The following is a 236137-nucleotide window of genomic DNA, read 5'->3' on the forward strand; positions in this document are numbered from 1 at the left end:
AAGAAAATAATGAACAGCTGTTTCCCTTTCACTGAAAAGTTACCATTTCTCCCGTGCAGTGCCTCAATACAGTTCAAAACACCAAATGACGCCATTAGTGTGACGAAATGATGGCATAATACCAGCAGAATTCTCCAGTTAAACTCATTTAAAATGTAAATAAACGGTGACAAATGATAAATTTAAAAAAAAATTGTTGGATTCGTCGGAATGTCGATTTTAATTCACTAGTTATCATAGAAAATATATATATAATTATTAACGATAATCTAAACATACAAAAAGGAGTTCCGAAAATGTGTTAATTTCACCGGTAAAAATAACAATTTGTTTATTGTTACTGCTGTTAGGTCACTGCAGAAATGTCATATTTTATCATAAGGTATCAAAGAAACCCACATCCGACATCAGCTTACCAGGGCTGTTACATTCTGATTTCTATCCACGGTTTGTTATAGTAATGCCCATTTAAATTTTTTATTAACTTATTTATTGATCACCCAGAGTTGTTCATTCTTTCAAACGCCGTTTGCATATATGGACCAGCAAAGAAATAACGAACACGTTTTCAAAGACCAATTTTAATTGGAAGCTTATGACATCACTTTCTTCAAAAATGCCTATATTTTCACTATATAATTCAGTGTAAAAGGGAAAACGCAACATTTTGCACACAGAGACAGCCAAAACCATACATTTTCTTAAAGGAAATTCTAGGCTAAATCGATTTAAGCAATAAAAAAGATATGTCATTCTTAAACCAGAATGAATTTGACACAATTCAAAATCGACTGTTTTGCTTCACATTTTTTTCCGTACAATTTCTAGTGAAATGTTATCTTTTTCAGTGCAATTTTTACTATAGTCTCTAACTCTTAACATATTTCAGGGATTTAGTGGTGAACAGCTATTTCTGCCATATCTATATCAACAAAAGATAAACCAGAACAATAGTCTAAAGAGTTAAACATGCTTTCAGGTAAACTATGATTTTTTTCAGAGACTACACAACAAAATTATTTAGTATAATGTAACCTGTAAGCGCTATAGGTTGAATTACACTAACTCCATTGCCCATAGGGTCCCATTATAGAACTGACAACTTTCAAAGCATTTTTCTTGTATTTCCTACGCATCACATTTTGCAAGACAGGTATCATTTAAAGATAAATCTGCCATCTTTCAATAAATACATTCAAAAGTATATGGTCTCGCAACTTCTAAGAAAGTAAAATTCGCCCCAAGGCAAGCTACCTGGGAAACCCGAGTTTTGGAAGTGAAATTACAACAATCACTGTACGTCAATAAATGCACCCAAAGCATTAATTGTTCAACCTAATCCCCAACGAAATGCACCAACATGTTGCAGACACACATAGGATGCAGGAAATAATCACAAAAAGCATAGGTGTGATCGCTGAATTGCTTTTAAACCCAAAGAGAAAAGGAACTCCTTTAAAATAAGCACCTCTTTTGATACAAAATGATTTAGTGTAATGTAACCGATATGAGAAACTAATACTGCCAGTGTAATATGCTGAAGTTTTACATTAAAATATTATTATTCTGGCAGCTCGTGAAATATGCCTGGCACTCTGTTGTATCTCCTGCCCACCATTTTCTTTTATAAATTTACACAAATCTCCGAAATAATAATTATACCTTGGTCAATCCACTCTGCATAATTCCATAGAAAAAATCACATCCCTGCTGATTTTAATCTGGCTCATGTGAACTACTAAGTCACTGGATCAAATCTTAGAAAGTCATTATCACTCTAGAGGTCACATTTATGACTCAAGCTTGATGAAACTTTGTCAGAATGACCTCGACAATATCGAGTCCAACTTCGAATCTGGGTCATCTTTATCATCCAAGAAACAGGTCATCTTGTCAAATCTTCTAGGTCACCAAGTCAAATCTTAGAAAAACAATCGGACTTCGCTAGAAGCAACATTTATGACTCGAACTTAATAATGCTTGCTCAGAATCTTTTTCTTGTCAATAATCTAGGTGGTGTTTGAATTGCTTTGGTCTCAAAACTAGGTCACTAGGTCAAATGGTAGAAACACCTTGTAATCGGTAATAGAGGACACCTTTATCACTTAATCAAGATGAAATTTGTTAACAGTGTTTATCTTTACAATATTATAATGCCAAGTTTGAAACTAGTCATTTGCATAAAAAAAACTAAATCACCAGGGTCGTATTCCAGAAGCATCTTAAGTTAAATTTTATTTTTATCATTAAATTGGGAAATTTTCTTAAGTGTTTCTTTTCCTTTTGCAATAGTTTGGCATCAAGCATTACATAAAAATAACATTATAATGTCAATGTTATTTTAGGAATACCAAAAGAAAAATGTGATTCCTTATCTAGAAAAGAAATACAAAACATTGTAATTTTGAACTTATTTAAGAAACGACTTAAGATGTTTCTGGAATACCACTCCAGGACATAATCTTAGAAAAAAATTGTTACTACTCTAGGGTCCAAATGTATGACTCAATCTTGATGAAACTTGTCAGGATGTTACTCATGTATCCTGAAATACCTTCTGTTTGTTCTCTTCTGGGTTATGTGTGTTCATTAGGTAGAGTTTCCACAAATGGTTTTCCTCAAACCCCTGGTGAGCGCTCCAAGACCACCATGGCCCTTTGAAACCTATCGCTAGATTTTTAAATTTCGCACAAACATTCAGCTTGTATAAATTTATTTCAATACTGGTTCCCTCCACATCATAAAATGACCACTATCTTGTATTTAGTCACTGTTTTCCAGAAACATAATAGCATGTCTCTGAGAGAAAATTTTATTGGACTCTTTATACGAAATACATGGCAAACTGACAAACATAAAATGTATGTAATTAAATGCCATTTCTCGAATCCAAACTTGATTCTCAATTTTATTTTGAGACAGAATTTCTTGCTAGGTTCACCCAAAGGTCACATTATAAATCTACTTGAAACTTGTCTACTTCTTTCAAAACCTGCAGTCATACATAATTATACATCCTTCGGTGTAATTTAAAATTGTGAATATCCAATTATATTGCCAATACCATTCGTGACCGACAAATTGATGGTATTCCCACATTATTATAGATATGTATTAAAACTATGCATATCCTATCTGTTCAATTATTTATTTATCTTGTAACTATGTTATGTTGATGTAATATTGAAGAAACAAATTTACAGTGATACAACGAATTCTTTAGAAGCCTAGCTCTACTGGGATTTGAACCCACACCTACAAACATTAGAGACATTAATGAGAATGTTCATGCGTATAGAGGTGCGTAATGTATATTGTATTCATAATGATTGTATTGCTACTACTTATTTTCCCTTTCCTGATTAAAGTTTCCTATGTACGTCTTTTCTCGCCTTAGCTGTGGTTTAATTAGTGCAGTTGTCAGTTACTTGCAGAAGTTTGTCCATTTAGTACTAGAGTAATGTTAAACCATCTAGCCCTGGAAAAGTGTGAGTTGTTTTACTTACCGCCGTGCTATGATTGGAAAACTGTGAAAATCCCATAAAAAAAACAACAAAATGTTTCCCATGGACAACTTTTGATAATACTTAAAATAAATATTTTAATTGGCGTTTTTAAATACTATACTATGTCTTGTCAAACCTACCATGTAATAAATACATAACTAAAATATATATAGATAATCTTACTTTGGAAAATATTAAACCATATCAATGATTGATTATAAATGATATGCCCCTTCAACTTTACATACCCCGGTACACTATTTTGTAATCAATAGTTAAAAAATAGTTGATATAAGTGAAGTTTGGAAATAAACGTGGAATGCTGGGAATCATTTTCCTATGGACACGTTATGTTTAGAACTTCACTTTATCTCCTTGTATTAACCCATTAATGCCTAGTGAACTCTCCCATCCTTCTAAGTTGGATCAATTTATTTCCAAAATTAGGGATGTCTAGTATATTTATTTCTATATTTAGAACAATTCTTACAGAAATTCCTTTAAGCAAACAGTGTAGACCCAGATGAGACGCCACATCATGCGGCGTCTCATCTAGGTTTACGCTGTTTGCAATGTCCTTTTTTCAGGACGCTAGGCATGAATGAGTTAATTTGGTGACTATTCATTGTAGCAATGTCAAAGTAACTTAAATTATTTTTCTCCTCATATTTCTTTTAAGTCTTTTTGCTATACCTTTTTGACAGACACAATAAATCTATACTTTTAATCAGTGTGAATTATTATTTCCAAATTTTGAGTTCTATATTCTAAAGTGTCTTATAATCCTGATCCTGTATTGTATGTACACGCTTTAGTACATGCTTTAGTTGTCATACTTGAACATTAAACAGTTTAAAGCCAATTGATTCCTATCATCTTTAAATCATGTTAATACTAGTCTACATTTGCATCTAACATAGCCAATTTGATAAATTGTTTGAAGTTTCCATATTTTTTTATATTTCATTAATTTCTAACATCATGTGCTTTGCGCAAAAATTAAGATTGAACTATACATGTATGTGCTGTTTGGTTTTGTTTGCCTTCAAGCCCGCTACAAGTTTAACTGGTTTTTTGGAGCCTTTGTGTTGCAGCTCTTGACTTGGTCTGCACAAAACTAAAGGACATTGTATGAATCTCAATAGCATTAGCAAAATTTAATGGGAATTTCATAATGGAAACAATAATGTTTACAAAGAATGATTGTTTATTTTTGGAGGACATCACCAAAACTGGTCAGGTAATTAACTTGATGCATCAATACATATACACAGTAATGGTAGCATCGGACTTAATATGTACAAGATAGTTTTATTGATAGTCGCCCTTAAGTTCCACTAAAATGGTTGGAAGTTTGAAAATTTTGCAATTCTCCGTCCTGTGACAACTAAACATGCAAAAGAATGGGCTAAACATTTGATAATTGATAGGCAATGTAGAAGGCAACAAGACCTGAATTTGTGAAACACAATGCCCCCAGCTACGATTTGAAGACACACAGCAGCTATTTGACAGAAAGTCCAAGGCCCATTACTTGGTCACAAATCAATGGACCGAAACTAAACTCACACTTCATTTGTTAGTCATGTAGGTTGACTCACATACCAAAAATAAGGTAAATATCTCTTAGCATTTTGAAACAAGGGCTGTTTGTAAAACATGCATGCCCACCATATGGGCTGTCAGTTGTAGTGGCAGCCATTGTGTGAATACGTTTTTTGTCTCTGTGACCTTGACCTTTGACCTAGTGACCTGAAAATCATTAGGGGTCATCTGCAAGTCATGATCAATGTACCTATGAAGTTTCATGATCCTAGGCGTAAGCTTTCTTGAGTTATCATCCGGAAACTATTTTACTGTGTAAAGTCACAGTGACCTTGACCTTTGACCAAGTGACCTGAAAATCAATAGGGGTCATCTGCAAGTCATGATCTATGTACCTATGAAGTTTCATGATCCTAGGCGTAAGCATTCTTGAGTTATCATCCGGAAACCATTTAACTGTGTCAAGTCACCGTGACCTTTGACCTAGTGACCTTAAAATCGATAGGGGTCATCTGCCAGTCATGATCAATGTACCTATGAAGTTTCATGATCCTAGGCATAAGCGTTCTTGTGTTATCATCCGGACACCATTTTTCTGTGTCGAGTCACCGTGACCTTGACCTTTGACCTAGTGACCTAAAAATCAATAGGGGTCATCTGCAAGTCATGATCAATGTACCTATGAAGTTTCATGATCCTAGGCGTAAGCATTCTTGAGTTATCATCCGGAAACCATTTAACTGTGTCAAGTCACCGTGACCTTTGACCTAGTGACCTTAAAATCGATAGGGGTCATCTGCCAGTCATGATCAATGTACCTATGAAGTTTCAAGATCCTAGGCATAAGCGTTCTTGTGTTATCATCCGGACACCATTTTTCTGTGTTGAGTCACCGTGACCTTGACCTTTGATCTAGTGACCTAAAAATCAATAGGGGTCATCTGCAAGTCATGATCAATGTACCTAGGAAGTTTCATGATCCTAGGCATAATCGTTCTTGCGTTATCATCCGGAAACCATTTTACTGTTTCGAGTCACTGTGACCTTGACCTTTGACCTAGTGACCTGAAAATCAATAGGGGTCATCTGCGAGTCATGATCAATGAATCTATGATGTTTCATAATCCTAGGCGTAAATGTACTTGAGTTATCATCCGGACACCATTCGGTGGACGGACCGACCGACCTACCGACATGTGCAAAACAATATACCCCCTCTTCTTCGAAGGGGGGCATAACAAACAACAAACGTCAAAAATAAATGGACATGAACAAAACTCAAACTTCATCTGTAAGTCAATGTCGGTAGACTTGCTTTCTAAAACTCAGCTAACTATCTAAAAGCGTTGCATAAAAAAACTTCCCAAAAATGTTATTATAGAGAAAAAATTAAGTACAAGCCCATAACATTGCCAACAATCAATGAACAGGAGCGAAAATCACACTTATCTATTAATCATGTACATGCAGGTAGTCCCACAAGCCAAAAAATCAGGTAAATACATGTATCTGAAAGCGTTTCGTAAAATCCTCCGCAAAAAATGGAAATTTTCCAAGTCCAAAGCCCATAATTTTGCCAAAAATCAATTGATGGAACAAAACTAACACTGCCATATAAGGAAAAATGCCCCGCCCCCTGGCAGCCATGTTTTTCAACCAACTGGCATCATTTTTGAACTCGTCCAAGATATTATCGGGATGAATCTTCCCACCATGTTTCATGAAGATCGGACAGTAAATGTGGCCTCTAGAGTGTTAACAATATTTTACAATAGCCATATAAGGAAAAATGCCCCGCCCCTTGGAAGCCTTTTTTTTCAAGCAAACATAATTATTTTTGAACTCATCCAAGATATAATTGAGACCAATCTTCTGACCAAATTTCATGAAGATTGGACACTAAATGTGGCCTCTAGAGTGTTAACAAGGTTTTACTATAGCCATATATAGCCATATAAGGAAAAATGCTCCGTCCCTGGTGGCCATGATTTTAAAGCAACCAAAACCATTTTCGAACTCATCCAAGATATCATTGGGACAAATCTTCTGACCAAGTTTCATGATGATCGGAAAATAAATGTGACCTCTAGTGTTAACATGGTTTTACTATAGCCATATAAGGAAAATAGCCCCGCACCTGTGGTGGCCATGTTTTTTAACCAACAGGCATCATTTTTGCACTCGTCCAAGATATTATTAGGATGAATCTTCTGACCAAGTTTCATGAAGATCGGACTATAAATGTGGCCTCTAGAGTGTTAACAAGATTTTACTATAGCCTCATATAGCCATATAAGAAAAAATGCCTGGCCCCTTGACGGCTATGTTTTTCATGCAAACGTCACCATTTTCAAACTCATCCAAGATATCATTAAGACAAATCTTCTGACCATATTTCATCAAGATTGGACAATAAATGTGGCCTCTAGAGTGTTAACAAGGTTTTACTATAGCCATATATGGAAAAAATGCCCTGCCCCCTGGCGGCCATGTTTTTCAACCAACCGGCCTCATTTTTGAACTCATCTAAGATATCATTGGGATTAATCTTCTGACCAAGTTTCATTAAGATTGGACAATAAATGTGGCCTCTAGAGTGTTAACAAGATTTTACTATAGCCATATAAGGAAAAATGCCCCGCCCCTTGGCAGCCATGTTTTTCAATCAAAGGTTACCATTTTTGAACTCATCCAAGATATCAGTGGGACAAATCTTCTGACCAAGTTTCATGAAGATCGGAAAATAAATGTGGCCTCAAGAGTGTTAACAAGGTTTTACTATAGCCATATAAGGAAAAACGCCCAGCCCCCTGGCGGCCATGTTTTTCAACCAACTGGCATCATTTTCGAACTCGTCTAAGATATTATTGGGATGAATCTTCTGACCAAGTTTTATGAAGATCAGACAATAAATGTGGCCTCTAGAGTGTTAACAAGATTTTACTACAGTCATATTAGGAAAAATGCCCCGCCCCTTGGCAGCCATGTTTTTCAAGCAAACGTAACCATTTTTTAACTCATTCAAGATATCATTGAAACCATTCTTCTGACCAAATTTCATGAAGATTGGACGATAAATGTGGCCTCTAGAGAGTTAAGAAGGCAAATGTTGACAACGCACAACGGACGACAGACAAAAAGCGATCACAAAAGCTCACCATGAGCACGTTGTGCTCAGGTGAGCTTAAAAAAAACTCCCGGTCGCTAGGCAGAAACTATATCCATTACATCATGGCGACATTTCAAGTGTTCATAATGAAGATTAAGCAGTCCAGCTACCTCATGGTCAATGACACCTCTTAGTCAAAAGAATTATGAATGATGGATATAGCTGTTGCTTACTGCTTTGTTACTCTTGTCACAAAACGTCATCATTAAATTAATGCCAATGCACATGCTAAAGAGTATGTATTACAGCATACAGTTTCATCACGCTGAAATTAATACTTCATGAGATATGCACAATTAGGCTAACTTATGGACATTGGCAAAATCTATATTTGTATTACCTCCCTTCAAAAGTGAGGCCATTAAATCCACATACAACGAAAGAATTCACAATGGCGACTTCTACATCTTTATGGATGTGATGCTGAGGTCTGAACAAGTAGTAAGAATTATGACAGGTAAACATTCAATATGTTCAAGAACACAAAATAAATTGATGGTTGGTAATGAAATAGGCATTGTGTTTTCCCTATGACTGTGTTGTGTAACTTAAGACAACGAGTTGGACAATTTCTGAGATTTTGATTTCTCTTATCCTTCTAGCCTTACAATTCATAAACTACCATGGAGCCAGAAGCAATTTAAGAAGAAAAACACCTTTTTCATGAAAATTCCAAATTCATAGTATAGCATCCCTTTAAGGTGTTTCATTTAAGATCACTATAATAACAACACATGATATAACAAGCAATTTCTTTAATATGCCTTTCACATCTATAAATTAATATTTCAAAGTTTATGTAAAACTAATCCCTGGAGTGTTTCTGTGAGTTAGCGTTGTTTGAGGGGCACGTATCCGGGCGGATAGATGTCCTCCTCGTCCGGAGGAATACCCAGCTCCTCATCTGTCCATTTGGCTACCTGCTCATTGACAGGGTTGGGGTCCTGCAAACAGAAAAACAGTGGACACCTGCTCATTTGAAGGGTTGGGGTCCTGTTAAAATACAAACACTGAACACCTGCTCATTGACAGTGTTTGGTTCCTGTTACCTGTAACATACAAACACTAGTCACCTGCACATTTGACAGGGTTGGGGTCCTGTAAACATACAAACACTGGACACCTGCTCATCAACAGGGTTGGGGTCCTGTTAACATACAAACACTGAACACCTGCTTATTGACAGTCTTTGGGGTACTGTAAACATACAAACACCGGACACCTGCTCATTTACAGGGTTGGGGTCATGTAAACATACAAACACTGGACACCTGCTCATTTACAGGGTTGGGGTCCTGCAAACATACAAACACTGTACACCTGCTCATCAACAGGGTTGTGGTCATGCAAACATACAAACACTGCACACCTCCTCAATGACAGGGTTGGGGTCCTGTAAACACTCAAACACTGGACACCTGCTCATTGACAAGGTGGGGCCTGTAAACACTCAAACACTGGTCACCTGCTCATTGACAAGGCGGGGTCCTGTAAACATACAAACACTGGACACCTGCTCAATGACAGGGTTGGGGTCCTGTTAACACACAAACACTGGGCACCTGCTCATTGACAGGGTTGGGGTCCTGTAAACACACAAACACTGGACACCTGCTCAATGACAGGGTTGGGGTACTGTTAACATACAAACACTGGACACCTGCTCATTGACAGGGTTGGGGTCCTGTTAACACTCAAACACTGGACACCTGCTCATTGACAGGGTTGGGGTCATGTAAACATACAAACAATGGACACCTGCTCATTGATAGGGTTAGGTTCCTGTAAACACACAAACACTGGGACCTGCTCATTGACAGGGTTCGGGTCCTGTAAACACAAACACTGGGACCTGCTCATTGACAGGGTTGGGGTCATGTAAACACTCAAACACTAGGACCTGCTCATTGACAGGATTGGGGTCCTGTAAACATACAAACAATGGACACCTGCTTATTGACAGGGTTGGGGTCCTGTAAACACACAAACACTGGACACCTACTCTATATTAGGATTATTCTTACTTACTAGAATGCTTGGTTTTTTTCACACAGAATATAGATATGTTTAGTAGTCTTGTGAATACCTCATACAATACCCATACAATGTAAATGTCAATTACTCTGTTAGTCTCCCTCGTTAAAAACCTGATAATAACAATGCCTAAAACTAACTGAGGAGCTGCGCCATGAGCGCATGATACGCCCGTCGTTCGCCAATGAAGTAGTAAGGTAATAAATAACCCTTTGAATCATTTTTTTACTTCAGTTGGCAGAAGACAGCTGGAATATTTGTCAAAAAAATATGTTCAACTCACCCATTTGAGTATGTGTGTATGGAATTCCAATGTTCCAGTCAAATCTCATCCAGTTGAATATGTGAATACTTGATAATTTAACATTGAAACATGGTAAATCCGATACGGTAGGACAGTCAATGAAATCACGAAATTTTGACGAACAATTCAGAATTCCGTCAAAAATGAAAGGGGATCAGGGTTTATGAATATTAAGATTGTGTTAAAATTTGAAAAAAATCCATCGAAGGATATTTGAGCTACGGTAGGACATTCAATGAAATCACGAAATTTTGACGAACAAAGTCCCATAACTCTGGAACAACAATTCAGAATTCCGTCAAAAACGAAAGGGGATCAGGGTTTATCAATATTAAGATTGTGTTGAAATTTGAAAAAAATCCATCGAAGGATATTTGAGCTACGGTAGGACATTCAATGAAATCACGAAATTTTGACGAACAAAGTCCCATAACTCTGGAACAACAATTCAGAATTCCGTCAAAAACGAAAGGGGATCAGGGTTTATCAATATTAAGATTGTGTTGAAATTTGAAAAAAATCCATCGAAGGATATTTGAGCTACGGTAGGACATTCAATGAAATCACGAAATTTTGACGAACAAAGTCCCATAACTCTGGAACGACAATTCAGAATTCCGTCAAAAACGAAAGGGGATCAGGGTTTATCAATATTAAGATTGTGTTGAAATTTGAAAAAAATCCATCGAAGGATATTTGAGCTACAGTAGGACATTCAATGAAATCACGAAATTTTGACGAACAAAGTCCCATAACTCTGGAACGACAATTCAGAATTCCGTCAAAAACGAAAGGGGATCAGGGTTTATCAATATTAAGATTGTGTTAAAATTTGAAGAACATCTGTCAAAGGATATTTGACGTAGCGTACAACATTAACAGACGGACGGACGGACAGACGGACGGACGGACAGACGCGGGGTATACCATAATACGTCCCGTCATAGACGGGCGTATAAAAAGTATGTACAAAGGCCAGGTAGCCCATGTGTTGGTACCTACTGTATTAATCACGTGGTAGGTGTGCCTGTATGACATGAGGCCACACCAGAGGACCAGGCCACCCGTGATGCAGGCTGAGAAGTGCCACCACCACTTGGGATGCTTAGGCACCTGGCCACGAACGAACGCTTCGTCGGCCACTGCACTGGAAACATTATAGAAATTATTAATCTATACGGAGTTTTCAGCTAATCAATCATCAGTTATAACACTGTTATAATGATGATTGTGTTTATTCTTAAAGCTACAGCTACATAATTCATTTTTATAAATATCAAACATTTATTTTAAAAACAAGTCCCTGTAATACATGTATTCTTCATGACAATATTTGTATATGATGTTGCTTATTAATATTTTATTTGAAACACACTATTATGTGAATTTGGAATAAGACTGTTTTTATTTTAATTTGTTTTATGTCAAATACAAATTGTTTAGACGATATAACGATCCTTATCATTTGCCTTGCGTCTGTAAGCGCAAAAAATGTGTGTAGGGTTTTAGATGGCAGCACAACATTCATTGAATAATCAGGGCTCGACACTAAAGGTGGTCCGTTGACCCGGGGTCAGTAAAAAAAAGGGAGGACCAGTGAAACTAGAAATTGGGTTGATCCGTCAGACCAGTTAAAAATCCTGGCCAGCTTATTGTGAAATACTGGTGGAAAGCCCTTTTCATCAATAAAACAACTTTATATGTTCATAATTTCATAGTTTTTTTATGGGCCGACTCGAGACGGGGAAAAACATAGCAACATATTGGAAGTTTCAATTTTTCTAGATGCCTGGATGACAAAAACTTGTTGTCACATCAAAAAATCGATTTGCGATCCGCAAATGTCTCCCGAAAATGTCTCCAGACTTCGCTGTAATCGATACACAAATTAACATAAAATTCTAATCGTTCGGATCGGGAAATGAACAAAATGGTATTTATTATTTTGAAAAAGCAGCAATAATCAGCATTTTATCGATCTTAATACCGTCAGAATATACTTTGTTTACCGTAAGAATTGATACTGGAGGACGCTTAATAATGTTTTGATATTGCGAGAGAGTAACCGTGAGTATTTTTATGATCACAAGTTTTTGCGATGTGGAATTTCATTCCGGGAGTGGTTGAACCTACGCCTAAAAAACCTAAAACTAATGAAGAGAAGCTTGAAGTACAGCAAAAATATGAAAGGGATAATGAAATAGTTTAGTAGATAGTATAGTTTTCTTTTTATAAATGCACAATACATTGTGGATAGTCCGGAAAGTAAGTTGAAATTTAGGTAAAATAACAGAGAAATTGTCGGACCACTTGAAATCTTGGAGGACCAGTAATTTCTAAAAGCTGGTGGTCCTTTGGGTCAGTAGGTAAAAAAAGTTAGCGTCAAATTAAGCCCTGTTGATGCAACCGCCACAAGGCCACACCAACAATTCTTAAAAATACAATAAAAGCAAAAAGTATGTACATGTGTATGCCTCAAAATATTAATAATCTAGAATTGCAAGCAGAACTACACTGCAACTCGAATATATAGCGGTCCAACATATTGCAATGTTAAATATCGCGCATCGGTTGGGACCCCATTTTTTCACTGACTTTAATTTTCTGTGTAATCGGATATTCATAAATCCTGTTTGGTCCAAATTGTTTGTCTTCTTTGTGCATCACATTCATTCTTTTGTGCTGTGACAAACAAAAACTCAACTTGTTTAACAGCAAAGGTAATTTCGCGTGTGACCTTTCACAACCTTAAGACCTGAAGAAATCTTGGGGAAGGCTCTGGAATGGTATACAGTTATTGTTTATACCTTAAAAAGAATAAAAATTAATAAAATGAAGCATTTAAATTTCATGTGAAAAATATTTTGTTTAAGTGTGGTTTGATTGATAAATAAATACAATACATTTATGATTTTCACTCTTTGTTAGTCTCACGCATAAAGCCTGAAGATGTGTCCAGTGCTCCAGCTAGGATTTGAAAAGGGCAGGGGGGCTTTTTTGTCAAAAGGGCACTTTCGACGCGCAGTATTTTGTGAAAAGGGCACTTTCGACGCACAGTATTTTGTGAAAAGGGCACGTTCGAGCGCGCGGGTGTTTCTGGAATGCTTTTTATTGCATGTTCGTTTATATGTTATAAATAATTGTATTATTCCCATTATTATTAAACCATTCAAATATAATGTCTACAATGAGAATTAAACTAGTTACAATGTAATAAAAGATTTATGAATTATGAGGGGGGGGGGGGGGGGCAGGGCGGAGGTTCGGGGGGGCAGGGCGTGGCGCCCTTCGATTTAGGCCTAGCTGGAGCACTGCTGTGTCTCATGATTTTTATATCTCAATTCTATTTCAATTTAATCTCGTCATTGACAAACATACCGGTACTTAATTATGAAAAAGAAATGAATATAGTGCAAACATGTACAAATGTAATAATGAGAGAGTAAGTAAAAAATCTCCCAAAAAGGGAAACGTCACGAAAATTCCCCCTCATGATTGAGGGTTGCGACCCGCTTCCCCTAAAATGAATTGAGGGCCCTGTGGTGTTGGTCACCAGCGTAACACTGAAATTTGGCTACTACTTTTTTATTCTCAGCGATCACCTAGCCGGTACCAATACCATTCCCAAAGTAGTGAGGAAAATCACTGGTTAATGCCAGGAAATAGTTGATTTTGCATATTTTACCAATTAAAGTGCTGCCTCCCAGGGGTCAATAGCTTGGAGTTGGATTATTGCAACAAATATTGTCACAAACATACATGAAGTATTGAAAAAAATAGTGCCTGTCACAAAAACATGATGTAAAATAATTATTTAACAGATTTGGGTAATTTGTGTTGCTGGGATTTTGAGGGGAAAAGTGTCACTTTTTACAATTTTGAAACAGCTGAATATCGGCGTTTATTTTGGGAACAAAAACAATGGTACAAAGTAAACTCCTGAATTAAATAAGGAACTCTCAGATTGTATGACTTGGACTTGTTGGACTTGCAAAAGTTGTATCATGGAAATCAGGTTTTTCAACTTTGTGGAAGCGCTAAATTATAGATATCTGAGCAAAACTACATTTTGTACATCAACAAATCTAACTTAATTTTAATTCATGCTATCAGTTTTATGTCATTTTTAATTGATTTATTAAAACGATGTACATTGGAGGACACATTTAACAGGGGCGGATCCAGTATTTCTGGTTAGGGGGGGGGCAGGATATTGAAAGATTTGCTGGTGGGTCCAGGGGGGGTGGATTTTAGTGATTTTGAAGGCTTTGACAACCACTTCTCTAGCATGTCACGCCTTATATACTTTCATCAAAGTACCTTCTTATAATGCCAAAAAAGTGCATACATGTAGTTTATTGTTTAGGGGTCCAGGGTGGTGAAGCCCCTGGAAGCTTCACAATTTTAATGATTTTGAAGGCTTTGACAACCACTTCTCGAGCTTGTCACGCCTTATATACTTTCATCAAAGTACCTTCTTATAATGCCAAAAAAGTGCATAGTTTATAGACCAGTTGATGAGTGATGTCACGCACACATGCAAAACTTAGACTCCGCCCACTGGTTGGCAATAAGAGGTGGAATTCATATAAGCGCATATAGAGAAGGTTGAAAAAATCATCGTTTGTTAATGATAATCATGCATATTTAATATAATTTTACTAATTATGTCTATATAAAACATTAGCAGGCAAAGGAATGCATCTTTGGAACGATTATATTGTTGTTATTATTTGTTTTTACTCACAACGACCTCGGGAGTGGAATACAATCTAAGAGCTCGATATGTGGTTACCACAAAAATCTCTCTACTTGGCACTTCTTCGTGACCATTTTTAGTTAAAAAAAATCTCAGAAATTGAAATTTTTTCAGAATAAATTAAATTTAATGAACGAAAACAAATAAGAATGAAAACAAACAACCAATAGGTATATTTTCTGTACGCAACATAGGGTAACTGATTTGAACCTTTATGTCTGAAAAAACTTACCTTGTTACACATTAAATAAATTGCCTTGACTTATGTAATTGTTTTATTTAATTGTTCACACTAATTTTGACACACTTAGTTGCAGCTTTTATATCCCGGTGTTTAATTGCACCTCTGTTCATCACAAACAGATTATCTTGTTATGATCGGATACTGTCCAGACAATTACAAAGAAAACATGGTGTTATAAAGTAAAACCCAGGGACCTAAACTTGGGTCCCTGAATAAACCACATGTGGCAGACAGTATCTGGTCATTAAACACAAGTTATGATACCTCCATGTCATCTCTTGGCATATTGAGCAGTCATTTAAGCCAAATTTTAAAGCTAAAATTAATACTGAACATTTGCTTCAATAAAATATTTTAACATTTAAAAAATGAAGACTTTTTTCGGAAATGGATTAACAGGAACTATATATACAACATGTATATTAGGCATTTTAATCAAAATAATACATTGTTTAATAACTATAGATTTAAAATATTGTGCAATTTTACTGCTACGCAAGTAAGGTATTTAACGGGTACTGGCAAAAGTAAACTCAGCTATTACGTGTAAAGCTTGTACATTACTGCAGTGTAAGAAACACCATCGTGAACAAAAGCAATCACAATAGGGTAAAACATAATTTCGTTAAATAAATTAAATATGTGCATTTATCATAAAATGCTATATTTTTATCACTCCCTATTACTATTTCAATATTCATGCAAAGACAGTTCAATTTGCATAATATAATCAATTTGCAGAATAAATGTTCCGTTTAATTTCCAAATGAGAATAATTGATTGTAATCCGAAACACGCTTCCGATTTTTAATGTTAACACCACGTTTACAAATGCTTCCAATATACGGTCATCATGTATATTTCCTGACAAAAAAGCGCGAAAAATATGCTACAATGTACAAGTTCAAGGTTTATGCGTGGAAAGTGTGCGTGTATTGATTTTTTGATACAAACTTTGTAGTGCAGAGAACACTGAATTCTGTTGATTTCGGTTTAAAGTTTCTTTGGTATTTTTTAACACAATTATATCGCAAATAATTTTTTATTTCCTCCAAATTAATTTCAATTCAAATATCTTTATCATTACTGTATTTTAGTATAGTAATTATTGAAACAGTTATTGTACTGTATACTGATTAAAGAGAACATCTGGACGGAAGTGTTTGGCGTTATGTGTTGTTTTGACAAAAGGGATTAACATGTGTGAATGTCACTCTGCTGATTTGGTCCATAATTACTGGTAAACATTGTTTTTAATGTCGATGCAACTAGAACACAACTGTGAATATTTAATGCAACTCTCAACTCAATAGTTACCACCTTCTTTTAGCAATCAATGGAATAACCTACCTACGAGGACAAAATAAATGCTTTAATGAGCAGTGAATTGATTTTGTTCCGACAATTAAAACCATTCCTTATGCATTCGTTGAACGTGTTTACTTGAGTAAGTTATGCATTCAGACAGGAAGCGGCTTTCTTTTGATAACGTCAAACTGTCAATTCACACAGATTTCCAAGACTTAATAGGGTCCTCGGTCATTTGTTTACATGTTCAGTATAGAAAAAACACCTGCCAACATGAAAACTTTGGATTAAATTATCAAAATAAAAACAATGTTGCAAACTGTGATTATATTAATTGGTAAGTATCAGTTTAAAGATCGGCTTTTCAATTTTGCCGATCATTCAACGCGACGTCCCAAATCATGCAAATGCAGTGTGTCGCGAAATTTTCTTAATCTCCCTCGGTGTTACTGCACGCATATTTTCAGAGTTTTAATGTTTATTTTGGGTCTTATTACCAATTTATTGACTAAACGAGAGCGCTTTATACATGTTTTACGTTACTGTAACCAGTGTTTTTGCCAACCAGTGAGTGCGCATGCGCAGAAAATCCCGAGTGTAAACAATAACAATCAACTGGTCTATAGTTTTGGGGGTCCAGGGTGGCGAAGCCCCCCGGAAGCTCCACGATTTTAGTGATTTTGAAGGCTTTGGCATGTTTTAATAGGTAATTTAGATCTAGTTAAGTGTGAAACATCAAATGAATTGACTTTACTTTGGCAATTTTGAACGCCCCCCCCCCCCTCTGGATCCGCCTATGTATAATGTTTAATACGCTGGTAGATGCGTCAATGTCAAAAGGCTTGGACACCTATCCGAATATTTCGTCCGAAACACAACAACACTCGATTCAATTACAAAACGTTTCATCATTTGGAATAGTTAAACTTACCCCATATTCCTATTCGGTTGCTTTACTTGACGGACGCATCTGTGTTTTAAAATGCGTTGGCCAGTGCGGACAAATCGCACACATGGGTGCATTTTATTTATTAAGTGTCCTCAATGTCGAATTTGTGGCAATACAAATAAATGTTGTGCGAATAGCAACTTAAATGTAGGTTAACTGAAACTAACATCATAAGGCCTATTTCATCACTGCACCCACTCTCTTACACTGCGGTTCATTGGTATGTTGAGGCGTGGTTATTGCGAGTTGAAACTATTAATACACAAGCTTGCATATTTTATCGATTTCTGATATTTCTTTAATGAAAAAATAAATCAATAATTATAACTCAATTAAGCCGGCTAGCTTAACTGGCCGTTGAAGTTTTGTGCAACAGGCCCTGATATTGGGCACAGTGTATGTATGCTATGTATCCATCTTAAACATGATTTTATTTAATTTAATAAAAAAGAAACTGTTCTAATTCCATACAGTTTCATCTATATATCTTCTCTTCTTCCGATGCAGCACTTCTTCTAAATAAAAGATTTTGTGACAGCGCCTTTATATTGGTTAAGGGGTGAAAACTGTACAAAGGTTCTCAGTTGGGTGTTAACTTTAAAATTATTTACATTGCAAGTTTTTACAGGTGGATAAGGTGGACAATGACAGCCACAGGAGTAAGAGTTTTGAAAACTTGTAACGTGGCTGCCTCGAGTATTTGGGGAGGTAGTGAGTTCCATTGGATCACAGTTCTTAGGTAGAATGAGAATTTTTATGATTCATTTGAGGTTTGTATGTGTCGAAAGCAATGGTTACTGCTGAGTCTGGATCGACGGTCAACAAGAACAAGGAGGTTATTTGGAGAAGTGATGGCAACTACATGGTAAATAATTGTATAGAGCATGATGAGACTGATTTTTGTTCTGCGTGTTTCAAGAGTGGGCAAATTCAGGTTGTCTATCATATAAGTTACTGAGCTTGTGTTGTAATATGATTATAGGTGCTACCTAATTTACGGGCAAAAGCTTTTTAAGTTTTTTTGATAACCATGTATTATTAATAAATATATGGACATGATTGTGTTCAAAATATGATAATTGTTGCAATAATTTAGTAATGCATCCAAAAAAAATCAATCTTAAAACGAGTTACATGTTCCAAGCTTGAAGATCTAGCATCTTATATATATATTTTTTTCTAGCCACAGGAATTTATAGCTGGTTCGGTGTCTGTGGTATAGTGGATGGGGTGTCTGCTAACTGGCTTAGTCACTGGGAGGTCTCTGTATTGATCCTTTAAGTGGGAGCATTCTTTAGATAACCCTAAAGACATACTATGGCGTACCATTTGGGTTGAAAGTCAAGAAGACCTACACGTTAAAAAGAGAAATGTACGTCGAAGTACAATAATTGTACGTCGACATGAATATAAAATACACTTCGAAGTATATATTTGTACGACAAAGTACAATTTGTACTTGGACATACATGTTTGTACTTCTACTTACACATTTTCTGAACAGCCAATCAAAACACTAGTCTCTTGAGCCGCTTTTCCTTCAGATTTATTCATAATAAATGTTTAAAATCTTTTTAGTTGAGGACAAAATGAATAAAAATATCAGAATGGCAAAATAACGTCACATAGAAGTTTCAAGTATTTAATGCATTGAAATAGATTATATACAAATTTGAAGAAGATTCAATTGTTACCTTTTTAAAATTAAAATTGTTCAGCATATTGTGTGTCTGAAATGATCATGCGGGGCGGAGTATCACGACCGTCCAGCGCATTACTGTGTTGGAAATTCCCAACGGTAACCAGTTACCAAGCATTAATGGGATAAATAATGTATTATAAACTCCCCGTTGGTGGTATTTGTGATAACCATAACTTGCATAAGTCAGAGGTTAATTCCGCCACGCCAGGTCAATAAATACGCACAATATCTATGAGTTAGCGGTCGATAGTCGCATAATTTGGTATAAATTATAATAATAATAATGTTAAATAAATACGCACAATATCTATGAGTAAGCGGTCGATAGTGGCATAATTCGGTATAAATAATAATAATAATAATGTTCAATGTCAAAAACCTCTAAAAGCAACAGACGTAAGGTGTCTTCTGATTGGCTAACACTCAAGGGTCGGTGAAAATTAAACGTCGAAGTACATTTCTCGATCTACTTAGTAGGTCTTGTAGACTTTCGACGTCATGGTACTTCATATAGACACTAAGTACTGGTCCTACCCAGGAAACAGTTTGTTTCATCAAATGTCTCAATTAAACTTGACAGCTTGCTAAAGCAGTTGCATTTAGCATACAGTACACTGATTTAACATAATCAAAATCATGTGATGTGTCAAATCAATTTTGATTGACAAATTTGACAGGATTTTTGTTTAATCCAATAAGTTTTAGACTGTCAAATAACACACACTACGTATTGAAAGCCATACCTGGAGCTTTCGTCTGTATATCACTGACTTCATCAGAAGAATGATTTCTACTGTTGGGAAACGTTAACACCACTTATTGTCTTCTTATTTATTATCAATGTATAATTATGTGTAACAGCATAACAACATACTTGATTCGCAATTAAAATATTTAATAAATACAGGTATCTTGCAGGTTTCTAATTTTCTTTCGCAAACTTTTGTTGAATAGTTTAAATTTTGTCGCCACTAAAAAACTAGCCATTTTGAAGCAATTCTAAAATCACAGTCTAAACTGCATTCACTTAGCTCTATAGTTACAATTTGAATGCAAATATTAGAATGCATCATGTTATATCATCCATTTTTTTATATTTAAACATTCAAATAACACATAACATAGTACATATATAAAAAGGTATGTGGTATTGTGTGGAGATACAAAACACTTCACATCATTTATTTGCACATAAAATAATAGTTACAAAATAAGTAAAACTAAAACACAATCATCAACCTACATTTCAAGAATATTTACGTATATGAAATTACAAAGTGGTGTTATTGTATTACCTTTTACAAAATTAACATTGCTGGTTTTGTACTAGCCATAAAACATTTATCATGGATTAACAAGTAACAACCAATTTATTAATTACACAATAGAACGGAAATCATATTAATTACATTATGCATTTACTAAACAAGCTATTTGCTACTGTTTAGAATTACACTATCTTACTAAAAATGATCACAGGTACTTAGTGCTTTTACATACTTGTGGTAAGTTTTGTATTACTAGTTTGACAATTATCGGCAGACACTTGTCGATATACAGACAAAATTTGCATGGGGACTTTCTTTTTTTTCAGCATAATTGCCTTCAAATTGTTAATTTAACAACCCTTTGACATTGTTTGCACATCTGATCTTATTATACAATAGCTGATTTTGGTTTATAGATAGACATATATAGACTATTCAAAGTTCTATAAAAGTTCACACATGTTCCATCCAAGTAAACAAGCAAAACCAATAAAGATCACCACAGATAATAACTGTGTGTATAGCTTGGAAATTTGATAGTTCAGGAATCCCTCCTTTGTTGATTTCTGTAAACCAAAACTGTCAGTTTTGCTGGATAGAATGGCTTGTTTGATGCTCAGCTCTTGCCTTCGGCTTCGCAGAACAGCTTCTAAAAACGGAAAACCAACAAATATCTTAAAATTTGATCAATAATGCAGACAATTTATAAATGTCTTGTTTTTTGTTGATTTCGAATCTGGAAGATTTTTTACGTAAGATTGTAGTACGAAAATCCAACGGTATCGGATTTTGTGGTTTTAGGCCTAAACTAATTATAGTGATATGTAACCTTTCGGGATATCGGTAAAGTGCGAGCAGACGAGGTGTAAATACGTTAAAACTTAAAGCTAAAAGACTAAAACGTTAGATCGGAATATCTTTAAATTTTGTGAATAAATGTGTTTCTGGTGGATAACAACGACAACTTACCAGAATATTGCTCATAATCACACGTAAAACGTCTTTCTGAGACATTGTGTACACACCGGTCTTACTCACAATAACGAAGTGACGTCACCATCTATGTATAGAATGCTTTCTGAGAGCAATGTGTCACACCGGTCTTACTGACAATAACGTAGTGACGTAACCATTTATGTATAGAATGTTCTGAGAGCGAATGAAAATGCGTCACATATTCTGACAAATAAACAGTAGGGTGTCGTTATTGAAATACCGCGAGAATACTGGAAGAACAGAGATGCCAACTATAAAGTTTAAAACAAATAATTTTTTAACAAGCGTTTGTGATTTGTCAGGATAATAATAACAATAAGATATCGAAAAGATCAAAGCAAATAAATTCGACAGAAATCTGAGATTCGGCAATATATTAAAGACGGGTTATGTTCACTTAAATTGTGTTTGGTAAAGACTGTAACTATAGGTAGTGAACCAGTCTTCGGCTTATACTCACTGAAGAAGAGCATTCAGGGGAGATAATTGAGAAATGACTTAATTCTGGAACGGTTGCGAAGAAAAACAAATAATGCGAGAATATTTGGTGCGATTCGCTACACAATTATGATGTCATTGATATAACTTTTCCTGAGGTATGTATTTACATGTGATTTAGCATATGTCAAAGTGTTTTGGATTTGTTCAAGGCCATAAATAGCATCGCGAAAATGTCGCGTGGCAAATTTTTTTGAGACGTATCCATATGTGGTTTTCTTATGTAATTTTATGTCTAAATTCCCATATGTATGAACGGTCAACGCCCGCTTCGCGGGCTTTTGCCCGTAATATATCTGTGTGTTACGAATCTGGCTGCACGTCTTTTATTTTGGTTCCCGTCGTACTAATACTAGTACTTTAGTACTTCAGGCAACCGTGGAAAATGGCGGCGCACTTCGTATGTATTAATAATCGTAAAAATATTCAAGTTTGAAGTAAGTGAAAAACCTTCAAGCTTTTGTTAAGGTTTATTTATAGGTATCGATCCGTCAATTTTTTTTTTTCGAATCACTTATGATTTATATTTTAAAAATGATATATGTCATGTTTACCCAATTCGGACACAGCGTCTTTCGGATAATGAATGTGTACACAATCGAACAAGAGAATAGCTGTTCAATGTACCTAATGTATATGATGTATATTTTTGTATGGTCAAATAAATAATAAATTGCAATAGCATTCCAACGTAGACTTGTACATAGAATAATATTAAATGGGTTTATATTGTAGGCCATTAATCATTGCAGTGGATTGGCTATGGATATCAGATAGCCAGGCAAAAACTGGGCAGTTATTTTTATGCTGGGGAGAGTGCAGAACCTGAAAACGCACGAGTCGTCATGTTCCATTCTTCTATGGAAAAGGATTCTGGAAAGGTTAGTTTAAATAGTTTTACTTCGTAGTATTGGAGGCTGAAGTTGAACGACAACAACAGTGGAGATAGCAGAACTGTTAACATGTTTTTTTTAATCGATACGTGCGGTTAGTTTAAACCTATTTTTTAGCTTGATTGCTTGAAAACCTTAGGGTTATCTAGACACTCTCGAGTCCGTTTCCTGGGAAGAACCAGTACTTGGTTTTTATGGAGGAGATAATGAGAACGCTCCCCGAGTAGGGATCAAACCCACAAACTCCCTATCGCTAGGCGGACACCACATCCACTACACCATCGCGACCTTTAAGTGCTGTTAGTCAGTTATGATGCAAACAACCATAATTTACAACCTTGTTTAAATAATATTACAATGATATAAAAAAAAACTAAAAATAGAGTTTGTTGTATTTTCAGCTGAAGGAGGTAATTCTTTCCAGTTTACAAAAGCCGATTTCAGAATGCCCCATTCAACTCATATTTTCAACAGTGGCCCTATGCATGGGAGTGGATCTCCAACATGTGCAGAGGGTTATTCATGCTGGTCCACCCACGTCACTTGAAAGTATGTTTTATTTCAACATTTAGCAATGAAGGGATTTATCACATTTAAGTTATTACTTATTAATTTACAAGTAATTTTTATGAGACCCTGGGTTATACTTATATTAAATTTCATTAAAACAACTTCTAGATTATCAGATACATGACATAAATTTGCTCTGCATTTATCCAGGATCATGTACTGTTCCATTCCTTATTTGAGAAACATAATAATTATTATAAGTATAACTGGATTTGCGATATATATATATATATATATATATATATATATATATATATATATATATTATCAGTATCATTACTGTCGGATTAAATTACAACTTGCCAAGAAAGGGTAAATACTATAATAAATCCATGTATGTTGATTATCTCAAGTTATTAAAACATGCATAACAGGATACCTTGCATTAGATCTAATCACAAAAACAGCAACATTGATTTTAACTTTGTTAAATTCATAACAATATTTGATCAGAAATATGATTTAAAATTATTTCTTTCTCTCTAGACTCTTCGGAGATTGTAGTGGAGTGTGTGTTGGTGTGAATGTGTATCACATCTTTTCACGTACATGTGGTCTAAGCCGAACATAATTGGCATCCTCTCACTTCTCTTACTCAGTCTATCGTCCTGCTGTATGTAAGATTGATAAATTCTCTGAAATGTTTACATGTATAGGTGAAGGAATTTATATACCATTGCCTTTATTTACCAATGCATGTCATGAACACAGCCTCTGACCCACTACAGCCTACAAAACAAAACATAACACGGATCATACGTATCAATCTACGGTCTGTGTGTCTTAATTTGTATCGAGCGCATCGGGATTGTATCCCATATAGCCATCGCCACAAGAAAGACGTGTAAGTTGGTTACAGGGGATAGTGCAAGATACAGGAGACGACCCCTTCCAGAGGTGACCCTGGGTCTTTTAGTGCCAGGCGTACAGCACCTAGTACAACGCACCTCTGTTTAACGTCTCATGCGAAAGACGAGTTTTTCAAAACACATGAAAATGTTTTGTCAAATACTCACATTAACAACTGAATGTTAAAGTATATAGATCCTGGAAGTGTGAACATATTTTTAACACATAAAAAAAATTAATGTCAAACTTGAATCCGGCTTTGGTTAAACATTGCGTTATTTAAGTATATCCGAAATCCGTTCTCTCCGAAATATAGCCATATATCATATTTCTATGTATTGAGGTTAGACGTTAAAAGCAAGAAAAATCAATATCGCCAAAATATTAATTATAATAAAACGTACCGATTTTCACAATGTGAACTCCTTGCTCCGAAAATAAATTAATTGTCCATTTTAAAGAACACACTGGCTGCCGCCATGAATCATGTATGCCTGACCCAATAAAAAGCGTCAGGGGTAGGTAATCCAGACTATACGTCTTTGTACTTTTTTCCAGTGGATTTATTTGAACTTTTGTATGTGGGTCCCAGACAGTTGGGGAGTATTCTAATGTAGGCCTAACTATTGATTTGTAAGCCAAATCATTAACTTTTGATGACCTAATTTTTAAGTTGCGTCGAAAAAATACTAGTGCCTGGTTTGCATGATTACCTGTTGTTAATATGTTTATCCCATTTGAGGTCCCTTTGGAGCGTAAGACCTAGTTATTTCGCGTGATTTACTTTTTAAAAGATGTGCTCATGAAGATTATATGAAAAGATGTTAGGTTTTCTTTTTTGCGTAATACTGAGGATGATGCATTTTCAGGGTGGAATTTCGTAATTCTGTCCTGTTCACATTGACCAGCAGCTTTAATATCTACCTGGAGGTATCGGGCGTCGGAAAAGTTGTCGATATTTTTGTAGATGATGACCATCTGGAACAATTCTTAGAGAGCTATGTTTCATGTATTCAGCAACGGCATTTATATAGACGGAACTAAGATGGGCCCCAAGACAGTTCCCTGTGCTACTCCGAAGGTTACAGGTACCTTGTATGACATGGTTCCCTCCAGGCAGCAGCATAGGTTCTATAGTGACCATGTCGTATTTTACCATACTTTATAATAATTATGTCGGTCGAGTTCACTCCACCTTTAAATGATACGAGACCGGTATCTACGCTCGAGCGATCATTTCTATTGTTAATTTAACTTTGTTGTTAGTTTAAATTGATTGGTTAGTAACTTGTGTAGGTATCCTCGAGGAGTTATCCTCGAGGAGTGTAGTGATGTATAAATCATATTGACCACGGAGTTCAGAGCGGGAAGACGCATTCTTCAGGCATTTATTTCACGTACAGAATTCGTTAGTTTTATCTACTTTCTTAAACAGGTATGTTCAAGTATTTGTCTATTTGCTCGGTTCATTTGTCACAGATTTCACGTATTTCTTCTACGTGTAATTCTCTTATATTTCGACCTAAAGTTGTAGTGTTCGATCTTAGGTATAGTTGCTATTTTAACATTTTATCACTATTCTTTGTTTGCACTGTTTCACGTTATCCACTTACAGTTTCACCAATGGACGAACGAGACATGATTGTGTGAGTGAAGAGAAAGTATTCAGAACCACATTTTGGTAAGTGAGCTGTATGATTTGTGTACGTGATTATGTAATGATGTTCATTGCAAATGTTATCTGTGTTATGTATTTCTGTGTAGTGTAATTGTATTCTGCATGTTCTGTAATGTTTATATTTATAGAACATGCATTTTATGTGAAATGGTATTTTTCTATATCTGCTATGTTAATGTAAATATGGCCATTATATTGAATTAGCATTTATGTTTTATCTAGTCGTGTATTATGCATTCTATGAAATAATGCTCTATCATTATTTTCAGATTGCGGAATCTCTTTCCTCAGGAGTTACTTCAGTATTGCGTTATAACGTTTATGATCTGTGGTGAACTAGTTAAATATTTAAAATACATATATATAGCTTTAATCTTCCCCCCTGAACTCTGGGTTACACTATTTGATAGGAAGTCAGAAATCCAGAAGAAAGCATTTGTGTTAATTCCATAGTATTTAAGTTTGTATAAGATGTGAGTTACTTTATCGAAAGCTTTAGCAAAATCCACAATGATGATGTCAGTTTGTATACCTTGATTATTTGAATGGGTTAGGTTTTGGATGAATGATATCAGTTGTCATTCGCAAGAAGGGTAAGATCTAAACCCGTGTTGGAGGTCATATAAAATACTATTATATACTATTGTACACAATATATTATTTTATCCAGGTGAGACGTGATAGGCTAGCGATGACATGTTCAATTATTTTACTGTAAATGCATGTAGGTGATGCGATATTAGCCTTTAATTTATAGCATTATGTTTGTCTCCTTTTTTATACAGTTGGCATACATGTAATTGTATATTTCCAATCAGATGTATTTTTTTCAAAATACATGCAGAGACTTTTAAAAGATTACATTGCTGTCCAATTGATTGTCCGATACTAATAATGTTGCAATTAATATGAGTGTTACGTGTGTAGGGGCAAAATGTTCATTTGTCTCGAATGACAATAGTAAATCATCCCTTATTAATTATGTATGCATGCCTGTAGAAAATATGGACAATGTTATACATTGCAAAATTATTAATGATGATTGTTTCTAATCACATACCGGTGCTGGTGAAATTACTTATACCGGTGTATGAAAGCAATGACCCATTTATATACTAGAATGTTCCAAGAATAAAATGGAAAACGCAGACTAGACATGAACAAGGCCAATATCTGGTTTCTCCAGAAGACGATGGTACTCTTCGAGAACTTCAATTTCAAGCACTAGATAAATCCGAAATCGACGGTGCGTATCGAACTCTTACTAGTTCTCCTCACTCTGCCTCCAAGATATTACCCGTGACGTGAAATGAGCCGCGAATGGCCTGGTCAAGGCCATCCGCGTAACTCAAGTAATAAACAATACAAACAATACAAACATGCAAAAGCTGACTTCCGGAGACTCTACCGGTTGCACTCAAACCAGATCATGCTACAACTAGACCAGGATCTCAACAAGGCGGCTGAAATGGACAGCAAAACATTCTGGAAAATTGTTAACTCCAGAAAGTATAAAATGCGACGTACGAAAGTGCTGGAATTAATATTAATAACAAGATATAGAGGAGCGCACACGAACCTATCGAGCAATTGGGTAACTATTCCAAAATGCTATACACCCCGTCAGATAACCCTACATTTGATAACAAATGGAAACAACGCGTCGAAATTAGGGTACAAATTGTAATGTCGACGATTGAAGCCATCAAAGACTGTCCAATCGGTAAAGCCGCCGGATGTGACACCATATGCTAAGAACATTTACTTCTTGCGGTAAATATCCGTTCGCCCATCATAGCAAACGTTTTCTTAGATATGTTGCGAAAAGTTTATGTCCCAGAAGAAATGAAAAGGGTGTGATAATAACACTTCATAAGGACGATAAAATCGCAAAGACGACTCAAACAACTATCGAGCTATATCCCTGACTTCCTCTTTGTTGAAACGATAATTCTGCAACGCTGCAAGAACCAACATACTTCGCTGCTTAATGAGCAGAAGGACGGTTTACCAGAAGCAACTCAATTTCTTAATGACGTCATTTATGATGCGCGAAAGTGTGTTTTACGCCCGTGAATACAAAAGCAGCGTATTATACTTCTGCTTCCTGGACTGTCGCTAGGCTTTCGACCGGGTCTGGAACGATGGCCTTATTTACAAGTTGACTGATGCCGGCTTGGACGCCACCATGCTTCTTAATAGAGCCTAAATGTACCGGAACATCACAAGTTGCGTTAGGCAAAATTAAACAGAGGACCAAGCAGGAAAGCAAAACATCACCGATCCTGTATCTCACTTTCATTAGCGACCTTATTAAAGAACTAACGGATAGTGGTTACGGTTTAATGTATGTTCTATGTGAACATTTGTGCAACGACCGTTGCGGATGATATGATTCAGGTATCATTTTCCCGCCATGGGCTACAATGCATGATATCAATTTGTACCCTTCGCAGTTGCTGTTCGAGTATAACTCCGACAAGTGTGGCCTTTAATGACAGTGTAAGGTCTTGTCGCGAAAGAAAGTGGAATATGGGAACACAGGCACTATATGAAGTATAGGTGTACAACCACCAAGGCCACATACATATGCGACGAGCCACTTTCTTCAACCAAATTACTGAACGGCGCTAGCATCAAACTGCGAGGAACATTCCTAAACATACTAAAGGAGGTTAAAACCCACTTACACTTGAAACGTTATACCAAACAGTGGTTATACCTAAAACACACTACGGATTTAAACTCTGGAATACAGACACGCCTACGGACATTTGCCCACAGGCTTTGGTTAAACACATACAGTAATTGAAACTATCTACCAGTACTGACGTTTCACTCGCAGTGTTAGATGTTGAAACGCTCGAAACATATGTTGACGCAAGAAAACTTTTAAAGTTATGCAGTCTTCCTTGTAGATACTTGGACAAGCATGTCTTCCTGAATAGACTGACGCGATTTTTTAACTTTTTAACAATGATTTTCAATGCTAAGGATTTATGCAGGGTATATTTATAGGTTACTTCATAAGTACAATCTAAATGAATATCTGAATATGTACTTTAGCAGTGCGACCTTTGTGGAAAAAATGCAGTTGAAGAGCCTTCTCCAAAGGCACGTTACAAATCCGTAAGAAAAGCCAGGTTTTCGGAAATATTCACTCAAATACCTGGCATGTTCCCGATAATGCCGAAAGAAAGACACTCATATGTGTCTTATACAATCTCGAAATCACATCCAGAGTTGCTGCCCCATAGTGAAATCAGTGAATATAGCGGTAGGGTCTATGGTATCAAGATCATACGCGGATCAGTGCCGTAAATGGTGTTGCTAAAATTTTATTGAACACTTACTTTGTTCTGCCCTTATAATAATCTCGCATAACACGCATGATGGCACTCGTCGTTCAAACTTGCGGGGTAGACGTCTACTTACAATGGTGAAGTTTACCGCTTGAACAACAGCAGACGTATTGTTGTGTCAAACGTTCCTCAATGCAGGCGCGTCAAATTTTACAGTGCTTAAAACGTTATATCGTGGGCTTAAAGGGGCCTTTTCACAGATTTTGGCATGTTCTGACGTTTGTGATTAAATGCTTTATATTGATAAATGTATAACATTAAATTTTAAAAGCTCCAGTACACAATAAAAAGCAAAATTTAAAAAAGGAAAAAAAAGAGTAGCCCGCAGCAGGGCTCGAACCAATGACCCCCGGAATCCTGAAGTTAAAACGCATAAGCCAACTTAGCTATCCTGCCATGCATACATAAGATGTGTATTGTATGCGTTATATAAGCAATCTTCGTAGTTTCACCAATTTAAACGACAACAACAGAACTCTCCAAATTATTCAATCGTTTCGCGTTGCAACGCTTTATAATTTTTAGGTTTTTATATCGTCAAAAGTTGCATATAATGGCTGTATTAAACCATGGCAAATGTTCAGTATTTACTGTTTCCTCACAAATATCATAACTAAACCGAACATTTGCGAATCTGAAACAACTTTTTTCAATTTTGACAATTTACCAAACAGTGAAAAGATCCCTTTAAAGGATAGGTCTAACAAGAACTATCTTTAAACAAGAAGGCCTGAAAGGCCCAAAGTCGCTCACATGGGATTCAAAGGAACTGACCTGTTCTATGCAGCCCAATATGTCATTAGAACAAAATGTTCTTACCAACTTTAATGACTAGTGAACACCGTGGCAGCCCTGTTTTTGAACAGACCAGAACCATTTTCATACACATCCAAGATATCATTTAATTAAATATTCTGACAAAGTTTCATGAAGATTGATGAAGCCATATAAGGAACAAGAGCACCGCCTTGCAGGTGCAGACCGCTCATCTATTTTTCTTATTAAAGGTGAAGGGACCTATCTCAACTTCAATCACAAAGGAAGGAGGGGTAGAGTGGAGGGGGTTGTATAGTGTGGGGGTAAGGTCATTTATTACATTTTCTTCCAAAAATGCAATTTTTTGGGGGTGGGGGGGGGGGAGATTTTTGGTTGGGATGGCAGGATTTCAAAAATAAAATAATTCAAAAAAATTGTGTTTTTTAACCATGTTTAAAAAAAAGGGGGGTTCGGTTGGGGGGGGGGGTATAGTGCGAGGGTGTGGTGGCCATTTATTAGATGATCTTTAAAAAAAAATTTTTATTTTGGGGGGGGGGGGATTCGGATGGGGGGAGCTTGGGGGATGGTTTGGGTGGAGTCTATTTTGGTATGTCATGTAAGAGTTGTTTTGTCAAAGTATCAATCAAATCTAATCATAAATAAAGAAGTTATGTCAATTTTATCAAAATTTGATAATTTGACCTTGAGAGTCAAGGTCATTCAAAGGTCAAGGTAAAATTCAACTTGCCAGGTACAGTACCCTCATGATAGCATGAAAGTATTTGAAGTTTGAAAGCATTAACCTTGATACTTAAGAAGAAAGTGGATCTAAACACAAAATTTAACCATATATTCAAAGTTACTAAGTCAAAAAAGGGCAATAATTGTGTCAAAATGACAACCAGAGTTATGCAACTTGTCCTTTACTGTCCCCTTATGATAGTTTGCGAGTGTTCCAAGTATGAAAGCAATATCTATGATACTTTAGGGGTAAAGTGGACACAAAACTTTATAAAATTTTCAATTTTCTAAGTATAAAGGGCCCATAATTCCGTCAAAATGCCACTCAGAGTTACTTAACTTTGCCTGCACAGTCCCCTTATGATAAATAGTAAGTGTTGCAAGTATGAAAGCAATAGCTTTGATACTTAAGGAATAAAATGGATCTAAACACAAAACTTAACCTAAATTTTCAATTTTCTAAGTATAAAAAGGGCACATAATTCTGTCAAAATGCTAGTCAGAGTTACATAACTTTGTCTGCACAGTCCCCTCATGATAGTTAGTAAGTGTTGCAAGTATGAAAGCAATAGCTTTGATACTTAAGGAATAAAATGGACCTAAACACAAAACATAACCAAAATTTTCAATTTTCTAAGTATAAAAAGGACCCATAATTCTGTCAAAATGCACGCCAGAGTTATCTTACTTTGCCTGCCCATTCCTCTCATGATAGTTAGTAAGTGTACCAAGTTTGAATGCAATAGCATTGATACTTTATGAGAAAAGTGGACCTAAACGCAAAACTTAACCGGACGCCGACGCTGACGCCAAGGTTATGACAATAGCTCATAATTTAAAAAAAAATTAGATGAGCTAAAAATGCCCCGCCCCCTGGTGACCATGTTTTTCAAGCAACTTGAACCATTTTCGAACTTGTCCAAGATATAAATGGTACAAATCTTCTGACAAAGTTTCATGATGATAGGACAATAAATATGGCTTCTATAGTGCTAAGGTTTACTATACATGTAGCTATACAAGGAAAAATGCCACGCCCCCTTGGTGGTCATGTTTTTCCACCAACCTGAACCATTTTCGAACTCATTCAAGATACCATTGTACAAATTTTGTGACCAAGTTTCATGATGATCGGACAATAAATGTGGCCTCTATAGTGTTAATAAGGTATTACTAAAGCAATATATAGCCATATAAAGAAAAATGCCCCACCCCCTAGTGGCCATGTTTTTAAAGCAACCGAAACCATTTTCGAACTCAAGATATCATTGGTACAAATCTTCTGACCAAGTTTCATGAAAATCAGATAATAAATGTGGCCTCAAGAGTGTTAACAAGGTTTTACTATAGCCATATAAGGAAAAATGCCCCGCCCCCAGGCGGCCATATTTTTTAACCAACTGGAATCCTTTTTGAACTTGTCCAAGATATTATTCGGATGAATCTTCTGACCAAGTTTCACGAAGATCGGACAATAAATGTGGCCTCAATAGTGTTAACAAGATTTTACTATAGCCATTTATGGACAAATGCCCCGCCCCTTGGCAGCCATGTTTTTCAAGCAAACGTAATCATTTTCCAACTCATCCAAGATATCATTGAGACCAATATTCTGACCAAATTTCATGAAGATTGGACCATAAATGTGGCCTCTAGAGTGTTAACAAGGTTTTACCAAAGCCATATATAGCCATATAAGGAAAAATGCTTCGCCACCTGGTGGCCATGTTTTAAAGCAACCGAAACCATTTTCGAACTCATCCAATATATCATTGGAACAAATATTCTGACCAAGTTTCATGAAGATCGGGAAATAAATGTGGCCTCTAGAGTTTTAACAAGGTTTTACTATAGCCATAAGGAAAAATGCCTCGCCCCTGGCGGCCATGTTTTTCATACAACTGGCATCATTTTTGATCTCGTCCAAGATATTATTGGGATGAATCGTCTGACCAAGTTTCATGAGTTTCGGACAATAAATGTGGCCTCAATAGCGTTAACAAGATTTTACTATGGCCATATAAAGCAATACAAGGAAAAATGCCCCGCCCCTTGACAGCCATGTTTTTGAAGAAAACGTTACCATTTTTGAAATTGTCCAAGATATCATTGAGACCAATCTTCTGACTAAATTTCATGAAGATTGGACAATAAATGTGGCCTCTATAGTGTTAACAGGGTTTTACTTAAGCCATATATAGCCATATAAGGAACAATGCTCCGCCCCCTGGCGGCCATGTTTTACAACCAACCGGCATCATCTTCAAATTGTCTAAGATATTGGGATGAATCTTCTGACCAGGTTTCATGAAGATCAGACAATAAATGGGGCCTCTGTAATAAACAGATCTAAGACATGTTGACGGCGTGACTCGTGCTCTTTATTTAATAATCGTCTACATATAGTATTTTCATCCACACAGATCAAGGTTACATACTACTAAACATTTACGAATACATGACATCCCTCTCCTTAAGATAAATTAATTATCTTTAAGACATCAACTTTTTTTAAAGCAAAGTGTTAAAAACTGATATGTCTATGTAATTAGAATGTATTAACATAACAATGAAAGTTCTTTAAATTTATCTTAAACAATAAATAGTTATCATTTACATTTCTAATGTTACTACATTAATGTTACTGTATTCAAATGTTAAGTTAACAATTTCAAACATCAGTTTCACTCATTGACATATTATATTTTATCAAATGCAATAAAGCTAAAGAGAGGTAACTCAAAGATGTTGTACATTTCCAGAACCCATTTTCTTAATTCCCTTTGATTCCATATATTCAATTGAAGGGAATAAACTTGTCCATTGTCCACACATGTATCAATACACTTATTTATACAGTGGCTTCCTTCTTTTAAAACAAAATGCAACTATTTCTTAACATCGTTCACAATAAATTTATTAATAATTGTCAAAATTGTAATTGTCACATTATGCCGTTTTTTGTAATAGTTCTAAACTAAGAGATTAACTATGGTTATGTATCAAGTATGAACTAAGAACTAATGACTAAAGTCAATGCCTCTCAATGTCTCTGAACCTTTCTATAACAACCTCAACTACATGTATTGTTAAGAAGCTTAAATGAACGTACAAGAGTTTTTTAGACTAGAATTTGGATCTTTCTTGAGACAGAATGGCACCACAGGGTTTATTATGCCCTTTAACACAGTGTATGCCATTAAATCTAAATATCAACTTTGTAATTTCTGTACTTCGATGGCACTTTAACTATTATGCCTGATCTCGTTGTTGTAGGTGTTGGAGCACCTTGAACCACCGATGCTGGGGGGTCAACAACAGGAGGCTCTTCAGTGAGCATCGCACTGCCATTGTCTTCAACGAAACTGTTCTTGAATGTTGCTTTTGTCGGCCTCAGATTTCGACGGTTTCGCCTGTATTTCTGTCCAGTATCCGATTCGACAATATACGATCTCGGTTTATCGTGCTTTTCTACAACGGTTGCTGGCGTCCATGTTTTATCGTTTTGATCTTTCTTCATTACCACACGCTCTCCCTGTTTCAGATTTGGAAGAGGTTTTCCACAGTGTTTGTCATAGTAGAGCTTTTGCTTCTGTTGTGCTATTTTCTTGCTTTCACGCACAGATTTTGAATTGTATTGAGGTTGTTATAGTTCGGCTGTCACAGGCAATGTTGTTTTTAGCCTTCTTCCAAGGAACATTTGCGCTGGGGAAAGTCCTGTATTTTCAATGATGATGTCGCGATACACCATGAGTGATTTATAAGGGTCTTTGGCCTTTTTCAGAAGCTGTTTGACCGTTTGAACACCACGTTCAATCAAACCATTGGATTGTGCATACCTTGGCGAACTTGTGATATGCTCAAAACCGTACTCTTGTTTGAACTCTTTGAATTGGTGTGAATCAAACTGAACACCGTCGTCCGAAGTCAGTTCGTCCGGAATTCCGTACCTCGCGAACTGGCTTTTTAGATGCTTGATCGTGTTTTTGCTACCTAGATTATCTAGTTTCTCTAACTCTGGCAAAGAGCTAAACCTATCGACTGTCAGCAGGTAGTCTTCTCCGTTGAAATGAAGTAGGTCGACACTTATTTGCGACCATGGCCTTGTCGGAATATAACGTTTGATCATTGGTTCCTTCGGATTGCTCTTTTGATGTGGCGCACAAATTTCACATTGTGATACTTTGTCTTCGACTTCTTTCGCCATTCCTGTCCAGAATAGGGTCTCTCGCGCTCTCGCTTTGCACTTCACTATGCCGGTATGCGCTTCATGTATAATATTTAGCATTTCCGGTCTGAGTGTTTTCGGCACTATTAGCTTGTGGCCTTTGAACAACATACCATCAACACTGGCAATTTCGTCAGAAAAGTTCCAGTATGGCAACATTTGTTCAGATGCTTCTTCACGTGTCTCAGGCCAACCTTGATCTACATACTCTTTCAGTTGTTTCAGTTCCGAGTCTTTCGCTGTTTCTTCTTGGAATAACTTCCTTTTTTGACTGGAGACTGGAAGGTAGGTGATCAAGTTCGCTGAGAGCATTTGCGAGTTTAAGTCTTCTGTGGTTTCATCTAAGAACGCGCGACTAAGACAGTCCGAGATGAACATTTCTTTTCCTAGTTTGTATTTCACTTTCAGTATAAAGAAGTGAAACTCCAGCTGCTGAAGCAGTATTGAATTTTTATTAAAAACAATTAGTTGGTCCTTTATTTATGGCAAGTGACCGATTGCCCAAACAGTACAAAACAGCACAATACAGCACAATACAAACCAACATAAACACAAAATATGTATAAAGCTAGGGTCACCGCCTTGGAACGGTCAATGCAAAGCATTGGGGGTTTAAACCTGGTTATAGAGCGCTCAACCTCACACTTGGCCCAGCAATATTCATATACATTTAAGTGTAAATAAAATTTAACGTCATAGCATTGTAACTCAAATTAAACAATAATAAAAGGGAATTAAAACGCATTCAATTTAATTACTATTTAATTACTCAATTGCATTGAAGATACAAGAGTAACAGAATTACAACTTTTTGACGAACGATCAAATAAAACTATTAACAATTGTCAACTACATTCCTTCTTTATAGAAAAGATTTGAGAATGTAGAATCATAGAGTTAATATCTCAGATAATCATCGCGCAAATACAGGAAGAAGGTCATATTTCTGCAAACTCAGCAGAATTCGTTGCAGTCGCGACGGCGCCTGCACTAGCGGTTTCGCGAATATTGCCTGTAGCGGTCGGTGATCTGTGTCAACCAGCACCTCTCTCCCGTAGATGTACTGGTGAAATTTTGTACAGCCATATGCGATTGCGAGTGCCTCTTTCTCTATTTGGACATAATTTTGTTGAGCTGTAGTCAACGCACGTGATCCGAACGCGATTGGTTGTCAATTCTGAAGTAGGACTGCACCTAGCCCTTTTGACGATGAGTCAACGTTCAACGTTACTGGTTCTTTCACGTTGTAGTTCTTGAGGACTTGCGCTTTCGTGATTGACTCTTTGAGGGTTTCAAATGCGTAACTTTGTACCTTTCCCCAATACCACTGGACATCTTTTCCAGCAGTTTTCTGAGGGGTTAAGTTTTGTCTGACAGGTTCGGAATGAATTTTTCCAAATATTTTACGAAACCTAGAAAGGTTATCAATTTCTTAGTATTTCCTGGCTGTTTCATTTCTTTCACGGCTCGTACTTTTTCACCATCCGGTTTCAATCCCTCACTTGATAGCACATGACCAACATACGTTAGGCTCGTTTTTTTGAACTCACATTCTCCTTGTTTAGCTTGAGGTTCTTTTCATTGAGTCTGTCTAAAACTCTGAACAGCCTTTGATCATGTTGTTTTTCGCTTTCTCCCAGAATAATTATATCATCGACTATGGATTCACAACCATCTAGGTCTTGAATGAGTTCAGCAACCAGTTTTTGATAAACTTCTGGTGCTGATTTTATGCCATACGGAAGCCGTTTGAAAGAGTATCTCCCGAAGGGGGTGTTCATCGTAAACAGCTCCTGTGATGGTTCGTCTAGTTTACATTGCCAGAATCCGCTACTCACGTCCAATTTGGAGAAATATTTGGCGTTAGCCATCCGCGGTAGAATTTCTTCAACTGTCTTAATTGGGTGATGTTCCCGCATTATTGCTATGTTAAGATCTTTAGGATCCATGCAGATGCGTAGCTTTTCATAAGGTTTAACTACTGTCACCATCGAATTGACCCATGCCGTTGGTTTCGTTTGTTTCTTTATCACGTCTTTTCTCTCCATCGAATCAAGTTCTTCCTTGATTTTGTCTTTAAGGGCAACTGACACTTTTCTTGGAGCATGAACTACTGGTTCTATGCTTTTGTCCACCACAATCTTATGCTCTCCAGGAATCTTGCCTAATCCTTTGAAAATCTTTGGGTACTTTGTCTCAATTTCATCTGTATTTACTGAGTTTACGCGCATGATGAGTTTCATGTTTTCAGCACTTTCTCCACCTAGCAGTGTTTCTGATTCAAGTTCAACAATATGGAATTTCACATTGTAGTTTTGTCCTTTCACGTTACATTGAATGTTTTTTGTTCCCTTCACTGGCAGCTGGTGACCTGTATACGACTTCAGTTAAGTTGATTTTTGTACAATTTTCCAGGCAAACCTAAAGATTTATATGTTTCGTAGGACATCACATTGCATATTGCTCCTGTATCAATCTTAGTTGTGATAGTTTTGCCGTTGATTTTAGCAGGTTGTGTCCACTTGGTTTGTCCGTGTATGAAATTTACAGTAATTGTGTGACTGTCTACAAACAAATTGTCATCATCACTGCTGGATTCGTTTTCGATTTGATGCACTGCCTTACATTTTGCACACTGTTTACCGTACGCGGGGCATCGACCATTGGCTGGATGTTCATACACGCACTTGGTGCACAACCTTTTCTGACTTCTTCTGGTAGTGTTTCGGTGATTTACTCTTTATCGCATTGACTTCTCTGCCTCATTCATCATGGACATTGTTTGTGTTTTCGACACTTCATGAGTGTGTGCTATTTCTAATGTTTTCTCTAATGTCAGTCCTGATCCAATATTGATGAATTTTTCTCTTATTTTGTTGTTCTTTACCACAAACACTATGCGATCTCTCACGGTCACCATTTCATAAGGTTTGTCGTATTGACAATCTCTAACAAGAATGTGTAAGTCCGGAACAAATTGATCGAAGGGTTCACTTTCGTTTTGGACCCTTGCACTAAATGCTGCGATTGTACACTACATTTGTCCATGGTTTGACATAGTTCATAAATTTGTCCGTGTACTTGTCAAGCTCTTTTTTGGTCATCTGCAGACATGTTCCATGTAATATAGATCTTCCGACCTTTTTCCCCTACCCATATCATTAGGTAGTTACACTTTTCTTCCTCGGATTTTTTGTTTAGGGGACCGGCGAAGATAAAGTGTGCATGTTCAATAAATCTTTTCCACTCCGACTCGAGGTCGGGGGAATGCCAATCAATACCTGGGGCAGCAACGATGCCTTCCTTGGTTTATTTTCTTGGATTATACCGTAGTATTTCTTTTTACAAGATACTAGATACCTCAATGACCTGTAGATGGCCTATTTTTTTACTTCTTGACACCATGTAATAAACAGAACTAAGACATGTTGACTGCGTGACTCGTGCTCTTTATTTAATAATCGTCTACATATAGTATTTTGATCCTCACAGATCAAGGTTACATACTACTAAACATTTACGAATACATGACAGCCAACAAACAAGATTTTACTATAGCCAGCATATATCGCCATATAAGGAAAAATGCCCCGCCTCTTGGCAGCCATGTTTTTCAAGCAAACGTAACCATTTTCGAAGTCATCCAAGATATCATTGAGACCCATCTTCGCACCAAATTTCATGAAGATTGGACAATCATTGTGGCCTCTAGAGAGTTAACAAGGCAAATGTTGACGGCGCACGACGGAAAAAAAGCAATCACAAAAGCTCACCATGAGCACGTTGTGCTCAGGTGAGCTAAAAAGATATACGACGTTGTTTGTGGTCGGTGTTTATGAACGATCAAAAGTTATATCTGAGATCAAAAATAGCGAATGCATTTTTTCTGCACAGTTCTTAGCTGCATCGCACGCTTATCAATTACAGGGTGTTGCGCCAAATTTTCTGGCTTATTTGGCTTTATTAGATAATATAAGTTAGATATCTAGGCCTATATTTGGTTTAATATTTCATTAGGTTCCATTTTCTGTCCATTTTTAACAATAATCTAAATGGTACAAATTAACGGTGATTATTTTCCTAATTACAATGTCAAATAACATGTGAAAATATTAGATAGGTGTTTTTAGCAGACCACACGCTTAAAGCCATGTTATTCTTTGTCCAAGCAACTAATCCCCATGTATTTTGGTAACGATGTGTTGTCCCAATTCTTAAAATGTATTTTTTTTTATTGTTTTATAAAACAAGAGGGCCAAGATGGCCCTAGTTCGCTCACCTGAGAGGAGTCGGTTCATTAAATCTTTATCAAACGTCAAGCTTGACCTATATATTGTCCAGACAAACATCCTGGTCAAGTTTCATCATTATTGAACCAAAACTCTGGCGTATGGAGTGTTTTTGTTTTTGTAAGATTTCATTTAGTGACCTATATTTTGAGTTGACCCCCCCTTACCAAACATCAAACTTTGCTTACAAAAATACATATTTTGACCAAGATTCATAAAATCTGAAACAAAATTGTGACCGCTAGAATGTTTACAAGGATTTTGTATAATATTGTAAGGAAAGTTTCCTTACTTGACAGTTGTATCACTCCCGGAAACAGGTGACATTATGAAAATGTAAACATTATAAACATTCATAACACATCGACAGAAAATACCTGGATAGCCTGCTGAGGAAGCCAGCTGAATCCACCAGAAATCACCATTGTCTATCCTTTATTTAGCAAATATTGCTATTCGTTAGTCTGTCACTATCTTTTGTCAAATTCTAAACTCCGCGTTCGTTTGATAGTCAATTTCATGTCACGTATGTTATACTGCACACTTAAACTTTAAATAGTTGAAAAAGTTAATTTTGTGAATGTAATTATTTTCATCCCCTTTATGATCCATAACTTTAAATGTTTACTTTTTAATCAGTAAAAGATATTGTTAGTCAGCGTCTTTAAAAGTGACCCCCATGTAAAGCTCAGGGGCGAACTATTTTTCGTATGTAAGCTAGGTCTCGGCGTCTGATCAGTATTAATATGATTGTTTTTTATATTTAAACAGTAATCCTCTGAGAGTATTTGGATGTTTCGCCGACATACAGCCTAGTCATTTGTTGCATTATATAAATGTTAATATTTATATGAACAGATGTTATTTCTCATGGGGTATTTGTAGTTTCTACTGTCTCACATATTCATATGCCTTACCATTTGTTAAGTTCGGCGATTGTTTGTTTCACATATCTATGTTCAGCTGATTATTTGTAAATACTGCTTTTCGTTAAAGCTGTTCATTTGACCAAAGAGCTGTATATGATGTTTTGAGTTTAGATTGTTATATTATTTAAGGAATGGACCTGAGCACACTTTGTTGTTAAAGCCGAGGATTTCATTGGTTCATTTTGTCACGTGGTAACTGAGTCGGAATCTATAAATACGGACTCAGAATTCAGTCTCAGCATCTTCTTTCTGGAGTTCACACCTCCTTAAGACAACCAACAACTACGGTATATTCATTACATACACTTATTATACAAAATTAACAGGATGGGAAATGTTCAGACAAATGAGAGCTCCTCCGTTTACTATTTAATATTAACGCTTCAGTACAGTAAATGTAATTATTATGTAATAACTACAGTTAAGAAGATCCCGCTACATAGGCTCGGTCCTTCCTCGTCCATTGTGTCCACTTATATTCAGGGACGCCCGCTTGGCATATTTTATTATCTATATGCAAATTATATATATATATATAGAGATATAACAAAAACAGTATTAAATTGTTGAAACTTTTATTTGGCTTCGTTGTTGATGAACCCGAGGGATTGAAACTCCGGATTGGGGTCAACTATAATCAAAGGGATGGCTATTACTGATGCGTACCAACGGTATACTACATACGCGAGGTATCCTGACAGAGTACGTGAGGCGGTATACTCGTTACACTGGAATCAGAAGTGGGATGTCCTTTAATCGACATCCAGCGATTGGACCTACAGCCAAAGACGGAGAGAATACCTATGCACCGGTAAAACAAGTCTACATAGAAGGACCCATGAAGAAGACTTGCTGTATATATGTTGTGTTTTCTTTATTTCAGGAAATTCAGAATGATGTCTGATGATTCAGAAAGTATTATTAACGATAAACGTGGCGATGATAGGGACATACCCGGAGACGTGGTTGGGACACATTCACAACCTAATTTGGGAAGACAACTGGGGAATCGTTTTATTGTAGGTAACGACGGCGAATCTGATATACAAGCGACAATGCCTGAGGCAAACGATAACAATTCGGATGAGCGAGGTGGAGTGACGAGAAGGGAACAACAAACAATTCTCAGATCTAGACAACCAACCCAAAGAATAAGAACAAATTATCCTAGGGTGGAGCAAGACAGCGATAGTGATTATGAAGAGGCATCGCAAGAAGACCACCATAACAGGGGAGATGGAAGATACCCATTTTCCAGCCCAGTACCAAACTTTGGTCGCCAGAAGGGGACACCATCGGTAAAACCGGACCAATTCGACGTCAAGAGGACTGGGAACAATACTTCTCTCATTTTTTAAACTGTGCTGCACTAGGAAACTGGCCAGAGAAGACACAGCTACTTGTACTGTCATCGTGCCTTAAAGGGTCGGCAAGGACCTTCTACATTGGTCTACCACAAGAAGACAAACAATCGTACCGAAATCTTGTAAGAAGACTTGATGAACGATTTGGTAGCTCAAAACAACAACCACGATATTTAGCCAAATTTGAAAGTCGGAAAAGACAGGCAGGCGAGACAATAGCTTCCTTTGGAGATGACCTGAGACTCTTGCTCAACGTGCATACCCAAACATAGGTACAGCTGGTCATGAGAGTGTAGCTTTAAACCAGTTTTACAAATCGCTTACCCCGGAAATAAAATACAGGTGCATGGACAAACGATGCTCAAGCATTTTTGAAGCCATTGAAGCAGTTGAACAATACGAATCCATCATGGAGGGCGCAGATAGGAAACGTCAAACCAACATTAGGGTTATCACCAAATCGGATAGTATAAGTGTTTCAAATGGAGAAGTAAACAGCATTCAAGAAAATATGCAGACAATCATGACGAGGCTCGATACACTGGAACGACAGTCAAACAGTAGTAACCGCTTTGAAAGTAGCTCAAAGTACAGGAAGATTCGTGACCCGCAGACATACAGCGGCTGCCACCACTGTTAGTCAAAACATCACTACATTCGGGATTGCCCCCAATTCAAACAAGTTAAACAGATGTCGGAAAACTTCAAACCGCTGGCTTGAGTGGCCTATGGACAGTGGTAAATTCAGGGCCAAATCACATTCTAGATCTAAATCATATTGAAGACGAACGAAATGGCACTTTTCATAATCAAGAGATCATGGACCTGTGGGATAATGGCATGTATACGAAATGTAAAATACTAAATGAGACCTTCACGTTCCTTGTAGACAACGGTTCCACAGCATCGCTGATGTCGAAACGAGCATATGATCAGATTGACCACCTACAGAAGCCAAAATTAATTGAGACCCAAAACAAACTGAAAGGTGCAGATGATAAACCAATCAAGCTGTATTGCAAAATGAACGTCCCTATAATCTTATACACCAACAAATACTGGTGTGTGACATTGTATCAGATGGCATACTTGGACAAGACTTCCTGTTGAGTCACGCAACTGCTATAAATTACAAAAACTCATTGATCAATACTAAATCATTCCAAATAAAGTGTTGGCTAGGAGGGGAGGCAAATGCATCTTGTCGCGTTCTGACGACAGAGAGGAAACACATTCCTGGTTCTTCAAAAGCTAGCGTAAATGTTAAAATAGAAAATCCAAATAGCTTATCCTGTCTGGCCCTTGTAACTAAGAACACTGACCTAAGTGAACCGAACTTATTAGTGATAGAAGGTATCATTACAACCACCAGTGACATATTTACTATACACATAGCCAATACTGGAGAAGAGCCTGTATCCATATTTGAAAATGTTGCAGTCGCCAGATGTGAGTCATATTACGAAACAGACGCTTATGACGAAACAGAAGCATCAATCAGTAACACCTTCAGCTGTAATCGAATTGATGCAAGGGAGTCTAGAGGATTACCAGACCATCTTCAAGATTTACTTGATCGAAGCAGTACCGATTTAGAAAAGCATCAAATAGACCAATTAACAGATGTACTTCTTAAGTATGAAAGCGTGTTTGCAAAGTCAACTGACGACCTTGGACACACTGACCTAGTCCAACACCGAATCAATACAGGAACGGCTGCACCCAGTCGCCAGGCACCGCGGAGACAACCACTTGGAAAGCGACCAGTAGAAAAGGACGAGATAGAACGCATGTTGGCCAAAGGTGTAATTGAACCATCAGACAGTAGTTGGGCATCGCCTGTTGTCCTGATAAGGATGGTTCAACACGATTTTGTGTGGATTATCGACGGTTGAACGATTGCACAATAAAAGACGCATATCCCATTCCACGTGTCAATGAATGTCTAGACGCTCTGGCTAACTCGAAATGGTACTCTTGTATGGATCTTAATTCAGCATTTTGGCAAGTTGCGCTTGACCCGGCTGACAAGGAGAAAACTGCTTTCTCGACAGGCTCTGGACTTTATCACTTTACGGTCATGCCCTTCGGCCTAGTAAATGCCCCGTCTACCTTCGAACGTCTTATGGAAAACGTTATGAGAGGGCTTCAGTGGGAAGAATACCTCGTTTACATGGACGACATTATTGTGCCGGCCATGTCATTTAGACAATGGATTGAAAGAATTGAGCATGTGCTAGAGCGACTAAAAGCTGCAAAGCTAAAACTGAAAGCATCTAAGTGTGTTCTCTTTAAAAAGCAAGTTTCGTTCCTTGGACATATTGTTTCTGAAGAGGGTGTTTCGACAGATCGTGCGAAAACATTAGCCTTTAGCGAATGGTCCGTTCCTCAAACCAAGAAACAGCTACGAAGCTTTTTAGGACTTAGTTCATACTACAGACGATTTGTCCAAGATTTTGCACATATAGCAAGGCCACTGCACTAGTCATGCGAAAAGAAAGCAAAATTCCTTTGGGATAGCGATTGTCAAACAGCATTCACGGCATTGCAACAGAAGCTCGTTTCAAGTCCAATACTGAGTTACCCACAACTAGGGAAGTAGTTCATACTAGACACGGACGCAAGTGAATTTGCCACGGGTGATGTACTTTCCTAAATGGATGACGATGGCAAAGAGCGTGTCATTGCACACATTAGCAAGACACTCAATGTGCATGAAAGGGCATATTGTGTTACGCGGAAAGAGCTGCTTGCTGTTGTCGTTGCCTTAAAGTAGTTTCATACAAACCTATACGGTCAACGTGTACTTCTCCGTACTGATAATTCTGCAGTCAGCTGGATGAAAAACTTAATATTGCCAACCAGACAAATGGCTAGATGGCTACAGGAACCATGTTACGACCTTGAGATTGTTCACCGAAAGGGAAAGAGCCACTCCAATACCGATGCATTGTCAAAAAGCCGTGTTAAGTATGTGTCCGTTATTCAGCGAGTCCCGAAGAGATCCGTGAAATAAGCGACCTGGAACAGAGTTACTTGGAACATTCGAGTCAGTCAGTAAGGGCGGTGACAGATGAATCCAAATCAGTGGACCAAACTCCGTTTTTGCTTCAAAACTGAGAGTCAGCGACGGTCCAAGCGGAACAACTAAAAGATGACAACATTGGCCCCATCTTACGTGCTAAACAAAACTCAAACACAAGACCCGAATGGAAAGATATCCTGGGTGAATCGCCGAAATTAAAAACTTTGTGGAGTCAATGGGAAAGTCTTAAACTTCAAGGAGAACTTCTCTGCAGAAATTTTACAAACGACGCCGATATCAAGATTCAACTTGTTGTACCAGTGTCACTACGAAAAGATCTTCTGTGTCTTTGCCATGACATACCAACATCTGCTCATGCTGGGTTCAAAAGCACTCATGCAAAAGTACAAGAACACTTTTACTGGCCTGGGATGCGGCTTGATGTTGAGCAAAACTGTCAAACCTGTGAACCATTGGGAAATCAAACCAATGGAACGTGTGTCAATGGATATACTTTATCCACTGCCAACGACTGAAAATGGCAATCGGCATGTTCTAGTGCTGGATGATGAGTTCACAAAATGGACCGAAGCTTTTCAATTGCAAAGCCAAGAAGCGGAAGAGGTAGCAAATGTTGTTCTTGACAAATTCATTTGTCGGTTCGGCACCCCGTTGGAAATACATACTGATCAAGGTAGAAATTTTGAGTCCAAGTTGTTTAAGGACATGTGTGAATTATTAAAAATCAACAAAACTAGAACCACTAGTTTCAGACCCCAGGCAAATGGTACCGTCGAGCGGGAAAATCGGACGATCACGTATACTGCAGTAAAAACCAAACTAGTTGGGTCAGTTTACTCCCACAAGTAATGATGGCATATAGGGCGACGCCACATTCTACGACTTCGCTGTCACCAAATGTAATGGTGTTCGGGAGAAATGTTGTTCTGCCATGTGAACTGGCAACTCGAGTAACTGAGAAGAGTGCTCAAACCATAGAGGAATATTCGCTCCAACAGCGTATGAACATTGAAAAAGCGCATGACATAGCTCGCGAACTCTTGAAAAAACATTCAACATACCGAAAGAAGTATTATGACCAAAAGGCTAAATTCAGACACCTACCAGAGAAATCAGCAGTGAGGATGCAAGACCCGACAAGAAGAGTTGGCGTTTGTAGCAAATTAAATAGAAGATGGATTTGGCCATTTATGATTGAGAAGCGCATTGATGAAATGGTTTACCTGGTTCGCACTTCTCCAAACAAACCACCAAAAGCTGTGCACATTGATCGGCTTTTGCCATATCGTGGCTCCAAGAAACCAAAGTGGATGGTTTAATACATGTGTATATGCATCACTGCTTGTAGAATAAAAACACTTGAATTACTTAACAGATGTGTTGTTTATTTTTTTTTCGAAGCCGGGTGTTCTTAAATCGGTAGGCCTACCGTGAGGGTGAAGAAGACCCTTCGAAGTAAGGTGAGAGGACCTTACTGCGTTTGGTGTGTGATCCAAACAATTTCATTTCTTCGCGACAACTATTGCATTTCAGGGTCAATAGCTGTGTGGACGAAGGTGTTCATTCGTAAATTGTGTAGGTTGAGCACATGGTGATTTTACAGTGAAGTGTAATATAGATGAGGGCACTCGTTAACGGCTTTATTTATTATCCTTGGTTTGCAAACGCAGATTCAATCCTTCAACGGTAGCAACATGTCCTGGTCTGTACTTGAAACCAAGCCTATCACCATGGTCTTTTAAAATTTATCACAGCTATTCATCGTATAATTTTAGCAATTCCTTAGGAGGACCAATTTATTGTGTATTCCAGATGACGTTCGAATGCTGGTTTGCCGGATGCGAAAGGACTTTTACAACTCGTGTTCAGCTGAGGAACCACGTCAGCAATCGGGTACCAACGGGTGGTCTGTCCATGGTGTAGCGAAGATGAGAAATCCAAGAGAAGGATGGTTGACCTCAAGAGACATGTGAATGTCACGTCAGGGTTATCGCGGACGATGAAAAACATCACTTCTTACGCGAGAGATGTGGCTTCTTCTTAGCAATAAATCCTGAGGACTACAAGCGTGCCATTGGGATACCGGAGGAGGGCCCTGCCTCAGATTACCTGAAGGATGCCGTCAGGGGTTGGTGTGCCAAGAACCCAAAGGGGCGTTCCATCACTGAGTGGGAGAAGGGTTGGCGGTCCGTCCAACCATATTCCCCGACGAAACCGCAAGTCAACACTATCGTATCCGTGACCATGGCCCAATCAGGTGTTCATGTGGTTCTGTGGGAAGGTGACAAGGACTATAGAAGAGTGACCGTGTCACCAGCCATTATCGGGCAGCCAAAGAAACGAGAAGCCTTATTTCGGCGGATGGCAGTCGCCCAAACACTAAGCGATCTTCCGCCTTGTCTGGACAGCTGGACATCCCCCCTGACTTCAAATCCACGGTCGCCCACTCTATGTCCGATTTCCCCACTACCTGAATCACCAAAGATCTCTTTACACTCTCCCCAGAAGTCGCCGCCCAGAAAAGTCCAGAAACGTGATCCTGACATATCCCTCAGTGCCGTTGCCGCCCCGTCTCATAGTCGGAAATTGACCTTCGAGCAATTGTTCAATTGGAAAGTCCAACGAAGTCACCAAACACATCATCACCCACATATCATCCGAAGTCTCCTGTGGAAGTACCCGCGTGTCAACCGAAGTCTCCTGTGAAAGTTATTTCCACAGATGGGCATCACACACCCCTGAAGTCTCTACCCCGTCCACTTCAGGCACCACCATCCACACAGCCCCTCCCGAAGTCTCTTCCCCGTCAACTACAGGCACCATTATCCACACAGCCCCTCCCGAAGTCTCTTTCCCGTCAACTTCAGGCACCATCATTCACACAGCTCCTCCCGAAATCTCTTCCCCGTCAACGTCACGCACAACCATCCACACAGCACCTCCCAAAGTCCCGAAGACCAGTCAATCCTGCACAGAATACTCCCGTTTTGCAGGTCTGGCCCAATTTCTCGCCTGTGGCGCTAAGACAACTACTGATTCCTCCAAGTCCTGGCTCAGTATCGTCTCGGGTATCTTCAGATGTCAACTCTGCAATAAAGGACAGTGCCATGGCCCTACTTTGCTCTGGTGGGATGCCTCTTTTTCCACCAGGCAGACGTGACTGGACGCTGGCTACGCCCGTAGCATTGCCTGTCACTGGCCCTTTGAGTACATGGCCCCCCGCCGACTGGCAACAGATGTCCCCAGAAGATAAACTGATGGCGTTGGAGGCTTCAGCCTATACGTTGGCCGTTTCTTTCAGCTTTCCTATTTCAAGGAATTACCTCTTGGATGCGTTCCAGAGTCTGGCGCTGCCCGGGACCCGAAACCCCTCTATAAATTCCCATGAAGCACAGATGCGCCATTTTAATTACATGGCCCTCAAAAACATCGCCGTTGAAAAATTACCTAATGGACCATGTGACAGCAACATAGTCGCCAGTCTGCAAGCAGCTTCTTCCCTGAGCATGTCACAAGTTGAGGGACCATACAAAACTTTCATCTCTTCGATTGAAGGCATCCCACTTCGCCTCCATTCTTCGGAGTCTCGTTCAGGAAGTACATCAAGCAGTCTCAAGAAGAGATGAAAATAAATTGAAAATAACTAACATTTAATGCAATTAACTAACATTTAATGCAATTAACATTTACTTATTTAATTGCATAAAGAAACTTAGGGCACAATAATCCCTAAGCAAGTGTTAAAGTGTTAATCTACAAGTGTATATCTTAAGACATAATAATTCCTAAGCAAGTGTTACAGTGTTAATCTACAAGTGTATATCTTAGGACATAATAATTCCTAAGCAAGTGTTACAGTGTTAATCTACAAGTGTATATCTTAGGGCATAATAATCTTTAAGAAAAAAATTCAGGAGATTTTTTCGGCAAGAAGGGGAGAGTGTAAGGAAAGTTTCCTTACTTGACATTTGTATCACTCCCGGAAACAGGTAACATTGTGAAAATGTAAACATTATAAACATTCATAACACATCGACAGAAAATACCTGGATAGCCTACGGCGGAAGCCAGCTGAATCCACCAGAAATCACCATTGTTTATCCTTTATTTTTCAAATATTGCTATTTGTTAGTCTGTCACTGTCTTTTGTCAAACACTTAACTCCGCGTTCGTTTGATTGTCAATGTCATGTCGCGTAGGTTATACTGCACACTTAAACTTTAAATAGTTGCAGAAGTTAATTTTGTGAATGTGGTTATATTCATCCCCTTTATGATCCATAACTTTAAATGTTTACTTTTTAATCAGTAAAAGATATTGTTAGTTAGCTTCTTTGAAAGTGACCGCCATGTAAAGTTCAGGCGCGAACTATTTTTCATCTGTAAGCTAGGTCTCGGCGTCTGATCAGTATTAACATTATTGTTTTTACAATTTAACAGTAATCCTTTGAGAGTATTTGGATGTTTCGCCGAGATACAGCCTAGTCATTTGTTGCATTATATAAATGTTAATATTTATATGAACAGATGTTATTTCTCATGGGGCGGAGTTTCTACTGTCTCACTTATTCATACGCCTTACTATTTGTTAAGTTCGGCGATTGTTTGTTTCACATATCTATGTTCAGCTGATTATTTGTAAATACTGCTTTTCGTTAAAGCTGTTCATTTGACCAAAGAGCTGTATATGATGTATTGAGTTTAGATTGTTATATTATTTAAGGAATTGACCTGAGCACACTTTGTTGTTAAAAGCCGAGGATTTCATTGGTTCGTTTTTGTCACGTGGTAACTGAGTCGGAATATATAAATACGGACTCAGAATACAGTCTCAGCATGTAGCGGATCCGTGGTCTAGTGGTAACACACTGGCTTCACAATCCAGAGATCGCTGGTTCGATCCCCCGCTGTACCTAACCTACTAACTCGTCTTTCGCAGACGTTAAACCGAGGTGCAGTGTACTAGGTGCTATACACCGGGCACTAAAAGACCCAGGGTCACCTCTAGAACGGGGTGTCTCCTGTATCTTGCACTATCCCCCGTAACCAACTAACACGTCTTTCTGGGGGCGATGGCCATATGGGAGACAATCCCGGTGCACTCGATAAAAAATAATGAAGAAGAAGTCTCAGCCTCTTCTTTCTGGAGTTCACACCTCCTTAGGACAACCAACAACTACGGTATATTCATAACATATATGGATGGGAAATAGAATAGTCAGACAAATGAGAGCTCCTCCGTTTACTATTTAATATTAACGCGTCAGTACAGTAAATGTTATTTTTATGTAATAACTACTGTTAAGAAGATCCCGGTGCATAGGCTCGGTCCTTCCTCGTCCATTGTGTCCACTTATATTCAGGGACGCCCGCTTGGCATATTTTATTATCTATATGCAAATTATATATATATATAAAAAACACAGTATTAAATTGTTGAAACTTTTATTTGGCTTCGTTGTTGATGAACCCGAGGGATTGAAACTCCGGATCGGGGTCAACTATAATCAAAGGGATGGTTATTACTGATGTGTACCAACGGTATACTACCTGCGCGAGGTATCCTGACAGAGTACGTGAGGCGGTATACTCGTTACAATATAATGAAAATTTGGATAATCTAACGGCAATAATTATGGCATTAATTATGTGATTTTGATCATTATCAAACTTGACTTTCAGCAACTTTCATAAAGAATGCTTGAGAAGTGTGAATGCTAGAGTGTTTACAAACCAAATATGGACGAACGGACGGCGGACAAAGACCAATTCTAAAACCTCACCTGAGCAATCAGGTGAGATAAAAAGTGTGTTTCACCGATCTTAGCCATTATCCAACTTGTCCGAGAAATCAATAAAACCAATGTATTGACTAAGTGTCACGATGATTAGGCAAAAAATGAGACTTCTATAGTGTTCGATCACACGGTTTCTCTCTAGTCACATAAGGAAAACTGCCCCCCCCCCCCCGGCGGCCATGTTTTTTTACCGATCGGGACCATTTGCGAACTCATCTGAGATATATATAAAACCATTCATTTCACCAAGTTTCATGATGATTGGGCAAAAAATGTGACTTCAAGAGTGTTCACAAGCTCTTTTTTTAGTATATAAATATAAGACAACTGCCCCCCGGCAGGCATGTTATTCAACTGACCGGAACAAAGACCGGTCACAAAAGCTCACCTGAGCAATCAGGTGAGCTAAAAAAACAACATCGAACCTCGAATAACAATTAACACATAAATGATAAACACAACTACACTGTATTATTATGAAAACATTAATAGTCAAAGGGGAGTAACTACTGTTAAACTTAAATGCAATATTTAGAAGAGTTGTCTCCCATGCTACATGACCTTAATTCATGATTGTTTACAAGCCTTTGTAACTATATAAATATAAGGTAAACTGCCCCGTCCCCCTGGCAACCATGTTTTTCAACGGACCAGAACCATTTTTGAACTTAACTCACGTATCTAGCAAACAAAAGTTCTGACCAAATTTTATGAAGATTGGACCAAAAATGTGACTTCTAGAGTGTTCACATGTTTTCACTATATACATATAGAGAAAACTGCCCCGCCCCCTGGTGGCCATGTTTTTTTCACCGATCTGGGCCATTTCGAACTTGTCAATAAAACCAACGTTTTGGTTAAGTTTTATGATGATTCGTCAAAAAGTATGACGTATAGAGTGTTTACAAGGTTTCTCTATAGCCAAATAAGGAAAACTGCCCCGCCAACTGGCCGCCATGTTTTTCAATGGAGCGGAACCAATTGTGAACTCAACCAACATATCATGAAGACAAACTTTTTGACAAAGTTACATGAAGATTTGCCATGAAATGTGACTTTTACAGTGTTTAAAATGGTTTTCTTATTTTTTGACCTAGTGACCTAGTTTTTTATCCGACACGACCCAATTTCGAACTCGACCGAGACTTCATTGGGACAAAGCTTCTGACCAAGTTTCATGAAGATCAGACAAGAAATGAGTGTTTACCAACAAATGTTGACGGACGGAAAGACGAACGATGGACAAAGACCGGTCACAAAAGCTCACCTGAGCAATCAGGTGAGCTAAAAAAATGTCAAACGAAAATAAAATTAACCAACTACATGGAGCTAAATATATTTAAACTTAACTTAATAACAGTTACATTTAGTAGCTATATTTGCAGAATAATTTTAAACGAACGTAGTGACGTCACCATCTATATGAAGAATGCTCTGTCCGTAATTTTGCAAGTCGACACCGTTTCGAACAAACTTTCACCTACTGCACGGGAATGATACGGAGATACAATGTGTTCCGAAAAGTAAACATTCTTCCAACCTTTGACGTCATAATGAAGCAACTAACAGAGCGCGAAAATTATGAAAATCATCAAAAAGAAATTAAATACTGAACGTACTTTTATTCTGTGTCAACACCGTTCTTCCACTTTTTGTTATTTCCACTTTCTGTTCTTTTGTGATTTTCAAATAGTATGTTTTCTTAGATGCCACAAAATAATGTGTGCGTCATGAGTTTTTGAGACAAGTAGCCTAAGGGTACCAATTCTCGAACGGAACCAATTCTCGAACGATTTTTATAAATGATAAAATTTGCTCACGGTAGAATCGTTGAATTTGAAATCGGATCCTATTTTAAGTAAGTTGAAGATGAATACATTATATTGGCAAACTATCAACTGACAGCCTCTTCTTCGTAAACGCAACTGCAGGCGAAGATTCATTGAACCAAGTAAAATTTTAATATTTGACCAGCTAAATGTGTGGTTAATTCAGTTAGATCATTTAAGTCATCAAAATGTTTTGTTTTATAAGATTCTAACAATATGAGCGATGTTTTCATTCACCTTTAAAGCTTTTTACTACCTTTCACTTTGTTTATAACTGTCAAAATAAGCGATTTCATTCTTGACCTTGCCCTGTTTTCTATTTTTATTTTAATGGATTAGGTTGCAAACAACTTAGTTGTTTAATGGTCAATCCGTACTGAAGCCAACTCGTAACTCGGAAACACTCAACCACATTTATTGAAAATCATTTTATTAATAAATATAATACATCTATTTAGATTTTCTTTTTATTTCTTTTAGACAAATGACACGAAGAAAATAAAATAAATACTCAGTCTGTGCTATACAAGCAGCAGATAGAGAAGTCAAAAAAGGAAAATATTTGTCCAAAGTATCAATTAGTATTAATCTTTTGATTATATTAACAAAATATATTAGTAATGATTATCCACATCAGTTGTAATGTAAATAAATTTATTTTACCAGTTTATGTGTGTGTTGTAAATGTCTGATGGTTCGATAATTGGTTCCAAACGGGTTGCAAAATGTAAACAGAACCAACTTCATTTGACCAACGGTAAGGTCGAGTAATTAACGGTTGTTTTCTTTACATTTTATAGTTTCAGAAAGAGTAGTCTTTTACCTGAAATATCAGCTTAAATTAATTTTAAAAACTTGAAACAGTTTGACAAATTAAATTAAATCGGCAAAAATCGTTCGAGAATTGGTACCCCGAGGCAAGTATGTCGTTGTGGATGATCAAACACCTGAATGTCATCACCGTTACGTTCCACACCGTAACGCTGAATGAGAAACGGTGTTGATAACATTGTAACGGTGTGGACAAATATATACACACAATATCGCTTAAAATGTTGAATGATTCAAAATTGCAAAACAGTTTGATTTGATTTACATTCCTGGTACATATAAAGTCGACGGTCAGGTGTGATTGCTTTGCTCATAGTGTGGTTAACGTTTGCAAAAACACACCTACGACACATGAACATCAATAGAATCTGTGTCTGAAATTGACTTTTCTTCAGATCTGGTTGGGTGCTGGGTGGATGTAAATTATGACCAAAAACCATGACATAAGCCATGATACAATTTTTGTGGAAGTCGTGCATAGCATCGGCAAAAATCGTTTCTTTTTGCCAGCCAAAAAAGATGTTTTTGGTTATTGCTATATATTTTGTGTGTTGTTTCATTTTCTAAAGTGATTGCGAGTGTCTATTACATAAATTCCAAATCGTAAGTGTCTTCATCTGTAGGTGATGTAGGTGGACTCGCATACCAAAATCAGCTTAATACCTGAAAGGGTTGCATAATAAAACTCAGAAAAAAACAACAGTATGCCTGACGGACAGTGCGGTGGCTATTTGCCAACCTATCTGGGGCATACAAACTTAAGATTTCAGTAAGTTGATGTGCAGATATATCTTCAACATTCACCGTTGAAATTTTTTCACAAAATCTTGCATTTTTAGTGACAAGAATATGATTATAAACCCATATCAGAACAAGAGATGTGTTTGTTAGAAACACAATGCCCCCTATTGCGCCGCTTTGAAGCTATAAATTTGACCATTGACCTTGAAGGATGACCTTGACCTTTCACCACTCAAAATGTGCAGCTCCATGAGATACACATGCATGCCAAACATCAAGTTGCTATCTTCGATTTTCAAAAAGTTATGACCAAACATTAATGAAGGTTAAAGTTTTAGGAAAGAAAAATACAACGATATTTGACCTTTGACCTTGACTTTTCACCACTCAAAAGGTGCAGCTCCGTGAGATACACATGCATGCCAAATTTGAAGTTGCTATCTTCAATATTGCAAAAGTTATCAAACTTCAACAACCATGGTTAAAGTTTTGGGACGCACACAATGAATGAATGAATGACAGGCAAACAGGCCAAAAACAATATACCCCCGATCGTTCGATCCGGGTGCATAAAAAGCAAGAACGTCGTTCTGACAATAACTGACAAACAGACACTTTGTGGCTCCACTTCATTATGATATGCAATGTGCTTGAACACGTTTTCCTCAGATGAGCAATCACATTTACATGGGTCTTCATGAACTGACAAATGAGGCAAAAAAAACACAAACAAATCATTCATTGTGTTCATCAATTGTCACTTTATTCCAGAAAGCTGAATCACACAGGTACAGATTATTGATCAACCTATGATACAATCCATGCTTAATTAAAGAAAATCCTGTCCAATTATACATTTAGCATTGTTGTCACTGCAAATAACATGTTTTGGTTTAAAGATAATTGTTCAATAGTAAATTAAAATAAATTGGTCATACATGAACATGAACTTACTTCAAACATAAATTCAAGTAATCTTGTCATGCCATGCTGTATGATACCAAAAAAAAACACTAACATGACTGAATGCACACATCAAACATTTTAACTGATTAAAACCTTGTTGAAACATCATCTTTGAAAGAAACTTTGTTCTAAAGAAGTATTAACATAAATAATACAGATATAGCTGACAACAATTGGATTTTTCTAAAACAATGGCTTTAGGTTTTGCTCTGAAATAAAATAAAATACAGAAAAAAACAAATCAAAACAAGATATGTGTTTGTCCCCTTTTGCGTCACTTTGAAGCTATATATTTGACCTTTGACCTTGAAGGATGACCTTGACCTTTCACCACTAAAAATGTGCAGCTTCATGAGATACACATGCATGCCAAATATCAAGTTGCTATCTTCAACATTGCAAAATTTTTTGCAAATATTAAAGTTGGCGCAAACAAACAAACACACAATCAAACAAACAAACCAACAGACAGGGCAAAAACAATATGTCCCCCACTATAGTGGTGGGGGACATAAAAAGATTGGATGTAGCAAAGTACTACTAAGTAACAAAACTGATGAAAAGGGTGGGTTTGGGAGTAATAGCCAACAACAGTATCAAGTGTTCACCAAGGAATAGCACGTTTAAAATATTCAAAGTACAAATAACATGTAGGACAAGGTCAAGGTCAAAATGAAGTTTGATAATATTGGTCACTGGTATAATAATTTTATTGAGAATGAATGTGTCGTTTATACCTTTGTGCAGCTTAAGTGATTTCGTGATGCTTTCCTTCATGTATCAAATAGTAAATACACGAGAGTTTCATAAGGTACATAAATGTAAGCAGTGTTTTCTACATGTAGCTGCATCCTCAAGAATAGCATACTGGTATAATGCTTGTCACACAAACCTAGATTTCAAAGGTTCATATACCTACATATAATTTGTACACAGGGAATTTATATTTATTTTTCATGAGATTTTCTTCATTAATATACAATTATTTTTTTTCGCTTTTCTTTTCATGTTTCTTTTATCTGTTTTCCAAAAATACACAACAAACTATCAATCAGTCAAATGTACTTCTTTTAATGTGCATTTGTAGCTGTATAGCTGCTTTTCACTTGATTTAGATCATAATGTAGAATAGCCAATCATACAAAGTATTAAATAAATATTTGACTTCCATTATATGGAAACAAGAATATCTAGAAAGTTTGGTGAAAATGCGTTTAAAGTGACGAGTTAAAAGAGCTGAAATATGAATCACACATCAAGATGCTGGGGGAATAACAAGCATATCTGGGTTTGTTTTTGTTTTTCGTCACAATACTTCCACTGTGGGTTTGAAGAGAGGAAAACGCAGTGTGTAACATAGTGTCAAATGTGAGTGTTTTCCCAAATACATTTTTAAATTAGACTGACACTTTACTCTTTCTTTCATATTGGATTGGCTTGCTATAGAAGATAGGTTGGTTTGCTTACTTAGCAACTTGAATTGACAGCACTTCCAATGAGAACATATATGCATGTAAAACAAAACATTTTGTATCTACCTACAAACCTGATTTACACACGTCAAAGGGGGAAAGTAGGATTTAAGTAAAGCAATAGTTTTCTGTCAAGTAAAATGATAAACATTTTTACCTACATGTATTCACATGAAAGACATCTTAAGCACAAATGACTGACTACTTTGACTGACATACCAATTATGATAAATTAATGTTTTTGAACATTTACATACCTGCAGTATAATTTGGGTTTTTCATATTAAGGCAAATGAGATTTCATAAGTTGATCTACAATAATTTGACCATGGCATGCACACTTGCCTGGGGTATTTCTTATTAAGGCTAAAGAGCTTTCATAAACTGATCTACAATACATGTAATTTGACCGTGACATGCACACTTGTCTGACAAACACAAAACTAAAACAAGATACAAATGAACCTAGGCATTCAACAATAGTAAAACTTACCATACTATTTGTCAATAAAATAATTATAAATCTTCTATGTCATCAACAGTGGATGTGACTCCATTAAGAAATGACTGTTGATCAGTATCCCTGTCTTTGATCGTTCCAGAGATTGACCCTGGACTTTTTTCATTAGGTGTCCGACTTTTTGGTTTAGAAACATCGTCTGTAGTTCTTTCCTCAAGCTCAGAATTCTCTGAACAAGGGGCGTGGCTCGACTGTTCCCTTGGAGCACTAGCGCTATTGTTAGGACTGCCATTAGAGGCATGCTTGCCAGCATAGAAATCATCTGAAGTCTGTGGGTGTTTTGTAGCTGGCTTATTTGGACAATTCTTTGAGGAACCTGGAATTCTATTTCCATTTTCTGGAGTCTTTTCTCGTGAATTTCTGGAATTTGTTTTCTGCAGGTAGCTACAATCTTCAATGTGCTGTTCAATTTTGTTTCCAGACACGTCTACAAGATAGTGGTCATTATGTTTCCCAGTGTCTGTATGATGCTTCCTGTTGTCATCATCTAATGAATGCTGGTGTGATGATTTATCAGGTGATAGTATGGCATTTCTCTGTACTTTATGTGTAAAACTGTCATGACTTGTTCCATTTCTGGTACGCTTTGAAGTTTCATTCACATCATGTGTGTTTTCATCACTTTTCTTTTGAGTATCCTCAGTTTCCATTGGCTCTGAGTCTATCTCCTGGTTGAGATCACAATGAGACCCATTGTCTGCCCTATCGGACTCAGTGCCCTGCTGTTTGACATGTTGCTGAGCCTCCAGCTCCTCCTGATACTTGTCCTCATTCTCATACAAACCTTCATAGTTGTACTCCGCTTCAAGATCACTCTCCGTCTTCTCTTGTTCATAGTAGTTGGTCTCCATGGCCGGATAGTTTTTCTCATCATATATATTTTGATTGCCTACCTCTGTCTTAATACTGAGATCTCTGTTATTTGACTGGGTTTTATCTGGTTTTTTGTGTATAGTTCGAGGCGGCAGTGCAGTGTCGCCAGCTCTCAGCCTGCTGTTCTCCTCCTCCAGTGCAGCTATCTGCTCCTTAGCCTCACGCAGCTGGCTCTGCAGCACATAGATCATGGTCTGCATGCCCTCCACGTCCTCATCCAGGTCACCCAGGAACTCATCCAGCTCTGCAACCATAGCAACCACAAGATATACATAGCACACTACAAGAGATACATACACATCTCTGCAATCATAGCACACCATGAGATATACATACAAAGATCTGCAATCATAGCACAACACAAGATATACATACATTGCTCTGCAATCATAGCACACCATGAGATATACATACAAAGATCTGCAATCATAGCACACCACAAGATATACATACATGGCTCTGCAATCATAGCACACCATGAGATATACATACAAAGATCTGCAATCATAGCACAACACAAGATATACATACACTGCTCTGCAATCATAGCACACCATGAGATATACATACAAAGATCTGCAATCATAGCACACTACAAGATATACAAAGCACACAAAGAGATATACATACACAGTTCTGCAATTGAAGCACACCATGAGAAAAACATACAAAGATCTGCAATCATAGCACACCATGAAAAATACATACAAAGATCTGCAATCATATTACACCATGAGATATATATACACAGCTATGCAATCATAGCATACCATGAGATATACATACACAGCTCTGCAATCATAGAACACTAGCTCTGCAATCATAGAACACCATGGGATATACATACACAGCTCTGCAATCATAGCACACCAAGCGATATAAATACACCGCTCTACAATTATAGCACACCATGAGATATACATACACAGCTCATCAATCATAGCACACCATGAGATATACATACACAGCTCTGCAATCAAAGCACACCAAGAGATATACAAACACAGTTCTGCAATCATTGCACACCATGAGAGAAACATACACAGCTCTGCAATCATAGCACACCATGAGCTATACATACACAGCTCTGCAATCATAGAACACCATGATATATACATACACCGCTATGCAATCATAGCACACCATGAGATATACATACACAGCTCTGCAATCATAACACACCATGAGATATACCAGGGGTGTGATTGAGGCAAAGTCAGAGGAGAGGAAAATTCTGTCGACTGATTTTGACTATGCAAACAGCGCGCAAAACATGACAAACCTTAAAACAGACATTAAAATAAACAACTTTTTGAACTTCATAACAATATTTCTTTAAAAAAAACTTTTAAACTTCACATTTAACATACATGTACTGAGGATGCAAATTAAACAGTTTTTAATGTGATCAATAGCAGCAGTTTTTCAATGTATTGAATTACAGTAAATGGACTAAACATAAACAAACGTACTTGAGTGTTCTTCGTGTGTTAATGATGTATTAAACTGAGTTAAATTAATATATTTCATTTGTTTACCTTTCAATATCTTGCATTTCACATCTTAAGTTCAATTCTATTTCAGAACTGAACAGCGTGACAAACATAATAAAGCAGAATATGCACATGAATCTGATTATACACAGATTCACTAACATATATCAAATCATGCCACGGATATTTTGGGCCGCTTATGAAATACGTCCGCGAAATCGGTGGTACCCCCTCTCCCCCACATTTTTTTTTAAACGAATTTACGCGAATCTCAGAAGTGACCCCCCGGGATAACCCGATCCGCGGAAAAATCCCCTTGTATACATACACAGCTATGCAATCAAAGCACACCAAGAGATATACATACACAGCTCTGCAATAATAGCACACCATGAGATATATAACAGGCTTTTTCCGCCCTATGCCACGGGTCCGAAATTCGGCCCCATTCCCAATGCAAATCTGGTTGTTTTTTTCCCCAATTGAAAAAAAAAATCCCAATTCCAAAAAAAAAAAAAAAATTTTTTTTTTTTTAACTTAAAATATATAAGTTAACCTGATCCGGTGTAGAAAATAAAAAGTGTTGCATAATTAAATTATCTGTTGCCTTGAATTTGTTTTAAAAACTGTAAAATATGTTAATGATTATTTAAGACTTTCCTTATTTTCCTCAAAATCCGGCGCTTCGCACGATTTTTTTCACCTCAAAAAAAGCCAGGCCTTTTCCCCAAATTCAGATTTAAAAACCTGCACTTATCTCACATGTTCATAATACGTTGTAAAATTTTAATAATAAGTTATCAAAGTAGTCGTTATTTACCAGTTAACGGCTTCTTTGAAATATAAGAAACACTATTTACATGCGATAATTTTTCCCAATTGAGCCAATTTTGCGACTAATTTTTTTCCCAAAATGGGTGTTTTCACGACGCGAAATTCCCAAAATTCCAGTGTGGCGTATTCCCAAAATGGAGCGGAAAAAGCCTGTATAAACACAGCTTACAATCATAGCACACCATTAGATATAAATACACAGCTATGCAATCATAGAACACCATGAGATATACATACACAGCTATGCAATCATAGCACACCATGATATATACATACACCGCTTTAAACATTAAGCTTTCTTCAGTTTGCATTATTATTTAAAGAAACCCTTTTCTGTTGAAATTTTATTGCACAGCAAAATCATTACATAACTATAACTGCACAGAAGATTTAAATCAATAGAACTGATATGAGGTTTTTGTGTTTGTGCCAATCTAAGCAAAAAACTTACACAATGTACATTGTATAACGCCAGAGATCAGCTTTTTCTCCATGCCACTCTTAATAGCAGCAATAGGCTCATGAGTGATTCCTAAATACTCAATTCCCTTTTGGCATGGTCAGTTAACTATGACAGACACTACCTGGGCAAGAAAAGCCAATGTAAGCTGTTCACATGTACCTAATACACATGCTTGTGCAAATAAATGAAAACTGCCCTTCTTGAAACAGAGAAAGGGAAAGAATGATCATAGAGATAATTTTCAGACCCAATATCCATGCATTTATGTGGTGTAGCTGGGACATAAAGTCATGCTGCATAGCCCGGTGCATAACCAACTAAGCTGGTTAGGCAGGCAGAATACAAACCCAGAAGTCTGACATGATTCATGAATACCTGAGTCTGACATGATTCATGAATACCTGAGTCTGACATGATTCATGAATACCCGAGTCTGACATGATTCATGAATACCTGAGTCTGACATGATTCATGAATACCTAGGTCTGACATGATTCATGAATACCTGAGTCTGACATGATTCATGAATACCTGAGTCTGACATGATTCATGAATACCTGAGTCTGACATGATTCATGAATACCTGAGTCTGACATGATTCATGAATACCTGAGTCTGACATGATTCATGAATACCTGAGTCTGACATGATTCATGAATACCTAAGTCTGACATGATTCATGTATACCCGAGTCTGACATGATTCATGAATACCTGAGCCTGACATGATTTATGGATACCCGAGTCTGACATGATTCATGGATACCTGAGCCTGACATGATTCATGAATACCTGAGTCTGACATGATTCATGAATACCTGAGTCTGACATGATTCATGAATACCCGAGTCTGACATGATTCATGAATACCTGAGTCTGACATGATTCATGGATACCTGAGTGACATAATTCATGGATACCTGAGTCTGACATGATTCATGAATACCTGAGTCTGACATGATTCATGGATACCTGAGTCTGACATGATTCATGGATACCCGAGTCTGACATGATTCATGAATACCTGACTGGTTGTTTTTCATCTCAGTGACTAGTGTCTTCTGCAGAGCAATCTCTCCCTCGAGCTTGGCGGTGCGGCCGGCGGCGATGGTCTTGCCCAGCTCCTCATTCTCCTGCAGCAGCATCTGACAGCGGGCCATCAGCCGCTTGCCCGTCTGACTGCAAGTACAGCACACCAGCAGTAAGCACAGCCACTCTCTCTAACTCAACACTTACAACATCAAACAGTTCATCTGTGATGTCCACTTCAACTGCCCCAAGGAATACTAAACAAGGGACAAAATTGTCACAAAACCAGGTTTTCATTGTGAAAAAAAAATCTGATAAAGGGAGAAAACTCAAACTGAACTTTTGAAATGACCAAAAAAAATTAACCCCCTTTGTAAGTTTTTTTTTTTTTTTAAATCTATTTTTAGTCGTGGCGACCTTGACATTGGAGATATTGACGTGATTCTTTCGTGGGACACACCGTCCCATGATGGTGAACAAATGTGCCAAATGATTTTAAAATCTCACAATGAATGACATAGTTATGGCCAGGACAAGCTCATTTATGGCCATTTTTGACCTTTGAACTCAAAGTGTGACCTTGACCTTGGAGATATCGACGTAATTATTTCGCGCGACACACCGCCCAATGATGGTGAACAAATGTGCCAAATGATTTTAAAATCTGACGATGAACGACATAGTTATGGCTCGGACAAGCTCATTTATGGCCATTTTTGACCTTTGAACTCAAAGTGTGACCTTGACCTTGGAGATATCGACGTAATTATTTCGCGTGACACACCGTCCAATGATGGTGAACAAATGTGCCAAATGATTTTAAAATCTGACAATGAACGACATAGTTATGGCCCGGACAAGCTTATTCCGCCAGCCCGCCAGCCAGCCCGCCGCATTCGCCAATCTAATAACCAGTTTTTTCCTTCGGAAAACCTGGTTAATAAAACAATGGTTTGTGAGTGTATCTTCATGCATCTATCATTTTTCATCAAGTTGGGTTTAGATCTTCCAAATTAGTAAAAGTATTAATTTTATCTTATACAGGAATTTCTGCTACAAGATTGCTGCTTCACTTCAGACTGACAGATGCAAACAAGAAACCGTCGGAGACGGGTGATGCTCCCCAAAGTTTTTTTGTCACAATATTGCACTATATATTCAGATAAAAGGAAACGTCTTGAGGGGCATAACTTTGTACAAAATAATACGATGGATGGTTTAGCAACTTAAAAATTTCAAAGGGCCATAACTCTCTAAATAAATCATATAACCAGAACCCACAAATAACAAGCGCATCACCTCAAGGTAGTTAAGCTTCCCATAAAGCTTCATTGAATTCCAGTCAGTACAGTAGTTGGGGGGACAGTAATTGCACTATATGTACAGTTAACGGAAAATTTCAAAGGGCCATAACTCCATAAAATTTTGAGGGAGCATAAAAAGTATGAAACTGAGCAGATTTTTGTCTGCTATGTAAAAAAGGCCGTAAAATGGACCCAATCTCAAAACAAACGGACCTGATCCCAAACCGACCTTGTTAAAAAAAAATCCCAAGTAAAAAAAAATAATTTAAACAAGAGATGTGTTTGTCAGAAACACAATGCCCCCTAATGTGCTGCTTTTTTTTGTTGTTGACCTTTGACTTTGAAGGATGACCTTGACCTTTCATCACTCAAAATATGCAGCTCCATGAGATACACATGCATGCCAAATGTCAAGATGGTATGTTCAATATTTCAAAAGTAATTTCAAAACTTTACTGTAAGGTTAAAGTTTTGGTGACAGAATGACGCAATGACAGACAGACAGAAAGAAAGACAGGCCAAAAACAATATACCCCTGATCTATCGATCCGGGGGCATAAAAATTCCAAAGCGGCCAAGAAAAAGCCTGATGTGTCAATATTTGTTGATAAAAAAATTTGGTCCATTTTGTCGATAAAAAATTCCCAAATTTGCCATTTTATCGATTTAAAAAATCCCAATTTGACTAGACTCCTTTTCCCAAAATGGCAAGAAAACCCCCTGCAGAGGATAACCTTAAATTTATTTAATATTTTTTTCATCTTCATCAAATATTGTTTTTAATATTTATGAGTATATTTTTTTATATATTTTGTATTATTTTATTTCTTAATCTAGTCTAGATAGTTTAAATCAGTGCAATACTTTGTAAACCTCCATGTTTTAAATGGCATTTATTGAATACATTTAGAAAGTTGCTCAATTACAAACTAGAACTGCCTGAAATACCCACCCCCTAACCACTTTGTCAAGAGTGTATAAGTGGTCAGTTTTAAAAACAGGTTTCAAAACAATACAATCGCTGAATGAAAATTCACAAAATGCAATTACTGTCAAATTAGGAAAGGAAATGGTTCTTGAGCACCTCACTTCCCATCATTGAGATCTATTAACCTATAAATGTAAACAGGATATCCAGTACAGTTTGAAAGATATGATACATTAAAAATATGACTAATAAATTTACAGAAGGCGATATCGCTCAAAATTTGGAAGTAAGGATTATGGTTTTTGTGCCATGTATTTCCCTTCACTAATTTCTGATACCGAATAAGTATAAGGTTTCAAATTTACACCTCTTACAGGTGTAAAGATATGCTCTGTTAAAAATTAAATAGTAAAGCATTGGACAAAATTGTCACAAAACCAGGTTTTCATTGTGAAAAGTCTGATCAAGGGAGACAACTCAAACTGAACTTTTGAATTGAACAAACAAAATTAACCCCCTTTGTTCAAAATAAATATTTTTAGTCGTGGCGACTTTGACCTTGGAGATATTGACGTGATTTTTTCATGCCACACACCGTCCCATGATGGTGAACAAATGTGCCAAATGATTTTAAAATCTCACAATGAATGACATAGTTATGGCCCAGACAAGCTCATTTATAGCCATTTTTTACCTTTAAACTCAAAGTGTGACCTTAGCCTTGGAGATATCAACGTAATTCTTTTGCGTGACACCTTCTAATGATGGTGAACAAATGTGCCAAATGATTTTAAAATCTCACAATGAACGACAAAGTTATGGCCCGGGCAAGCTTGTTCCGCCCGCCAACATTCGCCAATCTAATAACCAGTTTTTTCCTTCGCAAAACCTGGTAAATAAACAAAGGGAAATAACTGGAAAAATAAATAAGCAGAATCAAAGTTTCACTGCCCACCCAATTAATGAGTTTAAAGTAGATACCTTAGTTTTCAACATATTTTCTGTACCAGGTTATTTTTATCTGATTTTGGGGAAAGGGCCTGGCCTTTTTTGAGGGGAAAAAAGTGCGCAATAGTCGGATTTTGGGAAAAAATAAGGAAAGTCTTAAATAATCAATTTAACATATTTTACTCTTTTTTTTTAAATTCAAGGCAACATTTTTAATTATGCAATAATGTTTTTCTACACTGAATAAGGTTAACTTATATAGTAAAAGGTTTTTAAAAAAATCCAAAAAATCTGTAGATATCATTGTTTTGGGGAAAATCTCTGTAAGAGGGGAAAAATACATCTGCGAAAAGGGCTCCAGAGCTCCAAATAAGATGCAAATCTGCCTATTAACGCATTCAAAGAAATCAAATTCAAAAATAAGCCAAGTACGAAACATTACGCAATACAAATCTTCGCACGTATTTTTCATCGATTAAAGTGCGTAACCTGTTTAACCAATAATCCAGTTGAGTGTTTAGTGTAAGTTTACCTTTGAATCAAAAGTAAGTAAATCAAAAGAACCAAATGGCTGCCAATTGTGTTCTAGGTTTGAAAAAAGGACGTTTCTAGCAAATAGCGGCTCCTGCAGGAAGTAACTGTATATAAGAATATGCCAATGGAGATTTTTACGCTGGATGATGGATTTTTCAAAAGCTGGTAGTCCGTCCGGGCGAATAGCTTTTTTTTACAAGAGGGTCTGAAAGGCCCAAAGTCGCTCTACTGAGATTAAAGAACTGACCTGTTCTGTGCAGCCCAAGATGTCATTAGAAAAAATGTTCTAACCAACTTTCATAAATAGTGAACACCATGGCGGCAACGTTTTCCAACAAACTGGATACATTTTCGTACAGAGCCAAAATATCATTAAAACAAATATTCTGACCAAGTTTCATAGAGATTGGACAAAAAATGTGACTTAAAGAGTGTTAACAAGTTTAAACAATAGCCATAAAAGGAAAAATGCCCCACTCCCTGGTGTAAATAGCCATAAAAGGAAAAATGCCCCACTCCCTGGTGTACATGTTTTTCAACCAACCCGAACCATATTTAAACTCGTACAAGATATAATTAGGATGAATCTTCTGACAAAGTTTCGTGAGATCAAACTATAAATGTGACCGCTATAGTTTTACTAAAGCCATATATAGAAGGAAAAATGCCCTCCCTCTGGTGGCCATGTTTTTTAAGCAACCGGAACCTTTTTCGAACTTGTCCAATATATCATTGGGACGAATCTTCTGACCAAGTTTCATGATGATCGGACAAGAAATGTGGCCTCTAGAGTGTTATCAAGGTTTTACTATAGCCATATTAGGAAAAATGCCCCGCCCCCTTGCGGCCATGTTTTTCAAGCAACCGGAACCATTTTCAAACTCATCCAAGATATCATTGAGACCAATCTTTAGACCAAATTTCATGAAGATTGGACAATAAATGTGGCCTACAGAGTGTTAACAAGGTTTTACCATTGCTATATCAGGAACAATGCCCTGTCCCCTTGGCAGCCATGTTTCTAACCAACCGGGACCATTTTCAAACTCATCCAAGATATCATTGGGACAAATCTTTTGACCAAGTTTCATGAAGATCTGACAATAAATGTGGCCTCTAGAGTGTTAACAAGGTTTTACTTAATCCATATATAGCCATATAAGGAAAAATGCCCCACCCCCTAGTGGCCATGTTTTTCAAGCAAACGTAACCATTTTCAAACTCATCCAAGATATTATCGAGACCAATCATCTGACGAAGTTTCATGAAGATTGGACAATAAATGTAGCCTCTAGAGTGTTAACAAGGCAAATGTTGACGCCCCACAACCGACGACTGACAATTCACAACGGACAAAAGGCGATTACACAAGCTCACCATGAGCACATTGTGCTCAGGTGAGCTAAAAATGTACACACAAAAGTGTGTGTTTGAGGTTAATGATCACCTCTTAAGCTTTAACTAAATTGTCAGGTCATGAATGAGTGAAAACAAAGTACTATATGTGAAAATTATGTCATTTTATTACCTAGCTGTCTGACCTCACATTGTACATTCATTGAACAACAAAAATGTATATAAAGCATTAGGAAAGTTCTGGGCTCATAGGTATTTGCTGGGCAACCTAATTCCAGGACTTGGATGCCCGTCTGGGCAACAAGCCATATAAAATTAATTTCCATCCCTGAAATAGTGGTGCAGGACTTAATGTTCTTGTGATCTTCACCTTCCTTCAATGTGATCTACGTACCTAAGTTTCAAGCTGATATCTTCACTTCCTACACACACAAAACAATATCAAACTATACTATTTAAAACTTTGTTAAGTTAATACAGGGTAGCTTCAATATAACAAGCTCTGTTATAATGCTCACTCCAATATAAAGCGCGGGTGGGTCTTGGTTCCCATTTTTTTCTCGAACCTTCATTACTGTCTTGAGTGTTTTCTTGAAGTTCAAATATGGTGGTGCCCATAGTGCTGATTGCATAATTGCTCACGTCTTTCCATGAATAACATAGTTATGGCCCGGACAAGCTCATTTATGGCCATTTTCAACCTTTGAACTCAAAGTGTGACCTTCACCTTGGAGATATCAACGTAATTCTTTCGCATGAAGCACCGTCAAATGATGTCGAACAAATGTGATAAATTTTTTAAAGACTCACAATAAATTACAAAGTTTTGACCCGGAAAGCTCATTTAAGGCCATTTTTTTCCTTTGAACTCAAAGTGTGACCTTGACCTTGGAGATATCGATGTAAATCTTTCGCATGACACACCGTCCAATGATTGTGAACAAATGTACCCAGTATTTTTAAAATCTCACAATGAATGACATAGTTATGGCCTGGACAAGATCATTTATGGCCTTTTGAACTCGAAATGTGACCTTGACGTTGCAGATATCAACAAAATTCTTTCGCATGACAAACTGTCCAATGTTGGTGAACAAATGTGCCAAAAGATTTTACAATCTCACAATGAACCACATAGTTATGGCGCAGACAAGCTCATTTATGGCCATTTTGACCTTTGAACTCGAAGTTAGACCTTGACCTTGGAGATATCGATGTTATTTTTGTGTATGACACACCGTTCAATTATATTTAACAAATGTGCCAAATGATTTAAGTCTCGCAATAAATGACAAATTTATGGCCCGGACAAACTAATTCATGGACCAATCAAAGTGTGACCGTGACTTTGGAGATATCGACGTTTTTCTTTCGCATGACACACCATTCCATGATGAACAAATGTAACAAGTCATTTAAAAGTCCAATGATAAATGACCTAGTTATGGTCCGGACAAACTTCGGTTTAAAACACACTAAGTGACCCCATGACCAAGTTTTTGACCCGGCATGAGTATATTCAAACTTGACCAAGACATCATCTAGATACAACTTATGACCAAGTTTGGTGAAGATCGTATGAAATTTTCAGGACAGACAGACTGACCGACTTACAAAGTGACTCCTATATAGCCCCCATTACCAATGGTAATGGGAGAATAATAATCTGACACCCTGTGAATTTGCCAATTATGACCACAGGGTAATTGTTTCATGAAACTAATAAGGGGACCAATATACAATATTACATACAAATATAACACATTTCGATATTTTTCCTTCAAAGATGAATATTTTTGCTAATGAAGCCTATAGTTATAAAAATAATATTTAAGAAATACTAGGTAGAATAATTACTGGCATTATTATTTGTTATTTTTATAGCAGGAGGATACAAATTATGCATGAACAACTTCACATCAACAATGCAAGTTTTAATTTTGTAGTTAAAAGAGTAACACCTGCAAGTTTGAATATTGGACATAAAAAAGAGAAACACCTGCATACTAAGGGTATCACGTTTTGAACGGTGGGGTTTCGTGTTTGGCTCAAAAACATGTACAAAAACAGTATACGTTTAAACGACAGTCAATATCAACATTATCTATTTTAGTTCATTACGTTACGGCGTTGCAAAGCTTATTAAAAGCTGCTGATAAAGACTCGTATTTGTATCACGTGATCAAGATGGCCCTTATTCACAATATATAAACATAACAATACACCATGTAAGTACTAGACTTCTCGAATATTTAAGGCGCGTCGGCACGAAGTGCTCAAGAAAATTTCCTGCTATTTGATGCAGGATCATGCCCCCAATCGTCTTGAACATCCAACGGGCGTCGGCACGAAGAGCACGAGGAAATTTTCCCGTCGTTTCTTCATCGGCATTCATTTTTAATTTAATGAACAGATACTCATTTTAATGAACATCATGTAAAGTAAAACAATACAAATTTTAATCCATTTAACTCTTATTGAAGAAATATGGGTTCGACATTAATTTGTCCTTGTTACAAAATATTACGGCATGTAAGTACAAAAGGTGTAATCCAATTGTTCGACAACGATGAGAACAGTTGGTTTTAATATGACGTCATTGTGCTAATTGAATATGCACTGAATATAACTCCCGGAAATAATTACTACTTTCAGTTTGGAAATGCGATGGCACCGATGCTTTTCAAACGGACATAGGGATATGTTTAAACGGTAACATTTTGTTTATTTCATTTCGTTTAGAAAAATCTGTAAACGTGATACTCTTACTGCACACAAAAATGTGTGTACCGTATTTTGTTGTGTATAGCGCGCATTTTTTTACCTCCAAATTTCAAACAAAAAAGTTTGTGCGCGTTATACATTGATACAACGCTATCCTGGCTGCTTAATTGCAAAAAAATCATTTCAAAATCGTAAATATTCATAAAAGCAGCCATTTTTTTATTTCAGAAATATACATCCTATAATCTAACAGACTGAAGGGGCCGTTGTCCAAACAACAAAAAGTCGGTAACAGCAGATATGAATCTGGTAGCATCATTTTTTACAAAAAATAAAATGTTTGAATAAAGTATGCAAACATTTCTTTGTCTGTGTTAGTGCACTTCTACATTGGCAGCTTACGTTGGACTGGTAAAGGTAGGTGTCAATGAGGTCTATTTTGCAGCTAATGGTAGGTGTGAACAGGGACTTCTTAGTGTTTTTCAGTTTGGTCCAGGTTTTTGGCACTTTATTCATGCCTGTGTAGTGCGACAAATAATAACCTCACTAGTCCAACAAAAAAGATTAACAGTTTTACGTCAATACTGACATATCTCAACAACTGCAGCCCAGTCTCTCATGCGCCACAAAGTTTTTAGTCAGCATTCAAATTTAAAGCCCATGCTTTCCCCAAGGAAGAATGACATAATGTACATGAATTATTATTTTTGCACGTTTTACACGAAATGCGCGTGGACTGTTAATCTGATGCTAGAAAATAAGAAAATTGTCAGAAAAGTAGTGTTATGCAACCCATGCTCCTTATCATAATGAGGCTTCCTCTTTTGAATGCTTAATTAATTTTTAGTCACTGACCTTGACCTTTGACCTAGTGACCTGAAAATCAATAGGGGTCATCTGCCAGTCATGATCAATGTACCTATGAAGTTCATGATCCTAGGCCTAAGCGTTCTTGAGTTATCATCCAGAAACCATTTTACTGTTTCAAGTCACTGTGACCTTGACCATTGACCTAGTGACCTGAAAATCAATAGGGGTCATCTGCTAGTCATGATCAATGTACCTATGAAGTTTCATGATCCGAAGCCAAAGCATTCTTGAGTTATTATCCGGAAACAATTTGGTGGACCGAGCGACCAACCGACAGACATGTGCAAAACAATATACCCCCTCTTCTTCAAAGGGGAGCATAATCCGTTAAATGGACGGTTGTTGAATAAAGCAATCAAGATGTGATCACGGCCATCTTTGAATTTTCTGAAAATACATGAAGTTGTATAACATGTTTTTGAATCAGAAATGGAAAGTTGGAGTAAAAATGGGATCCAAGCATACCGCGCTTTTTAATTGGAAACAGCATTATAACGGAGCGCGTTAAATCGTAGTTACAGTGAAGCCCTGTCTCCCATGCGCATTCAAATTTATGCCGATGCTTTCCCCAAGGAAGAATGACATGATGTACATGAATTCTTATTTTCGCATTCTTTACACGAAATGCATCTGGACAGTTAATCTGTAGCTAGAAAATAACAAAATTCTCAGAACAAGAGATGTGTTTGTCAGAAACACAATGCCCCCTATTGCGCCGCTTTGAAATCAAATTTTAATATACCATTTGGCAGGTTTAGAAATTATCTCCCTTTTAAAGCTTATTACTTCCCTTGGATTGTATTTTTTTTACTTTTGACCTTAACCTTTCACCACTCAAAATGTGCAGCTTCATGAGATACACATGCATGCTAAATATCAAGTCGCTATCTTCAATATTTCAAAAGTTATGGCCAGTGTTAAAGTTTTTGGACGGACACACAGACTTACAGACAGACAGTTCACCTGCTAATGACACTTCCTCTTAAATGCATAATAAAGCTTTCAAATGACCCGGATTAATCCATTGGGAAATATAAATATGGCAGCCATTTTAATAAGATTTTCAGGTTTTTTGGTCTAGCGCTTTTTTTCTGCATTTTGGCCTTTAAAAAGTGCATGCGCATTATACATGGGGGCGTGTTATACCTGGTAAAATTTGGTACTCCCCAAAACCCATCAATAAAAGAAGGGGGATCAAAAATAACACCACCTTCTATTTGCAGGCCACAATCTGCATCAATGTTGCATAATTCTATCCTGGGGATGCAAATATTCCAAAATCTGCTGAAAATAATGTCTCACAATGGAGTATTAATTGTGTAGACTACAGTATTTTTTGTATCATGTTGACATCTTTTTTTGTCACCAGACAGGATATTTTGGGCAGACCAATGACTTATTCTTAAATATAATTATTTTCACTTTCTAAGACTGAATAGTATCAAAAGTACCAAGAAAGAAGCATAAGAATCTACATGTAACAATGGATCATGCATAATACCTATAGAATAAAAACGTGTATATTATTAAACCATCATCGTTTGTCTTTATTTTTGTAACCACATTAATTAAAAAGTATTGCTATAGTGTCATAACTGCAGTATGGATGACTACACTCCTTTCTAAGGTTTATATAGCTACATGTACATTTAACAGAATTTAATCTAAGATAAAAAAAAACAACTTGAAACTATTTTTTGCACCTTTGACTGACTGCCCAAGTTGCATGCATCTACATAGCGTCAAAACTTGTTATGTCTGCTATGAAGTGTTGAAATGTTTATTACAAAAACAAACATATACAAACCATTATTAATAACTTCATTATAAGAAAGGATATGAAAATAATAAATAAATTACCACATTCATCCATTTTTGCTTCCAGGTTGAGTGACTTTCATGGTCTTTTAAGTTCAACCCTTTGCGTCCGTTGGATTGCAAATGTTGCAAGTATAATTACAAGTTCTTGGATATTTGTATGTACAAGATCTTGGATATTTGTTTAAATGTTTGAAATATTTAGCTTAATGTCAACTGGTTTTGTAGAATTTCTTAATTACCTGATCTTGTAAAGTTTTATTAAATTGCAATTTTATCCGAATTGATTAGCTAATGTTTGCCATTTTCAATCTATCAGTCTTCAAAGTCATATGAGATGAAGAGGAAGTATCAAGTCACAACAACAAAGAAAGTTACCACCCTGCTGTTCAGGCAAGATTTGGGTTACAGAAATGTTACCGCCAGGCATTCAGTGTCAGTCATTTCACACCGTTCAAAAACAGATATGCTGCCTGCGCCATGAAAACCGCCGTGACGTGAGAGTCTCGTACAGAGGCGAGAGTCTGCATGCGTTAACAACGCCGCCACTTAGTGTTCCATGATTGGCTGGCTCAGCATTGCCGCGGGAGGCCGCGAGACCAACCAGGGACTCCCACAGCAGCCGGTAGAGCAGTCTTTAAGCCAATGGCCCCAAAATAGGTGGCAATGCAGTCTAAGTTACAAAAGTTACCAAAGGCATGAAGAGAGATATGCACCTGTCGGGGGTGAATTTCCATGCACTTAGTTCATTTTGGGTTTGTTTCAGTTTCTCTTGGGCCTCTTCCATTTCCTTTGAGATTCTTTGAAACACGATGTTCACAGCTGGGTCCAGAAGCATAGATTTCAGCTGGCTGGTTCCATCGGCCTGTTTCATCTCCGCCACCTGGGCCTGCAATCACATCACACTTCAATGTGAATACACTCACAACCAATCTAAGCAAGGGCAAACACAAAACATGCTTAGAAATACATTACAAGAATTGGTAACCATTACATGATATCACCAAAATGGTTTTATCATATTGTTGCAGACAAGAGCAGGTGTAAAACTTAATGCTTATCTCTAACCTCACAGCATCAGGCAAATTTCCAATTCAAAGCACAAAACAAATAGTATAAATGAATTTTTGCAGACATTTGATGTACATTTTCGTACATTCATACCAAAACAAGTCTGATATTTGGAATAAAAGCACAGATACAAATTGTGTTCAGATATATTAGGTTATCTTATTTGACTGTCTGTACTTAGTCATGAAGCATTTTATCATGAATAATGGGCAGAACATTGCAGTACCAACAAGCAAATTCGTTAAATTGATATCCCCCGCCAATATACTTCTGGACACAAAAGTTTTCTGGACGAATGGACAACACCAACGTGCATCACCCTCTTATCCATATATATATTCATACCAAATTTCAATGAAAAACGTCAAAGCACTTCCAAGATATGGCTCCACCCACACACACAAAAAAGCATTTTTTCAAGATACAAAGGGCCATAACTCCGTTATTATCAGATGGTGTACAATGCCATTTGGTGTGCATCATCCTCTCATCCATATATATACTCATACCAAGTTTCAATGAAATCCGCCTAAGCACTTCCAAGATATGGCTCCGGACACACAAAAAAGAATTTTTTCAAAGTACAAAGGGCCATAACTGTTTATATTTCAAGTTTAAAGTAAATCCCTTCAGTAGATTTAGAGTTATGCTCCGGACAAAAATGTACTTTAAAATTATATAAAAGGGGAGATAATTCAAAAACTAAGGTAGATAGAGTTATGGTTCTTGGTCACTGCACTTTTCCTAGTTGCAATCTGTTTATATTTAAAGTTTCAAGTAAATCCCTTCAGTAGATTTAGAATTATGCTCAGGACAACAATTTACTTTAAAATCATATAAAAGGGGAGATAATTAAAAAACTAAGGTAGATAGAGTTGTGGTTCTTGGTCACTGCACGTCTCCTAGTTGCCATCTGTTTATATTTCAAGTTTCAGGTAAATCCCTTTAGTATATTTAGAGTTATGCTCTGGACAAAATTTACTTTAAAGTTAAATAAAAGGGGAGATAATTCAAAAACTAAGGTAGATAGAGTTATGGTTCTTGGTCACTGCACTTCTCCTAGTTGCCATCTGTTTATATTCTAACTTTAAAGTAAATCCATTGAATAGATTTGGAGTTATGCTCCGGAAAAAGTTTCAGACGGAGGGACAGACGGATAGGACCAATCACTATATCCTCTCCGTATATTTTTTCGGCGGTGATAACAAATTTGGTTGATAAATTTAAATCAGGTTATGAAGATTTGCATTTCATTTTAATGCATTTAGATTCCAAAGAATATTCCACATCCTAGGGGAATGAGGCCAGAGCACTTATGGCCTGTAAACATGCCCTGTATTTTCATGCAGATGGTTGTGTGGCAAACATTTAATTTCACAGTCAGTGCAAGGCAACAAGTTGAAAAGACTGAATAGAAACTGAGTCCGTCAGTAATTCATTGATGGGTGGTCAAATCACTAATGAACAACTGGGTTGACAGAAAATGTTTGAACTTTAACGGGAATATCCCAGGTGTGAGTGATTACCATAAAGTCCTGCAGCTCCTGTTCCTTGGTTGTAAGGCGATGAACAAGGGTGTTTTCACGACGAGCAGCGTCCTTCTGTGCCTGCTTGAGACGCTCACCTGGGTCCGGCTCATCATCACCTGCAACATGGACACAATATATGTATATCATCACCTGCAACATGGACACATATATGTATATCATCACCTGCAACATGGACACATATATGTATATCATCACCTGCAACATGGACACATATATGTATATCATCACCTGCAACATGGACACATATATGTATATCATCACCTGCAACATGGACACATATATGTATATTATCACTTGCAACATGGTCACATATATGTTTATCATCACCTGCAACATGGACACATATATGTATATCATCACCTGCAACATGGACACATATATGTATATCATCACCTGCAACATGGACACATATATGTATATCATCACCTGCAACATGGACACATATATGTATATCATCACCTGCAACATGGACACATATATGTATATCATCACCTGCAACATGGACACATATATGTATATCATCACTTGCAACATGGTCACATATATGTATATCATCACCTGCAACATGGACACATATATGTATATCATCACTTGCAACATGGACACGTATATGTATATCATCACTTGCAACATGGACACATATATGTATATCATCACCTGCAACATGGACACATATATGTATATCATCACCTGCAACATGGACACATATATGTATATCATCACTTGCAACATGGTCACATATATGTATATCATCACCTGCAACATTAGGGCTGTAACGATACATTCGAATATTCGAATTACTCGAATACGGCTGTGGACGAATCATATTCGTTTTTCGCCACCTCCCGAACCGAATATTTGACAAATACAAACAACATGGTTTCGAGTTTGAAAGTATAATCATCTTATCTTATACCTTACAAATGAAGGTTCATACAATTATAATTAAACCCCTATATTTAAATGTTCTTCTCCTTATTCCGGCATTTTTCATCATGTTTACCCAACCCACTACAGGGCTTTTTTCCTTCTTTGCGATTGGCCGTGGACGGACATTTCACAATTTTGACACGGCCAATTCACAAACCTGACATGTCCGTGAATATTTACAAAAACAGCCGTTTTAAATTGTGAAAAACGGACTTTTCGTGCTCAAAACTGTCAAAAACGGCCATTTCAGAAAAGAAATATAGGTTTCAAAACCTCGTTTTAAATTCCGAATTCGCGAAAAATTGTCGACTCGCGTTACCGATGTTTGCTTGTTTTAATCGATTTTAAAGTGTTGTGTAACCGGTGAAACCGGCGTAAATAGTAAAAGCTCTGTCTAGCAATGTCACTATAAAAAATGGCAACGCGGAACACTCGTTACTACACGAAGAAAATTAAAAAACCGCAAAATACCGCAGTGAAGAAACAAAAGCTTTCTATAGAAGGGTAAGTTTTGAAACATGCACATTGATAACATTATAAGAAGTCATTTGATAAAAGCGAAAGCATCTGCCCCGGCTATGTATTGATGGAACTTGGAAGCTAGTCAAAACGTCCTCTAGTATTGATGACCGTGACTTGTTATTCGTATCTGTTTACGATTGTAAATCTTGGTTGAAGTAATAATGTGGTCCCTTCATATATATTTTTTTAATTTAAATGCATATTCATGACACATATTCATGATTCAAACTTTGTATGTAGTCTATTTATGCTTTGTGAAAAAATGTGAAAAATAAAATAACTTGTTTACATTTCTTACAAAAGTTCTGTTGTTCAATGTATACCTAATGTTTCAGATCAAATGACAACTTCCCAGGGAGATCATCATGCACTGGCGAGGGTCAGGCTCACAGAACATGATAAATATCATGAAGAAGGAATTTTCCTCTTCAGATATTGAGAGAATTATTGACATTTTCAAGAGTAAAATGAACAGAGTTTTAAAGCTGTTAAGTCCAGAACATGTCTGAGTTATGTGTCCTTGAAATGCTCTATGTTTATAAATGTTTTTCCTGTGGTAAAGAAATGTTTGGACCAGGTATTTTAGTTGCATTTGGTACATGAATGTTTTGCAAATCAGATATATGTATTTGTGTTGTTATTGTATCAAATACAGTATTCATAGAAGGAAAATATGCCTTTATTGCATTACTTAAGGAAATGAAATTTTGATAATATTCAAGTGTTTAACATGCTTAAACTATACTAATGCACTGAACTTTGATTTTCACAATTTTAAGAAGTTTGCGACTCATTTTTTCACAAAGTGAGGGGCCAGGGCCGCTTCACAAAGTCAGGAAAAAAAGCCCTGCACTATGTCACACAGTGAGATTATCAACAATAAGAGCGGGCACCGGTTGAATATTTACGACATTGGATTGAAAAATCTTTCGATGGTTTTTAATGTTTATTAAGGTAAATACCAGTGATTTGATGCTCAAACATACACACAAAGGATTAGCAGATGGAATTTCTTTTTTGTTTTTCTTACGATAATGATTGTTTTTATTCAATATATCAAATGAGCATATTTCAGAGAGGTGACATTGAAATATCATCTACATCACCTATATGGCATATGCTCATTTAAAAAATGTGAATGGGTACTTTCACTAATGTGTCAACTGTTGACTCTCAATTGTTCTACTCAAGGATTTTATCGGTACTAGTCATGTTTTCTCAAAAGACAAATTTCAAAACTGTGTTTGAAGTTTAAGCAGTTCTAGTCAGTGTTTTGTTATTTCAAAGTGTTATATTTCATATTTTCTGTATGCAATTATACCAATTAATCAAATTGACAAATACTCATAGTTTCATACTACTTTGTCATGTCAAGTTGTCAGTATTACTTTTATCCATTAAAATTCATATTCGCGAATAAATATTCGTATTCGCCACCTTGTATTTGTGATACATATCGTACTCGTCACCTAGTGTATTCGTTACAGCCCTATGCAACATGGTCACATATATGTATATAATCACCTGCAACATGGTCACATATATGTATATAATCACCTGCAACATGGTCACATATAATTCAGGGTTTTTTTTTAGAAAGAGGGGAAGACGCTGGACGCTGGGTAAAAGGGAAAAATCGAGCGCGAAAGAGACATATTTGGGGAAAAAAAACAACTGTTCATTTCAATGTCTATAACTCACCTACAGACTTCAGGGGTTTTTTTAAGAAAAAGAGGCATGTCTCTGGCCTTTTTGTTCTTAAACACATGAACAGGTATGATATTAAAGTCAAAGTCCTAAATAAAGTTGCAGGTGTAATGGGAAATGTTTTCAACTGGGGCCGGGGAACGATGTCAATATTATGATTTCAATTTCATGATGAATGGGTTGACGATCTAGATCAGCTACAGTATTGGAAGGGAAAGGTGCGGCAGCTGCCGATTGTCTACTTTCACTTTCACAATAATCTGACAGTATTAATCGATGTTGATTACATGTACCTCCGAATCCTGCTGGGTTTCAACGGTTTTTGATGATTCATTCTTAAAAAATGCGTCAACTCAATTAATATTTTCCGAGTCCGAACGTTTTATTTTGTTCGTGTATGAACGCCAATTGTGAGACTTTTTTCTGTTTTAACGTTTATATCTTGGCTTTCACATAACCCGGATGAAAATTCGACTGGTTTCCGGTAATTAATTGACGAAACACCCTTCTCGCGCAAGACAGGAATCCAGTAAAATAGTCACATGATTAATACGATAAGTTGCCCGGTTTCCATGACGTAATTTAAGAGCTATATATAGAATCACTGGGATTCCCAGATTTGAGTGTTCGTCGGGAGAGAGAGAGAGAGAGAGAGAGAGCAAGATCATTGTACATAGTACAAATTGGATAAGTGTCGACCTCCCAAAAGAAAAAAAACCATTTCTTTGAGTTTAAAATATTATATTTTGGTGAAAAATTATATTTTTGGAGGGGAAATGGTATTTTTAAAATTCTGGTAGGGGAAGACGCCGAATATCAGCGTCACTTTCTTAGTAAAAAAAAACCCTGTATATGTATATAATCAACTGCAACACGGTCACATATATGTATATCATCACTTGCAACATGGTCACATATATGTATATCATTACCTGCAACATGGTCACATATATGTATATCATTACCTGCAACATGGACACATATATGTATATCATCACTTGCAACATGGTCACATATGTACTTAATCACCTGCAACATGGTCACATATATGTATATCATACCCTGGAACATGGTCACATATACGTTTATCATAACCTGCAACATGGTCACATATGGATATCATTACCTGCAACATGGTCACATATATGTATACCATCATCAGCAACATGATCATATATACATGTACCAGCGATTTTTTTCCTTAGTAAACCTTAGTAAATATAATAATAACAACAGCTTGTCACAGTAGTGCCAAATCCCCGCCGAAATGTGTTTGCTTGTATGACAACATTTGTTTTAGAGAGTAGAATAATATTTGTAAAAAAAAATAAAGGGAAAAAATTCATTATGCTCCAGACAAAAAAATATTTTGAAATTAAATAAAGGGATATAATTCAAACACTAAGGTAGATAGAGTTATGGTTCTTAGTCACTGCACTTCTCCTACTTGCCATCTGTTTAAGTTTTAAGTTTCAGTTATCCCTTCAGTAGATTTAGAGTTATGCTCCAGACAAAAATTTACTTTAAAATTATATAAAAGGGGAGATAATTCAAAAACTAAGGTAGATAGAGTTATGGTTCTTGGTCACTGCACTTCTCCTAGTTGCCATATGTTTATATTATAAGTTTCAAGTACATCCCTTTAGTACATTTAGAGTTATGCTCCGGACAACAAAATATTTTGAAATTAAATAAAGGGATATAATTCAAACACTAAGGTAGATAGAGTTATGGTTCTTAGTCACTGCACTTCTCCTACTTGCCATCTGTTTAAGTTTTAAGTTTCAGTTATCCCTTCAGTAGATTTAGATTTATGCTCCAGACAAAAATTTACTTTAAAATTATATAAAAGGGGAGATAATTCAAAAACTAAGGTAGATAGAGTTATGGTTCTTGGTCACTGCACTTCTCCTAGTTGCCATATGTTTATATTATAAGTTTCAAGTACATCCCTTTAGTACATTTAGAGTTATGCTCCGGACAACAATTTCCTTTAAAGTTATATAAAAGGGGAGACAATTCAAAAACTAAGGAAGATAGAGTTATGGTTCTTGGTCACTGCACTTCTCCTACATGTAGTTGCCATCTGTTTATATTCTTAGTTTAAAGTAAATCCACTGAATAATTTTGGAGTTATGCTCCAGACAAAGTTTCGGCCGGCTGGACAGACAGACGGACGGACAGGACCTATTACTATATCCTCTCCGAAAAAAAAATTCGCCGGGGATAACAACTTGACATCAGTTATTCTCAATTTTAAGGTTTTTGTTAGCAAAAAATCTAATACATTAATTTCTCAATTTTAAGATTTCATGACGCATTTTCCCCAATTTCAAGGTTTTCACGACTCAATTTTTCCCAATTTTGAGGTTTTCACAACTGAAATTTTCCCAATTGGACCGGTACGGGTACTTTTCCCAATAAGACAAAAAAAAATCACTGTATACATATATCATCACCTACAACTTCATCACATATAAGTATTTATTTTATGCTTTCCGGTGGTTTATAGAGAAATATCAGTGAATTAAAACTGATAATTTCACTGTTTCAAACAATGAAAATTATCAGTGAAAATTATCGATAATTTTTACTGTTTATGTTAAATGACGTCATTTTTTTGACGAAATGACGTCATGTTCCCAACGAAATTCTTTAGTTAAACTCTTTAACAATGTATATAAACTGTGAAATAAAGCATAAAATAAAAAGAAAATTTGTTGGATTCGATGGATTATCGATTTTAATTCACTCGTGATCATAGAAAATATATATTTTCACTCGTGGCTGCGCCACTCGTGAAAATATTATTTTCTATGATCACTCGTGAATTAAAATCGATAATCCACCGAATCCAACAAATATCCTCTATATAATAAACTGCAACATAACACATACAAGGTCAAAAGCCCATTATTTGGAAAAAAATTAATTCACAGGAACTAAACTTGAACTTTGATCTGTAACCATGCAGGTACCTCACACACCAAAAATAAAGTAAATATTTCATATGCCACCTACCTAGATCATAAAAAATGGTACAAAGCCAGGGCCCTCAATCTGTCAAATCCACGGCCGAAATTCAGCCGCATTCCCCCCTTGAAAAGTATACTTTTTTCCCCTTTTTGGGGGAAAAATTCCCCCTAAAAAAAAAATTTTAAAAATTTATAGATAGATGTCTCATGATTATTATATCTCAATTCTATTTTAATTTAATCTTTTCAAACATACTAAATTATGAAATAAGCAATGAATATAGTGCAAACATGTACAAATGTAATAATTAGAGAGTAACTAAAAAATCCCCCAAAAAGGGAAATGCCGCGAAAATTCCCCCTGCTATGGGTAGCGACCCGCTTCCCCTAAAATGGATGGAGGGTCCTGAAAGCTTGGTTGTATGAAAGGTGGCTTATATTAAAGAAACTATGGTAACAAACAAATGAAGCCCAACATAATATTAACAAATGAATAAACTGTCATCTTACCCTTGTCTATCTTTGCCTTCTTACTCTCCAGTTGCTTTATATACTCTTCCTGCTCCTTGATTCTGAAAAAAATGTGTACATGTTCAAAACATCAGGTTGTACTGTTCCACAGATATTAGTACTCCAGATTTCATTTATTTATGTTTATCTTATTATAAAACGTTTAAGACAAGTGAACGGCCTTTTCTCAACATGTTTGGAATATGACCTACACATGTCAAATTGGGAATGCTAGCTTCAATGACCTTTAACTTGAACAAGAGACAATGCCTCCTATTGCGCCGCTTTGAAATAAAATTTCAATATATCACTTGGCAGGTTTCTCCCTTTTAAAGCTTATTACTTCCCTTGGATTGTATTTTTTTTACTTTTGACCTTGAAGGATGACCTTGACTTTTCACCATTCAAAATGTGCCATGTTGTAGACAATGCCAATCACAACCAAATTTGGTTTGAAAGTAACAAAAATTTCATTAACAAAATTGTCTTGCGCAACAGACTACTGACTTGGAAAATTGGAATTGTAAACCAGAACTAACAAGCAGTTATCAGCTTATGTTAACCACTGGGTAGTAGTGAAACTACAATCATGATAGCTAAAATCACTTTCATCACACTATTTTAATGGTTCAAAAACGACCATGATTTTGGAATAGTTTTGTTTTTCCTATGTCCTATGTTGTTTCTTTACTTTGGAAAAATCCAGCCTTTTTGACTTAAATTTGGAATTTGCTTTTTTTCTTTTTTTGCTATAAAGGATACTATAAAATTTAGAAAAGATTTTAACCTACAAAATTGAATTATACCCAGTCATTTTGAGAAAATTGTGTTATGTTCAAACCCTAAATTTGACACACAAAGAAACACTGTAAACAGTGCTTTCCACAGGATTTTTTTCAGACACCCCCTTGCTTCTAGGGGTGGGTTGGGGAGGGAAGCACTCTCAATATGTAATTTTTTTTTACATTTATTTTTGTTGTTAATTGGTAGGTTTAGACTATTCAAGAATAAGACATGTGTTTGTTAGAAACACAATGCCCCTTAATGCGTCGCTTTTTTTTTTACCTTTGACCTTAACCTTTCACCACTCACAATGTGCAGCTCCATGAGATACACATGCATGCCAAACAAGTTACTATGTCCAATATTTCAAAAGTTTTTGCAAAACTTCAATGTAAGGTTAAAGTTTTGGGACAGAATGACGGAATGACAGAGCAGGGGTTTTCCTCGCTTCATTGGGAAGAGGCCCTAGCCTATGGATTTTGGGAAGAAATTGTTCATTTTGGGAAGAATTCTAGCTAAAATTACTGCTTTGGGAAATGAAAAATCTGGTGTAAGTTAGGATTTTTGGGAAAACTGCATGATTTTAAAACAATGTTCAATTGGGAAGGGGTCTTTTATAGGCCCCTTTTGTATAAGGCTAAAAACCCCTGCAGACAGAAAGACAGACCGGCAAAAAACAATATACCCCCAATCATTAGATACGGGGGCATAAAAACAACAACAATAAAGTCATTCATAACAACATTTTTTAAATTGTTTTTACCCTTTCAGGCATAATTATGCATATTCTCAACGCGATCCATTCACCCAATACATCCGTAACAACCCAACTCAATAACTGCAATAACTGCATATTTACTTTTTAATTGAAAAACACTGTTATTGAATTTAGTTTTTTTAACTTGATGTCTATAAATTATACGATTACAAAACTGAAGGTATTTTCATGATTTAGGAGATATGTCTTGAAAATAAATTCACCATTTAGAACACCTGTCCTGAGGAAAATGCGAACAATCTAAAACACTGAGGCTTCACCCACCCCCTTCCATGTGTAAGCCCCACCCTTAAAAACAAAGATTCACCTTTTTTTAAACCTGTTTCATGTGTCAATGTTCTCATAATTAGAGACACACGTAACTTGACTTTATTGGCTATTGAAACTTTTATAGATTAACATCAAAGCATTTTTAATAGAGAACATACCTCATTGATTTTGAACAAATGCTAAATGGAAGAATCAATAAATAACTACTAAGAAGTATAACTAGCACATCAAGTCACACTCAATGTACAAAGTTAACAATTTTTCACAGAGGAGGTTATCCTGCCCCTTATTAGGCCCCCATATTTCATTTGTTTAGTGTGGATCCCTATTGCAATTTTATTGAGATTTATTTGTGGAACTCGTTCTTTAAAATTTAGAAGTCATGATTGTTTCCAAACAAGAGATGTGTTTGTCAGAAACACAATGCCCCCTACTGCGCCGCTTTGATCTATTTTTTATTTTTTAATGATTTGGCAGGTAAAGATAATTATCTCCTTTTAAAGCTTATTACTTCCCTTGGATTTGTTTTTTTACCTTTGACCGTGAAGGATGACCTTGACCTTGCACCACTCAAAATGTGCACAAAGTGTTGGGAGAGAATGACAGACAGACAGGCCAAAAACACTATACCCCTGATCATTCGATCTGGGGGCATAAAAAGGCAGGATTATGCTATTCGGCAGCTATTCCTACCTGGCTATGAGGTCAGTACTGGAAAGGACCTCCAGGTCTTCATTGTCAGGATGCACCTGAAATAAAATCAGCCTTCTCAGCAAAGATAGACAAACATACTTGATTTTTTTTTTTTAAAGCTTAAGTAATAAAACAAGATGGTCAATGTCTTTACAGATTTCCCACCCGCTTTTTGTATACAGTGAACCTATTTGCAACCAAAATTTTTTGTAAACAATGTGCTTTTTGAATTTCTTGAAGCAGTTGTTAAAAAGGCAATTTCCCAGAGATTTAAAACTCACAATGAAGGGCACAGTTATGGTCTGGACAAGCTCATTTATGGCCATTTTTGACCTTTGAACTCAAAGTGTGACCTTGACGTTGCAGATATCGACGTAATTCTTTCGCATGACACACCATCCAATGATGGTGAACAAATGTGCCAAATGATTATAAATGTTCACAATGAAGGACATAGTTATGGCCTGAAGAAGCTTGTTCGCCCGCAGACCTTTGCCAATTTAATAACCAGTTTTTACCTTCGGAAAACCTGGTTAATAAAATCATTAATCCAGACGATTTGGTTACATGCACAAAAGGCAGGGTAATTGTTTACATAAATTCACTTTCATTTTTGCCAAATTTCAGGAAGTCCCATTTGATTTTATTGCTTTTATTTGTTACAGCCTGTGCCCTTTGAATTGGGAAAATTAGCGTGATAAACCGTTAAATTGGGAAAAATAGTGCGATAAACCATGAAATTGGGAAAAATTAAGCATTATAAATATGATTATAAGTCACAGAATTAAAATTGTTTTTAAGTGCATGTTTAGGTTTTTTTCTATCCATTTTGGGAAAAGGAGTCTGGTCAAATTGGGATAGTTTTAATTGATAAAAGTGGCAATTTGGGAATTATTTATCGACAAAAAGGACTAAATAAAAGTTACATATTTTGTAGTATGTTTAAATAAAAAGTTAAGATCTAGAGTTAAGAAATCATAAGTAATAAGAGACTTCTTTCTTTAAATTTTTTTTTTTTTTTGAAATTGGGCTTTTTGGGGGAAATTTTGGTCAGCTTTTTGGGGAAAAAACGTTGATTTTTGCAAATGGGAAGCAGCCGAAAATCGGCGGTAATTTCTAGAAAAAAACTGACCAGTAAGCTAGGCAAAAGCTTTCAGGGTTCGACACTAAGGCACGTCCGACAGACATTGTCTAGTAAGATCGGTGGTCGGGCTAGTTAAACTGCGGGCTAGCTTGTCCGACTGGTCGTACATGAAAAAATCTATAATGATTAATAGAACTATAACTAACTGCTGTGAAAACCTTTTTTCTTAATGTGTAAAATTACTCTCGTATCCGTTATTTACATCAGAACAAAACTAGCGTATATAAATAAACGCGGAGCATTCACATGATTCATCGCTATTTTTAGACGCAAAGGAGGGCTTCCAGCAGAAATTGCTTTTTCCATTGGTCAAGTTGTCATGAATATTAATGATTTTCTGCAGTGTCGTAAACCTTTACAGCATGTTTTTACGACTTCTATCTAAAATCGGTTTCGTCAATGCAAACATTTTGGCGTAGCAGACGAAAGAATGTAATTTAAAGAATGGCTTTGTTCAAGTTCGGAATTTTGTCCGAAAAATCAGTAAAAAAAGAAGAATCCGTCGGTAAAACTGACAGGAAACTTGAATATAAAAAAAAGAAAACGTCAATTTTATCCTAAATGGAAAATTGAGTTTCCATGGTTTGAACTTGACGAAGAAAAGCAAAAACTGTTTACTCTATGCATCAAAATAACTTTCTGGTGTTCACTGATTTTTTACTGATAAATCCTGATTAAACAGTTACATGACACAATTGTGTTTATTTTGAATGTCATTTATGGTCTAGTATACATCAGATTCGGGCTAGTAGATTTTAAGAGGAGCTGGTCCGATGGTCTTGCTGTAAAAAAGTTAATGTCGAACCCTGCAAAGCATTTAATTATTTGTCAAATATTTTAATAGATACATGCATTCCTTATACAGATAAGTGGCTTTTTCCAACAAACAGGTTTACTTTGTATCAAGTTCTCCTTGGACCAGACATAAATACAATTTATTAGATTTTCAACCACTTTAGTAAATGATGGTTCATACACAAATATAAAAATATTAAGAATAGCCTTATCAAAGATAAAACAAAAAGTTACAAACCTTTTTAGGAGAAGGAGATCTGTCTGTCATTATGTCTGAAATTAGAAAATAAATAATGCAAATGGCCAATTAAACAGAGTAACAAAACCCCAATTTTTTTCAGAATTAGGCCAGAGTTTTTTGATCTTCTGTTTAACGGGAGCGCCGTATCCAATTTTCCGAAAAGTGAAAAAAAAAAATGGAAAAAATATTTTTATTTTTTCTTCCGCATCCAACAAAAGGTGTTCTTCTAAAAAAAGTTAATAGTGTATTTTAGCCTTGGCTGTTTTACAAAACAATGCTGTTTTTACAAAACAATGCTGTTTTTACAAAACAAATAACTTTGAAACTACCCGAAGTCTAAACATTTTATCGGCTAAAAAGTATGTCGGAATATAGTACACATCAGAAAAATAGGTTGGTGTTACATCATGTTTTTTGTTTATCTGATGAAATTCTTTTTGCCCTAATTTTCAAGTAAATCCATAAACAAACAATACCTGTAAAGCAACCTCCCATTTAAATTCCAGCCAACACAATATATTTCCTCACATCCAATAAAAATATATACAAATAATCCAATAAAGTTAAATCTCCGATAGTTTTCACATATTGCATCCTCTATGGAGCTAATGTATTAATGCTGTATCTGACAGTAGTCAGTACTGCATGCTGCCGGTAACGTAGTATTGATCAATGCCTTTTGGCCATTTACCACCTGCTGAGGTGTTACAAGTTTACAGTTTTAACTGCTAGAAATCGGCCCAAATATCAAAGACCTTTGATGTCTACCAACAGCATTGACAGCTTGCTTTTTGAGGGATTGGTTTAATTGACGTCATTTGGTAACACTGTTGTGATTGTCAAAGACTTGTGTATGTAAATGTTTTTATTGTTGTTTCTACTGGAATTTGAGAATAGGGTTATTATAATGTTTTATTTAGAAGACAAAATAAATATTAAATATTTATGTATAATACCAAAATACCCCCCCCAAAAAAAAAACAACAATACTTTTTTAATTGTGGGGTGGATGGGTAGTGTATGTAAATACAATTTATATTAAGCACTTTCATGCACACTTGAATGCCGTAAGAGTTGTTTATTGTTTTGTTTTCTTTTTACTTGATTGTTGATTTAATTAACTATAAAGAGAATTGAATAAGCAGGATTCATAATGCACATCTTGAATTCAGTAATTTAAAAGGGTAAACACTAATTCAAATAATTACAAGATAAAACAGAATAAAACAAGACTTCTCCTTATTTCTCCTGACTTCTCCCTAAAAAATGCCAGTCAAGACAGAAGTCACTTCTCCCTAAAATTTGACCCTAGGCAGGAATGCTCATGGTATGCTGCTGTGATCGACACCATCTGCTTTTTCAACAGTTTGTGTGTCCTCAAAAGTTTGCTTAAACATTTAACTTCTTTTCATGTTTTAAACTTTTTTGAGACCCCTCACACTTTTTACTGACTGGACACTGTCTGGCAATACCAGGCAAGTTTACAGGTAGTTATTTTTACTGTTTTTAGTAATTTCCAAAAATAAAAACTTTTTTTTGTATTATGCTTTATTTTTATTTATTTTTCCTACGAAACTTTTTTGATTTTTAATTTTTTTCCCTCCTCCTACTCAAACTTTCAAAAAAAAATCCTGTTAAACAGAAAATAATAAAACTCTGGCCTTAGCCTCTTAGTTAGTTTGGTTATGCTGGTCACTTCAATTTTTTACATGGAAAGAAAACACTATATATTGACGAAATTAACAAGACTATTGCTAAGCAATATATGTCCCCTACTGGCTCCATCATTGTCAGAATTTTTTATATATATTTGTTGCCATAGCAACCATAATTTTTGACGTAGGAACAAAATGAAATGACGTGCATAATGTCCATATTGCTTTTTATCCATGTTTCAAGTTTCATGAAAAAATATAAAGAACTTTTAAAGTTATCGCAGCATCAAGAAAATTGTGACAGACTGACAGACAGACACACAGTGCGCAAACCCTAAGTCCTCTATGGTGAAACCGTTAGGGAACAAATAGTAATAAACAATTCATAAACAACCTTATTTTGTCAACAAAGATAACCAATATTTGAATAGCAGTGTTTTTGTTCACTATTTTGGGAGTTTGCTATATCAACTTCCACGTCTTGCAATATGCAATACTATATAAAACACAGTATAACCAATGTTAATTAGAATATTCAATATCAACTTTTTACAATGTTTTAATCACGGTATAAAAGTTTCATGTTTTGACAGCTAGGTCAAATAGCGTTTGAGGGGGGGGGGGGTGGTTTTAATCACGTAATACGTAATGGCTACAAGTGATCGTTTAATGCATGAATTCCGATGTGAAAAAACATACCACAAAATGATATTGTCTGAATTTAAAACAAAAGTTTTGCTTTAACAGAAAGCAAAAGTATTATGTTACTAAACTGGTTTCATAGAAGTATCAAAACATGTACTGTTTTTCACAAGCACAACTTTATTACGCTACTGATCCGGTAATGGGTACTCAACTGTATAAAGGGGCTAAGCTTTTCAAAATCGAAAGCATGTAAACTTAAAATGGCGTCGTTTCGCCCTCTCATACACCAATAACTAAATTGTTTATTTGACATTCATGCAATAACTGTACATACACAATATTCTTGACGTATTCTCGGTGTAGTAGTGGTTTTAATATTGCACACAGATCGATAAAATAGCGAGTTATAAACGCTTTTTTCAAAACAAATTGAATCCACCTTGCTAAGAAATTTTGACTGGTTCTCTAATTTCTGAAAAAAAAATCCAAATATGTCACAGTCTGTGCGACATTCAAACATACTTTTGAAAACTTGTCTTTTTTACTATGATACACGTAAAAAACAAAATTAATAAGATTAATGAAAATGTTTCATATTTTATTACAAAAAATATGTAAAAAAAGTTATTAAAACACCAAGTCAATACGGTCTAACTCAAAATAACTTCAAATACAGAACGGTCTCAAAAGTGAAATATAAGATCGCATTCTCCTAGCAGAGTTGTCGTTCGTGCCTCAATTGAATGTAATAACCGCAGTGTAAGAGAGTGATAAGATCGTTTTAACTTTTGTACCAGAAATAATTTTGGCATAGACATTTGCCTTACCATATCAATTGTTTCTCACCGCGTAGGTTATGACAATGAAATTTTGTTCTTGACTTCAGCATGAAAAAAGTATTTTCTCAAAAATTGCATAGAGCAAAGTACCCTTATTTCGACAGTTTAAGGTTAAAATGTGTATACCAATTTGTATGATCGGTATCCTCCTTACTTCGACATACCATTAATGTACCTGCATCCCGCGCTTTTTGAGTGTTGACTGTCAGGTAAGGATGCTTTATACGAATCGTAAAAACGTTAACGAAGTATGAGAGTGTTATTTCGACATGGTGCACCTTATTTCGACACACCTATTTTTTTTTTAATTCAAACACGGCACGGGCTAAAGTTCATATAAACAAAAAAGAAAAATATGGGTTATTCTGCAATAATTATGGGCGGAGCTTTTACCTTGCAAGCATGCGCTGTGACTAAACAAAACATGCCGATACATTTTCCACCAGCGTAATAATCCAGTATTTTATGAATGAAAGCGGATCTGATCGACAGAACAGCCGTTAGTGTTTTTTTTATGGGCGGAACTTCACATAAACTAGAACACAAGAAAAATAAGATGCATTGTATCAATCTTTAGTAAAAACTGTGTTAGAATCGAAATTATTCCTGTACGTTATAGTCTGTTGTCGAATAACCCACGGCCGGAAGTTAAGATGCGTGGTTTTAAATCATTCGTGCTTTGCACTCGTGATTTAATCCCTACGCATCTAAACTTCCGGCCGTGGGTTATTTGACAACAAAACTATAACGTACATGAATTATTTCTTAAATAACATCAATACAAGCAGTTAAATATATTTAAACAAACGATGTGTACATCAATTCATTACACATCAAACTTTCTTAATCAGTCAATCAATAATAATTAATTTGAATAATCAAAGCAGGAATTAATTGCGTTAATGCGTAAATGTTGATGTCCATTTGGCAAGATTAAGTTACAAACAATATTCACAGTGGAATGGGTAATTGACAATGTGATCGGCTGGTATTTCGAACAACACCGCATACCCGGTACATGTGATATGCCAGCGTCGGGGGCATGCCACACAATTTATCCATTCGTTTATGTCGCCTTCATCAGACCCACAGCCGGGACAAGATCTTTCCTCATCTATGTCATCGTCTGTGTCAGCCAGTCGTGGTGTCTGGTTAATATCAGATTCCGAGGACTCGGAGGACGACTCTCTGCTTTTCCGCTTCGCCTCTTTCAGTGCAGCCTTCAGTGACCGTTCTTCTTCTCGCTTTTTCTTTGCCTCTTCTCTTAGTGCTTTCTTCTTATCTTTTTCCTCGAGCTTTTGTTTCCTCGTCGCCGTTCTCAAAAGTTGTCTTTGTTTCTTAGCTTCTTCGTCGTTCTTCTTTTTGTCTTCTCTTTCTTTTAATATCTTGAGGGCCTCTTTTCCGGACAATGACTTTGGTAACCGCTGTTTCATGGTGTTTTGCTTCTTTCTTATGACTTCTGGAACCTTCAGTAGGTTGAAAGCACGCGACACGGACTCATCTCGTGTCTGTGTGACGTACGTCGCTTGTCTTTGGTCTGACGGACCAACATTTGTAGATTCTTTCCCCCAATCTCTTCTATCTGTGCAACCAATCTCCGTCATTGGTTCTGTGTCCATATCCGTTTCAGGATTCTGCTGCGTATGCCTATCTTGAATCTCTTTCTCACCAGTGCTTGCAGGTTTGACCGTTTCATCGTTCTGTGTCACCTGTGCTGTCACCTGGGCAGGACTGCTTTCAATTTCACCATTAACCTCACAAATTATAGCCTTTGATGGATCAAGTTTTGTCATATCGATGTTCTTGGGGTCGAATGGAAATATTCCGCATTTTAAAAAGCCATGGACAGCATTTTCTAACTTGGCGACTCTTACCCATGCCTTTCGGAAGACGCCGGGGAACTGTTTCTTTGTCAATGCTTGCCCTAGATTGGCTAGTTGCCAAGCCTTGACCTCCTTCTTCCACGCAGCTTTCATGGGCGAGAAGAACCCAACATCACATGGCTGGAGAATGTGTGTGGCGTTCTCGAGGAGACAATAGAGAATAATGTCGTTGCTAAAGCAGTAGTGAGCGGCAGCAAGCGACATGTGGGTAGAATGCCCGTCGACCAGCATCAAAACAGGTTAAGGGATGTTGTGCTTCGAAACAAAATCATTGAAATGTTCAAGGTAGGACACAAATAATTCTGAGTCCATCCAACCACTACTTGTGTGCCCATATATGGCCTCGTCAAAATCATGAATTCCGGAATCTCTGAATCGTTCACCAGGGTAGACAATGAGTGGAGGGATATAGTTACCAATAGCATTGAAACATGCCAGCACAGTTATCTGGGTCTTGTTACTGGTACACACCTGATAAACGTGACGTACTCCTTTGTTGGTAAGTACCTTTCCGTTTGTCACAGATAGAGGGAATCCACTTTCGTCTGCATTAAATATTCTACGAGGGTCATTTAGTAGTGCTTCCCAATCTGCACCTTCCTTCTGTAGGTAAGTTTTAAGTCCAGCAAACCACCCTTCGACCATCTCGATACTAATCAAAGCCCTCTGGTGCCCCAATGCCATAGCCTTCCGCTCAGTTATATCTGGGTGCCTTTTGATAAAGCCTTGGTACCAGTGTTTACCTGGAAGATTGTCTTTGAATGGGGTAGATCTACCATCTGCGTTAAGGACTTTCTTTATCTCAATAGTAAGGTCATGGCGCTTCAAAGGGTATCCAATAGAAGCCATCATTTTCATGTAGTCAACCAGAACTACCTCCTCGGCCTTTGTCAATACGCAAGGTTTACCTGGATTATATCCAATTGGCGCCTTCCCGCTCAACTTGTCTATCAGTGTAGTGCGGGGTATACCGTACGTAATAGCCGCTTTTCTTTTAGACATAGCCCCGCTCTATACCATAGATACTGCAGCCGCAACTTTGCTTGGCGAATAAGTCCGGTACTTCGACGCTCCTGCCTGCTTAGACATGACTCAGACTGAACAAAAATATTGTCATTTAGTTATATTATTCGCTATGTCGAATTTACGGTCCAAACGATTTTTGGTATCCTAACTTCGACACCCCTGCATTTGCCGCCAAAAAGGTCACAGCAAAATAGAACTGTTCAAAAATATGATCGTCAATGTTTGTTTTTCCGTTTTCAATACAAATTACAACGTATTTCTGCGAAAAAACGAAAAGAGACTTACCGTTGGTTGCTGCGTGTCTTACAACTTTGTATAAGGGCCGCAATCGCGTAAAAACACAAAACAATCCGTGATATTTAACCTTGGCTTACGGAATAAACAAACGCAAATTTTATGGGTGAAATATTTTGATGATGTCAGAAATATATGACGTCATCAAAAAAAAACTTAAAGTGACGAGAACGCACCGCACTAGGCTGAATTACATAAAAGATGTCAAAGCATGTCGAAATAACGGACATGTCGACATTAGGTGACTTTGCTCTAACATACCTTTTGACATCATCATCATCAATATCATCATCATCAACAATCCTTTGACCGGTTTGGCCGTTAGGGGGAAATGAGAAACGACAATACAGAAATCCTCCCCCAGTCAGGTCCGTTGTCTGCTGCTTAAAGTAATTCATCAATTGGATGTAATTTCCACTATTTTACATTGTCCATCCAGCAAATCTTCTGACGGCGTCGACCTCCCTCTAGCTTGCCATGGAGAACAGTCTTGCACAGAGAGTCGTGCCTGGTGACGTGTCCAAACCGATCCAGCTATCTTTTGGGAATACCCGGGCAATCGTGCTAAATTCGACCTACTTTGGTAAACAAATATTTTTCTTAAAATGTCACAGGGGCAGGTCGGCACTTATGACAGACTCGAAGACGCGATGGGGCCTGTTCATAAACTCTGACGTCCACCCCTCCCCTAACAAATATGGGCCCTTGTGAAACGCCACAATATTTTATTATGTATAGGACTGTGTGTAAAAAGGTAAAGGTATTTTTGACGATGCTGGAACAGCATCGTCTAAGGCTTTATAACCAGTAAAAAAATCTTCACAATGGCGACCTATGTAAATGACCGAGCCAGTCCGATTGAGATAACTCGATTTTTCAGTTACTTCCCTTGGCATTCGCCACTGCGTAGGAGATTGCTCGTTGATTTTCATTGATAACATTCTCCTAGCAGAGTTGTCGTTCGTGTTGATAAAGGTAAATATTAATAGAACAGCATATCCTGGGAAAACAGATTCAATAAGTGTATCAGAACGTTAATTTCAAATTAGTAATTTTGCATCCATTTTATTTTTATGAACCAATGAAACAACTATATATTTTCTCTATTTTGTTTGATATTTGTTCTCGATTTAGTAAATAAATTGCGAATAAAAACATGTAAAATTAACTTTTTACGTGATCACAAAACTAAAGAATGCGAACAATTTCGAACCTGCAAATTGTAAACGCTGCACTGCTATGATATATATAGATAAAACAACATTTCTTTGCGGAATTGTCCGTCCTGCTAGCGCAGAGGTAAGGACGTTCGCTTTTTCATCTTTTTGACACCGGTTCGATTCCCGCTCCCGGCGCAATGTTATATTTTGTCTGTTTTGTGGTCACCATTCCGGACAGGTGTTTTTTTTCCGGATAATCTCCCCCCCCCCCCCCAGCAACATTTGACCATATAACAAATTAAACAGTATTTCAGTACAAAACAAATAGCTGGACATTGCAGCTGTCATTCAAAATTCGTCCCAACTGTCGTCAATCTAATCTTATTAGGTAGGAGTGCTGGACACACTCCGGGTCCCAACATTATGCAGCCTCAGCGCGGAGGTAACTCATTACCTTGGAAAAACACAAATACACACACTGGGTGCAGCCTAGGCGCGTATAGACTCAAACAAGGCAACAAACTCAAGTGCGGGCACAATCATTTAAAATTATAACATATTGAATACGATATTCTAACAGAAATTACACAACCACCTAAGTGTACATACCATGTTTGATATTTCGTTCGATTGTTAGATTTCAGCATATATATGTATAAGGTCATTTCGCTATTAGTTAACTTATCCATATGTTCGTGGGCGAACTCGGATAGTCAAGTGCTCATACGAATGAGCTCACATGGTCCGGCTATGTGCTCATACCTACTTTCGAGAATCATCATGAAGGTATTGCCATACTTAATGAACAAGAATGTGACCCGCCTCCCAGTTTCGCTCAATGGGTCAAGTCACCCACGGGTACTACTCCCCCGTACCCCTAAACTTTTTTTCGTACCAAAAATGTTTCGTACGCAAAAAATTTTTCCTACCAAAGTTTTTTCGTACCCAAAATTTTCGTACCCAAATTTTTTATCGTACCCAAATGTTCGTATCAACATACACAATTGTGGTGATATAGATAAACTTAAATTGATGTTTTATATCCATCCTCTTCAAAAGCATCGTCACACCAGTACTGCCAGTACTTTGATTTATTATAGTGTCAAACCTATTGAAACGGCCAGCCAATTTGACTTTTGAGACACTTTTTGCGTGTGTATAGCATGTACCTCCTAACTCCTATTACTATGCTAGGCGCCAGGCGGATAGAAGTTGGTAACCATTCATTTTTAACGCTCGCGGCTCACGAGCCAGCCATATTGGAACAAGTCCCATGACAAACATCAATCCTTCAACAAACGCTCCCCATGTGGCTCGAACCTTAGACCTCCCGATCCCGATGCGGACTCCTTATCCACTAGGCCACGGCGACCGGTCGTATATGAAATTTTCACACAATGCTTACCGTTAAATATATAAGCATTCGTTATCATAAGTGCGGCGTTTCAACAATCACAAAAGCGTTATTTAGGCAGTTTAATTTTGTGTTATACATAAATATTTTCTGAGACATAAAAACAACCCGAAATATTACCAGAATATATTTTTTGGAACCAAACATTCATAAGCATGAGAAGTGCAGTTTGCAAGAATGATAAAATCCATATTAATGGCCTTGTTCTGAGACACTCTTTTATGTGTTTGAAATATGTCCCTGAAACATAGTTGAGATAGGAGATAGAATGGAGGTTCGTCTGTAATTATGGTCATTATCAACATCAGGACTTCCGAGGATGTCTGGAAATTTACCACTTGAAGGTTTACCAAAAGAAATGTAGCCCCCCACAACAATTAAGTATTTTTGGCCTCAACCCGTCAAGTCCAGGTGACATTTTTATATCAATATGTTTAATGAGTTTCATTACTTCATTTGAAGATATTCGTCCTAGCTTTTAGCAGCAATACCGGAACCGATAACAATAATGTTAAATGCAAAATGTTTTGTACCCTACATTGATTTGCACAATATTTAATAGAATATAACCTTTTTGATCGTTCGAATGAAATGTCTGCCCAAATGTACCAACATGCAGATTCGTTCCTACCTTATAGGACATTGTGTCACACCGGTCTTTACTGACGTAGTGACGTCACCATCTATGTATAGAATGCCTTATAGGATACAATTACTCCACTATTGCTCGAATGGTAATTGTCGGCTCGAGTACTACTTACATGTACCATGGGTACTTTAAAATATACTTACATGTACCTCGGGTACGATAAATATACTTAAACGTACCCCTTCGATATAAGACTGTACCCGAGTTGTATTCCCGCCCCAAATCCGATTACCGTAAAACGATATTGTTTATCTTAAACAATCTTCTCTTTAAAAAAAAACTGCATTAACATGCTTTTTGAGTATGAGTTTCGATAATATAGAGACCATTTAACAGAAAATTGACATAAATGTGAACATAATTAATTTTAAAAAAGCCGACAACGACCAATTTAGCGTTAAAATTCCCGGGTACGTTTACTATATTTACCGTACCCCGGGTACATGTTAGTATACTTAAGAGTACCCGGGTTACATGTAAATAGTACCCGAGCCGACAATGACCAATCTAGCTCTACGCTCGAATGGTACGCTACTACAACATTGATTTAAAGTCATATAAATAATAAGCAAACATTATTTTGCTGTTTTGTCGATTATTCAAAGGCGTATGGCTTAGCGGATCGTATTTATCTCTGGTTTAAGCTCATTCGGTCTGGTATTGATGGCAAATTGTTGTCAGATTTTCGATCTTTGTATACTCAGATTGTATTGGGTTGAAACATATGAATACTAATTCAGATTTTTCCGCAACCGACATCGGTTTATTACAATTACTGTTTTAAGTATTTTTAAATTATATTGCACTTACAAGCAGATATATATGCGGGTATTACTATTGACCAATTATAAATTTATCCACTATTTTTCGCCGCCGACGCAGTATTAATTTATGAATCCGCAGGTGGATTACAATCAACACTGACTTATTTGTTAGCGAATTGCACGAATTTGAATATAACGGTCAATGTTGAGAAGACGAAAAAATTTATCTTTCATAAAGGCAGACTAAAAAAGGATATAATTGGGCGTATAATAATAAGCGTATTGAAATCGCGAACAATTTTCTTTATTTTGGACTAGTTATGTCAAGCAGCGGCGCATTTATACAATATAAGGAAGTGAAACTCCAGCTGCTGGAGAAGTATTGAATTATTATTATATACAATTACTTTGTCCTTTATTTAAGGGAAGTGACCGATGGCCTAAACAGTAAAAACAGCACAAAACAGCACAAAACAGCACAATACAAAACAACATAAACACATATAAGATTTAAGCTGGGGTCACCGTCTTGGAACGGTCAATGCAAAGCATTGGGGTTTAAACCGGTTTTAAAGCGCTCAGCCTCACACTTGGCCCAGCAATATTCATGATACATTTCATTCAAGTGTAAATAAAATATAACCTTATAGCATTGTAACTCAAATTAAACAATAATAAAATGGAATTAAAACGTATTCAATTTAATTACCATTTAATTACTCAATGGTAGGAAAGATACCAGAACAAGAGAGTTACAACTTTCAGAGGAACGATGCAATGAAACTACGAACAAGTGTCAACTACATTCCTTCTTTAGAGAAAAAAGATTTAAGTCATGAAGTAGCCACAAATACTATGTCAGCAAATGCGCTTTTTGGCGATGAACTCATTATTAACAGTTACGAAATCTATGAATATACCCGTTTAAATCATGTTAAATCTGTTTGATGCATATGTTGCATCGATTCTTATTTATGGCAGCGAGGTTTGGGGATTTAATAATGCAGGATATATTAAGTCCGACGCAAATTATGTATGCCTTAATTATTCTCATAGTATATCCTCATACTATCGTGCCTTTAACGAAATTCCTCCAAGAAGTGCTGGAAAGGTAATGTTTTTTTTTTTAATTTTAAGAAGTTGTAATTTATTTAATGGTTACCTATTACTATCATTTTCATGGTTTCTGGGGTTCGTTCGAAAGTAAGTCCTGTTTATTCCAGTGTGATGATATGATTTTTAATTACGTACTGTAACATTCATTATGTAAGTTTGTTTGTGGATTAATATAGTAGCTTTATCAAATGTTGTATATGCCGCTTATCTTTTTTTTAATAAAGTGTAACATTATTTTAAGAACAACATCAGCAAGAGTTTCGTTTTTATGCTCCCCCAAAATTTATTTTTGGGGGAGAATATAGTCGCCGCTTCGTCTGTCCGTCCGTGCACAATTTTTGTCCGGGCTATTTCTCAGCAACTAATGACCGGAATTCAATGAAACTTTATGGAAAGCTTCACTACCAAGAGGAGATGTGTATACTATCAGCGGGTTCTGGTCTGATGATTTTTCACAGAGTTATGGTCCTTTGAAATGTTCCATTAACTGTACATATAGTGCAATTCTTGTCCGGGCTATTTCTCAGCAACTAATGACCGGATTTCAATGAAACTTTATGGGAAGCTTCACCGCCAAGAGGAGATGTGCACATTATCAGCGGTTTCTGGTCGGATGATTTTTTACAGAGTTATGGCCCTTTGAAATTTTCCATTAACTGTACTTATAGTGCAATTATTGTCCGGGCTATTTCTCAGCAACTAATGACCGGAATTCAAAGAAACTTTATGGGAAGCTTCACTACCAAGAGATGTGCATATTATCAGCGGGTTCTGGTCGGATGATTTTTCACAGAGTTATTGCCCTTTGAAATTTTCCATTAACTGTACATATAGTGCAATTCTTGTCCGGGCTATTTCTCAGCAACTAATGACCGGAATTCAATGAAACTTTATGGGAAGCTTCACTACCAAGAGGAGATGTGCATATTATCAGCGGGTTCTGGTCGGATGATTTTTCACAGAGTTATGTCCCTTTGAAATTTTCCATTAGCTGTACATATAGTACAATTATTGTCCGGGTTATTTCTCAGCACCTAATGACCGGAATTCAATGAAACTTTATGGGAAGCTTCACTACCAAGAGGAGATGTGCATATTATCAGCGGGTTCTGGTCGGATGATTTTTCACAGAGTTGTGGCACTTTGAAATTTTCTATATTTTTTTTTGTCCCCCCAACTACTATGCCCTCAAGACGTTTCCTTTTTATCTGAATATATAGTGCAATATTGTTACAAAAAAAAACATTGGGGAGCATCACCCGTCTCCGACGGTTTCTTGTTTAATTAAGTTACTTTTTTAAGAACAAGCACATAATCTTAGCAACCAATCAGACGGGCCGATACTATAAAACAATTGTACATGAAATAGATTACTACAGGGACCTAAGTCTAGCCAGTATTTTGTCAAAACACTGCCGATTTAAATGCAGTTTTCGTTGTAATGTCCAAGAATACACATATAACTATAGACATACATGCGTTTTTTTTTATTTGTTCACTTTAAAAATTCGTATGTAAGCATTTATTAATGTGAAGGCTTCTACAAACTCAAATGCTTTGTATGTTGAAGAAGGTAGATATCCTTTGTATATATGTCGATATTTACGAGTAGTTATATGTTTCTCACCCTAATACACACGACGAAGAATACCGTTAAGAATATGCATGATCATGTACTGGTAAAATAAACTTGTTTGTGATTTGACCATAAGAAAAGTCACCTAAGAATATTTATAATAAAGGCGTCATTATGTAACTGTAGTACAGGTCAATTTGTTATCTTCCTTTTCATATAATACACATTTTACTTCTTTGTGGAATTTCGTCCTCTCGCCAGTGTTCGTCTACCCAAGAAAGCTCGTGCAATTGTGGTCATGTCCAATCGTTATTTAGAATTGATCCGATGCAAGATTTTCATTGGTCAAATGTACCTGTTGATTTCATTATTGATTTCATTTCCTAAACCATCTGGAAAATAACAACATCTTAACTAAACTTAACCATGGTTTCCTAATCGGATTCTCCTGTGAAACACAACTACTGACCACTGTCCATGACCTTCTCTCCAACTATGACTCTGGCACGCAGATAGATGTGGCTATCCTGGATTTCAACAAGGCCTTTGATACGGTCCCACATAAAAAGCTCCTGCATAAACTGAAGCAGTATGGCGTCACTGGTAGCATAAACCACTGGCTCGAGGACTTCCTTACAGACAGGAGCATGAATATTGTTGTGGAGGGAGAGAAATCAAACCCGGTAACAGTCGACTCCGGTGTTCCACAGGGCACAGTCCTTGGCCCTCTGCTATTCCTCTGCCACATTAATGACCTACCCGATTCAGTTAAGTCCTCGGTCCGACTATTTGCAGATGACTGTTTACTTTACCGACCCATCAGAAGTCGCCACGACTATGAAATTTTACAACAAGATCTGAACAAACTTGAAACCAGGGGCATGCGATTCAACGCCAAAAAATGCTACATTCTAACCATTAACCAGAAAACCTCAAAATTTTACCAACTCGAAAACCACATCCTCCAACAAGTCCCAGAAAACCCATACCTCGGAGTGACAATATCAGAAGACCTAACTTGGAGCTCACACATAAATAAGATCACCAAAAAAGCAAATTCTGCACTTGGCTTCCTAAGACGCAACCTGAAACACTGCCCCGAATCCTGCCGTAAAACAGCATACTTTGCCTTAATTAGAACTACTCTAGAATATAGCTCCATTGTCTGGGATCCACTCCTTTAAAAAGACATTGATAAAATTGAAAAGATCCAAAAACAATCGGCGAGGTTCATAACCGGCGACTACTACACCAAAACACCAGGCTGCGTGACAACATGCTGAAGAGTAAGAAAATCCCACCTCTCCAGGAAAGAAGGAAGGCCAACAGACTGATCTTCTTCTTCAAGGTGGTTGAGGGGCTGGTGCCAGCAATGCCTAGCCAAGACTACCTTACCCCAGTCCGGCAATCTAAGCGTAGAATTACCCCTTAACATTTCAAAGACTTCAAAGCAAACAATATCGTAAAACAATACTCAGTTAAAAACTCTAAGTGTTTCACACCAATCCAGTGCAAAACCCAACTATATAAAAACTCATTTTTCCCTAAGACATTAATAGAGTGGGAAAATCTTGGAGAAAGTGTTGTTCTCGCAGACACAGTTGACACGTTCAGGTCAACTGTACAACAGTGGGACTAACCACCCTCTCTTCCGTTGCGACTACGCCGAAAGGTCCTGCAACGTACCTATTCAGATCCAGATCCAGATTATGACATTACTGACCACGATTGCATTTGCCAAGACCGTCTAGTGGACGTAAGTCCATAGTCGTTGTTTTATTCCAACCTGGTGAGTTAAACAGTTTTCATTTATTGAACATTGCGTATTATTGCATTATGAAATGTGTGTGAATTATAGTTTAATTAATGTGAAGTTCATTTAATTCATATTTCGTAGTATCGTTTGTTTTGATCTGTTTGTAAAATATTGTCATTGTTTTGTGTAGGTCTTTTCCGTCATTGCTATATTGGTCAGCGTCAATAAATACAATTAAACCTCCACGGCTTTGATTGAATGATGTGCCCCCGATCTCCACACCCACTAGATCTACATTACATAAAGAGTTAACATTGTAATTCACTGAACTGACTTATATCGGTTTAAGCCTCGATTACCCCTTGTTGAAACAGATCTTTGTGTCAAAGCATACTAAGCGGGAATCGGGAACCAGACGCACTATTGACGCCGTCGTCTTATTTATCGAGAACCAGCAAATATAAAATCGAATCGCATTAGCAATTCCAACGTCAGAAACTCAGATAATAAAATCTGAATTACGGGTAAAATAAATTGGATAGTGTACATTAAGAATTAAATGGTAATCGATAGCTAAAAAAAACCAGCACAGTACTGGTACAGAGCCCAAATGCGCCTCATTTTGTAGGTACCGTAATTACTCTTTAAGTTTTCGGACATTTATTTGTCCGAAATTTGATACGAAAAAAAAATCAAAAATTTCAGGTGTACAAAAATTTAGAGACAAAAATTGAGGTATCCGAAAATTATAATTATATTGAAATAAAGGCAATTAATACAATATACAATAATTATATTGCTATGTACTCTTCTTATTCTGCTATGAAATAAATACAATTTCACACTCACAGCTTTGCTGACTGAGTAACTCGCCTGAAATGATAGAACCATAAAGTAAAAGCATGAAATATTCTGCTTCCTTAAAGGGATGAAACTGTTGAAAATGCTGATGGGTTAAACCATTGTTTTCTACCAGTATACATAATTATTTAACCATTTGCGCGAATGAAGTTGTCCATTGCCCACAGGCAGTTTTATGAACTTAATCATTTTTAATGTGGCTGTAAAAATACATCTCAGAGCAAAAGTGTCATGAGATAAGAAAAAACAAGACCCAAGTCTGCGGGATAGCACTGTAAAATATACTGTTAAAAAATGTAGAGACATTAATTATGGAAGAAAACCTGTGCGCTGATAATTAAGTCACAAAAATAATTATTTTTGCAAAAAAAGGGTGTCGGAAACTTAGAGTAATTACAGTATGCATTTGATGGTCACCAGACAACTCCCCCCAAAGCCAACTCGCCCCAAAATATGGTCAGCTCTACCCAAATTTTTGGGACAACTGGCCCTAATCAAAATTGTCATATATAGAAGAATTTTTGTGAGAAAATGCATTAAAAAAGTGACTTTAAAAGGAATGCCTAATACACAAAAACGATTATACCAGGGAAAAACGCTAGAAATGTGTTATATTTATAATTTATAGCAGTTGCATACCCAAGATACAAACATCTTTTTATTGAAAACATACAAAGCATGATTGCATTTGAAGTGAAATAAATAAAACATTACAAACACAAATAATACATTGAGCAAGCATTGAAAAGAAAACACTAAATATAATCAATCATTTCAAACATTTCTAATACATGTAATAATATATCCCCAATGTCAAACGATGAATCAGTGATTTTATCATTTTATTACATGTACCTGCCAGTTGTGTGCTGGACTCACAAAAACCTCTGGGGATGCAAAGTTTCGAATTATGTGAGTCCCAAACATGCATTGTAATTTCTGAAAAAATGATATTGTTTAATATTTGGACTCATTTTTAGCTCGGCTGTTTTCGGGGAAAACCTGAGGCATTGTCATAGCCAGCTCGTCCGCCGTCCATGTTGTGCTAAAACCTTAACATTGGCTCTTAAAGTGCTTCCACCTACAACTTTTAGACTTCATGTAGCTGCACTTTGATGAGTTCTACACGCCTCACCCATTTTTGGGTCAATAGGTCTGAGGTCAAGGTCACTGTGAACTCTAATATAGCTTTCATTTATTCAAAACTGCACCCACAGCCGAGCGTTGGCACCCGCTTTGCGGTGCTCTTGTTTCAATTTGGGGACTCATAGATTTGCAAGTTATCGAGTCCCAGGACTAAGATGAGAAAATTTCAAAAAATATCACTGCTGAATCTTCTGCTGGGATGTGGGTTTGTCTGTCGGTGTTATCTACGATGAAGGTCTCATTAAGGTTGCGAGGGTTGTTCCTTATAGATGACTGACCGTGTTCCAAACGAAAAGTAATTTGTAGCGAGGCTGTTTTCGGAGAAAACCCGAGGTATTGTCATAGCCTGCTCGTCGTCTGCCGTCCGCCGGCATCGTGCTAAAGCCTTTACATTGGCTCTAAAATCTAAGTGCTTCCACCTACAACTTTGAAACTTCATATGTAGATGCACCTTGATGAGTTCTACACGCCACATCCATTTTGGGTCAAAGGTCAAGGTCACTGACCTCTAAAAAAAAAAAATTCTGACAAGCTTTCTCAGCCGAGCGTGGCACCCATTATGCGGTGCTCTTGTTTAAGTAATTCGTATGTAATTGAATCCTATTCTTAGGCTCTCTGTATAATTTTGTCATAACTGCACAATAATATTCAACAAAATCAACCAAAGTATTATCATGGCAGTCATGATTAGTTATATAATTTCTGATAATAGTAAAACCCCTATTCGAAGCAAAGAAAGGTCACTATTAACAACATTGCTGTTGGGCTAGCTCTTTACTGACGCGGTAAGATTGTCTGCTTATCATTGGGGGACCAACCTAACTGTGGCCCAGTGGATATTGTATCCATCTTGCCCCAAGTAGGTCACAATTGGTATATTCAAGTATACATAAGAGTATCTGGGGTACATTAAAGTAGAACCTGAACTGAACTGACCAGTTGAGCACAAGTAGGTTCCTAGTTTGATATCCGCCCTTGGAGAATTCACAGAATTCTTCATAGACAACAAAATACTGTTTAATCCCAGCAAATAGACTTGTGAGTATCTAAATAAACCTCAGGCTTTTGATGCTTAAAGAAACAAGTTTAATCTAAATTATTCATTCTGTTTGAGTCATAGTTCAGTTATGAAGACTATATATTTTCATTATATAGTACTGATGTATCATCTTATAGTGTTTTATTGAGCAAATAGCTTGCTTGAAGACGTAGTTTGAGATTGCATTTGGGTCAGTTAGGTTTAGGTTATGATCACTGGTATGAAAGATAGAAAAACTATCAACAACTTTATTTTGAATTGACCAATCTTGTTGAAACTAACGTTAAAAGGCTTGCATGGAGACCAAGCCGTGATTGTATATGGGGCTTGACTGGTAATGGTTAGGGCCACTTAGCTTTGATGGGGTATTACATTGACATTTTGATGTAGGTTAGTTATATTAGCATGTGATTCATTTAGGGATGGTTGGATTATGGTACGTCAAGCTCACTGTATCTTTAAACTGAAAGATTGATATTTTGCATAAAGCCTTGAATAAAGATATAATGCTGAAATGTTTCGTTGAGGTAGATTTTGATTCCATTTGGGACAAGTTTAAAAAAAAAATCTTTCTAAAAATAGAGAAACATTTTCTGATCTTTGAGGTATTGTTTTTGAAATTTTATGTGTTGGTCGCTTACATGCTGACTTAGCTTGGGATTGCATAATTATTAACTTAAACGTTAAAAGCCTGGTTTTATGGCATTGTAATGTTTCTTGTTTTTATCAATTTCGTTTAAAAAAAGTTTTCCAAATGTGTTCAAAAAGGTAAACCTATGTGACTTGATTTAACAAACAGTATGTAAAGTGATCAACTGTTGTTTTTTTCTCAGATATTTGTAACATCAGAAAGATAAATGTTTTCTCTGTTATAATTTTGTAAATATTGATTTTTGTTTACAAAGTTCAAACACATTTATGGTTTCTAACTCTACTGATTTTTTTCAAGACTCTTTACCCTGATGCCATGCTCTTAGGGTCTTAACTAACTTTCCTTCGAAAGTCACATCATACAGATGATGTCCTACAAAGTTTGTTTGCATAGTGCTTCTGTGGTAAAAACTGGCCATTTGTCAGTGGCTGCATGAATTAACTTATAATTAAAAATAGCATGATGACAGACTTTAAAAATGACCCCACAAACTCAAAGGCTTAGAGTGTTGGAGTGTGTTATTTGATATGTGAACGCCTTTTGTGGTCCTCAACAAGTTTGCTTACATTATTTGACATATAGTTTATATACTTAAAATAGCATATGACTTAAAAAATAATCACATGAGACGCATGGCTATCCTTTTATAATCCTATAGTGACTATGTTAAATGATTGTTCAAATGATGCCCTGAAAACAAACTTGTCATGACCTTGAGACATTTTTAATTACTTAATATTGATTGAGTTTTCAACTAACAAAACTTTGTAGGGCTCCCGCTGTTGTTCTGCAAATTCACCAATGGCAAAAATTTCGCAATTTTGGCAATTAAAATAGTCCTTTGGCGAAAATCCCTAGCGAACGTTTTTAAAATCAGAAATTACGCATGGTACCGTTATATTAGTGTCCTAGAGGACGCATACATAATCATATGATGTTAGTCTGTATTTCTTGTTTTGTTGAACTCTCAAGCGAGCATTATTCAATTTTTAATCGGAAAACTCTTCAGAATCTTAATTGAAATGCGAGGTCAAAAAATCGTCAAATAAACAGTGCCAATGTATTTCGTGATGATCCTACATGTACGTTCAATGTCTCATAATTCGCATGGAAAGCGTGAGCATATTAAATTTTGTATAAAAACTTATCTGACCTATTGTGTAGACTGCAATGTTTTGACAAAAGGGATTTAAAATATGCGAATGCAACCTATGGTTAATATTTTCTGTGAATAAATTAGATTAGTTTTACAGAGCTTTTACACCCTTTGGTGATAATTGGTTATATATTTTTTATTTTATTTATATAAAACATATATATAGCCTGCTAAAACTTGGCTACAGATTCTAATAAAGATTGGCTACAAAAACTTCCAATTGGTTAAAATGTTGGCTATAGAAATTGTAGAGCCAGGTGGGTCCTGCATAATTTTACTTCATGATCAGTATAATTTACATATTCTTATTAATTTATCGCCGTTGCATGCGCCCTCTTGTTTGATCCTAAATATCTTCCTTAAGTTTGTATATTAACTTTGAATTTTAACACAGAAAACATTTTGTTTTTGCAGGACAGAGATATTTGTTTGGTTCAACATTGAAGATGAATGTCAATTATGGTGAGGTGTATGACAACTTAAAGCAAGCCCGAGAGCACTGCTTGTTTGGCAAGTATGACACCTCAGCAGTGTACTACCAAGGCGTGGTACAGCAGTTGCAGAAAATCTTGATGTCAGTCAAAGAGCCGCAAAGGAAAGCAAGATACCAGAAGGTTATTTAATTAGTAATTGTTCTCTTTCATTATTACTCTTTGTATATTTTATATGCATGTAAATCTAAAATAAATTGTAAGGTACTATAATTGGGTCATAAGGATTTAGTATGAAAGAAAGTGGAAGGAGCCTATTTTTCAATGGTGGCTGTTTCTTGCAACATTTTGCAATCAGACAAGCATGTTTAGTTGAAATAAATTAGCTTCAAAGTACAAGCTTACCTGTGTGAAGCAGCCAGTCACAAGAAGTTGTTAAGAGGTTGCTTTTTGCAGATGGATATCTTAATTATTCTGATTGTTATAAATGTACCGGTACACATATTTATAAAAAACATTGACAATCATTATCATCACTGTCATCATCATCATTTGATTGTGTAAAGAAAGATCTACAGCAAAATAATAAACTAACATTTAATATTATATTTAATATTTTATAATTTATATTAAATTACACATTAATGTAGTTTATGGACTGAATTTGTATAAAAATCATTCTTAGGTTCATTAAATGAAGCTTAATTAAATGTCAATGTAATACATACCGACCTATGTATAACACAAACATTTTTTAGCTCATCTATTTTTTGAAGAAAAAAAAGAGCTATTGTCATCACCTTGGCGTCGGCGTCCTGTTAAGTTTTGCGTTTAGGTCCATTTTTCTCATAAAGTATCAATGCTATTGCATTCAAACTTGGTACACTTACTTACTATCATGTGGGGACTGGGCAGGCCAAGTAATATAAATCTGGCGTGCATTTTGACAGAATTATGTGCCCTTTTTATACTTAGAAAATTGAAAATTTTGGTTAAGTTTTGTGTTTAGGTCCATTTTATTACTAAAGTACCAAAGCTATTGCTTTCATACTTGCAACACTTACTATCATCAGGGGACTGTGCAGGCAAAGTTATGTAACTCTGACTGGCATTTTAACAGAATTATGTGCCCCTTTTATACTTAGAAAATTGAAAAATTTGTTAAGTTTTGTGTTTTGGTCCATTTTACCCCTAAAGTATCATAGATATTGCTTTCATACTTGGAACACTAGCGAACTTTCATAAGGGGACAGTAAAGGACAAGTTGCATAACTCTGGTTGTCATTTTTACGGACTTATGGCCATTTTTTGACTTAGTACTTTGAATATATGGTTAAATTTTGTGTTAAAATCCACTTTATTCCTAAAGTATCAAAGCTACATTTATTGCTTTCATACTTGCAACACTTACTAACTATCATAAGGGGACTGTGCAGGCAAAGTTATGTAACTTATGTAAGTATCAAGGCTATTGCTTTCAAACTTCAAATACTTTCATTCTTTCATGAGGGTATTGTACCTGGCAAGTTGAATTTTACTTTGACCTTTGAATGACCTTGGCTTTTAAGGATCAAATTATTAGTTTTCACTGAGGGGATCTGCTCTAGTTATCAGATATCTCATGGGCTATGTTTGTTTTTACTGAGGGGGTCTGCTCTATTAATCTGATGTCTCATGGGCTATGTTTGTTTTCACTGAGGGAATCTGCTCTTTTAATCAGATGTATCATGGGCTGTGCTTGTTTTCACTGAGGGGATCTGCTCTATTAATCAGATGTCTTATGGGCCATGTTCCATGTCTGTTTCCATTGAGGGGATCTGCTCTAGTAAGCAGATGTCTCATGGGCCATGTTTGTTTTCACTGAGGGTATCTGCTCTATTAATCAGATGTCTTATGGGCTATGTTTGTTTTCACTGAGAGGATCTGCTTTATTAATCAGATGTCTCATGGGCCATGTTTGTTTTCAATGAGGAGATCTGCTCTAGTAAGCAGATGTCTCATGGGCTATGTTTGTTTTCAATGAGGGGATCTGCTCTATTAATCAGATGTCTCATGGGCCATGTTTGTTTTCACTGAGGAGATCTGCTCTATTAATCAGATGTAGCATGGGCTATGTTTGTTTTCAATGAGGGGATCTGCTCTATTAATCAGATGTCTCATGGGCTATGTTTGTTTTCACTGAGGGGATCTGCTCTATTAATCAGATGGCTCATGAACTATGTTTGTTTTCAATGAGGGGATCTGCTCTATTAATCCGATGTCTCCTGGGCCATGTTTTTTCAATGAGGGGATCTGCTTTAGTAAGCAGATGTCTCATGGGCTATGTTTGTTTTCAATGAGGGGATGTGCTCTAGTAATCATGTCTCATGGGTCATGTTTGTTTTCACTGAAGGGATCTGCTCTAGTAATCAGATGTCTCATGGGCCATGTTTGTTTTCACTGATTGGATCTGCTGTATTAATCAGATGTCTCATGGGCTATGTTTGTTTTCAATGAGGGGATCTGCTCTAGTAATCATGTCTCATGGGTCATGTTTTTTTTTCACTGAGGGGATCTGCTATATTAATCAGATGTCTTATGGGCCATGTTCCATTTCTACTTTCATTTGAGGGGATCTGCTCTAGTAATCAGATGTCTCTTGGGCCATGTTTGTTTTCACTGAGGGGATCTGCTCTAGTAAGCAGATGTCTCATGGGCTATGTTTGTTTTCAATGAGGAGATCTGCTCTAGTAATCAGATGTCTCATGGGCCATGCTTGTTTTAAATGAGGGGATCTGCTCTAGTAATCAGATGTCTCATGGGTCATGTTTGTTTTCACTGAGGGGATCTGCTGTATTAATCAGATGTCTCATTGGCTATGTTTGTTTTCAATGAGGGGATCTGCTCTTAATAATCATGTCTCATGGGTCATGTTTGTTTTCACTGAGGGGATCTGCTCTAGTAATCAGATGTCTCAAGCGCCAAGTTTGTTGTCACTGAGGGGATCTGCTGTATTAATCAGATGTCTCATGGGCTATGTTTGTTTTCAATGAGGGGGTCTGCTCTTAATAATCATGTCTCATGGGTCATGTTTTTTTTTTCACTGAAGGGATCTGCTCTATTAATCAGATGTCTCATGGGCCATGTGTGTTTTCACTGAGGGGATCTGCTCTAGTAATCAGATGTCTCATCGGTCATGTCTATTTTCATTTATGGGATCTGCTCTTGAAATCAAATGTCTCATCGGCCATGTCTATTTTCATTGAAGGGATATTCTCTAGTAATCAGATGTTTCATGACAGTTTAACAGCTTCAAAAACTGGATTTGCAATCAAAATGCTGGCTGCTGGCAGCAGGTGACAGTTAATTACACATGTAATAATGACTACTTAATCCATGAGACTGCATATTCAAGGTAACCAACAGCTTGGTCAGGTTATACTGTAATGACATTACTCCAAGTTGCCACAGCATTTGAATGCACTGTAAATATGGTGACTAAATTTGTCAATTTTAAATTTTGTTTTTACATCCTAGTAAGCATTTAACCTCCCCAACTCCACCAGTTCAATAGATAAGCCCTTACCGCATGAATTTCGGTGGACTCTACTTCACTTTTGAGTTGAAGGTCATTAGGTCAATCACACTGTCTCATGGTCACACTTTATTGTCAAATGTGTCAAGTCTCAAGTCATTCGGGCCTGGTTAAGGTAAAGGCCACACTTGTTTGTCAAGTATTGGAGCCTCCATCATTCTGTGGCAGGTCTATTTTATGCCCCTGGATCGAATGATCGGGGGTATATTGTTTTAGCCTGTCTGTCATTGTATGTGTCCCAAAACTTTAACCTTGGTCATAACTTTTGCAATATTGATGATAGCAACTTGATGTTTGGCATGCATGTGTATCTCATGAAGCTACACATTTTGAGTGGTGAAAAGTCAAGGTCATCCTTCAAGGTCAAATGTAAAAAAAAAAGTGGCGCATTAGGGGGCATTGTGTTTCTGACAAACACATCTCTCGTTATCCTATGCTCTTTAATGGAGTTTTATACAATTTGGGCAGACTGTATAGGTCATTGAGGCAAGGTGCAGAAGGCATGGACTTTTCATGTCAGTTAACCCTCTACCACTTAGAAACGCATTTTTACGCGTTTGAAGTCCCTTAAAAAATCAAATTAAGTTTAAGTCCTTTCTTAATACATGTATATTAAAATTTCCAAGGCTTCTTTTCCAACCCTAAGATAATGATGAGTAGCAAACAGCATAAAACCTAAACAGACAGTTACTCGCATGCTGTTCTTGTTTTATGCTGTTTGCACACAGCTATTTTCACTTCGCTTCTGAGTGGAAAAGGGTTAAAGGCCAAGCTTTTTTTGTGTCGGCTTCATATCCCCTTTATCCTTTGAAGGATTTTTATGAACTTTACTTGAACTTTTTGATCGTTTCGACCATAAGGCATGATTGTGCAGCATGCATGATCTTGTCACACTACTTAAGGGTATAGTTTTCCTGTGGACTGCTTTGTACTTATACTTATCAGTTTTGATGTATATTTATGTAGCTCAGATTTTAGAAAAAGTGACTTGAATGTACATATTTTATTTTCTGCTATAGCTTCGCATGGAGGTCAATTCTGAGTATGAACAAGTGAAGGATATTCAGAGCATTCTGATGAGCCTGACCTCAGAAAGCCGCTTCTCCAATGCCCAGCCAGACTATGGCTACAGATATGATGACTTGTCACGGCAAGAGGAGCCCACACGCGACCCTGATGTCTGGCCTCCCCCCACCCCTGTTGAAAACAGGTCAGTAGGCAGCATCTGCTAGCCTTGTATACAATAAGGAGACAGTCTTGTACCAGTAAGGCTGTTGGAATATGCTAATACTGTACATTTATACATAGTTGACTACTATGGTTATGTGGTTTTGGTTTGGAGTAAGATCGGGCAGAGTTTGGATAAAAGAATTTCCTTTACATTTTGTGTATAGGTAGCTTAATTGCAGAGCTAGATTGACTAGTAAATTAATTCATTTAACTTACTTACATTTAACTTTGACAATCTATTTCTTGGATTGCTGCATTTCTTGTCATTTAAGTAGTTAAATTTCCATCTTTTGCTGACTTATTAGCTCGGCTTTTTTTGGAGAAAACCTGACGTATTGTCACGCCAGCTTGTTGTCCAGCGTTGTGCTAAAACCATTGCATTTTGTGAACCTTTGAACATTGGCTCTAAAATCAAAGTGCTTTCACCTACAACTTTGAAACTTAATATATTGATGCACCTTTATGAGTTCTACACGCCACGCCCATTTTGGGGTCACTAGGTCAAAGGTCAAGGTCACTGTAACCTAAAAAGAAGAATTCTGACAAGCTTTCATTTATTCAAAACTGCACCTGCAGCCGAGCGTTGGCACCTGTTATGCGGCGCTCTTGTTGTTCATCCTATTTGAACATTCCAGGCCATCTCCCAACATTCGTGGTAACATTCCTAACAAAGCTGCCCCCAAAAAGTCTGAGCCAAGCAAGTACCGCTCCAAGCCGTCTGGGAGCACACCTCAGGGAGGCAACTATGGACAACAGGGACAGCAGGGTCGCGGAGGGCGACCTGGGGACCGGAGGGCTGACCCCAGCAAACCAAAGAAAAAGGTAACATAAACTTCATTATAAATATTTACTATAAATTTATTCATAAATACAAAAATTCATTTTATTAAACTATGCCCACATATTAATATAACGCATAATTTATTTATTATTAGCCAGGCCTTCAACAAAGTTGAAGATACCGGTTATTAGATTAGGGTATGGCCAGTAGAATAGCTGCATCAAGCAGTTGGTTCCCAGTCAATGACTACTGGTTATTAGATTAGGGTATTGCCAGTAGAATAGCTGCATCAAGCAGTTGGTTCCTGGTCAATGACTACTGGTTATTAGATTAGGGTATGGCCAGTAGAATAGCTGCATCAAGCAGTTGGTTCCCAGTCAATGACTACAGGTTATTAGATTAGGGTATGGCCAGTAGAATAGCTGCATCAAGCAGTTGGTTCCTGGTCAATGACTACTGGTTATTAGATTAGGGTATGGCCAGTAGAATAGCTGCATCAAGCAGTTGGTTCCCGGTCAATGACTACTGGTTATTAAATTAGGGTATGGCCAGTAGAATAGCTGCATCAAGCAGTTGGTTCCTGGTCAATGACTACTGGTTATTAGATAAGGGTATGGCCAGTAGAATAGCTGCATCAAGCAGTTGGTTCCTGGTCAATGACTACTGTTTATTAGATAAGGGTATGGCCAGTAGAATAGCTGCATCAAGCAGTTGGTTCCCGGTCAATGACTACTGGTTATAAGATTAGGGTATGGCCAGTGGAATAGCTGCATCAAGCAGTTGGTTCCCGGTCAATGACTACTGGTTATTAGATTAGGGTATGGCCAGTAGAATAGCTGCATCAAGCAGTTGGTTCCCGGTTAATGACTACTGGTTATTAGATAAGGGTATGGCCAGTAGAATAGCTGCATCAAGCAGTTGGTTCCTGGTCAATGACTACTGGTTATTAGATTAGGGTATGGCCAGTAGAATAGCTGCATCAAGCAGTTGTTCCTGGTCAATGACTACTGGTTATTAGATTAGGGTATGGCCAGTGGAATAGCTGCATCAAGCAGTTGGTTCCCGGTCAATGACTACTGGTTATTAGATTAGGGTATGGCCAGTAGAATAGCTGCATCAAGCAGTTGGTTCCCGGTTAATGACTACTGGTTATTAGATAAGGGTATGGCCAGTAGAATAGCTGCATCAAGCAGTTGGTTCCTGGTCAATGACTACTGGTTATTAGATTAGGGTATGGCCAGTAGAATAGCTGCATCAAGCAGTTGGTTCCCGGTCAATGACTACTGGTTATTAGATTAGGGTTTGGCCAGTGGAATAGCTGCATCAAGCAGTTGGTTCCCGGTCAATTACTACTGGTTATTAGATTAGGGTATGGCCAGTAGAATAGCTGCATCAAGCAGTTGGTTCCCGGTCAATGAGTTCTGGTTATTAGATAAGGGTATGGCCAGTAGAAAAGCTGCATCAAGCAGTTGGTTCCTGGTCAATGACTAGCTTGTTTGACCAATCTCGTTTAAGTTGCTGTTATTCCAAGCATGGCATTCAAGACCTAGTGAGTTTTTTTTTAAGGGCTAATCGGGTCAAGGACACTATAACAAAAAAACAAACGAAGCAGATCTCAATGAAAACAAACATGGCCCATCTCTGTTCAGATGGAGGTATTACAGTGAACTTTTTTTGTGGGTTGCTTACATTGTGGGATTGCATTTGGGGTTATTTAGGTCAAGGTCACTGTTTCTAAAACAAGAGATGCATCAAACAGGTGGTTTCCAATTTTGTATGCCCCTGAAGAGTGGCATATAGTTTTTTAACTGTCCGTCCGTCCTTACGTCCGTTGGAAAACTTTAACAAAGTCATAACTTTTGCAATATTGAAGACAGAAACTTGATATTTGGCATGTATCTCATGGAGCTGCACATTTTGAGTGGTGAAAGGTCAAGGTCATCCTTCAAGGTCAAAGGTCAAATATATGGCGTGTGTCAGTCAGTCTGAAATCTTTGAACATTGGTCATAACTTTTACAATATTAAAGATAGCAACTTGATATTAGGCATGCATGTGTATCTCATGGAGCTGCACATTTTGAGTTGTGAAAGGTCAAGGTCATCCTTCAAGGTCAAAGGTCAAATTTATGGCTTCAAAGCAGTGCAGATGGGGGCATTGTGTTTCTGACAAATACATCTCTTGTTTAATGACCATTTGATTAAACTTTGGATAAAGCAAGCTTATCTAGCTTGGCATTGCATTTGGGGGCAGTTGGGTCAAGGTTTATGATCAAGATCAAGGTCACTTACTTAAAATAGAAAAGTGGTGTCTGCTGATAAACATGAGTTTGAATTTAAGTATAATGCTGAAATTGTGTATAGGATGCATTCCTCGATTGAGATTTAATTTTGGCCCTGTTAGTTAGGTCACTGTTACTAAAAGTAGAAAAACTGTTTTGGCTCAATAACTTGATTTTGGATAAAGGTATTGCGCTGAAATGTTATATGAAAGAAGCTGACAGACTCAACATATTGCGCAATTGTTCAAAATAAATTTATAATTAAGTGTTGCAAAATGTCAGATGGATCAATCACTCACTTGTAACGCAGAAAAAATACTCATTAAAGATATATCTGAATGCTTAAAAAATAAAATTATTCAAATAGTAATAAACTGCAAAATGTTGCTTTTTGGTTATTCAAATGAACTGGTAAATTAAAACTGCTTTATTCTTGTTATGTTAGTTTAACCATACATTTTTTAATGCAAAAGGAAAGAAATTATCCAAAGATTTGCTTAAAATATTTATGCAAACACAACAAGTGAATCAAATAAAGGAATTTTTTTGACAGTTGTAATACTAATATTGTAATTCATAATTGCATTAATAAAAAATAACTGTTGTTAATGTAGCAACTTTAATTTTATATAAAAAAAAATTGCAAAATGTGTATACTTGATTAAAGTTTTTTTTTGTAGTTTGCTAATTGAATTGTTTTGTAAAAATGTACTATTTTGTGTTAAATCATTTTTATTTATAATGTCCATCATTAATGCAACTAACACATTTTACATCATAGGGTTTTATGTTGTTTGAACACTGTAATCATAGTTCAAGTGTTGTTGTAAATCAAATAGTTGTAATCTGTTGAGATTCACTTAATATTATTGTGTTATACATAAATAAGTATATAAGTAAAAAAAAAATGTTAAAAAGGAAGAAGGAAGTATATAGTTATTCAGTTTGTGTATATATAACACAGATAACACACATAAAACACATGACATATGGTAAAATAAGTAAATGCATGCATATGTCTTTGTAAATTGATTGTATATACATATATTACGAAATAAATAAAATCCTTGAAACAACAAAAACAAATTGAACATTGAAAACCTGGTTTTGTAGACTTGTAATGTTTTTTGCTTTTCACTTGATAATTATGCAATATTGTCATCATTAATAAAGCACTTGATAATTATACAATATTGTCATCAGTACTAAATACACATTTTGTTGGATTTTTTTAGGAAGAGGGTGATGAAAAGAAGTTTGAACCAAGTGGCCATGACAAAGATCTTGTTGAAAACCTGGAGAGGGATATTGTTCAAAAGAACCCAAATGTACACTGGTAAGTTAGTATTGGAACTGGAAAGATTGGAGGTCAACGACATTTCACTGATGAATACATTGACAGTCAGATCTCTGTCATGAGAATATTTAGCTTTGTTCTGTAGTTGATAACTCTGCTATATTAGTCATTGGTCTAGTGCTAGCACTGATGATTACATTGACAGTCTGATCTCTGTCATGAGAATATTTAGCTTTGTTCTGTAGTTAATAACTCTGCTATATAAGTCATTGGTCTAGTGCTAGCACTGATGAATACATTGACAGTCTTGACAGTCTGATCTCTGTCATGAGAATATTTAGCTTTGTTCTGTAGTTGATAACTCTGCTATATTAGTCATTGGTCTAGTGCTAGCACTGATGATTACATTGACAGTCTTGACAGTCTGATCTCTGTCATGAGAATATTTAGCTTTGTACTGTAGTTGATAACTCTGCTATATTAGTCATTGGTCTAGTGCTAGCACTGATGAATACATTGACAGTCTTGACAGTCTGATCTCTGTCATGAGAATATTTAGCTTTGTTCTGTAGTTGATAACTCTGCTATATAAGTAATTGATCTAGTGCTAGCACTGATGAATACATTGACAGTCTGATCTCTGTCATGAGAATATTTAGCTTTGTTCTGTAGTTGATAACTCTGCTATATTAGTCATTGGTCTAGTGCTAGCACTGATGAATACATTGACAGTCTGATCTCTGTCATGAGAATATTTAGCTTTGTTCTGTAGTTAATAACTCTGCTATATTAGTCATTGGTCTAGTGCTAGCACTGATGATTACATTGACAGTCTGATCTCTGTCATGAGAATATTTAGCTTTGTTCTGTAGTTGATAACTCTGCTATATAAGTCATTGGTCTAGTGCTAGCAGAGGATTATGGTCAGTGTATGTCAAATTTGTATCCCATTGTCATTCTCAAAATGTACCCATATGATATAAACTTTTATTTTAACATTACTAACATTAAGCACAATAAAATAATATCATTTTGTTCCTTGTCACTATTTAATTTTATGTTAATCGTGTATTTTAAGCTTTTTTGAGGGCTATTTACATATGAAGGCAGAAATATTTAGAAAGGCTGGTGATTCAGTTCTTCTAAGCCTGGCTAATAAACTTATAGTGATGTTTGTATCTGGTCGATAACTTTATTGTCCATGAAGATATTTTGAAATAAATCGACACAATTTCTCATCATATCATTATGACATGCCACGCGCAGAGAAACTGTGAATACTGTACACCTAAGTGCACTTTCCGTATGAAGCTTAACTTAAGGATTTTTTAAAGGGACTGTCAACTACGACAAGTAAGAAAAGAAAAGTTGCAAAATACCGTATTTCATTACAATTATTAGATTATGTTCATTAAAATATCACGACTGGTATATTACATTACTTGAAAAAAGTTGTTAAGTTTTCATATTTTCAGTATATTCGGTAATAAATTTTACTGGGTATGCCTACCAGGTAACTACCAGTTAACTATAAAATAAAGCCAGTAGATTGATCATCATCGTCACGTGGTAAACCCAGGAATGCAAATTGTGCATGCACAGTGAATTGTTTATATTTGATATATAAAATGATAAATCTACTTGCGTTATTTAAAGTAATTTTCGCGATGTACTTTCGATTTCACACCGCGAAATTTTATTACCAAATATACTGAAAATATGAACTTTTTTCAAGTAATGTAATATACCAGTCGTGATATTTTAATCAATATAAACTAAAAATTGTAAAAAAATACGGTATTTTACAACTTTTCTTTTCTTGGTCGTCATGGTTGACAGTCCCTTTAAAAAAAGATACTTGTTTTGAACCCATTTCTCAATCTGCCATGATGGCACCCCAAAATTTACATATTTTTTACGCATTTTTAGTCCCTTAAAATAATACATTTGATTGAAAACCTGAACAGACTGTGAGTTATTCCCAGGCTGTTATGGTTTTATGCTGTATTTACACAGCCATTTTCACTTTACTTCTGAGAGGGAAAGGGATAAGGAAAAAGACATGATGTGTAACGATTATAACAAAGGTACATGCCTTGTATTGACCATCAATTATTTGACTTATAGCTGTAATTATAATGTTTGTTTGCATGTAATTCATATGTCATTTGTGCAACACTCAATTGTGTGCTATTTAAAGACGATTAAAGCAGGTATATGGATGTTTCAGGAATGACATTGCAGGTACATGACTGTTTCAGAAATGAAAAAGCATGTATATGACTGTATACAGAATGACATATCTGGTATATGACTGTTTCAGGAATGACATAGCGGACCTCCATGAGGCCAAGAAGTTGCTGCAAGAAGCCGTTGTGCTGCCCCTTATCCTTCCAGAATTCTTTAAAGGCATTCGACGCCCTTGGAAGGTACAACACTGTTGTACAAAGATGGCTATACGTTGGTTTCACATTGCATTAGAAATTCACTTGTTTTAGCCCCTTATGTAACATTCAATTATTAAAAAATATCTATGCACACTTATCTGAAATTTGGTTTAATTTAGATTATTTGGTGGATCTCTGTTATCTTCAAAGCAATTAATTCCATTTGTATCTCTAATCTAGTACAGCAAGATGTAAGGGAGAAAGGGATGCAATTTGTTGATCAGTATGTTATGATACTGAATGCTAAGTAGACTAACGATTTACAGGTGTACATCATTGACCGTTTGTGACTAGTGGAATGTATCCATATGGCCATATACAGTAATCCATCATGGAGCCATAAAATAAAAGGCATTTTGATAAACTTTCAATTATTTGTTTGTCTGGAAGTTCTGTTTCTTACCTGATTGTTCCCTGTGTTTCTATACCAGGGTGTACTGATGGTGGGGCCACCAGGCACAGGCAAGACCCTTCTGGCCAAGGGGGTTGCAACGGAGTGTGGGACCACTTTCTTCAACATTTCCTCCGCCGCACTCACCTCTAAGTGGCACGGGGAGTCAGAGAAACTCGTCCGCTTGTTGTTTGAGATGGTGGGTTGACAGTTTATACTTGTGTACTTTGTTACCCTTAAACTAGACTCACTTACAACAGCTTAGTAGTAATATTACTACAATATATCTCAATGATTCTTAAAGGTGCGATACTATGAAAGTCAAGATGCTAATAAAAATGTTTTATCTCCCTTTACTATTTGTTGTATTGCGTTTTGACTTTTTTGCTCAGTATGTGTGTGTTTGCAGGCTCGTTTCTATGCCCCCAGTACCATCTTCATTGACGAGATCGACTCCATCTGCTCCAAGCGAGGCACAGGCTCGGAGCACGAGGCCAGTCGACGTGTCAAGTCTGAACTCCTCATACAAATGGACGGTGAGTTGGACAGAATACCGTACATAATGTTCAGCTTTTTAACTCAGGCCAGAGTACTGGACGGTGAGTTGGACAGAATACCGTACATAATGTTCAGCTTTTAACTCAGGCCAGAGTACTGGACGGTGAGTTGGACAGAATACCGTACATAATGTTCAGCTTTCTAACTCAGGCCAGAGTACTGGACGGTGAGTTGGACAGAATACCGTACATAATGTTCAGCTTTTTAACTCAGGCCAGAGTACTGGACGGTGAGTTGGACAGAATACGGTACATAATGCTCAGCTCTCTAACTCAGGCCAGAGTACTGGACGGTGAGTTGGACAGAATACCGTACATAATGCTCAGCTTTCTAACTCAGGCCAGAGTACTGGACGGTGAGTTGGACAGAATACCGTACATAATGCTCAGCTTTCTAACTCAGGCCAGAGTACTGGACGGTGAGTTAGACAGAATACCGTACATAATGTTCAGCTCTCTTACTCAGGCCAGAGTACTGGACGGTGAGTTGAACAGAATACCGTACATAATGCTCAGCTTTCTAACTCAGGCCAGAGTACTGGACGGTGAGTTGGACAGAATACCGTACATAATGCTCAGCTTTCTAACTCAGGCCAGAGTACTGGACGGTGAGTTGGACAGAATACCGTACATAATGCTCAGCTTTCTAACTCAGGCCAGAGTACTGGACGGTGAGTTGGACAGAATACCGTACATAATGCTCAGCTCTCTAACTCAGGCCAGAGTACTGGACGGTGAGTTGGACAGAATACCGTACATAATGTTCCGCTCTCTAACTCAGGCCAGAGTACTGGACGGTGAGTTTGACAGAATACCGTACATAATGTTCAGCTCTCTTACTCAGGCCAGAGTACTGGACGGTGAGTTGGACAGAATAACGTACATAATGTTCAGCTTTCTAACTCAGGCCAGAGTACTGGACGGTGAGTTGGACAGAATACCGTACATAATGTTCAGCTTTCTAACTCAGGCCAGAGTACTGGACGGTGAGTTTGACAGAATACCGTACATAATGTTCAGCTCTCTTACTCAGGCCAGAGTACTGGACGGTGAGTTGGACAGAATACCATACATATTGTTCAGCTCTCTTACTCAGGCCAGAGTACTGGACGGTGAGTTGGACAGAATACCGTACATAATGCTCAGCTTTCTAACTCAGGCCAGAGTACTGGACGGTGAGTTTGACAGAATACCGTACATAATGTTCAGCTCTCTTACTCAGGCCAGAGTACTGGACGGTGAGTTGGACAGAATACCGTACATAATGTTCAGCTCTCTAACTCAGGCCAGAGTACTGGACAGTGAGTTTGACAGAATACCGTACATAATGTTCAGCTCTCTTACTCAGGCCAGAGTACTGGACGGTGAGTTGGACAGAATACCGTACATAATGTTCAGCTTTCTAACTCAGGCCAGAGTACTGGACGGTGAGTTTGACAGAATACCGTACATAATGTTCAGCTCTCTTACTCAGGCCAGAGTACTCTACCTGGAAGTACAAGCTAGCTATCCACTGTAAGGCTACATCATTGGGCAGAGAATGTTTGTTAGTCTTGAATTCCCAGTCCTACCTCTGCAGTTGTTCTAGTTTACCTTTGATAAGGTATTAAGGGACCAATAAGTGTTATTAATGCAGCAATGTTGCTAATAAACGTGGAATCAAACAATTTTGCAATCCCATTAGTTTTTGATAATTGTACTATTTTACTGCCTTTGTTTTGTGGTAAATCAAAACTGGTGTGGATTTGACAGCTTAATATATCTTTATAAAAAGAAATTCAGCCCAACTGGCAATAAATACCCAACAGTGACTGTATATTGCATGATATTCATCAGATTAAATTTAACTGTAGCAACAACCATTTTGAGTCAGTTTAATACCTGTTGGGAAAGGTTTTTTCATTGAAAATGAAACATGTATGAACAGAAAAAGATTTAACATAAACAAAATAAAACCTGTCTTTGTATGTGTCCCTGTGTATTACAGCTGTTTTTGTCTGTGTGTCTGTGTATTACAGCTGTCTTTGTGTGTGTGTGTCTGTGTATTACAGCTGTCTTTGTGTGTGTGTGTCTGTGTATTACAGCTGTCTTTGTGTGTGTGTGTGTGTCTGTGTATTACAGCTGTCTTTGTGTGTGTCTGTGTATTACAGCTGTCTATGTGTGTGTGTGTCTCTGTGTATTACAGCTGTCTTTGTGTGTGTGTGTCTGTGTATTACAGCTGTCTGTGTGTGTGTGTCTGTGTATTACAGCTGTTTTTGTGTCTGTGTATTACAGCTGTCTTTGTGTGTGTGTGTGTGTGTGTATTACAGCTGTCTTTGTGTGTGTGTCTGTGTATTACAGCTGTCTTTGTGTGTGTGTGTCTGTGTATTACAGCTGTCTTTGTGTGTGTGTCTGTGTATTACAGCTGTCTTTGTGTGTGTGTCTGTGTATTACAGCTGTCTTTGTGTGTGTGTGTCTGTGTATTACAGCTGTCTTTGTGTGTGTGTCTCTGTGAATTACAGCTGTCTTTGAGTGTGTCTGTGTATTACAGCTGTCTATGTGTGTGTCTGTGTATTACAGCTGTCTATGTGTGTGTGTCTCTGTGTATTACAGCTGTCTTTGAGTGTGTCTGTGTATTACAGCTGTCTTTGTGTGTGTGTCTGTGTATTACAGCTGTCTTTGTGTGTGTGTGTCTGTGTATTACAGCTGTCTTTGTGAGTGTGTATTACAGCTGTCTTTGTGTGTCTGTGTATTACAGCTGTCTTTGTGTGTGTCTGTGTATAACAGCTGTCTTTGTGTGTGTGTCTGTGTATTACAGCTGTCTTTGTGTGCGTGTCTCTGTGTATTACATCTGTCAATGTGTGTGTGTCTGTGTATTACAGCTGTCTTTGTTTGTGTGTCTGTGTATTACAGCTGTCTATGTGTGTGTGTGTCCCTGTTTATTACAGCTGTCTTTGTGTGTGTGTCTGTGTATTACAGCTGTCTTTGTGTGTGTGTCTCTGTGTATTACAGCTGTCTTTATGTGTGTCTCTGTTTATTACAGCTGTCTTTGTGTATGCGTCTGTGTACTACAGCTGTCTTTGTGTGTGTGTCTCTGTGTATTACAGCTGTCTATGTCTGTGTGTCCGTGTATTACAGCTATCTTTGTGTGTGTCTCTCTGTGTATTACATCTGTCTGTGTGTGTGTCTGTGTAGTACAGCTGTCTTTGTGTTTGTGTCTCTGTGTATCACAGCTGTGTTTGTGTGTGTCTCTATGTATTACAGCTGTCTTTGTGTGTGTGTCTCTGTGTATTAAAGCTGTCTGTGTGTGTCTCTGTGTATTACTGCTGTCTTTGTGTGTGTGTGTCTGTGTATTTCAGCTGTCTATGTGTGTGTGTGTCCCTGTGTATTACAGCTGTCTTTGTGTGTGTGTCTGTGTATTACAGCTGTCTTTGTGTGTGTGTGTGACTCTGTGTATTACAGCTGTCTTTGCGTGTCTGTCTGTGTATTAGAGCTGTCTTTGTGTGTGTGTCTCTGTGTATTACAGCTGTCTGTGTGTGTGTGACTCTGTGTATTACAGCTGTCTTTGTGTGTGTCTGTGTATTACAGCTGTCTTTGTGTGTGCGTCTGTGTATTATAGCTGTCTATGTCTGTGTATTACAGCTGTCTTTGTGTATGTGTCTCTGTGTATTACAGCTGTCTGTGTGTGTCTCTGTGTATTACAGCTGATTGTGTGTGTGTGACTCTGTGTATTACAGCTGTCTTTGTGTGTTTCTCTGTGTTTTACAGCTGTCTTTGTGTGTGTGCGTCTCTGTGTATTACAGCTGTCTGTGTGTTTGTCTGTGTATTACAGCTGTCTTTGTGTGTGTGTCTCTGTGTATTACAGCTGTCTGTGTGTGTGTGTGTGACTCTGTGTATTACAGCTGTCAATGTGTGTGTGTGTGTGTGTGTGTGTATTACAGCTGTCTTTGTGTGTGTCTCTGTGTATTACAGCTGTCTATGTGTGTTTCTCTGTGTATTACAGCTGTCTGTGTGTGTGTAACTCTGTGTAATACAGCTGTCTGTGTGTGTGTGACTCTGTGTATTACAGCTGTCTTTGTGTGTTTCTCTGTGTATTACAGCTGTCTTTGTGTGTGCGTCTCTGTGTATTACAGCTGTCTTTGTGTGTGTGTCTCTGTGTATTACAGCTGTCTGTGTGTGTGTGTGACTCTGTGTATTACAGCTGTCTTTGTGTGTTTCTCTGTGTATTACAGCTGTCTTTGTGTGTGTCTGTGTATTACAGCTGTCTTTGTGTGTGTGTCTGTGTATTACAGCTGTCTTTGTGTGTGTGTCTCTGTGTATTACAGCTGTCTGTGTGTGTGTCTGTGTATTACAGCTGTCTTTGTGTTTGTGTCTCTGTGTATTACAGCTGTCTATGTGTGTGTGTCTATGTATTACAGCTGTCTTTGTGTGTGTGTGTTTGTGTATTACAGCTGTCTTTGTGTGTGTCTGTGTATTACAGCTGTCTTTGTGTGTGTGTCTGTGTATTACAGCTGTCTGTGTGTGTGTGTATCTCTGTGTATCACAGCTGTCTTTGTGTGTGTGTCTGTGTATTACAGCTGTCTTTGTGTGTGTCTGTGTATTACAGCTGTCTTTGTGTGTGTGTCTGTGTATTACAGCTGTCTTTGTGTGTGTGTCTCTGTGTATTACAGCTGTCTGTGTGTGTGTCTGTGTATTACAGCTGTCTTTGTGTTTGTGTCTCTGTGTATTACAGCTGTCTATGTGTGTGTGTCTATGTATTACAGCTGTCTTTGTGTGTGTGTGTTTGTGTATTACAGCTGTCTTTGTGTGTGTCTGTGTATTACAGCTGTCTTTGTGTGTGTGTCTGTGTATTACAGCTGTCTGTGTGTGTGTGTGTCTCTGTGTATTACAGCTGTCAATGTGTGTGTCTGTGTATAACAGCTGTCTTTGTGTGTGTCTTTGTGTATTACAGCTGTCTTTGTGTGTGTCTCTGTGTATTACAGCTGTCTTTGTGTGCGTGTCTCTGTGTATTACAGCTGTCTATGTGTGTGTGTCTCTGAGTATTACAGCTGTCTTTGTGTGTGTGTGTGTGTGTGTGTGTGTGTGTGTGTGTCTCTGTGTATTATAGCTGTCTATGTGTGTGTGTGTATGTATTACAGCTGTCTATGTGTGTGTCTCTGTATTACAGCTGTCTATGTCTGTGTGTCCGTGTATTACAGCTATCTTTGTGTATGTCTCTCTGTGTATTACATCTGTCTGTGTGTGTGTCTGTGTATTACAGCTGTCTTTGTGTTTGTGTCTCTGTGTATCACTGCTGTGTTTGTGTGTGTCTCTGTGTATTACAGCTGTCTTTGTGTGTGTGTCTCTGTGTATTACAGCTGTCTGTGTGTGTCTCTTTGTATTACTGCTGTCTTTGTGTGTGTGTGTGTGTCTGTGTATTTCAGCTGTCTATGTGTGTGTGTGTCCCTGTGTATTACAGCTGTCTTTGTGTGTGTGTCTGTGTATTACAGCTGTCTTTGTGTGTGTGTGTGACTCTGTGTATTACAGCTGTCTTTGGGTGTCTGTCTGTGTATTAGAGCTGTCTTTGTGTGCGTGTGTCTGTGTATTACATCTGTCAATGTGTGTGTGTCTGTGTATTACAGCTGTCTTTGTTTGTGTGTCTGTGTATTACAGCTGTCTTTGTGTGTGTGTCTGTGTATTACAGCTGTCTGTGTGTGTGTGTCTCTGTGTATTACAGCTGTCAATGTGTGTGTCTGTGTATAACAGCTGTCTTTGTGTGTGTCTTTGTGTATTACAGCTGTCTTTGTGTGTGTCTCTGTGTATTACAGCTGTCTTTGTGTGCGTGTCTCTGTGTATTACAGCTGTCTATGTGTGTGTGTCTCTGAGTATTACAGCTGTTTTTGTGTGTGTGTCTCTGTGTATTATAGCTGTCTATGTGTGTGTGTGTGTGTGTGTGTCTATGTATTGCAGCTGTCTATGTGTGTGTGTGTATGTATTACAGCTGTCTATGTGTGTGTCTCTGTATTACAGCTGTCTATGTGTGTGTGTGTGTCTGTGTATTATAGCTGTCTATGTGTGTGTGTCTACATATTACAGCTGTCTATGTGTGTGTGTCTTTGTATTACAGCTGTCTATGTGTGTGTGTGTGTGTTTATTACAGCTGTCTATGTGTGTGTCTCTGTTTTGCAGGTGTGTCTATGTGTGTGTGTGTCTGTTTATTACAGCTGTCTATGTATGTGTGTTTCTCTGTTTATTACAGCTGTCTATGTGTGTGTGTCTCTGTGTATTATAGCTGTTTATGGGTGTGTGTCTATGTATTACAGCTGTCTATGTGTGTGTGTGTCTCTGTATTACAGCTGTCTATGTGTGTGTGTGTGTGTCTCTGTGTATTACAGCTGTCTATGTGTGTGTGTCTATGTATTATAGCTGTCTATGTGTGTGTGTGTGTGTGTGTGTGTGTGTGTGTCTCTGTGTATTACAGCTGTCTATGTGTGTGTGTCTCTGTATTACAGCTGTCTATGTGTGTGTGTGTGTGTGTCTCTGTGTATTATAGCTGTCTATGTGTGTGTGTCTATGTATCATAGCTGTCTATGTGTGTGTGTGTGTGTGTGTCTGTATTGCAGCTGTCTATGTGTGTGTGTGTGTGTGTGTCTGTTTATTACAGCTGTCTATGTGTGTGTCTCTGTATTGCAGGTGTGGCAGGTGCTTGTGAGAATGAAGACCCGACCAAGATTATCATGGTGCTGGCAGCCACCAACTTCCCCTGGGACCTGGATGAAGCTCTGCGTAGACGTCTAGAGAAGAGGATCTACATCCCCCTGCCCACAAGTAAGTATTCTTATATGTCAACAGGGTAATTGACCAGTCGCCAAATTATCGATCGCTCCGCCCACATAGTCACGTGGTCTAGTGATTAGAAAACTCCGACAAGCAGATCGCAATTACAGCTCTTTACGTGAGTGAAATACTATACTTGTAACGATGTATCATGCTCTTTTTATTAAAGCCGCACACTAAACTAAACTGCTTTGTACAACTTTAATACAATCATAAATGCTTAAGAGAGAAATGGCGTAATCAAAATAAATGAGTTAACTATCAGAAACGTTTCTTATACATATTATAGGAAGTTGATGAAAAATCAGTGGTAAAAATGAGCATTTATTTCATATTGGTTTTGAACTTGTATTAAAACCGTCTGGCAGTGAATCCGGTTGCTATTCATATTTAATTTTGAAAATATTTTTATTAAATGCAAATGACACATCCATATCATGATGGGTTTTTTGTTTATAAAAAATGTTTAGATGTTTGTTTTATTGTGTAATTTTTTAAAGGGCAACGATTTTTAACCAGGTTTTTAACCAGGTTTTCCGAAGGATTAACCAGGTTTTCCGAAGGAAAAAACTGGTTATTAGATTGGCGAATGCGGGCGGGCTGGCTGGCGGGCGGGCGGAACAAGCTTGTCCGGGCCATAACTTTGTCGTTCATTGTGAGATTTTAAAATCATTTGGCACATTTGTTAACCATCATTAGACGGTGTGTCGCGCGAAAAAATTACGTCAATATCTCCAAGGTCAAGGTCACACTTTGAGTTCAAAGGTAAAAAATAGCCATAAATGAGCTTGTCTGGGCTATAACTATGTCATTCATTATGAGATTTAAAAATCATTTGGCACATTTGTTCACCATCATGGGACGGTGTGACGCACGAAAGAATCACGTCAATATCTCCAATGTCAAGGTCGCCACGACTAAAAATAGATTTATTTTAAAACAAACTTACAAAGGGGGTTAATTTTGTTTGTTCATTTCATAAGTTCAGTTTGAGTTGTCTCCCTTTATCAGATTTTTTTTCACAATGAAAACCTGGTTTTGTGACAATTTTGTCCCTTGTTTTAATTTAGATATAAATTAAATTTTGATTGTAACCATAATATAATACAGGCCTAATTTCGTGGTTTCATTAACAGATCTAATATGCATTTTATTTCATTTATGTTTAAAGGGAACCTGCTACATTTCACTTTCGAAAAATGAAATTTTGGTATTACGGTGCTGTTCACGAACATTCGAATTGAATATATTTAGCATATTATGCATTTGTTTATTTATAGCAAGATGGCCCTTATATGTTAATTGCAATTTTCACATTTCTCCCCGTATCAATATATGTTGTATAAGAAATGTTGTTGTTGTTGTTGTATTATAAGCCTTACATTTTACACTTGAAGTCGCTTTAAGCTAGCTACATGTAAGCCGCATTGAAATCACCTTTTTGTTGTTTTAGTTTTAGTTAAAACAATATTTAAGTTAACAATTTATAATGATTTCCATTGTTTATGATCCACAGAAAATAAATATATAATTGGAAATCATTTAAGAAATTAAATATTTCTTTTCTTGTGTACAGTACCTAACAATGCCTTAATGTTCATTCATTCTGAGATCCACGAAACATACTGTCATTTATTAATCATCGACAATTACGCTGAGATTAATAAGCGCGTGTGGCAATTATTATGTTGCCCAAATTGCTTAATAATATTGTGCATCAAACGGTATAACACGTTTTATAGAACACACAACTGGTGTGGTTACACTATTTATAGTGTTTGTTTTCTCATTACTCGTTCATATGTTCAAGAAATAAAGATAAAATAATAACCTTTTATAAAGTATGTATAGCACCTACAATTTTGAATAATGATCGAACAGTAATAATCATGCATTTGATATAAAATCTGTGTAAACTCTTAAAAATTACGTCCATTTCATATGTACGATACGCTTTGTTTGTCGGACAAAATGGCGGCCAGATAAGCGTTGCTGAGGGGTGTGTGAAAAATCGATATCTGATTGGCTGATCGAAGAATGTGGGCGGAGCGATCGATACTTTGGCGACTGGTCAATTGTGGTCATGTTGAGATATTTGGTTTTCAGTTATTCAGCTTCAATTTTATGTTATTATAGTTATGTGTCAAGTTTGAAACTGGGTCATGTTTTATTTCAAAAAACTAGGTCACTTGGTCAACTTTAACATTTGTGAAAGTTTTCAGGGTTAAACTAGAATTTCGGTGTTTGGATCGCCGCTGAGGCCATTTTTCCAAATCGCGTAAAACTGTTGAGAAAAATTTAGGGGGGTAGGGGGTAGAAATGAACATTAGCAATATTTTTGTGTGAAGCTCAGGCATGCAAACATTAGATTCTGTAATCAAACACCATATGCAAGGTCTATTAGTATTTAAGTTTGCTTACTCAACTATCCCAGAAGAGAAAGTTCCACAAACAGAACATGTTTTTTCCTTCACAATAACTCTTGTCTTTTTCATAAACCATTATTCTGATATGCGTGTAACACTATGTTGTATGTTAGCCGATGGTCGTGAGGAGCTGTTGAAGATCAACCTAAAGGAGGTGCCCCTGGCCGCAGATGTTAATCTGAAACAGGTGGCAGAGCTCCTAGAGGGCTACTCAGGGGCGGACATCACCAATGTATGCAGGTAACACAAGTGGTCTCTTTCTGTTTAATGTACACACAGTTAGTTTTATTGCATCAAGGGAGTCAAAAGCACATTTAAGTCCCCTGGCGTGAGCCCTTTAACCTTCAAGTGTTGAACTTGACATTTAGGTGGCGTGAGTGCATGTTTTTAGCATGACTTTAGTGTGATTAACGTTTGAGACACATTTCTTTAAAGGGCAATATATATCTTAGAATGGATATGATAATTGAGGCTAAGAAATTAACCTTCTGTGACCTTGACCTTAAGCTGGCCTGAAGCCTTTTGCCTTCTGTATTTGGCGTTCAAGTGTGATCTTGACTTTGAGCAATAAAGATTGACTTGTGCCTTATGTACATTGTCTTAATGACCTCAACATTTGAGAAAAGTTCCATTCATATCCTTACATACAAAATATGGCAAAGATATGAACATCATTTGACATTAACTCTATGAATGACTTAGGCCTTCAAAAATCATTTCAATGTATTCATTTAATTTTATCTATAAATAGATTTTGTCAATTCGAAAATTAGGCAGATTTGTTGGATTTTAAATGTGTGGATTTTTAATAATGTTTGATGTAAGACTTTGGATCTAAATATTGTTAAACATTTGATTTTGTGGTGGAGCGGACCCATATCTCACAGACAAATGTGTCAGTAAATTTTATGTGTAATCATTTTAGCCAAGTGTCTTAATAATCTTGCAAGGATACAAGAGTGGACACTAAAATGAAGGCTTATGCTCAAGTATTGACCTTTCTGCATGACCTTGACCGTAGCCAGCATGGCTGACAGTTGAATGGCATCTCTACATCATCTTAATGGTGTCAACATTTCAAAATTTTGTTAAAGCAGATATAGAGCAGACATAAAATTGTTACAGCCATACTAATGCTTCATAAATGTATAAAAGTCAGCGTTTTTCACATCTATTTATACATAAAGCGCATTTATTCAGCTTCATGTAAAATTAATGCCAAAAAATGACCTTCACAAACGAAACATAGAAAATAGCATTTCATTTCTAATATAATAAACAACATTTTATCCATGCTCTGTGAAAAGGGGGTTTAATGCATGTACGTAGTGTTGTCCCAGATTAGCCCGTGAAGTTTGCACAGGATTATCAGATACAACACTAAACACTTTTATGGTATTTTTGTATTAACAGAGTCTCTTCTAAACAAAAATCCTTTTCAGGCAGAAAGTGTCTTCCCTGATTAGGGTGTGCTAATCTAGGATGTCACTTTAGGCACATGCATTTAGCCCCCTTTTCCTTAGACAAGGCTCATGTAAGGTATGTGTGCGTGCAGGGATGCTGCAATGATGTCGTTCCGGCGGCGTATCAAGGGCCTCAGTCCTGAGCAGATCAAGGAAATCCCCAAAGAGGAGCTCAACCTGCCCACCTCCATGGAGGACTTCATGGAGGCCAAGAAGAAGGTTAACAAGTCCGTCTCCAAGGACGACCTCAAGAAGTACGAGGAGTGGATGAAGGAGTTTGGATCTGTGTAAACCACTGGCAGTGAAAGAACTACTGAAGGAAATGTCCATTGCTTTGTTAATATAGTTGTAATGAAATTGTGAGTGTATACACAGGTTCTCACATCACATGAGTGAATGTGTACTTTATTGGTGGAGATGTAGTATCCATGATGCATAACATGTCAATGTTCATCTGTATGTTATTTGCACAACTATTTAAATTTGACATGATTTAGTTTATTTTATATGTGTTGCTGAACATCCTGATTGATATGGTAACATTATTTATTCATGTATTTGTTTCTTGATTTTTATTTTTTGTAAGGTCATATAGTGCACTCATGTTTTTAAATACCAATTAATGCCTACTTATTTTATTTATCAATAGAAGTAAGGAATACCAACATAATGTATGGTTGAAAATGTACGGGTCAGCTTGTTTGTTCTTTATCTTAACTTCATTTATTATTATTCATGTAACTGTTGGAGACTAAAGGTCAACCCCTGTCTGCCTGTCAGTAAGTGTGTCCATCCGATGGATCCTGCTATAACTCATTAAGAACCTAAGTTAAGTAAATGACACTCAGTATGTTGCTAGAGGGCCACATAGTGTGCTAATGGGGAGCTTTTAGGTCTACTGTTGGTCATCGGACATGTTTATGTGTGTTTGAGGTGCATGCATGCTTTCAGCTACTTCTACTTGTGAACCTTTAGACAGATTTTCATGAAACTTCATAGGAATGATCCTTGGATGACCCACTTTCAAAGCTGTTCAAATCACTCCGATCTGTTGAATATTTAGGTCTCCAGATCTATTATAAGATTTTACAAATTAAAACTAAAATAGAACTCTTCTGAAATCAAAAGGGTCAGGAGTAAAATGTGCGGTGTTTTACATTGTCTTGTGGTCCTCTACTAAGTTTGTCTGCTGTTGTTTGAAACGGCCAGGCCCCAAGGGACAACATGACTTATTAAAGAAAGCGAAATAACGAGCAAAATCTTCTCAATTGGGTTCAAAATGGCCGTTTTTAGGCTGTCTTGTTTCCCTTATATGAATTAAGATATTACTTTAAACACCTTTATTATGACACTGAAAGGCCCAAATGTTTGATATTGGTTATGAAACAAAATATATTGGTCCTTTGTAAAATGTGTTCAAATCATACCCTGATGTTTCAATTGGATAGGCCTTCATTCTTAAATAAACAAAACATGACCACCAAAAGGCAATGTAGTTTTCGCTGCTTTAAGTGCAACCAAGAATTTTGTTTTGTCCAATCATCATGAAACTTGCTCAGAAAATCTACTTTAATAACTTGGTTGATTTCTTAAAGCCGCCTAAGTTGATGTTTGTATATTTTCCCATTTTTGTTATGTGTCGCAAAAAGGTGATTACAAGTCAAAATGTGTTTGTATTTGTCAGATGTGCAAAAATTTTTGTCAAAATCGGTCAAGAACTGCCGAATTCAGTACAAAGATAGGGCTTTTCAATTTCTGTGCATGCACAGAAATAATCTAAATTTAAACACGCGCGGGTCACATGTAAACCCACGTGACCATTGCATCATTGTTTACAAAGCATGAATGATGAATAATCATGTCATTACCCGTTTACAATGGGACAAGCAAACAGACAGGACATACCAGCATAATGTTTTGCAGGGTGATTTTTTGTCAATATCTATGCTTATTACTCAACAAATTTCAATAAACGTTCATCAAGCTTGATAAAAACTCCTTTTGTTTTCAATCTACAAATCGGCCTTATTGAATTCCCTCTGATCTGAGAAATAGTTTTTATGCAATCAGCTTGCATTCTTTTTACGAACATGATATTCAATACACAATAATCCTCAATTATCCATTAAGACAAAAACATGTTTTATTATCACTTTGAAATCGTTGGAAAATTGCTTGTGTTATTTAGGAGTTCTTCTTTGTTTTGAAATGCGCAGAAGTGAAAATCACGTGAATTGGCACTCACGTGACCCAAAGCGTACATATGTCACAGGTTAACAATAGCATTCAGGATTCCATTATGTGCATGATTAGGTTTCGTATTTTTGATGCTTGTGGCATTTATTTGCACAATTTTTGAGAAAATCAGTATGAAAGAGTTAAGCTTAAGAATGTATCTGACGAATACTGATCAATTCTGGTAAGTCGAACCAAATTGTTGTGAGAAATATCAACTCCAGCGACTTTAAATGATTACTGAAACATTACAAAAGCTCCTGAGAACAATTCAGTTCCTTTTAATTTCAGGTGAGTGAAATAGAGCATTTTGCACTCTTGTTTGGTCTTACAGACACACTGCTTTGGTTAAAAGATTTAATTGGTTTGCATCCTGCCATATTAAAGTAATAAAGCTAGGTTAATGAAACTTCTGGAGATCCTGTTCTTACTCCTTCAACATTAGGGAACTACTGTTTTGTTTCTTATAAAGCTCTTGTTTAAACTTTGCTTTCATAAAAATGTTGTGGTTTAACAATGAAAGGTAAATGTTCTGCATTTGTTGTTGTAAACCAGGTTTTCCAAAGGAAAAAACTGGTTATTAGATTGGCGAATGTAGGCGGGCGGGCGGAACAAGCTTGTCCGGGCCATAAATTTGTCGTTCATTGTGAGATTTTAAAATCATTTGGCTCATTTGTTCACCATCATTGGACGGTGTTTCGCGCGAAAGAATTACGTCAATATCTCCAAGGTCAAGGTCACACTTTGATTTCAAAAGTAAACAAGAGCACCGCCTTGCGGGTGCAGACCGCTCATCTATTTTCTTTTTAAAGGTGAAGGGACTCTCATTTTCAATCACAAAGGAGGGAGGAGTGGAGTGAAGAGGGGTGTATAGTGTGGGGTTGTGGACATTTATTACATTATCTTCCAAAAAAGCGAAAAAAAAAAAAAAAAAAAAAAAAATCCGGGGGGGGGGGGGGCGATGGGGGGGGGGGTTTGGGTGCGATGGTTGGACGGTATTTCAAACATAACCATTTTTAAAAAAAAAATGGGGGGGGGTATAGTGTGAGGGTGTGGTGGTAATTTGTGAGATGATCTTAAAAAAAAAAAAAAAAAAAAAAAAAAAAAAAAAAATTAGGGGGGGGGGGGTGGGGGTGGGGGGGGGGGGGTATAGTGTGAGGGTGTGGTGGTCATTTGTGAGATGATCTTAAAAAAAAAAAAAAAAAAAAAAAAAAAAAATAGGGGGGGGGGAGGGGGGGAGGGGGGAGGGGGGGAGGGGACGGCACGGGGGATGGTTTGGGTGGAGTCTATTGTGGTATGTCAGGTAAGAGTAGTTTCATCAAAGTATCAATCAAATCTAATCATAAATAAAGAAGTTATGGCAATTTTAGCAAAATTTAATAATTTGACCTTGAGAGTCAAGGTCATTCAAAGGTCAAAGTAAAATTAAAGTTGCCAGGTACAGTAACCTCATGATAGCATGTAAGTATTTGAAGTTTGAAAGCAATAGCCTTGATACTTAAGAAGTAAAGTGGATCGAAACACAAAATTTAACCATATATTAAAAGTTACTAAGTCAAAAAAGGGCCATAATTCCGTAACAATGACAACCAGAGTTATGCAACTTGTCCTTTTACTGTACCCTTATGATAGTTTGTGAGTGTTCCAAGTATGAAAGCAATATCTATGATACTTTAGGGGTAAAGTGGACCAAAACATAAATCTTAACCAAATTTTCAATTTTCTAAGTATAAAGGGCCCATAATTCCGTTCAAATGCCAGTCAGAGTTACATAACTTTGCCTGCACGGTCCCCTTATGATAGTTCATAAATCTTGCAAGTATGAAAGCAATAGCTTTGATACTGTAGGAATAAAGTGGACCTAAACACAAAACTTAATCAAATTTTCAATTTTCTAAGTATAAAAAGGGCACATAATTCTGTCAAAATGCCAGTCAGAGTTACATTACTTTGCCTGCACAGTCCCCTTATGATAGTTAGTAAGTGTTGCAAGTATGAAAGCAATAGCTTTAATGCTTAAGGAATAAAATGGACCTAAACACAAAACTTAACCAAAATTGTCAATTTTCTAAGTATAAAAAGGGCACATAATTCTGTCAAAATGCATGCCAGAGTTATCTAAATTTGCCTGCCCAGTCCCCTCATGATAGTAAGTAAGTGTACCAAGTTTGAATGCAATAGCATTGATACTTACTGAGAAAAGTGGAACTAAACGCAAAACTTAACCAAAATTTTCAATTTTTTAAGTATAAAAAGGGCACATAATTCTGTCAAAATGCACGCCAGAGTTATCTAACTTTGCCTGCCCAGTCCCCTCATGATAGTAAGTAAGTGTACCAAGTTTGAATGCAATAGCATTGATACTTTCTGAGAAAAGTGGACCTAAACGCAAAACTTAACCGGACGCCGACGCCAACGCCAACGCCAACGCCAACGCCGACGCCGAGGTGATGACAATAGCTCATAATTTTTTTTCAAAAAATAGATGAGCTAAAAATGGCCATAAATGAGCTTGTCCAGGCCATAACTATGTCAATCATTGTGAGATTTTATAATCATTTGACACGTTTGTTCACCATCATTGGACGGTGTGTCGCGCAAAAGAATGACGTCAATATCTCCAAGGTCAAGGTCACAATTGGAGTTGAAAACCTGGTTTTGTGACAATTTTGTCCCTTGTTTTTACCTTACCTTACAAGTCAAAAGTATGTGCACAGCAGACTCGGGCATAGAGAAATGGGTTGTCAGCAGTAGCTGCTGTACAAGTCACTAGTCCAGTATGTTGATAAGTAGGCAAAATGTTGTGCCAAGGTACAGGGGATATGTTTGGAATGTATTTGTGTTTTGGTGATGGAATTCTAGAAAGAATAGTGTGATACAATTACAATTTTATCAATCAACATGATTTTAATATTCGTAAATAAGTTTCTTTATAATATATAGTACAGTACATGTATTTTATATACACTAAACATTGCTATGTTTACAGCAGGTTATTTAGTCCACGCCATGGACACTTAAGCTTTTCTTACAAATGTAATAAGCACTGTCTCTTTCTCGCTTGTTTTGGTAATCAAGGAGCAAATTTGTAAACGCCAATCTTTCTTCATAACAACCTGACACCAATCCTCTACCTCAAAGATTTAAGATTTGCTTCCAAAAACTCTAAAATTGTCTTCCAAGAATGTTCTTGTGCATCAGCGTGAGGTTTGGGATATCCACCTGCCATCATTTTTTCGTCTGAAAAACAACAGAACAAATGAAATGTATTTTTATCAATTTTAGACGTGAAGCTTTCACAGACAATGTGTCCCCAACCAGAGGTTCATTATTGCTAAAAAGGGTACAGCAAGAATTTGCAATCAAATAATAACAATGCAATCACAACACCTGGCATTGTGTAATTTTTCACCAAGTACAATAACAGTTAACTCAATCTTGAATCAAGTAAAATATTTGCTTTAGCATTTACAGATAATCATTCTTTAACTCTTTCAGTGCGGGAACCGAATTTTGAAGGCCTTTGCAAACAGTTTGGATCCAGATGAGACGCCACAGAACGTGTCCCATCTGGATCCAAACTGTTTGCTATTCTGATAGTATTCTTTGAAAAAAAATCGAAGAAAATGCTAATTTTAGAAATTCAGCAGACAACATTTAAGCAGACAACAAATTTCCCAGCATGCAAAGGGTTAAAAGTTTGAAAAAATGGCATGCAAATTGTAGGAGTTGCGCTCAAATGCTTTTAAATGTATTGATAGTTTTAAACAGAAATAATTTCTATAAAAAAATACAAATTCAATGCAAACGCAAAACCTTGACAATAAGCAATATCGCACATCAGGTCATCGATTATTTAAAAGTTAAAAAATCTGCAGGCCAAATGTAGGAGTTGCACACAGAAGCTTTCATTTGTAATGTTTAACAAATGGCTTTTAGTCCTTAAAGCTTAATTGTAAAACCTTGTCATTAGCTGTATGAATTATAATTCTGTAGACGTTTGACGCAAGTGACACGTAAAATGCAGGAGGAATTGTGCACAGAAAAGTAAGGGACAGAAGTAAACTTTAATTCTGGCACACGTCCTCGTATGGAATGACACCGGCCATTTCTATATCTCTTCGCCTCTGGGGGAAAAGAAATATCAAGGGTCAATGTCTGTACCAATCTTATCCTTATGTAGTAAACCAAAGACTTTGATGTAAAAAAGTTTTGCAGCACTGTATACTTACAAAAATACTTAATCAAAGACTGTACAAGACTTAAGCATCAAAGTGATAAAGGTTATTTGATTTGTCCCTACCTTTAAACTTCTCGGGCATGAAGTCCAGAGTGAGCATTCTTTTGCGTCCAGGAGCCACTGTCCTGATGTGAGGCATGAATGGTGGCTCTATCAGGTGACCTGCACCCTTGTAACGGTACACCTGACAGGTAAACATGTGACACCTTTAGATACCTTCCTTAACAGACGGGCTATCAAGTGACAGCTTCACATACATGTCTTCTCAGACAAACAAGTGACAGCTTCATATACATCTCTTCTCAGACAAACAAGTGACAGCTTCACATACATCTCAGACAAACAAATGACAGCTTCACATACATGTCTTCTCAGACAAACAAATGACAGCTTCACATACATCTCAGACAAACAAATGACAGCTTCACATACATGTCTTCTCAGACAAACAAATGACAGCTTCACATACATGTCTTCTCAGACAAACAAATGACAGCTTCACATACATGTCTTTTCAGACAAACAAGTGAAAGCTTCACAGATAAACAAGTGACAGCTTCACATACATGTCTTCTCAGACAAACAAATGACAGCTTCACAAACATGTCTCCTCAGACAAACAAATGACAGCTTCACATTCATGTCTTCTCAGACAAACAAATGACAGCTTCACATACATGTCTTCTCAGACAAACAAGTGACAGCTTCATATACATGTCTTCTCAGACAAACAAATGACAGCTTCACATTCATGTCTTCTCAGACAAACAAATGACAGTTTCATATACATCTCTTCTCAGACAAACAAATGACAGCTTCACATTCATGTCTTCTCTGACAAACAAATGACAGCCTCGCATACATGTCTTCTCAGACAAACAAATGACAGTTTCATATACATCTCTTCTCAGACAAACAAATGACAGCTTCACATTCATGTCTTCTCTGACAAACAAATGACAGCCTCGCATACATGTCTTCTCAGACAAACAAGTGACAGCTTCATATACATGTCTTCTCAGACAAACAAATGACAGCCTCACATACATGTCTTCTCAGACAAACAAATGACAGCTTCACATACATGTCTTCTCTGACAAACAAATGACAGCCTCACATACATGTCTTCTCAGACAAACAAGTGAGGCCTAAATTAAAATTGAGTTTGTTTGCCCTTTACCGACCGACCCACTTTTTACCCCCCGACCCAAAAAATTTTATTGCGATTTCTGAAAACTTATTTTTTTTATTTTCGTTTTTTTCGACGATGACAAAAGAGCCGAAAGCAATATTTATTCATGCGCGTATTTATATCCCTGTCTATTATTATCGCCCCTGACCGATCTAGGTCGCTCCGATGGTTGGAATTTCATACGCCCCAGAATAGACAGTAATGCAAGCGACTATAACCAACATCGCGATCGGCGGTGTTCCGTGAAAATGGCCGAACGACATCATACTTAACCATTGGTTCGCGAAAGGAGTCGGACATATACGAGTTTACGTTCGTTGTACACATGTTGTTAACGTGATCCAAGATGGCCGACAATTAAAAGAAATAACGATGCTCAGCGAGAACAAATAACTATCGAATTTACGACGGACATCATATAATTAGTATCGATTAATGAAAAGAGCGTGTCATTCTACGATTGAGCATAGGTTTTAGATACAAATAAAACTCTCTTTTTTTTGCAAATGTATGAACTGAATGTCACAGAACAAGTGATGAAGTGTTTGAAAATTGGAATGCAGTCTACTCGCAAAGAAAAATACATCTAACAGTTACAGGATTTTTTTTGTCGAAAATGCAAAATAAAAGACAAACATGATTCAGGGTTCCCGCTGTCGATCGCCATTGGCGCCAATTGCGACAAAATTAAAAATCTGGCGACAAAATTTCGTAAATGGCGATTTAAAAAAAAATCGTCATTTTTCTGCATTTATATTTTCTTCAAATGACAAAAAACGCTGTGTTTACCAGCCGCTTTACGGCAGTTTTAATACTATAGATTTCCATGATGTAAGCGATACAGCTGTTATCAATGGAGCGTGGTGCTGACTGCATACTACCGCTAGGTGGCATGTTATGGTGATAATTGCGATTATCTGGGGTGTTGTTGCAAGTTATCTTAATTGGTCGGCAGTTTTATTGCTTCAGAAATAAGGCAATATTGAAATATGCCGACTTTGCGCTTAAATGTGAAGTGTTTGTCACAGTGTTCGAAGCAGATTCAAGACCATTAAATTGACAACAATGACAATCAAAAAGGTAAGTATCGAATTTTTTTTGAAAAATCGGGTGTAATTATAGAAAATAGTAAAACATTTTACATGTATTGTTTCTATTTAAACGGTGACATTTTTTCTGTTTCACTCGTCAAAATGGCAAGGTCAGAGTATAAAACGACTTTTAGAAAGTGAACTTTAGATTCTGCTAATTTTGAGACTCATTCAAAATGCAAACGTTCCCCCCGCTAACATTCACCGGCTAACAAACAAAAACCAAACAAAGACAGTTGTTTATCAGAATTTTATTTCCTTCAATATGATTTCCAACACACAATCTATGCTGTGTGAACTTTTTATATCCTCATCACTAATCAATTCATTCACTACCGAATGTACTGTTTTAAGAAAGGTAAACATAGTTAAGCACATGGAAATCAATTTGACATTTGATATACACAAATGCTTATTTTATTGGACTGTTGTGTTAAGGGCTCTATGTAGTAGGTCATATGCTAGCACCCATTTAAATTATTCATATACTACACATTTATTGATTATTATTAGTATAATATTAATATTATATCTCCCTTTTTGTATTTTCAGAATACCATAAAGCTTCTGAAGCAACAAAACTGTGGCAACATATTCAGGCTGCTAAGAAGGTGTCAATCAACAAGAGTTACAACTGATTGAATGTGCCTTTATTTAATGAACAATTTTAAATGTGTTGTTATTATAAATACTACTGTTATTATATCAATTCCTTTAACATACTGTAAATGCTCATTTTTTTGGTATTATAATAACATGATCGTCATTGCCCAAATGTTGCCCCAGTGTGGCGACAACTTTTTTTATTTGGCGAAAGTAAGTGGCGACAACTTTTGAAAGCCCAGAGGGAACCCTGATGATTTGATTTATATGCAAGTGGATCTGTGTTTAATCAGATTCATGTGCATATTCTGCTTTATTATGTTTGCCACACTGAACAGTTTACTGTAATGGCATGTTAGTGAAATGGATATGTAAAGGTAAACTTATTTAATTTATTAATGTCTCTTAGCTAAATACATCGACAACACTCAAGTATATATGTTTAAAGCGTTAGTATATCCACAAACTGAAACTAACACCCACTGTCCTACAGTGGGACTAACCACCCTCTCCCCCGTTGCGCCTACACCGAAAGGTCCTGCAACGTACCTATCCAGATCCAGAATTTATTTCCCCAAATCAAGTTTTCATGCTTATGTTAGTTGCAATAATACAACTCCCAGCTATTGACCCTCTGAGCTGTACGTATGTACTCATAAAAGCTCAGAGCATTCAAGAAGAAATAATGCTTTATAATAATGTTCAGTTTGCACTTTTATGAATTTACTTTTCCATGCTGAGACTATGCACTAACCGGTCAAACACTTAAAGTTAAGGCCTGTAAAAACTTCAACAGGCCTGTGAATTGTTTCTCCTGGTAGGCAAGTCTGGCCTGTAAAATGTGATGGTCTTTCGCCACGTCTGAATTTTTCCATTAAAGGCTTTGGGCTGTCTTTCTACACTCCTTCAATGCTTGTTGCATGCTAATTAAGCCCAATTTAAGGGAAAGGTTTAAGTTAAAAATAAAAGCTGTCTGGCTGTTAAATAATTACAAATGCATTTGAGCAATTAAAATCATATAATGAACAAATATTTGATGTAATAAATAACACACAAGCATGCATTTGATATTAATATATGCAAGAAACAGCAAACAAGATAATGTTAAGCTACATAGGGCTTCGTACACTGCAACAGTGCTTTAATAAGTGTTTTAAATATTCATAGACTATTAGTGTATTAAAAATATAATTTCTCAAATAAAATAAAATAATTTTCCTACCTACCTACCCACCTGTAAAATTTAGGGTCGGTAAAGGGCAAACCAACAATATTTTAATTGTGGCCTGACAGCTTCATATACATGTCTTCTCAGACAAACAAATGACAGCTTCACATTCATGTCTTCTCTGACAAACAAATGACAGCCTCGCATACATGTCTTCTCAGACAAACAAGTGACAGCTTCATATACATGTCTTCTCAGACAAACAAATGACAGCCTCACATACATGTCTTCTCAGACAAACAAGTGACAGCTTAACAGATAAACAAGTGACAGCTTCACATACATGTCTTCTCAGACAAACAAATGACAGCTTCACATACATGTCTTCTCAGACAAACAAATGACAGCCTCACATACATGTCTTCTCAGACAAACAAGTGACAGCTTCATATACATGTCTTCTCAGACAAACAAATGACAGCTTCACATTCATGTCTTCTCTGACAAACAAATGACAGCCTCGCATACATGTCTTCTCAGACAAACAAGTGACAGCTTCACATACATGTCTTCTCAGACACACAAGTGTTACCTTCAGGTACCTGACTAAAAGAAAAACAAGTGACAGCTTCATATAACTGTCTTCTCAGACGGGCAAACAAATTATAACTTCATATACCAGCCTTTACAGATAGACACAGAAGTGATACGTTCAGATATCTGCCTTCACAGACAAAGGAGTAATACCTTCGTACACCAGCTGTTATCTGACTGTTTATTTTATCTGTTTTCTTTATAATAGGTGGTAAGGTTAGCAACGTTCTATATATTGAAATAATTAATTCAGTGTACAGATTAATACAATTATCAGTATCAACCAAGCTCACTAGTATACAGCAAATATCCTAATTAAAAGTAATAAAACAACTTTAATTAAATTGCCAAACCTCAGTTTTCCTTTCTATGTCTCTGGGTATATACTTACCTGTAAATTGTGTCTGTACTGGTCTGGGATATGATTCTCCAAGTATGTGTGCCACTTAGGGTGAACCTGCTTGTCATCTTCCCCTACAATCACCAGCAGTCGGGCACCATGCTGCCAAGCCTGCAGCAGACAAGGGAACAGGGCAACTTGAAAGGGCACAGTACAAAAACATATGTGCCAAAAACACATTGAAACTGTACAATGTATTAACTCTATGAAAAAACATTAATTTAACTCTGTTTGCCCATATGCTGTTTATGGATGATTGGTATGTAGAGTACAATGCACAAGTATACATGTATACACAGTTGAAGCATTGATACCATGCGTTAACTGTATCATTCCTCATTTACTTTATTAACTGCAGTGTATATATTTTAAGTATCTTCAAAAGCACTTTGTGACAGTAAAATGACAAGCGTGTTGACACAGACATGACCCCTTAATCACAAGCTTAAATCATAATTAAGTAAGATAGAATCTTTTTGTTCATATTTGTCAAAATAGTTTCTTTTACAAGACCAGCAAGCTCAGGTACTCGAACAGACTGACACTTCTAACACTGTCAACTCATACCGACTTAAAGTTCTAACAGACTGATAACTCTAACAGACTGACAACTCTAACAGACTGTCAACTCTAACCAACTGATAACTCAAACAGACTGACAACTCTAACCAACTAATAACAGACTGACCAAAAACTGACTCAAAACACTAACAGACTGACAGTTCTTACAGACTGACAGTTCTAAAAGACTTACAACTCTAACAGACTGTCAACTCTAACCAACTGAAAACTCTAACAGACTGACAGTTCTAAATGACTGACAACTCTTACAGACTGAAAACTCAAACAGACTGACAGCTTCTACAGACTGAAAACTCTAACAAACTAACAACACTAATAGACTGACAGCTCCAACAGACTGACAGCCCTAATTGACTGAAAGCTATAACAGACTGTCAACTCTAACAGAATATCAACTCCAACAGACTGACAGCTCTAAAAGACTTACAACACTAACAGACTGATGGCTCTTACAGACTGACAGTTCTAACAGACTGACAGCTCTAACAGACTGACAGCTCTTACAGACTGGCAGTTATAACAGACTAACAACTCTAACAGATTGACAACTCTTATCTGACTGACATCTCTAACAGACTGACATCTCTAACAGACTTACAACTCCAACAGACTGACAACTCTAACAGACTGACAGTTATAACAGACTAACAACTCTATCAGATTGACAACTCTTATCTGACTGACATCTCTAACAGACTGTCAGTTCTAACAGACTGACAACCCCAACAGACTGACAGCTCAGACTAGAAACCCATTAGACCAAGCATATGTGAATGCATAAGAAAGTCTGAATACCACAGCATACAGGAATCAGAATGGGACTGGAGCAGTCATAGATCTGGTTGATGACAACACCCTCCTCTGTAGTGTAAACATCGTCACTCCTGCAGAGACATGTTCACTTGGCATGAAGAGATTAGAAGTTTCAATAAGATATATCAAGATGGTGTCAATAACATATATCAAGATGGCATCTAGACATAATAGAGGTGAATGAAGATATATAATGGTAGTATTTGACATAGATGTGTCACATCCACATTACGAGGTGGAGTGTATACATACAGAGATAGAATGTAGATATATAGAAGTGGCATTAAGAGAATATTCGGCCCCATTCCCCTCCAAAAATAATATATTTTCCCCCAATGTTTTTGAAAAAATCCCCTCCAAATGTAAAAATTTGTTTTTGTTTTTTTTTTAGAAAAAACTGCCTCATGATAGATATATCTCAAATTCATTTTATAAACAACTAATAAGATATATATCTATAATTAATATGATTTTTTATTATTATAAAGAGTTATATTAAACTGGGTTTTCCCAAATCAGTGGACTTCATGAATTAAATTTAAAAAAATTCCAAAATGGCCAAGAAAAGACCTGATGTATCAATATTGTGTCAATATTTGTTGATAAAAACATTCCAATTTGGCCCATGTTATTGATAAAAAATGCACACATTTGCCATTTTATTGATAAAAAAATCCCAATTAGTCTCTAATCGGCTTGGAAAACTGATACTGTGCATGATGGCTGAACTGACTGAAACTAATGTTGAACAAATCATTTATATATATTTAAGAAAAAGAGCAGAGACATTCAGCTGTGAATATAACATTCATACATACATGTGTATTCATATAATAAATATCATTACATATAAAAGAATGACTTCTTAATTTTCCCCTTTTCCTAAAAAACGGCGCGTTTTTCCCCTTTGGACAGGCCCCGCCACCATTACCCTATAGGTGAAAAAAAAACACTGAGATGGCTAATAGACGCAGAGATAGAATGTAGACATATAGAAGTGGCATGAAGACATTATAAAGATGGCTTATAGACACAAACCGAGGTTGAATGTAGACAACATAGAAGTGGCAAATAGACATTAAGAAGGTGGCATGTAGACATTAAGAAGGTGGCATGTAGACAACATAGAGGTGGCATGTATTCATATGAAGGCAACATACAGACATACAGAGCTGGCTTGAAGACATTTCGAACTGGCATGCAGACAAATAGAGCTTGCTTGTAGACATTACGAAGGTGGTATGTAAATAACATAGAGGTGTCATGTATACATATGGAGGTACAATATAGACATACAGAGCTGGCTTAAAGACATTTAGAGCTGGCATGTTGACATATAGAACTTGCATGTAGACATTACAGAGGTGGAATATAGAAAACATAGACCTGGCATGTCAGTTATGGAACTTGCCTGCAGACATTACAGAGGTAGTATATACAAAACATAGAGCTGGCATGTAAATTATAGAACTTGCCTGTAGACATTACAAAGGTGGTATGAAGACAAATGGAGGTGGCATGTATACATATGGAGGTATCATACAGACATACGAGCTGGATTGAAGACATTTAAAGCTGGCATGTAGATTATAGAACTTACCGGTAGACATTACAGAGGAGGTGACACGCAGACATAAAGAGGAGACATATATAAGCATATAGATTGCATGTAGACATATACAGAGGTTACATGTGAAAACATTGAGACAACATGTGTACATATAGAGGCTGCTTGTAGACATGACATTCAGATCTAAAGAGGTTGCATGTAGACATACAGACATGACATTCAGACATAAAGAGGCTGCCTGTAGACATGACATTCAGACATAAAGAGGCTGCCTGTAGACATGACATTCAGACCTAAAGAGGTTGCATGTAGACATACAGACATGACATTCAGACATAAAGAGGTTGCATGTAGACATACAGACAAGACATAAAGAGGCTAACTGTAGACATACAGACATGACATTCAGACCTAAAGAGGTTGCATGTAGACATACAGACATAACATTCAGACATAAAGAGGTTGCATTTAGACATACAGACATGACATTAAGACATAAAGAGGTTGCATGTAGACATATATACATGCCATTCAGACATAAAGAGGTTGCATGTAGACATTCATACATGCCATTCAGACATAAAGAGGTTGCATGTAGACATACAGACATGACATTCAGACATAAAGAGGCTTCCTGTAGACATACAGACAAGACATAAAGAGGCTACATGTAGACATACAAACATGACATTCAGACAAAAAGAGGCTGCCTGTAGACATACAGACAAGACATTAAAACATAAAGAGGTTGCATGTAGACACAAAATAAACATGTAAACATTATAGAGGTGGCATGTATACATTAAAGAGGTGGAATTAAGACATTACAGCTATAATATGACATTATCATGCCTACATGAAAACTGTGGTCTCATGCCTTTCCCATAACATCACTTACCAGTCAGTACTCCCCCCAGATGACGAATTCAAGTTCTCAAAACTGCTAATGATGGGGACACCATTGATGTTCACAACAACTTTGACCTGAATTTATAACAACACAAATATTTATTAAGGTAAAATACAAATATTAAATAGTGAAATGAAATTAAGACATCAAAAGTGAATCATTAACATGACTTTATCTTACCATTCTATAAATGATTAGTGTTAAATGTTAATTTCACTTCAACATAATAAGTTTGACCTTATGTCAGTACTACCTGTCGTTTGTGTGTGTCTTTCTGTCTTACAAATAACCAAGGATAACTTCTTTTACACAATCTAAAATGTCTTTACATAATACATTTTCTTGAGTTACACAAAGTAGACACATTTCTATTGAAGAAAAGAACCAATGTTGTACCAATGGTTGCCAATTGCTGCCAATTTAAAACTGTCCACTGAAGACAAAAGCTATTGACTCCATTTCTTTATAACTAAGTGGCCAGTATACAATTCAAACCAAGATTCAAAGCTTTCGCGGGTTTTCCTTGATAGATAAGTTAACAGGGTTGTCAGTCTAGAACATAAATGCCCCATGTTTCACATTTCATCTTATTTACAGTAAAGAAACCCCAGTCGATCACAACAAAGTACTCCCAGATAAGATAAATATTTCCCCAATCAGTCCATATATGAGGTTGCAGAAAGTCTCATCTAAAACTCGAATTTCTCACCAAGCACATGCTCATTTTTTTAGGTATTCATGACCTGATGTAACAAAAGACAAGAGCTGACCTATGTTTGTGAAACACAATTCTCCCTATTGCACTTTGATGCTGAACAGCAGCTATTTCAGTTAAAATTATTAAGTCCAAGGCCCATAAATTTAAAAACAATCAATCAACCAGAACAAAACTCAAACTTGATCTGTAAGTCATGAAGGTAGACTCACACAACCAAAATAAAGTCATTATCTGAAAGAATGTCGGAAAAAAATCGAGAAAAATGTTGCTTGCAAGGAAACTCGTCAAAAATCAATGGACCTTACCTTAACTCAAACTTGATATGTAAGTCATGTAAATAGACTCTCACACCAAAAATCAGGTAAATATCTACACTCATTTAGGGAAAAAGATTGGGGAACAAATGCCAGACAGATGGAAAAATGAATGGACAGATGTACAGACCACAGATGGTTGGACTTTGCGACTTCCATATGCCACGCTACAGTGGGGAATAAAAAAGTTATACATTCAAATATAGATAGGCAAAACCACATGCTCAAATCTTCTAGATATTAACCCCCAAAATGCCTTCAATCTGTGCTTACCTGAGATGACAAAGTGGCCAGTCTAAGCCCCAAATGTCCCCCAAAGCACAGGCCTATTACTCCCAATCTGGCTTCATCTACATACTCCTGTTCCGATAACCACTCAAAGGATTTCTGAAAATAACAACAAGAAGAGTAATAATAGGACTTTCAAACTGCATACAATGGGAAGATTTTCATGCTCAAATAGTGCCTGTTAAATAAAGAAATTTACAATATCACAAAAGACACAGTGATCAGATTATTACAAGCCACGGTTTAAACAGTAAATATGTTAAACATATATTGTACTTGTAGTTGAAATCTGCGGCAAGCATATCTATACTGTTATACAAGCTTACCTGTATGAAGTTGTTATTTGTTTGTTGCATAACACATGCATTTGGAGTTGATATCAGTTCTTAAGATAGAAATTCCTTTAAACAAGCTTACCAGTATATAGTTGATATTTTCTGCGAACAAAGCAATCATATTATACAAGCCTACCAGTACATACTTGATATATGCTCCCATAATAACCAGTACATACTTGATATATGCTCCCATAATAACTATGCTATAATTCAAGCCTACATGTATGTAGTTGATATCTGCTCCCATGATAGCTATGATATAATTCAAGCCTACCTGTATGTAGTTGATATATACTCCATAATAAATATGCTATCATTTAAGCCTACATGTATTGCAGTTGATATCTGCTCCCATCAAAGCACTGCTAAAATTCAAGCCTACCAGTATGTAGTTGATATCTGCTCCCATCAAAGCACTGCTATAATTCAAGCCTACCAGTATGCAGTTGATATCTGCTCCCATCAAAGCACTGCTATAAGACAAGCCTACCAGTATGCAGTTGATATCTGCTCCCATCAAAGCATAATTCAAGCCTACCAGTATGTAGTTGATATCTGCTCCAATCAAAGAACTGCTATAATTCAAGCCTACCAGTATGCAGTTGATATCTGCTCCCATCAAAGCACTGCTATAATTCAAGCCTACGTGTATGTAGTTGATATCTGCTCCCATCAAAGCATAATTCAAGCCTACCAGTATGTAGTTGATAAGTGCTCCAATCAAAGCACTGCTATAATTTAAGCCTACCTGTATGTAGTTGATATCTGCTCCCATCAAAGCCCTGCTATAATTCAAGCCTACCAGTATGCAGTTGATATCTGCTCCCATCAAAGCACTGCTATAATTCAAACCTACCTGTATGCAGTTGATATCTGCTCCCATCATATCTATGCTATAATTCAAGCCTACCAGTATATAGTTGATATCTGCTCCCATCATAGCTATGCTATTATTCAAGCCTACCTGTATATAGATGATATCTGCTCCCATCATAGCTATGCTATAACTCAAGCCTTCCAGCATATAGTTGATATCTGATCCCATCATAGCTATGCTATAATTCAAGCCTACCAGTATATAATTAATATCTGCTCCCATCATAGCTATGCTATAATTCAAGCCTAACTGTGTGTTGGTGATATCTGCTCCAATCATAGCTATGCTATAATTCAAGCCTACATGTATATAGTTGATTCTGCTCCCATCATAGCTTTGCTATAATTCAAGCCTACCAGCATATAGTTGATATCTGCTCCAATCATAGCTATGCTATAATTCAAGCCTACCAGTATATAGTTTATATCTGCTCCCATCATAGCTATGCTATAATTCAAGCCTACCTGTGTGTTAGTGATATCTGCTCCAATCATAGCTATGCTATAATTCAAGCCTACATGTGTGTAGTTGATATCTGCTCCCATCATAGCTATGCTATAATTCAAGCCTACCTGAATATAGATGATATCTGCTCCCATCATAGCTATGCTATAATTCAAGCCTACATGTATGTAGTTGATATCTGCTCCCATCATAGCTATGCTATAATTCAAGCCTACCTGTATATAGTTGATTTCTGCCTCCATCATAGCTTTGCTATAATTCAAGCCTACCTGTGTGTTGGTGATATCTGCTCCCATCATAGCTATGCAATAATTCAACCCTACATGTATGTAGTTGATATCTGCTCCCATCATAGCTATGCTATAATTCAAGCCTACCTGTATGTAGTTAATATCTGCTCCCATGAGCATGGTGGGGAGCCCCTCGCCATACAGGTACGAGAGGCTCAAGGTGGCGTAGCCGTGGGATGCCAACAGGGCCGCCCTGGTCTCAATCTGGGACACCAGGCCCCCAAACATGTCCACCAACCCAGGGAATGGGCCCTCACCTGGGAAACAATATACTCAGGTATACACTTCTGCTGGTTTGGAATACTACTTATCTCATGTTTTGCATTTATTAGTGATGAAAATTGTGAATAACAACCTGATCATTTCAGTCTGGTTTCGTGCAATAGTTTTCATTTTATTTTTTAAATTATCTCTTAACAATAATCAGGGTTTCTTATAATATACCTGTTAAATTTGACCTGTTCAAAAATAGAAAAACATTTCAATAAAATGATTTAATTACTTATCGAGTGAGCAGACACTACAGTTAATTTAGCTGCAATGAACAACCATTTTTTGTGTAACCTTACCATCATGTTATACTTAAGATTTCACACTTCACACAATAGTATGATGTTCCACCACTTTTTAAAATATGTTTCATCTGACCACTCATGAAATGACCATATGATCTTACACTGGAATCATTCAATGTCCTATACTTCTTAAAACAAATGAATTGAAATAAAAAAGATTGTTGACTAGGAAGAAGACATGTATTCTTATGACACAGAGCACTCCACATTCCTGATTTGATGTGCTGATGAATATTTTGTAAAGTTCATCACTCCAGCAATGATATGTTTATCTTCACATGACACAAGCATCCAACAGTAAGACTTACTGATGGACAAGAAAGAAAAATCTCTTAAAAATGGGAGCATAAAATCTATTGTCCATATGTTGGTTATCATTAGTTCTTGGCATTATTTATCATTTGGAATTGTGTGGTTTGAAAAATGTTACAGGTATATTAATTTTATTAGTATTGAACATTTTCAACTGATGCACCTTGAGGCACAAACACTGTCCCCTTGATCTGGCCAGTCAGTCTGATCCTCCTCACTCCAGGCCTCATGAAGAGTCGCTGAACCTTGGTCTCTGCCAGCGGCAACAGGTCGGTACTGGCAGGCTGCACTTGGTTGCCGGGCAAGGCTTTGATAGAGAACACCATTGGCTGAGTGACATCCTTCTTGACCAGCCGGACTAGATCCCCGCCACCCACTGACTTCAGGCTCCAGAACAGACCCATTTGTTCTACACCTGATTGAAATATATGTCATCAGATTTAAAACCTCAATGTGAATTATATGAACACACATGCATAAGTTGTCAGAAAATATCACAGTTGGCAATATAAAGCAAATTTGCACAATTTTTTTATAAATATGCATGCATACAGTTTATGACCATTGTAGTACTACATGTATACATATGGACAGTTTGAGCAAATGAAACTAGTTTTTTACCAATTCCTACTAATCAAGAACGCACCTGTAAAAGATCCCTCTAATGAAGGCATTCTGCAGTTGTCAACTATGCCATTATTATCTGCTTTATAAAGACACCGAGATTCAAACTTTGTGTCATTTTCAATCAAATCCAGCACAAACGTGACAAGCTGACTGGAGTCCAGGCCTGACATCCGGATATGGATGGGTTCGTCTACCATGCAGACCATTGGACTGACGTGAAGGGAGGGCCTGTCTTGATGTGAGCGGCTCATGGAGGAACAATGTTGGGCCTTCACTGCATGTCCCCGGATCACAGTCAGGCGACGAATAGATTTAAGCATGGTGCTTTTATCTAGGAGACTTATCTAAAATGTGTGATGTTGAACAATGCTGCCAAAAATTGCATAGCTTGATTTCTAAAAATATAAATAGACAATTGTGTAGATGCACTGGATCTATTGTCATTATGAAATAAATACAACAACAAATTATTATTATAATTCTGATATGAGTTTAATAGATAACTTAACAAGGTTTTGTGAAACACAATATCCCCTTCTGCACTTTGAAGCCACACAGCAGCTATATCTCATATAAAAACATCATAACGAAGTTATGGTCCTTTGATATTTTACAAAGTTACATGCCTTGGACAGTATCGGAAAGTGTATTGGAAAGAATTACAGAAGTGTTATTTAATTGAAAATTCTTGTAGTATATAGGAAGTCAGAGGCCAGTAACTTTATCCAAAATCAATGAACCTTAATATCTGAAAACATTTCGTAAGAAATCTCTTAAAAAACAATTATAATAGAGAAAGTTTCTAAGTCCAAGGCCGGAACCGGTACACACTCACACTTCATCTGTAAGTCATGTAGCTTTTGTAGGTACACAAACATACCAAAAATCAGCTAAATATTTAATAGCGCTTAAAAAAATAACCTCCAGAAAACGGTTATTATAACTTTAAAGAAACAGCAAAAACACACATAGGTACATACAAATATGTGTGTTCAGGACAATATTCAATAAATGGAATGCACCATGCCTTAGTTACAAAGTCATCTATCTAATCCGAATTGGTTACCATCCGGATTTTATAACATTATTGTAAACATCTTAATGCTAACAGACCATATCATTGATTACAGATTTAACATATATAAATACATAATTTAGTAACAATGATACTAACTTGATTTTATACAGTGATCAGTATTGCTAGTTCTTGCCAAACTAATTGGAAAATAAAATAAAAATTAAAGCATAATCCAGAAAGCAGCGGTAGATCAAGAGGTCAAGAAGCAGCACGTTAAGTTACTCATTTCAGTAATGAGGACACCGATCGCTTTATTGGGTTACTTAATTTGCGCCGTGATGTCAACATGCATATAATCGTTTAATCTGTCCCTATAACAGTCAACAGTAGCAGTAAACGCATGCAGTTGTTCCCATACATGTAAGCACAACACATTGTTGTGATGGGGAGGTATTAGTCCAAATAATTAGACGTAAGCTACCCCGCTTACGTCTAAACGGCTACCGTCGTTTTCCTATAGCAAATTGAGTTCAACTTAAACTTCAGTTTTTCTCGTTAAATCTTTGCTAATGCATAAAATTATCATTAATTAGACATAAATGTGAGCGATTACCTCTTAAATGTGTAAAAATTGTGCTTTTAAACCACTTATGTACATTTTTAAAAATAAACATACACAACACACGAAGTGTGTTTGTCGTTTATAGAATTACATTGAATTATCTTGAACGAAATTATTTTTTGAATAGGTTACACATAACCAATTGTTGTTGTACAACAAACCACATCACTTTTTAGCTTTCTGTACTTTTTAATTAAATGAAACCTATATGTGTGTGTTAAAACTACCAGTTGTATCACGGAGTGTATATTGATAGGAGATGATTCGAGTATTTGACCCTTTCTGTAGTAAATTCAATCTTATGCAAAAACTATTCATTCGATTTTATTGGTTTATACGTTATCTTGTTGCTTATTAATTCCTCTTTAAAAAAATATACGTTTTAGTATACTCCCGTTGCTATTAATGGATTTATAGCGAGATAAACACAAGAAATACACATTTTATGTTTTATGTTTTACCACCGCGCGTTTTACCGTGTTGTGGCTATCGATTTTGTACAATTAGCGTAAAGCGAAGCGCCGAGGTTATACATTTTGATGTACCCACTCACGTCTTTGTTGAATTATAGTTTCATTTCTAGGCCGATTTTGACAAATTATATATCATTAGAAAGCTTACGTTCCATAGTAAACAGATATATAAACATATATTAAGTGTTTCTTCTGATTTCGACAGCCCGGCGAGTTATAACTTTAACTTTTGCAAATATCATACCGTATTGGAGTTTTAGAATCTAGATTTACGGTTGACATGTTCGTACTTAATACCAATTTGTAGCGTTTATATTTGGAGTTCAGTTTTAAAAATTACATCTTGCTTAGGAGAATAGAATTCTGTATACGATAGAAAAAAATTGTTTAAAAAAACGAAAGTAATTAAGGAATGAAGGCGGAAGAAAGTAGCGCGCGTTCCTAACGCACTGAACTGATGCTACGATCTTGGCGATTATGCTTTTGTTTAGAAACCGGCCATTGAATTTCCTTTGCCATGATTATTATATTTTTGATGGAATATATTGTGGTATTTTGTTCACGAAACATATCAATAAAGCTTATTATAAATAAATCTTAACAAATTAACGATTTCAGCTCTTGTTTATAACACAGAAAGGGTGATAACTTTATGATGAAACAGCGTATATAGCGGATCCTCTCGATTTTATTCGGCTTTGCATGCATACGTGAAATAAAATGGGTCTCAAAAACATTCATCGTTTGCTGTTAATTATCAACGAGGGACTTATGTATAATTATATGAAATGTTATTTACCTTAAATTATCAATTTATTAAAGATTCTTGAATATCACGGTCGGTGTTACGCATTTCGTATTTTGACATCAGGGCATCATGTCCAACTATTCAAAATCATATTTTTTTTTCACTGGGACGATGACGGCTTAGATTTAGACAGGCAGACAGATAGTTTATTCAGACTTATACAACAGTACATCGTCTTCAACTCAAATATATAAATTATTTTTAGACGAATTGTAAGGTGATTACACATATAGCAGTGATGATTCTGAGAATGTTGCCATGTTTCTTATCCGTGTAATCTAGAGTCCGTGGTTTGAGCATTTTTATCGCGGTGTTCAATAAAAGATATCTCAATAATCTTGTTTATCGATAGATCTGTGGTTTTATTGCCCCTGTGTTCAGCACAAACCAATTATCTCTTTATGATCAGATACTGTGCCGACCAATACTAAATAGCACTATGGTGTCATACGCCACAGCAGGGACCTATACTTGTGATCATGGAGTCTTAGTGCAAGACTTAAAAAAGTATGTTGTTTCGCTTGCGGTTGTTAAAGCTAAAACGGGGCTTCCCAGCTGGCACAGCTGCAGATATTCGGATATGAATACCTAAACTTATTCAGACCTTATTCTTAACCGTTGCGCGTTTTACGATATCGGATTTTAGGCGGGAATACAACTCAGTGAAACTATTCAATTTCTTATACAACATTAAGCATATTAACAGTTATTGAAATTAACAATATCAGCGACATCTTTTTAAAGACTAAACACCTTTTCAAGTATCGAATTTAACATGTCAATAAAATATATTAATACCAAAAAAGGCTTCATTTAATATTGTTCACATTAAACCTTTAAATGAAAGTGTCGCTTTAACCATTTTCCGTGTCTTATTTAGCCGCGAATCGTTTGCTAAAAACAGTTAACAAAAAGGGCTACACGTTCTAATTCTTAATGAAATACAAAAATAAGTATAACATAATTAATAACGTCCATAAACACACACGGCAAGATCAAAGTTTTAATGGAAAACTAATATGACATTCCACGTAAATTATTATTTTCGTCTAAATCGAATACTATATAAAGAGAAACAATGTATTTATAACCGACCAATGAGGTAACATTATGCAACTTTCAATTTACACAGTGCTATATGGCAACAATATGGAATTTGAACAGTGGTAGTGTTTTAAGGTCTGGACTATCATTACTTGTAAGTTTGTATAAACATTTTTCTAATGCAATTAGTAAAATAATGTTTATATTTTATGTTTAATAATTTATTGCATGATTATTCTGTGCTGTTATATGAATTTGATGCCGTTAAAGCTTCCGACATGAATTCATGTCGGAACGATGCTATTGCAAAATAACGTTAAACGATATGAGGTCGATGTAAATCGACCTCATATTTATAGGAGTAGGGAGGTATAAAACCCGGAAATATCCGGAAAACTCGGAAATCTTTTAGGTAAAACCCGCAACCGATATAAATGGTTATAAATGCATTATTATTCGTCCGATATTAATTATAATGGTACCGTTGTAAAGAAGATCCTCTACAGTTTCTAATCATATCAAAATATTTTATGGCAGGGTCGTAGTCGGCCTGTAAATCGCGGACAAAGTCGGCCTGTTTTAACGGTTTTTTTTACACACGCAAATGCCGTAAAGAAAACCCGGAACCGATATAAATGGTTATAACTGCATTATTATTCGTCCGATATTAATTATAATGGTACCGTTGTAAAGAAGATCCTCTACAGTATCTAACCATATCAAAATGTTTTATGGCAGGGTCGTAGTCGGCCTGTAAATCGCGGACAAAGTCGGCCTGTTTTTACTTTTTTTTTACACACGCGAATTCCGTAAAGAAAACCCGGAACCGATATAAATGGTTAGAAATGCATTATTATTCGTCCGATATTAATTATAATGGTACCGTTGTAAAGAAGATCCTCTACAGTTTCTAACCATGTCAAAATATTTTATGGTAGGATCGTAGTCGGCCTGTAAATTGCGGACAAAGTCGGCCTGTTTTAACGTTTTTTTACACACGCAAATGCCGAAAAGAAAACCCGGAACCGTGTAAATGGTTATAAATGTATATTTTTTCGTCCGATATTAATTATAATGGTACCGTTGTAAAGACGATCCTCTACAGTTTCTAACCATGTCAAATATTTTTTGGCAGGGTCGTAGTCGGCCTGTAAATCGCGGACAAAGTCGGTCTGTTTTAAAGGGTTTTTTACACACGCAAATGCCGTAAAGAAAACCCGGAAAAGGTAAAAGGGGTTATAAAACATTATTATTCGTCTGATATTAATTATAATGGTACCGTTGTAAAGAAGATCCTCCACAGTTTCTAATAATATATAAAATAGTTTATGGCAGGGTCAGAATCGGCCTGTAAATTGCGGACAAAGTCGGCCTGTTTTAACGGTTTTTTTACACACGCAAATGCCGTAAAGAAAACCCGGAAAAGGTAAAAGGGGTTATAAAAACATTATTATTCATCCGATATTAATGATAATGGTACCGTTGCAAAGAAGGACCTACACAGTTTCTAATGATGTTAAAATATTTTATGGCAGGGACAGTGTCAACCTGTAAATCGCGGTCAAAGTTGACCGAAAAATACCGTGTTTTTTTACACAGAACAATGTCTTGAGGAAAACACGGAAAAGCTAAAAGGGGTCATAAAAGCATCCTTTTTCCAACCGACCATGCATTTTTGGTACCGTTGTTATGGTATTCTTCCAATTTTTCTAAATATGTAAAAAATATTGTGAGAAAGCATAATATAAAATAAGGCGAAGCATCAAAGCGAAAATGGTTATAAAAGCATTATTATTCGTCCGATATTAATTATAATGGTACCGCTCAGTTGAATTATCCGAAGGGATATTAAAAAATTATAACTCTCTGATTATACTCCTTTAATTGACGTTTCGGCATAATGCCTTTATCAAAACATTGGAAATTATATGTTAACTACATTTTTACGTCTTTTGACTGCACAATTTAAATAACAAAGAAAAATGTTTTTAAACGTCAAATGACGTTGTACATGATGACGTCATAAATGGCGTTATATAAAATGGCGCCAAAAAAATGTAAAAATTCGCCAAAAATGAAATGACGTTAAACACTTACATATTGTATCTTAATCCTATGTTAAATGTGTGCTTTATATATTTAATAAATTGATATTTTACAATAAAATAATCATCATCATATGTAATTATAATCTACCTTAACTTATTATCATAAATTAAATAGGGTAAACTTATTTAATGACTCTTATTATTTCAATCCATATCTATGTATAATATTCAAATGATATTTGATTAAATAATCATATATACTTGCTATTCTATATATCATATACACATTATGGACAAGATAAATTGCATAAATACTATTAGTTTTACATCCATTTATGTTGATGATTAATATCAAATGTTTTTCACATATATTTTTTACAAGATAGTTTCCCGTAGCAGGACATCAAGTTGATTTTTTGTATTTAGTCCATTTGGTGATTGCGTTTGAAACTTCTTTATAAATTCCAATTCTTTAATAAGTCTGTAATAATGGGAACTGTCTCTTATTTGTGTTAACACTGATACACCCATATCCTGCACTCTGTGGCCTGCACCATTGAAATGTTCTGAGATTGGTTTCTCTCTTCGTAGTCGCACGTCAGCCTCGTGTTCTTTGGCACGTTCCAAACTCCGGAATGAACTTAATGACAGCACATCATATGAAAAAACTAATGGGAATGGACTTGACAATGCAAACACAAAGGTGAAGCAACTAGCAAATAAACTATTTAAAAACGGCATTATCTCAAAGAAATTACAACAATACTTGATACCAAAATATCCATCAAGAGGGAAACTTAAAGGAAATCCAAAAATACATAAAAAAGGCAACCCGTATAGAACAATCGTAAATGGCATTGGAACAAGTACTGAAAGAATGGCAGAGGTAGCAGAAAAGGAGCTAGAAACCTATGTTATAGAAACACCAAGCTATATAAGAGACACCACAGCATTTTTAAACGCTATAGAGAGGGAAATAACTACACCATTACCAGAAGGAATTATCTTATACTGTTTTGATGTTGTCAAGTTATACCCATCGATTCCAAAGAAAGAGGGCCTAGAGGCGTGCAAACAAGCTTTAAATGAACGCTGTACTAAGACCATCAACACTGAAGCGGTGATTGAAATGATTGAAACTGTTTTAGAAAATAATGTGATCGAATTTTGTGGACAAGAATACAGACAAAAAGAGGGAGTAGCTATTGGATCGAAACTTGGGAGAAATTATGCCTGTTGTTACATGAGAAAATGGGATGAACAATTATCTGAATACAATAAACAACCAATATTCTATAAACGTTTCATAGATGATGGGTTTGGACTATGGACACATGGAATTGACGAACTCATGAAATTTTTCGACTATGCTAACAAAATACATGAAAACATCAAAGTAGAATTAAGATGGAACACAGCACAGATAGATTTCTTAGACACAAAAATTCAACTAGAAGATAATAAAATAACAACTGATTTATACTCAAAGCCAACTGATAAACATCAATATGTCCAATATGACTCAGACCATCCAACAAATGTGAAGAAAGCAATACCCTATGGATTAGGAATACGTTTAAAAAGAATATGTTCTGACGAAAACAAATACAGACATCGTAAAAAAGAACTAAAACAGAATCTACAAAAAAGAGGATATCCAAATAAATTTGTAAACCATGAGCTATCCCGAGTTGATAATTTAAATAGGAAAGACTTACTTAAGAAGAAAGAAACAAATAAAACAGCCAACAAGAGAGTACCACTAGCTATAACTTATTCAAACAACCTTCCAAATATCCACTCAATAATTCGAAAACATACAGACAAACTATATAAATCAGACAGAATGAAAAATATATTCCCAGACGTACCAATAGTTGCATACAGACGAGATAGGAATATCGGTGACATTTTAGTTCATGGAAAAACAAACAAAGAAATAAACAAACGTTTTCAACTAATACCACAATCGTGTAAGACTAATTGTATAGTCTGTAAAATGTTGACAAGAGGTTTTCATAACAACCCAAAAAGTGACATTCCAAACGAAGCAATAAAACAGAACTGTAACATTTATAACTTGGTGTACGGTATATTTTGTATTAAATGCCAAAAGATGGTATACGTCGGAGAGACGAGCAGATCATTAAAGGAACGTGCCAAAGAACACGAGGCTGACGTGCGACTACGAAGAGAGAAACCAATCTCAGAACATTTCAATGGTGCAGGCCACAGAGTGCAGGATATGGGTGTATCAGTGTTAACACAAATAAGAGACAGTTCCCATTATTACAGACTTATTAAAGAATTGGAATTTATAAAGAAGTTTCAAACGCAATCACCAAATGGACTAAATACAAAAAATCAACTTGATGTCCTGCTACGGGAAACTATCTTGTAAAAAATATATGTGAAAAACATTTGATATTAATCATCAACATAAATGGATGTAAAACTAATAGTACTTTATGCAATTTATCTTGTCCATAATGTGTATATGATATATAGAATAGCAAGTATATATGATTATTTAATCAAATATCATTTGAATATTATACATAGATATGGATTGAAATAATAAGAGTCATTAAATAAGTTTACCCTATTTAATTTATGATAATAAGTTAAGGTAGATTATAATTACATATGATGATGATTATTTTATTGTAAAATATCAATTTATTAAATATATAAAGCACACATTTAACATAGGATTAAGATACAATATGTAAGTGTTTAACGTCATTTCATTTTTGGCGAATTTTTACATTTTTTTGGCGCCATTTTATATAACGCCATTTATGACGTCATCATGTACAACGTCATTTGACGTTTAAAAACATTTTTCTTTGTTATTTAAATTGTGCAGTCAAAAGACGTAAAAATGTAGTTAACATATAATTTCCAATGTTTTGATAAAGGCATTATGCCGAAACGTCAATTAAAGAATTATAATGGTACCGTTATAAAGAAGATACTCCACAGTTATTAACCTTGTCAAAATATTTTATGGCAGGGTCAGAGTCCGCCTGTAAATCGCGGTCAAAGTCAGCCTGTTTTAACGGGGGTTTTTAAACACGCAAATGCCTTAAGGAAACCCGGAAAAGGTAAACGGGGTTATAAAAACAGTATTATTGACTCGATATTAATTATAATGGTATTTTTGTACAGGATAACCTCCACAGTTTCTAACCATGTAAAAATATTTTAAGGCAGGTTCAGATTCAGCCTGTAAATCGCGGTCAAAGTCGGCCTATTTTAACGTTTTTTACACGCGCAAATGCCTTTAGGACTACCCGGAAAAGGTGAAAGCGGTTATAAAATCATCACTTTCCCAACCGACCATACATAATTTGATACCATTTTATTTTATGCTTTCCGGTGGTTTATAGAGAAATATCAGTGAATTAAAACTGATAATTTCACTGTTTCAAACAATGAAAATTATCAGTGAAAATTATCGATAATTTTCACTGTTTATGTTAAATGACGTCATTTTTTTGACGAAATGACGTCATGTTCCCAACGAAATTCTTTAGTTAAACTCTTTAACAATGTATATAAACTGTGAAATAAAGCATAAAATAAAAAGAAAATTTGTTGGATTCGATGGATTATCGATTTTAATTCACTCGTGATCATAGAAAATATATATTTTCACTCGTGGCTGCGCCACTCGTGAAAATATTATTTTCTATGATCACTCGTGAATTAAAATCGATAATCCACCGAATCCAACAAATATCCTCTATGTAATGTAAACAAAATGGACCTATTCCTACGGCCGTGTTTATACCAATATGAAAAGATACCATATCAATCCACAACCCCTGGGTAGGTAGATGGGCACCTTAGACCACTAAGTCACGGTAACTCCGTCTGTTACTGCTACTTTTGACCTTGATATTACCAGTAAAATGTCAGTTTGGTGACATGGCTCATGCAATACCCTGAAATTTTCCGGGGACACAGTAACAACAACTGCCAATTAAGGATACAATTTTCGCGATCACAGGTTAGTGCCACTTATGTATATCTGCTCTTGGCATGTTGTTCTTACTAACTGTCAATCGAAGATTTCTGTCTTGGGTAGGTATACAGCTTGTTGTCAAACCGTTCCGATCCGAATACTTAAATAAGAAGTTTTTTGTTAAGAAAAAATCATAACTGCAATACAAGTCTAGCATTGATCACGATATAAATCATATACAGTAAACCTTTTACGAATCGATGTTGATATAAAGTGTGTTAATTGACCTTGTGCTCGAATTGTTGTGTTTGATTTTATTTACTAACAATGGCTTTAGTAGTGGGACATAGCCAGACAAAGTACTTGTCTGATTATTTGTGTAAGTGATCGTACTCAGTGTTCTCGTATTCTGGATATAAAACGCTCCAGTTTATGTACGAGAGGGACGTTTTTGAAGTTGCGCCTCTCTTTTCGGTAAGTACCGTGAACAGTACTTATATATATGTGTATATATATTATGATATGATTATATATTGTATATATGGGTAGATTACTAACTATATATTGTTCACGATGTCTATACATAGTTATTTACGTGCATACAATCACCGAAAAGTACCGAAAAACACTCAATTTCTCGCTATATATATGCAATATATCGTTTCTAGTGTGTGTTAACGGGTTTAATTAGTTAATTAATGGTTATATGATTGTATGTCTATACTACATTTTGCCCAAAATTGGATAAATATCGGCAATATACCGACCGAAAAGCACTTCATGTGAAGACCGAAAAGCACTCAATTTCTCGCAATATATATGAAAACTTGCGCTTCTATTGTGTGTAAACGGACTAAATTAGTTATACATGGTTATATTTCATGCATATTGATACTACCTTGTGTTTATTATGATGTATTAATGCCCAAAATTGGATAAATATCGGCAATATACCGACCGAAAAGCACTTTATGTGAAGACCAAAAAGCACTCCCGCGACAGATTTTAAGACAATGCTGTTACGACAGGCTCTAGGAGAAGTGCCCCCCCCCCGGAGAACTGCCCCCCCCCCAAAGATTTTTCACTGGGCGGAGAACTGCCCCCTCACTGTTTTTTTATAGGGCGGAGAACTGCCCCCCTGCTGATTAATAAGGGGCGGAGAACTGCCCCCCCCCCCCGTCAGAATTGATGACCCGGAGAAGTGCCCCCTAATTAAAGAAATTTCGCGGCGATATATAAAGCGAGTATTATAATGACAATAACGCCAGTAACTTTCTTGCTATTATGTCTGGAAATTGAGTGAAATTTCAAAAGTAATATAAAGTTGTACAAGTAATAAAAGTTATAAAACGGCAAAAAAATACCTGCCTCGGCATGGACGCCGCCATCTTGATAATCACGGGATTTTCGTCTATGTGAACAAAGAAAAACAAATCACTTTTTGCTAATATAAAGTTTTCGCGGCTGAATTATTTGATATTTTCCCCGTAATTAAAACAAACAATTAGCATGCAATTTAATCCATCCTTATGCAAGCTGAAAACAATAATTTATTTGTTTGTTTTCGCCAATTACGGATTTGGACGGTTCAATATAATAAACCCGTATGCGGCTTTATTCAAAGCTAACAAGTTCTTAACAATAAAGGTCGGTCCGGTCTACCAATTAAAAGATCGCGGTGCTTATCGTTAACGGTAACAAGTTCTCTGCCTGCCTAATTAGCTGCTAATTAAAGCAACTGTTACCGATTTTGTTTGTTGGCATGTCGACATGATCTGCTCAAAATGCAAACTGTTGCCGTAATATGTGTTATGTGTGTATTTATGTATGTTATTTTGTATGACACATGAATTAACTAAACAACATAAATAAATTGATTATAAATTCGACTTCACTCTACTTTTTTCTTCAAGTCAGCTTAATTAATGCTTTGCCTATTAATTTCCTTTTTTATTCGTAAATTTACGTTTTTTTTCCATGGGTCAATACTATCTTTATAATGTAAATTAATTCCGATGTAACTTTTCTTCCATAAGTACTGAGTTGCACGTCTATATTTAGTTGCGACAGTTGGCCAGTATTAACACGCACGCGTTTCCTGTGTGGATCTCGACTATGTTTCGCGCTCTTATTAAAACACGACTTTTACATGGCATTCATGTATAGTGAGTGGTGCAGATGCGCACCAAGGGCCTTAAACAGTATTATCACATGCCTCTAGACAATTTGTGTTATTCAGTTCGATAAATGGTAATATACTTGTACTGAAATTAAATTGTTACCGGATAAAATGTGTACGGCGATAACGTAAAATTACCCGTAAGTATTGTTTTCACTACGTAACTAATAACTAATATGACACCGGGGGGGGGGCAGTTCTCCGCCCCTACAGATTTGATGGGGGGGGGCAGATATCCGCCTACTAAATTCTGACAGGGGGCAGTTCTCCGCCCCTACCGATTTGATGGGGGGGGGCACCTCTCCGCCACCTTTAAAATAAGGGGGCAGTTCTCCGGGGGGCAGTTCTCCGGGGGGGCGCTTCTCCGGTAACCGTTACGACACGTTTCGTTACGTCAACTGCCAAGTATCTATGATTATATGGGCGGTTCCAGGGCCACGGACCCGAATTTTAATCATTTTTGTTAGTGTTGTTTGTCGTATTTGTTATCCCGTATGTTATAGGGAGATGAATAATTGCCTTAAATAAAAAAAATATCTTCCATCGGACCATATAATTGCGAATTACGTTACGCGTGAATTCGAATTCAATGCTATATTTAAGACTTGATTTGAATGTAGCTGAATGCATAAAGTTTTATATGTAACGCCATTATATATATATATATATAACCAAACGCATTTTGATAAAAAGTTCATATTAAGTTGGTGCAAAAACACTGTGCATTGAAATCGAAGTCGCTGTACATCAAAGGCTTACCTGATGTACTCAAGAATGTTGTTCACTCATCCCGAATATTGCAATATTGCAAACGCCCTGATACTTAATTGAAATGAGTATTTCACTGATTTAATCATACACCTAATTATTTCACAAATGTATTCTGGTCGCTGAAATATACACCGTCACTGAGCCTCGTATGTATGAATTACTTTCAGCCAATCAGTGAATTACCCTGAAAAATATTGGAAATCACCCGCTGATTCGTGCACACATTAAAAATAATTTCAGCCAATCAGTAAATTAAATTGAGAAATATGGAAATCACCCGCCTAGTCAAACACGCATAATCAAAACTTGATTATTTCAAGTAAAAAAATAAGACAAAAAAAGCAAATAATGATAAACTTCTCCCATCCGTGTACCATATTAAGGCAAATTAAGATAAATTGGGACTTCCATTTAAATGCGCATTGTATAAAGCGTGTGTTCGCATCCGTTATAATATATTATAATATTTAATATGTTTATCCACAATTATATATTGCATCAAAACCAGTAAGCCGTTATTTCTGAAAAAGGAAACATAAATGTGTACAAACTTTCTTCCAGATGGAACCCCACAGTTTGCACGTTTGATAATTCAGTAGAAATGGCCATTTCTATATGATTTGCCTATAAACATGACTCATTTAAAAGGAAGTGCGTTACCTTAATTTCAAAACGCCTTTATTATTTCTAACTCAATCGATAAAACAGGTAAACAGAAAAACACGCAACCGGATATGAAGCATAACATTTCTATTTGCGAAGGAAAAGGTCGCTATACGTAGCGAGTTGCCTCGTTTGCAAAACATGCCAGTGTTATTAGAGTACAAATGCCACGTTTTCAATCTAGTGAAATTAAAACCAGTTTATTACACAAATTTCTAACCGAGAATTCGTTTTTTTAAAATATATAATATTTTGATAATTTAATATTATGTCAAGGCAATTGATTATTTGACTTAAGTCATGGTAATATTTCTGGGGTTAAAATATTCATTTATATGTAAATATATTTGGCAACCGCGAAATTGCCCATTCAAACAAAATCCACGGAAATAATGTATGTGGCGCCGCCAGAAGAACATTAACGTATGATGCTAGAATATATTTTGAGAGGAATGTCAATGCAATCAAAACAAGAAATAATTAACCAAGCCATATGCGAAACAATCTTTGGGCGGAGAATATTTTATAATTCACAAATTACAAAAACAACATCTAATATATCCTCATCCCATAGCTTATGTTGATGCAGTCAATTAGTCGCAAAACCCGTTTTGATCAAATGTCAAATAAATCCTTTCGCAATACGGTACATCAAGTTGTTTATTTGAAAAGTGAACTTGTTTCAAAACTTTAAATGATTGTGCAATGTTGCGGTAAAACTACAAACGCGTTGGCCTTTGAACATACTGGTTATACGTTGCAAAAGATGATATCAGTTAATTAAAATGTTATTTTAAAGTGGTATATTTGGCCTGGGGCGAAGCCCCTAGGCCATAGAATTCAACACGTTTTTTTTAGATGAGCTGACTTGGCTGGCTGCCAAAACAACCACGAATGAATGAATTTGGAAAAGTCCGATTTACCACTTGGCGGTCATTCGTGCGCTATCAAAGAAGAGGGACCTATACAAACAAATAGGTCCCTGCAAAGAAGTTCTCAATAACCCGCATTGTGAATACAGAACATCACTATATAACATGACAGTGTCATAAAACGCGTAAAAAATATTATTGAAGTAAAATTCCTAAGCATTGGGTACGGCATAGTTTTTATTATTGTGTGCATATTCATGCGAGAATAAGTTCCTCACTTGACGGTCTAGGCCGAAAATATACGAGTGTCTACGGAGACAGTAAGAAGAATTTGTTCTGATACATTTTTTAATGGTATTAGATCTCTAATGAACTTCGTGCTCCTTCCTTCGTACATATCCTTCAATCCGAACGTTATCCGGGAATGTGCAGAAAACTACGAATATTCTATAAATACGCTAGAAATACTAAATGTAGGATCCGCTAAATACAAAGACAACAAATATGGCCGACATTGTAATTTGTACCAGATTGGTCGTTTAAAGAAAAAGCAATTTGCTATATTGAAAGAGAACGATTAAAAAAAGTGTTATTATTGTTCATATTAATGTGACTGGAGTTAATGATAAACGTCAACTAATGCATGGCAGTGTTGATATTTATGAAAAAAAAACGATTCCTGGAAATACGATGTGAAACGGTTGAAAATTTTGACCACTGTGAAGAATAACGTTTAGAACCCGTGTCACTTACAACATTTTATATTGTTGGTGAGAAGTAAAAGGGAATAAAGTGGATTTATGCTTGTGTGATGACTGTAGCCATGTGAACGGGTTATCGTACGGCAAAACCCATCACGTAAAGAAGAGTCTTCAACTTTTCAAGAAAGCCTTGTTTTGCTATCAACACAAAGCTCGGAACAGGAAGGTACATAGATTTTTTTTCAAGTATAACAGTTTCATTATTCATAATTGGAGTAAAGTAAATTTTGTAGGAAAAGTGCACCCTGTCAGTGATTTTTACCACATAATCGGGCTCATATTTGCTTTCATTTTGAAAAAGAAAACGTGCCATGTAAGGAAAAAGTGGGATGATTGAACTTTACCGGTACGCAACACTTAACATCAAACAGCGTACCCTAACCCTTAACACCTAACATATAACAACTAACGCAACACCTTATAATCCTATTTATCCTATATATTTCCTTAGTATCGGGGGCTACCGCCCCCAAACCCCCGCTTTGTTGATAGTGGTAAACAACTGCGTACCGGTAAAGTTCAATCTAGCCGAAAAAGTTGTGTTGTAAATGCATGGAAATCAAGGACAGCATATTTGAATTTTATGACCGAGTATTGATGTTTTCCTCAAACAAACAACAAAAAAGTATATTATGTCCAAAATACAAAAATTACTTTTCTGAAAATGATATACTTTTTGTGTGATCATCTATATATATATACATTCTTCATCCAATTGTTAATACCAAATACATGTATTATAATCCCTACTGGATATGTGGTGTTTACACTTACTTATTAATCCAGTTAAAAGGGGTTTATCATATAAAATACTGAGTAATGACATGCTATGTCGTGAATGTCTGAATAAATAAAAACGATGACGCATATCATAATGGATCATTTCACACTTCTCATGAAACACTAATATCAGTTCTTACTCCTATACAAGTGCTTGTGTATTTGACATCTGTATATAATTATTTTGTTAAAGAACTTGAAGAAAATGTTGTCAATTTATAGAAACAACTTTGAGAAGGCTTATTGAAGCCAAATTAATAAGAAAAGACCAAATATTTCTATTTTAATAAATACAAAGAGTTAAAATTATTCATACACAATTTGCAATTGTGCATAATTTTGTTGACTGAAACTACCGTAATTACTTTATGTTTTCGGACACTGTAAGCAGAGCTCCAGATAAGGTTTTGTGAAATTTTTAAATTACTACCAGATTTTCAAAAAGAATTCTTAACTCTGAAATTTTATTCTTAACGTTACTACTAAGTTTTGGAAAATAATTCTTATTTTTTCTAAAAGACCTAAAAATAAATAATAATGGTTATTTTCATGCAAAAAAAATCAAAATAAACATACTAGCAACTTTATTTATGCGAGTTCAACAGTGTCTTTTCAGTATTATACAATGTTATTTTTCAAATACCTTCATATGCCCAAACTGTGCTTAGATTGTATGCCTTAGATGAATTTTTACATATTTCACAATTAGAACGGATCTCCCCTTCAATCTTTTCAACGATTAGCCACGGGACTTGTCCCTTCCATTCGTTCAATGTTTTTTTTGTGTTTAAGTTTGGACCCGTCGTGTTGCGTTTTTGTTTAGCTTTTCTGACTGTGTCGGCAACTGAACAAACAACATCGTATAAGATCTTTTATATAATGTCTTTCTTAACATTTAACTTCGGCTTACTTTGCGTACAATATGTTAAAAGCGTGTTTTTGGACGCTTTGCATTTTTTTAGGACGTTCTCTGGGCGCCGCCATTTTTTTTGCCAGATAGACTGTATATGCCGCTTTTATTGGAAAAAATGCGCTTTGTTATACAAACCTGATATCCATTCTATATAAGCACCGCAAAGATCTTTAATACGCAAAAAGAACTCAATAAAAATCGATACGATCCGATGTAAAAATAATATTCGTAACTGGATTTTGAAATTCTTAATGGTATGACAAGATTTTAAAATAAATACGTAACGGACTTGAAAATAATTCGTAATTACGAAAATACGACCCTTATCTGGAGCTCTGCTCTAAGTTTTCGGACACCCCTTTTTTTAGCAAAAATAATTATTTTTCGTGACTCCTAATTTTCGGACACTCGAGTTTTTGTCAATAATTAATATCTCTAAGTTTTCGGACAGTATATATTACAGCGCTGTTTAACCAAATGTTGGTCCTGTTTTTGATATATAATGACACTTCGCAGTGATTTTTTTTGCTTTAATTTGTTACAGCCTGTGCCTTTTGAATTGGGAAAATTAGCGCGATAAACCGTGAAATTGGGAAAAATAGCGCGATAAACCATAAAATTGGGAAAAATGAAGCATTATAAATAGGATTATAAGTAACAGAAGTGATATTGTTTTTAAGTGCATGTTAAGGGAGTTTTCTAGAAAAGGAGTCTGGTCAAATTGGTTTTTTTTTTAATCAATACAAGTGGCAAGTTTGGGAATGATTTATGAACAAAAATGACTAAATTCAAGTTATATATTTTGTAAGATGTTAAAAAAATAAAGTTGAGACCTAGATTTAAGAAATCATAAGTTATATGAGACTTCGTTATAAAAAAAAAAAAAAAAATTTTTTTTTTTTTGGAAGTTGGGCTTTTTTGGGAAATTTTGGTCAGAATTTTGGGAAAAAACGTGTATTTTTGCGATTGGGAAGCAGCCGAAATTCGGCTGTAAATTTGAGCAAAAAAAATCACTGCTTCGATTATGGGGTTTTACAACCGGATTAACATCAAATAACGTGGCAGGTGCATGCCTGAGGGCAACGGACCATTACATTTGCATTATTGGGTAAATAACCCTGTAAACCGGTATTAAACATTGGTTTCGCCCGATAGCATAAGCGTTATGACAATTATCAGGGGTAGTGCCAATTAACAAGTTCAATTATCAAGCGCAATGGTATTACCGATTCTCAGTAAAATAGCTGTAACAAATAATAAAAGCTTCAAAGTGTGATGCACCCTATTGCAAGTTTTACGATTAATGGAAGGTGTAAGACAACAACTTTCGGAAACGAACAAACAAAGAATTCATAGTTTGCTTTTTTATTGCGTTAATTACAGGTTCATAATAGCGAGTATCGGTACATCACATGCTCTTCTGTGAACTCGTTGGCCAAAGTACAACCTAGTAGTAACTTTCTGTCAAATAATTTAAGCATTTAAAATTATTTAAAAGATAATGCAAACATAACTGTAATTTATTCTAAATGATATTTTACAAGCGCGTGCTATCACCGGTAGTCGTTGATACAATGGACGCTATTTTCGGACACTTCAATTTTTGACTCTAAGTTTTCGGATACCTGTATTTTGAGAATAATTTTCGTATCTAAGTTTTCGGACACGAATACAATTAATTATTTTTAAGTGTCCGAAAACATAGAGTAATTACGGTAATTGATGATCTTATGAACCTGTTTGAATATAACTACATGTACTAGTCAAATATCAACTTCAACATTTCAGTGATACATTGTATGCTGATTACCTGTGCAGGAGGAAAATGAAACCAGACAGATTATGGACTCAAATTCAACCCGTAAAAAAGCTAGGAACTTGCAGTCACTGAGTGTTCTTGTTTACAGTCATGTGTTTAATGCTGCCACAACTTAAATATTATAGCTGGCTCTGGACTCGACCATATGCATCTTAAAATGATCTTTGAACGCGATTGTCTCAAGAACATTTTTATAATAAATAACTTTGACGGTCAGCCCAGGGTCACCAATGCCAAGCGTCTTTTGGAGACACTTATTCCAACCTGTCAAAGTTCTTCAAAGAACTACCATGACAATCGTGTATTTGTTTTGTTTGTCATAATAAGTTTAATGTTTAATATCACTAGTATCACTAGTCATTGATACATTGATAAATCTATTTTCCTTTAAACGTGTTTGATTGAATGATTATATGTGCCTTGTTACTTAATTATTAATGTTCTTATTTCCCTGTAACATTTTCAAGTCTTATTCATAGAAGAACGCATTTCACATGCAATTTCAAACAAGGTTAGCAAATCTTACTGCACTGAGTAGGTTTTGTCTCACACATGATATATGAGATGTATGAATGTTTATATGTTTATGGGTTTATTATAGGCTTTTCCTCTTTTTTATGCCCCCCTTCGAAGAAGAGGGGGTATATTGCTTTGCTCATGTCGGTCTGTCGGTCAGTCTGTCGGTCGGTCCGTCCACCAGGTGGTTGTCAGACGATAACTCAAGAACGCTTGGGTCTAGGATCATGAAACTTCATAGGTACATTGATCATGACTCGCAGATGACCCCTATTGATTTTGAGGTCACTAGGTCAAAGGTCACGGTGACCAGAAATAGTAAAATGGTTTCCGGATGATAACTCAAGAACGCATACGCCTAGGATCATGAAACTTCATGGGTAGATTGATCATGACTCACAGATGACCCCTATTGATTTTGAGGTCACTAGGTCAAAGGTCAAGGTCACGGTGACCCGAAATAGTAAAATGGTTTTCGGATGATAACTCAAGAACGCATACGCCTAGGATCATGAAACTTCATAGGTAGATTGATCATGACTTGCAGATAACCCCTTTTGAGGTCACAAGGTCAAAGGTCAAGGTCATGGTGACCCAAAATAGTAAAATGATTTTCGGATGATTACTCAAGAACGCTTTTGCCTAGGATCATGACACTTCATAGGAACATTGATCGTGACCCGCAGATGACCCCTATTGATTTTCAGATCACTAGGTCAAAGGTCAAGGTCACAGTGACAAAAATCGTATTCACACAATGGCTGCCACTACAACGGACAGCCCATATGGGGGGCATGCATGTTTTACAAACAGCCCTTGTTTTATCTTTTTATAATAATTTTTGAACATTTAGCTCATCTTAATGCTCACATATAAAAATCTCAAATTCAGTATGGCGTTTCTGGAAAAGGGGGGTAGCCTTGATTGTAAAGCCGGAACTTTTCGTTTTCACTGGTGACCCCCATTTTTAGCTTATTATTATAAAACAATGTCTTTGCCATCAACTACAAGTTTCTGTATAGTTTTGTTTTCGTTTGTAAGTTTTTCATTGTTTGCAAAGTATTTTGTATTGTTTTCATTGTGTTCAACATGCTGTGCCCGTGCACGAAGTATTATGCCATCAAATTGTAGTTTTCAACTATGTTATTCAAAATGTTCCTATTTTTGGAGTGAGTATAAGATTTCCATTATTTTTATCTCTAAATATGCGTTAAACACAAAATTGAAATCACCTCCAACTTAAATGTTTTTATCTTTGTTATTTATTTTATGGGAATGTAATGTTTCATAAAATTTGGATTCATCTATATTCAGGCCGTAAACGTTTATTAATGTTAATTGTGTATAATTATCCCCCGCCAGAGGCGGAGGGATATTGTTTTGGCATTGTCCGTCCGTCCAGCTGTCTGTCCGGCACTTTTGTGTCCGGAGCCATATTTTGGAAGTGCTTTGGCGGATTTCATTGAAACTTGGTATGAGTATATATATGCATAAGAGGATGATGCACACCAAATGGCATTGTACACCATCTGTTAAAAATAGAGTTATGGCCCTTTGTATCTTGAAAAAATGCTTTTTACTATAGGCACTTTTGTGTCCGGAGCCATATCTTGAAGTGCTTTGGCGGATTTCGTTGAAACTTGGTATGTGTACAGTCATTGAAATTTAGATGTAAATCTACAAGCAAGTGGGGCTAGTAATATGCGAATTCGAAGTAGCCTGAGTCAGATTTTACTAGCCCAAACATTTTTGTTAAAAATGCAGATAAACATAACATAAAACATCCAAAGAAGCATTTATTTATTCAATCTTTAGAACACAATACAACACTCTTATTAATTTCATCCTCATCCAAGTCAGCTTCCTCTTCATCTGAGCCAGCCTCTTTCGGATCCTGAAATAAGAAGAAATTAATTTCACACACGGATTTCAATTTAATCACAATTATAAATATATACATTAAGTTTAGGTAAAAAATTAGCAGAAATGTATCCCATATATCCATGTGAAAGAGAGAGCAAACATGAACCACCAGAAAATATATAAGCAATTTAGTGCTAGGTTATTCTACAAAAAGCCAGTTGACAAATGCGTCAATCACACTTACCTCAGATTTGCATTCCTCAACGACGTACTTCAATGACAACTGTTCGGCCATTACTCTCTGTGTCCCGAACGAAACGCAAAAGATTTATTTTACATAATAATAATCCGGGAACCACAAAACCATGCGCTTTATGCGCAGTAATCCAATTATCGGCTGATTACCCAGCACGTGCGCGCAGTGTGTTAAAACATAAGCAGCTGTTGATTTAAGCGGCTCAAAACTTCGTTTACAAATATTGAAAATGAAATTCGAACTTGTTTTGTTAAATGAATTGTACAAGTAGTTTTTTGCTGTCGGACTAGTGCGAATTTCGACGACTGTGTGTATATACATATGCATAACAGGATGATGCACGCCAAATGTAATCGTACACCATCTGTTAAAAACAGAGTTATGGCCCTTTGTATCTTGAAAAAATGCTTTTTACTATAGGCACTTTTGTGTCCGGAGCCATATCTTGGAAGTGCTTCGGCGGATTTCATTGAAACTTGGTATGAGTATATATATGCATAAGAGGATGATGCACGCCAAATGGCATTGTATACCATCTATCTGTTAAAAACAGAGTTATTGCCCTTTGTATCTTGAAAAAATGCTTTTTACTACAGGTTCTTTTGTGTCCGGAGCCATATCTTGGAAGTGCTTTGGCGGTTTTCATTGAAACTTGGTATGAGTATATATATGGATAAGAGGATGATGCACACCAAATGGCATTGTACATTATCTGTTAATAATGGAGTTATGGCCCTTTTTATCTTGAAAGAATGCTTTTTTGAGTGTCAAATATAACACTTGTGTCCAGCAGCATATTGGCGGGGGATATCAATTCAACAAATTTGCTTGTTATATCTATACTTGCTTGTCTGACAATTATTATTTCTTTCAAGTTATCCACTGTTATTCCTGTATTACTTTTGATCAGTAAAGTGATGCCTTGTTTATTTGTATGTTGTCCGCTAAGATAAATATCTCCGTCCCATGCACTTTTCAATGTTTGTGCGCAGGTACGTGTGATGTGATTTTCCTGTAAAAGACTTTTTTCGTCTAACCATTTGAAAATTTAAGTGTGTTTGTCTTTGTTATTTAGCCCTTTTACATTTAGAGTACATATGTTAATATTCATACAAAAGGAGGAGAAATACATGCCACTTTTCTTGTTTCTAACATTTTAAAATCATTTTGTAGAGCTAGATTATTTATTGATACTAAATTATGCAAAATTATATTACGCTTTGACATTAAAAACAATAACCTTCCATGTCGTTGATACATTCTGTTCATTAAATTGATCTACGTACTTGTTCATTTATTACAATGGTATTGGTAACTATGCCCTGCCTTCATTTAAATTGATCTCGATACCATTTTTTGAACATTTCATTATCATTAACCAGGTTTTCCAAAGGAAAAAACTGGTTATTAGATTGGCGAATGCGGGCGGGCTGGCTGGCTGGCTGGCGGGCGGGCGGAACATGCTTGTCCGGGCCATAACTATGTCGTTCATTGTCAGTTTTTAAAATCATTTGGCACATTTGTTCACCATCATTGGACGGTGTGTCGCACGAAATAATTACGTCGATATCTCCGAGGTCAAGGTCACACTTTGAGTTCAAAGGTCAAAAATGGCCATAAATGAGCTTGTCCTGGCCATAACTATGTCATTCATTGTGAGATTTTAAAATCATTTGGCACATTTGTTCACCATTATGGGACGGTGTGTCGCACGAAAGAATCACGTCAATATCTCCAATGTCAAGGTCGCCACGACTAAAAATAGATTTTTTTTTAAAAACAAACTTACAAAGGGGGTTAATTTTGTTTGTTCATTTCAAAAGTTCAGTTTGAGTTTTCTCCCTTTATCAGAATTTTTTTCACAATGAAAACATGGTTTTGTGACAATTTTGTCCCTTGTTAACACTTTGCTTTCCGCGTGGTAAGACCACCATTGTTAAATGAATGAATAATTTAGTGAATTAGTTAAATGTGTTTGAATATCGTTCCAAAATATTTTATAACACTTGTTAGTGATGCTTATCAGATCCCGAACTTTTGTTATTTTGCATTTCTTTAAGAGCTAGTCCACATTCATATTCAGTTAGTAATCCGTCACACACTTCTTTTTCCTCTTCATTTAAAGCATGATGTGTTTTTTTACAGAGGGTGTTATTTTCAACATTCTTTCGTTTATAGGGTTTCAAAAAATAGGCTTGTACTATTATTTGCACAATATTCATATTCAGTTTGTAATCCTTCACATACTTGTTATTCCTCTTCCTTTAAAGCATGATGTGTTATTATTTTACAGAGGTTGTTATTTTCGACATTCTTTCGTTTATAGTGTTTCAAAAAATAGGCTTCTTCTATTATTTGACTTTTATTTGATATGTCTTTGCCATTAACTACTAGTCTGTGTATAGTTTTGTGTTTGCTTCTACGTTTGAAAATGTTTGCACAGTATTTTGTATTGTTTTCATTGTGTTCAACATGATGTGCCTGGCTCGAAGTATTATGCCATTGAGGTGTGTGTGATAAATTCCTTCTATTATATTTTTTTATGCCCCCCTTCGAAGAAGAGGGGGTATATTGCTTTGCTCATGTCGGTCGGTCGGTCGGTCGGTCCATCCACCAGGTGGTTTCCGGATGATAACTCAAGAATGCTTGGGGCTAGGATCATGAAACTTCATATGTACATTGATCATGACTCGCAGATGACCCCTATTGATTTTGAGGTCACTAGGTCAAAGGTCAAGGTCACAGGTGAAGGTCACAGTTACTGGAAATAGGCATTTTAAGGATTTAGCATGGTTCAAACAAGGGAAACAACTACCGTTTATGCATGTTCTTTTTATTACAGCATTTGCCTCCCTTTAATTCATTTAAAATCTCATTTTACAGCAGAGATTCCAAATCTGACCTGTAAATGAGCCCCATATTTACTGCCAGTGCTAGGTTACCTTTTCCCATTTGATCATTCTTAAGTATTGGTATTGTAATGCTGCTGCTACTGCTACTGCTGCTACTACTACTACTACTACTACTACTACTACTACTACTACTACTACTACTACTACTACTACTACTACTTATACTACTACTACTACTACTACTACTTATTCTACTACTACTACTACTACTACTACTACTACTACTACTACTACTACTACTACTACTACTACTACTACTACAACTACTACTACTACTACTACTACTTCTACTACACCACCACTACACCACCACCACCACCACACCACCACCACCGTTCACAGTGACAAAAAACGTATTCACACAATGGCTGCTACTACAACTTATAGCCCATATAGGGGGGCATGCATGTTTTACAAACAGCCCTTGTTTTGTAAGAATTTCCTTCTTCAATGGAGGTGGCATAATTTGTGTTTCTTTTATGCATCTGTTTTTCAAGTGCTTCAATGACTTTTATGGCTTCATTTTCAAGTTTGTGTGTTTCTTTTTTTTAGCTTACCTGAGCACAACGTGCTCATGGTGAGCTTTTTAGATCGCCTTTTGTGCCTTGTCTGTCGTGCAGCGTCAACATTTACCTTATTAACACTTTAGAGGTCACATTTATTGTCCAATCTTCATGAAACTTGGTCAGAACATGTGTCCCATTAATATCTTGGACGAGTTCGAAAATGCTTCTTGTTGTTGAAAAACCTGGGTGTCAGGGGGCGTGGCAGTTTTCCTAATATGGCTATTGTAAAACCTTGTTAAGACTCTAGAAGTTACATTTTTTGTTTAATCATCATGAAACTTGGTCGGAACATGTGTCCCAATAAAATCTTTGACAAGTTCAAAAATGGTTCCGTTTGGAAGAAAAACATGGCCGCCAGGGGGCGGGGCAGTTTTCCTATTATGGCTATAGTAAAACTTGTTCACTCTGTAGAAGTCAAATTCATTGTTCAATCTTCATGAAACTTAGTCAGAACATTTGTTCTAATGATGGGGGTGGGCAGTTGTCCTTATATGGCTTTAGTGAAAACTTGTTGACGCTATATTAGCCTTATTTATTGGCCAATCTACATGAAACTTGGTCAAAACATTATTTTGTCCCAATGAAATCTTAGCGAAGATTGAAACTGGGTCATATGAGCTTAAAAACTAGGTCGCTATGTCAAATATAAGAATAAACATGTTGAAAGTCACTTTTTTGGTCTAATCTTCATGAATCAGTTTGCATTTGTCCAGAATAGTCTAGTTCCTTTTGCTCTCAGGTGAGCGCCTTAGGGCCTAACGGCCCTGTTGTTTTAAATGACGTGCATCTTATTGTTGTGTTAAGTATCTTGCCTTTAATTATTTCCCATAAGGTGTTTGGATTTGCATCTTTGTTATCTTAAACTGTATTGGTTATTACCTGTTATATTTGTGTTTGATATTGTGTATCTTTTCAGAAGCTATTACATGTATTAACTTTTAAAGTACCTTGGGCCTCTTTCAGGTTGTATTTCATGCAGTTAAAGTTCAACTATCGAGTGATCAGTCATAAATCCTGGTTTTTAAGTTGCATGTGTTGATAAGGTTGCAAATAGACTCGCATATTTAAAAAAATCTTATCTCCAAAATATTGCTGTTTTTGTGTTTGAGTGCCAGGTGAATTTTCTTTCATTATGATAAACTGTATGCCTTATGTCTATCAAATTGTAGTTTTCAATAATGTTATTCAAAATGTTCCTTTTTTTGGAGTGAGTATAAAGATTTCCATTTCTTTTATCTCTAATAATGGGTTAAGAACATTATTAAAATCCTCTCCGACTATAATGTTCTTATCTTGGTTATTTATTATAACATTTGGATTCATCTATGTTCGGACCGTAAACGTTCATTAATGTTAATTGTTTTTTGTGTATTTTTATATCTATACTTGCGTGTCTGCCAATAATTATTTCGTTCAAGTAATCCACTGTTATTCCTGTATGACTTTTACTCAGACAAGCGATGCCTTGTTTATTTGTATGTTGTCCGCTAAGATAAATATCTCCGTCCCAACCACTTTGTTTGTCAATGTTTTTGCTAAGGTATGTTTTAGGTGACTTTCCTGTATAAAAAAGACATATATTACTTTTTTTGTGTAACCATTTGAAACTTTTAGTGCATTTGTCTTTGTTATTTAGCCCTTGTACATTTACAGTACATATGTTTATACTCACACAAAAGGACGGAATTGCATGATACCATTCTTGTTCCAAACATTTTAAAATCATTGTGTAGAGCTAGATTATTAGTTAATAGTTCATTATGTCAAGTTATATTAAGCTTTGATGATAATAACAATTACCTTTAATGTTGATACATTGTGTTCATTAAATTGATCTCAGCACGAAGTACTTGTTCATTTATTGTGATGGTATTAGTAACTTTGCCCTGCCTTCAGATTGATTTCAAAACCATTTTCAAACATTTCATTATCATTAGCACTTTCTTTTCAAAATGCCATCATTGTCATTATATTGACTGAAAATAGTCTACCAGTCACACATAACTTAATTAATATCTCCCTTTTTAGCTCGACTTTTAGAACAAAACAAGAGCTATTGTCATAGCCAGGTAGTCGATGTTCCCGTTTGTTTAGTTGTCTGTAAATGTCAATTTCCGCAAAGACTATCAAAGATATCCTCTTCAAACTTACAATACTTGCTCAATTTCGCCTGTTAAGTCCATACTGACAAGGCTGGTTACCATGTGACCTATATTTATGGAATTATCTGCCCTTGTTTTGACTTAGTACATAGAAATATTGTCAAATTCTCAACAAAAAACTTAATTTTCTCAAACATTGTCCAACCTTTCAACTTGACAGTCTACATACTTATATAATATGATGACATGCAACTTCTGTTAAAAGCACATACCTTTATCCTTCATATTTTACTAGTTATTAGTTTACCGACTTACAATTTCTCAAACACTATCGAAGCTTTCAAATGAGAAGCTTGACATCCGTTCAACACTTAAAGAAACCTAGCCTTACTTATGAATCTTCCTCTTCATCTCTTGAAAATGTTTGTCTGTAAAATACAACCATAAATCTAATATTTAATTTAAACTTTTTCATACATACATTGTTTTAAAGCCCCGAAGGCAGGCATATGGTTTCTGAACTGTCTGTCCGAAAAATTATACTTTTGCCATAACTTCCATACTACAGAATAATTGTTTTCACTTGATATTTGTACACAACTCTTCTTTGATCAACACCTTCCCACGGACATATTTCTTGATGACCTTGGCCCTTGAACTCAAAAGTCAAAGCACCCAATAACTTAACATTCACCATAACTTTGTGGTTCATGATTGGATTTACTTTATTTTTGTCCATAACTCCCTTTTGGACAAGACCTTCCCACTGACCTACTTTATGATGACCTTGACCATTGAATGACCTTAGCTTAAAGGTCGAAGTGTTTAAAACCAGATAGACATATTAAGCACGAGTAACATATTAAATCTTCAACTTCATAACATCAGTATACATGTACACTGTATCTGGCAGCAAAATAGCGTGGATCCGTTTGCATTTACTTCAGTTTAGTCACTACACTTCTTTCCAAGCACCCTAAATTTAGCCCCAGGCCTTCAGCGCCTTCGGCGCTTTGATCTCCCATGGACTCATCTGTGTATGAACATTTTTATAAATAAATACTCAATTAATGTGCACGCTTATCGACAAAAGGTGCGATAATCCCTATTTATACCAATTTACCGAAACCTTCACGGCATTTACTATATAAATCAATTTACCAAACTTGTCATTTACCGAAACCTCCATAACCCACAGAATCACCGAAAAGCACTCAATTTCTTCATATTTACATAAAAGTAAGCTATAAGTGCCGTTTATAATGGATTGAAAACATGTACGTATTAATTAAGTCATTAATGACTTCGAGAAATATTGATTAAAGTTTAAAGATAAAGCACAATAGTATTTTTATTTGCCACCGAAAAGCACTATCGCGCCAGCACAGAAACACCGAAAAGCACTCAATTATACTATATACACATGAAAGTAAACTATAAGGGCCGATTTTAATGGAGTGAAAAAATGTACATATTTATTTAGTCAATAATGACTTCGTTAAATATTGATTTAAATTTAAAAATAAACTGAGGAGCTGCGCCATGAGCGCATGATACGCCCGTCGTTCGCCAATGAAGTAGTAAGGTAATAAATAACCCTTTGAATCATTTTTTTACTTCAGTTTATTTGTATTTGAATACATTGTTTATTTTATAAGTACATGAGCATGGAGCGCCGTCTCCTTGACATTCATACCATATCTTTTTTTGAGTATATGTATGCATTTCTTTAGAGGATATGGAGTTGAAGTAAACCTGTTATAGATATTTTGACCAATAATAAAAGAGAAATGTAGATGGGTAAGTGGTAGTGTACAATCGGAATAGAAAAAAGCTCACCTTGTTCAATTTTTGACGAACAAAGTCCCATAACTCTGGAACGACAATTCAGAATTCCGTCAAAAACGAAAGGGGATCAGGGTTTATCAATATTAAGATTGTGTTGAAATTTGAAAAAAATCCATCGAAGGATATTTGAGCTACAGTAGGACATTCAATGAAATCACGAAATTTTGACGAACAAAGTCCCATAACTCTGGAACGACAATTCAGAATTCCGTCAAAAACGAAAGGGGATCAATTTGAAAAAAATCCATCGAAGGATATTTGAGCTACAGTAGGACATTCAATGAAATCACGAAATTTTGACGAACAAAGTCCCATAACTCTGGAACGACAATTCAGAATTCCGTCAAAAACGAAAGGGGATCAATTTGAAAAAAATCCATCGAAGGATATTTGAGCTACAGTAGGACATTCAATGAAATCACGAAATTTTGACGAACAAAGTCCCATAACTCTGGAACGACAATTCAGAATTCCGTCAAAAACGAAAGGGGATCAGGGTTTATCAATATTAAGATTGTGTTGAAATTTGAAAAAAATCCATCGAAGGATATTTGAGCTACAGTAGGACATTCAATGAAATCACGAAATTTTGACGAACAAAGTCCCATAACTCTGGAACGACAATTCAGAATTCCGTCAAAAACGAAAGGGGATCAGGGTTTATCAATATTAAGATTGTGTTGAAATTTGAAAAAAATCCATCGAAGGATATTTGAGCTACAGTAGGACATTCAATGAAATCACGAAATTTTGACGAACAAAGTCCCATAACTCTGGAACGACAATTCAGAATTCCGTCAAAAACGAAAGGGGATCAGGGTTTATCAATATTAAGATTGTGTTAAAATTTGAAGAAAATCTGTCAAAGGATATTTGACGTAGCGTACGACATTAACAGACGGACGGACGGACGGACAGACGGACGGACGGACAGACGCGGGGTATACCATAATACGTCCCGTCATAGACGGGCGTATAAAAAGGCAGTTTTTCTTTTCATTTGCATCAAATTAAAGGTTTAAGTCCGATTGTTTAAAAACATTGCTATTTTATGAATATATATCAAGCACGTTCACTTAACAAAAAATACGATATTTCTTTATTTAATGTAGAATTTTGCAAAAGAAAAGCGCTTTATACATAACAATGTTTCTTTCTGGTACTTCTTGAGTAAATAAACAAAACAATGTATAGCATATTATATTTGTACATAATTTATAAAAAGAACTATGAGCGTCCCATTGAACGTTGAGTTAAGCGAGAGTTGCGAATTAAATTACACATGTTCATTGTTTCATTTTTTTTTAATTTAAATGATGTAAGAAAACCAGCTTTTCGCATTAAATGACCTTTAACATAACGCCATCAGACCCGAATGAATACACGTCATTTATTCCAAGCAGGTAAATAACAAATACTATAATAAAACAGGGGAAGTCTACACTGTGTATTAGCAACCTGCTGTGGTGATCTTATCAGCTCAATACACAGGAACATGGCCATGATGGCTACTGTACTGGAAAAATTGGATTTACAGCCAAAATAACTGATTTCATTTATTGCTGAAGTGGTGTGTACTTTAAATTAACAACGAGAATTGATCCACCTCACCGTTGCACATTATATTAAATTAATTAATTTACTGAACTAATTAAAGACGGCGCTAATCAAGTGTGAAGGTGGAAATTAAGAAATAAGATCTATTTTCGCATGACACTGAATACACATGATACATGGATAAAATATAAATAAAACACATTTGAATCTTTCATTTCTCCAAAAAAATAGCACGTAGTCACATATATAAGATAGCTAAAAGACCAGAAACAATATAGGTAAGACACATTTGCATCTTTCATATCTTTAAAAAAACAACATGTGAATCTGAAGCAATACATTTATTACTGAAACTACCTATTCTAAATGTCGGCGGACAGCATGAGTTCAAAGAAGAAACCACAATTAAATAAGATCCATTTTCGAATGATACTGATTGTATAGCAAGTAGTCATATATTAATTCTAGCTTGCATTAGTTAAAATAATTGTGTTAATTAAGTTCACATTAATCTGTTCTTTAAATAGAGATAGAACAGATTAAAGACGGCGCTAATAAAGTGTGAAAGTGCGCGTGCCTTTGAACGTTGAGTTAAGCGAGAGGTGCGAATGAAATTACACATAATTACAAACTGATACTATTGTGTCAGCTTGAATTGTGCTAACATCATTAACTCAAATGTGTCTCGATGCTCGCGCAATAAATGGTTTTAATGGAACGATTAAAATCGCTATTATTAATCAGTGTCCGACAAATTTCTTATTTTTCAGGTAGCCCACTGGGCTACCAATAAAAATATTTGGTAGCCCATAAAATTTTCCTACAAAATGATAAGAGGCAGGTTTTCATCTTTATTTTATTTCTTCATTTACATATACATAATATGTATACATACATATACATAAAACAGCAAGTAATCTGATGTACACAGTCAATATCGTAAATTAATGTTACAGTACAGGCACCGTGTACTTAAATGTAAATGTACCAAAGAAAATCCTATACTACATGTAGATATTACATGTATGTGCACATGTATGTGTACTTAAATTCGGACAGCACGTTAAGTCGTAAACGTAAATAAAGCGTTTAGATGATCAATACGATTGACTCGTATGGTGTTAATCAATGCAATTGCCCTTTTTAACAACAAATACCGAGTTTCAAGAAATCAAGAGTATTAAATCATTTATTTACTTGTGTCCGACTTTAAGTACTGTCCGAATTTACGTAATGCATCCGTATGTTACGACACTTGTGTGCAGTCAGTATACAATACAATAATGAAGGAACTGATACAGCGTAACGGTAACGATACAACGTGTTTACATGATATTTTATTAAGAGAAAATGTCAATGCTAAATAATTCGCGAGATACCCCGGTACTTTAGTTGAAATTCACAACGAAACTTTTAATGGAAATTAAATTATCTCAATGCTGTACCCGCTACGAAATTTTTATTTACAAATAAATACACCAACGCCAATTTTCGCGCGCTTTTTATCAGGACAAAGAAATTCATTTCTTACATGTAGAATGTAACCTAAAATAGCTGTACACAACGCGTGCAAACCGTGGCAGGTTATTTACGCATGTTGCAATACAACGGTCCTGATTGGGAGCTTATTTCATCATATCTTTAAATAGAACCATATTTTTTTATGCCGAAATTCATTTGACATTTAAGAAAATTTCAAACGTTTGTGTTTATGACTCTTATCGTCTATATTACCCACCCATAATTTGGTTTAAAAAATATAGATCGGGCATATATGGGATTATTGATTAACAGTCGATTAATCCAATTAATAATTGACAATGCAAACTAATTAGCAGGTGTAAACCGCGTTCACAAAGTTGTCATTAATATTCATTTTCGGTTTCGTTACCGTTTTGAAGAATCCGCTATTGTTTTGATTTATTTAATGTTTGGCGCACTTGGATATTTAACGACATCAAAAACGTTGTCGCTATTACTCATTGTTGCGGTTAACAAAGAATTCCAAACTGCGAAATGATGTTGCATCATGTGCGCCAACTTTTTTTTTTTAATCAGAGTTTATTTACAGGTCCTACCGGCCTCTTCACGAGGTCTTTGAGGTCCGACCTGCATGTGCGCCAACTATCCAACCGGCTCGCATTATATTATTAGCATACGACAAATGTTGATTCTGATTGGATGATTAAAATACACTGTTACTGTTTAAGACATTACCGCAAGTGATCGGTGACTGATTAGATAATTGATTGCACTTTGTTATCGGATTATAAGCAATAAACAGTGTACAAACACATGGTCAGCGTGTTTATTCTACGTATGTCTGTCAATAAACCGGGCTACCGCTCTTATAGATTTATAGTATCCCGGCGGGCGTCAGCTGGAAAATTTCAGTAGCCCGATGAAAAATTTCGGTAGCCCCCGGGCTCCGGGCAATGGATTTGTCGGACGCTGTATTAATACAAAGCACATTAACTAAAAGTCATGCTGCAATTTCTATTTAAGAGTTTCACGTCAATTAGAAATACTTAAGACATATACACCAATTTACGTATAAGATGATAAACAGCATGAAGTGCTTTTCGGTTGGTATATTGCCGATATATTTATAACTTGTTTCCAGTTGTTTATAAAACATATATATTATATTCGATATTTTGCATGACTGTCTCAGTCCTCTAAGCCGAAATGATCCGTAAACTAAAAAAGTTTCTTTGTGTCCTATTACTTAAACTAAATTTTGATTCACATCGTACATCGAATCATTTCTGTCGGTTCTGTCGGTTTATATTCAATTTTTTAGCTCATCTATTTTTTGAAAAAAAAATTATGAGCTATTGTCATCACCTTGGCGTCGGCGATGGCGTCCGGTTAAGTTTTGCGTTTAGGTCCACTTTTCTCAGAAAGTATCAATGCTATTGCATTCAAACTTGGTACACTTACTAACTATCATGAGGGGACTGGGCAGGCAAAGTTAGATAACTCTGGCGTGCATTTTGACAGAATTATGTGCCCTTTTTATACATTTGTACTTATAAAATTGAACATTTTGGTTAAGTTTTGTGTTTAGGTCCATTTATTCCTTAAGTATCAAAGCTTTTGCTTTCATACTTGCAGCACTTACTTACTATCATAAGGGGACTGTGCAGGCAAAGTTATATAACTCTGACTGGCATTTTGACAGAATTATGTGCCCTTTTTAAACTTAGAAAATTGAAAATTTGGTTAAGTTTTGTGTTTAGGTCCACTTTATTCCTACAGTATCAAAGCTATTGCTTTCATACTTGCAACACTTATTAACTATCATAAGGGGACTGTGCATGCAAAGCTATGTAACTCTGACTGGCATTTGGACGGAATTATGGGCCCTTTATACTTAGAAAATTGAAAATTTGGTTAAGTTTTGTGTTTCGGTCCACTTTACCCCTAAAGTATCATATATATTGCTTTCATACTTGGAACACTCACAAACTATCATAAGGGTACAGTAAAAGGACAAGTTGCATAACTCTGGTTGTCATTTTTACGGAATTATGGCCCTTTTTTGACTTAGTAATTTTAAATATATGGTTAAATTTTGTCCACTTTACTTCTAAAGTATCAAGGCTATTGCTTTCAAACTTCAAATACTTTCATGCTATCATGAGGTTACTGTACCTGGCAAGTTGAATTTTACCTTGACCTTTGAATGACCTTGACTCTCAAGGTCAAATTATTAAATTTTGCTAAAATTGCCATAACTTCTTTATTTATGATTAGATTTGATTGATACTTTGACAAAACTACTCTTACCTGACATACCCCAATAGACTCCACCCAAACCATCCCCCTAGCCCTCCTCCCCCTCCTCACCCCCTAATTTTGTTTAAGATCATCTCACAAATGACCACCACACCCTCACACTATACCCCATCCCCCACCCCCACCCCCCCCCAAAAAAAAAATTATTTTTTTTGAACCGGTTAAAAAACACAAATATTTATTTTTTTATTTTTTTGAAATACCGTCCAACCATCGCACCCAAGAATCCCCTCCCCCCCCCCCCCACCCCCGACCCCCGAAATTATTTTTTTTTGCATTTTTTTCCCCCGCATTTTTGAAAGATAATGTGATAAATGTCCACACCCCCACACTATACACCCTTCTTCACTCCACCCCTCCCTCGTTTGTGATTGAAATTGAGGGTCTCTTCACCTTTAAAAAGAAAATAGATGAGCAGTCTGCACCCGCAAGGCGGTGCTCTTGTTTTTTTCTGGGATTTGTTTTAGTATGATACTGCTGCATTTGCAAATATAAGTGACTTTTTAGAAATTTAATTTAAACCACATCATTATTGTTAACGTTTGTTCCGAACGCTAACCATTCTGACCAAATTTTTACAAAACCGCGATCACGTAGAAGCGAGTTATTTTATTCCTATGGAAGTTTTCTAGTATGCATGACAAACACAAGATCCAAAATGCGTTTTGGTCTCGTTCGATGTTTTAACAAATATTTTACTGTTAAATAAAATGCCACGTCCGACTTGTCATTAAAATCCAGAGAGTGAAAAGAAATGCACATCCACATAATGCTCTCTTTCAATTTATCTAAATGTTTTTTAAACCACATACACATGTATGCTCTTTTTTATTCTTATCGAAGTTTACAATAATGCATGACAAACAAACAATCCTAAATACGTTTTGCATTTGATGATGCTTTGAATAAATAATTTACTGTTAAAAACAAATCACGTTCATATGTCGTCGCTAATTCTATCGAAAATGCGTTTAAACTATGTGTCGTATTCTGAGAAAACTGGGCGTAATGCATGTGCGTACAGTGTCGTCCCAGATTAGCCTGTGCAGTTTGCACAGGCTTATGAGGGTCGACACTTTCCGCCTTAATTGTATTTTTGCTAAGAAGAGACTTCATTTAAACGAAAAATGTCATAACAAAGAAAAGTGTCGACCCTGTTTAGCCTGTGTGGACTGTATGTTAAATATTTTGAGGTTAAACTAGTTTTTTTCGTCACTGAAATGACCACACACGATATACGTCACAAATCTCCTAATTTAAAATTAAAGCGCAGAAGGCAATGCAAAATTAATAAAACATTATCTTATGAAAAGGAATGAAGATGTTTCGATTCAAGATTTATAAATTTAAAGAAAAAGATTTTATGTTAGTCAATTGTGTTTTGCTATGAGCGGGGATGTCCGAATAACTGTAAACTTTTGCTGATCAAGTCATTCATGCTATTATTATACAGAATTGCAGTTTACCTACATATTTTTCAAAAGGTCAGATAGCGTATTGGGTAGAGCAACCCAGGCCGGTATCATTAGATGGCTCATGGGTAGGTTCGGGTTCGAATCCCGATCTGAACTTCGTAGGTAAACTTGTGATTGCAAGGCTGGAAACTGATAGTGTGACAATTTGTTTTGGGCGGGGTTTTGGGCTAACAGTTCAGTTCATCAGTTCGTAAGGCCACATGAAACCGTTTAATATGGCCTGTTTGTTGTTTAATTGCTGATTAACATATTTGACACAAATCGTGCAGTCCCGCTTTAACTCCTTATTTATGTTGGCTATATTGCACTTTACCGGTACGCTGCCATCATGGATTCCGTAATTTGCGCAACTTAACACTAATTATAAGGGCTTGGGTTATAGTGCGTACCGGTAAAGTGCAATTGCCCCGGACTGTTTAGTTGCTCTTATCCGCAGTTGGTATTCGAACCATATATACTTCAGATGTGTTCCGACATAAGGTGATTTTATCTATTTTACAAACAGCAGCTTTTGTGGGCTTTTAAAAAAAAATGAAGTTATTTAGTTACAAGGACTGTTCTGTTGCTCTTATCTGCAGTTGGTTTTCGATCCATATATGTTTCTTCCAGATTTGTGCAAAATAAGGGTTTATCTGAACTAAACAGTCGGCAAAATATCACCATTTTACAAACGGAAGCTTTTGTGGGCTTTTCAAAAATTGCCTCGTGTGACCTTTTGAACTGACAATATACCGTTCTAAATCATAAAACAATTTCAATGAAATGTACATGTAATTCTTTGGAAAAGTTTTTCTAAGCAAGTTAATCATGCTATTCAACAGAATTGCAGTTTACCCATATATTTTCAAAAGGTCAGAATAGCTTAATTGGTAGAGCAACCCAGGCCGGAATCATATCTTATTCAGTTGGCTAATGGGTGGTTTCGGGTTCGAATCCCGATCTGACCTTCGTAAGTAAATTGTGGTTGCAAGGCTGGCAACGGATAGTATGACAATCTGTTTTGGGCGGGGTTTTAGGCTAACAGTTCACTTCATTAGGTCACATGACACCCTTGATTATGGCCCGTTTGTTGTTGAATTGCTGATTAAAGTAATACTTGAAAGTTCATTTCCTTATTTTTTATAACAGTCTTTACGAACTCCAGGTTCTTTTAGGAAGTGCCTTTAATGATTTAATAGTAATTCAAATATTATCTGTATATAAGTTGTGTGTTAGTTTCTTCACGGTGCGTATATTGTATATTGTCATCTAGAGTCCGTGGTTTCTTCTATTACAGATTAATTGAGCTCGCTTTGATGCATCGCCTTATTTCATATCATGCTTTCTCACATTTTTTTTTACATATTTAGAAACAGTGGAAGAAAACCATAACAACGGTACCAAAAATGTATGGTCGGTTAGAAAAAGGATGCTTTTATAGCCCCTTTTAGCTTTTCCGTGTTTTCCTCAAGACATTGTTTTGTGTACAAAATAAAAACGGTATTTTTCGGTCAACTTTGACCGCGATTTACAGGTTGGCACTGACCCTGCCATAAAATATTTTCACATGGTTAGAAACTGTGGAGGTTCTTCTTTGCAACGGTACCATTATAATTAATATCGAATTAATAATAATCTTTTTATAACCCCTTTCTCCTTTTCAGGGTTTTCTTTACGGCATTTGCGTGTGTAAAAAAAACGTTAAAACAGGCCGACTTTGTCCGCGATTTACAGGCCGACTCTGACCCTGCCATAAACTATTTTATATATTATTAGAAACTGTGGAGGATCTTCTTTACAATGGTACCATCATAATTAATATCGGACGAATAATAGTGCATATATAACCATTTATATCGGTTCCGGGTTTTCTTTACGGCATTTGCGTGTGTAAAAGAAACGTTAAAACAGGCCGACTTTGTCCGCAATTTACAAGCCGTCTACGACCCTGCCATAAAATATTTTGACATGGTTAGAAACTGTAGAGGATCTTCTTTACAACGGTACCATTATAATTAATATCGGACGAATAATAATGCATTTATAACCATTTATATCGGTTCCGGGTTTTCTTTACGGCATTTGCGTGTGTAAAAAAAAACGTTACAAAAGGCCGACTTTGTCCGCGATTTACAGGCCGACTACGACCCTGCCATAAAATATTTTGACATGGTTAGAAACTGTAGAGGATCTTCTTTACAACGGTACCATTATAATTACTATCGGACAAAAAATAATGCATTTATAACCATTTATATCGGTTCCGGGATTTCTTTTCGGCATTTGTGTGTGTACAAAAAAACGTTAAAACAGGCCGACTTTGTCCGTAATTTACAGGCCGACTACGACCCTACCATAAAATATTTTGATATGGTTAGAAACTGTAGAGGATCTTCTTTACAACGGTACCATTATAATTAATATCGGACGAATAATAATGCATTTATAACCATTTATATTGGTTCCGGGTTTTACCTAAAAGATTTCCGGGTTTTCCGGATATTTCCGGGTTTTATACCTGCCCGTTGTGATTTATGGGTTTAGTGGATTGTAACCCTGAGCGATTATTACGAGTTGGTAAGATCTGTGTTCTTGGCGCGAATCGGTCTCTTTCTGGCAGGAATTCATTGAGATTAGACGTTGATTACTAACAGTTCTTTTATTAACCTTATTTGCGGGATCACTCAGTTTACTCTGTTACGTTCATTGTTACTAGTTAATAGTTTACAGTTCTAAATACTTAGTTTCTAGCAAACTCTAAGGAATAGAGTAAAGAAATTACTTCATTGGCGACGAGGAAAAAGAAACACAAATTCAAAGAAGAAATTCGTGTTAATTTTCAAAAGTTAGGACATTTCTCATTGAGTTCAGGATTGATTGGGGAGAAAGAGGGTTATTAAGTGAATACTTACAGTGGGTTAGCATACAGTAAATTTGGGGTATTTTTCATAGCAAAGTCAAATCCTTAATTTTACGGGTGCGGTTAATATTATTTCTCATTAATTAAAACATTTTGAGTGTAATATTGGATTTGTTCGTCGGACGGCATCTGTACTTGTCTTTGACGGACGGAAAAGGGACGGACATTGCCGGACGGACAGTGACGTTCATTTCACTGGAGCGCATCGGCGTGTTGTGCTCATTGATTTGATTTTCAGGCGCTGTTGTAGGTAAGACTGGTTATTGTTTACCTGTTCTGTTTGCGGTTTTGCAATCAGGGTTTTCTGTGTATTTGGTACATTAATGCACAGGAAGGGTCTAAACGCCATTGTTAAGTAATTGTTGGTTTGGGGTAAGACAAACCTGCATTACTGGTTCTGTTGGCGTGATTTATCTGGCTTTCAAGCTTTAACGTGCATGCTTATTATCAATTTGTTAATTTAATTGCATGGTTATTGGAATTTTATTTTTCAGGTACATCTGTTAACTTGCTCTAATTGTTAGCCTGTGTTTGTTGACATTTGCACCATTTTCTATGGTGGGCTGTAATTGTCTGAAATTCATGTAAACAATTCTTTGGGGTACCTTTAGGGGCATTTAAGGTGGGCTAAAGTGGTCATAAGTACTTTGTACATTCACCTTTGTATAGTAGGCCATTAATGTCATAGATATTGTTGACTATTTGTCATTTATGTTGACATTTGCACTGTTTTCTATGGTGGGCTTTTAGTGACTAAAATTCATGTAAGCAACTCTATGGGGTACCTTTTTGGGGAATTTAAGGTGGGTTATAGTGGTCATATAGATTGTGTGCATGTATATTTGTATGGTGGGCCATCATGGTCATAGATATTGTTTACTGTTTGTGTCATTTGAATAAAAATATTTAAAAGGATTAAAGGGTATTGAGTGTGATTGAGGATTGTTTTATTAATCTTATTCAATACTGTGAAAATTCTAAAATGTCAATACGCATAAATTTTGCGGATGTGGAAGAGTTAATGGCTTTACCTGGAGTGTCTGAAAAGCAGGCACGCGACATTGTGAGGAAACGGAAAAAGCATGGTTATCTCGACATGCATATGTTAAGCGAGATATTGGATGATGAAACTTCTGACATGTTCGGTCAGATTGATTTCAGCAAGGAAGACATGGCGGATGATAATGTTGTATCTGAAGGTGAACAACAAGACGGCAAGCAAGGGATTGCGGGCTTCCAGTTGCCCCATCATGTCCACAAAGGAGATGAACAACAAGATGGCAAGGAAGGGATTGCGGGCTTCACATTGCCCCATCCCGTCCAGAAACTGATGAGTTTAGCAGAAGTTGTATCTCCTAAGAAAGAGAAAGGGATTGTGGGCTTCCAGTTGCCCCATCCCGTCCAGGAACTGATGAGTTTAGCAGAAGTTGGATCTCCTACGAAAGAGAAAGGGATTGCGGGCTTCCAATTGCCCCATCCCGTCCAGAAATTGATCAGTTCTGCAGAAGTTTGATCTCTTAAGGAAGAGAAAAATACGGAACTTGAGTTTATTTGCGACTCAGCTGTCCGTAAAGCCGAAGGTCCTCAAAAATGCCCTGCAAGGTAATCTGGAGCTAGCAGATAGCCTACCGGATCCTCCTGTTAGTAAGAACAATAAAAACCCATCTGTCAACACGAAGCCGGGTCCTGGTATAAGCGTTGTCACTAAAGTTCAGAAAGATGTGACCCGACTTGATCAAGAAGACAGGGAGTACCATGAAAAAAGGCGATATGAGTCTGATACGACTCATCACAGTGTCAGGCATAAAGAAAGACGCGAGCGCCGTTCAAGAGAAAGAGGTGAGCGCCGTGGCAGTAAAGAAAGGCGTCATAACTCTAGTGACAGAGGCTATTCCCCAAAAAGGTCGCATCGGTCTCCGTCCAGAAGACGTGAGGAAAAGAAAGAGTATTACAGGAGGAGAAGTAGTTCGGATGATCGCTTACCAGAAGAGGACCGGAGAAGGTCGTCCGGTGGAAGACGTAGACAAAGGTCGCGAGACAATGATAGTGATAGGGATCACTCAAGACGTCGCTCTGATCATCGGAGTAGCCACAAACGCAGGTCCAAGTTTTATTACACGGACAGTGACTCAGACTCTGAGAGAGAGTATAGGACACGCAGGAGAAGAGAAGAAAAGAGGGGTAATCCAGCGAAACTCCCTAAGAACTTAAGATTTGATGGAAAGTCTAGTTGGCTTTCTTTTAAACAAAAGTTTGACAGTTACAAAAGTGTAAATTCATGGAATGATAGTGAAAGTAGAGACTATCTCAATTGGTGCTTGGAAGGGAAGGCATTGGATTTTTTCGCCATCACGACACAGATGGGCGATATGTTTTCATTTTCTGAAATTAGAAAAATGGAAGGTCGATTTGGTGACAAAGAGTTGACAAAACCAGTAGAGTGAAGTTTCAGCAGGCAATGCAGAAAGCAGAAGAGTCCCTGGAGGATTGGGCTGATAGGGTGTTGACCTTGGCAACTCCTGCTTTCCGAAACCTGCCAGAAAAGCACTGCATGCAGGAGGCAATTTCTAAGTTTTGCCACGGATGTGTCGACAGGGAAGCAGGAAATCATGCTTGTTTTGAGCGTCCCCGTGCGATGCAGGAGGCGGTGGACTTAGTAAGGCATCATCAATATGTCACACAAGCTGTAGATGGCAACCGAAAATCAAAGTACGCTGTGAATGCTGTGTCGGATGAGGATGACAGGATGTCGCGCCTGGAAAAGATGGTTGAGCGGTTAACCTCAACCGTACAGTCCTTTTCACAGCGGAAGACATTTTCACAGCCACGTTCACCAGGGTCGCCCCTTTTGTGCTTCAGATGTGGCGAGGAAGGACATTTTAAGAGGGATTGTACCCAGCCTCAAAAAACTACCACAAAGAACTGGGGAAAATCCGGAGATGGCAGGAGTCCTTTAAACTCCAACGGGCAGATGGCATCGGCCAATCCAGACCGCCCAAAGAAGTAAATGGCCAACGACCCAGCGTGCACTTCGTTTCAAGGGCTTCTAGTCCTGATAAGAGTGCACATAAACGCAATGTGAAAGTCGGCGTCTCTTCCCTAGTGTAGATAGGCAATCATAAGGAAGAATGTCATGAGGTAGGGGCTTATAGTCCTCCTACAGTGCAGACGGTTCCTGGGGTTTCTAATCCAGTTCCGGATGTATGTGTTTCTTCTCTAGAGGCGAGTGGCAATCACAAGGAAGAATGTCTTGAGGTACATGTAGGGGCTTTTTGTCCTCCTCCAGTGCAGTCCTCCTCCAGTGCCTGCGGTTTCGAGTCTTATTCCAGATGTCAACCAAACGTTTTTAAAAGAAAACAACATGACTTCAAACGAGAAGGTTCCCTCAGAAGACATTGTTTCGGTCAATGTGGTACGAGCGGGTTCGTCTTACGTTTCCATGGAAGTGAAGGGTGTGTCCCTAGTTGCACGAATAGATTCGGGGGCTGAAATAAGCATCTTGTCATAAACGGTATATGACAAATTTGTACGTAAACCAGGAAAATTGAAAGATGTGAATATGAAGATGGCGGATGGTACAGTACTGTTGGGCTTTATTGTCCACCCTGTTAACATGAAGATAGGCAGACAGACTTTCAAAGAGCGGTTATACGTAGCACCCATCAGTGATGAAATGCTTCTGGGACATGACCTTTTACTACATTTGGGAGTGTTGTTGGATCTGAAATCTGATACACTGGTTATCAATAATGAACATATCCCTGGCACTGAATACACATTTCAAGGATGGCCATCCGGTGGTGGCGAGAGTACCCATCGCGAAACGAACCGTGGTTCCACCAAACTCCGTGGTCAGACTAAAGTGTGATATGAGTGTTCAGATGAAGGATTACTTTGTGGAGCCAAAGACCGATATGAAGTTGGTTGTGCCCAGGGTTGTTAGACATGGTGGTGATTGCCCTGTGGTGAGTTTTATAAACCCTACAGAGAATTACCGTGTTTTGAAGAAAGGTTCAATCATTTGAAATGCTTATGAGTGCTCAGAGTTTCAAGAGGATCCATTTTGTGAACAGTCTGCTGATGTCACTTGCTCTACCGTAAAGGAAGGGGAATTGTGTAACCACCAGGGTGAAAAAGGATCGATGGAGGTGCCTAGCCATTTACAGGAAATGTACGTTAAGTCAATTGTCGGTTTAAATGAAGAACAGGCAAAGGAGTTGGCTAAACTTTTGTGTAATTTCCAAGATGTTTTTGCCAAAGACGAGTATGATCTTGCGAGTTTCAATCACATTGAACATTCAATTGACACAGGTACAGCGAAGCCAGTTAAGCAAAGGATTCGAAGGACGCCTGCTTGTTTTGCTGAAGAAGAGGCGGCTTACCTGAAAAGAATGGTAGATGCTGGTGTGATACAGGAGTCGACCAGTGACTGGGCATCAGCACCAGTGTTGATACGGAAACACGATGGTACCGTCCGCTGGTGTATAGATTATCGTGAATTGAATAATGTGACAGTGAAGGATAGCTTTCCACTGCCGTTAGTAGAAGATTGTTTGGATACGCTGTCAGGGCATGTGTGGTTTTCTAAACTCGATGCGAATTCAGCGTACTGGCAAGTGAAGGTCAAGGATGAAGACCGGAAGAAGACTGCATTCACCACAAAGTATGGTCTGTTTGAACACGTAAGGATGGGTTTTGGCCTCACGAACGCGCCCGCTACGTTTAGTCGAGTGGTCAACCTGGTACTGAGAGGACTGACCTGGAAGACAGATTGGCATTTCTGGACGACATCCTGGTAATGGGACGGTCATTCGAGGACCATGTACAGAGTCTGCAGGAATCTTTACTGCGGTTCAGGCAGTATGGGTTAAAGCTGAAGCCAAGGAAGTGACTGTTTTTCCAGCGAGAAGTCGAGTTTCTGGGGAGAATAGTCAGTGGAAACCAGATGACAATGTCTCCAAGGGACACCATGACTGTAGCGGACTGGCCAGAGCCCAAGTGTTCGAAAGATGTGCAACGGTTTCTAGGGTTCGTAAACTATCACAGGTCATTCGTGAAGGGTTTCGCAGATCTAGCAGTTCCGTTGTATGCATTGACGGGCAGAAATCAGTTCAAATGGGGCACCGAAGAACAAAAAGCATTTGAAGCATTGAGGCGGGCTTTAGTTGAACCGCCAGTCCTTGCTCTACCAAACAATCAGGATCCATTCCTGTTGGATACAGACGCGTCAGATGTTGGTGTGGGCGGTGTGCTGAGTCAAGTACAGGAGGGTCAAGAAAAGGTTATAGCTTATAGCAGCTTCTCGTTGACACCGGAACAGCGAAAATACTGTACTACAAGGAAAGAATTACTTGCGATTGTTTGTTTCACCAGACAGTTCAAGTATTACCTCTTGGGAAGATCATTTACAGTGCGAACGGATCATTCCAGTCTTACATGGCTGTTACGCTTCAAGGACCCACAAGGACAGTTGGCGCGCTGGATGGAGGAACTGTCGCAATATCACATGGTGGTTAAGCATAGACCTGGGGCTAAGCATTGAAATGCCGACGGACTTTCACGTGTTCCGGACAGTTTGACGTTTTGTCCATCGTATGTGGCCGGTGTAAAGCCAAGGGACTTGCCTTGTGGAGGTTGCGCGTATTGTGTTCGTGCTGATAAGCAGTGGAGCCAATTCACAGAGGAAGTGGATGAAGCGGTGGGTTTGTCAGTCGCACACAAAGCGGAAGATGCTGTTTCTGAACAGGATAATAAGTCCCAGGTTGCGATTAATGCTCAGGAGGTGAATACTGTGCAAAGTGGTGAAAGGCTGCAATCAGGTGGGTTTACCTTACCCCCTGAGTTGAAACGTGCCTCGGGAGGGTTTCCTTTACCCCCAGAGTTCAATAGTGCATCAGGTGGGTTTCCTTTACTCCCTGATGGCACTGAATATCTATCATCCATGGAGGTCAACATTGTCTGGGATCCTGGAGGGAAACAGATTATGAGACCATCAACAAGTGATGCCAGTTGTATAAGTGGGCGTACTTGCCCCGGACAACTGGATCAAAACAGAGTGTCAACCATCAAAGTGGAGGGTCCAGTGAACAATGACTCTAGTTTTAGTGTTTCACTTGTTTGTGAGGACGTTTGTGCATGTTCTGTGTTCGTGTCGGATGTGACAGATAGTGGCAAGCTGCAATGCTGGGGTTTCTCCTATGAAGAGCTGGAGAAGGCACAAGAGCAAGATAATAGTTTAATGTTCCTTCGGGATTGGCTTAAGGACGGTTTAGAGCCGGATGAAGGGCAGTTGTTTATCGCAAATGCAGAGGTGAAGTTTTTCTGGATCAATTAAGAATGCTTCAGACTGGTTGATGGAGTGGTGTTCAAGTCGAAGGAGGGCTCAGGTGATATGGAATTGGTTATTCCGGACAGCCTTAAAACGACAGTTATTGAACTACATCATGACATTCCTTCATCGGGTCACCAAGGTGTGGCCAGGACAAAGGCAAAAGTTAAAGAGAAATTCTTTTGGTATCATCTTTCTAAGGACGTGCAAAGTTATGTGCTCACGTGTGACGTATGTAATCGGAACAAGAAGAACAAAATCTATGGAAAAGTGCCCCTGACAGAATATCAAGCAGGTGCGCCAATGGAGCGTGTGCATATTGATTTTCTGGGACCCTTGCCGAAGACTGCACAAGGGAATGAACATTGCTTGCTGCCTATTCCTGTTGATTTTGATGACTGCATTAAGAATATCGTAACATCCTTACATGATTATTGCACTAAATGGTGCAGGAAGGAAAATGCTGAAATTACTGCACTCAATGATTGGAAAACAAAAATATTTAGTATGGCCATGAATAAAATATTTTTTTATGATACACATCCTTTGGCCCTACCACATTCACCTAAATTTAATAAACAAAATCTCTGTAAATTGCTTGAAGACTTAAAATCTAAATTCGTCTTAGTTCCTGCTGATAAGGCTGCTAATAATGTTATCATAATATGACGAGTGTTTTATGTTCAAACTATTTCACTAGAACTTTCACAAACTACATCATATTGTGAGTACAATAAGCAACCTAATGCAATTATTACCGACCATATTGCGCAATGCATAAAGTTAAATGTAATAGTCAATACTACTGACAAGAAATTGCCATCACTTTACTGGATACCTAAATTACATAAGACGCCATATAAAAGTCGTTTTATCGCTAATTCAGTGTCTTGTACCACCAAACAATTATCAGTGTATCTTACATCTGCATTGAGTGCTATTAGATATCATATAGCTAAATTTTGTAATAAAGTTTATGAAAATAGTAATATCAACCTATTTTGGTCAATAAAAAACACCTTAGAAGTTATTGATAAAATTGAAAATAAAAAATATAAGGTGTCACAGGTAAGTACTTATGATTTTTCGACACTATATACAACGCTTCCTCACGCTTTAATAAAATCCAAACTTGTTTCTTTGATTGAAAAAACTTTTGCTAGAGAGAAATGTTTGTATCTAGCTTTAAACACTAAAACAGCTTTTTTTACTAATCAGATATTAGATAATTACATCATTTGGACTGGTCTTGACTTTTGTGCAGCACTTACTTTTCTTTTGGATAACTTGTTTGTTGAATTTAATGGTAAAATATTTAAACAAATTATTGGCGTTCCTATGGGTACTAATTGTGCGCCACTTATAGCTGACCTTTTTTTATATTGTTATGAAAGCGAATTTATGTTAGAATTATCTAAAACTAAGCAAGTAGATTTGATTAATTGTTTTAACCTTACTAGTAGGTACATTGATGACATACTTAATTTAGATAATCCATTATTTGAACAATATATTCACAAAATCTACCCAAAAGAACTAGTCTTAAATAGATCGTGTATATCCAATACAGACGCTGCGTATTTAGACTTACATTTAACTATTAATAATAATTTGATCAAAACTAGTTTATACGACAAACGGGACGATTTTAACTTTGAAATTGTGAATTTTCCGTTTCTAGATGGCAACATCCCTAAAGGACCTTCCTATGGTATTTACATTTCGCAGTTGGTACGTTATGCTAGAGCATGTTCGTGTATTAAAGATTTTAATGATCGTAATCTAATATTAACTAAAAAATTAATAAAACAAGGCTTTTTGTATCATAACCTAAGAAATAAATTTGCTAGATTTTACTCTAAGTATGGTGATTTAATTTCAAAATATAATGTTTCTTTAAAATGGCATTTAAATAATGGAATCTCCCATCCATCATTTTATGGAGATGTTTTGAAGCGTGTCCGCAAATTAAAATATGTTAAACCAAATGTTCATATTAAACTTTTCAATTTAATTAACTTGTTTTTATCAAAAGGATACGATGCTTATGTACTTAAAAACACGTGTTTGATGGTTTTCGATTCACTATATCTTTCTTCCCTTAAAATTTGGAATCATTAGTGATATTATAGGCATTTTTCACTGTTGAATAAAATTTTGTCATTGTGTCGTATAAACAAATCTGCATGAATACTACATTATAGGCATTTTTCACTGTTGAATAAAATTGTGTCATTGTGTCGTATGAACAAATCTGCATGTAAACTACATTTGGACTCAAATCGTACATCAAATCATTTCTGTCTTCAGTTGTCAAAACACCTATATACTGTTTGATTCCAATAATGTCGCTTTAATGGTATTACCATTTGTATTCATTTGCTTCTTAATATTAAATCACGTAAACTTGTTTTATTAGTAGCACAGCCCCATTAATATTTTTATTTAGTACTGCCCTTGGAATTTGTTCACGTCATTATGTCATTATGGATTTTTGTGACGTCATACGACCGACTTTCCCAGTTGTAATCTACATGCATAGGTCATTGGGTTTATAATGTTCCATTTTATTTATATTTTCTCTCTGATAGGCGTTTCTTGTTTGATTTAATTATTTTTAATTTGTTTAGCAGTCACATAAACAACCAAGCTATGTAATATGGAATTTTTACACCCATTATTGCTGCTTCTTCCTGTATTTGCGCGATGATTATCTGAGATATTAACTCTATGATTCTACATTCTCAAATCTTTTCTATAAAGAAGGAATGTAGTTGACAATTGTTAATAGTTTTATTTGATCGTTCGTCAAAAAGTTGTAATTCTGTTACTCTTGTATCTTCAATGCAATCTAGTAATTAAATTGAATGCGTTTTAATTCCCTTTTATTATTGTTTAATTTGAGTTACAATGCTATGCCGTTAAATTTTATTTACACTTTAATGTATTATGAATATTGCTGGGCCAAGTGTGAGGTTGAGCGCTCTATAACCAGGTTTAAACCCCCAATGCTTTGCATTGACCGTTCCAAGGCGGTGACCCCAGCTTTATTCATATTTTGTGTTTATGTTGGTTTGTATTGTGCTGTTTTGTACTGTTTGGGCAATCGGTCACTTGCCTTAAATAAAGGACCAACTAATTGTTTTTAATGAAAATTCAATACTGCTCCAGCAGCTGGAGTTTCACTTCTTTATATTGATGATGGTTGACCAGTTTACCAAGTGGGTTGAGTGCACACCACTGCCTTCTCAGAAAGCCGAGGTTACTGCAAAGGCGGCGATAGATACATTTTTCTCCCGGTTTGGATATCCGTTCCAATTATTTTCGGATCAAGGCCGGAATTTTGAGAGTAATTTGTTCCAGGCTGTGTGCAAGGCACTCCATATCCACAAGTCTCGGACCACGCCATACAGACCTTCTTCAAATGGACAAGTTGAGCGGTTTAACAGAATCCTCATGGATGCAGTGCGCTGCTTTATAGGAAAAGCACAGGACAAGTGGGATCAAAATATTCCGCAAATCGCAGGTGCAATCAGGGCTTCGGTTAATAGAAGTACGGGCTTTACCCCAAACATGTTAATGTTGGGGAGAAAAGTGAATACCCCTGCCCAATTGATGTTTCCTAACATAGCAGAAAAGTGTGGAGACACCGAAGAATATGTTTCGAATCTGGTGGAAAAGATCCAGAAGGCACATGAAGTAGCTAGGGGTACTCTGAAGACTTCCTCAAAGCGAATGAAACGGAATTATGATCTCCGGGTGCTGCAAAGGCCATATGCGGAAGGTGATGTTGTTTATCTGCTGGACACGGCGGTGCTGAAAGGAAAGTGCAAGAAGTTGTGTTCGCCATGGAAAGGGCCAGCATTGATAGTAAAGAAGTTATCAGCGTATCTATATCGTGTCAAAACCAGGAACTCTTTGTTAGTGGTGAACCATGATAGGATGATGCCATGCAGGGATCGAAAGTTACCTGCGTGGGTTACGCAGGAGAAAACAAGAGATTCAAGTGTGAATTCTTCTCCTGTGAGTGCTGATGAAGAAGATTGTCATTGTGTGTGCCGTAAACCCTGGGGTGGACGATTTATGATCATGTGTGATTTCTGTGAGACCTGGTATCATGGGTCTTGTGTGAATGTTTCACCGACTGACGCACTTGACATAGACAAGTACAGATGCACTGTGTGTAAGGGTAATAACTAATCATGTTATTTTCTCTATTTTAGCAATGGCGAACAATGCAAATATGGAAAGAGAAGTTAGAAATCTCCTGGGAAAAGGCAGGCTCCATCCGGATCCTGACCAGTTTGCAAAGGACTTAGTATTTCTGGCGGGATCAGATCGTTAATTGGCGAAGGAGCTGCTTATGGAGATGGTTGCGATGGCCAACGGGAAAATAAATGCTTCAACATTCACTGTGAAGAAGACCACTAAAAACTGGCTAATGATGTTGGCATCGAGCTTAGATGTGTACCAGGCGTACTCCAGGCAGTGGATCAGCGACAATGTCTGGAAGTTGCCTCAGGCTAAGGTCTCCAAGGTAGTCCCAGAATATGATTCCAGCCGGGATATCCGTGAGGGTGTTCCCACCTTGAGATACTTGGGGAACGAGGTGCTGGATGAGGAAAACTTGCTGGCGTCTACATCGGATGACGACATGGACTTGGGCTCGGATCTAGGAAGTTGCTGGAAAGCCCTCGGTCGAGTATTTCTACGGGTTCCGTGAAGGAACAGCCTGAGGCGAAGAACCAAACAACTGGAGTGCCGATCAGTCTTGGGACAGTGTCATTGTTGCAGGGAGTGAAAACCCTTGGACTTGCTCGGGTTTCTTTACCCAGTGAGAGGAGCGGATGTATGCCTGGTCAAGCTGAACCGTTGCAGAGGTCAGACGCGTGTGTTGGGGCATCTTCGCTCACGGATGCTGATAGACCTGCTGAAAAAGAACCGGTACAGAGGTCAAAGGAATCTGTTGGGGCTTATTTGCCCACAGATAAACAAACACCTGTTGGGGCTTTTTTAGGAAATCATCCAGCTGATACAGGAGCATTTGTTTGGGCTTCATTGTCCAACACACAGTTGCTCCAGAGGCGAATTTGATCATAAGGGCTTCTCGCCAATGAAAAGTAGGTTCCACAGAAAGAGCAGGGCATTTGTTAGGATTTTCGTTGATCAACAAATGATGAAAATGCCATTAGTCACTCTTGCTCACCCCTGGCCGAAAACTTTTCAGTTAAAGTGGGGAGGAGTGTTGTGATTTATGGGTTTAGTGGATTGTAACCCAGAGCGATTATTACGAGTTGGTAAGATCTGTGCTCTTGGCGCGAATCGGTCTCTTTCTGGCAGGAATTCATTGAGATTAGACGTTGATTACTAACAGTTCTTTTATTAACCTTATTTGCGGGATCACTCAGTTAACTCTGTTACGTTCATTGTTACTAGTTAATAGTTTACAGTTCTAAATACTTAGTTTCTAGCAAACTCTAAGGAATAGAGTAAAGAAATTACTTCAACATTACTGTACTGCGGAATTGCGTGTGCGTAGGCAAGCAAACGTGCATGCGTGCACGTACCTAAACAAAGAAATGTATTTTATAGGAGGTTTTTGGGCTAAACAAGAAAACTCCATGCTAAAACTTTGAGACTGGCCCCCAAAGTCCTATAATACTATACATGTATTGGTTTAATATAACTTTGCTCATCGTATCATACAGTGGTTCAGTATTTCATTCAACACTATTAAACAAATAATTGTTACTTCATTGATAATTACGAAAACCCAACCGTACTCTGTATGCTTTTTTGGTTAGAAATATATTTGCGGCAATTCTTTTCTCTGCGCAATTCAATCATACCAACTGTAAAAATGACGGACCTTCAGACTTGAAAAGTTTCTATGCTTAATGTTTGTCCAGGACATATCTTTTATCTGTGAGAAATGTTAACTTCAGCGTTCATATAATGAATGTAGATCACAATGAAAGGATTGCAGTTCACAAGAAACCACAACTCCGGCCATCATTATTACACACACAAAAACAGCAATTGTAAGATATTAAACCGCTTTGAAAACGTGCCTCTAAAAATAATTGAATTATATAAATAATTTCAAAGAGGCGATGGTGTAACACGATCAAAGCAGTGGCGGCAAAGAAATCCATGAAGTGTTTATCATTCATGCATGTTTGCTGCAATATTCGGAATATACCGCTCATTACTAACCGTTACGGTGTATTAGACAAAACGATCGAGTTTCAGTTCTAAGTCTTAAATATTTCAAACAGTCTCTCTACGCTTTCAGCGTTTTGATTAAAACTTGCGATAGTATGATGGCGACAATGCGATAGTACGATGTCGACAATGCGGCAACGCGATAGTACGATGGCGACAATGCAAAAGTCATATAGTACTGTCGACATCGTATATCGCATTGTCGCCATCGTACTATCGCGTTATCGTACTGTCTTCATCGTATTAACGCATTGTCACCATCGTACTATCGCGCTGTCGTCATCGTATTATCGCATTGTCGCCATCGTACAATCGCACTATTGCATTGTCGCCATCGTACTATCGCACTTTAGCCATCATATTGTCACAATATCGTCATCGTATCATCGCATTGTCGCACTGTTGCCGTCGCACTATCGAACTGTCGTCATCGTATTGTCGCATTGTCGTCATCGTTTTATCGCATTGTCACCATCGCACTATCGTATTGTCGCCATCGTACTATCGCGCTGTCGCACGACGAGCTGGCTATGACAATACCTCGGGTTTCTCCGAAAACAGCCGAGCTAAAATAACGCCGATTTTCAATACAAAACTAATGTAATTCTATCCGTTTTATAACTTCGTTGTTTTCCGATGGTACAAACAATCACAGACATCAAAGTGAGTAAAATGATAACTATCGCTATGTTGCAATAATAAAAATACACGAAAATGCTATATGCCCTTCGTTCACATATTGAAGGAAATGAATAGTCCAAGAAACCCCTACTTATAGCTGAACCTAAGAAATACAATATTACGCCGTAACTAGGACGGCATTGCTTGTGCAAATGTTGATTTCTGCCTGATGTTCAATTGAAGGTATGAGGCAGATCATCTTGTATCGAAATCATTTGACCCTGTCTCTTCAAATTAAAAAAGGGCTATATCATGGTGCCCCTCTGCACAAAATATAAAACTACGGAAGCCCATTCGTGACATTCCTATCTTTTTATAAATCCCATATGCTCAGTTCTACTCAGCATTAATCTATATTATACTGCAAATAATGAATTCCAACATTGGCAGATACTACCACAGAAGGTGCCAACCTAAGTTGGCCAACCGATATTTTGCCAACGTAGGCCCAACGTTAGCATACCAACGCCAACATCATGCCAACGTGATGCCGACGTTGGACCAACGTCGGTCTGCTATCTGGGGTATTCATTATTTTCTTTTGCAAATCTAAGAATAAACATGCACGAAAATACTTAAAGAAAGCCGAAGGATTTATTCGAGCCAATACATTTTCATGGGCTATCAACAAAAATAATTAAAGAGGCTAAATGAGATCTATATCATCTAGTGAAATTCGTTGCCATTACAGCGTAGGGAACCCGGAGACAGGGGTGTCCGGTCAATCTTTAGTATATACACTTTGCCCCTCTCCCTAAAAAAAGGCAGAGAATCTGGATGCCAATGAACTATAGATGCCAAGAAAACGAAAAATACACAAACGGTTTCATTTCCCCCCAGATTCCGTGGCTGACCACTACAGACACACCTACTTCAAAGCTCTTGATCTGGATATACATTGTGTCCAGGACAGGTTTGATCAGCCAGGTCTTAATGTACTCAGAAATGTACATCTTATTTTTAAGGCTGCATCGTATAGCTACTCCGATTTTAAGGTATGTATGTTTGTATGTATGCATGTATGTATGTATGTATGTATGTATGTATACATGTATGCATGTATGTATACATGTATGCATGTATGTATACATGTATACATGTATGTATGTATGTATGTATGTATGTATGTATGTATGTATGTATGTATGTATGTATGTATGTATGTATGTATGTATGTATGCATGCATGCATGCATGCATCCATGCATGCATGTATGTATGTATGTATGTATTCATCACATGCTATACCCTGTTTCCCATGTAATACAACCATTACATATTTTTTTAATTATATACCTGTTTAATGCTTTTTACAAAGTACAGATTGTATCAATCGTTGAAATAAAAAATCCCGTATTACGCTACTCGTTGTTTCCATTCCGTATTACCATACTAGCCGGACTGCTTCGACCCATTTAAAATGACGTCACATAACGCGCACCGAAAATAGAGTATTTTATATTACGAAATAGTTTACGTAGTACATCGTTTGACGTCATTTTTGTGACGAAACACAATGGTTTTTTCTAAACTCTGGAATTTAAGGACATGTCGGACGTAGCGTTTTTTAACAGTAAACTATTTGTTAAAAACATAGAACGAATTCAAAACGTATTTTGGAGTGTGTGTTTATAATGCATAAATGTATATTTCGATAGGAATACAATAAAATAGTGTGGTTTAAACTAAGTTTCGATAAAGACATGGAAGAAACAGAAGTGGAAGTGCACATCGTTTCAACGTTTTTTTTTTAAAAACATCGGATTAAAATTTAAAGTTGTCAACTTAATTGTTATAAACATTGGATTAACGATGGCATTAAGGTACGCGTGTCGGAAACCTTTGTTTTCCCGGTTCGAATGTTTACACGTTAATTTACATAAACTGTATTCATACGCGTCTTAAATAAACTATGGCGTACCGTTTTGTCATTGTTTTGTCAGTTTTGTTAAAGTAAAAAATACAATTGTTAACTGTTTTCGTTAGTTGTTGTATATAATAAAAGGAATATTACGCTAGTCAGTTGTTCCAAGAGTTTGTATCACTCTCGTGGCCTGTGCTATTTCGCATCACACTCGAGGCTCCGTCTCTCGTGTGATACGTCATCACACAAGCCACTCGAGTGATACAAACTCTTGGAACAATTGACTAGCGTAATATTCCATATGTATTCCACGAAATGGCGTTTTCCGTTAGCCCGCAATAAAAACACATCTTGGTGACATTTTAAACTGTACAGTTATTATATTCAATATTAATAATTTAACACGAAGATCTTTCATACCTAAACAATTTGAAGACCCTGTCCCTTGTATACACAGTGAATCAAGCAGACGTTTAATCTAATCTTATTTGTCATACTTATTGTTCGGCAACATAAACCAGGCATTCGTCACCTCTATTACAAAAAAACACGCAAGGTTTGGTGGTTTTTGCCATATGGCCTTGTTCGTGCGTTTTTTTTCATTAGGTCAAAACAGTTAACTTCGTGCTGAAAGCTTATATCGGTTCGATTACGGAAATTAATATATTCAACGTATTGGTATATGAAACGTATATGAAAGCATTGATTTACTAGAGAAAATACACAATGAATTTCTGAGAAAAATTTTCAATCTAAGAAAAAGCACCCCACTTTATATGATATACGCAGAATTCGGAAGATACCCCATAGATCTCACTATAAAATGCAGAATGATTGCATACTGGAATAGATTAATAACTGGGAAACCGGATAAATTAGCATATCTCATATATAAATACATGTTAAACCTTCCTAACTTTGAATCTAAATGGATAAATTATGTAAAAAATATCTTCACACAAACTGGCAGAAATAACATCTGGCTAAATCAAGATCAAATCCAAAATAAAAATATAAAGTACACTATAAAGGGCATATTACTTGATCAATACCAGCAACCTGGCATACCTCACTTCAAAACTCAACAAAAGGCCTAAACTATTCAATATTTAAGGATAAGATTGAATTAGAGAAATATTTAATCACACTAACTAAATATGAATCATCTTTATTTATTCAACTTAGAACTGGTAATCACTTTTTCCCAAATGAGACAGGTAGATGGACCAATCAAGCCATAAATGAGAGAACATGCCCTCATTGTACATGCAGAGATGTGGCGGATGAATTTCACTACATGCCAGGCTTTTTCCGCTCCATTTTGGGAAAACGCCACACTGGAATTTTGGGAATTTCGCGTCGTGAAAACCCCCATTTTGGGAAAAAAATTAATCGCAAAATTGGCTCAATTGGGAAAAATTATCGCATGTAAATTATTTATTTTTATATTTCAAAGAAGCCGTTAACTGGTAAAAAACGACTATTTTGATAACTTATTATTAAAATTTTACAAAATATTATGAACATGTGTGATTAGTGCAGGTTTTTTAATCTGAATTTGGGGAAAAGGCTTGGCCTTTTTGAGGTGAAAAAAATCGCGGGAAGCGCCGGATTTTGAGGAAAAAAAGGAAAGTCTTAAATAATCATTAACATATTTTACAGTTCTTAAAACAAATTCAAGGCAACAGATAATTTAATTATGCAATACTTTCTATTTTCTACACCAGATCAGGTCAACTTATATATTTAAAGGGTAAAAAAAAAAAAAAAAAAAAAAAAAAAAAAAAATTTTTTTTTTTTTTTTTTTTAATTGGGAATTTTTTTTCAATTGGGAAAAAAACAACCAGATTTGCATTGGGAATGGGGCCGAATTTCGGACCCGTGGCATAGGGCGGAAAAAGCCTGCATGCTTATATGTCCCTTTTTTAATGAACATAGAAGGAAGTTTATAAAAAAATACTACTACTGTAGAACAAATACGCTAAGGCCACAATTAAAATATTGTTGGTTTGCCCTTTACCGACCCTAAATTTTACAGGTGGGTAGGTAGGTAGGAAAATTATTTTATTTTATTTGAGAAATTATATTTTTAATACACTAATAGTCTATGAATATTTAAAACACTTATTAAAGCACTGTTGCAGTGTACGAAGCCCTATGTAGCTTAACATTATCTTGTTTGCTGTTTCTTGCATATATTAATATCAAATGCATGCTTGTGTGTTATTTATTACATCAAATATTTGTTCATTATATGATTTTAATTGCTCAAATGCATTTGTAATTATTTAACAGCCAGACAGCTTTTATTTTTAACTTAAACCTTTCCCTTAAATTGGGCTTAATTAGCATGCAACAAGCATTGAAGGAGTGTAGAAAGACAGCCCAAAGCCTTTAATGGAAAAATTCAGACGTGGCGAAAGACCATCACATTTTACAGGCCAGACTTGCCTACCAGGAGAAACAATTCACAGGCCTGTTGAAGTTTTTACAGGCCTTAACTTTAAGTGTTTGACCGGTTAGTGCATAGTCTCAGCATGGAAAAGTAAATTCATAAAAGTGCAAACTGAACATTATTATAAAGCATTATTTCTTCTTGAATGCTCTGAGCTTTTATGAGTACATACGTACAGCTCAGAGGGTCAATAGCTGGGAGTTGTATTATTGCAACTAACATAAGCATGAAAACTTGATTTGGGGAAATAAATTCTGGATCTGGATAGGTACGTTGCAGGACCTTTCGGTGTAGGCGCAACGGGGGAGAGGGTGGTTAGTCCCACTGTAGGACAGTGGGTGTTAGTTTCAGTTTGTGGATATACTAACGCTTTAAACATATATACTTGAGTGTTGTCGATGTATTTAGCTAAGAGACATTAATAAATTAAATAAGTTTACCTTTACATATCCATTTCACTAACATGCCATTACAGTAAACTGTTCAGTGTGGCAAACATAATAAAGCAGAATATGCACATGAATCTGATTAAACACAGATCCACTTGCATATAAATCAAATCATCAGGGTTCCCTCTGGGCTTTCAAAAGTTGTCGCCACTTACTTTCGCCAAATAAAAAAAGTTGTCGCCACACTGGGGCAACATTTGGGCAATGACGATCATGTTATTATAATACCAAAAAAATGAGCATTTACAGTATGTTAAAGGAATTGATATAATAACAGTAGTATTTATAATAACAACACATTTAAAATTGTTCATTAAATAAAGGCACATTCAATCAGTTGTAACTCTTGTTGATTGACACCTTCTTAGCAGCCTGAATATGTTGCCACAGTTTTGTTGCTTCAGAAGCTTTATGGTATTCTGAAAATACAAAAAGGGAGATATAATATTAATATTATACTAATAATAATCAATAAATGTGAAGTATATGAATAATTTAAATGGGTGCTAGCATATGACCTACTACATAGAGCCCTTAACACAACAGTCCAATAAAATAAGCATTTGTGTATATCAAATGTCAAATTGATTTCCATGTGCTTAACTATGTTTACCTTTCTTAAAACAGTACATTCGGTAGTGAATGAATTGATTAGTGATGAGGATATAAAAAGTTCACACAGCATAGATTGTGTGTTGGAAATCATATTGAAGGAAATAAAATTCTGATAAACAACTGTCTTTGTTTGGTTTTTGTTTGTTAGCCGGTGAATGTTAGCGGGGGGAACGTTTGCATTTTGAATGAGTCTCAAAATTAGCAGAATCTAAAGTTCACTTTCTAAAAGTCGTTTTATACTCTGACCTTGCCATTTTGACGAGTGAAACAGAAAAAATGTCACCGTTTAAATAGAAACAATACATGTAAAATGTTTTACTATTTTCTATAATTACACCCGATTTTTCAAAAAAAATTCGATACTTACCTTTTTGATTGTCATTGTTGTCAATTTAATGGTCTTGAATCTGCTTCGAACACTGTGACAAACACTTCACATTTAAGCGCAAAGTCGGCATATTTCAATATTGCCTTATTTCTGAAGCAATAAAACTGCCGACCAATTAAGATAACTTGCAACAACACCCCAGATAATCGCAATTATCACCATAACATGCCACCTAGCGGTAGTATGCAGTCAGCACCACGCTCCATTGATAACAGCTGTATCGCTTACATCATGGAAATCTATAGTATTAAAACTGCCGTAAAGCGGCTGGTAAACACAGCGTTTTTTGTCATTTGAAGAAAATATAAATGCAGAAAAATGACGATTTTTTTTTAAATCGCCATTTACGAAATTTTGTCGCCAGATTTTTAATTTTGTCGCAATTGGCGCCAATGGCGATCGACAGCGGGAACCCTGAATCATGTTTGTCTTTTATTTTGCATTTTCGACAAAAAAAATCCTGTAACTGTTAGATGTATTTTTCTTTGCGAGTAGACTGCATTCCAATTTTCAAACACTTCATCACTTGTTCTGTGACATTCAGTTCATACATTTGCAAAAAAAAGAGAGTTTTATTTGTATCTAAAACCTATGCTCAATCGTAGAATGACACGCTCTTTTCATTAATCGATACTAATTATATGATGTCCGTCGTAAATTCGATAGTTATTTGTTCTCGCTGAGCATCGTTATTTCTTTTAATTGTCGGCCATCTTGGATCACGTTAACAACATGTGTACAACGAACGTAAACTCGTATATGTCCGACTCCTTTCGCGAACCAATGGTTAAGTATGATGTCGTTCGGCCATTTTCACGGAACACCGCCGATCGCGATGTTGGTTATAGTCGCTTGCATTACTGTCTATTCTGGGGCGTATGAAATTCCAACCATCGGAGCGACCTAGATCGGTCAGGGGCGATAATAATAGACAGGGATATAAATACGCGCATGAATAAATATTGCTTTCGGCTCTTTTGTCATCGTCGAAAAAAACGAAAATAAAAAAAATAAGTTTTCAGAAATCGCAATAAAATTTTTTGGGTCGGGGGGTAAAAAGTGGGTCGGTCGGTAAAGGGCAAACAAACTCAATTTTAATTTAGGCCTAAAATTTAAAGAATTGTTGACAACAAGGTCCTTAAAGGATTTAAAAAATTTATGTAAATTCATAAAAGTATTATTTCAAACATTAACCCGCTGATAAGTTTAACTTGGTGTATATGTTAAATTATGTTTGTAATCTTTTATGTTTTTCAACAATTAAACTTCATAAGACTAATTCATATCCACAAAAATATTACTTTAAACGCTAACACGTTGATAAATTTATTTATGTAGAGAACAAAATCATGTCTAATGCAGTACTTTTTGCATCTCGTCTCAATCAAACAATTAATATTTTATAAGATGAATTAATCATCTTACATATTGGTATTACTACATCATAGTTCATGTTGAATACCTAACTTCATTCACTTTGCATGTTTAAAATATTTTAACGCATGTTTTTTCAATCTGGCAACAAATATCAATGTCACAAATTTGAAATTACTGATTTACTTATAAATGTCGTTAGCAAATTGTGATTTATATTTTAAACCTTGCACTAGCCAAATTATATGCAATGTACATGTATGTTTATATCTCAAGCTTATTGTTCACCTTGCTGGAATATGTTTTTTAATCAATGACACTTGACACTTATTACTTATTGCAGCACTTCTACTCATCCCCCCTCTCCATCACCCATCAATGCCTTTCACCATTGATTTCATGTGCCATGTGTAAATTTACACAACTGCACAAATACATGTACAGTAAAGTACTTTTTGTCATGCAATCTCACTACTGCAGGTCAAATCGACACAATTTAGTACATGATTATATAAAGCTACTTGCTGAAACAATAACATAAAGTCCTTTACTTACGAATCACATGGTCACTGACACAGGAACAAACATGGGCATGGTAAATCTGGCCTGACACAACATCGGTCAATGTCACGTGAATGGGTCACTTCACATTTGATCATTACTTCATTTAAACACACCAATTAATCCCAAGTAGAATTACATTAACAGACAATTTCGGTCTACAAAATTTAAATCTATACGTCACTTTTGAAAGTTTAGTCAATATGCGATCTATAAATGAAACACTCTCCACGATTATTCTACAGAGGAAACAGTGAAAACACGAACAAAACGCACATTTCTGACCTAATTCCAGGGTTTACACACAGATCAGCGAAGCGCTGCAGACAAAAATAAATTAACCAATCAAATTCACCGGGTTTTAAATAGAACCGAATGGAAAAACCATAACTATAGTCTGTATCAGGAATCCATGTAAACAAACAGGTTATTCAGGCCAAAGAAAAAAAAAATTGTTTATTTTTCGGGTCAACATCATCATTCGCCCACTCAATTCAAATGTATGTCTCATATCTTTTTTCATCTCCACTTCTCTTTCTCTTTTCTATTTTCTATGTAAAGTTTAACACCCTGTCACAATTGTTAATATCTCTTTGTAAAAGATGCATTGTCACTGTATACTCATGTGTCACTATATATGTGATTTGAGCTTAATAAAGGTTATGTTGTTGTTGTTGTTGGTAGTTTAAGATAATCATGTTTAAAAGTCGGCGACCTATTCTTTTAAATATGGTGAATATTTAATGCGGTGTAAAATTTGTTTTGTGATGTATATAAAATTTTCTCTTTCAATAAAAGACCATTGAATGTATGCAAGAATTTCTCTCGAGATGACTTCTCCAGTTTCATAATTCATGTGTGGTACACCAATGTTACACTAAGCGTTCTATTTGCCACCATATTTAAGATTGCCCTGACCGACTTTCGATTTGAAAATAAAGATTTTCAGAATAAATTAAACAACAATAAAGGTAAACGCAGTTATATGATGGTCCTCTACAAAGTTTATTCAAATCCTCCTAGGTTCAAAATTAGCAACTGTAAACATATGTACTGTAATATTAACATAAAGGGAAAACCTCTTTTCAAATAATATAATTTGCATATACGGCTTTTCAAAGCTGTTTTGTATAAATAAACTACGTAACAAACCGAGTGTATGGATTTCATGCAGCAACAATTGCATTTAAGTCAGTAGATTTAAGATTGTGTAAGGTTTATATCAGCGAATAAAGAACAACGCCAGATGCATAAGCGTCACAATAATATTTAGTGCAACCTTAAATTGCAATGTTGCGACATTATTTGAAACTGACACTTTTAAAATTATGCAAACGTGATAGCGCACATTTCTGTACATGCACACAATCCGTATTAAAGCGCTGAAAACGAAAATTCCTCTTTTTGATATTTTAATTTATCCCATGCCAGTGTTTTTTTTATGGCAATTTCGGGGCCGATATTCGGCCCCATTCCCCTAAAAAAAGAGTATATATTTTTCCCCCATTTTGTAAAAAAAATCCCCTCCAGAAGTAAAAAAAAATAAAAAAAAATTTTTTTTTTTTTTTTTAGAAAGAACTGTTTCATTATCATGACAAATATATCTCAAATTCATTTCATAAATAACTAACAAAGTATATAACTAAAATTTATATGATTTTTAATTATTTTAAAGTGTTATATTAAATTAGATTAGTTTTTTCCAAATCAGTGGACTTTTCACATGAATTGCATTTTTCTCCCAAAATGGCCAGGAAAAGGCCTGATGTATCTATATTGTGTCAATATTTGTTGATAAAAATATTCCAATTTGGTCCATTTTATTGATAAAAAATGCTCAAATTTGCCATTTAATCGATTTAAAAAAACTCAATTCGACTCAAAATTGCTACGAAAACTGAGACTGTGCATCTAGGCTGAACTGTCTGAAACTAATGTTGAAAAAATCATTGATATATATTTCAGAAAAAGGACAGACATTCTGCTGTGAATATTATATTCATACAAACTTGTGTATTCATATAATAAATATTACATATAAAAGTGTGAATTTTTAATTTTCCCCTATTCCTAAAAAACGACGCATTTTTTCCCCTTTGGACGGGCCCCGCCACCATTCCCCTATAAGTGAAAAAAAACACTGCATGCCATACCTTGTTTCCGATGTAATATAACCATTCAGAATATTGTTATCTTTACACATGTGTAATATACTTTTTAAGCGTTTTCATTGGCTTATTTTCGTTCGATTGACCAATCGCATTTTGTAATTTTGCTAAAATGACGTTGCAACGTCAAATGACGTCACGAAATGTAAACAACATTCGGGATTTATCATTTTGTTTGCGTAAAAATTTATTGAATTGCTCATTTAAAAGCATGTTATAAAAAGAGCTGACACTCGTTGTCATATCATACAATTTCTTATTAAACTCGTCCAGGAAATTCATAAGTAAGCTCGCCAAAGGCTCGCGTACTAACAAAATTCCAGAACTCGTTTAATAAAATATGGTATGACATAACAACTCGTGCCAGATCCTATATATATTATAACTTACACTTTTTGTATGAAAGCGTTAATTTAATAACAGCTCAACTTAATTTCATTCCAATGTCAACACCTTAAATGTTTACATACATTTTTGATGACAGCCTTAAACGTAAATGACATTCGTTTGCCGTGCATGAGACAGCCATCTCGGCTAGGGTGACGAAGATGGATCTGTTTATTTCAAAATGGCGTGTTTTAATTGCTTTCAACTGATACCTTCAAATATTATTGTGTCAATGAAAACTAAAGGATAACACAGCGACAGTTAACAATCAAACATCGGGGTTATGCAATAATGATTCTTCTTTAACAGGCATATCCGTACTTACAAAAAAAATACCACATTCACATTTTGAACTCGGCATGCCTACGCTAGAGATCGAGCCAATAGTTCCGAGAAAAGAAAAACAGACAGGAGTTAACCACAATGCTAACTAGTATTTCTATATTAAGATTTTCTTTTACACTGTCTACATGCTGCAATTTCTATACAATTTTGATGTTTGTGATGGTGCTTTTTTTGCTTTTTATATTAAAACCTTCCCTTTGAAAACATACGATAAGCTCGTATAAAAATGTTGCGAAGCATGCGAGTACTTCAAACATGAATGACTCTCCCTTTAAAGGGATCATTCCACGGTTTGGTAAATTGACAAAATTGAAAAAAATTGTTTCAGATTCGCAAATTTTCGTTTTAGTTATGATATTTGTGAGGAAACAGTATTACTGAACATTTACCATAGTCCAATATAGCCATTATATGTATCTTTTGACGATTTGAAAACCTAAAAATTATAAAGCGTTGCAACGCGAAACGATTGAATAATTTGGAGAGTTCTGTTGTTGTCGTTTAAATTTACGAAACTACTAAGATTGCTTATATAAGGTATAAAATACTTGATCTGTGTACACCCGGCGGAATAGCCGAGAGGGCTAATGCATTTTACTTCAGACTTACTCCAGGACTCCGGGGGTCACTGGTTCCAGCCCTGGTACCGGCTACGTTTTCCCTTTTTTTAATTGTATTCTTGATTTTTTAATGGAGCTTTTAAGATCCAATGTTTACATTTATCAATATAAAGCATTTAATGACAAACTTCAAAATATGCCAAAATCTTTGATAAGGCCCCTTTAATATATGGTTTATGTCACAGGGTATAAATTCATATTTATCGATAGTAAGTTATTTGTTATTCATGTCGAGTAGTTTTAGGTAGCTCTGATATAAAGTCTGTAGTCTTAGTTATTTTATAGTAAACATATAGTTGAATTTAACCTAATTTAGCACGTGCACGTAACAACCAATCATACACTTTCCCTCCATTATTCAGTTGTTTGCTGAAGGTTGCTTCAGACAGCCATTCAATCTTTGATTGAAACATTATATTATTTGTGTAGGGCATTTTATATTCCTGCAGGTAACTTATTTGAATCTTTTATTTATTTTATCTGTCAATTGTTTGTATTGTTATTTAAGACATCTGACGGTTACGGTTGTGTTTATTAGTTATTTATTAAAATAACTTATTGTGAGTAATATTCACACCGCCATGCAACGCTAGTCATTATTAATGTGTATTTCATTTGAATGCATACATATATTATCTTGATTATATACTTAATTGCATGTATTAATTGTTTCTATTTCAGATACCTTTATCGATCTATTAAAACTTTAAACCTCGATTGATTCGATAGTTTGTCGTCGAACCCAAAGTACGCAAATTGCGCGTAGCTTGGCCGGCAACATTTACCAGGTTTCAATGGAGCGGAAAGAAATGTCGTATTGCAGTTGAATTTAAACCGCCTTTGAGGGCGTGTTGACGCAGTTCGCGAATCATAGCAAACGCCGCGAAGGTGTCCAATGTAACTTGTATGAGAATTCAATACTGCTCTAGCAGCTAGAGTTTCACTTCTTTATATTGTATATTTATCGGTTTAGGAAGTCGCATGGAGACAGTCGGTAAAATTAGCGAACGCAAAGATGATGTTATTCGTACGATTCCAGACATGTGGCACATATTTCAAGCTGATAATCTTTGTGTGGTGATGTGGCGGTGATGGATCTCGTTGAGAAGGTAGTTTATTCGTATTACTTTTTAAGGTGTTTAAGTGTAAATAAGCAATTGGTAAAGTGAGTTTAACTTGAGGAAAAATATTAATGCACGCTTAACATTTGCAAAGGTTTGGGTGTTTTTCCACGTCATAAACATAGTGGTTTCGTTACTTGAATAGTATAAGATAGTAATTTTATTTAATTTGTACGTTTTCGTTTTAAGTTTTCCTGAATTTGTTGTGATAATATGAAAAAATTATGTATAAAATAACTATCACACATGTTTCAAATGAAATTAAGTTATTCTTTAAATAAAAAGATAGGTAAGGTTATTACTCCTTTCTGAATTATTTTTATTGTGAAACATTCTATGCATGCGATTTATGCTCACACTTGGATGTTGCAATAAATACGTTATTTCTTTGTGGTTATTTCGACAATTATGAACAAAAAGAATAAAATTATCTGTACATAAGAATATAACTTAATTCGAAAAAAACCCACAAAATATTATGTTTCTGTTTCATTCTTTTTTAACAACATATTTATTCATTGAATTGAATATGTTGATGGATACATTGATATTGTGTATATTTCTTAATTATTACAAAAAATAATGATATTTTAATATGTATTGCTCTACTGAAAAAACCTGCTAAAATCACTATCGAATATGCATATATAATTATCGAGCTTAGATTGTCAGATAAGTGCAGTGTATGGTACCGCGCTTCTCAAATTAAATTGAACATTTGGACCTATTTAAAGTGAAATTTAAAATAAAATAAAATGATTTTGAACGATAACATAACGTATTGTTCACGTATCAGCTATTTATTTAGGGCAATACGCAATTATTCTACCTTTCAGGGACCTTTTCACGGTTTGGTAAATTTACAAAATGAAAAAAATATTTCAGATTCGCAAATTGGCGCAGTAGTTATGATATTTGTGATGATACAGTAATAATGAACATTAACCATGATCTAAAATATCCATTATATGCAATTTTTGACGATTTAAAAACCTGAAAATTATAAAGCGTTGCAAAGCGAAACGATTTAATAATTTTGAGAGTTTTGTTGTGGTCGTTAAATTATTTAACACATTAGGATTGTTTATATAAAGTATAAAATACAACAACTATAGCATGAGCACTGATGGCCGAGTGGTGTAAGCGATATAATTTTACCCCAGGGGTCAGTGTTTCGAGTCCAGTTAAGGGTAACTGTTTTCATTTTTTTCATTCTTAATTTTTACAAGATCTTTTAAGATCCCATTTTTACATTTATCAATATAAAGCATATAATGACAAACTTCATAACATTCCAAAATTTATAAAACGCCCCTTTAATATGAATTATTTAATATAATTAGACGGCCTGATTATAGATAAATATACGTGTAAAATGTTTATGTGCTTATTCGTTATTGAATAACCCACGATCAGGAGTATTCATGTGATTGTTATCCTTTACAATCTTGATTTAATTCCTACGTGCGTAATCCGAAAGCGAGACCTCATAGTAACAGATGACATCCCTAATAAATAGAACTCCTGTAATTGAGACGCTTTTGGTAGCCGTGCTTTGGTATTTTCATGTAATTGAGACGCTTTTGGTAGCCGTGCCTTGGTATTTTCCTGTTAGCGTGTTTGTGTAATCTGTTCTTATGTGCGTCGCAGCGCCTCTAAAAAAAAATTAGTCCATTGTTGAAAAAGGCAAAAAACAAACCATAGCTATTGATAATTTCTCAACACCGCCTGCTCGTTAAAATCTCGGTAGATTTTAACTTATAATGGTCTTCTTCGTCAGTTACTTAAAGGGACATTTTCACGTTTTGGAAAATTATAAAGTGTTACTATCACGAAACGATTGAATAATTTTGAGAGTTCTGTAGTTATCGTTATATTTTGTGACACTGCGATGGTTGCTTATGTAACATATTAAATACATTTCTAATTGTTTGACAAAGGATGGCCAGTGGTATAAGTGCTACACTTTTACTCAAAAGGCCAGTGGTTCGAGACGGGTTACGGATTTTTTTTATCTTTCTTACATTCCATAAATTGTATTCTTGTCTTTTTACTGGTTATAATGTCTACATTTATCAATTTAAAGCATTTTATAACACACTTCAATACATGCCACAATCTGTGAAAATGGCCCTTTACAGGTGGTCTTTTTTGCTACCGTAGTGTATACTTAACTTAAAGGCTTACGTAATAATTTTCGTATTTCGCGATAGTGATCATTTATATAAAAAAATATCATAAACTAATATCTTAAGAATTAATTAATAATTTATGAAGCTCAGCCCCGTAAAAATATTCCTGTTGGAAAAAAATGTTTTATTTTAGGGTTTTCTATAGGAAGTACTTTGAAATGAGATTGGTTCTGGGAAAACCGGCTAAATGCATGTGCAAAGTGCCGATCCAGATAAGCCTTGCAGTCGGCAAAACCTAATCAAAGAAAACAATTTAAACTTATTATAATAAATGGAAAAGGAAAGCCATCTAAGTAATACATCAATGAAGGCGGTGTGTGTATTCCCCGATAAACCTGTGTGAATTGCTTGATCTTAGCGTGGACGACACTTTACGCACACTTATTCAGCCTTTTTTCAGAACGCGGTTCAAATATTCGAGGCGATTGGGTTCTTTCGGACTAAATGTCGATCAAATGGGAAGCTCTCCGCCAAATGTTCTATTTAAATTGTCTTGTAAGTGGACCGAGCTATCCAAATCAAGGTTACCATTCGTTGTATCCTTGATAATGAGTAATACCATGACTGCTGCACATACTATTATGTTGTCCGCTTAAACTAAGTCTGCTCTACTTCTTGTTAAATAAATATTATACAGAATAATGTCTTATAAATTGAGTTAATTTAAGAACTATTTTAAAACTAAATCTATTACTTTATCAACCATATAATTGTTGTTTACTCATTTATCGCATTCATTCAGTGAATTCGACAGTTCGTATTACATAAATTGGAATGTATTTTTAAATAAAGATTTTCACGTGTCAATATTGTGCGTATTTGAACCGTCCTACTTGTATCGCTTGCTCATTCTTTTGAACTTCTCGTGAATGAAAATCTCGCTTAAATACCAATTTTAGTGTCTCGCCAAATACTGGAAATGGTGTGTTATTTCGTTCGCCGTATATGAAACGCACGCGAGAAGAACGCGTATCCACTACCCTTTAACTACTGTCTAATTAAACGTACCGATATGCCATTGCACAAATTATGTATGTAAAATGCATCCAGAATAACCCTAATTAAACATAAACTTTGATATTTTTCTCAACTTAAATAATGCGATTTGATAAGTCTCTACAATTAAATACTTAATATAAGAAAAACACACAATTATTCGTGTATTGTAACTGCTAGTATTAATTATGAGAGTGAAAACAGTAAATGTTTCTGCAATAGTGTATATTGCCTAAAATAACGATGTCCAATTAATTAGCGTTTTCTTTAAGAATATACATTCCTTTACATGCTCGACCTTCTATAATTCAATTCCTGTTGTTTTTGTCTTTACGTTTACGGAATTGTCCTATTTAATTGTAAGGACTCACTGTCCTATAAACACACGGGATCACATGGTTTATTAAAATTGTTATATTGAGGTCAACACCGGCAGTGACTTGTGATCAACTGGTTAAGTATAATTAACAAAGCTAAATATGAAAGTTGAAACACTTTCAACAGCATGTGGTTTAATGTTCTATATAGACTTGTTCAGCAAAATCACGTTTAATTTTTTAACAATTAATTTTGATCGTTATCCGGGATGACTTGTGGTACACATTAACATATAAGCCGCGTAATACGAAAATCGGTGTAAACCAATATGCGACGAGCGCGCAGTCTTGTAATGCTGACGCGGTCAAGTCACGCAAAGTGTCTTGGTCTCATAAATGGACAAACGTCCAGACCGCGAAGATGAAAGGCTTTCCGTATTAGGCAATAGGAATGTAACAATTTTAGCATGATCCGGCTAACTTATAATACTAACCGGTACATATATATAAACATACGCACGACCCATCAGTGTCTGATTCAGATATAACTGGTATCCTTAATACGTTAGCAACATTTTTCGTTATTATATTGCTTACTGCAGTGTACAAACTATTTACAGCACACAATTTATTTGTAATGAAGCTTGAATTTATTTGCAATACGTAAACGGGCTTTTTGAAACGTGACTGCTTGATTTATAGCCTTATACCGCTTCGATAATCTAGAACATGTAATGATCGAGGCGGGGCAGCAGTTTAAAAAAAAATCATTGACATAAAGACCTCGAAAAGACTTCTAACTTAAGCATCATACTATTATTAACGACCAATGAAACTTTGCCGACAGCACTTTTGAAAAAAAAACTTAAAATGATTATGTGTAAATTACTATTCAAAATCAACATAACATTGTACAACGGCTATGATAAACCCTAACACTTAGTAAAGAATTAATCACAAAGCAAATGATTGGATTTAATTAAATCAATTGACGAACACAGAAAAAACAGGATTTCCACAAACCTAACGCGTGAATACAAAACTATACACATAATTGATTCTCAAAGTGTCGTTACTATCTGAAAAATTAACGTTTTAAACGTCAGCATGAAAGTAAATAGATCATTTATACAAAATAAACAAAGGATTTACAAAACATTTCCTCACAATTTGTACGAAAGATCGAACATATTGTTTAACTCATATAACTATAATAAGCTCTACTACTTACTACCTCTAATCACTGAACTATGACAACATTGAAGATAAATACGGGGATTTACATCAACGCAGTACAAATTATATGTTGTTATATGAAAATAAACGTAAGATGAAAACGCAGGAACTCTTGCATTATAATTTTTTTTCTTTCCCAATACTTTTTAACAGAATACTAACCATACACATAAAATGTTAAAAACTGATTTCACAGCCATGAAATGGCTTATTCAAACCATTGAGGGGTTAAAGCTAGTTGAGGGCTAATAAAGTTGCAAATATATGAACAATGTACGTGTTCTCTGGATCTGAGACTATTACAGATACAAAGTTTTTCAATGGTAACTCCACGCCGCTTACTGTAGGGCACATTAAACACTTCTCCCCACCGGAAAACTGCATCAAAGCGGAAAGATGTAATCGGTGTGACACTGCAGACCTCACTACAACTATAAAAGTGTGATACGTGCAATGGCTGCATCACGGCCGCATCTAGTACGACTGCAACTGCATCATCCGGATAAAGCCAGTTGGTTGGTATTACGCTACACACTCCATACTAAATCCACACAGACCCCGTCTTTTAGACAGAAATCAGCTGCGCATTCTATATGTTGTATGACTACAATCTATATGTTGTTGTTTTTTCAGAAAAAAATCATAAGAACGTATCAGTTCTTACCTTGATAGGTAAACACTTTTGTATTTCTTTTAAAATCAAAACATTTTGTCAAATTAATTTTCCTCTTTCTTGTTCAATATAATCCGATATTGTACCACAATTAAGTTTGGACATACAATATATACTTATATCCATTATCAAGAGATGAAGGGGAGAACTCTGTCCTTGAGCGATTAAAGACAATTCTGGCAATATGTCAATAGAAATATTATCAATGTTTATACGATGAAGCTTATATTTGTCTTTGTCCAAAAATGATTCGTGAGTGCATCCTCGTATTATCATTTCGATTAAATATATTATTCTGTTGTTGTTTTTTTCACATTGAAATGTATACAAATATATAATTTTAGTAAATATGTTTTTTAAACGAGAATTATATACAAATGCATACATACATACCGTATTCATGAAATACAATAATAGTGTATTTTATTATAAAATGAAAAATAATGTTATCGATTTGTATCAACTGCCATATAAATCTGGTACGTCCTTCCCCTGGCAGCCCTAGTAGCTCTCAAACGCGTCCACGTGAATCAGAAACATAACGCATAGTTGCTGCAATTAAAAACCTATGATATTTGAAAATGAGAAATCTGTCAATTATTCACGACCTCTAATGCTTAAAGCAGCGCTTAGGTCATAACCTTCCATATAAACCTGGTACGTCCGTCCCCTGGCTGCCTAAGTGACTTTCAAACTTGGTCTCATAATCCTGGAACATTACACATATGCAGAAATATAAAAAAAATCTCATTTTGTGATTCTTTTTTTCTACTTCTTCATTGCCATGGGACATTCATCTTTTTATATCCCTAATTTTTGTTCTCTATTTTTGTTTGTTTGTATGGACATCTAAGTTTATGATAGAACCCAACTGGACATGTTTTAAAATAGAACTTACACCCTACACCTCTTTAAATGATTAATTATGTACTTTGAATGTAAAGGGGCTTTACAATAAAGATCAACGCATAAAAATCTTCAAATGGTTAGACAAAAAAAAGTTTATGCCTATTACAAGAAAGTCACTTGACACCTACTTTAGCACAAACTATGAAAGATGAATGGGACGGAGATATCTATCTTAGTGGACAACATACTAATAAACAAGGCATTGCCTTTCTGATAAAAAATAATATAGGGATCACAGTCGATAATTTTAACGAAATAATAATTGGCAGACAAGCAAGTATAGATATCAAAATACATGAAACACAATTAACATTAATCAACGTTTACGGCCCTAGCATAGATGATTCCACATTTTACGAAACATTACAATCGTTTGTTATCAATAACCAAGATAAAAATATTATAATCCGTGGTGATTTCAATACTGTTCTTAACCCATTATTAGATAAAAAGAAGGGAAACCTTTATGCTCATTCTAAAAACAGAAACATTATGAATAACATAATGGAAAATTACATATGATTGACATCTGGCGTACAATAAATCCAAACGAAAGCAAATTCACCTGGCACTCAAACACAAAACCAACAATATTTTGTACTATTTTTTAATATCTGAGTCACTTTGCAACATTATTGACACATGTAACATAAAACCAGGATTTATGACTGACCACTCTCTAGTTGAACTTAAACTGCACAATATACAACCTGAAAGAGGCCCAGGATACTTTAAAATCAACAACAGCATCTAATTAGATACACAATATCAAACACAAATAAAACAGGAAATATTAAATACAGTTCAAAATAATAAAGATGCAAACCCAAACACCTTATGGAAAGTAATAAAAGGAAATATACGTAATAATTAGATACACATCATTTAAACAAAAAGAAAAACACAAACTTGAAACTGAAACCATCAAAACCATTAAAACACTTGAAAAACAATTGCATCAAACAAACACAAATGATACCACCGCCATTGAAAATGAAATAACATAAAAAAAAAACAAATATAAGATGGATTCTATCATACACATCTTAATGGAATAATACTAAGAGCGCGTGCACAGCATGTTGAACGCAATGAAAAAATACAAAATACTTCGCAAACATTGAACAAAAAACTGTACACAAATTAGTAGTCAATGGCAATGATATAACAAACAGAACTCAAATACTAGAAGAACAACGTTTATTTTTCGAAACCCTCTATAAACGAAAAAATGTTGAAAATAACACCTTTTTTAAAAATACACATCACATTTTAAATCAAGAAGAAAAACTATTGTGTGACGGATTACTAAATGAATATGAATGTTATTTTGCACTAAAACAAATGCAAAATAACAAAAGTCCAGGATCTGATGGCATCACTATTGAGTTTTATAAAATATTCTGGAATGATATCAAAACACATTTTATTAATTCACTAAACTATTCATATAATAATGAAAACCTAACTACGCTTCAAAAACAAGGTATAATATTACTCATTCCAAAACCTGGAAAAGACTTAGAATCCTTATCGAACTGGCGCCCAATTAGTTTACTAAACAATGATTATAAAATTGCAACTAAAAGTATAGCAAACAGATTAAAAAAAATATAACAATCAATCATTTCAAAATCTCAATCTGGTTTCATAAAAGGACGTTACATTGGTGAAAACATTCGTCTTATTCAAGAATGCATAAACTATTTCAACAATTCAAATAATCCTGGTCTAATATTCTTTGCAGACTTTGAAAAGGCATTCGATTCGCTTGATTATTCATTTATGTTCTCTTGCTTAGAAAATATGAACTTTGGTGAAAGTCTCATTCAATGGGTCAAACTATTTTATACCGATATTAACAGTATAATCATTAACAATGGCTTCTTTTCAAACAGTTTTAACATCGAACGAGGGGTTCGACAAGGATGTCCACTCTCATCATCGCTATTTATTATTTGCATCGAGTATCTATCACATCACATCCAATCAAATAAACACATAAAAGGCATTTCACTAGAACCTGACGAAGGAATCAAACAGTCCCTATTTGCTGACGATGCAACTTATTTTTTAAATGACAATTACGATTCTTTCCATAACCTAATAGAGTCGCTAACCCTTTACGGAATGACATCAGGCGTTAAACAAAACAAAATTAATGTACTGTGCTACGAGTAGGTAAATTAAAACAAAGTAATTTCCAATATAAAAAAAGAAATGAAATTTAATTGGACATCAGATGAAGCCACAACGTTAGGATTTACTTTCACAAATAATGAAAAGGATACAGTCCTTAAAAACATACTACCTAAATTACAGAATTTTAAAAACTGCTTTAAATCATGGCATCACCGTAAACTTACACTCATCGGAAAAAACACAGTATTGAAAACGTTTGCACTTCCTAAATTAATTTATGTATTAACAGTTCTCCCAAATCCACCAAATGATGCTATTAACGATATAAAATCAGAAATATTTAATTTCATATGGGACGGTAAGCCTGATAAAATAAAACGAACTCCGTTAATTCAATCTGTAGATAATGGAGGTATCAAATTAACGATAATTGACTCATTCTTGAATGCAATCAAATGCAGCTGGGTTAAAAGATACCTAGATAATACCAATACGAGTAAATGGAAATTATTCTACCAGAAAAGCCTAAAAAAATATGGTGACTCCTTACTTATTGAATGTAACATCAGCAATACTATCTTACATGAAATTGCAAACGAAAACATATTTCTGTCTGATGTTCTATCAGCATGGAGTGATGTTACTCATAACCTAGAAACCCAAACCAGCAGTAAAACTATTTTATGGAATAATAAAGACATAACTTCAAACAATAAGACTTTTTTCTATAAACATTGGTTTGAACAAAACATTATATATGTCGACCAATTGTACGATTACAGAATAAAGGACTTCTATTCTTTCGAGAATATATGTTATATATACGGAATACCTGCAAGCAATTTTCTGAAGAACTACACATTAATCAAAAGCATACCCATACATATTAAATCTGAAATCAATACAAATAATACACCATGTACTCAAACAACATTTGTAGAAAACATACTTGGAAGAAAAAAACAAAACAAACAAAATATTTTACACACTACAAATTAAAAACCCTACAGAAAACTCCAAAACCCAAAATAAATGGCAAGTCCTTTTCGGAGAACATGAACTTAATTGGAAACACATATTTACCATGCCATATAAAGTAACTATTGAAAAAACACTGAGAAATTTTCTATATAAATACATCTTAGTAAGAATTATAGCTACAAATTAATATCTCTTTAAATGCAAATTATCTAACTCAAATATGTGTGACTTCTGAAGTGAAAACATCGAAACTATAGAGAATCTTTTTTGGGAGTGCAAACACATCCAGCCTATTTGGAATCAATTAGTATCTTTTCTTGAACAACAGCAACTAAACGTTAAACTATATTTCTTAAATGTAAGTTTCAGAATTTACTCATTGAAATCATTGAATAGACTGTAATAATATTGTGAATTTTATTCTTATATTGAAATATTTTATCTTTAACAATAAGTACAGAAAACAAGTACCAAATTTTAATTGTTTTGTCCATAGTCTTAAACTAAAAATCCAGATTGAGAAAGAAATAGCCCTCAGTAAAGACACATTACAAATCTTTGAACAAAAATAGAATCGGATTAAATTCTCATAATGTGTGTCCACTTATATAGATTTCACTCTAATGTTAGTTTATCTTTCTCAAATATCTTTGTATATTTTTTTTTCAATCTTATAAGATCATTGTGAATATATAACAAAACACACAAGTCCAGTATGCTTTCTTCCCACTTTATACAACTCATCATTTTTCATAACTATTCTTCTGTTGTTCTTTTCTATTCTCTTTAAAAAAAACACCTATCACAAACAACCAAAGAAAAAAACATATTAACCCCGTTTTTTTAACCTTAAGAAAACCAAAAAATGTATATATATATATATATATATATATATATATATATATATATATATATATATATATATATATGTTAGCATTAAGGCTGTAACGATACATTCGAATATTCGAATTACTCGAATAAGGCTGTGGACGAATCGTATTCGTTATTCGCCACCTCCCGAACCGAATATTTGACGAATACAAACATCGTGGTTTCGAGTTTGAAAGTTTAATCATCTTATCTTACCTTACAAATGAAGGTTAATACAATAAACCGCTATATTTAAATGTTCTTCTCCTTATTCCGCATTTTTTATCATGTTTACCCCACCCACTATGTTACACAGTGAGATTATCAACAAAAATGGCGGGCAACGGTTGAATATTTACGACATTGAATTGAAAAATCTTTCGATGGTTGTTTAATGTTTATTTTCGTAAATACGAGTGATTTGATGCTTAAACATACACACAAATTATTAGCAGATGGAATTTCCTTTTTTGTTTATCTTTACGACAATGATTGTGCAACTTATTAACAAACATGGAGCCTAGCAAAGGGAATGCTATTGATATCGTTGACCCGCCTGCCAAATACACGTCGTTTGTCTAGCGCTACTTTGGTTTCAAAGTTTAAGCAGTTTTAGTCAGTGTTTTGTTATTTCAAAGTGTTATATTTCATATTTTCAGTATGCAATGATACTCCATCAAATTGACAAATCCTCATAGTTTCATACTATATAATGTCATGTTAAGTTGTCAGTATTACTTTTGTTCATTGAAATTCATATTATATTCGTATTCGCCACCCTGTATTCGTGATACGTATCGTATTCTTCACCTAGTGTATTCGTTACAGCCCTAATTAGCATATCTTGTATAACATGTCTGAACATTATTGCTTTGTACAATCACTTTGTTGTATGATCATATACATGTATACATTAAAAAAAATCATACACCAATATTTGTATCTATTTTAATGGTCTGGAATTTTTTGTTTTTCTTTACCTTTTATATTTTAAATGGCTCTGAAGCAGACAATTATAAACAAATACTTTTAGAAATCTGATAGTTTCAGGTTAGGAGGGTTTAAAATGTCTGTGTAATCTCTGATATTTGTAAACATATTACATTCATTGCCCCAGCATGCTTACTCCAGTGTGTGTAATTAAAGGTTCGAATTACTTTTGGTCCATACTCGAATGATTAAATTACTAGTTGCATGGTTAACATTCCTGTCAGTATTTTTAGTGCTCAACAAATAATTAGTTTTAGTTTACCACACCTCACCTTAAAAATAAACAGACCCTAAGACATTTAATAGATTATTAGATTTGTTTTCTTGTTTTGAAAGTGTCCCATTCAAATCAGTCTATCTCAATATTACTGGTATGTATTGCATATTCATTCAGATTTTGCAACATATTGTCCCACCCGTTTAATTAATAAATGGAATCCATACCTATTTGGCCTTCTCTACTTTTATTTGGTCATGTAACCCGAAAAAAACATAACTTTTTACACCTTACCACTGTACAAATTGGATAAACTGTTTGGCTTTCTTATTGATAATCCGAGAGAAATATCCTTATTTTAGTCTTAGTATAGAAATTATCCCACAAATTATTATGTTCTTAATATGCCTTATTGTTGAGTATTTGGGGCATAAGCGATATCTTTACAGTAGTATACTTCTATTACATCTAGAACAATATATTACTGTAGCAGTGTATTTATCTTCTACCATTTTTCAGTGCTAATAGTCTCAGTTAATTTACAGATAATTATGCCATTTTTGTTAAGGTTAAAAAGAAATGCCCTTATTATCTGTAAATGACCTTTTGGACATTAACCAAACACAAAATGATACATCTATAACTCTTTCAGTGCTGGAACTGAATTTTGAAGGCCTTTGCAAACAGTTTGGATCCAGATGAGACGCCACAGAACGTGGCGTCTCATCAGGATCCAAACTGTTTGCTATTCTAATAGTATCCTTTGAAAAAAAAATCGAAGAAAATGCTAATTTTAGAAATTCAGCAGACGACATTTTAGCAGACAACAAATTTCCCAGCATGCAAAGGGTTAAGCTTACTCTTTGTAAAACTTGATTGTTTTGACTTGACGAAATTGATGTTGAACTTATAAATTATAAATAAATATAAAAAGCTATTTAGGGCACATCTGTTCCACTAGTTTCTGTGTCTTTTGAGCAATGACATCTGTAGGCACAATGGTGTGGCATTTCTAGATTTCCATCGGTGTTCTCCCAAGAATCATAGTGCATGCCTCGCCACATTGTTATGCTGTGAAAACAAACAAAATGGGGACGGTTCACCTTAAAACCCTTCTGAAACAATTCTAGCACTGCAGCGTGCTTCGGAAGAAATGCAATGTGGGTCATGCCAGCTCCGTGCATTCTAATCCACAAGTCTGTCTGGCTGCTGATTTCCAGTTGGGACTTCTTTGGGAGGGCTTCCATTAAGGCAGCCTGTACATGAGAACCAGGAAAAGCCTTCATTAGTGTTTCCACAACTTCTGCTTCGTTGAAGACCTTTCTTCCAACGTTTCCTTCAGCATTTCTAGGATGATAAACTGCATTGAAAGTGATGTGTAATTTCTGACAGTTTAGTACATCCTTTGTAGGCAAACCAATTCGATCCAATACAAATGTACGAAATTCTTCTAGATAAGGCATTGGAGGATCAACATGCTCACTAAGTGGTATAAGATTCTCTTGTATTCCCCATATTAAGTTTTCATGGTGTACTGGTTGACTTAGATGACCAACTCTGATTGGTGTGCTATAAATAACATCCCAAGCTTTGTCCAATGGCGTTAAAGGATGGGCATCAAGAAAGAGAATTTGAGAAATTGATACACCCCAAATTCAATAATATGTAAAATATATGTTGTAAAATCATGTATTTAGATGTAAATTAGACTATATATAGGAGTCTATACTCAATTTGAATGGTATGATTTTTTTACATCTCAGTCCACTCAGAAAGAACAACACTTTTTCCAATACATACCTGTTTAGGTCAATTAGACTATATACAGTAAACTGTATAGTTCTTGTTCTTTTCATGTTGTTGCACACTAACATTGTTATGTAACATTACTTCGCTACTGTTCTTAAATTATTGAAAATGTATTCCCTTAGAGTTATTGGTTTAGGAATTATTATATACCCGTACTATTCTATTGTCTCTACAACAACAACAACAACAACAACAACATTACCTTAATTAAGCTCAAATCACAAATACAGTGACACATGAGTATACAGTGACAATGCAACTTTTACAAACAGTTATAATAACAATAGCTTCATGGTGATAAGATATGTGACATAAATTTAAATTGAGTCGGGGCATGTTGATGGTGACATGAGAAATGAACATTTTTTCCCCTTCGCCTGAAAAACCTGTTTGTTTACCTGGATGACTGAAACAGACTATAGTCATGGTTTTTCCATTTGGTTCTATTTAAAGCCCGGCCAATTTGAGTGGTTAATTTATTTTTATCTAGGGCGCCTCGCTGATCTGTGACTGTGTGTTAACCTTGGAATTAGGTCAAAAATGTGTGTTTTGTTTATGTTTTCATATTTATCTGCAGTACATTCACCGAGATTGATTAATTTATAATTTGAATATAACTAAAGTGATGTAGAGATTTAAAACTTGTGGACTGTCAGGTCTGTTTAAAGTCGTATACTTTATCGAAGTGTGCTTAATAAATTACCGGCGTATATAGTTTTTGTTAAGGTAAGATATGACTATAATACCCACTACTGCAACATATGAACGTTGATGAAGTCGTTGTTTAAAGTCGTATACTTTATCGAAGTATGCTTAATAATTTAACGGTTTATATAGTTTTTGTTAAGGTTAGATATGACTGTAATTCATATGACTGCAACACATGAACATTGATGACAATTTGTATTTTATGTGTGGATGTGTTGTTCCTTGTTTGTTTAGCACATGTATGTTGTAATGAGCTTGATTGTAGGTTTTAGCTTTTAGAAAAAAAAATATTTTGATAAATTCGACAATTTGTATTTAATATATGGATATGTTGTTCCTTGTTAGATACGACTATAATGCATACTACTGCAACACATGAACGTTGATGAAGTCGTTGTTTAAGGTCGTATACCTTATCGAAATATATGCTTAATAATTTACCGGTTTATATAGTTTTTGTAAAAGTTAGATATAACGGTAATTCACATGACTGAAACACATGAACATTGATGACAATTTGTTTTTTATATGTGGATGTGTTGATCCTTGTTTGTTTAGCGCATGTGTGTTGTAATAAGCTTGAGTGTGGGTTTTAGTTTTTTAGAAGAAAAACATGTTTTGATAAATCAAAACTCTCCTATTGCTTATAAGCAATTTATATGTAAAAATTAAATGACTATTCAATTTTATGAACACTTTCGGATTTCAATAATTGATACATTCCAAATATTATCAAATGTAAAATATATGTTGTTAAATCATGTATTTAGATGTAAATTAGCCTGTATGTTTTGATTTACAATCAATTCTCATATGTTGAAACTCCTTTTGTACATTTTGTTTCTGTTTCGTTGTATTTCGCTTGTTTTTTTTGTTTTTTTTCAAATGTGGTATTTTATATTTTCTCTGATTTTATCTTTTTCTGTTGGTTTGTATGAAGATAGAATGAATTTTGTACATCTTTTGTGTAAATGTATATATATTAACAGTAGAGAAACCAACTGGACATGTTTTCAAATAGAAACTAACTGGACAAGCACACACAAATTAGCATTTACATCACCCTTCACCTCTTTAAATGATTAAATTATGCACTTTGAATGTCAAAGGGCTAAGCAATAAAGACAAACGCATAAAAATCTTCAAATGGTTAGACGAAAAAAAATATAGTATATGCCTATTACAAGAAAGTCACTTGACACCTACTTTAGCACAAACCGTAAAAGATGAATGGGACGGAGACATCTATCTCAGTGGACAACATACTAATAAACAAGGCATTGCCTTTTTGATAAAAATAATATAGGGATCACAGTCGAAAACTTTAACGAAATAATAATTGGCAGACAAGCAAGTATAGATATCAAAATACACGAAACACAATTAACATTAATCAACGTTTACGGCCCTAACATAGATGACTCCACATTTTACGAAACATTACAATCCTTTATAATTAACAACCAAGATAAAAACATTATAGTCGGTGGTGATTTTAATACTGTCCTTAACCCATTACTAGATAAAAAGAAGGGAAACCTTTATACGCATCCTAAAAATAGAAACATTTTAAATAACATAATTGAAAACTACAATATGATAGACATCTGGCGTATTGTAAATCCAAACGAAAGCAAATTCACCTGGCACTCAAACACAAAACCAACAATATTCTGCAGATTAGACTATTTTTTAATATCTGAATCTCTTTGCAATATTATTGACACATGTAGCATAAAACCAGGATTCATGACTGACCACTCTCTAGTTGAACTTATAATACACAAAATACAACCTGAAAGAGGCCCAGGATACTTTAAAATCAATAACAGCATATTATTAGATACACAATACCAAACGCAAATAAAACAAGAAATACTCAATACAGTTCAAAATAATAAAGATGCAAACCCAAACACCTTATGGGAAGTAATTAAAGGAAATATACGTAACACAACGATTAGATACACATCATTTAAACAAAAAGAAACACGCAAACTTGAAACTAAAACCATCAAAATCATTGAAACACTTGAAAAACAATTACATGAAACAAACACAAACGATACAAAAGACATTGAGAATGAAATAACATTAAACAAACAAGTATTAGAAGGAATTTATCATACACAACTCAATGGAATAATATTACGAGCACGTGCACAGCATGTTGAACACAATGAAAAAAATACAAAATACTTCGCAAACATCGAAAAACGTAGAAGTGAACAAAAAACTGTACACAAATTAGTAGTTAATGGCGAAGATATAACACACAGAACTCAAATACTAGAAGAACAACGATTATTTTTCGAAACCCTCTATAAACGAAAACATGTTGAAAATAACGCCCTCTTTAAAAATACACACCATGCTTTAAATCAAGAAGAAAAACAACTGTGCGACGGATTACTTAATGAATATGAATGTGGAATAGCACTAAAAGAAATGCAAAATAACAAAAGTCCAGGATCTGATGGCATCACCGTCGAATTTTATAAAATATTCTGGAACGATATTAAAACACATTTAATTAATTCACTCAACTATTCATTTAACAACAAAAACCTAACTACGCTACAAAAGCAAGGTATAATATCACTCATTCCAAAACCGGGAAAAAACCTGGAATCCTTATCAAACTGGCGCCCGATTAGTCTACTTAACAATGATTATAAAATTGCAACTAAAAGTATTTCAAACAGAATCAAAAAAGTATTACCATCAGTCATTTGAAGATCACAATCTGGTTTTATTAAAGGACGATACATTGGTGAAAATGTACGTCTGATACAAGAATGCATAAATTATTTCAACCAACCAAACAATTCTGGCCTCATCTTCTTTGCAGACTTTGAAAAGGCTTTCGATTCACTAGACCATTCGTTTATGTTCTCTTGCTTAGAAAATATGAATTTCGGTGAAAGTCTAATTAAATGGGTAAAACTATTTTATACCGATATTAACAGTATAATAATTAACAATGGCTTCTTCTCAAACAGTTTTAACATCGAACGAGGGGTGCGACAAGGATGTCCACTCTCATCCTCACTATTTATTATATGCATCGAGTATCTATCACACTATATTCAATCAAATAAACATATCAATGGAATATCGCTAGAACCTGACGAAGAAATTAAACAGTCGCTATTTGCTGACGACGCAACTTATTTTTTAAATGACAGTATTGACTCATTCAATAATCTTATAGAATCGCTTACCCTTTTTGGAATGGCATCGGGTCTTAAACTTAACAAAAGTAAATGCACTGTGCTACGAGTAGGTAAATTTAAACAAAGTAATATTCAACTTAAAAAAGAAATGAAATTCCACTGGACATCAGATGAAGCAACAACCTTAGGAATAACATTCACAAACAATGAAAATGAAACAGTTCTAAAAAACATACTGCCTAAACTACAAAAATTTAAAAACTGTCTAAAATCATGGCAGCATCGTAAACTAACACTAATCGGAAAAAACACGGTGTTGAAAACGTTTGCACTACCTAAATTAATTTATACACTAACAGTTCTCCCAAACCCACCAAAAGATATTATTAAAGATATACAATCAGAAATATTTAATTTCATATGGGACGGTAAACCTGATAAAATTACGCGAACTCAGTTAATTCAATCTGTAGAAAATGGAGGTATCCAATTAACGGACATCTACTCATTCTTGAATGCAATCAAATGCAGCTGGGTTAAAAGATATCTAGATAATACCAATACAAGTAAATGGAAATTATTCTACCAGAAAATCCTAAAAAAATATGGTGACTCCTTACTTTTTGAATGTAACATCAGCAATACCATATTGCATGAAATTGCAAACGAAAACATATTTCTATCAAATGTTTTATCAGCATGGACTAGTGTTACTCATAATCTTGAAACCCAAATCACCAGTAAAACTATTCTATGGAACAATAAAGACATAACTTCAAACAATAAGACTTTTTTCTATAAACATTGGTTTGAAAAAAACATTAAATATGTCGACCAATTGTACGATTACAGAATAAAAGACTTCTATTCTTTTGAGAATATATGTTATATATACGGAATACCTTCAGGCAATTTCCTAATGTATTACACATTAATTAAAAGCATACCCTTACATATTAAATCTACAATTAATACAAATAACACACCATGTACTCGAACATCATTCACGGAAAACATACTTGCAAAACAAAACAAAACAAACAAAATATTCTACAAACTACAAATTAAACACCCTGCAGAAAACTCCAAGATTCAAAATAAATGGCAAAGCATTCTTCGAGAACAAGAATTAAATTGGAAACAAATATTTATCATGCCATATAAAACAACTATAGATAGCACAATGAGAAACTTTCAATATAAATATGTCCACAGAATCATAGCTACAAATAAATACCTTTTTAAGTGCAACCTATCCAACACAAATTTATGTGATATATGCAGCGAACACATTGAAACAATAGAACACCTTTTCTGGGAGTGCAAACATATTCAAACTCTATGGAACCAGTTAACAACTTTTCTAGAGAAACAACAATAAAAATTAAAACTGTCTCTCTTAAATATCAGTTTCGGTGTGAATACTTTTAAAATACCAGAAATTAATAACACTGTGAATCACATTATCATATTAATGAAATTTTTTATAATTAGCTTCAAATACAAAAAACAAATACCTACTTTCAACTGTTTTATAAACTATTTAAAACTAAAGATCCAAATTGAAAAAGAAATAGCCCTCAACAACGATAAACTTCATATTTTTGAACAAAAATGGAAACGCATAAACTTTCATAACCCAGTCCAGTTGTCATCCACCTAACTCTACGCAACTCATCTATAGGATTGATTATTACATTTAAAAATAACAGCATACACCACATGCAACCAAAGCAAAAAAAAACATTATATCCTAGCATATCATGTATAATATGTGTTTGATATTATTAATGTTGTATTATACCACTTTGTTTTTGCTTATGCACATATTTACATTGTATGTTTTATATTGAATAAAAAAAAAAAGAAAGAGAATGGACATTTCAGAAGACTGTACCTTAAGGAAGGACATGAGAATAAACACATTAAAGATACACCTCATCCAGTTGTGAAGGTTAGCATAGTCAGAAGTCAGAATTCAGATTAAAATATTCCTGGCCCTCTGTTTGTCCTAGAACGGCCTTAACTTGCTCACCTCCTTTCACAGATTTTTTGCTCAGTTTTTCAGGGTGCATAACAATATTCCTTGCTAGGCCAAAATAGTTGCCATAAACTTTTAAGCGATCCCCACATATGTGTATTTGATTGTTTTCGTTAAACCATGACGTAAGAGGGTCTTTGTCAAACACAAATGTCTCTGTGATATATATTTAGTGTTTTTCTCCGATGCTGGTATTTGGGTTGTTCACAGGAGAAATATTTGTCTGCAGAGTTTCAGATGTACTGATGTTAACATATGCAGCACCACCATGGCTATTGTGATTTTCTAATGTATCTTTTTGCACAATAAAATCTGGTTGCTTGTTGTGCAATAATTGAATTTGTCTTTGCTCGATGTTATTCTTGATCTTGATTGTCATTTTTTCCTGTCATATAGGAACAAAAATCAACCGCCTATCGTTGAAACCAACACTGCTATTGTTATCACCCCTTTCAATCTCTGCCTAAACCTCATCTTCACTCTTTATTGTTGTGTTGTGTTTGGTTCACTTCTTACCTCTTATCCCTTTTCCAACAAAAGGTTACTATTCATATTATAGTTCTTAAAAATCTTCCCTTGATATTTGCATGGATTCCCCCAAAACTCACTATAAAGGGTACCGGTATTTCACACTACTCCTGATCAGTTTTTGAATCATGAAAATAATGTCACCGGCACTCAATCAAACCAAAGTCAATCTCGTGTGACTTACTTTGTATCATTTTACAAGTGATCTCTTCAATAACTTTGTGACGAGTTTACGCAATTGGTGCTGGCTGACCAAATAGTTATCTACAAATAATGCATGCACAGTTGCAAGCAGCTATTTACAATTGAAAAAATGTGGCCTAGAACCAGCAAGTTTTGTTTACGGAGAAAAGCAGATACATTATTTACTCATATGCCATTAGTGGTTACAAAAACAAAAGTTCAATGAATGATAAAAATCACTGTATTAATGTCAAATTTCATGCTTGCCATGAATAATTACTTCTAACAGAAACATTAAGGAAACACAGCTTTTAAACTTAAAGACTAAATTATGAAGAATAGTTGTTATTTTGAACTCAGTGAGCGCTGGTTTTCCTCAAATTACATGTGGTGCACAAATAATTCAGCTAAATTCATACTGTAATGAATTGATTACTCAGATTACAATAACCTCAAATCTGTTGTCAATATGCAAATATACATGTGACACAAGTGCATATATTTTCATGGTTTGAAATAAATTTTCAGAGTGGATGACACCTTATAACAGCCTTTCTAGTGGGTATATAAAAATATCCATGTCTTAACAATCTATACACTTATTAGTTATATATTTTTCAGGCTAGCATTAAATTGAACGCATATATCATTAATGTTTTGCATAGCAGTTAGACATCTTATATTCTTCTTCTGGGCTAAATAGCATGATAAGAACGCTAATTAATTTGTGTCAATCTACAATTAGTAAGCTAGTCATGTTAATAATAAGTCTTTATTATTGAATACAAGAATAAAAAAATTAATTAAGTATTAATATGCTAATTTAATTTATTAAATCACGACAGTATTATCTATGTTTATCACACAGGTCTTTTTTATGGACAATTATTTTTTTCCAAAAATCTGAAAAAAAAATTAAAGGGGCATATGAAACATTTTAGGGTTAAATTTTTTTTAACTTTAAATACAAAGATTATTTTATTAATAAATCTTCTTCATACAAAATATCAGTTAATTTGCTTTATGATTATATAAACAAGTTTTATTTGTGATAGATTTTATCTGCACAGTAATGAGTAGGAACAGTATATATATTAAAATTGCATTGAATGAATTCAACATATAGTACTGATATGTGCATGCGCGCTATTAAAAGGACCTGTTTGGGTTTTTATAAATTGCCAAAATTGAAAAAATATTGTTTTAGATATGCAAATTTTCGTTGTGGTTATGTCTTTTGCTTGGAAACTGTAACACTGAAAATTTATCGTGGTCTTAAATATCCATTATATGCATCGCTGATGATTTAAAAACATGAACAATATATTGCGTTAGAAACACTAAATGATTGTATAATTTGGAAAGGTCTGTTTTTATCGTTATATTCTGTGACATTACAAGGATTGCTTATTATTATTATCTAACAAATAAAATTAAAATAATTAAAAAAAATATATAATTTTTTTGTTTCTAACAATGACAACGTGACGAGTTCACAAAGACATTAAAACGAGTGTTTAGGTGACTCTAATATTTCAAGATTTCCTGTACGTCATATTTAGCGTCAATTGCAATGCTAAAACGGTCTTTCCAATAAGTCTACTTAGCTATTGCCCAATTCTCATTTTCTGCATTGGTTTAAATAAATTTGTACATTATACGAATACATATTTAAAATTAATTTAAATTCACAAATAAATATATAATTGTATAAATAACTTGTTCTTAACATGACAAAAGATATACAAATATAACAATACACATAAAAAATGTATTAAGCCATTAAATAATAAATAATAGTTACATAAATACACTATGATACATTTTCTTCGCTGCTATATAAACCTGTTACGTCCGTCCCCTGGCAGCCCACGTGACTTTCGAACGTGGCCACGTGATTCTTGTAGATAACACATATCAATAATTAGGTCGAATGATGTGTTTTTCTGACCATGTGATTATTTAACATGACAAATAATGTTTACAATACCGCTAAGGTCATAAACTGCCACATTAACCTGGTACGTCCGTCCCCTAGCAGCACAAGTGACGTTCAAACGTGGCAAAGTTACTCTTGAATGTACTTACGTGACACCATGTAGTGTTGTCATGCCATTCGTTGTGCTGTCTGCACATTTCTTTCGGCGTACACTCTGTCTGTCTTAAGTCTTTTTTTCGATGTACGGTTCTCTAGAAATACCGTATGGTCTTTTTTTAGTATATGCTGTTTTTCTGAGAATCAGCAAGATTTTGTTTCCTTTAA

General features: G+C 36.0%; 5 protein-coding genes and 3 long non-coding RNA genes across 21 annotated transcripts; 5 read left to right on the forward strand and 3 right to left on the reverse strand.

The window, feature by feature from the left end:
• Nucleotides 1–8960: 8960 nt before the first annotated feature.
• Nucleotides 8961–17968, reverse strand: LOC127854098 (uncharacterized). Of its 4 annotated transcripts, XM_052389092.1 has the most exons (4): nucleotides 17801–17968; nucleotides 11561–11705; nucleotides 9734–9757; nucleotides 9609–9638 (listed from the first exon to the last, which is right to left on the reverse strand). In XM_052389092.1, exons 1-4 carry the CDS (start codon nucleotides 17890–17892, stop codon nucleotides 9624–9626), a joined length of 276 nt encoding a protein of 91 aa, XP_052245052.1. In that variant the 5' UTR covers nucleotides 17893–17968; the 3' UTR covers nucleotides 9609–9623. The 4 variants fall into 4 exon arrangements, with proteins under 4 accessions (XP_052245049.1, XP_052245051.1, XP_052245052.1 ...); XM_052389089.1 differs by lacking the exons at nucleotides 9609–9638; nucleotides 9734–9757 and adding an exon at nucleotides 8961–9164; XM_052389091.1 differs by lacking the exon at nucleotides 9734–9757 and having other exon boundaries at nucleotides 9548–9613.
• Nucleotides 17969–21438: 3470 nt separating this feature from the next.
• LOC127853964 (uncharacterized) lies at nucleotides 21439–23948 on the forward strand. The gene is made up of 3 exons (XR_008036814.1): nucleotides 21439–22380; nucleotides 23018–23163; nucleotides 23577–23948. It is a non-coding gene; the product is annotated as an uncharacterized LOC127853964 (long non-coding RNA).
• A 161-nt stretch (nucleotides 23949–24109) lies between these two features.
• Nucleotides 24110–29313, forward strand: LOC127854102 (uncharacterized). The gene is made up of 3 exons (XR_008036919.1): nucleotides 24110–26029; nucleotides 26210–26275; nucleotides 26542–29313. It is a non-coding gene; the product is annotated as an uncharacterized LOC127854102 (long non-coding RNA).
• Nucleotides 29314–54922: 25609 nt separating this feature from the next.
• Nucleotides 54923–89086, reverse strand: LOC127853740 (pre-mRNA-splicing regulator WTAP-like). Its single transcript, XM_052388479.1, has 8 exons — nucleotides 88920–89086; nucleotides 86283–86317; nucleotides 84106–84161; nucleotides 81582–81643; nucleotides 74914–75032; nucleotides 73033–73205; nucleotides 61830–61984; nucleotides 54923–58260 (listed from the first exon to the last, which is right to left on the reverse strand). The coding sequence occupies exons 2-8, from the start codon at nucleotides 86310–86312 to the stop codon at nucleotides 57140–57142; spliced, it is 1716 nt and encodes a 571-aa protein (XP_052244439.1). The 5' UTR covers nucleotides 86313–86317; nucleotides 88920–89086; the 3' UTR covers nucleotides 54923–57139.
• Nucleotides 89087–93082: 3996 nt separating this feature from the next.
• On the forward strand, nucleotides 93083–131583 carry LOC127853743 (katanin p60 ATPase-containing subunit A1-like). Of its 6 annotated transcripts, none has more exons than XM_052388505.1 (12): nucleotides 101492–101586; nucleotides 102786–102835; nucleotides 106331–106530; nucleotides 110941–111131; nucleotides 111787–111973; nucleotides 115448–115548; nucleotides 117833–117938; nucleotides 118388–118546; nucleotides 118757–118883; nucleotides 125556–125690; nucleotides 128239–128365; nucleotides 129681–131583. In XM_052388505.1, the coding sequence occupies exons 3-12, from the start codon at nucleotides 106363–106365 to the stop codon at nucleotides 129877–129879; spliced, it is 1500 nt and encodes a 499-aa protein (XP_052244465.1). In that variant the 5' UTR covers nucleotides 101492–101586; nucleotides 102786–102835; nucleotides 106331–106362; the 3' UTR covers nucleotides 129880–131583. The 6 variants fall into 6 exon arrangements, with proteins under 6 accessions (XP_052244459.1, XP_052244461.1, XP_052244465.1 ...); XM_052388503.1 differs by having other exon boundaries at nucleotides 101504–101686; XM_052388499.1 differs by lacking the exons at nucleotides 101492–101586; nucleotides 102786–102835 and adding an exon at nucleotides 93083–93210.
• A 3127-nt stretch (nucleotides 131584–134710) lies between these two features.
• Nucleotides 134711–209507, reverse strand: LOC127853745 (bile acid-CoA:amino acid N-acyltransferase-like). 6 transcript variants are annotated; one of them, XM_052388511.1, is made up of 10 exons: nucleotides 209260–209507; nucleotides 149810–150134; nucleotides 149327–149578; nucleotides 148364–148533; nucleotides 146292–146405; nucleotides 144975–145060; nucleotides 142499–142577; nucleotides 141103–141222; nucleotides 136127–136247; nucleotides 134711–135063 (listed from the first exon to the last, which is right to left on the reverse strand). In XM_052388511.1, exons 2-10 carry the CDS (start codon nucleotides 150108–150110, stop codon nucleotides 134954–134956), a joined length of 1353 nt encoding a protein of 450 aa, XP_052244471.1. In that variant the 5' UTR covers nucleotides 150111–150134; nucleotides 209260–209507; the 3' UTR covers nucleotides 134711–134953. The 6 variants fall into 6 exon arrangements, with proteins under 6 accessions (XP_052244471.1, XP_052244470.1, XP_052244469.1 ...); XM_052388510.1 differs by having other exon boundaries at nucleotides 149810–150185; nucleotides 209260–209506; XM_052388509.1 differs by lacking the exon at nucleotides 209260–209507 and adding an exon at nucleotides 151422–153248 and having other exon boundaries at nucleotides 149810–150185.
• LOC127853748 (uncharacterized) lies at nucleotides 138088–139069 on the forward strand. The gene is made up of 2 exons (XR_008036733.1): nucleotides 138088–138335; nucleotides 138899–139069. It is a non-coding gene; the product is annotated as an uncharacterized LOC127853748 (long non-coding RNA).
• LOC127852478 (uncharacterized) lies at nucleotides 190785–191333 on the forward strand. Its single transcript, XM_052386433.1, has one exon. It carries the CDS (start codon nucleotides 190785–190787, stop codon nucleotides 191331–191333), a length of 549 nt encoding a protein of 182 aa, XP_052242393.1.
• Nucleotides 209508–236137: the final 26630 nt, after the last annotated feature.

Source organism: Dreissena polymorpha, chromosome 12 (assembly GCF_020536995.1).
Source record: "Dreissena polymorpha isolate Duluth1 chromosome 12, UMN_Dpol_1.0, whole genome shotgun sequence".
Taxonomy (NCBI): domain Eukaryota; kingdom Metazoa; phylum Mollusca; class Bivalvia; order Myida; family Dreissenidae; genus Dreissena; species Dreissena polymorpha.

Bases quoted from the DNA above. Each gene is read 5' to 3' on its own strand.
- LOC127854098 (XM_052389089.1), bottom strand. From the start codon at position 17,892: ATGCACCCATGTGTGCGATTTGTCCGCACTGGCCAACGCATTTTAAAA. The intron at 11,706-17,800 runs GTAAGTTTAACT...TAATGTTTCCAG, and splicing joins CAACCGAATAGGAATATGGG to TGCAGTGGCCGACGAAGCGT. The intron at 9,165-11,560 runs GTAGGTACCAAC...TTCTGTTTGCAG, and splicing joins CCTACCACGTGATTAATACA to GACCCCAACCCTGTCAATGA.
- LOC127853740 (XM_052388479.1), bottom strand. From the start codon at position 86,312: ATGACAGACAGATCTCCTTCTCCTAAAAAG. The intron at 75,033-81,581 runs GTAAGATGACAG...TCCATGTTGCAG, and splicing joins GAAGGCAAAGATAGACAAGG to GTGATGATGAGCCGGACCCA. The intron at 58,261-61,829 runs GTATTCATGAAT...CTATGGTTGCAG, and splicing joins GATGAAAAACAACCAGTCAG to AGCTGGATGAGTTCCTGGGT.
- LOC127853743 (XM_052388499.1), top strand. From the start codon at position 93,105: ATGGAGAACAGTCTTGCACAGAGAGTCGTGCCTGGTGACGTGTCCAAA. The intron at 111,132-111,786 runs GTCAGTAGGCAG...TGAACATTCCAG, and splicing joins CCCACCCCTGTTGAAAACAG to GCCATCTCCCAACATTCGTG. The intron at 128,366-129,680 runs GTAACACAAGTG...GTGTGCGTGCAG, and splicing joins GACATCACCAATGTATGCAG to GGATGCTGCAATGATGTCGT.
- LOC127853745 (XM_052388511.1), bottom strand. From the start codon at position 150,110: ATGCTTAAATCTATTCGTCGCCTGACTGTGATCCGGGGACATGCAGTG. The intron at 146,406-148,363 runs GTAGGCTTGAAT...TGTTATTTTCAG, and splicing joins CAGATATTAACTACATACAG to AAATCCTTTGAGTGGTTATC. The intron at 142,578-144,974 runs GTAAGTGATGTT...ATGTCTCTGCAG, and splicing joins TCTGGGGGGAGTACTGACTG to GAGTGACGATGTTTACACTA.
- LOC127852478 (XM_052386433.1), top strand. From the start codon at position 190,785: ATGCAGAAAGCAGAAGAGTCCCTGGAGGATTGGGCTGATAGGGTGTTG.